The sequence below is a fragment of the Canis aureus genome, chromosome 10 (assembly GCF_053574225.1).
Source record: "Canis aureus isolate CA01 chromosome 10, VMU_Caureus_v.1.0, whole genome shotgun sequence".
In the NCBI taxonomy this organism is placed as follows: domain Eukaryota; kingdom Metazoa; phylum Chordata; class Mammalia; order Carnivora; family Canidae; genus Canis; species Canis aureus.
Genome location: NC_135620.1, coordinates 6,100,215 through 6,388,572, shown reverse-complemented (window position 1 = coordinate 6,388,572; position 288,358 = coordinate 6,100,215). Strand labels below are relative to the sequence as shown.

The window sequence follows — 288,358 nt, the reverse complement described above, 5'->3', positions numbered from 1 at the left end:
ATCGGGTTCCCTGCAGGGAGCCTGCTTCTCCCTCTGCCTATGTCTCTGCCTCTGTCTCTCCTCTGTGTCTCTCATGAATAAATAAATAAAATATTTTTTTTTAAAAAAGGAAGAGAAGTGAGCTTCTTGGCTGGAGGCTGAGTGCAGGGTCTGTCATTAGAGTGAGCTCATTCCTATTCCCTCTAACCCTTCACCTAGCCCTGTGGCTTCCATACCCCGCCCCCGCGCCCGCCCCCGACCACCACAGGGCCTCGATGGAATAATCACAAGATCTAGAAGCTTGCCAGGGAATCTCCTGTGAGCACACGTTTTGATTTTATGGAGTTAGAGTCTCAGCGGAGCCCTGGGCAGTTTGTATTGGGATTAAAGGAGCGGAGAAATCATATTAAAATGACTTCTTAGCATTTTCTCCCTTCTCCCCTTTACTAGTCATTCTGGAACATCAAATATCAGGCCAAACAGAACGAAAGTTCAAAATCTTGTTTCTCTGATTAATTTTAATATCTCCTGAAGCTTCTTTGTCTGAAGAGTAGACAGTTTTGCTTTCCAGACATTTCCTTTGCAAATAGCTGTTCTCTCTTTGTTTTGGGGGACCACGCAAATACAGCAACAATATTGAGGGCAGAGATTCATTTTTCACAAGTCAGAGGAAGGTTTAGAGGACTCAGAAAGATGGAGAGTCAGCAAGGAGCAGTGAAGCCAAATATAACAGTCCTAGTTCAGGGCAGTTTTTCACCTGATACTATTTCTTTTTAGAGGCTCTACAGTCATGTCATTCTAATTCCTTGTTACTCAAAGTCTAGTATGCCAAACCAGAAGATTTGGCATCACTTGGGAATTTTTCAGGAAAGTCTTGGATGCTCCAGACTGATGCTAACAAAAAAGAGATCGTGTTCATTGTTAAGTTTGTAACAAGAGAACCCACTCTTTCTTTGCTTCATCAGCTTAATGGTCCCAGTGAGCTCTCATTATCAGTAATAATTCAATTTCACTAGCTCAGATTTCCCTGGCTGGACCTATGCCAGGATCTCAGTTCATCTTCAAAGTACCTTTAAGCTTTGCTTAGAATCCTCAGAAGGTCCCCCATGTGCTACTGGAAAAGAAGATTTTCCTCCCTACTGTTGCCTGTGGCTTCCTGCCTGCTTGGGGGTTCATGGCAACCCCAAGTCCCTTCCAATGGGCAGATGTCTTCAAGGGCCATATTTCCTTTAGTATTCACTACTTCGGGACTCCACTGGGGGTAGGGAGTGGGAGATCCAGGCTTCCAGTTATGTTATGAACGGGTCATGGGAATAAAAGACACAGCATAGGGAATAGAGTCAATGGTATTGGAATAGTGTTGCATGGGAGCCAGTGGTGGCTCTACTTGTGGTGAGCACAGCATAATGTATAGACTTGTCAAATCACTATGTTATACACCTGAAACTAATGTAATATCATGTGTCAACTATAACTAAAATTTTTTTTAAAATCCATTTTATTGGGATCCCTGGGTGGCGCAGTGGTTTGGCGCCTGCCCTTGGCCCAGGGCGCAATCCTGGAGACCCGGGATCGGATCCCATGTCGGGCTCCCGGTACATGGAGCCCGCTTCTCCCTCTGCCTGTGTCTCTGCCTCTCTCTCTCTCTCTCTCTCTGTGTGTGTGTGTGATTATCATAAATAAATAAAATTTTAAAAATCCATTTTATTAAAAAAAAAAAGTCCCTGCTAGGTCACAAGCAGAGATAAGGAGGTACCATCTCCTGCAGTTGCTAACATAGTCTTACGTGTACCCTAATATCATTCCCAGCCTTACTCTCCCCAGACCTAAGACATCTCAAAGGCAATATTTTTGGTAGACACCTGCCTTCACTTCCCATTTCCATCCCCAGACACTGGCACCAACCCTCCTCTGCGGGCTACTTCTTCCATGAAACTCACCTTATGCACAATGGCCAATGCTGTGGGTCACCATTAGTACCAGTTTATCATATACTCTCAGAGTCTGAATCCCAGTTTAGGCCCAGCTGGAACTACAGCCATGAAAGTCAACAGTGTGATGTAGATGGTTTAAACAAACAAAAACAACAACTGTATCAACAGTGTGTGTTTTTATTCATTACCAGTGAAACCAAACTACTTGGAGAAGTATTTTTTCTTAGATCACTGGAGAGACACGCTTCAAGCTCTGCTGAGATCACAGATAGGATATACAATTTAATTTGGGAAACTACATTTTAAGATAGACTTTGGTAAAATGGAGAGGGGCCAGCTGTCAGCAAGGCGGATGTTGAGGTGTCTGGAAAGCATTTATATAGAGTGAAAGGAAGTGGAGAGGTTTCTCTTGGAAAACAGAGGCCAAGATAAGGCCTTCAAATTTTAAACAGCAGTCATGTGGCCAGATAAGTTCTGTTGTTCTGGATTTTTCTGGTGCGCAGACTAAGATCAATGAGAGGAAATTACAGAGAGACACATTTTAAGATCACAAATCGACTAATGAGGAGTGAATGCCTTGGACATATTTATTTTTTTTAATTTTTATTTATTTATGATAGAGAGAGAGAGAGGCAGAGACACAGGCAGAGGGAGAAGCAGGCTCCATGCACCGGGAGCCCGATGTGGGATTCGATCCCGGGTCTCCAGGATCGCGCCCTGGGCCAAAGGCAGGCGCCAAACCGCTGCGCCAACCAGGGATCCCTAGGAGTGAATGCCTTGGGAAGCAGAATTCCCTATCACTCTTGTGTCCCAGCTAAGAAGAATATGTTTCCATTAGAGTACTTTAAGAAAAATTATTGAATTAAGGAGAGACGTGCATTAACCCTGATAGCCTATTATCTTGAAAAAGAAAAGCAAGAAGGAATCTTAGAGATTATTACCCAAGTTTAGGAGACTAAGATCCAGGGTAAGATTTGACTTACCTCACTTCACACTCACTATTGGCAGAGAGTGGGGGAGAGTCCAGATTTCTAATCCCTGTCTCAGTATATTTCTGGCTACACTCCATTCTTCCCTCTTTAGATTTATACACTTCTCAACTTCTTTGATGCTGTCTACCCCCAAGGGGATCAGGTGAATGAATGTGAAAATGGAGTTAAATGTTAAGACTTGAATGATTTACTCTCTGGCAATACTATGAAGTAAATTAATACTGTTAAGGATAAACTATCTACTTATTCTTTGACTTAAACAGTTTATTTCTTTCATCTACAAATAGGTGTATGTTTTCCACAATGTATTAATAGGGTTCTGAGCTACTCTCCACTTAAACTTTGACTTTATTTGAAAGCCATTTCAGGGGATCCCTGGGTGGCTCAGCAGTTTAGTGCCTGCCTTTGGCCCACGGCGCGATCCTGGAGCCCTAGGATCGAGTCCCGCGTCGGGCTCCCGGCATGGAGCCTGCTTCTCCCTCTGCCTGTGTCTCTGCCGCCCTCCCCTCTCTATCATGAATAAATAAATAAAATCTTAAAAAAGAAGAAAGCCATTTCAACTGAATAGTTCTTAGTGCATAGACAGGAAATTCATTTATTCTTTGGGTCAAATGGAATGAAACAATGATTGGCCATTGAGACATCATATGTAATTAATAGAAGGAGCAGAGACATTTATGAAAGAAAAAAAATTCTTTCAGACATATCCTGAGAACACACTGGCCTAAAGAATACACTTTGACCCAGAGATTGTGAGGTTCCTGAATTGATTAGAGATCTCTGAGACCCGTGGGAAATAGTTCCATTCACGGGCCAAGGAGAGCTTGCTGATGCTTCACTCTCTGGTGCCAACTGGCTGACCTTTGAAGATCCAGTGTCTCCATCTGGTGAAACAGGGTGCTTCCATCACGGTCACCCTCCAATCCCTCCACGTCTGTTAGGATCATCTGCAGGAGCTGCAAGGCTTAAAATATAAAATCAGACCCATCAACTTTTAGCAAAAAGCCCAGGCTATACAAGTAACCGAATGCAACTATGACAAGGGAAGTGGGTAAAGAAAAAAATGTAAACTGTTTCTGGTAACTGGGACTTCACATGCATTTCATTCATCATAACATATGGTATCCCCATCCCTCTTTCTTCCCATTTCATTTCTCCTTTCCCTTTCTTTCTTCCTCTCCTTTCCCATCATCCCTCCCCCCCGCCCCCCCCCCCAATTTCCTTCTTTCTGGCCCCATCCCATGATCCTTTGCTCACTGGGAATATGAAGATCAGTTTACCAATATAGGCACAGGAAAAGATAACATGTCAATCATCCACACTGGTTATAACTTTCATTTGCTTTAGTGCAGGGGTGCCTGGGTCGCTCAATGGTTCTGCCTTTGGCTCAGGACATGATCCCGGGGTCCTGGGATTGAGTCCCACATCAGATCCCCTCAGGGAGTCTGCTTCTTCCTCTCCTTATGTCTCTGCCTCTCTCTGTGTGTCTCTCATGAATAAATAAATAAAATCTTTAAAAAAATGCTTAATGCAAAGCACATACTAGACATTATAGAAGGCTGCAAAAAGGTGAACAAATGTGCCCTAAAGGTGTTTATAGTCTAATGCGGGGAGGAAAAACATAGCCATAACTTGGGAGAAATTGGTTAGTGCCTTAGGAGAAGGAACATGACTTGGGTGGGAGAAAGGAAGGTCCAGGTGCACCCAATGGGGTTTGTGGAGGTAGGTTCTTGGAGCAATGAGTACACAGCAGCTCATTTATTCATTATTGGTTCAACAAATGTCGGTAGTGTGTCCCTATGTGCCAGGTATTATACTTGGAACTGAGGATATGACAATGAACAAAAGCAATATGGTCCCAGCCTTCACGGTGCTTCTACTGTGGTGTGAGAGTAGAAGCACAAATTAAACAAATAAGCATACATGTTCACATGTAAGTAGCAAACAGATGGAAAGCACGGGGTCCCCAGAGACAGGAGACCTAACACAGGGAACTTAATTTAGATCAAGAGGGAGGTGTTATCAGAGTAGTGTGAGGTCTTATCAATGAACAGGAGTAGTTGTGGGGGAAAGCAGGGACAGTTCTCCAAGAAGTGATAACAGCATGAGCTAAGGTCCTGGGGCAGTTTCCTGGTACTTTAAGAAATTAAAAGTAAACCTTGGTGACCTGTACTCGGTAGCAGGAAGAATGACAAGGTATCAGGTTGAGGAGTTGGCAGAGACTAGAGGATATGAAGCTTTTTAAGTCATGACAAGGATTTGGGGTTTTATTCTAAATGCACTTGGAAATGGTCAAACAATTAAGCAAGGGGGTGACATGACTCAGTTCATGTCTTCAGAGGTACCATCTGGCTGTCATTGGAAAAACTGAAAGACATGGAGAAAGAGAGCCTGACGAGTCCGGGTGATGGTGGCTGGGAGGCACGCGGGTGGCAGTGATGTAGAGTCTGTGCTGGGATTACAGAATAAAATGATTCTCTAAGTATTAATAATGTCACCTGGCCAAACTGCATCTTTGGTTCTTCTCCTGCCACTTCATGAATTTTGAACAATCTGGATTTGCTCTTTAGTGATTGTTTCCAATCCCATTTTCATGTTCCATCAATATCAAATTTAATTGACTCTAAACCAATGTAACAAGACTCTTAATAGTCTTGTCCTGATTCTCATTTCTCAACTACTCAGCTTCCCTGGGCTCTGTCTTTTGTCATGTCCTTTCTGTCCCTGTCCCCTTTTGTGTTGCTTCCAGCGGGGGAGTTAGAAAGGAGGAAACCTGCCAAAGGGGAAGAGAAAGGCTGTGGGGATGGGAGCCAACATGGAAGGCTTTGCTGACCTTGTCCAGTTTTTGCCACAACTTTTTCTGACTTCTGTCAACTATGCTTAGAGAAAGAGAAGCTGTGCGTAGATGTCTTTTTCCACCCTACCTCTCAGGCTGCACGGCAGTGGGAACGCCCATGATGAAGAGCCCACATGAGCCTGACATTCAAAACGGCTGCCATGATGATGATCCCTTTGGAAAACAATACCAAACCAACAGCCCCCCGTCTTGTCCAAAAGGGACATTTTTTATTTCACTGAGGCCTGAAAATCTCTGTGGCAAGTAAGGGAGCATCACAAGGGAACAAGGCACAGTATCTGTCATCCATAGAGAAGGGGAACAGACCATAGCTTCTTGGGAGACTTCCTGGGAGGGGCTTGGAGTGACTCAGACATCTGTAGGATCTCCGGGCTTAAGCATGAGAGTTTCTGTGAGAAATCAGGTAGGTTTCCTGAGAAGGACGTCACATGAATACATTGACATTCTAACTCCAAGTCCTTTATTCTAGTAGAAAATAGGGGAACTCATCATTTTCTTGGTGGCAGGAGCTTCAGCTGGAACTTATGTTAGGAGTGTCTTTTGTTTTCATAGTGAGATCCTTTCAACCCTATCTGAGTATATGCTAACGAGTGACTCTTGAGGAGTGAGGGGGTCCTGGGTGGCTTCAGAATGGGGGCTAATGCCAGGAAGACCAAACATGTGATTTGAGGGCTAGAACGTTCACCGCCCCCCCGCCCCCACTCTACTGGAGCAGAGACTGAGTTCAATCACCCACAGTGCAATCAATCGTGCCTATGTAAGGAAACTGCCATGAAAATCTCTGAAAGACTGGGTCTAGAAAGCTCCAAGGGAGCACTGGTAAACCCACTTCCAACAATTTAAGTTCATCCAGGTTTCCCACTAGTTTTGTTAAACTTATTTTTGTTAACTAAATGTTGTTGCCAGGCGTTTATCATCCGTTTTCCCTTTCCTCTGATAACAGCCTGTTGATCTTTCCAGAGAACACCATCCCTCCCTCCCTTTCAGGGCACAGGAGGAGCTGCCCCACCCCCTGGTTACATGGTGGCCAGTCAACAGACTGTAAAAAATAAAAAAAATGTTTCAAGAATGGGCACATGAGGGGGATCCCTGGGTGGCTCAGAGGGTTAGCACCTGCCTTCGGCCCAGGGCATGATCCTGGAGTCCGGGGATTGAGTCCCACGTCGGGCTCCCTGCATGGAGCCTGCTTCTCCCTCTGCCTGTGTCTCTGCCTCTCTCTCTCTCTCTCTCCCTCATGAATAAATAAATAAAATCTTTAAAAAAAAAAAAGAATGGCCACATAAAACCCACTCTTTGGGTTTTTGCCTGATACTGCAAAAGAAAATTCTCCCTTTCTTTTGAGATTGCTAACTGGAATGGATATAAACCAATACCTCGTGGTGGCCATCTTGCCTCCATGGGGGTGTTGTCACCTGAGAGTGGAGCCAGGACAAGAGGAAATTGGAGGGAGTGTGGCAGAGTGGGGAGGGGGTTGGGTAGAGATTTTCTATTACAGAAGCCAATAGATTTCCTCTTCTTCTTTAGCCAATTCAAGTTGGGTGCCTGTCACTGAACTAAATATATCCTTCTTAGCATTTCCAAATTGCCCTTCCACTCTATGCCCAGATGGCCAGGGAGGAAAATGGACAAAGCTCCTAAATCTCCCTGCTGAAATTATTTGGTGTCTGGAGACTGAGTTTAAGTCCCGGTGACCCTATCATTTACTAATAATGATCAGGGACAAGCCATATAATCTCCTGTAAAGCATGAATAAAAATACCTCTCCTACCTACCTCACAGGGTTATTACACTAAGGAAATGAAATGAAGCATGTACACAAGCTGTCTTAGCCATGTGAACACAGTAAAATGTTAGTGAGGAACCGAGGAGAAAGTCAGTGATGATTTCTGGTGTCCTCTCGGTACAGGCACAAGCGAGGGGCTCCACGTACACAGTTCTCTTTCTTTCCTTTCCTTTTCTTTCTTCTTTCTTTCTTTTTAGATTTTATTTACTTATTCATGAGAGACACAGAGACAGAGGGAGGGACATAGGCCGAGGGAGAAGCAGACTCCCTGTGAGGACCCGATGCAGGACTTGATCCCAGGACCCCAGGATCACACCCTGAGCCAAAGGAAAACAGATGCTCAACCCCTGAGCCACCCAGGCGTCCCACATAACTGTCTTCCATCTTTACAATGGCCCTGCGAGGCAGGGTTTATGTGGTAGGGGTTCCCCCATATAACACTCAGCACATTTCCTGGTTTGGAGCAGTACCTCAATAAATATCAATTTCCTGTTGTGACTTTGCTTAGGGGCCTCGGATAAATAACAACTACGGTTCTCAGGTTTCTTTAAATGTAATATAGAGAACTTGAACTAAATAATATTCAGTGTTCCATCTAGGCTTATTTCTTTAAGATAGAATTTTTGAACTTGGCACTTAGAAAAAGCGTTCTATGATGCGAGAAGTTTGAAGACATCCTGGAGTCAAACCTAAGTAAGCCTCCTGTCTGAGGTCAGGTGACACAACTGTAGCCAACCCTGGAGTGATTGGGGACGTTCTGTACCATGACAGGGGTTGGGGTTACACAGGGGCATGTATTTGTTAAAACACAGCACCTGGAGCCCTAGTATTTGCACATTTCATGGCATATACATTTTACATGGGAGGGAAAGATCTGTAAAAAAAAAAAAAAAAGAAAGAAAGAGAGAGACCCATGGAGCTCTAGTTAACATTAAGTATGTGGAGATATTTAGGGGGATGTGTCCTGAGGCTTGTAAGTTACTCTGAAATGCCCTCAAATTAACATGGAATAGTGGATGGAGAGAGGGAGAGATGGATGGAGAGATGTGATACAAACAATCATGAAGGAATCTAGCTGGATGATGCCAGTGTTAGAAAGTGCCTTTTTTTTTTTTTTTAATTCATAAGAGACAGAGAGAGAAGAAGGCTCCCCAATGCGGGGCTTGATCCCAAGACCCTGTGATCAGGACCTGAGCTGAAGGCAGACACTTGACAGACTGAGCGACCCCGGTGCCCTGGGAAGCGCTTTCAGCTGTGCTGTGCTTTTGAGATTTTTTGTAATCAAGTGCGAGCGAAAACAACCCCTAGCGAAGCCCAGTTTCCTGGCCAGAGCTTTATCTCTCTGAGCAGCCCATGGCTCTGGCTTCCCCCTGGGCCCCCAGGAGAACCTCCCTCCTCAGAGTCTGAGTTTTCAGCCTCAGTAGAAACAGACACACCATTTATTGTGGTGATTCCCCTCCTCGAGAAAAATCTCACCCTTTATCCTAACAGGGGAAGCCGCCTGCCCTCCAGCTCAGCCCCCTCCTGCTACCCAGAGCCCTAGTGAGAGGTTCTGAGATAACCCCTCGCCCCGCTGCTGCCTCTGTTCCCAGCTGCTCCCTGGGCTTCGGTGGCTCCTCGGGCCAACAGCCACTCTGTCACCATCGCCCCCTCCCCTCCTGCCTTCCACCCCGTGGCCTGGCTTGGGGGGGCCCAGCAAGCCCTGAACGCCGGGGAGTCCTCCTCTGCCTTCCCTCTGAGTGGCATCCGGGACAAGTCCAGGGCTTTAAGCAGGCGTCTCTATGGTTTTAGCTCGTTCAAGAAATTAATCAGGCTCATCAGCTCTGCTCTGGGCTCTGTCTTCAGCTCGGATCCCAGCCCACTTCTGCGTGATAATTATTCCTGAGGTTGGCCCTTGCTTGCCTTCATCCCCAGCCTTTGCACGGCTTCCGGAGAGCCTTTAAGTGTTGGCCAAGACAGACAGGCAAGCGCCACTCCGCTCTCACAGACGGGGACTCCGCAAGGCCGTGCAAGCACATTTATTCAGCGCCTGCTGTGTGCAGCCATTTGCCGCTCGTTTCCATGTACCCTGTCCCACTCGGAGCCCACAACCTCCTCCCGAGGTGCTTATTAAATGGGGGCCATCATACCACTTTTGCAAATGGGGATACAGACCCAGAGAGTATTTGTTGAGATGCACCACCCAGGTGGCAGCTGACACCGAACGCAGCCCCACAGAATGTCAGAGCAGGCGGCTGTCGGGGCTCCCTAGCCCGGCCACTCTACTTCCCAGGTGGGGGTCCCAGGAACCGGAGAGTGGACGTCAGCTCTTCAGAAGAAAAGCTTCGAATTAGAACTCAGGTCTAAACTTTCGGACTCCATTTAGAAACAGAGACACTCCATATAGACACAGACATATGGGGAAGCCGGAGCGTCTCACGCCCACGGGGTAGCTGCACCCACTCGAGGCTGGCCTCGCAGTTTTTAAATCTGGCAGGAGCTGAATGCTGGGTTGTCTTGAAAACTTAGCCACTTGCAGCCGGCAAGGCACTCGGGCAGCCCAGACGGAATCGATGTTCCGCGTGCAATAGTCATCTCACGTACCAGCAGGCTCTGAGAGCCGGCGCCGAATCAATACTGCATTGAAATAAGCGAATGGGGGGAAAAAAAGTCAAATAGACCGCAGAGCAGCTGGGCACCTGGGCCTGCTTTTACAGGCCCCCCTGCAGGCCCTCATTCAGTTTGGGTTTGAGTGTGAATGGGGTTGGGGGTGTGTGCAAAAACCCAGTGCAAAAGTCCTCACTGATCTGACATGTAGCACCTCCGTGCGAGGAGCATAAACTTGCTTATCAGCTAGACTTTGGATATGGCCATGCACGCCCCAGTGTTACCAACAGAAGGATTCCTGCTTCTGAGCTGGCATTTATTATTTTTATGTTTATTTAATTATTTTTTTAAGGATTTTATTTACTTATTCATGAGAGACAGAGAGAGAGAGACAGAGAGAGAGAGGCAGAGAGAGAGAGAGAGAGAGAGAGAGGCAGAGACACAGGCAAAAGGAGGGACTCGATCCCAGGACCCCAGGATCACATCCCGAGCCGAAGGCAGATGCTCAACCACTGAGCCACCCAGGGAACCCATGAGCTGGCGTTTATATTGCTCTCCCAAAAAAGTTGGTAGCCAGGTCTGAGGTTGGTTCACATACTTAGTTGCTTGCATATTTTCTAAAATTGCTCACTCCTGTAACACACGGGGCTCCTGTCATTGAAGGTGAACCATGCTGGATGAACTGTCCTGTGGACAGGTGGCTTGTATGTAGGTGTGAATGGCATGTCACTAGCCCACACTTGAACTTCACTTGGACTCCGAATTAGCAGAGGACTCCCCTCTCACTGAAAAGGAACAGTACTGGTCCAGCCACAGCACACCCTGGATTGGACTGCCGAGGCCCCACACGGGACTTAACGTAAGACAGAAGGAGACAGACTGAGGTAGAAGTGCTGCCTTCAGGCCAAGGGAGGCTAAGTCTTTTGGGTCCCATGGAGCCCACTCATTCTCCTGGTGTGGGGGGTGGGATTTGCACAGAAGGAATGGGTGTCCTTCCTGTCCGTCCTAGGGTAGGTTATTCCCAGGCAAGGTGACCACGAAACTTAACATCCAAACTTGGGATATCAGCTTCGGGAGCCAAAGGGGAACCTGTTAATAATAATGTGAACACTTCAGGTGTGAACCAGAACTGATGGCCACTCCTCTCTTAGGGTCCTGGAATGAAATAAGAGAAAATACTGCCTCCCTGGGCTCTGAGGCGGGAAAGGTCTAGAGCCCTCCCCTGCCTCAATGGCAGCAGGCGAGGGCTGGAAGCGAGCCTGCAGGCAGATCTGGGTCTTGGCACTTCCACGAAGCTGTTCTCTGGATTGTACTTCCAATCCATCACCTCTGATGGTTAGGTGCAGATTGCTTAAATGCTACTGTGTGGACATCTGTGTGTGGAGAACGAAAGGAAGGGACAGATGAGAACAGAAAACACTAGTGGGAAAGAAGCGTCCCCTCCCTGGAGGGCTGAGGGGTGGGAGTAGTAGGGGGCTGCGTGTGGGGGTGTCTGCAGCAGAGCTGAGCTGTGCACAGGGCTACAGCTACCTCCTGAAGCCAGTGGCAGGACACGGGGCAGGAGGATGTAATCACCGGGGTGGGGTGAGGGTGCAGAGAGCAGGGCCCAGATGAGGGGTGGGGGAAGGGAGGAGGAGCTGGGGGAGCGGTGGGCAGAGCTGGGGCCGAGTGGGGGGCAGAGCCAGATCCGGGACTTTGGTAGGGGGAGTGCAGACCCCGACCCACCTGCTAAGGCTCTCCAACCACCTGTGAATCCTGGGGCTTGGCTCACCTCCCCAAGCCCATCCCCACTCCTGTCTGAGTGATCACAGCAGGGTATTCACTTTGCAGTCAGAAGAGAAGATGCTTTTAGACTCTGTTGCTCTTCTGCTCCTTGCTGCTTGGCTTCTCACACCCGGGAGATACTGGATGGCTTTGGGAGGCAGCCTGAGCCCCCCGGGGGGGGGGCGGGGAGCAGGCCTCTGTGTGCACCTCCAGGCTGGCATTTGAGTTCTGACCTGTTTCTCCCACTCCCTCTGCTACCAACGACTTGAGATTGTCACACCCTAGGTGCCCAGCATCGTGCCTGGGGAAAAGCAGGCCTCCAGGGCGTCTTTGAGTAAATGATGCCAAGAGATGGCAATGATCTGAGGTGCGAAAGAGAGGTCCAGACCGAGCCTCCGTGCTCCTCCAGGTCTCAGACATCAATGCGGCTTCTCCAAGATAATATAAAACCTTTATTCTTGTTTGTTTGGGTTTCGTTCTGTTGTTTTCAATTTTATTCTGTTGATCTGCTTTCTGCACTACATGGGGAGAAAAAATAGTCTTACTATTGTGGCTTAAAAATGACTAAGGCAAACAGGATTTATTTTTTAATTAAATGCTTCCAGAAAAGTTTCTCCTGGTGCATCTTTTTCTTTGTAGTTCTTACAACTGATAGTATATAAGGGTGCTGCCAGTCATAGCATCTCAGGACTTTCACTTTCTCCATAGTACAGGAGTCAATTTTTATTTATTTATTTATTTATTATTATTTATTATTTATTTATTATTATTTTTTTAAGATTTTATTTATTTATTCATGAGACACACACACAGAGGCAGAGACACAGGCAGAGGGAGAAGCAGGCTCCATGCAGGGAGCCCGACATGGGACTCGATCCCGGGTCTTCAGGATCATGCCCTGGGCCGAAGGTGGCACAAAACCGCTGAGCCACCCAGGGATCCCCAGGAGTCAATTTTTTAAAATGGCTATTATTGCTTTGGAGTTCTGAAGTTATTTCCTATCACCAGCTAGAAGGAGCATTTCCCTCTTTTAACTGGGCTCACAACTTTACTTAGAAAACTTTCCCTATATTAGGAGAAATTACATCATCTATGTAGTCATATATCCTGCAAGTGTTAATCATTCAAGAAATGTGGCTTAAAAGGGAACATTTCCTATTTACAAAGGCTGAATAAAGGGTTTTTTTTTTTAAAGATCAGAGAAGTCATAGCAATTATAAATATATGTACTTATTCGTCCATGCTTTACATATGAGTACAATTTTACAAATTCCCTGATAAGTAATAGATGGAAAGGTTCAAATGTTAAGGATGAAAACTTAAAACTTTTAAATTTTTTTCTTTTAACTTTTTTTTACTGGAAAAATGATAAGAGGAGAAAATGAAAGTAATAATCATCCCAACTTTGCCACATTTTTGAGAACTATAAACTCCCTCGTTATCACCACCACTGAAATCCAGTCACTGTGATTAACATACTCATACACCCACACAAACACACACTCACAGACTCATCCACTCATATGCTCTCATCCACATTCACACATACACACACACACACACTCACACGTTCACACACACACTCACTCATCCATATCCACATTCACACAAGTGCACACATACACTCTCACATGCACACACAAACTCACTCATATACATTTCTACTTAAAACAAACAAACAAACAAACCCAGAATTGGGGCACTTGGGTGGTTCACTTGATTTGGCACTGACTCTTGATTTTGGCTCAGGTCATGATCTCAGGGTTGTGAGACTGAGCCCTGGCTCTGGTTTGTGCTGGGTGTGGAGCCTGCTTAAGATTCTCTCTCTTCCTCTGCCCCTCCTCCACCTCCTCTAAAAAGAAAACAAAACACAAAAACCCATAATCATCCTAATTATACTGTACTGCTATTTTCCTTTTCCATGCAAAAATATTGTATAGACCTACTTCAAACTCAGAATGAGAAAATATCTCATTCTCTTTTTGTAATTTTGTTTTTTGCATTTAACCTTTTAATTTGAGATTATTTATTTGTATAGTATGAGACAGGGATTGAACACTGATTTTCTAAATGAATTGACTGATGTCTCACCCAGTCATCAAAAACTATCCTTCCCTACTGATTTAAAATGCTGCTTTTATCTTGAACTGAATTCCCATTTGAATGTGAATCTGTGAATCTGACTGGACTTTCATTCTGTTTCATTGATCTGCTTGTTTCTTTCTGTGCCAATTAATTATTGCTTAAATTGTATGATTTGTGATCTAGTCAGACAGCTGTTTGCCTCTTCCTGCATAAAGTAATTTATAATTTTAATTTCCATTTTAATTCTTATATCTGGTAGGAAAAGGTCCCTTTAATTGCTTCTATTTTCTGGTTTTATTTTTAACTTCTAACTTTAAACTTTAACAAAATAACACATGTATATAATTTAAAAATTTAAAAAATGAGAAGGCTTATAACTACAAACAACACTTGTCCTGATACTCTTCATTTCTCCTCATAGGTAATCACCTTTACTTCTTTTAATTGATAATTCTGTCATTATCCTTTATATTTCGAAATAATGTTATTATACTACTAATCACTTGGCTTATCACTTTTTACACATTGTTGATTGACTTCTTTTTTTTTAAGATTTTATTTATTTATTCATGAGAGAGAGAGAGAGACAGAAACAGGCAGAGGGAGAAGCAGGATCCCTGCAGGGAGCCCGATGTGGGACTCAACCCCAGGACCCCGGGATCATGCCCTGGGCTGAAGGCAGGCGCTAAACCACTGAGCCGCCCAGGGATCCCCCATTGATTGGCTTCTATTAATAAGTATTTCTCTCTCTTATATCTCACTCCCCTCCCTCTTCAACAGAGGATATCACAAATTTTGGCAATGAATAACTCTAAAAAAAAAAAAAAACCCTGAGAAAAAACCTAGAAAGGAAATGTAATATATACTAATAATCAACTCTGCAATTAAAAGTATTTGCCCAATCTTAATGTAAACATGAAATATGTATTTAGCCAAAATTTGTGATATTCCCCTCTGTTTTTATTTGTGTGATTTTTTAAAAAAATAAACATATCTAAATTTTTCCAGATATTCAATTGAGGAACCAAATACCTATCAGCAGATTATCTCCTATGCTCAGAAGCATTAGATAGTTTATTTAATCCTTCCTTTTACCTGGAAGCTTTCTTCCCAGAACCTTCTGTTGTCCTCCTCTAATTCCCTATTTTCTTAATCCTGGATCTTTCTCTTCTTATTTATTTCCTTATTTTGTTGGAGTATGTTTTCCAGTTGCTGTCAACATTTCAGTATCCTTATGTTTTAGATATGTTGCTTTTAAATAGCGTATATTTGGAGTTTGTTTTTTGATCTAGATGGGCAATCTTAGTCTCAACTGGAGCTACTAGTCTATCTACATTTAAAGGTATTCTGTGCATTGTGATTAAATTTACTTTTTATTTTGTACTTTCTGTCATACTAGCTGTTCTATGATTTTTTCTCTCTGTCTTTGCCTTCTCTTTTATTTCATCAATTTTACTAGCTGGAAATTTTTCTCTCTGCTTAGAAGTTGCACACATTGTTTCTTTTCTCTTGGCAGTTATTCTAGAAGTCACAATATGCATCCTTGACTTATTAAATGTTAATTAATACCTTTACTCTCCTCCCAGATAGCACAAAAATGTCAATGTTTCTTATCATCTTCCCAAACTTCATGCTATTATTGCTATTTGTTTCAATTCACTTTATATTTAAACACTGTAATAACATGATAGTTATTATTCTACATGGTTAATATTCATTTAGATTTACTCACATATTTACCATTTTCTTTGCTTGCCTTTTCCCGGTCTCAAGTATACCTTCTGCATGTGATTGTTTTCCTTATGTCTGAAGTGTATTCCCAAGTGCAGATCCACAGAAGGCAAACTTTTCATTCTTTTACTTGTCCAATAATGTCTTTATGTTGCCTTCATTTTTGAAGTACAATTTTACTAAGTGTAGAATTCTAGGTAGGTGGTTATTTCCTTTCAATATATTGGAAATAATATTCCCCTGTGTTCTGGATTTTTCCTTTCTTTTTTAAAAATATTTTATTTATTTATTTATTTATTTATTTATTTATTTATTTGAGAGAGAGAGAGAACACGCACAAATGAGGTGAGGGGCAGAGGGAGAAGCAGACCCCTTGCTAAGCAGGAAGCTCAATGCAGGGCTCGATCCCAGAACCCTGAGATCATGGCCCAAGCCAAAGGAAAACACTTAACCAGCTGAGCCACCCAGGCTCCCTTTTACTTTATTTTCTGATATTGAGAAGTCAGCTGTCACTCTGTCATTCCTTTAAAAGCAATCTTTTCTCTAGTTTCTTTTAAGATTTGCTCTTTCTCTTTGCTTTTCTTGCAAACCAAAATGTGGATTCTTTTATATTTGTCCTAGGGATTTATTGGACTCCCCAATTTGTGAGTTACTGTCTTCCATCAAGTCTTGAAAATTCTTAGTAATTTTTTTCTTCAGTTATTGCTTTTACCCTATTCCTCTCTACTGTTCTCTAGGGTGTAATTGGAGACATCTGTCTCCAAGATATAACATACATATATTAGATCTTTTTTATTCTATGACAAACTGTGGCCTCTGGGTCAGCCATTTTTTTTGGAAACAAAGTTCTGAATATAGTCATGATTATTTATTTACTTCTTGTCTATGGCTTTTTTTTTTTTTTAAGCTACAATGGCAGATATGAATAGTTACAACTAACACAGTATGGCCTGCATGGCCTAAAGTATTTCCTATCTGACCTTTCAAGCAGAATTTGCCAAGGCTTATTTGATGTTTTTTTATCCTCTCTTCTGTTTTCTCTTTCATCCTTTTGGCCTTTCTGTAATGCTTCTGGATATTTTATTCTGATTTATATTCCAGTTTCCTAGTCTAATCTTTGGCTCTATCTGCTTAACTGTTAAACTGTGCATTTGATTCTTCATTACGGTTATTGTATATTTTAGTTCTAGAATTTTTACTTGCTTCTTTTTCAAATCAGTTACTTTTTTGGTTTCCACCAGCTAAAACTTCCAAGCTTTACCTTTTTTTCGTTTAAGACAGGAAACATGGTTTCAGAGTCTGTGCCTGATTCTTTCACTACCGGAAGTCTGTAGGATTGTTTTTGTGAGCATTCCCTATCATCGGTTCTTACTCATAGAGAACTTACACTTGACATTGCATTTAAATATATATATTTTTTTTTGGTAGAAATAATTTGAGCCTTGGAGCACCTGGGTGGCTCAATGTTTAAGCATCTGCCTTTGGCTCAGGTCATGATCCTAGGGTCCTGTGATCGAGTCCTACATCGGGTTCCCTGTAGGGAGCCTGCTTCTCCCTCTGCCTGTTTCTCTGCCTTTCTGTGTCTCTTATGAATAAGTAAATAAAATCTTTTAAAAAAGAAATAATTTGAAGCCTAGGATGAAAATATATACCTCCACAGAGAATGTTCCTTTGTCTCTCATACTCTGGGACCACATTAACTGAGGTTCCAGACTTGAAATTCCCAGTCACCCATGTGAGAACAGTGTTACTCCCAATATACTCTCTCACACACTGGAGCTTCCCAAACTCATCTGCAAATTGAAATCCCCTGGGGAGCTTCCAAATAGCCTGCTACCTGTGTCCCACCCCGAGAGACTGTGACTTCATTGGTCTGTGGTGCATCTTGCACTTTGGATTATTTATTTATTTATTTATTTATTTATTTATTTATTTATTTATTTAAAGATTTTATTTATTTATTCATGAGGGACACAGGCAGAGAGGCAGAAACACAGGCAGAGGGAGAAGCAGGCTCCCTGCAGGGAGCCCGATGTGAGACTCGATCTCATGACCCCGGGATCATGACCTGAGCCAAAGGCAGACGCTCAACCACTGAGCTCACTTCAGAATTTTTAAAAGCTCTCCCAAGATTCTAATGCACAGACATATTTGGGAAGCTCTCTCCAAGACTAAAGCCCTTCAGGACCTCAACTTAATGTGTGGGTATTTATCAGACTCTCCACTTGCCCGGCCATTTTATCTTTCTTGTCCAGGGAGGCGGCCAAATACCACAGTTCCATACTGCAGCTGTTTCTTCCCATGCAGAGAAAACCGAGCTTTGAGAGACTGCTTCTCAGATTCTCCAAAGTTTTGGCATAGTATTCTGTCACTATCTCATCAACTTTTTGATGCTTTTAAGAAAAATGTAAAAATAAGTATGTATTCTTCATATTTATAAGATGTATTTAATTATGTATTTAAATATTGTATATTAAAAATAATATATTTAATAGTTCTAAATTAAAATATATTGATTATAAAATAATTCCAGATATATATATAACTGTTTTACTTGACCTCAATGGGAGGGTTGACTTACCCTGCAATTAAGAGAATTGAAAGTACTCCAATTGCTTTTTAGGAGGAATAAGAAAAGTATTTTAGAGTTCCCACCCTTCTGAAAATGTCTACTTTATTTAGTCCCTGAAGTTATAATTTGGCTAGGTTAAGACTTAATCTTCCTTTAAATATTTGAAGGCTCTGCCTTATTGATCTGTGACTATTCATTAGAGCTGTGAATACGCGTATTTCGACCTTTTATCTATTTTCCTTGGAAATGACTTTTTTTGCTTCTTTGGGAACCATTAGGATCTATTTTCCCCCAGAAATCTTACACCTCACAATTTATGTACTTTGCTATGGGTCTTATTTCACCCAACTTTTTTGGTTATAGAAAAGACAGCTGCAATCTGGAGATTTTTATTTTCAGTGCTAGAAGTTTTATTGCCATATAACTTTCATATTTTCCACCTCTATATTTTCTCTTTTTTTAAGAAATCATTCTGGTTGGATGGTGAGCCTCTTGGATTCATCCTCTACATTATTATCTTTTCTTTTATAATTTTTAGTGCTATGTTTTTTTGTGCTCATTCTTGGAAGATTTCCTCAACTATTCTCCAGCCTTCCTATTGAATATTGTATTTCAATTAAATTTTAATTTCTTGTTCTTTGATTTATCCTTTCATATAACCTCTATTTCTGAGTATAAGGATGCAGTTTCTTCACTAGTGTTGTAGATTTTTATTTATTTATTATTATTATTATTATTTTTAATTTTCTTATTTATTTATGATAGTCACACAGAGAGAGAGAGGCAGAGACACAGGCAGAGGGAGAAGCAGGCTCCATGCACCGGGAGCCCGACGTGGGACTCGATCCGGGGTCTCCAGGATCGCGCCCTGGGCCAAAGGCAGGCGCCAAACCGTTGCGCCACCCAGGGATCCCTGTTGTAGATTTTTAAATCTTATATCATCTTCCATTTGTTTCCTTGAGATTTCTTTTTTTTCATTTATTCTTACATTGGTTTTTCTCTTTCATGCTAGATGTTCTCGTCAATTGTTTGGGAGAGTCGGCACTCTGATCATATCTAAGAATGAGCCTCTAAAATATTGTTTGGAGGTCCTGAGTGGGCCAGGAATTGTTGACCCGTGGGCTTCATTTAGGGGTGATTGAGCAGAGAGATCATAAGAAGAAGGAAAAAAAGAAAGAGAGAAAAGAGAGAAGGAAGAAGGAAGGAAGAAAGAAGGAAAAAAGGAATGAAGGAAAAAAGAAATGAAGGAAGAGGGAGGGTACAGAAAACTGGAGGCTTTGGGATGCCTGGGTGGCTCATGAATAAATAAATAAAATCTTTAAAAAAATCTTCACTGCTTCAGAATGGAGGAGAAATATCCTTTACATGAGGGAAAAGCCCAGAGTAAGACCTGAGCCGACTCAGATCCAGATCTCCTATTTCTCTATCTTTCCTTCAAAAGTCCAAGAAGAAAATATGTTCATTCAAAGATTCTCTTGATATTTCTAAGTACTCTGTCCAGATCTGTCTCTAACAAGATGTGGGGCAAATCACATGGTGTTCTTGCTAAGAAACTCTATATACCTTTATGTACATGCGTGCACACGTGCATACACACACATACACACAACTACCTTTGATCTTTTTTAAAAGCAACTGAAGGACTTTCAATTCTCTTAATTGGCTAAACCAACTCTCCCATTAAGGTAAACTAAAACAGTTGTATGGAAACAACATATATGTATATATACGATTTTAATTATTTTAATATATTATCTATGAATAGGAGAAACACCTCAAAATCACCCTATAAGGTGGGCTTTATCCCTCATTTTCCACATGAGCAAGTGGGTTATAAATGGCAGCCAGAGAGGCATGGATGGATAGCCTCACTTGTCATCAGGGTTATAGAGAAGGGACGCACATATGCTGATGATGTGTATGAGATACCCAATCTGTTCTGGCACAAGCTATTGAAATCCTTTCCCTTTGCCTCCTTCAGTGTCTCTAAGTGACTGCCAGCTGCAGGTTTGAGACTCGACAGAGCATGAGCAATCAAGTCATTGCTTGAGATCCTGGACTAGCCTGAGAAACATGAGTCTATCTATATTCGAGGTACAGCCCATTTGAGTCCATTGGCTCAGTAAACATAAGCTTCGTGCCTGGGAAGACAAAGATAAACATGGCCCTGACTTTAAGGGGCTCAAATTCCAGGTCCAGTGAGGCTCAGGTAAGTCATTTACGCTCCTGGATCCTTCTATTGCTCATCTTTATTTTATTTAATTAATTAATTTCTTTATTTAGAGAAAGAGAGAGTGCACAAGCAGGAGGAGCTGCAGAGGGAAAGGGAGAAGCAGGCTTCCTGCTGAGCAAGGAGTGCGATGGGGACTCAATCCTAAGACCTTGAGATCATGACGTGAGCCGAGGTCAGCTGCTTAAGTGACTGAGCTACCCAGGCGCCCCAGTCACTCATCTTTAAATACAATGCTGCCTTTGCCTATCTGACTCATAGGGTTTTGGGGTTTTGTTTTGTTTTGTTTTGGTTTTTGTATGGATATAGTCAGATAATACACATGAAAGTAGTTACGGCGAAACCTGTAGGACATGGTTATCATTTTCCTTATGACTTTTTCGTCCTAATCTGAGTTTCTAAGTGAACAGTATGTTCAACTAATGCTTTCATTTCCCATCACAGTGCCTGCTTCTTGGTGATGAGTGGTAGTTCTGTCCCCCTTCCTTTTCATCTCCTGTCATTTCTCCTCCATTGGGTTTTGTAGGGTGTTCACGAGTTACTTCTGCTTTGGGTGCCTATGAAGTGCTCTGCTCTGCTCTCAAAACACCCAGAAGGACGGATGCAATGCCGCTGGCTGGGAGGACCCTCCCTAAGCTCTCCTGGGTGGTGACACCCACCACCCTTGAGCTTCCCAAGAGGTGTCTCAGCTCTTATACTGGAACCGCTCTAGAAGAGGAGGCTGATTTTCCATTGCTTCAATTCTAATTTCCATCCTTGGATCTCATGTCAGGACACATCACCTATTTTGTTTTGTTTTATTTTATAGAGAGAGAGAGAGAGAGAGAAAGAGAGAGAGAGATGTGGCAAGGGGCAGAGGGAGAAAGAGTCCTAAGCAGGCTCCATGCCCAGTGCGGAGCCTCATGTGGGACTCAATCTCATGACCCTGAGATCATGATCTGAGCCGAAACCAAGAGTGGGATACTTAACAGATGGAGCCACCCAGGCACCTACCACACTACCTATTTTAAATCAAGTTAATGACAGTCAACATTTCTCTATTCTAAGGACTTTACATATATTAACTTATTTAGTTGTCATAGCAACCCGGTATTAGCCTATGTCCTGGAGTAGAGAACTGAGACTCTGATTATCCAACAAACTTGCTTAAGATCAAAAAGCTGGTGAGTAGCAGAGCTGGGGTTTGAGCTCAGGATTCTCTCCCCAGAATCTAGGCTCCTAACCGCATGGCTATCCTAACTCTTTTTTTTTTTTTTTTTTGCTATCCTAACTCTTAAATGAGCTTTGCTTAAGTAACTCCAAGTCAAGAAAATCTCCCAGCATTTAAAGCTTGGAGCAGGGTGCTGGCATTCCTTGATTATTTGATGATTTAAACAAGTCAACTCTGAGGTTGCAACCCTAAAATTCCACCTCCACTGTACCCAGTACCCCAGCCAGTTGGACACTAGATCTCCTCAACACTCGAGTAGCAGGCTAATGGCAGGTTTTGAACTATATGAAATTGTCAATATTTGCCTATCTTTTGTCATATGCAAATGGCAATCTCATACAATTCAACCGTGTGTTTGCTGAACTCCTACTTAGATGCAGGATCTGATTCCAGGCACTTCCATCATGTTATTTTATTTAAAGCATAACGACAATACTCCAGAGTGTTTTTAACATTCCTTTTTCACAGAAGGAAACAGGCTCAGGGTTATGAGATCCTGGACTAGCCTGAGAAACATAAGTCTAAAGAACACATAAGAAATGTGTGTTAATTGACTGTTTACGTTATGCATGTAGAAGATCATGCAGCAATTTTAAACGGTAGGTCCCGGGATCCTGTTCCAAGATGGGGTCCTCATCCACTGCACGGTGTCTGCAGGCTGAGTCCTAGGACCCAAATGCAGTCAGAGGTCCCAGAGGCAAAAGGAAAGGTCCCATCCAGCTGGCAGACTCAAGTTATACTAGTTTTGAGATGAAACATGAGTCAGAAAGGGAAAGTAACATGACCTCTAGAAAACAGGCAGCTATGACTCAATCAGCAGCAAGTCAGCTTTGCAAAACTGAATCAAATGTGTTTGATTTTTTTCAACATTGTCGTGGCCATCGGAGTTTGCCAACTTGGGGGTTTGCTTGCTGTAGCTTTGAAAGGGGTTTGGGGTTGAAGGGTGATTTGCCTGGTTGGAGAACTCTGTTGTGGGCAGCAGAGCAAGGAGAGCCCAGATGGAGGGCGCCTGGAAAAACCAGAGACTGCTGGGATTCAGTTGAGACAAGTCCCAGTAGAGAACTGAGAGGTCGTCCAAGGAGGAGGTGGAATGGGGGGGGGGGTGAGGTTTTCACTACAACCAAAAGAGAATGAAAATAGGGGGGCTTTCCAGACTGCCCAGTGCAGACTGAGCCCTCTGGAGCTTGGAAATCCAGTTTGACCACCTGCAAACATTTTGGGATGACTCTAAGCTGTAAATTATGGAACCCCAAGCTTGGAAGGGAGGAGGGAGTGTTAGAGGGCACAAACATACAGAGATGTGTTCCATTTGATTGGGATATTATTCAAAGATAGATGCAGAAATAGTTGAAGTGGCTCGTAGGCATTCATTTTAATTCTTTGGCTTTCCTCTGTGGGGAATTACTTTCATCGGGTTCTTTTCAATACGGATTGAGTCATGTTCTCTTTATTTGCCACAAGCATTTATTTGCCACAAGTATTTTTAAAAGCACTGAACAATTGCTGCCTCATTTTCAGGGGGTTGATTGGGACACCCGTGCTGAGCCCCTGTCTCACCAAGTGTGGGAGTTTGAACTAAATTCCCAGCCACTGGACAAAAACACTGCAAGAAAGCAGGAGGCGGATGTTGTCTCTGATCGACAGATCTTTGTGGTTTTTTTATTAACTCTTTTGGGGGCAAGTTGCCTGGTTTGGGTGAGATGAAGGCTTGCAGGCTGCCTTCTAAGGGCTTATAATCTATTCAGGGGCAATAGGAGGTATGCACAGAACATAAGACATTGTTTTACAAATGCCAAATGTCTGGTTAATGGACAATAAAAGTCATAGGAAGCAAAAAGGTTGACATTTGCGATGGAGCTAATAAGGTAGGTGTTCCTGGAGAGGGTGTATTTAAGTTGATTGTTATGGAGTGAGTCTTCAGAGGTCCAGGGGAGTGAAAGGAAGTCATTGCAAATGGATGGAATGGGAGACAGACAGATAGACAGGCAGACACAGACACATGCACACACCCAGGGGTGGGAGAGCCTATGTTTGCCTAGAACCTCAGTAAACCAGCTTGAACAGAGTGGAACTTCTGTGGGGAAACCAATATGAAAAGTTCTTCCCTTTCTCTCTCTCTCGTGGACCCTTGAGCAACGTGGGCATTAGGGGAACCATCACCCCTGTGCAGTTGAAGACTCATGTATAACTTTTGACTCCCCAAAATTTATCTACTAAGCCTACAGGTGACCAGAAGCCTTACTGATAATGTCAACAGTTATCAGGTTAACACATTTGTATGTCCTATGTGTTATATACTTCATTCTTGCAATCAAGTGAACCAGAGAAAATAAAATGTCATTAAGAAAATCATAAGAAAGCAAAAACACATTCACAGCACTGTACTGTATTTATCCCTCCCGACCACCCGTAAGTGGACTTGCACAGTTCAAACCCATGGTGTTCAAGGCTCAAACGTTCATGCTCCAGAGTGATCTCATTTAGCCTTTCGCATTTAAATAATGCCTGTGTGCTGATGACCCCCGCATTTTTAACTCAAGCACAGACCTTTCTTCCATACTCCAGACCTGTTCATCCTTGGTTTTTACTCTCATGACTTATCCCTGTCCTCCCTCCTCCCATGTCTTTCCCCTCTTGGTAAATGGCATCATGATTTGCCCAGATGATCAAGCCCAAACCCTGGGAATTATGCTTGACTTCTTCTTTCACTTATTCCCCTACTTCTACTCCATCGACAAGAAGCATCGACTCTCCCACAAGAGCATCTCCGATCTGTTCATGATTCTCTGACCCTTAGTGCTCTCACCCAGGTACCCAGGTTTGAGGCACCAACCTCTCCAGCCTGTCACTCCAGAATAGTTCCCTGATCTCAATGCTTCCAAGCTGAGATACTTGCAATCCTTTCTCCACTCAGTGGTCAAAGTAACCTTTTTGAAATGTTATCAGGTCAAATGCCGGCAGATTGCCCCCCACTCCCTGCTTAGCACCCTTTATGGCTTCCCAGTGTACTTTAGCATAAAATTCTAACTCTTTACCAGGGTCTACACAGCCCTGCTTTGTGGATACCCGCCACTGCATGCCTTTTCAGCATCCACGCACCTTCTTCTGAGAGCTGCTTCTCTATTTTTCTTTGGAGAATTATTCTCTCCCTGATTCTTACTACAGGCGGTCTGGGCAGGCTGACTCCACTCCACTCTCTGTGTCAGGGGGTCAGTGCGTAACCTCATCCTCTTTCTCTGTGTCACAACAATTGGCTCAGAGATGAAGATATCTCCTGAGTTGATCCAGGTCAGACTGAAGTCCAGGTCTTTTGCTAGAACAGTGGGGAGGGATTGCTGGCTGCAAATATGGTGAATACCTGGAACAACAGGCACCAGTCTAGCTTATAAGGTCAAGTGGGAAAGTCCCGCTGACTCTGTGTGAGCCCAGTTCAGTCCCATGCCATGCCTCTACTTTTGAGCTGAGCCAAAAAATTGCCTGTTTAAGTTGGGTTTCCAGGCTAGCTTGTCCTGCAGGTTTTGATTCCTAGACTTCAGCCTTACCTCAAACCTTTCTCATCTCCGCACTCAGCTTTGGACCTGAGACACATGGAACCCTTTCTTAACTCAGTGTCTTTGCCTTTGGGAGTCCATGTTGCTTAGAATTCCCTTCCTTAGATGTTTTTTTTTAAAGATTTATTTATTTGAGAGAGAGAGAGAGAGAGAGAGAATAAGCAAATGGAGTGGCAGGCAGAGGGAGAAGCAGGCTCCTTGATGAGCAGGGGCCCTATGTGGGGCTCAACCCCAGGACCCTGGGATCATGCTTTGTGATCTACATCATAGGATGTTGTGAGGAGGACAGGAGACCTTGTCTGCACATTGCTGAACGCACCGCTCATCACGTGGTAAATGCTCAGGAAATGGTGCCCTTTACAAAACCAGTGAATTTTATAATTGCATGTGTCCTCTCCCTTCACATTCCTGACTGCTTAGTCCCTACGTTTTGCAAGCAGCATTTGTTGGCACAGGTACCGATACCTTCTTATTTCCTTTTTCTAAAGAATTCCGCATTGTTGATTGGACTTTTTCCTCCTCAACCCTAGGTTCAAATTCGTGCAGTTTTCTCAGCATTGACACCAGTGCCACCCCACCTCTGTGTCCTCTGACTGACCCAGAGAGCAAGGGACAGACCATCTGAAGCTTGGAGAGAACCCACAACTTGACATCGGAGAAGAGTCAGGCTCAGGTGATCAGACGTCTGCTCTTCATCCTCAGGGTCTGAGGGCTGGACTGGGAGCCAGAGTGAGAGGTGGCAGGGAGAGCCAGGGGAAATGGGGATGCTCTCTTCTTGGCAAAATGCTTCAAAGCTTGAACAATAAGGGGATTTAGGATCTCATTTGACATGAAATCTGGCAGAAAGACATCACCAGGATTGTTTACTTTCTCTACTCAACAGTATCATCAAAGACCAGGTCCTTTCCATCTACAGTGTGTTGGTCTGTCTGGCTCCTGTGGTGCCAAGGTGGCTGCCACAGCTCCAGGCTTCACACATCATCAACATTGCACACGGACAGTAAAAATGTCCTCTTGCTCTCTCTCACATCTTTTTAAGAGCTGAAGAAAACACTGCCAGAAAGCCTCTGGAAGCCTTCCTCTGTCTCATTGGCCGTCATTGGTTCATTTGTCCATCCTAAACCAATTCCCAGATGCTTCAACCAGTCCCTGAAGTGTATAGATCCTTTAGGGAGAGTGATCAATACTTGGGCTCTCTTTCTGTTAGAAAGGGGGAAACTAGGTGAATAATTGTCATTAAGGTTTTTTTTAGAAAAGATTTATTTGTTTATTGGGGGAGGTACCTGGGGGGGGCAGGAACAAGGGAGCGAGAATCTTAAGCAGACTCCATGCTGAGCATGGAACCCCACACAGAACTCCATTTCACGACCCTGAGATTGGAACCTGAACTGAAACCAAGAGTCGACACTTAACCAACGCCACCACCCAGGCACCACGATTGCTGTTCGGTTTTAACAGTGTCTTCTAGATACGGTTATTATCTACTCTCCTTTTTTGGGAGAGTTTGCCATGTGCTGTAAACATGAAAGGATCCTAAAACCATGAAGAAGGGAAACAGTGAATGATATAACTGGGTAGCAGATTGCCAGCGTTCATGGCTTTCTATTGGCCCTCTGACAGTCTGTATGATTTTGGTGGGACATCCTTCTCCTTTTCTGGTTTTAGTTTCTACCTCCTTGGTAGGAATTCAGAGGTTTTTCAGATGACCCTTATGGAGCTCCAGCTAATCACAATTCATTTGTATGGCACAGAATTTTGAAGTGGGTTTCTTGGGATGCCTGGGTAGCTCAGTGGTTGAGCATCTGCCTTTGGCTCAAGTTGTGATTCCAAAATCCGAGGATTGAGTCCCACATTGGGCTCCCTGCAGGGAGCCTGCTCTCCCTCTGCCTATGTCTCTGCCTCTCCCTCTGTGTCTCTCACGAATAAGGACATTTTAAAAATAAATAAATAAAAATAAAATGGGTTTCTCTCTTCATAAAACCAGGAGCTTTTTGAGGATTTATTGATCACTTCATCATAAACAAGCTGTGTAGCCTCAGGCAAATTAGCCTCTCTGAGCCTCGGTTTCCTCATCTGTAAAATGGGGATAAGAGTATACCTTTCTTCCAAGAGTTGTGATAATTAAAAGGCATAGAGGAAAACATGGAAGCTGTAACATAGCACTTAGTCAAAATTGTTGTCATTGTTCCTGTCATATCATTCCATCATCAGCGTCATTACACCATCATCAGCGTCATTACAGGCATACCTGGGAGATGCCACAGGTTCAGCTCCAGAGCACCGCCATAAAGCGAGTGTCACAATATAGTGAGTCAAAATGAATGTTTTTGTTTCCCAGTGCGTATAAAAGTTATGTTTATACTGTGCAGTAGTCTGGGAAGTGTATGATAGCATTATGTCTAAAAACACCTGATGTGCCTGCCTTCATTTAAAAAATATCCTGTTGGGGCACCTGGGTGGCTCAGTGGTTGAGCCTCTGCCTTCGGCTCAGGTCGTGATCCTGGCGTCCTGAGATTGAGTCCCACATCAGGCTTCCCCGCTTCTCCCTCTGCCTAGGTCTCTGTCTTTCTCTCTGTGTCTCTCATGAATAAATAAATAAAATCTTAAAATGTATATATTTTATTGCTAAAAAATGCTGACTGTCATCTGAGCTTTCACTGAACCAAAATCGTGGATCACAGATGACCACAACAAATATAACAATCATGAAAATATTACAGGAATGACCAAAATGTGATACAGAGACATGAAGTGTACAAATGCTTTTAAAAAATTGTGTCAGTGAGCTCATTCGATGCTAGATTGCCACAAAACTTCAGTTTGTAAAAATCTGCACTATCTGCAAAGTGCCATAAAATAAGGCATACCTGTGTTATTATTATTTTCTTTTTTTATTATGAAAGAGTAGCTCACATATAATGCTATATTAGTTTTGGGTGTGCCACATAGTTGTTCAACAATTCTATACATTATTCATTGCTCACCATTGTATTATTGTTGTTGTTTTCATTATTATTGTTGGGTCTTGAGCACTTCATTGAGGTACATATTATTATATGCTCAATGTGGGTCTGTTGAATGAAAATGAGTGTGGGAATGAATGAACAGGAAAGAAGATATAAAAAGCTAAATAACGATGAAACACATTTTTAAAAAGATTTGTTTATTTCAGAGAGAGCATGCGTGCAGGGGGCGGGATGGGCAGGGGAGGACGGGGGAGAGAAGCAGACCACCCGCTGAGCCCAGAGCCAGACACAGGGCTCAACCCCATGACCCTGAGATCATGACGTGAGCTGAAATCAAGAGCCAGGTGCCTAACAGACTGAGCCACCCAGGCGCCCCATGAAATGCATTTCTAAAAACAGGCCAACTGTGCAGGGAGACATGACAAGGGGGCAGGATGTGTGATCCATTCCCTCCGGGGAGATGCCAACCAGCCATTCCCTGACTGCAGAAGGAAGCCTCCCTATGGGATAGAGAGCCTTCCCCAGGGGCAGGAGGGTCTGAGATGTTCCATCAGGATGGATGGGAGCCGGGAGGGGGGGCATTCTCAGGTACAGGGCCTCTGCACTCAGACCTGACATCTTAGAAAACGTGAGCACGGAGGATGCCACCTCGGGGAAGTTTAATTTGGTGTTTGGTTCGGTGGCTTACTTCTTGGGGGCCCAGCCCAGTGCCAGCGTCTGTTTTATTCTTGCTGGAGAGTGGGAAGCGGCTGCAGTGCAGAGCCCACACATCTGCGGAGACATTGTCTTTGTAAACCAACTCTCTATGACAACCGGTGCATGTGTTCTGGGGTAGGGGCCAGCTGACTCAGGAATTAATCAAACCCTTTTATGCCCGTTCTCAGCAGCTTTCAAAGGGTCTTTACACAGAACACTCTCAAATGAGTGGTGAATGAATATTCATGGGTGTGTTTTCCCCACCGCAGATCCGGAAGGACACAGTGCTCAGAGCTGCGCACCGTTTCTTTGGTAGAGGGGGGCTGGTGTGGGTCTCTGCGCTTATTGTAGAGAAGAGGGGAACAAGTCAGCCTCTGGCACCAAAGAAACAGAATATCCTCCTCCCCACTGTGATAAACCTGTCAAAGTCCAAGTGATGGGCAAGGAATCAGAGAGGTTAGAGTCAGGGCACTGGTCTGCAACGTGTACAACCGGACAACTCAGGGTACTCCCGAGGGACACACGTCACTGAGATTCTCATTCATTCGCCTTGCCCCATCCGAAGTTCTCGGCGTGCTGACTGGACTGGACACTGCCTTTCAATAATAATGACTCTGACATTTGAAGGGTACGTTATATTTTGTGAAGGGCTCCCACTCACATGCTCTGATTCCCTGGACCACCCTGAGAGCAATACAGGGCAGGGAGCGTGGAACCCGTTGCTCAGGTGATAGACTTGAATGAAGCTCAGAGAGCTAGCTAAGTCCGGAAGGGCAAGGGCCAGACAAGGGCAGAGGTGAAATCAGAACTCATGAATCCTGACCCCCAAGTGTGCACCCTCTGTTCTGTGGCCTGACTGCCACTTGCCAGGGTTTGAAACTATAGACACAGAAGGTCTCATAAACTCAGAGACTGGTCTTGAGGGCATCAAATCATTGTTGAGTTCTTCATCCACGGGTCTATGTATTTGTTCAGTTTCTGTTGTAGAAGCGGCCTCCCAAAGGGTGATCGTGCCTTTAAGAGCACTTTCTAAAACCCAGACTAACTCCAGTGAATTTGGCAACTCTGAGAGGCATTCTGGGGCTCTTCTGGATACTGGTCCAGACAGCATGAACAGTCTACTGCCTTTCACCTCTCTCTCACGTGTTGTCTGCGGGGCTATTGCTGGCCCATGGAACTGTCTACCCTCCAACATCTCCCCTGCCAAGCAGGCGCCGTCCTCCAATGTTTGCAAGGAGCAAACAGGCCAGCTGCATGGAGAACAGTGGGGTTGTATCCCTCAAAATTACAAATGCACTGGCTCTCGGATCCAGCTATCTCACTTCTGGAAGTTTCCCTTCTTATGTATTATCAGATGTGTGTACAAGATTTTCCATTGCAGCCATTGCATTTATAATTTATTATTATAAATAATAGTGAAGGGGAATATAAGGGAAGGGAGAAGAAATGTGTGGGAAATATCAGAAAGGGAGACAGAGCATAGAGACTCCTAACTCTGGGAGGCGAACTAGGGGTGGTGGAAGGGGAGGAGGGCGGGGGGTGGGGTTGAATGGGTGACGGGCACTGAGGGGGGCACTTGACGGGATGAGCCCTGGGTGTTATTCTGTATGTTGGTAAATTGAACGCCAATAAAAAATTAATTTATTAAAAAAAATCTTTGGCGATAACAAAGAGTGAACCCACTCTAAGGGAATATTTATAGAGGACCAGTAAGTGAGCTGTGACCGAAGCACATGAACACTACCTAGCTACAAGAATGAGTGAGGAAGTTCTCCATCAGCTGGTGGAGAATGATTGTCAGCAACATGCAAAACAGTGTCTACAGCTTGCTACATTTTGTGTAAGGAAGGAGAGTGAGTATATATTTGCTTGTATTTTGCATGAAGGAACACTGGAAAGATGCCTGAGGAACTAATAAAACAGTTACTTTGGGAGGATGGAGAATGAGATGGGTGGGGTGATGGGGGAGTGGGGGTCAGATTTTTTATGGGCATTTTTTATACCATCTTGAGTTTTGAAGCATGCTAATGGAGTCTTGATTCAGATAAACTTGTCCTTGACCAGCCAGCCATGCTGGAGGCTCCTGGAGATACGTGCATTTGAACAGAATCCAAGTCCTTGACCCTTGAGCCATTGCCAGGAATTCATCAAGTCATCGGGGGCATTCTGTTACCTAATGGGAGCCAGGAGGAGAGAATGTGTTACCCCCAATGTAGATATGGTGAAGAGTAAGGAGTGGGCTGGACTGGGATAGAGTGATTGCTTAGAGGACTGAGAAGCTGCACAAGGTTCTTTTCATGACTTCGGTATTTTGCAGGACTCAGGGCCACACCCTTTGGAGTTCAGGTGAATCCCCAGGTCTTCATCCTGCTACACTCTGGCTTATCTGAGACCTGTGGAACCAAGATACACCACTCTAAGAATTCATAGATACTTTAATGCCAGCTCTGCTGCTGGTCTGGCCTTGCCTGGAATGAGGCCTGGCTTCTAGGAGTGAGGTCTTGGCACCAACTGCTTTGTTCCACTATCAGCCTCATGTTGGAGACCTTAAATCACCCCAGGGGTATAGAGTTTTCTCACTCAGCAGCAACCAAGTGCCTGCTGCTCTGGCCCTGCCTGGGGGAGTCTACACAGTACCACTACACCTTACCTCCCCTCACCCCTAACACAAACCTTGCACTCCCCAGATACACCCCTCCCCTCAGGCTATTGGTATGGATTCAGTTCAGGAAGCCCTATAGGCCTTCATTCCACTAGACAAGGTCTCAGTGAGCCAAGCCTTCATCAGCAGAGCTGGCAGGAAGCCCTGATGGTCGTTATTGGTTGTCCTGTACCACCTCCACTCACCAGGGCTGGGGGAACATGTGTGGGAGTAACTTTGTTGGTCTTACCATTTTCCTAGAGCAGTGAAAATAAGGTAGAAAAGAACAGATCTTCCCTGCCAAGCATCAGGTTTGCATGCCACAACTCACACCACTTCTAGATCGGCTTCATTTGTTAGGAATTTGGAACCGTGAGCATAGTACACTCTAAGTACCCGTGAGCACTGGGTTAAGTGCTTGAGGACCAAATTAGGCACATAGGAGCCTCAGTACTATTCCTACAGGCGTAATAGAAGCACACCCAGAAAGTGGGGGTCTGCTGAGCAAAGTAGGTTAATTTAGCCAATCTTAATTTGGCCACTCACTTGCCTCCACCATGAAAGACAGAAAAAAAAAGTTGCATTTTTTTATTTGAAATATAGTTAGCACACAATATCATAGTGATTTGGCAGGTCTGTACATTATGCCGTGCTCATTGCAAGTGTGGCCACCGTCTGTCGCCGTACAGTACTGTTACGATACCATTGACGCTATTCCCTATGCTGTGCCTTTCATCGTCATGACTTATTCCTTCCATAACTGGAAGCCTGGACCTCCCGCTCCCCTTCACCCAGTTTGCCTGTCTCCCTTCCCACCTTTCCTCTGGCCACCGTCGTTTTGTCCTTTGTATTTAGGTATCTGTTTCTGCTTTTGTTTGTGCATTTGTTTCATTTTTTAGATTCCACTTATATGTGAGATCGTATGGCATTTATCTTTCTCAATCTGGCTATTTCATTTAGCATAATCCCCTCTAGGTCCATCCACGTTGTTGCTAATAGCAAGACCTCATTCTTTTTTATGACTAAGTAATATTCCATATTTCGCCATATCTATCTGTACTACCACATCTTCTTTATCCACTCATCTATTTTTTAAAGATCTTATTTATTTATCTGACAGAGAGAGAGAGTGAGAGCAAAAGCAGGGGGAGCAGCAGAGGGAGAGGGAGAAGGAGACTCCCCATTGAGCAGGGATCAGCAGAGAGCCTAACACGGGGCTCGATTCCAGGACTCCAGGATCATGACCTGAGCAAAAGGCAGATGCTTAAGCAACTGAGCCACCCAGGTGCCCCTATCCCTTAATCTATTATGGACACTTGGGCTGCTTGCACGTTTTGGCTATTATAAATAATGTTATAATAAATGTAGGGGTGCCTATATCTTTTCAAATTAGTATTTTTCTTTTCTTTGGATAAATAGTAGTGGAATTACTAGTATGGTATTTCTATTTTAAACTTTTTGAGGACCTTGCATACTGTTTCCCATAGTGGCTGCACCAGTTTCCAGGGTGGCTCCACCAATGGTGTAGGGACTTCTTTTTTCTTCCACAATCTCACCAACACTTGTCGTTATTTCTTGTCTTTTTAAAACTAGTCATTCTCAGCATAATACCCTCCAGTTCCATCCACGTTGAAGCAAATGGTGGGTATTTGATGGGTGACGGGCACTGAGGGGGGCACTTGACAGGATGAGCACTGGGTGTTATTCTGTATCTTGGCAAATTGAACACCAATAAAAAATAAATTTATTATTAAATAAATAAATAAATAAAATAAATAAAACTAGTCATTCTGAGTCGTGTAATAGACTATTTCACTGGGAGTTTGATTTGTATTTCCCTGATGATGAGTAATGTTGAGCATCTTCTCATGGGTCTGTTGGCCATCCTTGTGTCTTCTTTGGGAAAATGTCTAGGTCCCCTGCTCATTTTTAAATCAGATTGTGTGTGTGTGTGTGTGTGTGTGTGTTGATTTAAGTTCTTTGCATATTTTGGATGTTGACCCTTATCAGATGTCATTTGCAAATATCTTTTTTCATTCAGTATGTTGCCTTTTTGTTTTGATGGTGGTTTCCTTCACTCTGCAAGCCCTTTTTATTTTGGTGCAGTCCCAATAGATCATTCTTGCTTTTGTTTCCCTTGCTGAGAGACGACCCATCTAAAAAATGTTGCTAAGGCCGATGTCCCAGAAATTACTGCCATGGATGGACTTAGAGGGCATTAGGCTAAGTGAAATAAGTTAGAGAAAGACAAATACCATGTGATTCCACTTATACATGGAATCTGAAAAAAAAAAAAAAAAAAGAACAAACAGAAAGTAGAATCAGACCTATAAATACGGAGGACTAACTGATGGTTGCCAGAAGGGAGAGGGGCATGGGCAAAATGGGTGAAGGAGAGGGGGAGATATAGCCTTCCAGTTATAAAATGAGTAAGTCATGGGAGTGAGAAGTGGAGCCAGATAAGGAATACAGTCAGTGGTATAGTAGCAGGGAGGTAACAGTGCAGGTGGTAGCCACACGAGCGGCGAGCACAGCGTACCATAGAACCTTGTCACATCACTAAATTGTACACCGGAAACTAATATCACATTGTGTCTCAATGATCCTCAAATTAAAAAAAATTTCTGCCCATGTTTTCTTTAGGAGTTTTTATGGTTTCAGGTTCACATTTAGGTCTTTCATCCATTTTGAGTTTATCTCTGTGTGTGGTTTAAAACAGTGGCCCAGCTAAACAGTGGCCCAGCTTCCTTCTTCATGCAGAAGAAGCACCATGTGTTGAAGAGACTGTCTTTTCCCCTTTGTGTATCCTTGCCTCCTTTCTCATAGATGAACTGGCTAGATGAAACTGGCTACGTAAGTGTGGGTTTCTTTCTGGGCTCTCTACAGAAAGGAGAGTTTTTTTTTTTTTTAAAGATTTATTTATTTATTTATGATAGACATAGAGAGAGAGAGAGAGAGAGAGAGAGAGAGGCAGAGACACAGGAGGAGGGAGAAGCAGGCTCCATGCTGGGACCCCGACGTGGGAATCGATCCCGGGACTGCAGGATCACACCCTGGGCCGAAGGCAGGCGCTAAACCGCTGAGCCACCCAGGAATCCCCAGAAAGGAGAGTTTTAATTGGTGTCTTTCTTTTCTTCCTTTATCCAGATAGAAGAAATACATACATGTATATATTTGCTTCATACTACTTCTAGGGAAATATCTAGATAGGCCAAAGGAAGACAAGACAGCTTAATAGAAGGAGCTTTGAGCTGAACATCTAGGCTCCAACTCAGGCCCTCCTCACAAATAGTCTGTGGTTGATTTCATCGCAGTCCATGGGCCCCAGTGTTCTACCTGTGGAATGATCCTGGGTCATGGAAGGTTCCTGGAATGAGTAGAATGACTCTCTTTTGCATGTCTTGGAGGACATTATGAAAATTAATGAACCACTTGGCGCTTCACCACTGGTTCCTTCCCTTCCCACCTACCCCATCTTCTCCAGGATGTGATTATCATGTCCCTGTGTGAAAATACCTGGAGTCCATGTCCTTAAGAAGCTCACCGTGTCCAGCAGGAGCATGCAAGCACATGCTGTTGGAAAAGCCCAAGGGGAAGCGTATGCTCTACGGTCAACAAGATTGAAGTCATTGGGTAGGATGGTGAGCCCTGAGACCACAAACCCATGAGGGAGAGTCAGGAGTGATGGCCGGAAGGTGCAGAGGCAGGACCTGGGAGCCAATAAAATGCTTGAGCAGAGAACCAGAGCCATCCTGCAAGCAGGATGCTGCTCCTCGGCCATGGGTCTGGGCCAACCTCTGGGCTGCCAGGACCTCAACACATGCAGAGGGACAGGGAGGAAGAAATGGCTGGGGCTCTGATGTCTCAGCCAGAAAGAACAGGAGGCACATAGTGAATATGGGGGATTGGGTGCCTTGGGAGAAGGGTTCTGAGTGCTGAGCAATCCCTCCCCTCAGATTAGCACTCAGCCCATCTGTCTGAAGCTAGGAGCCCCGGCTGAGAAGTACCCTCAGCAGCTCAGAGGCCTGGAACTGTATAGGCTCAGATTATTTTTTATTATTGTCATAATGTTACCCGGTGCCTGCATGTGGGAGCAGGAACGTTGTGGAGCCCGCAGGAGCCCCAGTGCCCCGGCGCCCAGCCACAGGCAAGGTCCAGGGTGGGGCCGCCTTCTGCACCCAGGAGCTGGAGGCGCTGAGGGATGAAATCATTGATGCCCAGCTCCGCCACGGCCTGCTCAGCTGCTCGGCTTGAAGCGCCTCCTAATAACCCACTTGTCGGTCAAAGAACTGGATCGGGTACATTTCTAGTCACTGGTCAGGCGAAGGAGGAAGGAGATTGGTTTCACCAGAAAAACCCCTGCTGCTTTAGGGCTGAGGCACTTGAAAAGGTAACAGCACCTCGCCCCTTGTTTGCATTAAGAACAACCCTAGGAAACCGGCTCCTGATGCATTCATTGTGTTGTGTTTCTCAGAAGTTCTGGAAGAAGAAAAGCAGAATTAGAGCTTAACCAATGCATGTGCAATTGTCTTATATATATGTATACAGATCGATATCTCAATTAATTTTTATAAAACTATATATAAACTTTAATCCTACGCATCAAATATTAATTTTCATAAATTAATGTGAATTATAGAAACTAAATATACATGTTTTTGAACTAAACTCTCGGAAAAGACTGGCTGTGGGGAGTGACTCAGATTACAGCCAAACCTGGCGACTTGGATGATAAATTTCCCCTGTTTCACTTCTCATCTGAGCTGGTGCCCTACCCAGCAATTTCCATTTCAGATTCATCATTAGCATTTCTGATACTTTAACAGGGCGGGGTGGGGGTGTTGTTGAAAGAGCTCGGTCTATTTGCAGGCCATTCTGTCTTGCTCAGTTGCAGAGGCGAACTCTACAGCAAAGAAGGTACCTGGGTGGAAAGGGATAGATTCCATGAGGCAGCTGGAAGGTTTCTGGAAGTCCCTGAATGCCTGTTTCATAAACCAACTATCCCAAGGGGTTCTGGAGTGTCCACGCTTTCTCTGAAAATGCTTTTGGAAACAAAATTGCCGAATCCTTGCTCATCTTGGGAATTCTATTTTGTTTCCCCGCGTGGTCCCAGAGGACCCTGGGCCAAGCAAAACGGTTGCTAGTGTTTTCTGGAAAGATACTCATGCCAAAGATGGGTTGGCAATCGTTGCCCTAATTTGTTCTTTAAGGACTGGGGGGATGAAAGCTTGTTTTTGTTTAGGGTCTTGGCTTGCTTTCCCTTGCAGCAGAGGAGAAAGGCAGAAGGAAACAGAATGAGGTCACAGGCAATGACTGGCACTCGAATGGCTCCACGGGTTCCACGGGAAGGGGGCCTGCATTTGTCAGCCTGGAGGGGGATGCCAGCGAGAAATTTGAAGTTACACACTAGCGTGTTGTCATTGGAAGAGCCTGACCAGTGTGGGGGGTGGGGGGCACAAAAAGAAATTATGGTCCCACGTGGCTTCGATTGGGGAGGGGTTCCTGAGTCTATGGAGACCAGGCTGTGACTTTAGAAAGGGTGGGAAGGAAACTGTGGCGAAGTGGAGTGTCTGGGCCCCACAGCAAGGAGGCACATGAAGAAGCACCAGCCAATGGTTCCAGGGGGAGTATGGGTCTAATCTTGCGAGATGTCATTGTTTTTCAAGAGGAGATAGACATCCAGGTGTCTGTAGGCAATCTTTTGATTTTTTTAAAAAAGTTTTATTATTTATTTATTAAAACAACTAAATTTAAATAATTGAAAAATATTTAAAACCTGAAGAGCATTATCAAAATACGTCTGAAATCAATATATGGCCCTGCAATCAGTTGAGATTTTTTTTTCCTTTGGCTTAAGACAGGATGATACTTTCCAGGTCTTTTGCAAGTCCACGAGTCTCTCAAGTGACAGAGGTTTACTGAGATCTCTGTGTCCTCCACTACCCTGAGCTCGGAGCAGGAGAGGGAATAGGAGAGGAGCAGGCCAAGTCCTCACCCCTACTTTCAATTCTGGAGGAGATGCAAGGTGAATGCATATTACTTCCTTCCACAAACACCTATGAAGCACCTTCCACGAGCGCCACTTTTTAGTGGTGGGTATAGCTTATTTGCCCTTCCAGATCGTAAACTCTTTACCTCTTCAGGGGCTTCCAAGACAAACCAAGGCCGTAATAGAAAATCAGAGGTGCACAAATTGCTACAAGGCATTCTGGTAAAATGCCAAGATGACAGAATGGAGTCTAGGGATTCAAGGTTAGACTTCTGAAAGAGGGGTGCAAAGGAAAGAGCCCTAGCAAGAGTATGGAGAATGAGGAGCCCACTTGTGCTCAGGAATATCAGGAGGCTCAGTTGCTGGTGGAGTGAGGACAGTCAGGTGGCTATGACAGAGGAGGAGGTGAGTGATGGGGAGGCCACCAGGATGGTGGCCGTGAGAACATAAATGAAGAGCCCCAGGTGAGAGACTGTGAGATACATATTGATGAGATAAAACAGTGTTTGGAAATGAGGTGGTTGTAGGGGACAGGGCAAGACAATGGTCAGAAATCACCATTCAATCTCCAGTTGAAACCCATGTACTTGGAAATTATGGTGCATTAGTAGAGAGGTCGGTACCAGGAACACACACACAGAGCTTTTTTTGGCAAGGAGATGGACAATGACTTCTGGACATAATAAAACTTAGGTAACAGAAGGATACCTAAATGGAGAGATCCTGAATCCGGGGGAAAAAAATATGAGTCCAGAGCTTACGAGAGAATCTGGAGCTAGAGATACACGTGTTGGAATCTTCTCTGTCAGGATGATGAATTTTGAAGGTAGATAAGATTGTTAAGGAGATGGTGGCAGAGAAGAGAACCCAGCTGAAGGAAAACTTTGGAGAATACTGTATTTAGGATGTCAGATATAAAGGATCCCCTTGCAAACAGAGGGTCACAAAAAGAATGCAAAGGGAAGACACAGTAAGAGCCCCAAATGCAGTGGAAGGCCAGACCAGTGTGGATCCAGGAGAATCTGATCATTAGTGAGTCATTGAGAAAGAAATCTCCAAGGAGCAGCTTCTCTTAGGTGCAAGTGGAGAGCGGAAGTTGGGATGCAAAAATGTTTAAGAGTAAGTGAGCGAGGAAGAATTCACAACAAGAGTGACAGGAACTATCATTGGGGAGGAAAAGATCAGGCTGGGCTCCAGTAGCACTCATGAACACAGACAGAAAGCCACGGTGGCAGGTGGTACTTGAGGACGTGGTTTTCCATATGTCCTGTACCCCAGGCCCTTCCCAGCCTTGCTGTACATACAGTCTCATGGAAGGGGTGCTGCCACAGGCAAAAGGGTTCTCAGGCTATCATTGACAGTTTTGGATGAATACAAGGCTCCCTGGTCTTGTGACCACATAGAGAGCCCCCTGGCTCTTCCCTGGTTGAGGAAGGAGGAGAGTTGAAGGGGAAGCAAAGGAGGTGCTAGTGTTGTTACTTCCTGAGTACATTGTACCATTTTATTTCCTACTGCCTGTAGCTCTGTGATGGTTAATTTTTTATGTCAACTTGGCGAGGCTATGGTGCCCAAAGATTTGGTCCAACAACAAAGGTCTAGGTATGGCTCTGAAGGTATTTTCAAAAGATGTAATTAACATGTACAACCAACAGACTTCAAATAAAGCATATTATATGCCATAATGTGGGTGGGCCTTGTCTAATCGGTTGAAAACCTTTAGCACAAAGACTGAGGTTTCCCCTAAACAAAAGGAATTCTGCCTCCAGACCGAAAGAAAGAAATCCTGTCTGAGTTTCCAGGCTTTGGACTCAAGGTTGCAAGATCAGCTCACCTAAAATTTCCAGCCTGTTGGCCTGCCCTACAAATTTTGGACTTGACAGTTCTATAATGACATGAGCCAATTCTTCAAAATCTCTCTTTGTGTATGTATATGTATATAGATGGATGTATACACAGGACATCTATCTATCTATCTATCTATCTATCTATCTATCTATCTATCTATCTATCTCTATCCTACAGGGTTTTGTGTGTCTGGAAAACCACGATAAATACAAGCTCCCTAAAGCTCCCAGAGGGGTTCCCCTCTGAGAACAATGGGGACTTCCCTGGGTGGTTAGACTTCAGAAAAGTAATGGTCACTGAAGTCAGTCAAATAGAATTGGTGGGGACAATGCTGAAAGGGGGCCCCAAACTCCTTCTAAAAGGACTGACTTCTACTCAACCCCAGGCAAGGGTAGCCATGGAGAATGGATTCTGTCTGGCGATATCACACGATGTGATTACTTAAGAGAAGCCAAAATCCAGTTTATTATGGGAAATCGCTATAGGAAAGATTTTGTAGAAGAGGCTGGTTTTGAGCATTCCCGAGAGAAGTGCAATCTACCCTGGAGCGCGGGAAACGCTGGGGTTGAGGCCATAGAGAGTAAGCTTCTGGCCCCCTTCACACCCCGAAGCCTGTCTACACAAACTTGGAAATAGATCGCACGGGTTTGAGCCTCTCCAAGGAAAACCTAATGACGCGGACTCCGGTTAACTGAGACATTTGATTTTATATAATCGCTCCAGTGTCAGCTTATGCCGACGCTCCCAGGGGCAGGGAGGGGGAAGAGGGCTCCTCTTTTCCTTGGCTTCATTTATGTCCTGCACTTTCATCCCTCCCAATACGTTTTGTGAAAAAGGCTTGCAATGAATGGAGCTTCAGGAGGACAAGGTAACTTCCTGAAACTTCAAGCCCAGTTATTTCTGTCTTGTTACTTTGCAAAGGGCGTCGGCGCTGGCAGCCGCGGCGGGAGGGAGGGCCGGGCTGGGGGCGGGGGGCGGGGGGCGGGCGGGCTCGCCGGGGCCCGCGGTTACCTGGCGGGAGGTATGAGGTGAATCACGGAATGGTACAGCCCTTTCATTCCCGGGGGGAGAAGGTTCCGTGAAACAGACCAACCTATCATTGAAAGTGGCATTAACGCCCGCTGGTATGTATTATCGCACCACGAAAAGCTCAACTGATGGTGATTTTTTTTTTCTTTGAAAAAAGCAGCTAATTGCCGGCAATGTGTTTCCTCCTGCTTTTCAATGCATTCTGACGGGAGCACGAATCCGATGATTCATGTAATTGAACAGAAATATGCGTTATTACATAAGAGAAGGGGAACGATTAAATTAGCGCTCGGGTGCCGCTCGCTTCTGGTTCATTCTGCAACGCGCGGAGCACCTTGAAGTTTTCTATCCTCTTAATAGAGAAAAGCATTCTTTGGCTGAAATGGTTTCAGCCACACCGTTTGTACTAAGAGTTCAGCGCCCCAAACAATAATCCCCTAATTCTGGAAACCTGCCCTGGAATATGCTGAGTGCCAGATGGCAGTAGGAGCATTAGTAAAAGACAATAATTTCTAATGCAGCGAGGGAACTGCGCATGGCAGATGCCCCTAGCTGCAGGGCCACGTTGGCTGCTGTTGGGGTCCCTGGGAGCTATGCTTTGCCAGGGGCTCATTTTTCACCCTGTTCAGCTTGCTCTTCTAGAAGACTGCAGAATGAAATAGGATCGTGCTTCTCACCCTCCCTTGAAACTCAGAATCACCTGGGCAGATTTAAAATATATATTGATGCCTGAGCCTTATCGCCAGAAATTCTTATTTAGTTGATCTGGATTGCGGCCCAGGTGTCAGGGCTATTTTTAAAGCTCTTAAAACTATCTCTGAGGTGCAAGCCAAGCCTGGGAGCCCCTGCTTTGTTAGAGTGCAGTATGTTATGGATTGAAGAATTCCAGAGCTTGACAAGAACGAATTCCTAGCTTGATGGATGATATAGCTGATGCTCAGTGACATCAAAGGATTTGCTAGAAATCAGATATCTTATTAATAGCAGTGTGGTAACTGGAACCCACCCCAGTGTTTTTTTTTTTTTTTCTGTAATGCCCTCCAGCCACCGTGCAGGATTTGGTTGATTGGCGGGGGAGAAATTAGGGACTGACAAATCCTTGAGAAGTTGTCAGAATATTGTGGAAGTAGTACCCGTGCCCGCTAGACACAGGGCCAGTTGCAAGTTCACCACTCAAAAATGTGGTGCTGGGTTGCTGGGTATCTAGATCTAGTTGGAGCCGTGTCTCCGAGCCTGTCCCTCTTTGGGCTTCCTGTTTGAAATTAAAATGTAAAATAGGCCAGTGTCTACAGACACTCAAGAAGCTGCGAGAATAAGTTTTGCACTTTGGTGAGGTCCTTTGTCTCTGCAGACTGCCATGCATGGCCTTTACACCAAGGAAATCCCCTATTTTTGTTTTTTTTTTGTTTTTTTTTTTTTTAATTATTCTGTGCTAGTCAATCAATTGATCAACTAGTAGAGGCGAGTACCTGCCAGTGATGAGTATCTACACTAGCTGCTTTGAGCAATGAAAGATGCATGACATGGTTTCTGCTTCTAATTGATGTGGTTTGCAATGGGGCTTGGGAGCCAGCGCTCAAGAAAGAATTCTTAGACGTTTTCAGTGCAAAAAGGGTGTTTTTATTATAGCACGGGGACAGGACCCGTGGGCAGAAAGAGCTGCATTGTAAGTATGAGGAGTGACTGATTATGTAAGATTTTCTATCCTATGGAAGGCAGGGTGATGTTAGGGCTCCAGGAAATTGAGTCTATAGTTTTCTGGAGGTCTGGCTATTGATCAGATTGCTGTTTTTCTTGTAAATCATTGATACAGTTGCAAACTGATGAGGACTCTTGTCCTGCGCCACGGTGGTCTCTATCAGATAGCCATTTGTTTCTCCCTTTCTTTTGTTCTTGGGCAGCCAGGAGTACCTGAGGAATGTCTTACATACCCTACCCTGGCGTGGGGGAGGGCTGTGTTGCTGGGTGTTAGCTAGAGGTTTGCCCTCAGCTTGCATTTTGCTCCTTCATCACAATCAACATATGATACAAAGGAGGGATGAGACATAATGGAAATCTTTCTTGCTTGCCTAGCATCTTCTGTTTGGGGAACTACCCTTCCCATTCCCAGTCTATAGGTGTGTGGGCAGCCCCACCTCCAGGTTTATGGCTGTGCATAAGCCCCAGCCTTGGCCAAAATAGTCTGAAACTAAGGAATGGGCAAGTGCTCCAAGTGAAGCCAGACAGGAACAGCGCTAAGACTTACTGGGGCTGTAAAGAGGGGCTCCAGCCTGTGCAAGGGCTCCGATTCTGCAGGCAATCAGAGCTGAGGGAGGAGAGACCGGAGCATTGCCCCGATGGCACTGCTTGAGCCCCTGGATTCAGTCGTGCCTGATGTCCTCTGGACTTTCTCGAAGACCCAGAACTTCCCAGGTACATAAATCATAACCTCACTTCCCTTTGTTTTTTTTTCCTTGGAGTTGGGTTTTTCTCCTTGCCAACTAAAAAAGCCCTAAGTCATGGAGCTTTATCTTGGACCACTTGAATTGTTTGGACATTCTGTTCCCATTCATCTTCCACACGTCAAACCCAGCTGAGCTTTTTGGCCAGCATGAGTAGTGATAAATTAGCTGTGTTTCCAGACCTGTCTAGTGGCTACTTTAAGGTCAATTTATTTTCAGGAGCCCATGGAGAAACTGCTGTGGACATTTGTTTGGTGGTATGTTGATTGATTCCATTTTTACCAATGACACCCCTTTTTGATGGGGCTCTGGCATCACAGAAGCCATTCTTGATGAGACCTGTTACTTTCCTGTGAAATAAATTCATCACCTGTCTGAATACTAACCAGAGGACCAAATTTGGGGTGCCTTTAATTCTTTGGTGGTTAGTGTAAATGTAGGGTATAGGTGAATATGTGACTTGAGACTTTAGCTAGCTTTGGAGTACATAATTCTGTACTGCAAAGTGATCCATAACCAGGAATGTGCCACTGATGGGGTTTCCAAATAGGCAAAACTCAAGCTATGCTTATGGTACCAGAAAAGACAATAAGTATTTTTTGGAACGTATTTGATATTTCAAAAGAAGCACCAAAAATATTCATCATAGGAAATATCAGAACTTTGTGGGGTTTTTTTCCCCTACTCATTTAGTGATTTGAGTTGCGCTGAGTTTCAATTACACATCAGTGGGAAACATAGGATAATGCAGCCTCAGAAGGTTTTAGTCTGTCTCTAAGTGCCAAAACTGAAGAATAACAAGGTATACTAGTGTGGGAAATGAGGGTCCAAAGAATGGGAAAGCAGGGAAAGGCCTTAAGTTCTTCAATCATTGGGATAGAAACCATTTCTTAGTAGAAAATGTTCTAGAAATGTGCTACCGGTTTGCATTATTTTATGCAGAAAGAGGAGTCTCAGTTTTTTTGGAAACAGTTTGGGGTTTCAAAGACTCTTTGGCTTTCTAACTTATTTAAAACATCCATTGCTTTCTGAATTGGCCTCGAGCACTCCTTGCTAAGTTGTTTCTGTGGTATTTGACAGCCACCGCAGGTTTCTATCAAGCCTGGCTGTATAAACAAAGACTATTAACCTGTTGGTTGGATTTAGCTGTCACTTTGGTCTGCTTAAATCCTCTGGAATTTCCAATTACTTTGTCTTCGGATTATTTGCAGAATAACCACTGAAGGCGACAAGACTTTCTTTTTCTTTTCTTTTCTTTTCTTTCTTTCTTTCTTTCTTTCTTTCTTTCTTTCTTTCTTTCTTTCTTCTTTCTTTCTTTCTTTCTTTCTGACTTTAAAAAAAATTATTTGAGAGAGAGGGAGAGCACAGAAGGAGAAGGAGAGGGAGAGGAAAAAGCAGACTTGCTGAGCAGGGAGCCTGATCTGGGGCTCAATTCTAGGACCCTGGGATCATGATCCGAGCAGAAGGCAGATGCTTGATGGACTGAGCCACCCAGGGCACTTCAAAGCTCTTTCTAAAGAGTCCTAATGACAAATACTATGTGTGTTCTGAAGAATGACCCCTGGAGAAATGGGGACCGACATCTTACTTACTCTCAAAATCATGGGGAAAAATTTCAAAGGGGGTGGAAGGGAGTCAAGATAGTTCAGAAAGGAAGTTCAAGACTGTCTTCATGTTAATGATGCAAACTCCTATTTTCCACAATGAGTGCATGAGTCATAGTAGCCCTTTAGTGGCCAATTGTGAAATATTGGGTTTCCTCCCTCTATATTCTTTCTTAGATAAGCTTTTAGAGGACTGCATGTGTTTGGGCTCACCCAAGCCGACACAGAGGTGAGGCTGAGTTTAGCTAGTTAATTTAGACATGGATCCCAGAAGTAACCTTGAAGGATGTGGATAGTAAGACAGGAAGGGAAGAGAGCCAGTAATCAGTGGATTACCACCACAGGCACCTATAGCTCCATCCTACCAGGAATCCTCAAGTAAAGGAGTAGCAGGAGCTCCAGAACTTTCCCAGGGAAGGTCAAGGAAGATATATTTATCTATTGACTCCCCACTTCATTGGTTGAGGCTTGCTCCTGGGGGTCTTTGAATCTCAGAGAAAACTCCAGGCAGAGAAGGAGAACAGTTTGGTGTTTAGGTGAGAAGTTTCCTAAGGAAAAAGAAAAAGTCTACCATGGCTATAGCTGAACAGATGGAGGGAAACACAGGGCAGGGCATCAATGAGGTCAGCCCACTGACCATTTTTATATGGTTGCAATACCTAGGTTCATCATGAGATGCTGTATTGATTCTCTCCAGCAGGAAGAGGGTCTATTTGATTACTTCCTAAAAAAGGATTACAGTGTGAATGACTTAGGCTACGTTTCCCAGCCGCGCCCTCCAGTAACCATGATGTGTGATGTGTGACAGAGAAGAAAAAATGTGGCTACATTATCAGAGTACCTCTGCAGTGGACAATATTATGAAGCCATTAACATCACACTTTTGGGATTTTTAAGCACATGAAAAACGCTCAGCGAAATTGTTTTGTTAAGTGAAAAACATCAAGTTATAAAACTGCAATTTCAGTTATGTGAGAAAAATATTTTTACATGGAGCAATAAAAAGGCTAGAAAGAAACATTCCAGCATGTTGAGTGGTGTCTAACTTTGGCTGGATACTTTGATGACTTTCTGTGCCTTTCTTCATTTCCCGAATGTTCTATGTCGAACATTTTTCCTTTTTTTTTTTTTTTTTTTTTAATAAGCAAACATGTTTTTGGTTTTCTCTGTATGATCAGATTAAATGTGAAGCTTGCTGGGTGGACAGGTGGACTTAGCTCATGAGCTTGTTGGTTTGAGCACGGAGGGCAGGCTGTTACCCGGCTCAGTTACTGGGCCGGGAACTCAGCCCAGTTTCCCAGGGCAATCTGACAATCTGTGGGCATTCATTTCAAGGTTAGCTCATGAGTCTGTTTCTGCATGAACTTGCAAGACCAAGAGGGTAGTTCATAGATGGCGTGTGCCCCGCAAGACTCCTGCCACAGCTGTTACTTGCTTGTGACAGAGGAGGCCACCAAAGGAGGCGGTACCTGGGATGGGTTTCCCACCCACATGTTCTTTTTTGAACCAAGCTGAAGAGCACATCCTGGTTCACATGTGTTATTAGTTTATTGTCCTGAGCAGCCCTTCAGGCTAGTATTGGCCACTGGGCACTGCATTTCCAGCCCCATCTGAGACCAGGCATGCTGCTGGGGGTCAGGAGTTTCCTTAAGGAAGAAATGTTCCAGAAGGAAGTCATATGATCCATTAATAATGATTGATCATATAAAGAGGATGTGCTAAAGGCCAATGTAACATACAAATAAAATATGTTAGGAGTTTGGGAGGTGGTGGAGATGGCTGAGACTCTAGGGAAGAGTCACCATGGACTGGAGTGGAGTGGAGAAAGGTTTTGTAGAGAAGACAGTGCTTTGAATAAGGGGTCCATCAGAAAATGATGAAAATCTACCTAACTCAGTAGCATTTATTGTTTATTGTCTTGGGTCAAGTACAGCCCTGAGTTCTCTAGAGTCCTGATCAGAGTTCTGTCTCACCTTCCCTGTGTGTCATTAGCTGTACTCTGATGAGTAATTGATGGTAAACATGGAGGTGCTGTTGCCAAAGGCTTAAATATGTCCGACAATTGGACATACGGAGAGGTACCAGTGCTTTTCTGAACTACAAAACAATGATAGTGCTGGAAAACTCAAGGATGTCAAAGACATTTGAAGTTGTGTCCAGATTCAGCAAGCTGTTTAGCATGAAGCTGGTTAACTTTAGGGGACTTAAAAACATCATCAGCAGGGGATCCCTGGGTGGCTGAGCGGTTTAGCGCCTGCCTTTGGCCCAGGGCCTGATCCTGGAGACCTGGGATCGAGTCCTGCGCTGGGCTCCCTGCATGGAGCCTGCTACTCCCTCTGCCTGTGTCTCTGCCTCTCTCTCTCTTTCTGTGTCTCTCATGAATAAATAAATAAAATCTTTAAAAAAAAAACACAAAACATCATCAGCACAAGTGTTAGGTTGGCGAGTTGATGGCATACTAGCCTGGACTGGAGGCTCTAAATTCTTGGGAGTGCAGACATTCGATAGCTAGATTTGTATCAGAGAGGTCACAGAACCTTCGGGAAGAACTCTAAGAGGGCTCCATCTTCTCCAAAGATCTGTTTGATTACCAAACCTAATTCCTCACGTCTTTGATCACAAGACCCCCATTATGTATTTGCTTGTTCCGTTAACATAACATGGGAATTGGGAAGCCGTGCCCCCCAAACCAACCAACAAGCAAAAATAACAGAATACAGACCCCGACTCACACAGAAAGCGTACATTTCTTTCTGCTGGACCATTTGCAGTATGGCCAGGCCATTCCTGCACACAAGCTGGTTAGTACCATGCCCACAGTGCCAGTTCTCCTGTCCTTTGGGCTGGTCCCACTAACTAAAGAGATGAAAAGAGGTTTCAGGTTTACCCAGTCACTTCTGGATGTGAGGAGGGGCTAGGTGGCTCTTTTCACACAGAATGCCATTTTACACCTGGCTGCAAACTATATGATAAGAGACGTGGTAATGGCTTCAGACTAACCAAACGATACACAGACCATGAAAATGAGGCCAGAGGAATATACTCATGACATTTCCTGGAGGCAGTATTTGCAGCTCTTTTGCAAATATTGACTCACTAAGTAGGAAGCTGGAAAAGAAATGTGGTTTATGGCTGGGCCAACCCCATTGAGTGCTTGGGTATGTCCTGAGGGACTTCTTGACTGGCCCTGGGATCCTGCCCAGAGACAAGCACTCCTTTATATGCCACCTGTAGTCCTCCTTGGGAGTATCTTCTCTGCCCCACCTAAATTCATAAAGGGCTTTCTTCTCTATTTGTAATAGCCTTTTCTTCCACTGATTGGAAAAGTGAGGAGGCAAGATGAACTGCATGGGATGACATGTGGCCTTATTGAAACAGTCATTCTATTTCATTTCATTTCATCATTTCATTTCATTTCATTGATTTTATTTATTTGAGAAGGAGAGAAAGCACTAGCAGGGGGAGAGGGAGAAGGAGAAGCAGACTCTCCACTGAGCAGGGAGCCCAGTGTGGAGCTCCATCCCAGGACCCTGGGATCACGACCTGAGCAGCAGGCAGCCACCCCACCAACTGAGCGATCCAGGTGCTCCAGATATGATCATTCTATTTGCGTATAGAAATGTGATGTTTTCTTTCTCCTGTCCCTTCTGAGCATCTGCACTGAAAGGACTTAATGCAAAGTTCCCTTCTTGCTGCAGAAGTTTGCCAAGTGAGGCCATCTACCACATGGGAAGACAAACCCTGCTTTGTTAATCATCACCCTATGGGTAGAGTAGGCCAAAAGAATTCTTATAAAAGAACAGGAAGTACAAGAGGCTTGTGTCTTAGAGGAAGTTGCTTAGTACAGAGGAAGTTCTTTTGGAGCACAAGAGGGAAGAGGTCTGTGGGTCACTGGAGAGGAGAACGTGCCTGTCAGTTAGCTCAGGTTCCTAAGGAAGTGGCCAGTCCTCAAGGGAGATGAGTGGCTGGGTGATGTGCCTGAGGACACAAGCTCTGGGGTTCTGGGTCCTGGCAGCATTTGCTGTGTCTCAAGCGTGTACAGGGCAGCCATCCTCAGAGTAGTGTGTGTGTGTGTGTGTGTGTGTGTGTATGTATGTGTGTGCACGTATGTGTGTATGGGCCAGTAGCATGGGGCTTCCAACGAGAAATCAGGTTGACTCACATAAAATAGAGAGAGAGAGAGAGAGAGAGAGAGATGTGGTCCTTTTTCCACACCCAAGTAAAAGCAGTAGCTTTAAGCATTTTTCTCCATGACCCACATCAAGAAAATTAAGGACACCTGGGTAGCTCAGTGGTTGAGCATCTGCCTTCGGCTCAGGTTGTGATCCCAGGGCCTGGGATGCAGCTCCACATCGGGCTCCCCACAGGAAGCCAGATTCTCCCTCTGCCTGTGTCTCTGCCTCTCTCTCTCTGTGTCTCTCATGAATAAATAAATAAAAATCATTAAAAAAAAAGGAAATAGAAAATTAGCTAGGGAACCTTGGAAGGAGTCTGGGCAATCAGGGAGCCAGACTAATGAACTAAACTTCATTAGTTATGTGGCAAATCCTCCTCTGCTGGTGGGTGTTATTACATTTTGTCTTGGTTAAGCTGGTAGAAAATGAGCCCAAAAGGACTATCCTCCCTCCCCCCACCATCCATGGACATCCTTCCTTCCCTTGAAGATATTTTGCACTCTCTGATTGCACCACCTTTCAAACCATCCCAACAACGGAGACTCTGAAAATGGGTCATTGACATGAAACGTTTGTTCGGAGGTTTACTCTCGCTCTTGACAGGGTTACTCAACCAGATATATCCCTTCAATTTTTAAATCTTTTACTGCAGGGCGAAAGCCTTCACTACTTTGGTCACCTCTCTCCTCCACTAAGACTCAGCCTTCTCGTTCTTTACGCAACCATCTTTAAAAGAAAGTAGGTAGTTCTTTATTTCTTTTAGCTTTGAAAGAACACTGCTAGCATCAGCAAGCAGTCCAGAAGACTGAGAGGAGGAAGAGGAAGAAAGGGACTTGCCACCAAACCTCATCTGCACCATTAATTTGGCCTTGTAGGGATACTGGATTCTCTCTCTTGATGGTGAAAGCAAGCACAGCTCCGAGTGTCTCTCCATCTGAGGCTCAGCAGATTTCCCAAGATTGAGTGACTTTGTCGTGGTGGAAAAATACATAGGTTCACAGGGATGGTCAACGTCCTATGAATCACTCCAGCAGAGAGGTGAATACTGGAGTCCCTTTTGGTAGTCTTTTCGTAAAAAGGCACCAAGAGTCCAATCTCACCAAGACAGAGAGGATCATTTCCCCGAAGATCTGCAAAAGAACGTGCCATTCATGCTAAAGAACATTCTCAAGAATTCCAAGATGTTCTGTATTGAGCATGGTGTTCATGCTACTCAGCCGGGCATTTGGTCTCATTTGGGAAAGGAAATCGCATTGTTTAGGAATTAGACCTCACATATAGTTTAAGAAAAATACCTCCACGAGGTGGAATGTGGAGAGCTTTATGTATAAAACACTGTTTACCTTACCTGACATTTTCTAGTGTTTGCACTGGGCATAATGAATAAAGAAATGACAGGATCTTATCATAGAAAAGGAAGAGCTTTTATTTGTCTTGCAACATTTGGATTGATGGCCTTGCCTGCCTTTCTTTCCCCCCTTGGTCTTTGCCTTCTTTAAAAAAAAAAAAAAAGAAAATTCCAAGTCTTCAGAGGAGGACAAGGAGCTGAAGAAACAGCTTTTGCCTAAAGTGAAAGAGTATGTGGAAGACTTTGGGGTCTTGGCCTTCTCCAGCCACTGGTCAACCAGTCCGGGGACTTGGTCAGCATCCCTCAAGCTGTCTGCCTTGCCTTGCAGAGCCCAGCTCTGGTGCTCATTGAGTGATTCTCTTCTCGGAACTCCAGAGACTACCTAACTGCCACCTTAGAGTCCAGTCAGGGGAAGCTCGCCCACCATCAAAGGACTAGTCATTCAGAAGATGTTCTGACCAAAGACAGGATGGGAACAGTATGTTCAGACACAGCAGGGAGAGCTAATAGGATTCATCCCCCTGATGCACCCATTGGTGTGGCGCTGCTGTCCATCTGGGAGCCTGCAAGGAATCCTAGTGGGATGAGAAGGTTTGCTGGGGGAGGTGTAAAAGCAAGGGGCAGGCATAGCTCTATTACAAACATTGTCTGACCTTTGGCTAAATCACTGGCCTCTCTGGGACACTATTTCTTTCTTTTTCTTTCTTTCTTTCTTTCTTTCTTTCTTTCTTTCTTTCTTTCTTTCTTTTTTTTCTTTTTCTTTCTTTCTTTCTTTCTTTCTTTCTTTCTTTCTTTCTTTCTTTTTTCTTTCTTTCTTTCTTTCTTTCTTTCTTTCTTCTTTCTTCTTCCTTCTTTCTTTCTTTCTTTCTTTCTTTCTTTCTTTCTTTTTCTTTCTTTCTTTCTTCTTTCTTTCTTTCTCCTTCCTTCCTTCCTTCCTTCCTTCCTTCCTTCCTTCCTTCCTTCCATCCTTCCTCCAAGATTTTATTTATTTAGAGAGAGAGTGCACAAAGGAGGGGAGAGGCAGAGGGAGAGGGAGAGAGAATCTCAAGCAGACTCCACACTGGGCATGAAGCCCAATGCAGGGCTCAATCCCATGGCCCCAAAATCATGACCTGAGCTAAAATCAAGAGTTGGACGCTTAACCAACCAAGCCACCCAGGTGCCCTGACACCATTTCTTTATAAGTGTGAGGTGAGGGTGATGAGATCAGCCGTGCATGGCTCAGGGGCTTCTGATAAGGCCCAAACATGTATGGAAGTAAGAAGGTTTGAAAATTATATGATGACACACAGACAGGAGGATTGTGATCCCTCCTTGGGAAAGGTGTTTCTGCCCTTCTGCCTGGACTCAGGAGGAGGCAGGGCTGGGGGTTTGTGGCACAGGGGTGAAGGGGGAAGAGTCTGGGCTGAGGGAGTAGAAGAGTCAAGAGCAGTCAGGTCAAGAGCAGGGCTGGAGGACCTGTGAGAGCAAAGGAAGGCCCCTACCCAGCAGCCAGCTCCACGCTGGGGTATTTGGAAGCTCTGAGCCAACTATGTCCACTTCCAAAGGCCATCATTTATGAGCAGTGTGGTCTTACTGTTGGAAATTCCTGTTATACTATTTTCTCAAAACAGAACATGCATAGCTCTGGGATTACACCCCTTACCCTGATGCCCCAACTAGGATGCTCCTGCCTTATGAGACCCATCACAGCAGTGTTTGGTGGCCCTTACTATGCTAAACAAGAAGCAGACAATTTGAGGACACCTCATTTGACTGATGAGGCTGTCATGGTGCTGAGATGGAAACCAGACCAAGTGATAGCAAGGAGGATAATCATATTTATTGTGTTGCAGCACTGTGTCCAGATGCTGAGCTAACTGCTTTACATACATTTGCTTATTTAACCTTCACAGCTATCCAGTGGGCTTGTTACATTATTGTTTTATTCCACTTTAGAGAAGTTAGAGGAGATATGGGAACCTAATCTCCTAGGATTAATCTCCTGGAACCCTAGATCTCCTGGCTTGTCTTTGTGATGGAACTGACTTTGAAGCTGGTTTGTTTGGACTCCAGGTTCTAGCCTCCATCATTGTGCTCTTCTGCTTCTCCTGCGTCCACAGGTTCTAATCAGGTCAGCCCGAAGTTGTCTGGTTTTCAGCAGAATCCCAAAGAATGAACTGAGTCAGTCCTGAGCAGTGAGGAGAGCAACACATAGCAGTGATCCAAAAAAGGGCCTGACTCGCTCCTCATATATGGTGAGGAAAATATAAATAAAATAAAATAAAATTAATTTAAAAACAACAAAACTATAGTAAAACAAACACAGGAGTTCTCTACTGGTCTAGGAAAAGGGACAGGCAATGACTTGCTGCTGGCCATTCCAGCTGGCAGGTGCACTGGTGCTGGCTTGCACTGGCTCACACCTACCTTCAGGAGCCAATTGTGTGCGTCTCTTCCCAACTCTGCATTTGATGAAATTAGGTGGGTAGTTCAAAGTTGGCCGAGGAAGAGTAGATGTTGTATGCGATTTAAGGGGCAGGTGAAGGTTTCCTTTGAAAGCTGCTCAAGTAACCACACATGCTCAAGACAGCTGCATCAGAGTGACGGGACCCCCGTGCCAGTTCTACTGGAGCTTCTCACTTCAGAGCTGCCATCTGTGCCCACAGGGAAAGGGGTCATGGTCAGAGTTTCCTTTGGCAAGGGCTGGTGGCTCGGCTTGTGACAGTGAGGCTGCAAGTCTGTGTGAATGACCTCTTCCTTTTTGACATTTTACCATAACCTACCACTGATGTCGTGGCCAAATGGATGGAAGCACAGAGCTACACCGATTCATCTGTGAAAGGTATTTGTCAGATCACCTAAAACTTTTCAACTGCATCTGCATTCACCAGGCAGGACACTTACTAATGTTACCTATCTGCAGTACAAACTTTCTCAATTTTCCACCAAAATGGGAGCTAGGAAGATGATAACTCAGTTTTGCTATTCCTTCCAGAGTTTTGTATGAAGCCTTTGTCTGAAATGGAGGAGAAATGTGTGCATTTTTGGCTGTTCTCCTAACTCCTCCCTTCCTCTCTCTGCATGTGCTCCTCGGAAAGGGATGGGGTGGAAATGTCTATTGGGCACTTACCCCAGTGCCCTTCACCTGGAGTATGAGAGCGGAGCACCAGACAGTCCTTCTTACTAAGGCCCCTCTGGTTCAAAGATGCGGTGCCTGAGTAACTGGCATCCGTGGGCCGCGGAACATAGTGAATTCGGCAAGTGTGCGATTCCCAGTGGCTTGAGGGAGGACAGGGTTTTGGTCTCAGCTCTCCAGCAGCTTTAAGACTTTTGTTCTTCCTATAGAGTACTTGTTTTCCAGATCAGGACTTAACAGGTGGAAGGACACCTTCCTTCAGACTCTCTAGTAAAAGAGCAGCCAGGGCTATGGTAAAAATAAGAGATGGAATGCCCCACTCTGCCCCACTCTGCAGCTCACATTTGGGGACCAGAGGGCATGGGACAGCTGGGAGGCCCTGCCTGCACATTCCTGTCCTGCGAGGCTCTGCTTCTCACGTGGACTCTCTTATATAAGACTCAGCGGCAGCAGCCTGCCCCTCCCTGCTGGGACAGCTCCCAGGGCCCAGGATTAGCTGGCTAGAGCCAGGCTCTATTTCTGGAAGGCAGAAAGTTCAGCTCAAGGGTAGCCACCGGGAGGTACTCATTTACTCCACTGAAGGGAGCAGAGATAGAGCCTCCTAGGGTGAAAATTATTCCGGGAGACTCTTTTGTACAGATACACCAAGAACATTCAGGATCAGAGCAGGGGAAGTGAGCAGAGGGAGTGCACGCTTGAAAAGTAAGCCTTCCTCCTGTTGCCATGCCTTCCTTTGGCCACTGCATAGATTCAACCCTGGGATTTTAAAAATATAATTTATCCAGTAAGCCTGATGTGACAAGACTGTGGTTTTTGTCTTCGCCACCAACCTACACTTACATTTGACTACAGATTTTACATAAATAAATACAGTACATCCTGATTATTCAACCTCCCGTGGAATTTCTGTTAACACAAATAACAGATCCCCATGCCAGGCTAAACATTTGTTATTATACTCAGGTGGCTGGAAGTGCACAGGCTCACCTGTTCCACTGCCTCACCAGGAAGTTAATTCCTTGAGGACAGAACAAAGTGATAATTTCAGGTGGTTGATTAAGGAAAAACTATCTGAATTCTTGTTTTTAGTGATGGTGGTGTGTGTGTGTGTGTGTGTGTGTGTGTGTGTGATGGGTGTATGATAGTGTGTGGAGTCTACTGGAAAGGACAGTTTTCACTGGGGGATAGGAAAGTGAAAGGGGACAGCCAAGCTGTGATCTAGGAACTGGAGATGAAAACTAGCCACCAAAGCAGGTTGAAAGCAGGGACATTGAGGCTTGTGAGCAGGGACAAATCCAGAAGGCAGGAACCAAATCAGGAAAGGGCTATCCCATGACAGGAAGGAATATAGAATGGGAACCAGGCAAGTGGGCTTTGACAAGACCCTGGACATTCCTGAAAGGCCAAGGTTAGCAAAAGGAGTGTACGCACCACAGCCCAGAGGGATCCTGGTCTGTGCCATAGGCAGCAGATTCTGTTGTCTGAAGACCGGAATGCCCTACGTGATCACCTGCTATTATATACTCAGATGAGCACCCAACATTTTGGGAAGGCACATTTGGAAACAGCTCCCAGAGATAAGTGTTTGAGCAACAGAGAGAAAACCAGATATCCTGAGTTCTTCATCATGGTTTTATTATCTTACCCTTTCTGTTCAAGCATAGAGGTGGCAAGACCAAATTTGTGGTAGGTGGAGGAGCATGGGCGGGTGCCTCGGATGCCCATTGAGAAGGCAATGCTGTGCCCAGGACCAGATGATGGTGGCCCAGACCAGGGTGAGGTTGGAGATGCAAAAGAGGGGTGGATTTGGGTGCTAGTTAGACCGCTGGTTGCAAATCAAAATGCCCTAATAAATTTCTGTTAACCATAAGAGAACAAGAGATGGGAAACCCCAGTAACTCTGCTGGAGACCTGCAAGTTAGAAGAGGCATAAATGTATCTGCCAGTTGAATGCAGGGAATTTATTTGGAGTCTCTACTCAAACAATCTGTTAAAAAGTTATGAGACATGGAAAGTTGAACACTGACTTTTTTTATTATTAAGGAGTAGTTTTACATGTGATAGTGGCATTGTGGTTCCCCCCCAACCCCCCCAGAGGTCTTATGTTTTTGAGATGTATGCTCCTGAGACTTCATAGAGGAAATGGTATGACTAGAGTTTTCTCCAAAGAATAGGGGGAGTGGGCAGGAGTTAGCTGAAGCTGGATTGGCTCTGAGTTGCAATGTGTCAAAGCTGAATGACGGGCTTGGGGGCTCATTGTGCATGGAGTCAAGACTTTCCTTGTAATGATGGCTGCCACACCACACCCCAGAAACTTTTCAGAGCTTCGTGTCTGCTCCACTTGTCTATGAAGGGTCCTATCGCTCTAGGATGAGGACATCCAAATGCTCACGTTAATAGGGACATAAAACAGCCACAAAAAGGTGGGGCTGTAGAGGAGCTTTACTGTTTGTTTTAAATGTATTTATACAGTTCTTCCTGCTAAAAATTGTAAAGAAGCAGCATTTTGGAACTTACCGAGAGGAGTACAGGCATCATCTTATTGCACTTCACAGACACTGGGTTTTTTTGTTTTCTTTTGTTTTTTTACAAATTGAACGTTTGTAGCAACCTGTTTTTCTGACGGCATTTGCTCACTTCCTGTCTTTGTGTCATATTTTGGTAATTTGCAATATTTCAAGCTTTTTCATTATTATTACCTTTGTTATTGATGATCGGTGATTACCACTCACTGAGAGTTCGGATGATGGCATTTTTAGCAAGAACATACTTTTAATCAAGGTATGTACACTGTTTTTTTTTTAAATATAATGCTATTACACAGTTAATAGACTACAGTAGAGCATAAACATAACTTTTATATGCACCAGAAAACCAAAAAATTCATTTGACTTGCTTTATTGTGATATTCACAGCATTGTGTGGTGGTCTGGAATTGAACCTGTAATATCTCTGAAGTCTGCCCGTGATGATGTGTGAGAGAGGCTAGTTGTCCTCCTTCTCCATTCCTTCTTAGCTGAATCGTAATTGTTTGGTAGGCTTCACTGCTGGCCAAACACTTCCCAGCCTCCTTATTAGAGGGCATGGCCATGTGATTTGGTTCTGGCCAATGAGATGTAGCAAAAAGGTCACATGGAACTTTCTGGAAGGCTCCTGAAGGGGAGCTGACTCCTCTAGGAGGTATGTCCCTCCTCACTTCTCCCCATCTGTCTCCTGTTGCCTGGAAAAGGGATGGGGGGTTCAGAGCCCCAGGACCCCTGCTGGGCCATGAGGTGGTTTTGAGGATAGAAGCCACACACCTTATATGTCAGAGCAGAATAAAGGAGGAGCCTAGGTTGCTGATGAGTCTCTGAACAGATTGAAAGAAATGAGAGTGAACTTTCATGTGCTTCAGCCAAAATTGCTTTAGTTTTTTTTTTTTAATAAAGATTTTATTTATTTATTGAGAGAGAGAGAATAGAAGGAGAAGCAGGCTTCCCACTGAGCAGGGAGCCCAGTCTGGGACTTAATTCCAGGACCCCAGGATCATGACCAGATCTGAAGGCAGACATTTAACCAACTGAGCCACCCAGGCATCTCCTACTTTAGGTTTTTAATTGTATGCAGAGTCTTACTGCCGATTGATACAGGTGACTCTATTTTAATAAATAAAGTTCTATTTGCCATCATCTATCAAAAAGCAAAATATTGAGAGTCATCAACTCAGCAATTTCAATCAGGACTCCAAACTGTAGACATGCATCAAGAAATAGTATTGTTTGCAAGAGTAAACGCTGTAAAAAAATAAAAAAAAACAAAAACAAACCACACTAAAACAAAACCCTCAGCATCCACGCATGGGGCCTGGTTACAGAAACGCACCTTAAGTGGGAGGGCAGACAGCCACTTGAAGAATGAGACAGGCCTGTTTGTGTTTCTATAAAAGAGCCTCAAGTCTTATTAGTAATTGAAACCAAGGGAGTTATATTTTAAAAAGCGAGTGAGTTTGATTGCTTTTGCATAAATAAATATAAAAATATGCACATATATTTCCTAGAAGGAAAGAAAAGCCTTGCTAACCGAAGGAAGACAGGGCCAGGGGGTTGGCATGGAAAGAGTGGCATTCACTTTGTCACTGAATATATTTTTGTACAGATTGAATTTTCTTTCTCTAGACTAATAAAAAAAATTACTTCTGGTGGTACAGCTTTGCTCAAAGCCTGATATCCTAAATTAACATCACAAAGAGTTTATGATCATTACATTTTCTTTGCCATCGTTCTCTTACAATCTCAGGTAGAGATTGATTTCCGTCTGAACTAATGTCAATGGTTATAGCAAAGATGTTTTTGTCCACTTCCCATCTCCCTGTCCTTCTATCCCTCCCCTTGTACCTCTCCCCTTGCCATAAATGTTGCTATTACTGATTCTCCAAGGAGCTCGTCTTCCCAGGGCCCAGGAAGGCAATCCGGGAGCCCAGAGCAGAGCAAAGCAACTTGCAGGAATGCTGAGCTGTCCATCCGCTCAGGGGCAGATGGTGACATTCTGACTCAACACAGAGTCCTGGTAACGCTCAGTGGCCTCCAAGAAGTTTTTACCAGTAGCTTTGTTTGTTTCTTGCTGATGAATGAGGACACACAAGCTCTGACAGGAATTGGCATATGTCCTGGAGTTCATTGACTTGGGTTTCGAATGAAGACCGGGTATATTTGACTCTTCCCTCCAGCAGGCGAGCTCTGCTGATGAGAGCAGGATGGGAACACAGCAGGAAGACAGCCACGCGCCACAAGGCAGATGGCAGGAGAGGTGACATTTGTTTCCAAAGGATCTCAAAGCCCTAGGGAGCTCACAAGAGCAGCTCAAATGGTGCTTCAGTTTTAGGACAGTTCTTTCTAGGGGTCTGCATCCTTTAATGAGAGAAATCTGAACCTTAGCAACCCCATGGTCCAGAAAGGATTTTCATAGGATGATCAAGAAAACTCAGGTCTAAGGAGTGGCAAGTTCCAGGGTTGGCTTCAGGGTTGGAGTTTCACATAGAGGAACACGAGTTGGCAAAGTCTGAGCAATGAAGGGAGGAGGAATATATGGGAATTATGGGATCTAGGAATTTGTCACTAGACCGAGTATATTGATCCCGACCACTCTGGTTTGTGAAATGCATGCCCAAATTGAACTGGCTTAAAGAAGAATCAGGATTTATTGATCAATGTAACTGGAAAGTTTGGTCGGTGATTTCAAGTCTACTTAGATCCAAGGCTTGGAACAATGCGTCAAGGACACTGTCACTGCTTCCCTCCCTCTCCCTTTCCTTCCTCTGTATTAGTTTCATTCACAAACCAGCATTCCCTACAGGGGGCTAGAGATGGTCTCCAGGGTTCCATCTACCAGTTTAGCAATCCCATCAGACACATCTTTCTCTATAGCTCCAACAATGTCAGGGCTGATTTTCACACCTAGTTTGGGACACATGCCCACCTCTGAACCCATCAACCACCCCTGTGATCTTCCAGGCCTAGACCTGGTACCCAAGCCAGAAGCCAGAGTCACAGCAGATGTTAGAGGGGCCACAGCTGGGGGTGTTGTTATCAGGGGCAGGAGGAGAAGTTGGTAGACAATTAAATGTACAGTGGACATGTCTGAGCTTCAAGTTTCTTTCCAGGATTAAACAAAAGCAGAAAAGGGACTCCTCCTACACCCCCAGTATATAATCCTTCTTTGAAATGTTAGGGATTAGAAGCTTCCAGACCCTAACCCAGGCTTTGGGGCTTATTCTAGAGTCTTTGGGAGTTTTTTTGTGGTTATCCTGAGTGTGGGGTTGAAAATAAATTGGGACTGGAAAACATATACATACTCTTAGGGGTGTTCTCCAGGTATGGATGGATTCCTGGTCTAGGATACCACTCTGAAAGGTAAAATAATTCTAGAGCTTTCCTAGGTGCTTCCGTTTCTGCCCCAAATCTAAAGGGACCAGCTTGATTTATTTTTGGTTCCACATTTGCCTCTGTTTTTATAGACTTTTACTATTTTTTTAAGATTTTGTTCATTCATGAGAGACAGAGAGAGGTAGAGACATAGATAGAGGGAGAAGCAGGCTTCCTGTGGGGAGCCCGATGCAGGACTTAATCCCAGGACCCCCGGATCACAACCTGAGCCCAAGATAGATAGATGCTTAGCCACTGAGCCACCCAGGCATCCCTACTAATGGTTTTTATAGACTTTTACTAGCGGTGAGCTGGACCCACACCCAAGCGTTCTGGCCCCAAATCAAGCAGGCTCTCCTGTGCTCTGCTGTGGGTGGCTAGGAAGAACAGCAATGGACATCAGTGTCGCCTTCCAGAAACAGGATGTTTGAAAAGAAATCTTTGTAAAACTGAGCAGTGTTGTCTTTCAGAATACACAGATTGAGCCGAGTCTACAGCGACTTGGAAAAGACTGGATCTGAATGCAAATTATGTGATCAGACCAAGTAAGCAAAGAGAAACGCAGCATTGCCAGCTCTTTGCACCATTTCTGAAAATGAGAATTGTGCAAAGACAAGTAGCTTATCTCAGAAACTGACAACTGTCAGTTCATTTTCTTACTGGTGACAAGAAAATATTCTGGAACTCTTCCTACAGGAATGGCTGTCAGGCGTACACCAATTTCCAAGCAAAAGTTAGTAAAGGAGGAGGAGTATCATTTGTAAATGTGAAGAAAAAAAGAGTCCATCTTGGCCACACAAAAAGCTTGGGTGATGGCCCATATTCATCTCTGTGCTGAAACACTGACTGAGAGGCGATTGGTGGAGAAAATGCCCCCACGGTCCCTGTCAGATGTAGGTCAGGGAAAAGCACACTGGGAAATTTTTACAAGGCATCTGATCAATGCCTTCCTTTTACTTACAGGGAGGATTAGAAAGTTCAAGTAAGACAGGTCCTCTTCACCCTTCTCAGTTCAAGAATTGATCCAGAGAGGAACCCAAATCTGGAAATGTCAACAGTGGTCACCTTACAACTTCTAGAATGGGCCATCCTACCCACCATGTGATTGGACCAGCGATGTCCCCTAACCAAGTCAGAATCCACTAAAATCACTCTTTAGGGATTCTGAACTCAGAGATGCAGATAGAATTTGCCCGTATGGTTGAGGAACAGAAGGAAACAGATACGTAGAGCATAAGCTGAGACACCAGGGCACCAGTTGCTATAAACCAGCCGCCCACAGGACATGTCTGAAGCACAACATGTTTTGCTTGGCCGGCAGGGTTTGAAATTCAAAATGATTGCCAACACGAGACGCTTTCACATTTTAAAATGGGTGGGCTTCCAGAGCAAACCATGTGGAAGTTGTGACTTTCTAAGAATAGTCACGGGAGGTGCATTTGGGACTTTTCAGACTTTTCGGACAGACATTCAAACATCACATGTGTTCTCATGACTGTCCCTCTAGGAGTGCCACTGGCCATGCTCCAGATTCTGGAGCTATCTGTGGGGCTTTGCTTAAAATCACTGAGATTTTAGCAAACTTACGTGGGACAGGATGGATGAAGGATTTTATATAAGTGTCCCAGGGTCCCCACCTACTCCTTTCATTCCTGAGACCCCAAGCCCAAGTGACTCCAGTGATTTTCTGTTTTAGATGCCCTGTTGCACACCCACCAGAGGGAAGCCAGTGAACCTGCACTAAGTGGAAGAGCTGGGTTCTGGCCATGGAGGCTTCTGATGAGCCCCGGTTCCTGCCCCTACTAAGGTCTGGTTCATTGGCAATTCCTGAATCCCTAAGACTTCCATACAGGGAGTGAACATTCTCTCTTCTCCCTGCTACCCCCACACAACACACAATTTATTTGAGCAAATTTGAGTGGGTTTCAGACCTGGCTGCCAAAAGAGCTCTGGCTAAGATGACTTCTGAGGATTAACCTAGCAAAGGGAAGATGCCATGGGGAAGGGCACTGGACAGTGTGGCACTCCATTTGCATGACGCCACCCGAAGCCAGTGGCCCCTACAATAAGGTTCTCCATGCACTTTCTTGGTGGCCTCAGGACCTGGTGGTATGGACCCTTTTAGGCTTCTTCCCACCCACAGCATCTGGGCAGAGCTAACTATATCATAGAAGACATCAAGCTAGAAATGGCTTGACTTTTTCTCTCTCTCTCTCTTTTTTTTTTTTTTTTTTGCCCCCACATTTCTGCTCAAGTACTCAGCTTATATGTTGGGCAGATATTTTTAAGTGTTTGCTTGTTTCTTGCCAAATTTTGGTGACCTCGCTCATTGGGTCTGTTTGCAAATGTCAGAAGGGGTAAAGGTCCCCAAAACTGGCACTTCGAGACCTGAGTTCTTTTGGGCTCTTGCCCAAGGGAGTGGGTGTGCAGCATGTTTTAAAGCCATCATGCAGTTCTTTGCTCCTTTGTGTGAGTCAGAGTCATGTGCTGTCTAAAATAGGTGGAGCGTGTGGGCAGGATAGTCCAAACACCATAGTTAAGTCATGGAGTTTATTCCTAGGGAGAGTGTGGCCCCTCATCCAGAGCCTTGGCGAAGCTCCATATGACTTCTGTAGGCATCGCACTGAGCATGCAAACCTGCTGAGTTGACTGCTTCTGCTCTGCCCTGGGGATCCACACACACCTTCATGCTGTGCATTTAGGAAAGTTGAAACAAGTAGATTTTACCAGATGTTTGAACACTAAACAGGCACATAGTTAGTTTATTAGGGCTTCCCTAACAAACTGTACAGAGCATGTGGCTAACTAGGAAGGCACAAGCTCATTCATGCAGCTCCACATGGAAGCATGTTTGGGATTTTTTTACACTTTTTAAATATGTTTGGTAAGAAGGTACCCTTCCTCGTACCCCCCGTGCTCCCCAACACACACACACATACACATACACACACACACTAGTGTGAACATGTTCTCATAACGTTTCCATGAATGTTTACCCGATAGCTCATGCTGATTGTGGCACCAATGACTAAGTTCTAAACCTACCTGTAGCTTTACTGCTTAGCTGGCTGTTCTGCTATAGCTTATGGAAGTAATTGCATGACTATTTGGGATGTTGGGAGCTGGTGATGAGCTAACTCCCCACCATCCCCACCTATAATTCCTCAGAGCACAGAGATGGAAACTCTTTCCTGGAAGAAAGGCACAAGGGGGAAGGAAGTAGTTGCTTAGAAGTGTTGCCAAACCCCTGTGCAACAACAGCTTAGTTAGGATTACGTGTAGCAAGCACCTGCTGTGTCCGAGAAAACTTTGAGCGATTGCTTCGTAACGGGTGAGAAGGAAGGTTTTACTGAGCCAAAACCAAAATCTGATCACCACTCAGCCTTGCCCTAGGCAGAAGGTTAGCCATCAGTCTTCCTCTCTGGAACATTTTCTTGCCCTCCCTCCTGGCTTTTGCACATGCCACCTCACCACCATGCTATAGATAACCGTCATTCCCTCTGCCCTCTTACATTCTTCATTTTTATCCTATAATGAATATCAGTCACTGTGAAATTCTGAGATAACTGTGAGCCTTATTGTCAGCTGTGACATAGAAGAATCTATCCTCCTTTTGGTGACTATTATCAGAAGTGGAAGGGCCTGTGGGCAGGAGGAGGGCTTTTTTTTTCTTTACTTTCTTGAACCTGCAAATCATGGTTTTAGGCAAAGAAAATAGCAAACAGGATATCCTAGTGGGGCACCAAGAGCTTAAAATCCACACAGGACAGTGTCTCCGAAAGGGACTTGTATTATTCTGATGCATTGCTGCTTTTCTTGTTCGAGTTGCTTAAATTTTATTTTGTTGCATTTTTGAGAACTTGACATTTTCCTTCCCCCAGGGCTGCAAATGCAGAAGCAGCACTGACCAGCACTTGACATGTCTCTGAGACTCAGGAGACCCTATAGCTTCCTGGTAAGAGTTGTCTCCTGACAGTTCCTGGCTGCTGCATTGCGCAAGGGTATTTTAAGTGACAAGAGGGCTACTTACTAACAAACTCCTTAATTGAAAACTTTGCTGTCAGACTATATTTGGGAGAGCCTGTTGTCGTTTGTAAGGACTAACTCTGGGTCCAGCTTGTATTCATACAGAAATGTCATCTGGCTACTTTACTGCTTAAATGTGTTAACTTTTAAGAGTGCTGTTATGGAGACTAAGAAAAGGAAGATTCTGGGATTGTTAAATTTGCTAAAGATTTTCACGGGTTCTCCAGTGATTTCAGAAATGATCACCTTTGAAGACAGATTGCATGCAATGTTGCCACCCTTGAGAGTCCCCAGGAAGTGGCCATTCCAAATGGTAATGACTCCAGGAGACCAGTCTTATTCTTGCTAGATGGAAATCCCAGTAGGATTTCATTTGGTTCAAAGTAGTGTACCTGGACCTCTCTTCACTTACCAAAGTTAATGGTTCTTATCAATGTGCTCAAGGGATATAGTAAGAATTTCTCATTTTCATAAGGAGAAATGAAAACACTGAGAAAGCAGAACTAGAGCTCATTACCACTAAGCATGGGAGTGTTGCCTTTCTTCTATCACAATTACGTCAATTCTTTTGTCAGTATCTTCTTTTTTAAGTTATTTTTTAAAAGATTTTATTTACTTATTTGAGAGAGGGAGCGCGTGCATGAATGAGAGGAGAGGCAGAAGCAGAAGCAGAGAACCCAACATGGGGCTGGATCCCAGGACCCGGGGATCACAACCCCATCCGAAGGCAGATGCTTAACTGACTGAGCCACGCAGGTGCCCCTTGTCAATATTTTCTAATTTCTTTTTTTAGTTCTAGAGGTTTCCTTCTAATTTCTTCCACCCTCCAATCCCCTGTTTCACTGAATAAGCAATTGCTCATTCTCTTCTGAGTCTTTCCAGTCAACATCTAAATTTAACTTCCTCCTTGTTTCTTCCACTCGGTGGCTTCTGCCCTTACCCAGAGTTGTGATTGGGCAGGAGTCTGCTGTCCATGCAGGGCTGGCTCAGGGGGATTGCTGATCAACTCTCAAAGCCTTACACGTTGACAACAGCCCAATTCAGTATCCATGCGGCCTGACATCCGTCCACTTCATTAGACGCATATTCTGATTACCTCTAGAAAATTCTAGCCTCTTTGAGTACCCCACAACCACTACCAATTTTAAATACGTTTTCCAGTCTCTTGATATCATGCAAATTTTGTGAGCTTGCCGAAGGGAGGGGGGTGCCCAGCGTCATATTCAAAGTACTCTCACACATGTCTTCAGTATTCTTTCCTTCTTCCTCATACCTACTCCCTAGCTGCACTCTGTCCAAACTCCGTATTGATTCCGCCTACCTGGTGTTTTCCTGGTCCTTGCTGGAGAAGGCACTACGCAAGCTTGTCTAGATGGTCAACCCCCAAAAGTGTGCAAGGCCCTCATAAGACCGCAGGCTATCTAGACCTTGATCATTGGCCAAAGTGAAGAATAGGCATATCCCACAACTGTCCATAAACATGTTCCCATTTCAATGTATCCAAGTGTATGTCAGTCACTAATATAGAATTCAGCTGTTTTTCAGAGAAACGAATTGTGTTTCAGGGCTAGTTCATCTTCAGAGTCCACTTAATTGGTCCCCCCCCCCCCACAGGTTTTATTTAGAACTAAACCAAGCCTTTCTGACGATTAGACAACGTCAAACCCATATATCATGATTATACCGCAGGTTGGCTTCACAACCTGCACACTGGAAAATGACCATAATTAGCTGAGCCTAAAATGCTGCAAGACATCTGACAACTTGACCAGCTAGCCACACAGGAAAAGGGGTTTATTAACTAGAGTGACATTTGATCTGCAACATAGATAAAGTGAAAAATGAAAAATGTCAGCCGTGGCAATGACTAATGATAAAATATCCATTGCTTAAATATCCATGTGTGGAGGCAAAAATAGTGACAAGGGGGACAGAGCTGTTTGTGTATAAGTTCCAGCTGGTGAGAGTGCCAGGTGGTTCTGAGTCTCCGCTAAACCCTAATTTGTAGGCTGGCTCTCTGTTAATCAACTCTGTGCTTTAGGATGGTGACTTGTAAAAGCTAGGGAGCTTTTAAATACAGCAAACATAACGATGACCATGATTCTGCTTCCCACCCCCGCCACACCTGATAATTCAATCAAAATGTGCCTGGGGCATCAGTGTTCTCTTAAAGCTCCCCAGATGATTCTAACGTGCAACCAGAGTTGAAGGCTGCAGTTCTAGGTTTGGTGATGTATATATCCTGAGGATGGACAAGAAAATCTGGTTCCATTTCAGGATGGTGGATGAAGTATCCTACTAAGTACTACAGATTCTTCCCTCCTGCAGCATTTCACTTTCAGTGAATCAGAAACCCTGACATATGGCATGCAGAACTGATTGATGCAAAGATAGGAAGCCCCATGTACAATGCACACAGGAGACTATTGGAAAGGTGAAGGGAGCACTGAGCCTGCTCCGTCCCCAAAGGTTGGGCAAGGCACCAGAAGCAGAAGGGTATCGAGGATGATCAACATGTAGGTGCTTGGGCCATTGCTGCAGGAGGAGCCAACGATTCATCCTCCACGGTGCCCTTCTGGCTGCTCTTGACCTGAATAGCAGTGACTAAACGTCAGCCCTCAGGTAGGAGTCATGGCCAGGGAGCCCAAATTGGATGGGCATGGCCATGTGTCTCGAGGGTGTCCATTGCCAAGGGAATGGGGTAGACCTGAACACCCCAGAGAAATCTCACTCAGTGACTTATCCTTCTTCACTGTCCCTAGAGTAGTCCAATTCAGACCAGCCATCTCCCCAGGCAGGTGACAAACACCCACTGGCAGGGGATACAGAGTAATGGAGAATCTCAACCATAGGGAAGATCACAGAGCGAAGATCACCACACATTCAAGGAAGACCCACCACTACAAAAGACAAGAGACTGAATGAAACAGACAGCTTAACCCCCAAGCAAGATAAAGAACAGAGCGAGCAGAAGATGAATCAAGAATAAACCAGAGAGGGCACCTGGGTGGTTCAGTAGTTGAGCATCTGCCTTCAGCTCAGGTTGTGATCCTGGAGTCCCGGGATCAAGTTCCACTCAGGCTCCCTGCATCAGTCCCACATCAGTTCTCCCTCTGCCTATGTCTCTGCCTCGCTCTCTGCCTCTCATGAATAAATGCATTTTAAAAATCTTAAAAAAAAATAAGCCAGAGAAAGACACATAGACAGATGCCATATGATTTCTCTTATATGTGGAATCTAAAACACAAAACAGATGAACAAGCAAGCAAAAACAGAAACAGACCCATAAATACAGGGAACAAACCAGAAGGGCAGGGAGGGGATGGGCAAATTGGGGAAAGGGGATAGAAGAGGCACAAATTTCCAGTTACAAAGTCAGTCACTCACAAGGATGAAAAATACAGCATGGCAAATATAGTCAACAAGACTGTGATGACATTGTACAGTGACTGTACAATGTGGGGAGCACTGTGTCATGTGTGGAATTGTCAGATCATTGTGTTGTCCCCCTGGAGCTATTATATGTCAACTGGGCTTCAATTAGAAAAATAAGCATAAGTAAATGTCTCCGCTGTGTGAGGATAAAGCAATCACAAATAAATCAACTAGAGGTCATGGAGATTAAAAATTGATCCTTGCAAAAACTGAAGCAGCAGATGAAACTATTTTTTTCTGAAATGTAATTTTATTGTGACAAAGACTAATATGTGTCTTATAACCTAGTGACTAGAGATAATGCCTAAGTTGAGTAGTTCTCTCTCGGAAAGCACGTAATATCCAAGGAGGTTGTTATAGAAAGTGTCTTGAAGAATGAAATGTTTTCTGTAACCCTTTTAAAAAGACTTGGTCCATTTTGAAAAACTGACAACGAATGAAAAATACAACCCAAAGAAGGTAAAGCGAATTTTTCTCCCAAATGTATAAGACACACTTGCTTGGATGTATATTTTAAGTGCCTGGGGTGAAGTGGGCCACGTTTTCAAAAGCAGTTAATAACAGCCTGTCCAACAAGAACTTGTTTCATTTGATTTAGCACCAACTGAAATAAAGAATAAATATGCCATTGAAGATACGTGTGTTTCTCCTCTACCTCTTTCCTACTGCCCCACTCCTAGCAGGCAACGGCACATAAGCATGTGTCCTCCCAGCCCCACAAAGGAATAAAAAATCAGGATTTAAAAATGTGGTCAGATGACACACACTGACAGGACTTTCTCCTCTTGGATGGCAGTGAGCAATCCCAGGTATCAATTTTCTCCATCCAGAATAAAGAACTCCACCTTCAGCAAACTCACCTTTCTGGACCTTTTTTACCTCTCATAGAAAGCTTTTTTTTTATTGCTACACCTGTTACTAATTATGACTGCTGTATCTGTCCAGGAAATTTCCCACCAGGTCAGCCTGTTCCATTTCCATCTCTTTAATGACCAAGCATGGGCATTTTCTGTAGTGTCACGAGTTTTTCTTCTTTGTTTAAAAAAGACTTTGTTACTCTTCAAGGCATGACCATCAAAAAGAACTGGCAAGTAGATCATAAGGCACACATTTCTTAGCCTCCCCCCCCCCCCACCGAATCTGTAAATCCAGTTATTTTTATCTGGAATTTTATAGATACAGCATCTCACAAAGCCATGTCCCATGTGCTAGAAACGTCTTTTTTGGCATCTGGCTACACAAAGGCCTCTGATGAGATATTGTCTCCAAATTGGTATAATGTAACTTTTTTTTTACTTTTCCAGAAAGATATGAAACGAATCACTTTTTCCGCCTGAGCAGAAGTCAGATTACTACCAACTGCTCTTTTAATTTTGCTCTACAAGGATGTTTTAAGCTCGGACATCTCTGATGTTTTTGTATCGTGTACCCATAGCTGGATAAAACACACTAGGCAATTTCCAAAGACAAATCTCAGCATGAGCCTCATTTGGCATTATCCTTAGCATCCAAAATAAAATCTGGAGAAATGAAACTAATTTAACTTTCAAGGACTTCATACACGGTGGAGCCTTAGAAGGAGGAACTTCTAACAGAAGAAAGGAAGAAGAGATTATGCTCAGCTTGCTGATTGCAAGCATTTGTCCTCATGGAGTAACCGATGCTTTCTGGTCTATTTGGGGAACTTTTGTTTGCAGGAAAGCACGCACGCAGGGCCAGATCTGGTCGGTTTTCGTTCCGGAGAAAGTCTCCAACACCCCCTTTTCCCGGTAATATTCCAGGACGGGTTTGGTTTGGTCTTCGTAAGCCTTCAGCCTCTGGTTAAGCGTCTCTGGTCTGTCGTCCTCACGCTGAACCAGAGGCTCGCCAGTGAGATCATCCAGGCCAATGGCTTTGGGAGGGTTAAATTCCAGGTTGTAGACGCGCCCACTGCTCGGATGGATCCAGCGAGCAGAGAGGCGTTGCTTGATGACCTCCGAGGGCACGTTCAGGCTCATCACCAGGTGTATCTGATAAGCTCTCTCCAGGGCCTCCGCTTGTGGCAGCGTCCTGGGGAAACCGCACAGCAGCCAGCTCTCCTGGGTGAAGGTTTTCAGCTGGTGAAGGGTCAGCCGGGTCATGATGTCGTCCGGGATGAGCTTCCCCTGGTCCATGAAAACCTTGGCCAGCACACCGATCTCTGTGTCCCTCAGCAGGTTGTCTCGGAGCAGGTCCCCGCTGGAGAACGTCTTCAGCTGGAAGCCTTTGGTGATGCGCAACGCCACCGTGCGCTTGCCGGAGCCCGGGGGGCCCATGAGCACTGCCCGCAGGAGCCGCACCGACGCCCCCATGGCTGCTGGGCCCGGCGGGGGCTGAGGACGGTTGGGGCCCGCGCCCCGACCCTCGCGCTCCTGGCCCCGCGCCCCGACCCTCGCGCTCCTGGCCCCGCGCCCCGACCCCCGAGCTCCGGCCCCGCGCCCCGACCCCCGCGCTCCTGGCCCCGCGCTCCTGGCCCCGCGCCCCGACCCTCGCGCTCCTGGCCCCGCGCCCCGACCCCCGCGCCCCGACCCCGCGCTCCCCGCCCTGGCGGCAGCAGGTGCGGCGCAGGGAGCACCCAGCCCGTGGTGAGAGCAGGTGTCCGCATCAGTGACTTGGAAGACTGAACCACGAATTCTTCCCACAGTGTCTTCTTTTTTTTTTTTTTTAACGGGTTTTTTGATATAGTCGACTTTATTTTTATTATTATTTTTTTTTAAATTTTTTTTTATTTATTATTTATGATAGTCACACGGAGAGAGAGAGAGAGAGAGAGGCAGAGACACAGGCAGAGGGAGAAGCAGGCTCCATGCACCGGGAGCCCGACGTGGGATTCGATCCCGGGTCTCCAGGATCACACCCTGGGCCAAAGGCAGGCACCAAACCGCTGCGCCACCCAGGGATCCCCCACAGTGTCTTCTTTAAGACAAACTCTCCAGGTGAAACACAAGGCCCATGAAGGATATTCCCTCGCACGGTATTCATAAAGAGCGCAAAAACTGTTAACTACCTAAATGCTCACTATTAAGAGAAGAGCTAAGTGAACCTTAATCCTGCTAGCCCTTGACAGCAGTGACAGACAGAGACAGCTCTCTCTGTGCTAACGTGAAAAAATTTCCAAGACACTGTAAATTCAAAAGCTGGCAGCACTGTATAGTTTATATTCAGTTTATGCTAAAGTACGTTACAATGTTCATTTATTTTGAAGGTTTATTTATATATTTGAGAAAGATAGGAGGGGCAGAGGGAGAGAAAATCTCAAGCAGACTCTGTGCTGAGTGCAGAGCCTGATAGGAGTCTCCATCCCAGGATCCCGAGATCATGACCTGAGCCGAAGGTGGATGCTCAGCCAACAGAGCCACCCAGGTGCCTGTTTATATTTAAATATACCTGTGAGGTGAACTGGGAAGCCAGGTTTCAAGCAGTGGAAAAGACAGCTTGATTCTTGGTTTTAGAAGATTGCTCCATCTGCAACAATGGAACGAAAGGATGCTATAAGGACGCTAGTTCAGTGGACCAGCAGAGAGGTGAGAAAGAATTTTCAATTTAATTCTCTCAGTAGGAATGAGAGCACCTTTTCGTTTCTCTACAGGCCATTTCTACTTTATTTCTGTGTAGAAATTTTAAACTGACAGTTATCTGCTGATCACTGCCTTGGAAAGATGCTTTAGGTAGAATTTATTCCACAAGCCATGGAACAGATCCATTCTCAGCTTTGTCTTGGGTGGTCCAGCCAGCTCAATACCACATGGGAGCCTGGATCGTATGGAACTGATTAATACTAACAAGAGGCTGCTGAGCCACCAACCCTGCAGCCACTTCATTTCTCAAAAAGATCCATAGAAATGATGTGATGGGTTGTTCTCTTCCTATAAGCAAGAGAGAAAGCTATTTCCAGAATAAAGATCTGGAGTGTAGAAACCTAATTTCTGTATTTGTATTTTGTAGCAGCCGATAGAACTGCTGCCCGAATTGCTCAGACTTCTTTTTTACTATTATTTCTGTTATTTCAGGTCTTTGAGTTAGTCATATAATCCCTCTTATTGTCATATTCAAAAGAGTTACACTGGATGCATCAGAAGACTCAAAAGGCATACGAATACTTAATAGAAATTTGGCCCATATCCTCCAGCAAAGGGAAAAAAATGATGTTGTAATTGCTTTGCATAATAAAGCAGCATACTCTTAGTGTCTTTTAATTATATACACAAAAATTGATCCTGGCAAGGTCTTTCTATCCTCCTGGATAGATTTAGACTTCTGGTATATTCAACCTTTAATTGAGACTCCTAATTTGGTACTAGAATGTGATCCCAAAATATCCCAGAGTATCTTTGGAGAGAAGGTAGCATTTGCTCAGCTGCAGGTGTGAGGGGGTGAAGATGTGCTCCCCAGCAGCGTAGAACACGCACAGTCATGTAGGTACGTGTGACTCCTAAAGCACAAGGTCATTTCTGGCTCCTCAGACCACCTTGGTCCTTCCTCCTCTCCCAGGCTGGTAGCACTTCAGCCTTTTGGGATGTTGGTTATAAAACTCAACAACATCTAGTAAGAGACTCTCTGACCAAAACATAAAGGCCAGTGGCCGGGTAATATTATGGAACACATTTGGCCCGCATTTAGCAGAAAATGTCCAGTGCCCACCAAAATGTGACTGTGGACAGTAATTGAAACTTTCTAGATGCTTTTCATGATAACAGACACCAAATGGTATAGCGGTCAAGAAAAACATCAGGAACTCCTCACACTAGAGTTTTTTTTTTTTTTTAATTTTATTTATTTATTTGGCAGAGAGAACATGAGTAGAGGGAGCAGCAGGCAAAAAGAGAGAGAGAAGCAGGCTCCCTGCCGAGCAAAGAGCCTGATGCAGGGCTTGATCCCAAGGTCCTGAGATCATGACCTGAGCCAAAGGCAGACGTTCAACCACTGAGACACCCAGGTGCCTCTATCCCCAAATCTTTATTCTAGATATAGCTTTCTCTCTTGCTTATCTAGTGAGAACAACCCATCATGTCATTTTTATGGCTCTTTTTGAGATATTTCAAGGGAAAGAGACTTCCAGAAGATGTTCTCAATGCTATCTTCATGGGAAATTAAATACAGGTTGGGAACTGTCTGAGTGAAAAGCTGGGGCAGAGAGTAGGGTCAAGTCCATTGTCCAGAGGAGGGGCTCATCTCTTTACTGAGCTGTGAGGTGAGCATTGTTTGGACTGCAGGGAGTAGAAGAGGCATGTGGCCCTGGGAGAGGGCAGTAGAAAAGACTTTCCTTCTGTGGCTGCTGAGCACTCTGGCTCATGTCACACGGCTTTGGTTTCATTAGACACTCCTTTGTGTAATAGAAACCAAAGTATCCCCCACCCCCTCTGCCAAACCCTGTGATAAAAATCCCAAAGAAAATATTCTCTGAGTAGAGCCAGAAAAGGTCACAACTTAAACTCCCTCAGGGAGATACTGGTGAGTTAACCCCTCACCTCCACCTGCTTCTCCCAGGCCTGGCATGAGATCACAGAGACTACTGGTGTCTTCGGTGTTGCCCAGAGAACGTTTTGCATTCAGCCACCTGCAGAGGCTCTGCTGCTAACAGCAGCAAATGGAAAGCTAACAGATAAATGGGAAAGTCAGCCGTGGGCTCCTCTCGTCAGCTAAGTGCTTGTTGCAGCTGAAAGGTGCACTCTTCTTGGTGTTGGCTCACCTGGGGTTATGACATCTCAATCCACATCCATCCTTTTGGGCCTTTGCTGAGCCGTATCTGAGCAGTGGTGCAGGGCCTCTGCATTTCCAGCTCCCTACCACAGTAAAGAAAATGAAACGCAGAACCATTCTTGGTGTGGCGTGACGTGAACAGCCGATGTTCTCACCGGTGACCCTGCTTCACCCGACAAGGATTCCGTTACACTCACTGTCCTCTGCTCAAAGGGCAAGGGATTTTTATCATCCACTTTTGAATGCTTGCCATCAAAAAATAACTGAAAAACTAAGCTGGGTTTTTTTGTGGTTGGTTGGTTGGTAGTTTTTTGTTTTGTTTTGTTTTGTTTTGTTTTGCGGGAGGGGGGCAACTGAAGGTTTGGTTTCAGTTTTCTGAAAAAACTGACGTCCACGGTACACTTCCTTCTTCATCTGTGCCAGGAACCAAGGAACCACTGTATTTTTTATGATTCCCAAAGGCACAGGTGACCCCTCATCGGTTTGCATTTGAGCTGGAGCGCTCTTGATGGCATACAGTCCTTTTTAAATAAATAAATAAATAAATAAACTTTTCTGATGGAATAGTCAGTGGTACAGCAACGTTTCACGAACAGGACAGAGAGTTTTCACATGTCCCCATCACCCACTTCCCCGTATTGTCAACATCTTACGTAACTACCAAGCTACTGAGAAACTAAGGTTCGTACATTGCTATTAACTAAACTCCAGACTAAATTTGGATTTCACCACCTTTTGTGTTGATGTCCTTTCTCTGTTCCAGATTCCATTCCACATAGCCACATTGCATCTAGTGGTCTTTTCTCCCTTGTGTCCTCTGATCTCTGACTGTTTCTCACTCTTTCCTTCTTCTTAATGATTGACAGTCTTAAGGGGTATTGGCTGGGTGTGCTGTAGAATGGGTTTGTCTGGTTGTTTTCACATGATTGATTTGGCTTATGGGTTTTGGGGAAGGGTACCACGGAAGTGAAGTGTCCTTGTTGCATCATGTCAGGGGTGTGTGACACCTCATGACATTTCTGGTGATGTTAACTTTTGTCACCTGCTGAAGGAGGTATCTGCTGGATGTTTCCACTGGACAGTTACTGCTTATTTCTTTCCCTCCTCTGTCAAGTCTTTGGAAGTGGTCTCTAAGTCTAGCCCACCTTGGGAAGGATGGGGTTTAGCGCCACCTCCTGGAGCAGTGGGGAGTATCTATTTACTTGGAATTCTGCAGGATATCCCGTAGAGCCATTGTAATGAAAATTTTTAATAAATATGTTTGCCAAGCTCCCAGATTTAATAAATGTTACCATTTTGCCAAATATGCATCAGCTTACTTGCTTGCTTACTTGCTTGCTTTATTTATTTATTTATTTATTTATTTATTTATTTATTTATTTATTTATTTATTAAGGGAGAGAGGGAAGGAGAGCATAAGCAGAGGGAAGGGCAGAGGGAGGAGAGAGAATCCCAAGCAAACTCTGAGCTGAGTGTGGAGCCTGACATGGAGCCCAATCTTATGATTCTGAGATCATAACCTGGGCTGAACTCAAGAGTTGGATGCCTAACTGACTGGACCACCCAGGTGCCCCCATTTCCTGTAGGCTATTAATTATACCTTTGGTGTGTGAATTGTTGGGAAGCACCTGATACCTCCTGGATTTCATTCTTAGAAGTGGGACTGGGGAGGGTTCTAGAAAGATAAGAGGGAAAGGAGGAACTAGTTATCCTTCTTGAAGCTTCCTACATTCTCTTGTTACTGGCTGCCCCTTCTGCTCTTCTTTCTATCCTGGTTACCTACCTTTCCTGGTGTAGGTGAGCCCTCAGGACAAGTCCCTGATAATCAGGAACGAATGTCAGGAAGTGGCCATGTCAGCCCTCAAGAGACAATTCAAGGCACCATGAGAACTGAAGATAACAAGGTTTCTGCACCTAAGCTCCAAACTTGAAGGTCTTACAACTCAAACTCAGTGTGTGTCAAGCCAGTTACCATCTTCCCCTGCAAGCTGTCCTTCCATCAATGTTGCTAACTTTAAAATGTCTCCAGTTGCTAGAGTCAGAATCCTGGGAGTTGTTTTTGACTCCTGTCACTAAATCAAGAGCTACTCTTCCTTTTTTTTTTTTTTTTTTAAGATTTTATTTACTTGAGAGAGAGAGAGAGAGAGAGAGAGAGCATGAGTGGGGGTGGGGAGGGGCGGGGTGGGGAGGAGAAGCAGAATCCCTGTTGAGCAGAGAGCCCAGCGTGGGACTCGACCCTAGGATCATGACCTGAGCCAAAGGCAGATGCTTAAACAACTGAGCCACCCAGGTGTCCCAAAATTGACTTTTGTGAAACAAATAGTTCAGAAGCAAGAGTGTCACCAATACTGATACCAAGGGACCAAAGACCTGCGAAGTTCTTCCCAGAGAACCAGAATTGCCCTGCAGAGAAGGGAAGTTCTCAGTGAAACCCCTCTTAGAGTAGCGAGTTTCTGTCACCGTTTTAAAGGTTTGTGGAAAAGAGGATTCTATGACCTCTCTGGCAAAGTGTTCCAGCTGTTTGGAATGCTGACTCTGGGAAACTTAAGCCTATTGATTTTTTTACTTAAATTTTTCATGCTGCAGGTAAAACCTAATTCCCTTCATCTTTTTGCTGTATAAGGAAACAGGGGCTTACAGAAGTTAAATGGTCCATAATCACACCCAGAAGTGCTAGGCTTGAGATTTGAACCCAGGCCTGTCTGATTCTAAAGCACCTCCTCTTTTGCGCTTTCCCCAATGAGCCCACCTTGCATAGACAATAGGATTGTTCAGTCAGTGAGACAGTTCAGTTCCTTAGCTAGCTCGGGTTAAAGATCATGCCCACCATTGGTCATAAACCTATGTGACCCTAGCTCTGTGTCCCCAGGGCCAGGTCAGTGTAAGGCAGGTAGCAAACAGGCTGCCTGGGGAACCACAGGGCAGTGGCAATGAGACTTCAGTGGATCAGGGCCCAGAGTGCTCCGTGAACAAGCCAGAAAGCTCCTGCACTCGGTATACCAGGGCTTTTGTATGGGTTTCCACTTCCCAACAGCCCACAAAGCTCTGATGCTGGAAAAGCAGGAAACACTAACCTGAGCTTAAGACTGGTAATTCTGTCTCAGACCCCTTCCTGGTCTTTACAGTGAGGGTAATGATAACTGTAGTTAGGGATCCAAGCCACATCGCATGCCAAGGGTTGAAACAGAGTCTAGTGGACCATGAGTTCTCGACAAAGCTTACCTATGAATAATATATTTAAGTTGTTACTATTAGCTTTATTATTGTTATGATTACAACTAGAGAACAAGGTGTTTAAACAAAGCTACAACCAATTAAGTTGTGACAAGGCCCTGTGTACTGAGATGCGTGACCTCAGAGCCAGTCGGAGAAGCTGGTAGCTCACACAGCCGTGGCTAAAATACACACATCTCCATGGGTGCGGAGACACCCCAAGAACTTGTGCCTTCAATTTAGCTTTTTCCCAAATTACAGTCACTGTCTGAGAAAACACTCATATTTACTAACAAATATTATATTTAACTTTTGTTCACAAAGCCTTACTTCCCAGTACTGTTTCTACCAGGTGGCTCTTGGGTTACAGATCAGTGATTTATTCACATCCAGTGATTATTTTTATTAGTCTATACCTACTCTTCGGGTTTTTTTTTTTAACTTCTTACTAAATTCTTCTTACTTTTCTCTCTTCGTTTGTAGCATTTTATTCATTTCATATTCTATGTGACCTTTTTCCTAATGTTGCATTAACATTTCCTACCTCTGGCTCATCTGTTTTGTTGTGAGATAAATATATATATATAAATATATATATATATATTTATATATATATATCCCTAAAAGCCTTTCAGTACATAAATACTCAGGCTGCACAAAAAAATATCCTTACTGTAAACACAGAAAAATGCATGTGGTTCTTACAAATACTTGTCCATATTTATTAGCTTCAAAATATTGGACACCTGTTTAAAAGTTATAATTGTAGAAACTTAATGTTTTATTTTAAAATCTGCAACCAGGGGCCCCTGGGTGGCTCAGTCGGTTGAGTGTCTAACTCTTGGTTCTTGCTCAGGGTTGTGAGATCAAGCCCCACATTGGTCTCTGCACTCAGAGTGGAGTCTGCTTAAGATTCTCTCTCCTTCTGCATCCCCCATGTGCTCACTCTCCCACACGTGCTCCCTCTCTCTCATATAAATAAATTTTTAAAAAATATATATATAAATAAAATTCTGCAACCTACAAAGCTGAGAAATGTATAACATAACAATGATGTGTCCCCTGACATTGTCAACAGTTTATTAATTAACAGACATGGTTCTTATGCGATCACTGGGTGCTTGCACATTCATTAGCTGGAGGAGTCCTGAGAAGAACTCTTTTCAGATGAGTCAGGAGGACACGTCTACATTCCTTACCGTTGCGTTAGCCCACGGGTAGAACCCATGGGTGCATGTTCCTCTTTATATGCAGACACATATATACCTGTATACCTTGGGCTATATCCTTTTGAGACTTTCTCCTTAAAGACCCCACTTGCTGTTCATCTTGATCTGATTTTATCTCTACATAAGGGAGGGAAGAATGAATGTGTCACTAGAAAAGACTAGTGTGCCCATGTGCTTATCCCGTGCCACTTGCCACCCTCCACCTTGACAACCCTACACTTGGAAATAAGCATACTTGCTGGAGTGGGGTCGGATAGAAAATACCTACCAGGAGTTTGTTAAGAAGAAGAATGGCACATTTCACATCTTCCTTGCCATGCTGGTGGATGGCAGGGGAAGCCACTGTTCTTTGTGTCTTACCTTTCTCTGAGTGAGAACCCTGTCGTGTCAGATGACATGGTGAGCTTGCCAATGGCCTCACACAAATATAAGGAAGTTATTGAGAGGTCAAGGCTCTAATTTAGTAAGATTTAATGGGACCTGCTACCAGGACCTTCTGAGTATACCTTGCTAAAGCATACACACTAATTGTATATTTTGCTGAGGGCCAGCCTGCCCACGTGGAAGGTTCTCAGTGGCCACACAGTGAGTCAGTAGGTGAATACCACCTTGGAGGCTTGTAAACACTACCTCTTGCAGCTCCTTTTAGCTATAGAGTAGTAGGAAGTAGCCCAATTAATGCAGGCGCATCCAAACATCTAGGGTGGAGAAATGAAAAGTATCAGGACGTTAAAGGGTTTTCAGGAGGTTAAAATTCCTGTGTGAACTGCTGTTGAATTTGTAGGAAATTTTGCATTGGAGCTTGAGGCAAAGGAATCTGATTTCTGAAGTCTAACTATGACTCAGCAAACCACAGCCACTAGATTATCAGAGTGTGCAGAATGTGCACCTCGCTCCTAGTCAAAGCAGCAGGTGGAAACAGTTGGTCTGTGAAGATTTATCTGAATGAGTACAGCAGCAGAAAAGGAACCAGGTTTATGTGAGGACCTGAGCCAGGGACTGGAGAGACTATTTTTCTAGGAAATGGCTGCAGGGCCCCCCTCCTTTTTGTACCAGATACGGAAACAAGTATGACTGTCAAGCTCTGAAGTAATTTTATTTTAAAAAGCTAAAGATGGGGGGCACCTGAGTGGCTTAGCTGATTAAGCACCTGCCATCGGTTGGGGTCATGATCCTGCGGTCCTGGGATGGAGCCCCGCATTGGGCTCCCTGCTCAGAGAGGCGTCTGCTTCTCCCTCTACCTTTCCCTCTGCCCCTTGCTCGTGCTCTTTCTTTCACTCTTTCTATCTCAAATAAATACATACATAGATCTTTAAAAAAAATAAAAAGCCAGAACTTCTGAAAGCCCTTGTGGATCTGCCCTCCCGATTACCCTAGTATCTGCCCTGCCAAGTATGTCATGATACCATGTGCCTCCCTTGTGGCTGACCTGTTAGGATACTAACTGAAGCCAGCCCCCTCTGCTGGCCTGAGCATTGGATCTTCAGATTGGGGGCCCCAGTGTGTGCCCTTAGAGGGGCCCCCCACCCACTTTTTTCATTTGTTGTATTCATGGCAGGCAAGGGAAGAGTGCTGGGTTCCTAAAGGCTCCCTAAGGGAGTCTGGTATCATTTTCCACTTCTGTGTCCATAGGACAGAGAAGGACCCAGCAGGTGGCATGGGAACTTTTAAGGTCACAGTTCTAAAACGTCCAACTTGGCCACAAATCTCTTTCTGTATACTTGCCTGGAGGTTCATTTCTTGGACTAACCCATTTTGTTTTGGGCCATTTTTTAAAATGAAATTTTAACTATACCTATAAAGAATATGTATTTTTAAAGATTTTATTTATTTATTCATGAGATAGAGAGAGAGAGGCAGAGACACAGGCAGAGGGAGAAGCAGGCTCCATGCAGGGAGCCTGACGTGGGACTCGATCCGGGGTCTCCAGGATCACACCCTGGGCTGAAGGCAGGCGCTAAACCACTGAGCCACCAGGGCTGCCCTAGAGAATATTTTTAAAAATATTCCTTCCCATCTACTTAATATGATCGACTCAGATCTTAAATAGGTTTTTGGAAATGGACCAATTTGCCCCAGAATGCATTCTTCAGAATCAGTCTTGGAAAATGACCACTCTATTTCAGCAAGGCAATTTTTTCTGCGTAACTGACTACCCTCCAAACCTGTGGGTTAAAACAAAAGCTATTTCTGTAGCTGACAATTCTGTGGCTGTACTTTTGTGGGCAGTTCTGGTCTTGGCTGGGCTTGGTCATGAGTTGGCTAGGTTGGCTGGGAACTGTGGGGTGGTCTCAGCTTGTTCAGTTTTCCCTGATTTACGTAGTCTGCTCACCTTCCTAAGAGCTTACCACCACATAGTTGGCAGTGGAAGGATCCCAGGGAGAGAGAGAGCAGAAATGTTCAAGGCCTACCTTGGAACTGGCATGACATCATTTCTACCACGTTCCATTTGCCAAGGCAAGACACAAGGCCATCTCTGATTCAAGGGCTGGCCTGCATCTTGACAGGAAGGGTTATAAAGGGTCACATTGCTAAAGGCAGAGACACAGAAAGAAGAGGAATCAGAGCCATTTTTGCAATCTGTTACGCCTACCAGTAAAAGGTTAAGTGTATCGAAATAATTTTATTGCAGGCTAATTTTCCACAGGCGAGAAATGGGCTGATAATAAACTGTATAGCTTTGTACCTTATTTGAAATAGTTGTAAACAGTTCATTACTGCTAATATTGACACCACAAGAACAGGAAACACAAGGTCAAATTCTCAGCTAACTTTAGCCTGGTTTCCTATATTTTATACACCAGAAGTATAAGTAAGGCCTTCCCTCTTAATGCAACAGTAACTTCTGTTTTGCAAATGTTTGGGTAGATGCTGGTTGCAGGCTGAGATTTCTGGGATGGAATGTCAGGTCAAGGGTCTGTGCAAGGCACGTGTCTGGAATCAACACCTGCGATGGAGAAAGAGCGGAGCAGAGAGCAGTTGAGGGGATGTGCAGATCCACACAGCCTCAGACAACCCATGGAGAATTCTCTCCTGTTGGGAGCCTGTCAAAGGGTTTTCCGAGATTGGGCCTAGGTGGCTGGGCCTCTATAAACAATCCACCAGTGGGAGTCTTTTGGGAGGGACAGGACGTTGGGCGCAGTGGCTTTCTATAGTTAAGACAACCCCCGATGGTGCCAACACATGAAGGCTGTCTGCTGACGGCAGTGCTGGGGCCAAAGGCCATTCCTTCTAGATCCAACAGAATGTTCATGGAATTACAGTGAGATTCTAGCTACCTCCAGATCGCTGATTTAGTCTGCAGGAGAAGCTACATGGACACGTGAGGTATTTATTGACGCTGTTGTTTTCCTTAGATTTCAAAGAGCTTCATGAAGTATCTGACTCAAAGCACTGCTACCTTCATTTTGCTGCTGGAGCTGAGCAATAAGTAGTGGGCTAACTGAGGAATTCACTTAACCATCCGTGCAAGCCTGCCTCATACATATTTTATGCCGCCTCCTCCTCCTCCTTTTCCTCCTCCTCTTCCTCCCGAAGGAGCACTGAGTCCTGCCACCATACCCTTCAGCCAACAATTCCTGGCATGGCAGATGGGGGTGTGGACTTTCTTGCCCTTCTCTCTGGATGACAAGATACCCTCATTGTCAGCAGGGAGTGAACTTGGGCTAAGGGCAGGGTCAGGGCTCGGCATTCCAGCTCAACTCCAAGGTAGTCATAGACATAAAAAAAAAAAAAAAAAAATCTAACTTTTGACATTAAAAAAAAATCTAACTTTACCAAATGGATCTACTAGAACAAATATGTCACAACCATATTTTTCTTTTCTTGGTGAAGGAATGAAGCAAGCTTACTAGTGGATTTAGAATAGGATTTCATTTCCAAAAGTGTGATTTGCATATAACTATTTGATCATCTGCTGCATTTGCAGCAGTTTAGGAAAGCCTAATTAGAAAATGGTTGGATTTTCCATCTCAATATGGATTGCCTTTTTAAAGGCCTTAGGAGAGGGCACCTGGGTGGCACAGTGGTTGAGCATCTGCCTTCAGCTCAGGTCATGATCCTGGGGTCCTGGGATTGAGTCCCACATCGGGCTCCCTACAGGGAGCCTGCTTCTCCTTCTGCCTGTGTCTCTGCTTCTCTCTCTGTGTCTTTCATGAATAAATAAATAAAATCCATGAATGAATGAATGAATGAATGCCTTAGGTGGTCTTTGCAAGAGTTCGGCCAGCCATGAGGGGAGGCAGAATTGCCCAGCGGTGAAGAGCCCAGGTTCCAGGGTCAGACTGTTTTGACTCTGGTGCTTCGAGGTGTGTGTTCTTAGAGAAGTCATTCTCTCAAAGCCTCAGCTTTCTCATCTGTATACACAATGGAGAATCCAATAGCTGCTCCTTCCAGGAACTACCTGTAAGGAGGCCTTGGTGAGGTGATGCCCATGAAGAGCCTGACATAGGTCCTGGCACCAAAAGTGTGAGCTTCTCTTCTTTAGGATGATGATGAGAATGGTGATGATGGTGATGGTGATGATGATGATCATGGTGACCATGGTGATGATGGTAATAGTGATGATGATGGTGGCGATGGTGATGCTCATGGTGACCACAGTGAAGATGATGGTGATGATGATGATCATGGTGACCGTGGTGATGATGATAGTATAGTGATGATGGTGATGATGATAAAAACAATGAGGCATTTGGTCTCTGCCTTCGATCACATCCCCACACTCAGGCCTCTTTATGGTTAACTTCATCAGCCAACTCTTAATTGTTCTCCTACAAGAGATCCCAAAACCATAGGTAGTAGGTAGATATGAATGAATGCAGAGGAAAAATGTATTTTTGACAAATACCTAAAATACAGATTCACCTTCAAGATAAGATAGCATGAGTGAATTTTAGGAGAATCACATAAAAGTAAATAGCTATGGCTGATTCAGTGGTGTCTGGGAGCAGGCACCTAAGGGAACAGATAGAGGGATGTGTTTGTGGGATAGAGTGAGTCACTCGGGTGCAGGACCAGGGGGTCAGGGGCAGAGAGCAGCAGGTAGGGCCAAGGGGCCATGGTTTGTGGACACGTGGGAAGCACACAAAGTCACAATCTTCTCATTGTTGGGTCTGCCAGTGGCTAGCCCACAGTGACTGACCGACAGGGCAGACAGGGCACAAGGCAAATTGTGTAAGATTTCTAAATATAAGGATTTTTGACCTCGTCTGTGAAACTCCAGCTGTCCTATAATAAGCTTTAACCTTTGTCCACCCTAGAACAAGATTTCACAAGAGGTTGGTTTACTCTTGCTTGGCCTCAAGTCACCATAATTTTTTTTTGCAGAGAAGGATGCTGCTGAATTTGCAAACTATTAATATGAAGGTCTTTATTTTCCAAGTGTGATTTAGGTATGAGCTTCATATGCTACAGTGGAAGTGAACATCTCTGTCTTCAGCAGATTTATTAATGTACTTCTTGATTTGGAAGACTTCCTTAGTTGGCATGACAGGCATCTAGTGTGTTCTGATTACTTAATGTCTCGCTGAGCTATTCATTGTGGTCATACTCAGATTATCAACTTTCAAAGAACCAGAATTCAATGAAAGGCACTAATGCTGAAGCTGTTTACATTGGTTTACCCTTTCGTCAGAAATTTAGAAGAGCTTTAGAGTCTTTGAGAACCTTGTTGCTGGCGTTATCACTGGGTAGTCCCATGGATTTGGTAAAGGTAAGCAGCAGGACCCCACATGGTGTCTGAATATGTCCCTAGCAGCTGATTGGGGACTTCAACTTCTATCTCATAAAAGCAATGAGAAAGGGTGCACATTGGTCATCTCTGAGGAAGGGAGCTGAGTGATTGGGAGTCGGAGGGAGAAGGGAAGGTTTTCACTATTTATCCTTCTGTCTATATAGACTTTGAATTTTAAACTAAGTGACCATTATAACTATTTAAAAAAATAAGCAAACAAAATCCATTTCTAAATATTAAGTCTTCCAAAAGCGGGTGAGGCAGTGTCGTGACATGCCTTTCCCTGGTGGTAAGCAGGAGTTGAACAAACAGATGAGAAGAGTATGCAAGTTCAGATATAGAAAGCGAGTCCCTCAGGAAACCACAGAAGAAGGAACAAGACTCAGCAATGCAGAATTAGGATTGGGTTTTTTGTTTGTTGTTTATTTTTCTGGAATATGTATTAAGACATGCCTCATGAATGTGTATGTACTGGGCTCCCATGGCCCATGATGGGGAACCAGACAGGTGGGCCGATGGCAGGCCAACGTTAGATGCCGGAGGTGAACATCTAGAAATCCCTCATGAGTCACGGCGGCCTACCCAGCAGAGATGGCTAATATTATTCAATTCTGTACAGATGCATGTGTGCGTTTCTGTGAGGGCACAATTAGGGATTCGGAAACTTGCCCAGTGTTTCATTTTGTGAGGCTTGTTTACATTCTAGGCGTGAAGGTGCTGGGTTTTGATGATACCCTGTCATAACATCTCCTGTAATGAAACTCCATTCTCCCCAAACAGAATAAATTTGTGTTCCCTGGCATAAACGAAAAATAATGTGTAGAGAGCACTTTACAGTATTGGTTAAGGCTGTTTCTGTAATCTGCTGTGTGCATACCTGTCACTTTTTCTTGGTGACAAATAAGCTTAACACAGTGAAGAAGCTATCACAGAGCTCCCCCTGCACAGCCTGCAGAGAGGAAGTTACTGTTCAGTGGGTTTTCAGACCTGCAACAGGCCACCAGCACTAAAACTTTTCAGAGAAATCCACAAATGTTAAAAATCAGAATGTACTTAATAAGCATCCTGAATGAGGATCCTGCTTGCTTCTCTGCATAGTCTTTAAACTTTGGCATAGTTTGTTGTTCTTTGAAGATTTTATTTATTCTCAGAGAGAGAGAGGTAGAGACACAGGCAGAGGGAGAAGCAGGCTTCCCGTGGGGAGCTCGATGCAGGACTAGATCCCGGGACGTTGGGATCACACCCTGAGCTGGAGGCAGACGCTCAACCACTGAGCCACTCAGGCTTCCCAGGGTTGGGTTTTTTTTTTTTTTTTCTTGTTTGTTTTTTGGTTTGTTTGTTTTTCTTAGAAAAGGAAGACATGCCCCAGATTTACTCTCTTGGCTGTATGTGAAGGACACTGAAAAAGTTCATACCAAAATATCATTTCATGACCCTAACCCATGAGAGATTTGAAAATCAGCAAATCCCTGAGGTGAGCAGAATTCTCTCCTGAACTAGAATCACATGAGCCACCCCTTCCAGGACCACAAAACCGTGCTAGAGACCAGAGCCCTACATTTTGTTTCTCTCCTTACAGTCAGATTAACTATCTTAGTTTGACAGCTTAAACAGTGAGCATGGATTATTTCATGAAATCTTCTCAACTGCCAGTTGGACTGTAATTATTGTGTTTTATGGATTAAGAAGCTGAGACAGAAGCTAAGTCATTTTCCCTAAATCAGACAGTTAGTTGGTCTGACTTTCTAACCAGCATGCTAACCACCATCTTGCACCGCTGCTCTGAAGAGAGGTACTTGTGTTCAGCGGGATCATGTTATATAAGCTATGATTAATGGAAAATCATTAACTTTATGCTTAAATATTAGAAGTAAAGAAAACTGTCGTAAATATGGGCTGCCATGTACAGTTGTGCAGGGGAGCACTGCCCAACCCTGGGCGGAGGGGGGCGCTGTTTATGTTACAGCCTCTGTAGGACACCTAGAGCTGGGCAGCACATAGTATAAGTTGATTACAGAAAAAGAAAAGCAGGGTGCCTAGTTGGCTCAGTCAGTAGAACATGTGACTCTTGATCTCAGAGTTGTGAGTTCAAGCCCCACATTGGGCTTGAAGCCTACTTAGGAAAAAAAAAGAAGACAAAGAAAAAGGAAAGCAGAGGAAGGTCAACCATGTAAACCATTAAGTGATTGGCAAATATATTTTTTAACTATATGCTTCAAGTCTGACAGATTGAGTTAGCTCACTTTGCTATGAGAGATGTAGTTATTAGAATTATCTTCTATCATCCCATATCTCTTTTCTCTATCTTCCGGTTATTGTTCATCATATTATCCACCCACTGAGCCACCCAGGTGCCCCTCCATGTGTCTTTCTCTGTGAACTCTCTTTTTATGTCCTTTGCCCATATTTTGGCTGGGTTTTTGTAAGGGCTATTTATTTTTGATTTGTAAACTTATTTATATATTGAGTAAATTAGCCGGAGCCATCTGTTAATAATAGTTAATAGTAGTTAATAGTAGTTCCCAATTTGTAGTTCGCCTTTTGTCTTTTTTTTTTTAAGTATTTTTGGCCATGAAAAATTTTCTTTTTACTTTTATAAGGCAGATTCATGAATAGTTTATGATGTTAGGTTTTGTGTCTTCCTTAGAAAGGCCTTCTTCACGCCAAGATTGAATTTTAAAAGTATTTCATATTTTCTTCAGGTGCTTTTTTAGTTTCTTCTTTTTTTGAAAGTTTTTATTTATTTAAATAATGTCTACACCCAATGTGGGCATAGGATCTCACCACCTGAGATCAAGAGTTGCATCTTTATGACTAAGCCAGTCAGGTGCCCCTTGTGATTTCATTTTTTTATATTAAATATTTGACTCATCTACTACTTATTTCAGAGTAAGGTAGGCATTCAGTTTTCTTTTTGTTCTAATTGTTAGCCTGTTGAACCTCAAATGCTCCTTATTCTCCTCCCTGCTTAAAAATGCTGCTCTCAAAAAAATCAGTTTCCATTGGAAAGGTACTTAGGGCAACATCTTGGTTTGTGTTTCATAAATGTTGGTTTGCAGTTTGGTGTTGTATTGGTCACTTCACCATCTCATGAAGGCCTCATTAAAAATACAGGTCCCTGCCACCGGCCCTGCAGATTCTGAAGATCTCAGGTGGGGTTTAGATTATTGTCTTTTTTCCCCGTTCATTTGAAAATTTTCAACTGCTTATAAACATATCATGAGTAGTTCAATAACAGCTGTGTATACTTCACCTACGTTCACCATTACTAACATTTTCCCACATTTATTTTAACTTTCTATATATATTTATGTACCTACACACACACACTTTTATTCTTTGAGCCCTTTGAGAGTCAGTCACAAACACAATTTCTCTTCACCTTTTTATATTTCCACATTTTTATCCTGAGAATAGAGATACTCACCTCTGTAGCCATGATACAATGAGGTTTACCATTGCCAACCATACTCCTAGCTAACAGTCCCTATTCATACTTCCCGTTGTCCCATAAACTGTCCTTGATAGTTTGGGTTGTTTTTTTTTTCATCTCCGATCCCGTCAAGAATCCTCAACACATTTGGTTTCATATTCCTTATATCTCCTCAGGACAGTCTCCAACTTTTTCTTCAATTACCTTGACATCTTTGTTTTGCAGAGCGACCTTTGATTTGGATGCCTTTTTCCTCATGGTTAGATCCAGCTTGAGCTTTTTTGGTGGGAACACTGCAGAGATGATGTGCATCATGTTAGCAGGCACACGATGGCTGCTGGTCTCATCGTCAGTGATGTTAGGTTTAACCGCTTGCTTGATGCGGTGTCCACCAGCTCTCTAGGCCTCTGATATTTTCAGATGCCCCCTGTGTGATTCTGATGCAGAGTCTGGTTTGGGATACACCAATCAAATTCACTGTCAGAGATGGGAGTCTCCTCTGGGGTGGTGGTGGGGTGGGGTGGGGTGGTGTAGGGGGTGGGAGGTGATCTTTGAAGGCTGGATGTTTGCAGGAATTTTATTGGCTCTGCAAAAGGGGAATAGATGGATCCTTCATCTATTTTGATCATTACAATATCTTTTTAATACCCAAAAGAAAAAGAATTAAAAGCAGGGATTCAAGGGGCACCCAGGGACCCCTGGGTGGCTCAGTTGGTTAAGTGTCTGACTCTTGGTTTCAGCTCAGGTTGTGATCTCAGGGTTGTGGGATTGAGCCCCACATTGGGTTCTGCACTGAGTGTGGAGTCTGCTCCAGATTCTCTCCCTCTGCCCCTCCCCCTGTCCATTCTCTCTCTCTCAAATACATCTTTTTCTTAAAAAGAAGATTTTATTTATTCATTCATGAGAGACACAGAGAGAGAAGCAGAGACACAGGCAGAGGGAGAAGCAGGCTCCCTATGGGGAGCCCAATGTGGGACTCGATCCCAAGGACTCCGGGATCACAACATGAGCTGAAGGCAGACGCTCAACCACTGAGCCACCCAGGGGTCCCTCATACAAATCTTTTTTTTTTTTTTTTTTTTAAAGCAGGGACTCAAACAGATACTTGAATACTCATATTCATAGCAGCATTATTCACGATTGCCCAAAGGTGGAAATAACACACACGTCCATTGACAAATGAATGGATAAACAGTATGTGGTTCGTGCATACATACAATGGAATGTTATTCAGTCTTTAAAAGGAGAGAAATTCTGACATACGCTGTACCACGGACACAAAGCATCCTAATTTTTGATGTTTCTGAGTGAAGGAAGCCAGACGCGGAAGGTCATATACTATATGACTCCACTTGCATGAGAGGTGCCCCAAATTCTTAGAGGCAGAAGGTAGAGCAGTGGTTGCCAGCCATCGCGGGGAAGGGAATGAGGAGTTAGTGTCTCATGAGTACTGAGTTACGGTTTAGAAGATGAGAAGGTTCTGGGGATGGGTGGTGGTGGCTGTGCAACAGTTTACATGTGGTTAATGCACTTAAAAGTTGTTGACGTGGTAAATTTCATTTCACGTACATTTTACTGCAATAAAAAAACTGGACTTTTTACATTTATCTATACTAAGACAAAATGACCTCCTTTGTTACTTCCCTTCCTTAGTTTTGGCTTCTGGAACCGCACCAGATGCACTTTTCTCTCTTCTATATAATTTCCCTTCTCGTAGTTTCTAGCCTGTTACATATGCTGCCCTTCCTGGATCCCCACATCCCCAGCCATGGTGGGAGCAGTATAAAGTCTAGTGGAAGTTTTACTTCTTACCAATTGGATAGTAAAACAGTCTAGGACTGCCTTAGGGGATTTATATATATATACATGTATATACATATAATCTTTTTTAAAAGAAAATTAAAATTAAACATTTTAATATATATGTACAATTTTAAAAAAAATTAAAATTAAACATTTTACTAGTAAAGCAGTCTACTCATTTAGACATAGGACAGTATCTGTTATCCTTGCCTGGAGCTCTCCCTTTCTGTGTTCGGAGCCTGTGCTCCAGTCCCGTGCCTGCAGAGGCTCTGTAGCTGCTGCTAGGAAGCAGTTGGCATGGAATGATTTATATTAAACAAACTGTAGAGAATAGGCTGGGGTCTTTTATTATCTCCTTTCAGGACAAACAAAGGCAAGCATGGTCAGCTGCAAACAGCTTGACATTTCTTGCTAGGTTCACATAACAATCTATAGGCTTTTGACAGAAATGGTTCACCTTTGCCATAGCAACAGATCCACGTTCTCCAGTGATGTAGGCCCTGTCCAGTTGCTAGCAGAGCTTTGCACTCAGCCTTCTGGCCGCAGGCTTTGTGTCAGGTTCCCCTTGCAACTCCAAAATGAGGCCTAGCCAGCTTCCTTGGTGTCTCCTTTGGGCTCCAGGCTGATCGTGTGGGCCCAAGGACCCTTCCTGTCCCAAGAAAGTCACTGAGTGGGTGGAGGGTCTCTCCCTGCCCTCATGGCTGATGCTCAGTTGGGGAGACTACACCAGCCTGGGTTCATCGGTACTCCTTGAGGGGAAATTTGTGTCTTTTGTGGAACAATGAAGGGCAAAAATAGCCAAAAAAGAGGCAGGAAAGAGAGGAGTCCAAAGTGAAGAGAAAAGGAATGGAGCATCAAGGGCCTTGGAAGGGAGCCAGTCTCTGCTTCTCTAAGCACGAGCCCCCTGGACCCACCAGCTTGCAGAACAGGCCTCAGAAAGGAAACAGCTCTGGGCACCTGTAACCTGACCCCAGGTTCCAGCCTCCTGCTCTAGGGTCCTGGGTTTGTGTACTTCAGTCTCTCCCAAAGGTAAAAGTGGCCCCTCAGGTATTGTGTGGAGGGATGGCTGTGGTTAAGGAGGAGGAAGTACAACCAAAAATCTCTAAGGACTCAGTGGCCATCAGCCCAGGCATGAAGAGGACAAGGTGGGCCTCTGAGTGTGCCTTGGGCCCAGCCTGATCCTCCCAAGGCCTGGAGAACAACAGTCCAATTCAAGTGGGATGTCAGCCCTTTATCAAGAGTCCCAGGCAGGAGACTGGGGATGGGGGTCCCACATCCTGAAAGCAAGGTCTTCTCCTCCTACTACCCCACCATCATTTTTCCTGCCACCATCCTTAGGCTGAGGCAATGCCTGCAGAGTTTTGAAGTTTAGGCTCCTAGCTGAGGGAGGTGGGAACACCCAACAGAAGTCACTGAAGTGCCTCTTGACTGCCTTTTCCCATTTCACCCACTGCCTCCTCTCTGGCAACCACCAATCTGTTCTCTGAATCTATGAATTTTGTTTTGTTTATTTCTTAGATTCCACGTGTAAGTGCAATCATGTGGTATTGGTCTTTCTGTGTCTGACTTATGTCACTTAGTGTGATACGCTCTGGGTCTATCCATATTGTTGCAAATGACCCGATTTCATGGTCACTTATACTTCAGAAGAAAGAAAGAAAGAAAGAAGAAAGAAAGAAAGAAAGAAAGAAAGAAAGAAAGAAAGAAAGAAAGAAAGAAGAAAGAGAGAAAGAAAGAAAAAAAGAAAGAAAGAAAGAAAGAAAGAAAGAAAGAAAGAAAGAAAAGAAGGAAGGAAGGAAGGAAGGAAGAAAGGAAGAAAGGAAGAAGAAAGAAAGAAAAGAAAAAAGAAGGAAAGAAAAAGAAAAAAGAAAAGAAAAGAAGAAAAGAAAAGAAAAAAGAAAAAAGAAAAAAGAAAAGGAAAAAGGGGGCACCTGGGTAGTGCCATGGTTGCACGTCTGCCTTTGGCTCAGGGCGTAATCCTGGGGTCCTGGGATTGAGTCCCACATCTGGCTTCCAGCAAGGAGCCTGCTTCTCCCTATGCCTGTGTCTCTACCTGTGTTTCTGTACCTCTTATGAATAAATAAATAAAATCTTTTAAAAAGAAGAAAAATAAATAAATAAAAAATTAAAAAGAAGAAGAAGGGGAAGAAGAAGAGGAGGAAGAGAAGAAGAAGAAGAAGAAGAAGAAGAAGAAGAAGAAGAAGAAGAAGAAGAAAGAAGAAGAAGGAGGAGGAGGAGGAGGAGGAGGAGGAGGAGGAGGAGGTGGAGGAGGAGGGAGGAGGAGGAAGGGAAAGAAAAGGAAAAAAAAAAAAGAAAAGAAAAAGGAGATTGAGGATACCATGCCCTTGGTCCGAGAAGCCTTCTCCTTCAGTCTACCTAAACTGACCATGCTTTCCTTCCTCATTCTCTCTGCTCGCAGATTGACTCCTGCTCTGCAAGATAGTATATTCCTTGTGGTGACAAAGCCTCCTACACAGCTCCCATCCAGGCAGCTGTCACCCACTCATCTGGAGGACACTATTTTTGTGCCCAGTGGGCTTCCTGGGAACTACACTGCCTCCCTGCCTGCGGTGCAGATGGAAAGAAAAACAAAACAAAAGAGAGCCTTGGTATTAAGAGCTGAAAATTGAGAGCAGCAGTAAAAGCAGCTAAGAAGCATCTTGTGTTGAAGGAAGAGGTGAGGGAGGAAGCAGAGTGGGGGAGGGCTGAAGGTCATGGCAAAGATCTACTTCCTCCACTGAGTGTTTAGTCTAAGGGGCCTGACCATCTTTCTGTACACTATTTCTGTCCTCCAGAAATAGGTATAGCAATCCAAAAAAAAAAAAAAACAAAACCCACTATGAGTAAGCAGGGTGCTTCTAAAAGCCTTTGGTGGGGGTGCTTGGGTGGCTTAGTGGTCGAGCATCTGCCTTCGGCTCCGGTCGTGATCCTGGGGTCCTGGGATCAAGTTCTGCTTCTCCCTCTGCTTATGTCTCTGCCTCTCTCTCTGTCTCTCATGAATAAACAAATAAAAATCTTTAAAAAAATAAAAACCTTTGATGATTTGTCTGATTATCTTTGTAGGTCAATTACAGTAAGAGCAATCTCTAGAGAAAACATATATATTTAAAAGATGAGAATTAACACCGAAATTGACACATTGACATAAAGTAGTCTGGAATTTCAGAAAATAAAAAATAACAACAGAAATACCAGCCCGTTTATCGTTAAGGAAATGCGTTGGAATCGCTTCTCGGCCTTTTGGCTAATATCAAGTGTAGGAAATGCATTGGAGAGGGAAACATTGGGTCTCCAAATATTCCCCGAGAAACAAAACACTGTGCCCGATTGTATGAGAATGTGGCTGTAAGATTCTCCGCACAGAAATACTTTCTTGGCACGCAAAGCATGTGCAGTAAACAGCCATGGGGACCTCTCCCAGTTTCCACTGTTCTAGTAAATACTGTGAGATCACATTCCAAGCTTAAACATTCTCCCTCCATTGACACTGCCTACCATCTTGGAACACTCACAGCAGTGCCTGTGGGGAGGTTAGAAGGAGCTGGAAAGTCACCTTTGGGAGCAGTCCCACTGCCCTGAGCTCACTGATACCAGTTTCTCTCCACTGCACACTCTTGAGGCAAGGAATGGACAGGGAAGATCGGGGGGCGGGGGGGGGGCCAGCAGCACCCCTGAAAGAAACTCTGGTTTCAGCCCTTTGGTTTCTACTCAGGGATGTGAGAGCCCCGCCTGAATGGTCATCAGCGGAGGAAACCATCAAACAAAACACTGATGAAAAAAAAAAAAAAACCACTGATGGGAAGCATCATGGAGAAGGGATCACGATGGGCCTGAACCCATGAGGCCCTATGTGAGGAAGCTCAGCATTCCTTAGAGCAGGAGAGTCGGACTTGTGTCTCCTGGTGTGGTGAACGAGGTAATCCATAGCATCGCCTGGCAAGTATTCTTGCCCCCCATTTTTTAAAAGAGTTTATTTATTTGAAAGAGAGAACATGAGGGGACGCCTGGGTGGCTCAGAGGTTGTGCCTCTGCCTTCGGCTCAGGGAGTGATCCCAGGGTCCTGGGATCGAGTCCCACATCTGGCTCTCCGTGGAGAGCCTGCTTCTCCCTCTGCCTACGTCTCTGCCTCTCTCTATGTGTCTCTCATGAGTAAATAAATAAAATCTTTAAAAATAAATAAATAATAAATAGTGCTATAGGGATATTATACGCAAATACAAATATATGGCTCTTATTTGTTTTTGGTTTGGGGGGGTTTTTTGTATGTTTTTTTTTTAATTGGATTTTGATTTGCCAACAAACAGTATAACACCCAGTGCTCATCTTGTCCACTGTCCCACTTAGTGCCCATCACCCAGTCACCCCATCCCCCCACTCACCTCCCCTTCTTCTACCCCTTGTTCGTTTCCCAGAGTTAGGAGTCTCTCATGTTTTGTCACCTTCTCTGATTTTTCCACTTATTTTCTCTCCTTTCCCCTATAATTTCTTTCACTATTTTTTATATTCTCCAAATGAGTGAAACCATATGATTGTCCTTCTCCGATTGACTTACTTCATTCAGCATAATACCCTCCAGGTCCATCCACGTTGAAGCAAATGGTGGGTATTTGTTGTTTCTAATGGCTGAGGAATATTCCATTGTATACATAGACCACATCTTCTTTATCCATTCATCTTTGGATGGACACCGAGGCTCCTTCCACAGTTTGGCTACTGTGGACATTGCTGCTATAAACATTGGGGTGCAGGTGTCCCGGCGTTTCACTGTATCTGTATCTCCAGCAGTGCAATTGCTGGGTCGTAGGGTAGCTCTATTTTAAACTCTTTGAGGAACCTCCACACAGTTTTCCAGAGTGGCTATTCCAGTTCACATTCCCACCAACAGTGCAAGAGGGTTCCCCTTTCTCCACATCCTCTCCAACATTTGTGGTTTCCTGCCTTGTTAATTTTCCCCATTCTCACTGGTGTGAGGTGGTATCTCATTGTGGTTTTGATTTGTATTTCCCTGATGGCAAGTGATGCGGAGCATTTTCTCATGTGCATGTTGGCCATGTCTATGTCTTCCTCTGTGAGATTTCTCTTCATGTCTCTGCCCATTTCATTATTGCATTGTTTGTTTCTGTGCTGTTGAGTTTCATAAGTTCTTTATAGATCTTGGATACTAGCCCTTTATCTGATATGTCATTTGCAAATATCTTCTCCCATTCTGTAGGTTGTCTTTTAGTTTTGTTGACTGTTTTCTTTGCTGTGCAGAAGCTTTTTATCCTGATTAAATCCCAATAGTTCATTTTTGCTTTTATTTCCTTTGCCTTCATAGATGTATCTTGCAAGAAGTTGCTGTGACCACGTTCAAAAAGAGCATTGCCTGTGTTCTCCTCTAGGATTTTGATGGATTCTTGTCTCACATTTAGATCTTTCATCCATTTTGAGTTTATCTTTGAGTCTGGTGTAAGAGACTGGTCCAGTTTCATTCTTCTGCACATGGTTGTCCAATTTTCCCAGCACCATTTATTGAAGAGACTGTCCTTTTTCCAGCGGATAGTCTTTCCTGTTTTGTTGAATATTAGTTGACCATAGAGTTGAGGGCCCATTTCTGGGTTCTCTATTCTATTCCATTGATCTATGTGTCTGTTTTTGTGCCAGTACCACACTGTCTTGATGATCACAGCTTTGTAGTACAACTTGAAATCCAGCATTGCGATGCCTCCGGCTTTGGTTTTCTTTTTCAATATTCCCCTGGCTATTTGGGTTTTTTTCTGATTCCACACAAATCTTAAGATGACTTGTTCCAACTCTGTGAAGAAAGTCTGTGGTATTTTGATAGGGATTGCATTGAACGTGTAAATTGCCTTGGGTAGCATTGACATTTTCAAAATATTTATTCTTCCAATCCATGAGCATGCAATGTTTTTCCATCTCTTTGTGTCTTCCTCAATTTCTTTCAGAAGTGTTCTGTAGTTTTTAGGGTATAGATCCTTTACGTCTTTGGTTAGGTTTATTCCTAGGTATCTTATGCTTTTGGATGCAATTGTAAATGGGATTGACTCCTTAATTTCTCTTTCTTCAGTCTCATTGTGAGGGAATAGAAATGCCACTGATTTCTGGGCATTGATTTTGTATCCTGCCACGTTGCCGAATTGCTGTATGAGTTCTAACAATCTTGGGGTGGAGTCTTTTGGGTTTTCTATGTACAGTATCATGTCATCTGCGAAGAGGGAAAGTTTGACTTCTTCTTTGCCAATTTGAATACCTTTTATTTCTTTTTGTTGTTTGATTGCTGAGGCTAGGACTTCTAATACTATGTTGGATAGCAATGGTGAGAGTGGACATCCCTGTCATGTTCCTGATCTTAGGGGAAAGGCTCTCAGTGCTTCCCCATTGAGAATAATATTTTCTGTGGGCTTTTTGTAGATGGCTTTTAAGATGTCGAGGAAAGTTCCCTCTATCCCTACGCTCTGAAGAGTTTTGACCAGGAATGGATGCTGTATTTTGTCAAATGCTTTCTCTGCATCTATTGAGAGGATCATATGGTTCTTGTTTTTTTTCTTGTTGATGTGATCTATCACACTGATTATTTTATGAGTGTTGAACCAACCTTGCATCCCAGGGATAAATCCCACTTGGTCATGGTGGATAATCTTCTTAATGTATTGTTGGATCCTATTGGCTAGTAAGTTGTTGAGAATTTTTGCACCTGTGTTCATCAGGGATATTGGTCTATTATTCTCCTTTTTTGGTGGGGTCTTTGCCTGGTTTTGGAATTAAGGTGATGCTGGCCTCATAAAACAAGTTTGGAAATACTCCATCCCTTTCTATCCTTCGGAACAGCTTTAGTAGAATAGGTATTATATTTCCTTTAAATGTTTGATAGAAGTCCCCTGGGAAGCCATCTGGCCTTGGACTTTTGTGTCTTGGGAGGCTTTTGATGAACTCTTCAATTTCCTCACTGATTATTGGCTTGTTCAGGTTTTCTATTTCTTCCTGTTCCAGTTTTGGTAATTTTTGGTTTTCCAGAAATGCATCCATTTCTTCTAGATTGCCTAATTTATTGGTGTATAGCTGCTCATAATATGTTTTTAAAATTGTTTGTATTTCCTTGGTATTGGTGGTGATCTCTTTCATTCATGATTTTTTTTTAATTTGAGTCTTTTTTCTTTTTAATAAGGCTGGCTCATGGTTTATCTATCTTATTAATTCTTTCAAAGAACCAACTCCTGGTTTTGTAGATCATTTCTTCTGGTCTCTATTTCATTGAGTTCTGTTTGAATCTTTATTTTTGCTCTTCTACTTGGTGTAGGCTATACTTGCTGTTCTTTCTCCAGTTCCTTTAGGTGTGAGGTTAGCTTGTGTATTTAAGTTTTTTCCAATTTTTTGAGGGAATGCTGTATTGCGATGTATTTCCCTCTTAGGACTGCTTTTGCTGTATCCCAAAGATTTTGAACAGTTGTATCTTCATTTTCATTAGTCTCCTTGAATCTTTTTAATTCTTCTCTCATTTCCTGGTTGACCCATTCATCTTTTAGTAGGATGCTCTTTAACCTCCACGTGTTTAAGTTTCTTCCAAATTTCTTCTTATGATTGAGTTCTAGTTTCAAAGCATTGTGGTCTGAAAATATGCAGGGGAGAATCCCAATCTTTTGGTATCAGTTGAGACCTGATTTGTGACTTAGTATGTGGTCTATTCTAGAGAAAGTTCCATGTGCACTTGAGAATAATGTGTATTCAATTGCGTTCAGATGGAAAGTTCAGTATATATCTGTGAAATCCATCTGGTCCAGTGTATCACTTAAAGCCCTTGTGCCTTTGGTGATGTTGTGCTTAGAAGATCTGTCATTTGCAGAAAGTGCCATGTTGAAGCCTCCTACTATTAGTGTATATTATCTAAGTGTGTCTTTACTTTGGTTATTAATTGACTGATATACTTGAGGATATATTAGAGGCCTAAATATTCATGATTGTTAGTTCTTCTAGTTGGATAGACCCTTTAAGTATGATATAGTGTCCCTCTTCATCTCTTACTACAGTCTTTGGGATAAATTTAATTTATCTAATATGAGGATTGCTACCCCAACTTTCTTTTGAGCACCATTTGAATGGTAAGTGGTTCTCTACCCCCTTCATTTTCAGGCTTGAGGTGTCCTTAGGTCTCAAATAAGTCTCTTGTAGACAGCAAATAGATGGGTCTTGCTTTTTTATCTAGTCTGAAACCCTGCATCTCTTGATGGGATCATTTAGCCCGTTCACATTCAGAGTAACTATTGAAAGATATGAATTTAGTGTCATCATAATACCTATTCAGTCCCTGTTATTGTGGATTATTTCTTTGGGTTTCCTCTTTCTTCTACAGAGTCCCCTTTAATATTTCTTGCAGAGCTGGTTTGGTGGTTAAATATTCTTTCAGTGTCTGCCTATCCTGGAAGCTCTTTATCTCTCCTTCTATTCTGAATGACAGGCTTGCTGGATGAAGTATTCTTGGCTGCATGTTCTTCTTACTTAGTACCCTGAATATATCCTGCCAGCCCTTTCTGGCCTGCGAGGTCTCTGTAGAGAGGTCTGCTGTTAATCTGGTATTTCTCCCCATATAAGTTAGGGATCTCTTGTCTCAAGCTGCTTTAAGGATTTTCTATTTATCTTTGGAATTTGCAAGTTTCACTATTAAATGTTGAGGTGTTGAACAGTTTTTATTGATTTTGGGGAGGACCTCTATCTCCTGGATCTGAATACCTGTTTCCCTCCCCAAATTAGGGCAATTCTCAGCTATGATTTTTTCAAATATGCTTTCTGGCCCTCTGTCCCTCTCAGCATTTTCTGGAACCCTAATTATATGTAGATTCTTCCTTCTGAGGCTATCATTTATTTCCTTTAATCTTTCCTCATGGTCTTTTAATTGTTTTTCTCTTTTTTCCTCATATGGCTCTTATTTGGATCCTGCTTACAACTGTGTGTGTGTGTGTGTGTGTGTGTGTGTATTTGTTGGGGGCTGGAATTGAGGCAGTTAGGAAATCTTGTATATGGACTGCATGATACCAAGGAATTATCCTTAATTTTGTTGGTTATGATATTATCACTGCAGTAAGAAAATGTCCTTAACCTGGGTGGTTCAGCAGTTTAGAGCCTGCTTTCGGCCCAGGGCGTGATCCTGGGGTCTCGGGATCGAGTCCCACATCGGGATCCCTGAACGGAGCCTCCTTCTCCCTTTGCCTATGCCTCTGCCTCCCTATCTCTCTCTGTGTCTCTCATGAATAAATAAATAAAATGTTTATTATAATAATTCCATTTAAAAAATCCTTAGTTTTTAAAGATATATCCTGAAGTTTGTGGAGTGAAATGATAAGATGTCTGATACCTTCTTTTTAAAAAATGATTTATTTTATTTTGACAGAGAGAGAGAGAGAGAGAGAGAGATTGAGAATCAGCAAAGGAAGCAGCAGGCAGAGGGAGAGGGAGAAGCAGATTCCTTGCAGAGGAGGGAGCCCCCACATCCCAGGATCCTTAGATCATGACCTGAGCCAAGGCAGATGCTTAATTGACTGAACCACCCAGAGGCCCCTGATACTTCCTTTAAAATACTTGAAAGACACCTGGGTAGGTTCAGTCAGTTAAGCTTTTGACTCTTGATTTTGGTTCAGGTCATGATCTCAGGATCATGAGCTCGAGCCGCACATCTGGCTCCATGCTCTGTGGAGAGTCTCCTGGAGATTCTTTCCCTCTCCCTCTATCCCTCTCCCTGCTTATGTGCATGCTCTCTCTCTCTCTCTCATAAATAAATAAATACACAAATAAATAAATCTTTTAAAAATGAAATACTTGAGGGAATAAAAGGATAGAAAAGCAAAAATACTTTTTAGAATTCTTATAAGATACTTCTTTTTTTTTTTAATTTTTATTTATTTATGATAGTCACAGAGAGAGAGAGAGAGGCGGGGGGCAGAAAGCAGGCTCCATGCACCAGGAGCCCGACGTGGGATTCAATCCCGGGTCTCCAGGATCGTGCCCTGGGCCAAAGGCAGGCGCCAAACCACTGCGCCACCCAGGGATCCCTTATAAGATACTTCTATTCATGATTTTATATACATGAAAATATAGTGTACACCAGTAAAATTTACTCAGTGAAATATACACACACAATTGAAAACATGTTGTCCCTATTAGCACACACAGTGGCAGAAAAAGTATTTTTCTGAGTCTCTGGAAATAGATCTGTTCTTTCTCCCTCTTTTGAAATAATCAAAATCAAAAGAACTTTAAGGCACAGACAGCTTACATGCAAAGAAATATGGATGACATTTGAAAGACATAATTTCTTTGAAAATCCACTGATTTCTAAGAAGTTTAAAAAACAATAACCTTGCAGTTGTCACTTGGAACAAAGTGAGGCTGGATTCTTCCTGGCACCCAGCTTCCTCTAGGACAGTAGTCTTCAAAGTATCACCTGGGAACTTTTAGAAATGCAAATTCTCCAGGTGTACCCCAGACCTACAGAATTATAGGTCTGTTGATCACCCCAAGATTGTGGGGTGAGGCCATGATCTTGTTTTAACAAGCCCTTGGGGTGAGAATGATGAAAACCACAGCTCTAAGAGCTTCCAAGTTAAGTGTTGAGAAAGTGTGTCAATTCTGGGAATCACTGAGAGGATTGTTCAGTGCAGTGCAGAAGTAATGCACTAAATGATTCATCACTCCTATTTGCTAAATGGCGGTGGTGGGGTTATTCAGTGGTGATATCCCACATCCCCTCCTGTGAATATCTCAGCTTATAGCTATTGCCAGGAAGTATGGGTTAACAGTTCTCTTTAAGTGCAGACCTGGCCAGGAGCTTAATGTTCTCAAAGGATTTGGAATCTGATTGCCAGCTTGTGTCCTTTTCACCTCTTATTCTTGATTTGATGCATTGCATCCTTGAAGTTTTATCAGCTGCGCTGTATTTGGTGGAGTCCTTTGGCCTTAGGAGATCCACTCTTTCGCAGGTCCCCAGCGAATTTTGAATTTATGCAAAAGTTAGAAACAGGCAAAGAAATTAGCAGACATCTGTGTTACATTGGAAACATTTTCTCTCCCTTTGATATCTGTGAGAAGTGAGAAATCTTAGTTCTGCAAGGAAAAATGTCATAGTGTTCAAAGAGGAAAATCCCCTTGGAAAATACAGTTGTACTTCTAAATCAATCACCTGAATGCTAACTCCTGAGTGAAAGCAGAAAAAAAGGAAAGTCACCTGCTGGCTTCATGGACTTCTGGAAGCAGATTTGAATAGGCTGAGGATGCATTGCAGGGTCCAAGGACCCAGGTCTTCATCTTGGAGAAAAATCAACTTGAACAATCTTTAGTTTGAAAGACACAGTTGCCCAGTCTCACAAGGGTCATGTCTGCTTATCAACTTGAAGATACAGGTCTAAATTTCTGAAAGTGGAAGCTATTCTACAGATTTAATGCAATCCAACAACATTTTTTCAAAAGGCCAACAACATTTTTTCATAGAAATAGAACAAAAACTCCTAAAATTTATGTGGAACCACAAAAGACCCTGAGTAGCCAAGGCAATTTTGAAGAAGAAAACCAAAATTGGAGGCATCACAATTCTGGACTTCAACTTATATTACAAAACTGTGGTAATCAAAACAGTATGGTACCAGTACAAAAATAGACACACAGATCAATAAAACATAATAGAAAACCCAGAAGTAAACCCACAATTATATGGTCAATTAATCATTGACAAGAAGGAAAAAATATACAATGGAAAAAAAGACTGTCTCTTTAACAAATGGTGTTGGGAAAACTGGACAACTACATGAAAAACAATGAACTGGACCACTTTCTTGCACCATACACAAAAATAAACTCAACATGAATTAAAGACTGAAACCATAAAACTCCTAGAAGAGAGCATAGGCAGTAATTTCTTTAACATCAACTATAGCAACATTTTTCTAGGCATGTTTCCTGAGCAAGGGGAATAAAAGCAAAAATAAACCATTGGGATTACATCCAAACAAAAAGCTCTACACAGCAAAGGAAAACAATCTTAAAAACTAACAGGCAGCCTACAGAATGGGAGAAGACATTTGCAAATGACATATCCAATAAAGGGTTAGTATCCAAAATACATAAAGAATTGATACAACTCAACAGCCCCCAAAATATTTAATCCAATTAAAAATAGGCAGAAGACATGAACAGACATTTCTCCCAAGAAGACATCCAGATGGCCAAGTCACATGAAAAGATGCCCATCATTACTCATCATCAGGGAAATGCAAATCAAAACTACAATGATATATTACCTCACATGTGTCAGAATGGCTAAAATCAACAACAGGTGATGAACTGAACAATGGTGCACAATGGTGAACAATGGAATACACACTGGTGCAGCCACTGTAGAAAACACTATGGAGGTTCCTCAAAGAGTTGAAAAGATATAATTGCAACAGTGAGTATTTGCTCCCCAAGTACAACAACACTAATTCAAAGGGATACATACACCCCTATATTTATAGTAATAGTATTTAGAATAGCCAAGAAATGGAAGCAGCCTAAGTCCGTCAATAGATGAATGGATAGAGAAGAGGTGGTATGGATATACAATATTATTCAGCCATAAAAAAAGAATGAAATCTTGCCATTTGTAACAACATGGATGAAGCTACAGAGTATAATGCTAAGCAAAATAAGACAGAGAAAGACAAATGCCATATGATTTCACTTATATGTGGCATTTAAGAAACAAAACAAGCAAAGGGGAAAAAAGAGAGAGAGAGCCAAACCAAGAAGCAGACTCTTAACACTAGAGAACAAACTAGTGGTCACCAGGGAGGGGGTAGGTGGGCGAAAGAGATGATGGGGATTAAGAGTGCACTTACTTTGGTGAGCACTGAGTTATGTATAGGAATGTTGAATCACTATACTGTGCACCTGAGACTCATATAACACTGTAGATTAGCTATACTAGAATTTAAAATACAATAAAATAAATATGAAAGCTGGTTGCCTTGTAAATGACAAGACGGGGGTAAAGAGCGTTGATCTGAAAGCCTAACAGCCCAAGTTTCAGATCTCATCTGAATATCTGTTTGAACTAGATCAGACTTGTTATTCTGTGAGCCCCCAATCCCTCACTTATGGAATGAGAATAACACCTCGCTTGCAAAGGTTGTCTGAACTGATACATGCACGTACACACACACGTGCATGCACATACACGCACAGAACATTCTGCTCTGCTGCACTCATGCTTTTATAAGCATGACTTCACTCATATGTGATTGCTACATCGTGGAATAATGGCAGTGTAACATGGAGGTCCTGAGGAGCTTCCCCGGCCTGCTAATGCTTCCCAAGTGAGTAACAGCAGCTGACCGTGGGGTGTGTCTACACAGCTGAACATGACAAATGTAAGGAACACAGTACTGTCCATGATGACTAGTTGCTTGTTATTTTTTTGGCTCAGAGCAACTCACTGCTCTCAGAAAGTATTCACCACATGGTTTCCCACAATCTTTGGGAATGTTGCTGCCACACCATAACTCAGCAGCTCCACATTTCCTTTTATACCCAACCCCCATCAAGATGGGTTCACTTCCTAATTTTTTAAAAAATATTTTGCTTCTTCATTCATAAGATACACAGAGAGAGAGGCAGAGACACAGGCAGAGGGAAAAGCAGGCTCCCTGCAGGAAGCCCGATGTGGAACTAGATCCCAGGACCCCAGGATCACGCCCAGGTGGCTCAACCGCTGAGCCACCCAGGTGCCCCTAATTATTTTAAGTAAAAATTTTAGGTTTACTTAGTATCTCTGTGTTAGGAATGTCATGTTTTCACTGTGCTAATGTTTTTATTAAGATTTTTTTTGTTGATGCCCTGGCTACAAATTTTTGTAGATTTTTAGGAGGTACACTTCCACTGTTGTTTTCCCAGAAGCCCTGCTGGTTTAAGGGTAAATGCTAATTTTAGTGTGAATTCTGTAGAATGCTGTGTTGATTAGGAAGACAAATACTGTAGTGAAGCAGAAATTGCATAATGCAAAAAAATACTTATATACCCACATAAATGTACATGCACGGGTATACACACGTATACACACAGACGTACGTAGATATACCCCCACGCACACACATACATATGTAGACCCTCACATACACACGTTTGGTTTCCTGGTAGCAGTGGTAGACTCTTGCTGTTCATTTTCTCACTACTTCTAGATTTCTGTCCCTGGAGGAGTCATCCTCACCTTTATCACTTTCATGGGGACAAAGATTACCTCTCAATATTGAGTCTGAAAATGCTGGATACTCACTTGCCCACCCACCTCACAGCAAGGGCAGAGGCCCGTGCCTCCATTCTGCCACCAGGGCCACCCCTGCCAAGACCCTGCTGTGGGAACTAGCAATGCTCAATCTGTGAACTCTCCGTCACTTCTGTGATGATGGTTTGGGGCTGTAGTTCTATTGTGCTTTCTTCCTGCTTAGCCTGGAACTAGTATCTGGAGGCCTTCCTATGATCCACACGTTATCCACTCTCCTTTCAAAAAACTTGTCTGCATGACTCCACCAGAATTAGCTTCTGCTGCTCGTTATAAAGAATTGTAGCTGAGGGGCACCTGGGTGGCTCAGCGGCTGAGCATCTGCCTTTGGCTCAGGCCATGATCCTGGGGTTCTGGGATCGAGTCCCACGTTGGGCTCCCTGCATGGAGCCTGCTTCTCCCTCTGCCTGTGTCTCTGTCTCTCTCTGTGTGTCTCTCATGAATAAATAAGTAAAAATCTTTAAAAAATAATTCTAGCTGATACAGTAGTCATTATTATCATAAATTCATTATTTTTTAAAAACATCTACCTCATCCACTCCATTTTAAGGGACACCCAAATTGGCAAATTACCTATCTGTTGCAGATATCTATTGCCACATCTAACCAGACCCAAATATTAGTAGCTTGGAACAGCCATTTATTATTATCCTGATTCTGGGGGCTGACTGGTCTCTTATGCAGTGGCTATTAGATAGCAGCTGAATCATCCGGAGGCTGGCCTGTGCTGGTCACCCAGGATGGTTCCTTACCTGGCACATCTGGCTCCTTGTTCTCTCTCTCTCTCTCTCTCTCTCTCTCCCTCCCTCATGAAGTCTTAACCTCCAGGGCCTCATCACATGACATAGGGCCTTTCACAACGTGCTGGCCTCAGAGTGGGCACACATGGCAGCTGGATTCCAAGAGGCAGGAAAGGAGCACTTAAGGACCATGGCTGGAACTTCCTTTTTTTTTAAGATTTTATTTTTTTACTCATGAGAGACACAGAGAGAGAGACAGAGACACAGGCAGAGGGAGAAAGCAGGCTCCCTGTGGGGAGCCCAATAAAGGACTGGATCCCAGGACTCTGGGATCACACCCTGAGCCGAAGGCAGACTCTCAACTGCTGAGCCACCCAGAATCCCCATGGCTGGACTCGAGGTTGGTGAAGAAACGGAGGCATGACCTCTAGTCCTTGAAGTGGGAGAGCCAAAGTCTAGTTGGCACTGCCAGAAACATATTTGTGGTCATCTTTGGAAAATAGAATCTGCCACACTCTCCTTAAGGGCATAGGTACTGTCCAGAGAATAACAGAAAACATTCAGGAGTGTGGTTTTTTAAAGGACAAAGTGCCCATCCCTATGGGACAAAACGGGCTGTCCCTGGAATTGTACACAAAATATACAGTGGTCTGATTTCTAAAGGGAGGGGTCAGCTTCTCATGGGAGAGACTCCCTTGCCCTGTTTACCCAGAGCCCTCATCTCTACTTTGTGGCGAATAATGCAGTGCAATGTGGGACTTCTCTGACAGTTTTAGAATCCAAGGGAAAAATTCTCTCCCAGTGAGTGGCTTTTTTTTTTTTTTTTCAATACTGGTGAAAATCTACCAAGCCAAGAAAATGATAAGCAGCATCCTAGCTAGCAAAGCTTTGGAATCGAGGGTTTAGAAGGAGGAGGAGGAGGAGGAGAAATGGAGGAGGAGAAGGAGAAAAGGAGGAGGAGGAAATAAAAAAGATAGTAAATGCACTGCTGAGGTGCAGGCCTTTCTCCTGGAGCTGCAGGAGACGTGAGAGCACCATAAAGGAAGTGGAACAGAGTTCCTGAATTTGATTTTCTTGGTTAAAACTAAGGACGTTTGAACACAACTTGATTTAACACAGTGTCTGCCCAAATAAGAGTCTATTTACCTTCCCACAAAGCAATCGTTTCTTGTGGCTCTTCTTCAGGGAGGCAGGAAAGCGGACTTTGTCTTTGATCTCCTAGACCTTGGAGTCTTACAGACCAATTTTCTTATTTATCATTTTGACATTATTGCTTAGGGCTGCCTGCACTCTTGGTAGCAAGTACCTGACAGAAGTACCTCTCTTGGTTTCACAAAGTCTCTGCATCTAGCTTTAAAAAAAAAGAAATCTATTCTGGGTCACCTGGGTGGCTCAGTCGGTTAAGCATCTGCCTTCAACTCAGGTGATGATTTTGGGGTCCCTGGGATTGAGCCCTGCATTAGGCTCCGTGCAGGGACCCTGCTTTTCTCCCTCTATGTCTCTGCCTCTTTCTGTGTCTCTCATGAGTAAATAAAACCTATTTTAAAAAATGAATGAATAAGTAAATAAATAAAGAAAGAAAAATAAATTTAAAAAAAATCTGTTCTTCCACACTTGACCAGAAAAATGTCTTCTTGTTCTGGAGACCGAGGGATTTTGTGTCTTGTGTACCCTTTTTGATTCATGTACCCCACTGAGGCCAAGGTGAATTCCATTTGGCTGAGAGAGGGAGCCAGAAGCTCTAAATGCATTACAAGCAACAGCTATTAGGGGCAAACAACAACTATGAGTGTTATTATCACCATCATAATTCGTTCTAAGCTACCATTATTTGTATGATGCCATTTAATCTATAGCACCTGGTACTTGATGGCTGCATAATCTGTGTGGAAGGAATTAGCTTTTTACTTATGATAAACGTTAGTTCAGTCCTCTCAACTGCCAGGCAGGGCTGCCAAGAGGCAGGTGCATAAAACGAAGAAAAGCGTTACTCCCTTGAGGCATTAATAATACAGCAGAGTTTAAAGCAGTCCTTCAGATCTTTATTATTAGATTGTTTTGACTGCATATGCAGCATTTGCTCCTGTTACCAAGTGAAATATGTTTTATGTTACCGTATAAATGGATGGTTTTCTCCCTAGGCGAGCCAATGAATCTGACACACTTTACTCTTAGCCCGATTGGAATGCTTCCAAAATGCACCTTCACATGTTACAGATGCACCTCCATTCTGGTGCCTAACTGTCTGAGTGGCAAGTCTTCCCGCAGCCCTGGGGGTGGAGAAGGAAAGCAACTGTCAAGACAGCTTCAGCGATGCAGTGGGGACATATTCTTTTGCCTCTTTCCCACCGTGCTGTCTACGTGTACCCTCTAAGCGAGGAAAAAGCACCTCATCACTCTCCAGGGTCCAGACTTCTGGTAAAGGACAGGAATGGGGTGGTACTCAGAATGGCACACAGCTCATACCGTTCTGGATGCTTAGAGACAAGATGAGCCATAACTAGCACCACCAGATCTGCATAGAGCGGAGTTCTTAGGATAGTAGGGAAAATTCTCCCAACAGAATTACAGTTGAGAAAGGCTGAGCTGGATCTTGATACATCATCCTGTTTGATTTGATTACTCTATTGTCTTTTTTTTTTTTTTAATTATTTGACAGAGAGAGCACAAGCAGGGGAGTGGCATGCAGAGGGAGAGAGAGAAGCAGGCTCCCCCAAGGAGCAGGGACTCAGGGCTCCATCCCAGGACCCTGGGATCATGACCTGAGCTGAAGGCAGACACTCAACCAACTGAGCCACTCAGGTGCCACCCCCCCCCCATTGTCTATTGAAGAAAGGAAGATTAACTACTTGTCTGACCATGGACAGGAAGGCAAATCAAGATCTTCCAAATACACACACATACGCACCTGTCTGTATAAGACATATATTTGTACAATGCATAATCTGTTTAATATAGGTAACATCGGGCAGCCCTGGTGGTGCAGTGGTTTAGCACCGCCTGCAGCCCAGGGTATGATCCTGGAGTCCCGGGATCGAGTCCCACGTTGGGCTCCCTGGATGGAGCCTGCTTCTCCCTCTGCCTTTGTCTCTGCCTCTCCCTCTCTGTGTGTCTCTCATGAATAAATAAATAAAATCTTTAAAAAATATATAGGTAACATCTATGGTCAGTGTCCAATATATACTATATATTTCAATATATATGTGTATATCTGCATGTATGGTGTATACACACACACTTTTTTTTTTTTTAACTTCAGGAAAGAAGTGCATAAGACATGCAGCCTCCTGCATATGACGGAGAGAAAATCCTTCCTCAGCCCTTATGGCTCCCCCCTTGGAAATGGGAAGCATTCCAGCCCAGTGGGAACAGAAAATTGCAGTATAGTCAGCTTCACCCTTGGGCCCTGACCCCATCATTGCACTCTCTAAGTCTGCCCTGAGGGGCAGGTGTGTTCCACATCAACAGCTTCTTGGGGGTGCTCTGTGCCTTGGTGGCTGTGGTTGGTCCTCTGCACCCCAGGGAGGAAAGCCAGGTGGACCTCATGGAGAAGCATCCTACTGGCTGCCCTCTTCCTGCCCAAGATGGCAGCCCTTCGAGCTGGAAAGAGGCTCCCTCCATTCTGCATGAGGTGAAATATGAGTAATGGCTTTGTCACAGCTACTATATTGCCCTTTGGCCATGGAGGCATTGAAAAGATTCCTTCCAGATATCTATCTTCAGTGCCTGGAATGAGAGCTCTGGGGAAACATCTAGAAAGACCTATGAGCCTTCTGACAAAGTTATAGAGGTCAGAGCTATTGGGCAGAGACAGATGGCACCTTCTGTGCACCTGGCCAAGGCTACAAGCAGCAGAGAGCCCAGATACTCTATTTAAAAGTGCAGCCATCACCCTACAGGCAGCTATGCAGGCAGGGTATGTCGGGTTAGAAGGCTCCTCTTCTTTGTACGGCGAAGCCTTCAGAATAAGCCTCCTTCTCCCTGAGGCACAGATCAGAGATGAGCTGGACACCTTGTGTTTACATCCTGCTTTTCATCTGGATCCCTGAAAACCCTTCCTTGGAGAGAATTTCTGAAAAGAACTCTGAAAAGAGACAGGAGGAAAATCGAAGCGTCACTGTTAGAGCCTCCCTCTGGTTTTAGAGCACACTGAAAAGAAAGGGTCTGTTTTGTCCATGAATATTCATGTGCATTTTTCGCTCTTCTCCCCACTGATTCCCAGAGGTAACTCAGCAAATAGCCAGCATTCAAGGGACTTCATCGGTCAGGCCTATGTTATGAAATTTTGACACATGAAGGCAGTTTGATGAGCAATGTTTCAGACTTGATTTTTCATTAGAAAAGGAAATGGGAAGTTGGGAATTGAGTGGGAACAAAACAAACTAGCGAGGGTATTTATTCCAACTGCTAAATCAAACAAACAGTGAGTCATCTGGCTTCCCCCAGCCCTTCTCTGTGAAAGCCGCTCATGGACTTTGCTGCCTGCCTGTATTTGTCAACTGCAAATAGGTTCAAAACATTATTGATAAAAGGTAGATTGACTTCACTCTTGTCCCCCTTAGCGGCTGACCTCAGAGGTGAACTTGGGTATGGGTTTTATTTTTTTAAAGATTTTATTTTTAAGTAATCCCTACACCCAACGTGGGGCTCAAACTCACAACCCCAAGATCAAGAGTTGCATCCTCCTCTGACTGAACCAGCCAAGCGCCCCAGGGTGGGGGGGAGGTGGATTTTATTACTAAAAACTGTTCAAATATTTCATGATTCGAATACTTATTTAATCCTTCATCATTTCTAATGCAAAATAAACTGACGTATTTCACCTAGCCCCAGTCTCGTAGAAGATATAGTTTACCTTCTATTCTTGGTCATATGAATATGAACTATTTGCTCCATCACAAAATAAACTCAGAGAGCAGTTTGAAATCAGGTCAGATAAAATCAGTAGTCAGGTTGGGTCACAGTCTTTTCCTCTACCTTTGCCTTCTTTCCTACCAGTCTTAAATTTTCCATTGGAGAAAAAAAAAATGTTGACTACAGAAGAAAAGAACAAAAGAGGGAAATAATAACAGAATATGATGAAAATACGTAAAGCTGGACCAACAGAATCCCTGTCCGTGGCAAATGCATCTATGTGGAAAACGCAGCATTTTTGCCTTCCATGAGCTTATGAGATGTTTATAAAGCACTCAGTGTGTAACTTCTACACAAGAGACACAGGTGAGATGATCTGAGGAGGTCATGAGTCATAAACTCACATGGCTACAGGACCAAACCAGGTAACACAAATGTGTGATCATGACCAAGACAAGAGGGATGAGCAGGCAAACAGGAGAATGCTTACTCTGTCTAAAACGTTCACAGTTAATTGAAGAAAAAAAAAATACTGTGGCCTGCTGTGGGATTCTGGTTTTCCTTCCTTACAACATGAGGAGAAAGTCAACGCTTAGGGAAAAGCTTATGTTTGGAATGCCTGGGTGGCTCAGTGGCTGAGCGTCTGCCTTCAGCTCAGGTCATGATCCTGGGGTCCTGGGATTGAGTCCTGCATTGGGCTTCCCTTGGAGAGCCTGTTTCTCCCTCTGCATGTGTCTCTGCCTCTCTCTATGTGTCTCTCATGAATAAGTAAATAAAATCTTTTTAAAAACAGAAAAGAAAAACTTTTATTTGAAGTAAACTTTGAAGAATGACTAAGATTTCCAAAACATAAGAAAAAAAAAGAGTAAGAGTAGAAGAAAAGACATTGTCCCCTGAAAATTTTCCCAGGTTGCTGTGGGAGAGGAGCCCATGTAGTGGGATGAGGTCTTGAATACCAGCAGGAGGAATGTAGACTTTACTGAGTAGGTCCAGAATAGAATTCTAGATCACCTCCAAACTGTTCTTTTCCCAGAGTCCTGTAGCTCACAAATGGTACTCCCACACCTCTTGTTGCTCTGGCCTGAACCTAGGAGCTGTCACTTTTCACTTTGTTTTTCTCTCAGACCCCAGGGACAGGGTCAGGTTTTGTGGAAATAAATCTCACACATTTGTGTAGGGAGAGGGTTCCCTTTGAGAGAAAGACTATAAAACTAAGTGCATAAAATGAATATTTATTTTGGATGGGCTGGTGCAAGTAACAGGGAGCCCATCTCTGCAGAGCCTCTACCAAAGCCATCATTAGCATCTATCTTCAAAAATGTGTCCAAAGTTCAACTTCTCCTCCTGACATCCACCAGTCCCTGTCCAGCCCAAGGCACCAACCAGAAGTGGCGTAGATACCTACACTTTCAGCCCCTGACTCTCTCCTTCCCAACACCCTTGCTCTGCTGCTTTCTGTCTGTTCCAAACACCCCAGGCACAATGATCCTTTGAAATCGAAATCAGATCACATCATCCCTTTCCCCCAAACCCTTCATGGTTATCCATCCCACATAGAATAAAATCCAAAGTCCTTCCTGGTGGCTCCAGAGTCCTTGTATCCAGCCCCTTTTCACGCCTGTCAGTATCTCCACTGATCACTCCATGGTAGCCATTCCTTTTTTTTTTTTTTTTAATATGAATGCAAATAGCCATTCCTTTAACAAGTCCAACGCTCCACTGCCTGAGGGCCTTTGTATTTGTTTTTCCCTCTGCCTGGATCACCTTTTCCCTAAATATTTTCATTTCTATCTCCTTCATTGTATTCAGCCTTAGTTCAAATGCTGCCTCTGATGACTGTCTAAATGCACCACCATTTAACCTCTATCCCCTTGCTTGGTTCACTTGATATCTATTATCACTGCTTGCTCTATTATTATTTATTCATTTGTTGTTATGGAGTGTTCCCACTGGAGGTACACTCCACTTAGCCAGGAATTTTGTCTGCTTTACTTGCTTCTGTTTTCCCAAAGCTGAACCTTCCACCTGCCATAGAGAGTACTGTAAATCCTTCTCTGGAGGAATATGATATCTTCCAAAGCCTCCGCAATTTTTTTTATACACTAGGCCTAGCATTTAATTTAAAAAACTTTCTGATGGGTACCTGGGTGGCTCAGTGGCTGAGCGTCTGCCTTTGGCTCAGGTTGTGATCCTGGGGTCCTGGGATCGAGTCCCACATCAGGCTCCCCACAGGGAACCTGCTTCTCTCCCTCTGCCTGTGTCTCTGCCTCTCTCTGTGTGTCTCTCATAAATAAGTAAATAAAATGTTTAAAAATATGTAAAAATAAAAAACATTCTGAGCATATCAAGAAATAAGACCAAAAAGAGGAAAAAACAGACAATAGAAAGAGATCCCTGGATGGCCCAATTATTGAAATTATGAGGCATAGCTTCCATGTTAAGTGTAATTAATATGTTTGAGAAAATAGACTGAACATATGGGACATGATGAAGGTACAGATGCAGTATGGTAAAAAGGCCTAACATGAGCACAGCTGGGCTCCTGAGATGAGTGCAAAGCAAAAAAAGAAATGGGGTATTTGAAGAGATAATGGCCAAGGATTTTCCAGAAGTGATAAAATACATTCAGCCACAAATTCAAAAATCTCTCCAAGTGCCAGATGGGATGCATACAAAGGAAACCACATTTGGGCCTATCATAGTGGGACTGCTAAAAACAACAAAGTGGGAATCTTTAAAAACCGGGGAAAGAAAGAAGGAAGAGGGAAGAAAGGGAAGCTGGAAAAATAGGCACTACTTCCAAAGAACAGCAAGAAGAATGACAAATTGGTTCCCAAGAGATACTTTGGCAATCATAAAACAAAGGAATAGAGCATTTTTAAAGTACTATGAGAACAAGTTGCCAACCTAGATATCTGTAAAAGCAAGCATATTCTTCAAAGATGAAGGCCAATTATAATTTCCAGATAAAAAAGTCTGAGAAAAATCTGCCACCAGCAGACCTGAACTAAGAAATGTTCATCGAAGTTTTTCAGGCAAAGGGAAAATTATTTCAGACAGATGTTCAGAAATGTAGGTAATGAGCTTCCTGCCTCTCAGCATGGAAACCAGCACCTGCAGGGCCTCCTGCCCACATCTGCACCCTGATTTCCTCTGCAGACCTCCCAACCCCAGCTCACCCACAGCCTAGACTAGGACTCCCTTTGAAGCCCCACTCCCTCTGCTCACCCACGCCACCAGTTGCTGATCCCATGCTGCCACCTGCACTCCAAAGTGTTGCTTTCTGCTTACCCAGTGACAACATACCAGCTCCAGCTGGGGCAAGCCAGTGAACTTGTCTTCTATCCACTGGGCTGAACTACACCTCTGATGAGGTCTGAACTCTCATGTTTACCTTTCCTCCACTGAGAATGCTCTGAGCTGTAGGATATCATATAGAGCTTCCTAACACTTTATAGTCACTCTTAGATTGAGGCCCAGACACTTCCACAGAGGCTGCATTCATCATGCCAACAGCCATCTTGTCCCACTATAGCCATTAACAACTATCTCACTGCTTCCACCACAGCTCAGACTTTGGAAATGTGTTTTTGTGTCTCAGGGTGTCTAATGAGTCCCAGAGGGAAACTGACTCTAGTAGGTAGTAAGTGGAACATTCTTGGACTAGGGTAGAATATTTATAAAGGGTGTTCTCTCCCACAAATGAAAGTAGGGTAGACCCTGATGCAGGCAGAAAGGCTGGGAAAGCTGGACATACCTGATTCCAGAGGTATCAGATTGCCTTAGATTCCAGAGAGTGTTATTCTCAAAATACAGGTTGAAGGTAGTGGTGGACATTTTTGTATACTAATTCTCTCCTCAAGTGTGGAGATGGTCAGTAAACTTGGATGCATAGCTTCATTAGTGGTGCCTTGGAGGTGTGTTAATGATGAAGCATGAGGCAATGTTACGTGAGCAGGGGCTCTATCTGTTACAGATGAGAGACTGAACCAGAAATTAAGAATTTGGCAGAAGGGAACAATTGAACCAGAGATGGCCAGAGATGTGTAAGCTTTTAAGAATCCTTGGAAATAGCTGGGGAAGCCTTGGATGATAATTCCAAGCATGCCGTTTGAAAACTAAGAGAGCTGTAACTTGGGATGCCTGGGTGGCTCAGTGGTTGAGCATCTGCCTTTGGTTCAGATTGTGATCCTGGGGTCCTGGAATTGAGTCCTGCATCGGGCTGTCTGCAGGGAGCCTACTTCTCCCTCTGCCTGTGTCTCTGCCTCTCTCTCTCTCTCTCTCTCTCTCTCTCTGTCTCTCTCATGAATAAATAAATACAATATTTTTAAAAATAAAGCTGTAACCCCCCAAATTCCAAGTATTTAGGCATACCCAAGAGATACCTGGGTATCACCAGCATTTATGAACTGACTTTATTCTCTAAGTGGTAAAATGGTCAGGAAGGCAATAATTTACCCATCGCTTCACTTTCCAGAGTTATATTTTTGGTTACACCAGAGCCAGATTTTCAGTTGTTTTTATTTTCCTATCACATATGTAAAAAAACAAAAACAAAAACAAATCTATATTGGTAAACTTCAATAGCCAAGGTTTTCCTCATTTTGAAATGTTACTTGACATCACCTACAAAAAATTAACAACTTAATTATTTTTTAAAGGCGTCTAGGTTAGATTACCAGAAAATGCTATCGGAGGCCATTAATTACACTAGATGCAAATGTATAGGCTTCGCTTACATGGATTTTTGTTTGGGCAAAGAAATATGATAACTCCAGTCTATTCTTTTTCCTGGAACAGTGGTTAACTTTTGACCATGAGATGAAGAAGTGAATTCTCCCTGTATAGGCATCTAGGAGGTGTTGCGATCATGCAGATGTGCTGATGATAGTGTTCAAAACATTCCTGGGATGAATCCAGAACGTGCTCACATGTGCTCTCAAGATGGCGAGGATGCGAGAGACCTTTCCTGGAACAGGTTTCTGGTCATCTGGTTTGATTTCAGTGGTCAGTTGTACTACCAGTCATCTAGAAAATTATCTGAACTCCTGATGTATCTTAATATATTTTCTTTTGTCTGTGATAGTCTCATTCTTAAGCTAGATGCTTCTAGTAAGGGTGGGGAGGACTCTCAGTGAGATACAGGAAAGTAACATTGTCCTCTTTGTATTTTTCTGGGAGACCTTAGTCTTAGTAACTAAAATTTGAATATGACCTTTACAGCTGGCAAATAACTTTTCCATATTCATTTGATTCTTGAGAACAACATGGTGCAGCACAAAAAAGCAGGGCCATTGAAGCCAGAGGGGCTTGACTTTCAATTCTAGTGTGGCTATTTGCTTGCTCTGAGTTCCTGGACTAGCTACTTCATGCTTTGGTGGATGCTTTTGACAGCAGGTAATTGAGATCCAAACCAAGCTAGCTGAAATGAACAGGGAATTTGTAATTTACTCATTGAAAAAAGTCTAGAGGGAGGCGACTGTCTGGGTCCTCTCGGTCCAATAGCTGTCTTGCCATCCCTCTGCCACCCCAGAGGGTCTTCCTCCAACTGGTAATGAGGTGGACAGAGCAGTTCCAGACATCACACCTGCCAACTGGAGGATAGCCAAACCAGTTATTAGCATCGTAAAATACTTTGGTACCAGTTGATAAGTAGCCATTGCTCTGAACCTGCTGAGTACCCCCAGCATCGGCTGCTATAACCCCCCGCTCCAGGACTTCCCCAAAGTCCAGCACTAACAGAGTGATCTGCAGCCCAGCAGGGAGCCCCAGACCCTGCTTTGGTTGTATCTGGCAGTCATCATGATAAATATGCACCAATTAAACATTATTTCTATTACTCTGGTAACGTGTGTTAACATTTGGAGGAGGAGAGCCTATCTTTCCCTATGGCTTTATGTCTGAGCAGAGAAACATACTTTGCAGAAGTCCCTAGCTCACTGTCTCCCAGTTCCCCTTGCCCCACCTCAATAATGTGGTCATTTCCTGACCAGTTTATATGACCCCTTGTTAATTGAGAATAAAGTTCAACGTAAAGACTGCTAACTCTGGGAAACGAACTAGGGGTGGTGGAAGGGGAGGAGGGCGGGGGGTGGGAGTGAATGGGTGACGGGCACTGGGGGTTATTCTGTATGTTAGTAAATTGAACACCAATAAAAAATAAATTAAAAAAAAAGAGAGAATAAAGTTCAAAAGCTGATCATCCACAAAGGGGATAGGCTCACCCCCAAGGTTAACGGGAGGGAGGACTTCCTTGCTAGGTCAGAGAGGAGTAGATATTAGCACAAAAGTCAGAATATGCTCATTGTCAGTGTTCTCTCCTAAGCAACAGTCTGGTGAGGATCAGATGAAATCACATGGTACACTACTTAGAACAGAGTTTGGCTTACTGATTCACACCAGGTGCTCAACAGATGGCAGTTGGCCACATTCAAAACAGTTATAATGGCTCTGCTATTGTCAAGAACCGTGGAGGGTCTGAGATTTCACACCACTTGCAAGCTTAACAAGTAGGCCTGCCATAGTTTCATGGATCTTGGCAAAGGACACCACACTCGTGGGGCAAAGACACAGAAACTTACCACTCATAGCAGTAGCCAGAGTATCAGCATTATCAGGGCTTTGAGACCCAAGCCCCACAGGATGATTCCAAGAAGGCCCAGGGACCCCACCATGTGCAGTGAGTTGCATTACAAGAGAGGAACCCTGAGCTTAAGAAAGCCCAGTATTTTTATATGGTGTGGGGAACACGCCTGCCCTTTGCTCAGGAGGGAGGCGTGATCTCTGTTTCCCAAGGCTGTTCTCTATACAGACATCCTTGAAAAGCTATTTCAGAACGGCAACCAGTGCCTCTTTTCACAAGACATGCAGCATTTTGAGAGACCCCACTGATCATTATCTCCCAAGAGCTGCTGTTTGATGGTGAGTTAAAAAGTTGAAATATCTTTCCATAGCAGGCAAGTATTATTTTTCTTACTTGGAGCACTTGACTAGCCCTCTGTTAGTGTAAGAGTTGCACTGTGTATGTTATGTTGGTGGGGGACCGCATGTTCCTGGGCCCATATGTCAGAAGTCTTAGTAGATGAGATAAACTTTTATGATCTATAATCAATATCCCTGTGGACAGCTCATATTGAAGTGTTCGCCGATACCTCGGGTTGCTCTCACTGACATGTCTTACAAATGACACAGGTTAGTGGGAACTCTAGCATGTATGTGGAAAACCCAACACAAACTCATCTATAGCAAGATCACCTCACCTTAAATCAAATGGACATTTAAGAGGTTGGGTGAATCTGGAGAAAGGACTGGCTTGTCTGGAAAAAGACAGCAAGACATAGAATGTTCAACAGAAGGTATTCATAGCTACTCAAAACTATTATTTAACAATAAATGAAAAAGACAGGTTTTCTGTCAACATCCAAAAGCACTGGACCTCTACTTGACTGTTACGGCAGAAACTGAACTTTGCTGCATTGACTCTAGGTCTTAGGACTCCAGTGGACTTTGGAGTCCAGCAGACATCCCAGCCTCTGCGGCTTGCTAGCTGTGTGAGCATACACAAGTTTCACACAAAGGAACATTTCTGTTCTTTAACTAAAATGTAGAACTAATAGCACCTACCTCATAGGCCATTTTGAAGAGTCAATTCTGGAATTGAACTTAGCCTAAAGACCGGTGCATGTTGTCAGTAACAGTGGGTGATATGCTTGTTTAAAAAGCTTTACTAGTGAGGGCACCGGGGTGGCACAGTTGATTGGGTGTCAGACTCTTGGTTTTGGCTCAGGTCATGATCTCAAGGTCGTGAAATTGAGCCCCATGTCCGGCTCAGCGCTCAGCAGGGAGTCTTCCTAGTGTTCTCTCTCTCCCTTCCCACTCCCCTTCCCACTCATGCTTTCTCTCTCTATAAAATACATGAATAAATCTCTAAAAAAAAAAACCCACAACTCTACTGATGATAATCTTAATAATATATCAAAAAATATGCCTATACTCCATCTGTGTTTCTCCCCAGACATATGTGGGACAAAAAGGCTATTTCATAAAGCACCTACACATGGGGAGCTTAGACGGGTCATCAAAATGATGAGGCATCCCAGAGACCCAGTACCACCTGTGTGCCACCATAAAGTCTCTCCGGGTAATGCATCTCTCCATTTCCTGGACTCCCAGCTCTGGGAGATGGGCATAAGGTGCAGTGATCAAATTCTAGAATGTTGGGTGTGCATCCTGGCTCCACTGTTTTTGACTGTAAACAGATCACCTCAACAAAGAGTTGTAATGCTTAAATAAAATACGTTTATTTTATTTATTTTTTTAAAAACGGTTTTATTTATTTGAGAGAGTAAGAGAATGCGTGCGTGCGTGGTAAGGTGTGGGTGAACCAGGGGAGAAAGAGTCTCCAGCAGACTCCATGCTAAGCGCAGAGCCCAAAGTGGGATTAGGTCTCACAATATGAAATCCTGACCTGACCCAAAACCAGGAGTCGGGAGCTCAATTGAGTGCACCATCCAGGCACCTCTAAAACACATTGATTCTTAACTAGCACAATTTCTGGCACATTTTACACACTCAATAATTATATATTCCTCTCTTCCCATCTCCATTACAATAGAGCAGTTGTTTTTCTCCAAGAGTGTGTCAAGCTGCCACTTTTGGGTGGCTAGAAAGGAGCAGCCATTTCAGCGAATCCTTAAATGTTAGTGAGCATCAGAATCACTTGCGAAGCTAGTTAGTAATGCATATTCTTAAGGCCCATCCAGAAACATGTTGCACAAATGAATCTGGGGTGGCAACCAGAAATCTGCATTTTTAGGAGACTCTGCAGGGGATCCTTCTGGTGTCAGTGATGTGTTGACCACACTCAGAGAAATGCTGTCTCCAATGTGCCCTACTCTGTTGGTCTCAGCTATCTATCTAGTATTGCTAATGTCTCTTTCTTTTCTTTCTTTCTTTCTTTCTTTCTTTCTTTCTTTCTTTCTTTCTTTCTTTCTACCATATTACACAACAGAAATTTTATTTTCAAAGTGATATGTAGAGCAGTGGCTGAGGGGATCCACCAGGGTCAGGGAAGGCAGCTCTGCATTTTCATTTTAGAATCCTGTTCACTTCTCAGGACCTAGAAGTGACAGTGCAAATAAAAAGTGAATTTTCCCGTGAGTAGGAGACTCAATCTTAGTTTGAGATAAGAGCAGTGGAAGAGTGTTCTCATTGTAAGTGCACAGAAACACCCAAAAGTAAAGGGTTGTCTGGTAATAACAAAAAGGATTTTATAAAGCAAGAGGAACTCAATCCAGGGGCACCTGGGTGGCTCAGTCAGTTAAGTGTCCAACTCTTGATCTTGCTCAGGTCTTGATCTCAGGCTTGTGAGTTCAAGCCCCATGTTGGGCTCCATGCTGGGCATGAAGCTTACCTGGAAAAAAAAAAAAAAAGGAGGAAAAAAAAGAACACAATCCATTAATGTGGTCAGTGAGTATTCAGGTTATTCTATAGATGAACTCAGAAATGGTTATAATTTTTCAGGAATGAACATAGACTCAGCTTCTTACTGTGTTAATCTGTAACACTGATATCTCCTGTACTTGAGAAAGGAAAAATTATATGCAGATAAAATTGGTGATAAATGCTCCACCCTCTTTCAAGGTATAATGTTGCCTATGGAAGTGCCTGGTGCGGAATGGCTGTTGGTTCTTCCCTACAACACAGGCCTTGGAATAAATGGGGTATTGTGGTCTATTCCCAGCTGGCTATTTCTAAGAAATGGAGTATTTCTGTGACAGAGACTCTCTTCCTAAGGGAAGTTCCTTATTCATTATTCAAATCCATACCCATCCCTGGAACAGGTTCAGCAACAGAAGTTCCTTTGCTTTAGGATGGTGAGGTATAAATAGTTCTGTAGGATTGAATGCCCATATTATCTCATAATATTGAAACCATTGGAATGTAGCTGTGAATCAGGTTTCAAGCTGTTGTACCACTTCTTGGGGGAAAAATGACTTTAACTAATCCAGCCCTCAAAGGTCTAATGAATTTAATTGCTCCTATTTTGAGGCTAGCTTGGAAACGTATACCCAATTAACCTGGCTATACTTGAAGGGTGAGGGGAGGAATCATCAAGTCAAATAAGAAGGCGACACTCAGAAACACAAAACTCAACACGATGTTAGCTTTTGGGGGTAGAGATTGACCCGGGGAGACGTGTGGCACCTCCGGGCCATCCTAAACTTGAGAACGAACATGGGCACAGTGATGCGGAGTGGATGATTTCCTTCACACACAGGGGAAAGAAGAGCCTTTCTGCTCCGTCTCTAAAGTAAGCGGTATCAGGGCCTCTGCCTCCCGAGGGGAGAGAAGCCTTCCCCCACCGCCTTCCCCGATTGGGCCAGTGGTGCTGGAAACGGACCATGCTGTGCCTGTCATTTTGGATCTATAGGACAACGGTGACTTTCCATAGACATCTCATTTCCTTTGTCCTTCCTTAGATGTAGTAATCCGTCGGTCCACCTGTCCAGCTGTCCGGCTGTGTCTCCATCTCCTCCCTCCTGCTCAGCCTTGTTATTCAGAGATCTCGCTCCTGGCACTTTCCGCATCGGGCTCCCTGCATGGAGCCTGCTTCTCCCTCTGCCTGTGTCTCTGCCTCTCCGTGTGTGTGTCTCTCATGAATAAATAAATAAAGTCTTTTTTAAAAAGTTTCCATTTCCCTTTTAAGTATCAGGATCCCCCACTCCCCCACCCCCACCCCTCCTGTCACACATCTGTGGGGAGGCAAGTCACTGTCTTCTATCCTGGTTCTGTGATCTTGAGCCTGCTAGGCTTTGTACCCCAAAGCAGAGGGGCTGGACTCCACCTCCAATACCCCTCTGGTTGGGCAATGGTTTTGAGCCGTGAGGAGGAGCTGGTGCAGGTGGAGGATTTCCCTCCTGTGAGCCCACCGGGCACCCCAGGCCCGAGGTGGTAGTGGGAGGTCCTCCCATGGGGGGAGGGAAGGCCCACGTCCTTGGGGACCTGGGCCCATGAGCACTCACATGACATTCCCGGCATCTTCCCTGTGAGCCAGTCAGGGGCCACCTCCTGGCCCTCAGGTTGTTCTTTGTTAATATATCCCGGGAGCAGACTCCAAATGCAGAAGAGCATCAGGGGCTCTAAGTCCTGGTGGTTTTAATCACTTCTGATATTTATATATATAAACTCTCAGGAAAATCAGTGCTCATTGGTTTCCTTTCTCTTCTCCGTCTCTTCTTCTCTCACACAAAGAAAGCTCGGGGTGCCTTCCACTCTGTACTTGTCTCCCCTCCGAGTGCTCCCGGGCATTTCCAGACTGAAACACAAGGTAGAACTGCTGATTTGGGGCAAGGAGGAAAGAAAGCATTTTCGCAGAAACTGAACCAAACAAAAAATGCCTATTTATGTTTTTTGAGTACGTTTGCATTAACCTGGAGGAGATAGGTGACGAGAGCACACCCAGGTCATGAGACTTGGACACATCAGAGAGGGGAGATGACAGCAGAGAGGCAGCAGAGGTGGAGTTTATACTATTAAGGTTTTCTGTATGCTTCTTTTTGTCATTCTGCTTGTCAGGGTGAACATTATTTTGTAAATTAAATAAAAATAGAGAACATTTGTCTTTGTTTAGATTTTATTTATTTATTTGAGAGAGAGTGCACATGAGCAGGGGGCAGGGGGAGAGGGAGAGGCAGGCTCTTCACTGAGCGGGGCCTGATGCTGGACTCGATTTCAGGACCTTGGGATCATAACCTGAGCCGAAGGCAAATGCTTAACTGACAGAGCCAGCCAGGTGGCCCCAAATAGAAAACATTTTATTTTACTATTTTTTAAAAAGATTTTATTTATTTATTCATGAGAGACACACAGAGAGGCAGAGACACTGGCAGAGGGAGAAGCAGGCTCCTTGCAGGAACCCCGACGTGGGACTTGATCCTGGGACTCCAGGATCACGCCCTTGGGCCAAAGGCAGGTGCTAAACCGCTGAGCTAGCCAGGTGCCCCCAAATAGAAAACATTTTAAAAGGAGTAAGTGGACTTCCACTTCTAGGAAGCTGAAACAGACATACTTTCCCCTATCCTTCCCACTAAACACAATTTTAAAAACTAGACATTATATATAAAACAAAAATAAAAGACTCTGCAAGGTGGAGAGATAAGGCAGACGATCTCTGAGCAGCAGGAGTCCCTGGAGCAACTCGGCAGCTGATTTCCTGGGTTTTCATTCTGCCCCCCTTTATCCCTCACTTGGAGCTAAAGATGCCATCCCGCCAGGAAAAGCCAGAGGGTATAGACCCACAAAGGCCCCACCAAAGCCTGCTCTCTGCAGCCAAAGGATGGGGAAGAGGACAGCCTCGCAAGGTTTGTGAGGACATAATTACCATTCTAGCCCAGTGGCACACCACAGGGGAAACTAGGGCCCCCACCCCAGCAAAGGTTGACTGGGAACTCCTGCCCCAGCCTGGGCTATATGAAGGTGGGAGAGGCTTTCCTCGGACAACCACCTCCGTCCAAGGTGTCAGGTGGGACTGTGTGGGGGGCCTGGGATTCCACGCTGCATGGGTCCAAACAAGACACTCTTCCTTCCCACTGGGATGGTATCAGAGTCAGCCACCAGCTCTCAGTGGTAATAAGGCTTCCCTCGCCAGCTGCGCCCCGTGTATGACTCAGAACAAGGGACTTCCACCCCCTCCCAGCCAGGGACGTATTAACAGAGGCCTACGGGGCAACCTGAACTCCCACCCCGCCTAGCAATACCTTCTATCATACGAAGTTTTTAAAGCATGGAGACTCAGAATAAGTACAGTAAGAAATAATATATTTACTTGAGTCTGTTAATGAGTAGTTGGATGTTCGAAATAGCTGGTTTCCTCTGTTTTAAAAACTTTTATTTTATTTTCCAGTTAGTTAACATACAGCATAATATTAGTATCAGGTATACAATATTGTGATTCAACACTTCCTTACATCCCCCAGTGCTCATCAGGACAAGTGCCTTCCCTAAGTCCCACCACCTGTTTCAGCCACCCCCCCACCCCCTCCCCTCTGGTGACCATCAGGTCTCTATAGTTAAGAGTCTATTTCTTGGTTTGCCTCTCTTCCCCCACCCCTTTGCTTATCTGTTTTTGTTTTTTAAATGTCACATAGGAGTGAAGTCATATGGTATTTGTCTTTCTGACTTATTTAATTTAGCATTATATTCTCTAGCTCCATCCACATCATTGCAAATGGTGAGTTTTCATTTTTTTAATGGCTGAGCAATATTCCATTGTATATATTTATACCACATCTTCTTTATCCATTCATCAGTTGATGGACACATGGGCTGCTTCCATAATTTGGCTATTGTAGATAATGTTGCAATAAACATAGGGGTGCATGTATCCCTTTGAATTAGTGTTTTGTATTTTGGGGGTAAATACCCCATAGTGCAATTACCAGATCTTAGGATAGTTCTGTTTTTTAAGTCTCTGAAGAAACTCATGCTATTAAAAATTTTAATTAAAACAATTTTTCACAATACATGAATATATTCTAATCTTTTAAAAATTCAAATTCTAGGGGGATCCCTGGGTGGCTCAGCGGTTTAGCGCCTGCCTTTGGCCCAGGGCGCGATCCTGGAGTCCCGGGATCAAGTCCCCTGTCGGGCTCCCAGCATGGAGCCTGCTTCTCCCTCCTCCTGTGTCTCTGCCTCTCTCTCTCTCTCTCTCTATGTCTATCATGAATAAATAAATCTTTAAAAAAAATTCAAATTCTAGGGGCACCTGGGTGGCTCAGTGGTTGAACGTCTGCCTTTAGCTCAGGTCATGATCCCTGGGGTCCCGGCATCAAGTCTGACATTAGGCTCCCTGCATGGAGCCTGCTTCTCCCTCTGCCTGTGTCTCTGCCTCTCTCTGTGTGTCTCTCATGAATAAATAAATAAAATCCTTAAAAAAATAAAAAGTTCAAACTCTATAGAAGTATGTAGAAGTCATGGCTAACAGACTTTCAGTTTTATATACGTCCTTCCAGACAATTCTATGTCCGTTTATATAGATACATACATATTTACAAGTCTACATTTAGAAAACTAGCCATTGATGTTTTTTAAATAAGTGGCATCAGATTCTATGGGTGATTCCATGACTTTTTTTTTTAAGTTTTTATTTATTTATTTGAGAGAGGGAGAGAGCATGTGTGCAAGTAGGAGGAAGGGCAGAGGAAGAAGAAGCAGACTCCCCACTGAGCAGGGGGCCCAATGCAGGCCTCAATTTCACGACCCTAAGACCATGACCTGATCCAAATTCAAGAGTTGAATACTTAACTGACTGAGCCACCCAGGCACCCCAGCTCTACTGCTTTTTTAAAGCTTTTTAAAAACTCAACACATTATTTTTTTTTTTTTAAACTCAACACATTATAATGGGTGCTCCATGCTAGTACATGATATTTACTGTCAGTACAGGGTTTTCCCCCCACAGTTATGAATATATCACACAATTCTATCATAAGCCAATCACTTTAAGGGCCATAGTGTTCATAACCTTGGTATACGTATAGATGTATGTTTCTAAGGACAATATCTAGAATTGGAATTTCCTGATTGACAATCATGCACAAAGTGTTGATCCCTTTGGCCACACAGCTGCTGGTGAAGCCTGTGCTGAGGCGTGCTCCCGGTAGCGTGTGTGGCCTGTCCTCACATCTGGTATCCAGCACATCCGAGCTGAGAACACGCACCAGAACAGCTCCCAGCCCCAAAGCAACCCTCTGCAGCAGGGTCCCTCTCAATCCAGTCCTGTCTTCTTCCTGCCTTCCAGGCAATTTTTTTCAACATTTCTTCCACATAATGGCAACTCTTGTTTTCTTTTTTTTTAAATAAATTTATTTTTTATTGGTGTTCAATTTACCAACATACAGAATAACACCCAGTGCTCATCCCGTCAAGTGCCCCCCTCAGTGCCTGTCACCCATTCACCCCCACCTCCCGCCCTCCTCCCCTTCCACCACCCCTAGTTCGCCTCCCAGAGTTAGGAGTCTCTATGCTCTGTCTCCCTTTCTGATATTTCCCACACATTTCTTCTCCCTGCCCTTATATTCCCTTCTTGCTTTCTAAGCATTACTGTATTACTTATTTTTAAAATATATATCCAGTTATTTGAAAGGACTTGGAGATGTGGGCATATGTGCTCAGTCTGACATCTTGCTCTCTCTCGGCTCCACCAAATGGAAGACAGGTGGTTCAGAATAGTCAAAAGGGAAAGATGTGCTCAGAATCTTTACATAGAAACTCTCTAGGAAATTTGCCTTTTTGGAAATCTCTGATCCATGGGCTCTGTGAAACATCATCTGTAATGTTAGTTTTTCTGTTGAATGCCTCTAGCTGTGGGTCATGGAGCAGAGGACAGAGATTTTTATGTCACCCTAATGGATTAATGGTTTGAAATCAAATCCTGGCAGAGCATCAAAGACTCACATCAGAAATGCAAGGGTAAAAGTTCTATCTCTTGAAAAAGCAGAACTTTGAGCCTGTTGTTTTGTTTTGTTTTGTTTTTTTACACATTGAGTACATTTATCATATTCTTTTAATCTAAAAAACCAAAAGAAAACCCCATGGTGCCAAAGAAAGAAAGCGTCCAGAGAATAAAAAGTGATTTTGGAAGCAATAAAATTTCCTTTAAAGGATTTGCTTCTTTTAAAGAGCACCTAAATGACCTCATGTTCCATACAAAACTCTCAAATCTGGACATAGACTTTCTGTTTTCTATTTAAAGTCCTGTACAAGAGACCAAGCAAATGCTTGGCCTGCAGGTATTATACCTTGAGCTGCCTTTGCTCTGCCAAATTTTCACCAGCTCAAATCAGCAGGAAAGTTTCTGGCCACAAACCCCACCCTCAAGGCTGGGTCTCAGCAATGTTCTGAAGCAGAGAGGGTTTTTTTGTTTTGAGGGGATTTTGTTTGTTTGTTTGTTCAGTCCCCTGGCTTCCCAACCTGGGTAATCTTTTTCCTTCTTTCTGTGTTTTCTTCTTTCTCCCAGTGCTTCAGAACTTTCAGATTCTTTATTAGATTTAGGAGCCTGCTTCTCCCTCCTCCTGTGTCTCTGCCTCTCTCTCTCTCTCTATCATAAATCAATCAATCAATCAATCAATCAATCAATCTTTAAAAACATTAAAAAAAGATTTAGGTGCAAATGGCTGACATTAGCTTTCTTTATTTTTATTTTTATTTTTTTTATTGGAGTTCAATTTGCCAACATATAGCATAACACCTTTTTTTTTATTGCTTGGAAAATATCTGCTTGTTAACATATGTACTTTAGGGATGCTTGGGTGGCTCAGTAGTTAAGCGTCTGCCTTCAGCTCAGGTCGTGATCCTGGAAACCCGGGATCGAGTCCCACATCGGGTTCCCTGCGTGGAGCCTGCTTCTCCCTCTGCCTATGTCTCTGCCTCTCTCTCTCTATGTCTCTCATGAATAAATAAAAAATCTTTAAAAAAATAGGTGCTTTAATTATGGAGACGGGGTTGACAAGCAGGTGTGGAGCAGGTGCAGGGGGCCAGGTGGCCTTCAGAACCTTCCAAGTTGGTGAACAGTACCTCCTTCATCTGCACACCTGGGTGCCACTTCCAGCTTCTCACCATGACTTTCATCTGGTTGTGGCCAAAACAGGATCATACTTCTGTGCCTCTTAGGTTCAGTGAAGAGGTAGGAGTCAGCCGGGCTTTGAGCAGTACTTCTCAGAAATGAGCCTCTCCACCACCTCCAGGGAAGGAAAGCAGTGAGAACAAGCAGGACCTTCACCCTTCCTCTACCTTCTTTTTAAAAAATGTTATTTATTTATTTGACAGACAGAGAGCAAGCCGGAGCAGGGGGAATGGCAGAGGGAGAGGGAGAAGCAGACTCCCCGCTGAGCAGGGAGCTGGACTCGGGGCTCAATCCCAGAACCCTGAGATCATGACCAGAGCCACCCGGCTGCCCCCTCCTCTACCTTCTTCTTCAAAACAATTCCTTATTTGTCCTTTTTTCTTTTTTTCAGTGTGAAATGTTGAAAAAGGGAGTTCTGTGTCCAAAATAAAGATGGAAAACCTAGTGAAGGCAAGCATGTTCTTTGGAATGGAATAGGGCTCTGCTTCCTGCTTCTTGGAGCTCAGGTGGGTTCAGTATGCAGCGCTAGTACAAAATAAGTCTTGGTCAAAGAAGACCTTGGCCAAAAGTCACATTGGGCCAACGGAGATGGTGGCCTACAATCACCTCCCAGCTCAGGCTGCACTTTTGTAGGGAGGGGACCTGTGCATTCTGTCCCCTGGGGCAGGAAAGCTAATATAGATGAGAGACCTTTTCAGTGACTATGGAAACGCAGACTGTTGCTGATGACGTGTTCTATTTTAGCTAACTCACCAAGCTTTGGTGTCCTCATCTGTAAAATGGGAATGATGACAGTGACTTCACAGGGCTGCTGCAACAGTTGAACAAATAATATGTGGAAAGCTCTCTGGCTAGCGTTTGGCCCGAAGTCAATGCACATGCACGCTATTGTTACTAAGCACCTGCTGTCTCAGGTCTCTTTATGCGAGAACCACGTGTCGCCCAGCTGGAAAGGAAATGCTTGGATAGAATTATGCTTCTTGGCCTATATCCTGCCTTCTCCCATCTCCCCACAGCCCCCGGCACACAGTGAGTTCTCAGCAGATACTGCTCATTGACTTATATGTAGTGCAGCTGAGCTCACGCATTCCCCTTTCTCCTGCAGCCCCTGAAATCCTGTGGTTACACTTGCCCTTGTTTCTGTTTGCTCTTTTATGGAGAATGCCACCTTCACTCCTAAGCACTTTTTTTTTTTTTTTTTTAGAAAAAGAAGTTTCTGCAATTTGATCTTTTGGTTTACCTACATGAGGTAAAGGAAAAGAAACGATAAAAATCAAGGGTTTTGTGGGTTTTTATTTTTTCTAAGATTTTATTTATTCATGAGAGACACAGAGAAAGAGAGGCACAGACATAGGCAGAGGGAGAAGCAGGCTCCCTGCTGAGTGGGGAGCCCGATGAGGGACTCCATCCCAGGACCCTGGGATCATGCCCTGAGCCAAAGGCAAATGCTCCACCACTGAGCCACCCAGGTGCCCCGTGGTTTTCTAAATGTACCTTTTGAGTCAACCCAGTAAGAGCTTGTTTTTCCCGCTCTTAAAACTATAGGATATTGGAAAATATTTTTGGTTTCACTTTGCTTTATATTCTACACTTGTAAAAAGAGGAGAATTTTGAATGCAGTGGAGACTATGGTTTTTTAAGATGATATCAGTAAAGAGTCACTACATAAAGTGTATTCAATTGTAGAGAGACAAAGAGGATTATATTCTTCTCCACCACTGGGTGAATTTTGAGTTAAAAGTAGATCTGATATGAAATGAATTATGCATACATAAATTATACATAATTACATAAATATACATAATAGATATTATGTATCTATATGTGATATAGATACTATACATTATAGATATCACATATCTAAAATATACAGAATAGATATCACAGTTGATGTTGAATTCACAAAGTTTTCTTGCTTAACGTATACTTTATTTTTTTAAGATTTATTTATTTGAGGGGGGAGGGGCAAAGGAAGAGGGAGAGAGAAACCTGAGAAGACTCCACCCTGAGCTCAGATACCAATTCAGGGCTTGATCTCACGACCCTGAGTTCACAACCTGAGCTGAAACCAAAAGTGGATGCTTAACCAACTGCACCCCGAGGAGTCCCTATTTAACATATACTTAAAGATAAATATAAATGAAATAGTGCCGTCACTTCGGAATACAGTGGGTCAGTTTCCTGAAAACTAAACATGCAGTTTGTATTATCTAGCAGTTGTATTTGTGGGTATTTATTCCAGAAAAATGAAAATTTATGTTTACACAGAAACTTGCCCAGGCATACTCATCATAGCTTGTTCATGATATCCCCAAACTGGAAATAACCAGATGTCCTTCAGTGGTGAATGATTGAACAAACTGTGTTACGTCCCTACTATAGATCACTCCTCAGCAATAAAAAGGATGTATTCCAGCTACATGCATCAGGAATTTTGTGAAGGAAAAAGCCACCCTCAAAAGGTTATATGCCATCTCACTTTCTTTATGTAGCATTCTTGAAGTAACAAAATTACAGAGATGGAAAACAAATCATTGATTGCTAGATGTGAAGGAGAGAGGTGGTCGCTATAAAAAGGTAGTACAAGGGAAGCTTGTGTTGATAAAGCAGTTCTGTATCCTGATTGTGATGGTCTACACTTGTGATAAAATGACATAGAGCTGCATACACACACACGTGCACGTACACACACACACACACACACACAAATAACTGCATGTAACACTGTGACACCAGAATAAGTTCTGTGTCCTCTACCAACATCAATATCTTGGTTTTGATGTTGAACTCTAGTTTTGCAAGGTGATACAGTTGGAGCAAACCGGGTGAAAGGGTACATGGGACCTCCCTGTATAGATATTCTGCAACTTCTTGTAAATCTGTAGTTCTTTCAAAAAGAAAAAAAAAATTCTTTTCAGAGAGTCAACAGTGCATTTTATCATACATCTTAGATTTATACATTTCACATATGCTTTTAAAGCTTCAATTAACAGTTTGATACAAAATAAAAAATATATATGCAGCAGTGGTTCTCAGGCACAGAATTTAGGAGACTGGAGCAAGTTTTTTTCCTAGCATATAGTGAGTATTACGAACCAAAATAGTGGAATGTTTCCATCTGACCTAGCTGCCTTTTTGATTGAATTTTATTACAGTGAAAGGATTTAGTAGGTATGAAATTGCTAACTGGAAACAATGAGACTCAATTTTATAACCTGTATTTTCTTGAAGTCTGTAAGACCTAAATAATTACTTTTTTCCTAATACAGCCCCAAGATCATCCAATGAAAATAATACTGTCCATAAGATATCTGGAGCATCAGCCTAAGAACCACTGCTCATGGTTATTCAATGTCTTCAGGCCTCACAGGATGAGGTAAAGGTATGATGGATTTCTTCTCAGTGTCTCTGGAAAGTGCTTTCCTCATATCATAGGCGTCCTCATCGGGCTCCCCATTGCTGGCTGAGTAGTACTCTATGACTGTCCCGTATATATGCTGTAGCCCAATTGCTTGTACATGTTCACTGCAACTTGGTTAGATACTCTCACAAAGAGATCAACAAAAAATCCACCCTTGCTTTCTGAAATCTCCTCTAATAACTCCATAAGTTTAGCAGCCAAAACAAGGCGTCGAAATTCTGGGGCGACAGAGAGAGCTGTGATATGCCCATGCCATTCTTCCCTAGCTACTGAGCCTTCCGCTTTACCCATGATATAACCCATTAACTCTCCACCAGGTGCCTCCACAACAATGAAGTACTCTGGCCAGTGGGCGAGGTATTGTAAGTAAAAAGGAATCCCATTATTTTCTGTAAGTGGATCCAAGTTAATGTTGTTGAACCGGAACAGGTCATTGCATGTGAAGGCCCGGATCATGGTCATTGTGCTGCCTCCACCGAAGTCAGCTCCCTGTGACCCCCTCAGAAAGAAAAATTTAAAACAAAAATATAAAAAAGAAAGATAGTTCTGTCCAAATAAATGTCCATTGCAGATGCTAGTTTTTTCAATAGATATATCTAAAAAGGGAGCCGTGTGATATTACAAATGATACACACAACAGGGACTTTGGAGGCACCAGGGTGGCTCAGTTAATTGAGCATCTGACTCTTGGTTTCGTGCAGGTCACTATCTCAGGGTCATGAGATGGAGCCCCATGTCTGGTTCCATGCTCAGCATGGAGTCTGCTTGAGATTCTTTCTCTCTCTCTCCCTCTGTCCCTCCCCCTGCTTGTGCATGCTGTCTTTCTCTCTCTAAAAAATAAATAAATAAAATCTTTATAAAAAGAAAAAGAAAGTGATCTTTGGGGATCAAAAATGTAACCCAGCACACTTTCTCTTAGCTTATGAACACAGGTAGAGTCGATTTGATCATAAAAACTTTGATCTCCAAATCAAAAACTAGATTTGAACTTCCAAGTATTTTTATTAATCTCTTAAACATTCAAGAGTACTGCCAGCATAGCAGTTAAAGAACATGCACACTTGTCCATATTTTAAGAGAAAGAAAATGAAACATAAGTTTCTCCCTGTATGCTATATACTGCAGAATTTCCATTAAAATTCCCTATTCTCCATAGCTCTCTGTATTTATCTCCCTTCTATTTTATCCTTGTGATAACTGTATGGAGTGTGTAGAGGAAAGAACAGAAGCAGAAAAATCCTAGGCTGCTAATACTACCATTATGAACTGCCAAGATGATCACACATAGTCAGATATAAGTATCCCCAATAACTCAGAGACCATCCCTGGGTATCCCTCACATATTATGCCAAAAAGACACAAAAATTTGGAGTGACTTGACAACTCTTCCAAAGCACTGTGCTGATGTAAACATTGTACTATATGGTTCACTGTATTTCCCAACATTTTATTCTCCTTATTATCCTGTGAGGTAGGCATCTTATAGATAAAGAAACCACGTAACTCATTAATCTGCAAATGAAACCTATAGGCGACTGAGCCTGGGGCTCGTCCTGGCCCAGCCACATTCACAGTGACTTGGCAGTCAGCTTCTGGAGCCATGCTACATGGGTGTGAATCTCAGTTCCACAAGGTGTGAGCTGTGCCATCCAGGCCTGTTACATAACCTCTCCGTGCCACAAGCTCCTCATCTGTAAATTAAGGGCAGTAGTAACAACTGAGGTGCTTTGAATATCAAATAACTTCATGCTTATAAGTCACTTAGGAGTCATCAAGCTCTGTCTCGTGGGCCCCTATCTAGCCCGCTGCCTGTTTTGGGGGATTAAGTTTTATTGGAACAGACCCACGCTCATTCCTTACCTGTTATCTGTGGCTGCTTTCTCACACTAAAGCAAAATTGAGTAGCTGTGACAGAGATCATGGCCCAGAGAGCCCAAAACATTTGCTATCTGGTCCTTTCCAGAAGAAGTTTGCCAACACCTGATTTAGTTGAATATGTGGCAGAAGTTAAGTGTTCAGTAAACGTTGGCTCTTGTCTCTATTGCTGTTAAAATCCATGCTGAAGGCTTGGAGAACAGACTCCCCCACCCACTGAGGGCCCGGCACAGTGCATGCTTCAAGCAATGTGTGTTTCAATCATAATTCACTTAGAAAACCCACACAGTTGGCCGTGTCTTAGGCCTGAGCAATAAGGGCAGCATCCTGGTAGAACAGGTTTCTCCTTACAGAGAAAACTGCAGAGTCACTGTAGTTAATCATGGGAGGGGGGAAGGTTTGGTCAAAAAAATCTTGCTTTGGAGCATAGTTGCAGCATGACTTTTCCAGGTCACACCAACCAATGCTTTTGCTAAGTGACTATAAGACAGTGGACTGCTTTTCCCCCCTGTGCTAGGTCACACCACGGTCAGGTTCTCCGGGGAGGGAAAGCATCATTACCTAAAAGGGCCTGGTTTTCCGGAGGACAGGTCTAAAGCTCAGGAAGAATAAAGGGGAGGGATTGGGAACTAATCTGGATTTGCAACAGATAGAAAATAAAAATAGGAATCCTGTTACTGGCCCTGGGTGAGTTTGTATCAGCCGCATTCACAAGGCTAAAATAGATCTACTCTCCTCGCAGCATGCAGAGTTACCTGTGAAAGCACAGGTCAGATTGTGTCCTTCCCTTACCTAAAGTCACACACTTACTTCTCATTTTAGTGTACAATCTGAATTCCATGATTCTGCTCTGTCCCCTTCTCTGGCCTCAACCTGCTGTGCCTCTCTCCCCCTTGTTCACCTGGGCTGACCCAAAGGCCTTCTTTGTTTGCTAGCCATCATGCATGCTTGCTCTCTCTTCTCCCTAGTTTCTGCTCATGGTTTAGGTCTCAGCTTCACTGGCACTCCCCCCAGCCAACTGTCTCTGGTGATCATCCACTCACAGTTTCCAGCACTTCTTCCCATATGATTTCGTTCTCATCACCCTCATCACCAGCTGAAATGATCTTGTTTATTTGCTTGCTGACTTGATGATTGTCTGTCTTCCTGCACCAGCACATGAGTTCTGGAAAGGCCTGGAATTTCTCTTACAAAATCGATACTTGATAAATAGTTGCTCAATGAATGAATGAATTGGCAAGGTTTTTAACCCCACAACTTAAAAAAAAAAACAAAAAACTGGCTGAGATAGAAGATAAGAATTCTTCAGGGAACATTCATTTAGGTTAAGGAGCAGGATGTAGTTGGAGTGTAGTCAAGGGACAGAAGACTGTGTCCAACAGAACTATTTGGAATGTGCTTTCGAAATGCCTTCTTCTGATACATGCATCCTCTCTCCTGCCATTTAGGCAACATACTCGGAGAGTCTGCAGAAATACGTTTTAACCAACAATTCTACTCTTCCTCATTAATCTTAATCAGACTGCCTGTAAAACCAGCAGACAGATGCAAATGCCCTGAATCTCTTAAATGCCTACAGGTCATCTTTCCCTTCAGTGTTTCTGGGATCAGGGTCAAAAAATCAACTCCCTCCTTCAGAAGAGAACATTCTTTGAATTTTTTGTTTATGGCTCAATTTCCTGTATTTTTGAAAAAAAAAAAAGTCAAGTTATTAATATATAAAAAGACCATTAAGGAAAAAATAAATAACTAAAAAATAAAAAGACCATTAAGGAAAATAATCTTGTACCTGAGAGTAGTTCTTCAGTATTTTCACAAAAAGTAAAAGTAGGCTTATCATAGGCAAGAAATGATGTCTGTCATTGGCCCTTGGAAAGCCTTCTAACAGAGTTCTATTTTTTTTAAGTTTTATTTATTTAAGTAATCTCTACACACAACATGGGGCTTGAGCTCATAACTCCAAAATCAAGAGTCTTGAGAGATCTAAACAGCCTCGTAAATTACGTACACTAGGGTAAGCTAGGACTGCCATGAAAACAGGCATCAGATCTTTCAGGATCCACTCTGAGGACCAAGCATGTCCAGTGCATTGGTTAATAGCGCATGGGTGTCATATTGAAAATGTATTTAAATTAACATATAACATAAAATGTACAGTTCCATACATGTGGAAAGCTCTAGATGAACTTTAGAAATTAAAGGAAGGGGAGAATTTCAGAGAATTCATTGAATTTAGAGGAAAAAAAATGCATTTTGAGGTAAGAAGCTCCTAAGCACAAACTTTCATTTCTATTTTTTTAAAAGATTTTACTTATTTATTCATGAGAGACACCCAGAGAGAGAGGCAAAGATACAGGCAGAGGGAGAAGCAGGCTCCATGCAGGGAGCCCGATGTAGGACTCGATCCCAGGACTCTGGGATCATACCCTGAGCCAAAGGCAGACACTCAACCACTGAGCCACCCAGGTGTCCCCAGACCTTCATTTCTGGCTCAGACATTATTTTTTTAGTTGTGCAGTAAAAATCTTCTGCTTCATTTATTCATTCATTCAACAACAACTTACTAACTACTGCTTATGTACCAGGTGAAAGTCTAGGCTCTCACAGAACTTACCTACTAGTGAAGTGAGACAGACAAATATCAGATAGGCAAAAAAATTTAATTCCAGATTTAAAAATGGAAGTTCTGAATGTCAAACAAAATATCTGAGTTATAGTTTTGACTAATCTTTAATATTCATCAGGTAAATTATTTAACATCTATCTGGACAGACCTAGGGAATATTAATGAATATTAATTCTCATGAGAATTCTGAATTCCACATAGATGCAGATTTGAGTTAGAGTTTCAAAGTGGGGCCAAAGAGAAATGTGTCTTCCAGGAGGATTACATTTTTTTTTTTTGAGGATTACATTTTTTTTTTTTTTTATGATAGTCACGCACAGAGACAGAGGCAGAGACACAGGCAGAGGGAGAAGCAGGCTCCGTGCACCGGGAGCCCAACGTGGGACTCAATCCCGGGTCTCCAGGATCGTGCCCTGGGCCAAAGGCAGGCGCTAAACCGCTGCGCCACCCAGGAATCCCTGAGGATTACATTTTTATTGCAGTGAAAGGATTGGGCTCAGATTTTATGGAAGAAAATTAGATACAGGACATTTGTTCTCATCATGTAACAAAAAGTATTTTCTAAATGGAGTTTATCAAATAAAATAGCTTTTTATGTATTTGGTGGATTAGAAAGATTAGTGTTTCAAGGAGCGGCACATTTTGTTGCTGTCCACAGAGAGCACACTCTGGAGGAGAGCTCACATGTATGGGAAAGCTCAAGGCCTTGTTTGTAGATTTCTCAGTCTATGCCAGTTGCAGGGACCTCAACACCTTCCCACGGGCTTTGCACCCATGACCACACTTAAACCATAGACACGGGAAACAAACGGGTGTTACTAGATGGAGAGGGCTTCAGGAGTAGGCAAAATAAGCAAAGGGGATTAAGAGGTTCAGACTTTCCAGGTATAAAATAATCAAACCATGGGGATGAAAAGTACAACCTAAGAATGGGATCCCTGGGTGGTTCAGTGGTTGAGTGGCTGCCTTTGGCCCAGGGCATGATCCTGGAGTCCCGGGATCAAATCCCACATTAGGCTCCCTGCATGGAGCCTGCTTCTCCCTCTGCCTGTGTCTCTGCCTCTCTCTCTGTGTGTCTATTATGAATAAATAAATAAAATCTTTTTTTAAAAAAAGAGAAAAGTACAACCTAGGGAATATAGTCAATAATATTGCAATAACTTCATAAGATGACAGATGGTGATGACACTTGTCATAGGGATCACTTTGTAATGCATGAAAATATTGAATCACCATGATAAACACCTGAAATGAATAGGATATTGTATGTTGATAAAAAAAATTTTTTTAAGATTTATTTACTTATTTGAGAGAGAGTACATGTGCACAAGTAGAGGGAGGGGCAGAAGGAGAGGGAAACAGAGAATCCTCAAGCAGATTCCATGCTGAGCACAAAGCCAGTCATGGGGTTTGGTCTCATGATCCTGAGGTCATGACCTAAGCTGAAACCAAGAGGCAGACACTTAATGCACTGAATCACCCAGGCACCCCAATAAAAAAAATTAACACATAAATAAAATAAACCTGACAGGGAAACAGAGGAAAACAGAGTTAAGTAATTTGCCCACAGTTGCCACAGCTAGTAGGTCAGCGATTTTAGACCTGACTCTAGGGTCCATAAGAACTCAATCACTTTCCTGGAGCTTCTCTCTCAGTTGAGAAATGTTTCATCAAACTTGAATCTGATGGGCCACCTGGGTGGCTCAATTGGTTAAGCGTGGGCCTTTGGCTCAGGTTATGGTCTCAGGGTCCTGAGATCAAGCCCCTCATAGGGCTCTTCACTGAGCAGGAAGTCTGCGGGAGATTCTTTCTCTCTCCCTTTGCCCCTACCTCCCCCTCATTAAATAAATCTTGTTTAAAAATGAATAATAATTATATTTATAGCTAAAGCTATTTGCCCACCTCACTTGCCTTTCCTTTCTTTCCTGGTGCTGACCACTATTTGTTTTTATTTTGTTGTGTTTTTTTATATATTTTTTTTCTTTATTCATGAGAGACACACAGAGAGAGAGAGAGACGCAAAGACATAGGCAGAGGGAGAAGCAGGCTCCCTGCAAGGAGCCGGACCAGAACTCAATCCTAGGACCCCAGGATCATGACCTGAGCCAAAGGCAGACGCTCAACTGCTGAGCCATCCAGGTGTTCCTGACAACTTGTTTTAATTTGAAGATCTAATTGGCTTTATCATTCAATTCATGAGTCAGGCAGCACCCATGTCGCCAGTCGAGGGGAGCCCCTGAACAGTGCCCTGATACTCATGTATATGTTTCTCAGCAAAAGGGTTTTTCTAAGGCAAATATCTCTGAGTTAACAAATGCTAGCTGATAAAACAGATGCACCCTAAAATCTCCATGATTTAACATAATGGAAGTTTATTTCTTGCTTATGTGAAGTCCCAAGTGCGAGGCAGGAGTGAGGAAGGGAGGAGAGAGCTCTGTTCCAACAGAACCATTCCGAGACCAGGCCTCTGTTTGGACACCCTGCCTCCCTTTGAGATCAGCCTGTTTGTCAGCATCCAGCCAGAAGACAGAGAAAGAGTGGGGAAGGTACACTAGCTCTTTAACTGCTTTGGTTCAGATAATACACACATGACTTCCACTTACCTTCCACTGGTGAGAACCAGCTCACCCACATGCAAGCTGGCCAAAATACTGATCCACTGCCTATGAGAATGTTGATTCAAATTAAGAATTAGAATCCAATGAAAGTAGCTTAGTCATTGTCATTTGAAACTAAGGGGAAAGGAATGGCAAATATGACAGGACCTACCCTCTGTTTTTCCTAATTCTGTTCCATCTGGTTTTGGCCCAACACACTGAGAATATGATCCACCTCGTTAAAGAACAGCCACTCTCCCTGAAAGAGATTCTTAGCTGGGGGCTACACACCCCACATCCCAGGGCAAGTACAAGTAGCCTTGAACCTGTTCAAGGGGCTATAGACAAAGGAATGGAGCAGCAGAATATTCCCAGAACTGTGATCACAGAATGGTTTCCTTTAGAGAGCACCTCTTTATAAGATTTTATTTATTTATTTATTTATTTATTTATTCATTCATTCATTCATTCATTCATGAGAGACACAGAGAGAGAGGCAGAGACATAGGTAGAGGGAAGAGCAGGCTCCCTGCAGGGAGCCCAATGTGGAACTCGATCCCAGGACCCTGGGATCACGACCTAAGCCAAAGGCAGATGTTCAACTGCTGAACATCTTTATTAATGTATTAAACATTAATAAAGGTGCCCCTCTTTAATACATTAGTATTAAACATACTTTTGCAAGAATGATTCACTGGTATCCCCTCCTGTGACCAGTTTAGTTTATTTATTTGTTTAGTTTATTTATTTTTAAAATATATCTATGTGTTCTGTTTGGGGCAGAGTTCTCCAGCATAGGGCCATCTTGCCAGCTGATGCATTAAAATGTCTCTGAACAGGGGCATTTGGGTGACTCAACCAGTTGAGCATGGGACTCTTGATTTCAGCTCAGTTCATGATCTCAGGGTCCTGAGATCGAGCTCCGCAGCAGGCTTTGTGCTCAGCAGGGAGTCTACAAGAGATTCTTTCCTTTTTCCTCTCCCTCCCCCTCTGTCCCTACCTCCTCCCCACCACCCCACTTATGCACAAACTCTCTTTCTCAAAAGAAAAGTTTCTGAATAGCCTGACCTAAACACAGTAGAGTACTCTGTTTCTTTGCCATCCTAAACTAAAGGGTAGCATAGAAGAATCAGGGGGAAGAGAGAGTGGTGATAATGTCCTTTGGTGATTTTGATACACACCCCAGCCTAAAACCCACACTCGCTCACTCAGCCATCTTTGGGGAATAAACAGTTCTAAATCAAAGATGGCTGGTGGCCATTGGCCATGATAACCTTCCAATCAACAGGGAAGTTAATTAACTTCACCATATCCTTTTTAATGGGCTAGAAGGGAAGTAAACCAAAAGTAAATTTCACCAGATCCTTCTTAATAGGCTAGAAGGGGGAAACATCACCACGACATTTTTAATAATTTGTGATCCTAGAATAATACAGCTGCGACATAAGTGGTGACTTAAAGGAGGTATGCTTTAGAAAGATTCCTGTGGGTTTTGCCTTACAATTTTGCTTTCTCCACAACTTACTAATCAACCTTATCAAAAGGAAATTCGTGACATAGCTCAATGCTAAAAGACCAAGGAACAACGTTAGGGCTGGAAATAGTGACCTGATTTTGCTAGATATTGCAGAAAAATTACAGATTTATAGGTCACTGTTTTTTTTTTTTTTTCCACCAGAAGTGCCTGAATAAATTAGATTATGGCCTGCAGGTCCTTCACCTGTTTCTTATACAAATAAAATTTCCCAAGAGTGCCCTTTCAGCCCTATGCATTGGATGACTGGCACAAACATGATTTAGCCGAAATAAATTACCTTGTTTGTCTGTTTCAGGAGAAATTTGGTTCTCTTAAGAGGGGATGGCATGAAAATTTGTTCAAAGCCAAAGGTGAGTGATGAAATACAATAGTCTCTAAAAGGATCCTTCTGCCTCTAAGACCACAGAATTCTATGATTAGAGGATGTGGAATGGAAATTAATGAGATCTGCTCTCCACAAACGAGCAGATCTAGGATGAGAGAGGTATGTTGTAACTTGAAGACAACCTCAAATTTATTTTTAGTTTGCACGAATATTTCAAGGTTCTTGATTTCAGGAACAAAACCCACTCTAGCTAGTTTAAGCAGAAAAAGAATTGTATTACAGGTAATATTGTAATAAATTACTTGCTTCTGCATGGAGGTCTCCATGAGGTGGGTCTGATTGGCAGAACCTGGACCCTCTGTCCTCATATCTGAGATGTCAGGAGAGTTTCTGACTTCTTTGGGGAGCAAACTCTCCAAAATTAGGACATTCTCTGAATATAAAATAGGCTGAAAAGCAATAGGTGGCCAAAAAACATGACAAATGCTCACTGTGGCAAAGTTGTATAACTCCAGCTTCCCCTATGTGCCTGGAGAGGCTGAGGATGCCTTTCCATGAGAGTTAGTGATCCATGGGGCAGACTCTCAACCCATGGGACACAAGGAATGGGAAAGAGCTGGCAGAGAAATTTCTTTCCCTTCTTCTGTCTTGAGGGTCTGTCTTTGGTCTTGCTGAACACATCCCAGGAGCATTAACCTCTTGCAACCAATCACAGGCTGACTCCAGCCTCTCACATTTACCCCTGACCCATTCCCTTTTGACTCTAACTTCCCTGGGACTGCATCTCCCTACAACGGGGCAGCTCATGAGCTTTCCCTTGGGCTCTGGTTTCTCAGAAAGCCCACGCTACAAGAGCGGCTTATTGCAGGTGCAACGTGGTCCCCATGACCAGCTGCAATTATTTTCCCTAGAAAACTAGTCATAGATGCTCAAGCTGATTTATAAACCAGCGTTCGTCAGAGCTGTCACTCATGTTGAAGACTTCTCCTGTCTCTCATTTAGAGAATTATTCATTGGGAAATTGGGTTAGGAGAGTGGGGATGGAGGAGTTCGCTTGCCAAGTCTCTCAGGGTCCCCGGGAGTCTCCTAGCTTCTGGTTGAAACAGCTTTATGTTTTTCTGGCAGCACAGCTCTAATCTTTTTCAAGTTGTCTTCTAAAAATCTGTGCTTTAGGGGCATCTGGGTGGCTCAGTTGGTTGAACAGCTGCCTTTGGCTCGGGATGTGATCCTGGGGTCCTGGGATCGGGCCCTGCATCGGGCTCCCTGCTCAGCAGGGAGCCTGCTTCTCCTTCTCCCTCTGCTGCTCCCTCTGCTTGTGTTCTCTCTCTGTCAAATAAATAAATAAAATCTTAAAAATAAAAAGCTGTGCTCCCTCTTCTCTTATCTCTAAAACAAAATGCTTCTTGTCCTTGAAAACTGAGCTTGGGTGTGTGTCCTCCTTAAGGAAGCTCTTCTGAAGACCCCCAACCACAACCCTAATTAATGCTCAGCTGTGTATTTCTATAGCACACTGTGCAGCATATTTATGTAGGCTACACTGGACTTTAGTGATTGGTCTATTGGCCTGTATTCTCTCCAAGAGGTTAAACCTGTTGTGGGCCAGGATCATGTCTCATTTGGCTTTGTAGCCCCAGCTTCAAGCAGCGTAACAGGCACTTAATGATTATTCAGTAAAAAGATGCTGAATGAACAAATACAATTTGTGGGATAACTCACTGAGTAGTCCCAATTAGAGTCCCTGTGCAATGTCATGGAAGTGCCAGGAAAAATCTCCTTTCTGAGCCCTCCTCTGGCTCAAAGAACTGTTTTACCCTTCCACTCAGCTGAAAAAGTCATACTGCATTGCACCATCCTGGTGAAAAAAACCCTGTAATTTCCCTAGGAAGGAAGAACACCCTAGGAAAGGGTTTGGTGACACGTTTGGTTGGTTTTTGAGTCTGTGAATGACAGTGATAAGAGACTGAATTTCTACTTCCAAGAAGTTCTTTCACTTGAGACTGGCCTCAGAGATGACCAATGTTCTTGTCAACCATATATACTCATTCATTTATTCATGGATCCATTTAGCAATATTGATTCTAACAGTGGGCCCCTATCAGGCATAGGGTTGCAACAGTGGACAGAGCAAAGATCATCCTTCATGGAGCTTGTACTCTAATGGGGGAGGCACACAAACATTGTAATCTGTACTCAATAATTCTTCCTTTCAACAAATATTTATTAAGTCCTATTAATTAAACTCCACTGTGACCTATAAGGCAGAGACGTAAGGGTGCCCCATGGAGGAGGTTCCCTTTTAGATCATATCATCACACAAATAGATCATAACAAATGGTAACATCTGTTATGAAGGAAGAACAGATTAGAGGGAATCCAAATCTAAATGGCACTGAAGGTGGCCAAGGAAGGCTTCCTTGAGAGCTGAGATTCAAATTGTGTCCAGAAGGTTCATGACTAATAAAATAAAGGGAGGGCTGGAGGCTCATTCCAGACCCAGCGCCTAATATCCTGGCACATTCGTGGACCTGAGAGTAACCCAAGGTAGCGGAAGAGCCAGGAGGGCAAGAGAGGGAAGCAGGAAAGGTGGCCAGGGTCAGATAATGCAGGGTTTTATAGGTCATTGAAGGAGTCTGGTCACATGCAGAAGAAAACAATAGACTACAGAAGAGGAAATGGGGTTGTTGGTAAGAATTAGTTCATGAACTTCAAAGTTACTCAGTCTCTATTCTTTTGGTTTACCTTCTGGTATAAGCAGGTGAATGTTGGGTTTTTTATATCATATAGAAATTGGTAGCATTAAAAACTATTCCAACGACTTCCACTAAAAAGAACTCTTAGATTTAGTATAACATTTGGGTAACTGAAATCTGTTTCAGAGGTGAAATGTCAATCGACTATATTTGAGAATCTGAATACGTGTAAATGTTTTTATTTATCTGCCACGTTTCAACTGGTCTGCACCTTCCTACCCATATTGCTGATATATCCTAACAAGAATATTTTCATTTTCATGCACAAAAAATGAGAATATTTTTCTTTTGCAAATAATCACTCTTGCTTACTGTTTCTCAGGTGACATCTGGTGGTTAAAAAGTGAAATGCAGTTTTCTATAGTTAAGAAAGGTGAGGTTCTCAAATTCTTTGAGCAGGAAATCATGCAAGCATTTGATTTGCATTGGTTAAAGATTAAGTTTGCTTAAAATTTTGGCGTTGTGTGATCCACAGCAAGTAGGCGTATGGTATGAGATGTGATGGAGAGAACAGTAGTGCGTCACTGGATTTGGCAGGCTTTCAGCCCTTCCCCCTGACAATAGCTAGAAGATTTGCTTTTGTGTTTGCTTTTCAAAAGCGCTTTCGGGGTGCCTGACTGGCTCAGTCAGTGGAGCTTGCGATTCCTGAATTCAGGGTTGTAAGTTCCAGCCCCACACTGGGTGTAGAGATTATTTAAAAATAAAATCCTTAAAAAAAAACTTCTGAACTAAAGAAACAAATTAGGTGCAGGCAGACAAAAATCAGGTTGATATTGGTACTATACTCAATACAGTAGTAGTACTGCATAAAATAGAAAACAGAACAATATCTTCAATGTTCTGAGGGAAATTTACTTATTTTTTAAGTTTCTGTTTATTCATGAGAGGACACAGAGAGAGAGGCAGAGACATAGGCAGAGGGAGAAGCAGGCTCCCTGCGGGGAGCCCCATTTGGGATTTGATTCCAGGACCCCGGGATCACAACCTGAGGTGAAGGCAGATGCTCAACCACTGAGCCACCCAGGTGTCCTGAGAAATTTACTTTTACCTAGAGTTCTCTACTGAGCCAACTCTTCTTCAGATAAAAGTATTTAAAATACTGTCTTTATTGAACATTTCATTTTATCTTTAGGTATTTTCTTTTTTGCTACTATAATATGCGTCTTTATTTCCATCACACTCTTTCTCTCTTTCCCTACTAAGGTATAACTCATACACAACTATTGTATTTGCTAACTGGTTATTGTTTGTATAGATGAAATCAATTGATTTTGTGCCCTTCCATGTCATAAGTTCTCATAGTTTATAATAGATTTATAATTGAGTTTCTTGGGTTTTCCAGGTATACAGTTATCTGTAAATAGTAATAAATGTACCTCTCTTCCAATGTTTATACTTCCTATGTCTTTCTCTTGTCTATTCACATTGGTTAAACCTCCAGAACTATGCTAAATAATAGTGGAGATTGTAAATATAATTGCCTTGCTATTGATTTTTTTTAACATTACTCATCTTTTCAGCTTTTCAGCTTTATTTATTTATTTATTTTACTTTTCTAAGTAGGCTCCACACCCAACGTGGGGCTTGAATTTAGAATCCCAGGATCAAGAGTCACATGCTCTACTGATTGAGCCAGCCAGGCATCCCTTGCTGTTGATGCTGTTGATTTTAAGGGGAATGCTTCTAGTGTTTCTTCATTAGGCATAATGCTGGCTTTAAAAAAAAAAAATCCATCTTTCCTATTTTAAGAAGATTTTTAAAAAATCAACTATGACTAATCAAATGTAGCATCTCTGGAGAAAATCTTACAATTCTTTTTTCTCTTTTAATCTGTTTTATCAGCCAGCATTCCGTTGCAGGAAACAGAGGGGATTTATTACAGGGAATCAAACACTTGTAAATCAGTGGGGAGCTGAAGGAGGAGGTTCTAGAAGTAACTCTCAGAACCATAGTGCAGAGCCAGCCCACCAAGAGAGGGGCCACCTCCACAAAGGTCAGGAAATCATGCTTCTGTCTATTAGCTTCCAGAACACACCATCCTAATGTGCTCTGGGAATGAGACGTTGCCACCAGAATTCTCAGCTCCAGAAACACACCTTCTTATCTGTCACCTCTGGATCTCAAAACCAGTGCTAGAACTGTTAGCCTCACGGTTTCATATCTGCTACAATCTGCTACAATCAACTCCAGCAAAATGGATGCCTCAGGCACCACCTCTTTCCCTGTTGAATTGAGTTCTAAAACCAAGTTTCACATAAGTGCATCTGATTGGCCAACATAATTTACAGTGAAGACCCTAGCTGCAAGGGAACCTAGGAAATGAAGATTCTAGAGCTTTCTAGAGTCTGCAGAATGGGAGCCAACCAGCCATGCTCAACCACTTCCTAACATAGTGAATTATGTTGAATCGTTCTTGCAATCCTAAGAGGGAAATAAATCTATTTTTCTCTTAATTCCTCCAAAGTACTTCAGGAATCTATTTGCTAAAACTTTGCTGAAGATTTTTTGCATCAATGTTCATAATTGAGATTTTTGTTATAAGTATTTTTTTGTGCTATTGCTGTTGGTTTGGGGTAACAACTATATGCTACTTTTACTGTGAAAATTCAGAAGCTGTTCCCTTTTGTCTCTGTTCTGGAACAGTTTAAAAAGCATCAGAACCCATTTGTTTCTTAAGATTTGGTTAAGATTAGCCTGTGAGGTCCTCTGGGCCTGATGTTTTTGTGGAGTCTACCATTTTAGCAATTTTTTTTCCTTTTTCTTAGGTTTTTCATAGCTAATGGTTAGATGTTTCTTTTTCTTTTTTTTTTTTTTTGATGTTTCTTTTATCAATGTTAGTAAATTGTATTTTCTTAGAAAAATTATTCATTTCATCAGGATTTTCATATTTATTTGCAGATAATTGAACAAAATAGTCTCCTGTGATTCTTTTACTTTCTTTTGCATTTTATATTACGTATATTTGTGATTTCTTAATTCCACATCAGGTTAGCTAGTAATTTACCTGTCTTAATTGGTTAAATTTATTCATGGAGATCATTTCTCCATCTTTTTATTTCATTATTTTCTGCTTTTACATTTCTTGATTAATTTTTCTTTCTTTCCTTTTTTTGGTTATTGATTTTTCCCAATTTTCTTGAGTTGGATGGTTAATTAATTTACTTTTATTCTTTTTTATTTATTAATATAACTTTTGAATTTGCTTCTGAGGATTGCTTTAGCTGTATCCTATGGAAACTAATATGTAATGTTACCAGAATTTTAGTTTTGATATCCTCTTTGGCTCTAGAGTTTTATGAGAATTTTAAAGTTTCACGTAACAGAGTCTTTTTGTCTTCTCACTCCATTTGCTTTGTGATCAGAGAATTATTTCTTCTTTTTGGCATTTATTGAGGTTTTCGTGGCCTAAATATATGGTCAGTTTTTGTGAATGTTTCATGAGTATCAAAAAAGAAAGTATTATTGGGGGCGCCTGGGTGACTCAGTTGGTTAAGCATCTGACTTGGGTTCAGGTCATGATCTTGAGATCCTAGGATCCAGTCCTATTTTGGGCTCCCTGATCAGCAAGGAGTCTGCTTGTCCCTCTCCTTGTGCCCCTCCTCCCACTTCCCCACCCCCGCTCATGTTCGCTCTCAAATAAATGAATTCTCAGGGAAAAGAATTCTTTGAAGACTAAGTGGTATGGCCACAAAACTATCAACCACACAGATTTTTCATTTCCCTGAGGCTGATATGAGGGATGCCAGCCTAGCACTTCCTACAGAAGAATAATCAACACCCCTTCAAACACAATTGATTATCCTCTTTATTTTCTAGTGGCTGCCAGAAAAAAAAAAAAAACAAACCCACTAATCTTTAAAAGAAAAAAACTAGACTTGGAGGTTATTATGGTTTAGGAAATTAAGTATTAATTGTAAAGTCAGATCCAGGCTTCATGGTCGGCTCTGCCATCGTCAGGCTACATTATTTTTAAAAGTTTTTAAAAAATATTTTATTTATTTTTTCATGAAAGACACACAGAGAGAGGCAGAGACAGGCAGAGGGAGAAGCAGGCTCCCTGCAGGGAGCCCACTGTGGGGCTCTATCCCAGAACCCTGGGATCATGACCTGAGCTGAAGGCTGATGCTCAATCTCTGAACCACCCAGGCATCCCTTTTTAAAAGTTTGCTAACGAAGGTTCCCCACGTTAATTTATTTATTTAAACCAAAGAGTAGTGATGGAGTTAATAAGTGTGTTTGACACACAACAATCAAAAGTAAGGATTATACGTATTCACACTGTTTTCCAGACCTGCACTTACTCTGCCTTGCAGCCATATCTGAAGCAAAGATTCACTGATTTTGCACCTCCTGTCATGGTGATTATTCAGCAATAAATCTTTTGGGCCCGTCCCAAGGAACTGATAGCGTGCTAGAGAGTATCTGGTAGGGAACCCCAACCTTCCCCTAACCCACCAGACTGAGGACTCTTTATATCACTGTTTCTTTTTAGTGTCCAGAAATACAGACAAGTTCAAACCACTTGAACATTTTGTATGGAAATAGTCATTTAAAGGTCAACTATTTTTATTTGAGAATGAAAATAGTGGAAGGTGTTATCATCTCATGTATAAATAGGATTGGTTAGCTCTTCTGATTTCTTATTTCTGATTTCTTGCAGCCCTGTCAATTTTTGCTGGTGGGTTCTGTAGGGCACCCTAAAACCATCCCTTTGTTAGTGTATTTACAACAGTAATACAAATATTTTGTTAATAATTAAGCCTTTTTAAAAAATATTTTATTTATTTATTTGAGAGAGAGAGAGAGCAAAAGCAAGCAAAAGCAGGGGGAGAGGCAGTGGGAGAGTGAGAAGCAGACTCCCCACTGATCAGGGAGCCCAACATGGGGCTCAATCCCAGGACCTCAGGATCATGACTTGAGCCGAAGGCAGATGCCTACTGAGCCACTCAGGTGCCCCATGAAGCGTTTTTAGAATGAGCAAATCTGGTGCCTGAGCATAAGAATATATTTGATTTTACTTAACTCTCTGGAGCAATTCTACCCATTGCTAGCATATCGGTCTGTGACTCTGAAATAGTTTATAACCGTTTCGCCATCTGTTCAAATTTCAGTAGGGATCTTTAGGGCAGTAGCAAAACAAAACATTTTCATTAAAACAAAACACTTGTGGGTGCCTGGGTGGCTCAGTTGGTTAAGCGTCTGCCTTCAGCTCAGGTTATGATCTCAAGGTCCTGGGATGGAGGCCCATGTCTGGCTCACCACTCAACATGGAGTCAGCTTCTCCCCTCCCTCTGCCCCTCTTTCAGCTCATGCTCTCTATCTCTCTCTCACATAAATAAATAAAATCGTAAAAAAATAAAAACCCAATATACTTGCAAATCCCTAGTCCTAACACGTGTAACTAGTTTTTTATTGAGCTGAACTTGGTTAGTTATAATTGGAAAATAGCCTCTTTCTTCCCCGCACTGATTTCTCTTCAAATGTCCTCCACTACGTCTCTCTTGTCTGCCCCAAGGTAATACTTTAGGGGGATCCCATATGTTGTCTGGTCTCTTAGGATATTAGAACAATCATGTTTTCTGATGTTAAAAAATCAATGTTGCCTAAGTCAATACTATCATCTCTTGTCCAATTCATTGCATCCCCTGCCCCAGAATCAGTAAGCAGGAGTGGAAAAGGAAAATATGTTCTTCTCTCCCCTTTTTTACTCCCCTTGCTCTGCCTCCTTTGTGTGCTCTTATGCTGCTACTGGATACTTCTGGATCAAAGTGAATAGGAAAGGCAAATAGAAAGTCAAGAATTGGTGACAGTAAATATTGAGTTGGTTTCTTTTTCTCCCAAAAAATGGCAGTGAAGACCAGAAATATAAGACTGTAACTTGGCTCACATATTGTCTCAAAGCGAAGTTCAATTTATAGGCTACAGGCAAGAGACATGCCTACACAAAATGAAAAAATATTGAAATTAGCGGGTGGACAGAGGCCTACTGGCAAAAAAAATACCCATAAAAATGAATCACCAGATAATGCTCTTAATAGAAGACAAGATTGAACTCAGGGCAAAAATCATTAAACAGGAAGGGTGCTTTACAACAGTAACAGGTGGAATCCACAGTGAAGATCTAAAAATTATAAATGTGTATACACTAAGTCACATGGCATTGACATCCACAGGAAGGACCACAAGAGCTAAAGGAAGAAAAAGACAGAGAAACACTAGCACCAGGAGACTTCAATTTATTTCTCTCAGTCTAAGATCAAGAATTAAAAAACCTAAGTATGGATTGGGAGGGAATACAATGATGTGGGGCAAAATTGACTGTAAAATAAACTATTCGTTTTACTATTTACTAATGCTATTATTACTAAAATAATTTGGTCTTTTTTTTTTAGTAATAAATAGATCTAGAGGAAAAATACATTTGCATGTAAAGACTGAACCAGGTAATATAAGAGTAATTTAAAAAGCTAGTCAGGCTGTTAGAACAGGCAGTGCTAGCAAGTATCAGCTCATAGCAACCCAGATAAATACCCTTTTAGGATGCTTTGCAAATAGGGGTGGTCATGTGACTCAATTATAGTCAATGATATATAAATGGAAGGCACACCATAGAGCTCTTAGGAGAGCTTCTTAAAAAGGAACAGATTTGCTGTCAAGCTTCTTTTGCTCTTTGCCTCTGTAGCAAACATTGTAGGTGTCCCATCTCTGAGTTAACCTATCTTCACAGAGAGCTGCCCACTTCTGCCCAGGCCTCTGCTTCTTGGCTTAATGGCTTTCTCCGGGAGATTGTTTAGTTTTTGTGTGTGGCAGCCTGTAAATGCTGGAGCTTAATGGCCCCAGAGAAGTCTTCAACCAAGGAGTTTTGGGATTTGTTGGATAGATATTAAGATTCCCCATCCCTTGGTGGAGCAGTTCTGAGAAATGTTCTGTCAGTTTCCTTAGGAGGTCCGTAGGTAGAATGAGTCCATCTGTCCACAGCAATAACCACTATAGCCTCTTTATTGGCTTTCCCTCCGTTCCCTCACTTGTCTTCTTGGGACCACCTCTGAAACAAGCCTCCTCCTCTACCCAAGTCCTTGACTCATGATCTGATTTCAGGGAAACCCAAACTTGGAGTCTTCTTTCTTCTTTCTAGTTGGAATATAGGCGTGAGAATTGGAAAGGAGGACATAACATGATCTCTATTGGCAGATACTATAATAGCATAAATTGAAACCCTAAGAGAATCATTCTAAAGATAATACCAAAATTAGGATAACTGATTAAAACACAATTAAAAAACTAACAAAAATCTATTATCTTCATATACTCAAAGAATACCTAGTGAAAGGATATGAAGGAAGGGGAAATCACACTTACAGTTGCATAAAATCTTATGAATAAACTTAAAGGAAAATGTTTACTCATCAAAGATGAAAAGGTAGACATGAATAAATGTAAAGGCATGCCTTGTCCATGGATAGGATAACTTTATGTCATACGTGTGTTAATTCTTCCCAAGTTAATAAGTAAATTTAATGTGATTCCAATAAATATCTAGAGTTATTTTCCCTCAAAATAGATTATTTAATTCTAAGTTTCTTATGAACAATTGAATAGGAAAAGGTAAGAAAACCCTGGAAAAAATAAACAATGAGAGGAACTAGACCTATAAGATATTAAAACATTTTATAAAAACCCTGTAATTTTAAAAGTGTATATTCATTGGTACATAAATAGACACACAGAAGGATAGAATAGAAAATTCAGAATAGGAGCAACTGGGTGGCTCATTTGGTTAAATGTCCAACTTTTGATTTTGACTCAAGTCATAATCTTGGGGTCCTGAGATTGAGCCCTGCATCAGGCTCTGCTCTCAGTGGGAAGTCTGTTGAAAATTCTCTCCTTCTCCCTCTCCCTCCATTCATGCCTGCTCTCTCTCTCTCTCTCTCACACACACACACACATAAATAAATATTGAAAAAAAAAGCAAATTCAGAATATAACAATTTTATATGAAAAGTTAAGTGACACCTAAAATCAGTGTTGAGAATATACTGTTTTTAATAAATGTTGTTGGCATAATTAGATAGCCATTTGGGGGAAAAGCAAAATTTGATGCATATCTCATACCGGATATCAAGATGAAATCCAAATAATACAGATATCTACCTGTAAAAAGTAAAACCACACAAGAATTCATTTCTTTGCAAACTTGAGTGAGAAAAGCCTTTCCAACTATGATTATAAATCCAGAAGCATCAAAGACAATTCTAAAATATTGACAAATTTAACTACATAAGGATAAAAATAACTTTTTCAAAGCAAAAACAATCACAAAACAAATTAAAAACCTAGAAGAAAATATTTACAATTTATATCACAAAATTATATCAGATTCACCTAATTATTAAAGAGCCCTTTAAAATGGAAAGAAGCCCAAATACCAATGGGGAGAGAATGTGAATAGAGAGTTCAAAGAAAAGGAAAGTCAATAATGTCCTTCCACTTGTGAAAAAAGGCTGACCTTCACTCATAAGAGAAAGGCATATTAAAATTACTGAGAGATACCATTTTCCACTTATTCAGACTGTCAAAAATCCAAATAAGTTGAAGAAATCCTGTGATGGCAAGCGGCAAAGAAATGGGCACCCTCAGGCTTTGCTAGTGAGGGTGCAAAATAATACAACTCCTTGAAGGGAATTTAGCGATACCTAACTGCATTGTTTGCTTTGACTCAGCAATTCCACTAAAGATACACTGCCCTGAAATGAAATACTTATGAATCATTGCTTGTAACACCAAAAGATTGGAGATAACCCATACATCTATCAATAGATGACGGTTGAATAAAACAATGGAAAGGTAGGTGTCTGGGTGGCTCAGTCAGTTAGACATCTGCTTTTGGCCTCAGGTCATGATCTCGGGGTCTGTGATCAAACCCAGAGTTGGGCTCCCTGCTTGGTGGGAGTCTACTTCTCCCTCTGCCCTTCCCCATGTGTGTATTCTCCCTCTCTCTCAAATAAATAAATAAAATCTTTAATAAAAAATTAAAAAATAAGATAATGGAACATGATGCCTGCATTAAAAAAAGAAATGAGGAAGATTTCTGTGAACCAAGTAAGTTCCAGGAGATATGATTAGGTGAAAAATGTAAGGTGTAGGGAATTATATATGAGTTGAGTTGTGTCTTTCAAAGAGATGCTGACATCCTAATACCGAGTACCTACGAATGTGAACTTATTTGGAAATATGACCTTTGCAGTTGAGTCAAGTTAAGGTAAGGTCTTACTGGATTAGGATGGAACCTAATCCAATGCCAGGTATCCTTATAAGCAAAGGAAAATTTGTACACAGACATCACGTGGAGAGGGGGAACCCCATGCAAAGATGGAAGCAGATGTTGAAGTCATGCTTCTAAAAGCCAAGGAACACTGCAGGTGGCTGGTGACCGTCAGAAGCTAGGAATGAGCCATGGGACCAATACCCACTTTGAGCCCCAAGAAGGTACTTCTGGCCTCCTGAACTGTGAGGGAATAAATTGCTATTGTTACAAACCCCTCAGTTTGTGACTTTGTCATGGCAGCCCTAAGACACTAATATAATATGCTACATATTTTTATGAGAAAAAAATAAAAATAAAAATAAAAATAAAAATAAAAATACATATAGGGGCACCTGGGTAGCTCAGTTGGTTGAGCACCTGACTCTGTTTCAGCTCAGGTCATGATCTCATGGGTTGTGGGATTGAGCCCACATCAGGTTCTGCAATTGGCAGGAAGTTGGCTTGAAGATTATCTGCCTCTGTCGCTTCCCCCACTCACGTGTGCACATGTATGGGTGCTTTCTCTCAAATAAATTTTATTTATTTATTTATTTTTATTTCTTAAATTTTTTTTCCCTGGTCAAAGTCCCTTTTTTAATTAAGCGTTATCAAGCTGTACACAGTTCCTACGCCTTCCGCTGTGAACCCTGGCAGCACCGTGTTCCACACCCACAGCGAACCGGGCCGGGTGAGGGGTTGGGGCGGAGAGTAGGAGCTGTCTCTCAAATAAATTTTAAAAAGAATATATAGGGCAGCTCCAGTGGCCCAGCAGTTTAGCGCCGCCTTCAGCCTGCGGCATGATCCTGGAGACCCGGGATCGAGTCCCACGTCGGGCTCCCTGCATGGAGCCTGCTTCTCCCTCTGCCTGTGTCTCTGCTTCTCTCTCTCTTCCTGTGTGTGTGTGTGTGTGTCTCATGAATAAATAAATAAAAATCTTTACAAATAAAAAAATTTAAAAAAGAATATATATAAGGCTATACATATACTTACATACATCTTATATATACAAGATATGATATAGTATCTAGTACTTATATGATATAGTATATAGTACTTATACAAGATAAGTATACATGACTGTATATATGACTATGTATAAACTACCCCTCCTCCCACTTGTGTGCACACGCCTTCTCAAATAAATTTTTAAAAAGAATATATATACAAGGTTATACATATACTTGCATATACCTTATATACATACATATGTATGTTATATGTATATATACATATACAGAAGATATATGTTAGTATATATATACTATGTATATAACCATATATAAACTCATTTTTGTGAAATGAAACATAAAAGATGAGCCAGAAATTGATAAAAATTGTTACACACAGAGGATAATTTGAAATGGCATGGAGAGAATGTGTTAGCAAGACTTCTTTAAATAGACCTTGTTGTCTCATTTGACTTTATATATGTTACACATGTTTTACATCTTTCTAAAAAAGTAAACCAGAAAGAAAAAAAAAAAAAAGAAGACTGAAACTGAACACAAATACTATCGAAAGAACCCAACTGTATACAAATTGACTCCATAACCACAGAGAGAAGACAGATTTCACAAAACCGTCAAACACAATAAATATTCTGATGGGATATATAGTGTAGGACAGAGTTGAAGGACAAAAAGAATGTAAAATGATCTTAAATTTCTCTCAGTAGGTTTACTGTTTGTGGAAATGCTACAACTGTAATTTAAGAGTATGCAATTGTTGCAAGAAAATGCAAATAAGTAGTATGTTGGTAATGTAAGGAACATAGATTTTCAGTGTAAGAGAAAAGAAATGCAAATACAAAGGAGGTGAAGGAAAAACAAATCTCTGATGTTCAATTAGAACTGGTACAAAATGTAAGAAATGAAACTGTATAGTACAAATGAAACTATAGTATTTTGTAGCTCTCATCACTGAAAGGGGCCTGGCAGCTGCCTAATCTCATTGCAAAGGTCTGCTCTCATTTTCTGTTTGTGAGATTCTTAATCACTTCCCAGAATTTTCCATCTTAATAAATCATTGAAAGCCTTAAACAGTAGGCATCTTACTTGCAGTGTGTATATTCCCGTGGATTATCCGTTCCAGTGTTGCCCCTTGCAGAGACCACTGAAATGAAGCTGTTGATTGACTGCCCCTGAAGCTGCCAGATTTTTCCAGACTAACAGTTACAGGAGCTCAGGGGGTGCTATAGCAACAGATCTCATTTTGGACAAAATGTGCATATCTAAATTAGAGAGGTTTTACCTTCACAACACACCCAAGCTGCCTACTTCCTCCTACTTAACGAAGGGAGGAGAGGAAGCCATCTTCTCTCACCACATCTACCAATCAGCTTGCACTGTAACCGTCCAGTCGGGAAGAGCCTATACTCATATCAAAGACAGACCTTTCCACTTCTGTCCTGGACTCCAGGGCACAAGCACTCTCTAGTAGTCCTCACCTTGGAACACAACACAGCAAAGATCACACATCTTCTCTGGTCGCACATCTTCCAGAGACCACCTCATTTGTCTGATCACCTGTATCACAAATTCATCAAAACATCTGTTATTTCTATTTCTATTCCTCATGTTCAATATTCCCTCAACCGTCTCAGTGAGGCTTTGTCCTCACCATCCCACTGGCGCTGCTCTTCTTGGGGTGGCCATGGCCTCCCTGTTGTCAAATCCAACCATCATTTCTCTGTTTTCCTCTCACTCAAGCTTCTGGGCAGAAGACCACAAAGTGCATCATTCCCTCTTCAAAACACTTTTTTCTTCCACAGACTTTTGGTTTTCCTCCCTTCTCTCAGACCTCTCCTTCTGAGTCTCCCTCCTCTTCTTCCTGTCCGTGGTCACCTATGTTGGAAGGCCCTAGGACTCAGTTCTTAGACTTCAATTTATCCTCCTGTGTGAGCTCATTCAGAGTTATTTAAAATATTTTCTACATGCAGGGGTGCCTGGGTGGCTCAATTGGTTGAGCATCTGACTCTGGATTTTGGCTGGGGTCATGATCTTGGGTTTATGGTATCAAGCCCCACATAGGATGGGGAGTCTGGTGCAGATTCTCTTTCTCTTTGCCCCTCTTCCCCTCAAATAAATAAATACTTAAAAATAAAACAAAATAAAATAAAATATTTTCTACATACAGATGAAGACCAAAGTCACATCTTAAGCTCCAATCTCTCTCCAGGCTCCAGAGACATTCATCCACTTGCCTGTTGAACTTCTCTACCAGGATGATCTCTGGAGTCAGGCTGCTGAGGTTTGTATCCTTATTTGTGAAAAGGAGATAATAGTGATACCTACTTCACTGGGTTACTTAGAACAGTGTGAGCACAAAGTAAATGCTCAGTAAATACCCTATTTGTTTACTTGTTTAAATTCCCTAAAAGTTAGAGAGAAGGAACCTCGTATAAGTGTGTGGGTGTGTGGGTGTGTGGGTGTGCCCCCATGTGCATACATGTGTCTAATTGTACAATGAATTCTAAAGGCCTAGAACAGGGCCTGGCCCCTAGCAGGAGCTGGATATTGATTGAATGAGTGAAGGGATGAATGGATGAATCCATTTCTTTAGAGGAGGAAAAGGCGGTGGTGAGCCCAGGAACCCGGCAAACTGCCACTGGTTGTCTGTGTCTTAATTGTAGGAGTCATCCATCTATGGATTTTTCCAACTCCCCTACACAGTGTCTTTGAAATGTCCCTTCTTATTGACCAAGTGTGGCATTTCTGCCTCTGGCGTCTGACAGTGCGGGGCATGCCCTGCTTCGTTTCTTGGAAAGTGTAAAATACAGTTAATTGTTCAAACTCATAAATAAATGCTTTTACAGTGAGACTCTGTTTCACCAGCACTTAGTAGAAACCTAGAAAGCAGTCCTATTAGGTAAAATATGTAACTACAGACAGAGCTATATCTATATATAACACAAATAAATGTGACAGTAAAAGGTGAGTAGGGGACTGGAGGTAAAGGAGGGATTTAGAAAGATTTTGCTGAACACCAGTAGTGAAGCTTTTGGGAAAGTTGACACGCACCCGCAGCAGCGCTAAGGTTCTGGCCGATCGCCCCGCCCCGCCCCGCCCCTCCTGTTCCCGGGCCGCGCCCTGCCGGCACCCAGGTTCCTCCCGGCCCCGCCTCTGCTCGTACTCCGCCCCGCCCCTGCCCCCCGCCCCTGCCCCCCGCCCCGCCCCCGCCCCGTTCCGTCCCCCGGCCGCGCCCTGCCGGCACCCAGGTTCCTCCCCGCACGCTCTCCGGCCCCGCCCCACGCTGCTCCCAGGTCCTGCCCGGTCCCGCGCTCCGACCCGCCCCACACCTTGGCCCCGCTCCCAACCCGTTCTACACTCAGGCCCCGCCTCACAAGCCGACCCGCCCGCGCTCCCGCCTTGCCCTGAATCAGCCCCGGCAGAGCCCGGCCAGATTCCCCCGGCCGCCCTGCACTTGGTCCGCGGTGCCCCCGCGCCCCTGTCCCGCCCACGACTCGGCCCCACCCTGCCCTCCGCCCCGCCGCACGTCTCGGCGCCGCTCCGGCGTCGGCCCCGCCCCGCGCCCCCGGCCCCGCCCCGCCCCGCCCCCGCCCCGCGCCCCGCCCCCGGCCCCGCCCCCGGCCCCGCCCCGCGCTCCCGCCCGGCTCAGCATCCCCTCGGAGCCCCGCCCCGTCCCCCGCCCGCGCCCTATCCCTCCGGCCCTCCTTGCACTCCCGCCTGCTTCCCAGTCGGCCGCGCCCAGCAACGCCCCCAGCTCCCGCCGGGTCCTGAGCCGCGGCCCAGCTCGACGACTCGGCTCCACCCTCCATCTCCGACCTGCCCTGCCCTGGCCTCGGCCCCTCGGCCCCGCCCCCGCCCCCGCCCCCGGCCCCGCCCCGCCCCCGGCCCCGCCCCCGGCCCCGCCCCGCGCTCCCGCCCGGCTCAGCATCCCCTCGGAGCCCCGCCCCGTCCCCCGCCCGCGCCCTATCCCTCCGGCCCTCCTTGCACTCCCGCCTGCTTCCCAGTCGGCCGCGCCCAGCAACGCCCCCAGCTCCCGCCGGGTCCTGAGCCGCGGCCCAGCTCGACGACTCGGCTCCACCCTCCATCTCCGACCTGCCCTGCCCTGGCCTCGGCCCCTCGGCCCCGCCCCCGCCCCCGCCCCCGGCCCCGCCCCGCATCCCGGCCCCGCCCCTCGGCCCCTCGGCCCCTCGGCCCCGCCCCGCGCCGTGGCCCCGCCGAGCTCTGCGTCCCGTGGGGCTCCGCCGCGCAGGGAACGTCTGCAGGACCAGGAGCTCCCGCGGCCCGGACCCCGTGGCCCGCGTGGCCGCTGCAGCCCGAGCGGCCGGGCGAGGAAAGATGGCCGCCCTGACGACGGTCGTGGTGGCGGCGGCGGCCACGGCGGTGGCGGGAGCTGTGGCGGGGGCGGGCGCGGGCGCGGGCGCGGCCCCCGGGAGCGGCGTGGGAGCCGCGCAGGTGCCGCAACAGGTAACCCGCGGAGGGCCGGAAGCCGTTCCCGCGGGGGGGCGGGGCTGTGGGCGCTGCGGGCGCTGTGGGCGCCGGGGCCGGGCCGGGGCCGGGACGGGGTCGGGCCCCCGCCGAGCTGGTGTCCGCCGCAGCGCCTCCGGGGGCGGGGGCGGGGGGAGCCTCCCCTGGCCGCGGCCGGGCCCACGCCGGGCGTCGCGCTCTGTGGGCTCGTGCGTGCAACTGCTTTTTCAGAGCCACGGCCATGTGGCTTTGGCATCGAGGCAAAGTCTGGGTGGGAACCCTGGCTCCGCCGCCCCCAGCCCCGTGATGAGAACCTAACGTCTTGGCGACTCCGTGCCTTCTGGTCCCCACGTCCGCGGGGCCCTGCACGGTGCCCGGTCGTTGGTGGCTGCCCCGTTATTGTGTCTGAGCGAGGAGCACAAGAAGAGCTAAACACGGGGTGGTCTCGTATCTGCCTAGGACCTCGGTCTCTGCGCCGGGGACCAGAGGATCCTCAGGGACGGCTGGGTCCAGTTGCTTCCGCCAGAGACCTCCATTGCCCTCGTTGTCCCGCAGCCCACACCCAGAGCGTGGGCAGCCCCCCGTGTCCTACCTGCAGAGTAAGTCAGAAATCCCACTCACTCTTCACATCTCCAGTGCCGCTGCCCTTGTCCACACCATCATTTCTCCCTGGCTGAAATACTTTCTGAATTGGTTTCCGTTCTAACATTCTTGCCTTCTTAAAGTATCCTCAACAGCCGGGGCAGTTCAGTCCAGTAATGACACTCTTCAGCTCAGAGCCCTCATAGTAAAAGCCGATGTCCTTACCACGGTCTGCAGAGCCTTCTGCTTGTCCCTCAGGCATGCCTAGCACTCTCCTACCTTAGGACCTTTGTCATTGCGATTCCCTCTTCCCTTCCCTCTTGATTCTGTGGCTAGCTCTGTTTTCTTCTTTTTAAAAAAAAAAAAAAACTTCTTCTATTTATTCATGAGAGACACACAGAGAGGCAGAGACATAGGCAGAGGGAAAAGTTCCCCTCTCTGCTGAGCAGGGAGCCCCATGTGGGACTTGATCCCAGGACCCCGGGATCATGATCTGAGCCAAAGGCAGATAATGGTCAACCACTGAGCCACCCAGGCACCCCTAGCTCTGTTTCTTTCATGTAACTTTGTTCAAGTGCCATCAGCTCAGTGATTCTTTTCTTTTTTTAAAATTTTATTTATTTACTCATGAGAGACACAGAGAGAGAGGGAGAGACATAGGCAGAGGGAGAAGCAGTCTTCATGCAGGAAGCCTGATGTGGGACTCGATCACCAGACCCTGGGATCACACCCTGAGCCAAAAGCATCTAGACGCTCAACCGCCGAGCCACCTAGGTGTCCCTCAGTGCTTCTTTTCATGACTTACCCAAACTGAATCCCCTTACTCATCACACCCTATTCCCTCTTCTGGTTTTGTTTTGCTCCATGGCACTTATTACAAGTAGGCTACATGTTACATATTTTCCTTTTTCTCTTGTGTTTTAGTCCTGAATCATAGTAGGCACTCACTGAGTATTTGAGGATCAATCCAGACTTGAAGGAAGGCTTTTGTGAAGTGAGGATAGGTTCTCTCTATTTCTTCTTCTAAGAGAATATAGCGATTTTCTATCTTGATTTGAATTATTAGCTCAGGAAATTCCACCTCAGCCAAATGTTTCACAGCATCCCCCTGTAATTCTATTATTCTACCTCTGGCCCAGATGTCCTAGGGGGAAAAAAGTAAAATATAATAATGCATTAAGTACTTTAAAAATAATTTTTAACATTTTATTTAATGTATGATCCCAGGGGTTTAGCCAGCTTGCTGGCTTTTTCCATGAAGCCTTTCTGGCTTACTCTAGTTCAAACTGATTTGTTCTCTAAATACTGTCATCATGTTTTGCCTGATAATGTCATTAATGGGCCTTTTTATCACTCCTTTCTGGTGATGTTTGCCTTTCCAGGGGTTGGATCAAAATCACCTGTGGAGCTGTTTGAAATATTTTATCTATTTCTGACATTTAGCAATGTCTGGAGACATTTTTGGTTGTCACAACTGGAGTGGGGTTGGGTTGTGTGTGCCACTAGCATCTGGTGGGTAGAAGTCAAAAGATAGTCCCCCAACAAAAAAATTATCTAGCCCAAAATGTCAGGAGTGTTAAGGCTGAGACACCCTGCTTTATATGCTTTCATCATTTTAGGGAAGGAAGAGCCTCGTAGTTGATGATGACAGCAGTAACAATCTTTCAAGGGTGTTTGGGCTTTAAAAAAGAAATTAGAACCACTGCTGTACCATATTGTGAGGTTTTTGAGGATTTTAGCTAGGTATAATCCATCTTTGCACTTCCCTCATATACCACACACACCTACACACTCAAATTCTCAGCTTACCACTGAACTTGAGTATTTGTCATATGATTAAATGCATGAATATTCCCACTGACTCTTATAGTGAAACCAACTAATGTTTTTTGAGGAGAGATTTTTCCTGATGACCACTTCATGGTGTAAGAAATGTTCACTAAAATAGCTAAAATTCCTGTATTAGTTTGTTAGGGCATACTAACAAAGTATCACAGACTAGGTGGCTAAACAACACAAGTTAATTTCCTCACAGTTTGGAAGGCTAGAATAGTCCAAGGTTAGGGTGATGCTAGGATTGCTTTGTGGTGTGAGCTCTCTCCTTGGCATGTAGATAGCTTAAGTGTCTTCACATGGCCTTTCTACTGTGCACAGAGAGAGAGAGAGATCACCAGTGTCTCTTTCTCTTCTTCTTCTTCTTTTTTTTTTTTTAAGGTTTTATTTATTTATTTGACAGAGAGAGTACAAGCAAGAGGAGCAGCAGAGGGAGAGGGAGAAGCAGGCTCCCCACCGAGCAGGGAGCCCAGCATGAGGCTCAATCCCAGAACCTTGGGATATGACCTGAGCCAAAGGCATGCACTTAACCAACTGAGCCACCCAGGCACCCCTCTTCCTCTTCTTATATGGACACTAGTCCTATTTGGGTGGGGCCTCACCCTTATGATCTCATTTAGCTTTAATTACCTCCTCAAAGGCCCTATTTCCAAGTATAGTCACAAAGGGGGTTAGGGCTTCAATATATGAATTGGGGGGGAAGACATAAATTAGTCTATAACAGTTCCTTCGCATTATTTTGGAGAAATTCCCTTCGAAGTTTTAGAAACATTTTGTATTGTATTTTATTCTACAACCTCCTTAGTGTATGGAACCTTATAAATTTCTTACCCATAATGAAAAGTAATAACGCACCCTGTTTATCCTTTCTCGTAATTATATGTTTATTGATAATCCCCCTCACCATTGTTTTACAAGTCTGAAGACCACAAATCCTTACCTTCCTCTCAAATACCATTTCCCTCTTAATCATTTTAATAGTTGAATTATGAGTTTTAAAAGGTATCTATAACAGCATCACACTAGCGTGTGTCCCTGCTTTAAACTAGGATAGGGCTGTGTCCTGTTCTGTTTTTTTCTTAAGTAAACTTCCCTCTGATGGCCTAGATGTTATGGCCCTTGGCTGCTTGGAGTAGTCCTTTAGTAATAACTACATTTCTTCTTTGACTTTACCTTATTACTTACAAGGAATTTCCTCTAGAAGATCACACACATGTGTAGGGTTATGTCTGTGTTTAGGTGTGGTAGGCTGAATAATGCATCCCTCCCCCCAGGATATTCACATTCTAATCCCCAGTACCTGTGGCTCTGTGACCTTACATGGTAAAACGGACTTTGCAGATGTGATATAATTAGAGATCTTAAAATGGAGAGATTATCTTGGCTTATCTGTGTAAGCCTAATGTATTCACAAAGGTCCTTTTAAGAGGGAGGCAGAGGGATCAGAGCCAGTGGTAGGAGATGTGACAATGGAAGGAAGAGGGTGCAACGATGTGAGGAAGGTGCATGAGGCAAGGATGAGGGTGGCTTTTAAGAGCTGAAAAAAAGTATGGAAGTAGATTCTTCCCTGAAGTCTCCAGAAGGAACACAAACCTGCCAACACCTAGGGCTCCAGAAATGTGAGATATTAAATTTATGTTGTTTAAGCCAGCAAGGTTGTGTTAAACTTATTTGTGGTAAGTTGTTACAGTAGCATTAGGAAAACACTACACTGGGGAAGACCTGAGAAAGCCCTAAGCCTTCATCCTTGGCTGACCTTGAAGCTCTGTGCAAGTGATGAGTGAAGGCTGAGTTTGACTTGTAAACAGCCTGCCTAAGTGTTGAAGGTGTACCCTGGTATGCGTGCAGACCTCCTTAGCAAAGGCTGGAAGACGTATTGGTTCTCAGCATCTAGGAAAACCTCTGACCAGTCAACCATAAGATGACAACTGAGCTAACCAGGCAGAGATTTCAGTGCCACACAAAGAATATAGTTTTCACAGAATTAGTTCAGGAAGTTGACTAAACAGCAACAACAACAAAGCTTGGGGTTGGAAGAGAATCTCATTTTGAGGCAAATTATATTTTTAATATAATTATTATATTTATAATGTAATATAATTATGTTAATATAATAGATTAACCAAATTATATTTTTAAATATCAAGTTTTTAACAAAAAAAATATGAGCTATGCAAAAACCAAAAAAAACACAAGATTTTTTTTTTTTTTTAAGCAGGATAAAGAAACTGTCTTAAGGAAGACTAGGTGTTGGAAATAATAGACAAAGACTTTAAATAAGCTGTTTTAAATTCATTCAAAAAAAACTAAAGGAAACCATGGCTACAGAACTAAAAGAGCATGAGGATGATGTCTCACTAAATTAAAAATACCTATAAAGAGATTAAAATTGTAAAAAAATTAAATAGAAATTCTGGAGTTAAAAAGTACAAGAACTCAAATGACATGTTCCCTAAAGGGGCTCAACATCCAACTTCAGCTAGCAGAAGAAAGAGTCAGAAACTTGAAAAAGGCCAATTCAGATTATCCAGACTGAGGAACAGAAATGAAAAAAAGAAAAATGAACAGAGTCTCAGAGTCCTGTGAGACACCATGAAGATCATATATACTGAGAATCTCAGAAGGAGAGGAGAGAGAAATCAGAAGGGGCAGGAGATTATAAGAAATTATTGCTGAAAAACTTCCCCAATTTTTTTTTTTTAAGTAGGCTTCACATGCAGTGTGGAGCCCAACATGGGCCTTGAACTCATGACCCTGAGATCAAGACCTGAGCTGAGATCTAGAGTTGGAGGCTTAATCAACTGAGCCACCCAGGTACCCTGAAAACTTCCCAAATTTGATGAAAAATATTAATCTACATATTGTTAATGCTTGATAAACTCCAAGTAAACTCAGAGTTCATACCTGGACACATCATAATCAAACTGTTGAAAGACGAAGACAAAAAAAAAAATCTTGAAAGCACCAAGAGAAGGAACTTGTCATATACAAGAAATCTTTAATAAGATTAACAGCTGACTTCTTTTCAGAAACCTTGGATTCCAGAAGGCAGTGGAATGATTTAGTTAAAGTACTAAAAGTAAAGAACTGTTAACGAAGAATTCTGTGTCCACCCAAATTATTCTCTAAAAATGAAGAAATTAAGACATTCCCAAACACTAACATATATGCCGGTATATATGCCCTACAAGAAGTATTAAAGCAAATCTTTCAAAGTGAATGAAAAGACATAGAAATTCAAATCCACATGAAGAAGAATATCAATGAAAAGTACTGGTAAAGTAAATGGGGAGGTAAATATAGAAGTCAGTATAAATGTAGTTTTTTGTTTGTACCAAAATTGTTTCAGAAACTAGAGGGGATTTTTTCAATTCATTCTGTGAGACTGGTTATTATCACCCTGATACCACAATCAGACAAAGATCACAAGAAAGAAAATAACAGACTAGTATTTCTTATGAATACAGATGCAAATTCCCCAATAAAATATTAGTAACTCAAATCTAACAATATATGAAAAGGATTCATACCATGATCAGCTGGGATTTGTACCAGACATACAGGTTAGTTCAGCATATGAAAATCAATCAATAATAGAACTTATTAATAGAGTAAAGGACAAATCACATGATTATTCCAGCAGATTTAGAAAGAGCAATTGACAAGATCCAACACCTTTCCATGATAAAAAAAATTCAACAAACTAGCAATGAAAGAGAACACATCAATCTGATAAAGGCTCTATAAAATTCCCACAGCTGACATAACACTCAGTGACAAAGGATTAAAAAGCTTTCCGTATAAGATAAGGAACAAGACAAGAATGTCCGTTTTCACCACTTACTCACTGGAGATTCTAGCAAAGGCAATTAGTCAAGAAAAACAAATTGGAAAGGAAGAAGTAAAACTATTCTTATTTGCAGGTGGCATAATCTGTATATAAAAATCCTTAAGGGTCCACATAAAAACTACTAGAGCAAATAAATTCAAGATTGAAGGATAAAAAAGCAATCGATAAAAATTAGTTATAATTTTATATACTAGCAATGGACAATTCAAAAATGAAATCAGGAAAATTTTGTTTATAGTAGAATCATAAGAATAAAACACATATGAATTTCACAAAAGAAGTAAAAACTTATGCTCTAAAAATTCCAAAACATCATTGAAAGAAAAGAAGGAAGACCTACATCATTGGACATTTTAGGCTCATGAATATGAAGAGTTAATGTTGTTAAGATGGCAATACTCCCCAAATTGATTTGCAGAGACAGTGCAATCCCTGTGGAAATCTCAGTTGCCTTTTTGTTCATAAATTGATAAGCTGATTCTAAAATTCATATGGGAAATGCAAGGGACTCAAAATAGCCAAAACAGTCTTGATGAACAAAGTTAGAGGACTCATATTTCTTAATTTCAAAACCTATTGTGAAGCTACAGTAATCAACGGTGTGGTATTGGCATAAAGATAGACATACAGATTAGTGAGAGTTAAGAGGTAAAGCCTACGTTTATGGGCAATTGATTTCCAACAAGTGTGCCAAGATAATTCAGGAAGAAGATTCTTTTCAGCAAGTGGTGTTGGGATAACTGGATATCTACATACAAAATGAAATTAGACTCCTGCCACACACCATATATAAAAAAACTAACTCAAAATAGATGGAGACCTAAGTGTAAAAGATAAAAGTATAAAACTCTTAGAAAAAAATGTAGATGTGAGTCTTCATGACCTTTGAATGTTTCTTCTGTATAATATCTAATACACAAGCAGCCAAAGATAAAATGGATGAATTGGATGTTATAAAAATTGAAAATGTTTGTGTTTTGAAGGATGTTATCAGGAAAATGGAAAGATGGCTCAGGATAAAGGGGAAAATATTTGCAGGTCTTTTATCTGATAAGGGAGTTATATCCAGAACATATAAAGAATGCTTCCAACTAACAATAAAAAAGACAACCCAATTTTTATTCTTTACTTTTTAATTTCTTAATGATTTTATTTATCTGAGAGAGAGAGAGTGCATGCATATGCACACATGCATGAGTTGGGTGAAGGGCAAAGGAAGAGGGAGAAGCAGACTCTCCTCTGAGCAGGGAGCCCAACCTGGGGCTCGATTCCAGGACCCTGGGATCATGACCTGAGCTGAAGGCAAATGCTTGCTTAACCAACTGAGCTACCCAGGCACCCAAGACAACCCAATTTTTAAAGTGAGAAAGTAAAACAGAATTTCCTTGTGATCCCAAAATTCCACTGTTAGGTGTATGCCCAAAAGAAAGCATATTCATACTAAAGCTTGCACAAAAATGGTCATAGTAGCATTATTCATATTGGCCAAAGAGTGGAAATAGCTCATTTTCCATCAACTGATGAATGGGTAAACAAAATATGGTAGATCCATATAATAGAATATTATTCAGCCATAAAAAGAAATGAAGTACAGATTTATGATACAACGTGGTTGAATATTAAAAACATTATACTAAGTGAAAGAAGCCAGACACAGGGTTACACATTGTGTGATGCCATTTATATTAATTGTGCAGAACAGGCAAATCCATGGAGTCGAAAATAGATTAAAAGGTTGCCAGGGGCAAGTGGGGAAGAGGGGTGAGGAGTGACTGCTGGAACATCCGGGATTTCTTTTTGGTATGATGGAAATCTGGAATTAGGTAGTAGTGATGTTTGTACACATTTGTGAATATATTAAAAACCATTGAATTGTACACTAGATGGATATACTCTATGGTAATATGAATTACGTATCTCAATGAAAAAATATTTCCTAAATTCATTACTTTTTTTTTTTTTTTTTGGTTGCTTCTAGAAATGTAAACTCTTGTTTCCTTTCTCTCTCATCTCCTACATCAATCTGTCAGCAATTCCTCTTGGTTATAGATCCAAAATGTATTTGATCTTACTACTTTTTTTTTTAAGATTTTATTTATTTGAGAAAGAGCAGGGGGAGGGGTAGGAGGGAGAGGGACAAGCAGACATCACACTGAGTGCAGAGCCAGACGTGGGACTCAGGCCCAGGACCCAAAGATCATGACCTGAGCTGAAACCAAGAGTCAGATATTCAACCAGCTAAGCCACCTAGGCAGCCCTGGTCTTACTTCTTGTTATATCTGCCACCACCCCCGTACTCCTAGACACCATCATCCCTCATCCATGTTCTAGATGTACCAGCTTCTTCCTCCATCCTTCTACTTCCAGTCTTGCTTTACCTCCTCCCCCCACCTCCCACCAATTTATTCTCTGAAAATGGCCAGAAAGTGTTTCTTAAAAATTTCCATCTATCATGATATTCTTCTGCTCAAAACTCTTGAGTAAAATCCAGACTCCCTAAGTGACTTGAAATGCCAATGAGATAGGCCATGTACCTGCCTGTCTACGTTTACCTCCTACCAAGCTCCCCACCTCTGCTAACATCATGTCATCACTGCTCTTTGTCTGCTTGAACCAGCCAAGGTCCTTCCTGCTCTGCAGCTTTTGCACACACTGGGCCCTCTGCCTGGGACCCCTTTCCCTACTCTTTGTGGCATGGCTGGCTCCAATATTCCTTAAGCGTCATCCCCTCAATAGAACTTCTGTGGTCATTCTAACTAAAAAAACAATCCTTTAATCCATTATCTCCATCTCAGTCCTGTTTCTTCCCTCTCCCCCGCTTTTCTTTTTTTTAAAGATTTTGTTTACTTATTTGCGATTGAGAGAACAAGCAGGGGAGCAGAACAAGCAGAGGGAGAAGGAATAGCAGGCTCTTCGCTAAGCAGAGCCCAATGTGGGGCTTGATCCCAGAACTCTGAGATAGTGACCTGAGCCAAAGGCAGCCCTTAACCGACTGAGCCACCCAGGCACCCTTATCCTGTTTATTTCTTAAGTAGCACTTACTGCAGTTGGTGTTTTTTCTTTATTGCTGGTTTACTTTTTTCTTTTTAAATGTTTCCCTCATTAGACTTTAAGCCTGGGGCCATATTGATGTAGGTCATCATTATTTCCCTGGTGTCCAGAGCACCACATATCACATCATAAGTGTTTAATACATATTGCTAAATGACTGAAATAATTAGATCTTTTTGTAAAAATCCCCAGACTTAATATTTATTAATTTAGCATTTTAAAATTAAATAAGATCGGCCCCCAAATTATCCCTCAAGAAACTTGATTACTGACACTTTATCTCCGAAAAAAAAATTCTGCCTTCATCTTTTGCCATTTTTATTATTGATGGTAAATCTGTTTTTGTTCTCTGTGTAGAATGACAGTGGTTTTGGTACTTCGGGTGGGATTCGTCCCTTTCAGCTTCAAAACTGGAAGCAGAAAGTCAGTCGGACAAAGAAAGCAGAGTTCATACGCACAGCAGAAAAATTAAGAAATCAGTAAGTATAAGAACATTATCTTCAGTTAACATTATTAGTTGTGTTATTTGAATCAGTGTATTTCAAGGGAAACAAGACAGTTATTTGTTTAGATCTCATACATTGGTACATTTTCAACCAAGATAAGCACTTGGTAAATATTTTTTAGTTCAGTGATTTTAATGAAGAGTCTGTACCCTCGAGTTGTTTTTCTTGAAATGGCCTTTTAATTGATCTCCCTCCTTCAGTCTCTCCTCTTTCAGATCCGTCCTGCACATCATGTCTAGAGTAATGGAGAAGTTGCCATTTACTTTCATTTTTCATTTTTAGCATATGTGTATTTTTTCTTTAAATAACCAGTGATGTCTGTCGAATGTTCATCATCAGCAGGACCATGATATAAGTATTGTAAAGGATGATCAAAAGAATTAGAACTTATACACCCAACCCTACCCTGCAGTTGAGGGCTTTCTTTTTTTTTAAGATTTTTAAAATTTATTTATGAGAGAAGAGAGAGAGAGGCAGAGACATAGGCAGAGGGAGAAGCTGTCTCCCTGCAGGGAGTCAGATGTGGGACTCGATCCCGGATCCCAGGATTACGCCCCTGAGCTGAAGACAGATGCCCAACCGCTGAGCTACCCAGGCATCCCAGTTGAGAGCTTTATACGAACACTGCTTGACTTTGTATTATACTAATTTCCTAAGGAAATCAGAAATAGAGCCTATTGTAAGGAATGGTCTCTAGATGGGCAGGAATGAGGCAGTTCTGTTTAGAAATTCTGCCAACAAAAACGTATACTGTTTGACTTTTGAAACTTATACCATACTGTAGCTTTGGGAGATTGAATTGTCTCTGCATTGATATAATAGTTTTATTTTTAATATTCAGAATTTGAGGAAATACAATTTTATTTTATTTTTTATTTCTGAAATGTATGATTTTAAGTAGAACTGGACTCTAGATTAGGGGTCTGGCTTATGTTTGTCTCTAGACAGAGTAATCGGCCAAGTGGTTAATAGCCATGTTTATAGCAAACCAGTCAATTATGGCAGTATATATACTTTGTTTACCAGTATGTGTTAGGTTTTATAGCTCTGAATAGACTTTCTTCATCTTGTTATAAGATTTTGGAAAATCTCATGGAAAGAAAGAGTGTTAGAAAAATCCATTAATAGAGTGTTTCTGGCCAACAATTTTCATTGAATACAGAAAAGCAACAGTTTAAAATATAGTTCTGTTTTTGTTTTCAGCATAGGTAATACATTCACATGGTTCAAAAATCAACATACATCGAAGGGTACAGAGTGGAGAGTCTGTTTCACCCCAGATCCCAGTCACCCACCTCTCCTCCCTTCAGACAGCCACTATTTTTATTTTCTTGTATCCTTCCACAGGATTTTTATTTGCTTAGGAGGAAATAAAAATACATATTCAGATTTTTCCTTTTTTATATAAGTGGTAGCATACTGTACACACTTTTACGCATCTTGTTTTGTTTTTAACTTAAGAGTATATCTTAAATACCAAGGAGTTGTTGATTTTTGTCAGACATGATCATGGCATTACAGTAAGTCAAGTATTCATAATCTCTAGAGATGCATATTCAGGTATGCTGGGGTGAAATTGAATCATATAGTAGATTTACTTTAGAATGCTTCAGTTAAAGAGAGACAAAGAGAAAGGATTAAAAAGTAGAAGAGCTTGGTGAACCAAGAGAGGTAAAATTATCAAATCAGAGTGATATGAAGGTAGGCAAGGGGAGTCATTCAATCGTTTTCTACTTTTGGGGTGTATCTGATATTCTTATGTAAAACCTTTGTTAGAAGAAGAGTGCATTTTGGAACTCTTTCCATATCAGCACACAGAACACAGTATTGCTGTGCTGTATTCCAGGGCACAAATGCACCATAATTTATGTACCCTGCCCCATAGTGATGGACATTTAGGTTATATTCGGTTTTTTGTCATAATGAATCATAGTTATCTACATCTGTCCAATTGTTTTCTACATGTGTAAATATATCTACAGGAAAAATTCCTAGAGGTAGAAATGCTCAAAGGCCCATGGGTTTGTAGATGTAATAAATAAATATTGTTAAACAACACCCCACAGGCAATTTGTAATTCCACTAGAAATGTGTGAGAGGACTTATTTCTCCACAGTTTTATCAACAGAATATGTGTTTACACTTGTGATTTTTGCCAACCTGGTAGGTGCACAATGTTACCATGGTGTAGTTTTACTTTGCATTTCTTCTACTATGAGCAAGGTTGGGCATCTTTTCCTATATTTAGCTATCTGTCTCCATTAGTACATTTTGAATGTCTTAGCAGGTAAATATTTCTAACCTAGGAATCACAGAACATAACTTACTGTTATAGCAAATCCTGTGTACATGCAGACATTTCTCTCTGATCCTATAATTTCCCCCACCTGCCACCAGAACCTGGATGGCCTTCCCAGTCCTCAGCACAGGACTCCCTCAGTCCTTTAGAGTTGACATGCAGACTGAGATCTCTTTATATATTTTTTTAAGATTTTATTTTTTATTCATGAGAGACACACACACACAGAGGCAGAGACATAGGCAGAGGAGTGCTTCTTAAGCAGGCTCCATGCAGGGAGCCCAATGTGGGACTCGATCCCGGGTCACCAGGATCAGGCCCTGGGCTGAAGGCAGACGCCAAACCGCTGAGCCACCTGGGCTGCCCTGAGATCTCTTTGACAGCTCTGTTCTATCTTTGGCTTCCTCACCCATGCTCATGTATTACGGTAGTAATCTTCTCAGCCTTTGGGGCAGCCAGGTAGGGCCCAAGACATCTCATCATCTGTTTACCCCACTGTACCTTATAAATATTAACTTTTTTTAAATGGATGCCAAAGTAGAAAATACTGGGAAACTCTCCCTTAGGTTATATGAAATTAAGTCATGGCCAGAGATATCCCAGTATTTGTTAAATACAGGATTACTAGAGAATAATTTGTGTTCATTTCTGGAAGAAGAAAAGAAACTTCTTTGACCAACCAGAAAATCTTTTTGCTAGTATTTGTTTTGTCTTACCCCAGGGTTCATGCTAGCATTAGCACTCCTTACTGGTAGATGAACTAAATCCAAAGAGCAAAGATGACACTGAAGAAGCTCTGAAGTCCTTATAGGTGATTTCCCTAAATATACTAAATATACTGAATCACCTTGTAGATGACTTCCCTAAATATACTAAAGTTCCTGTCTTTGTAGATCATTTGCCTCTTGAAATTTTAGGTTTATTAATATTAGTAATGCATTTCTATAGTACATTTTTACTGCATGAACGTCTGTCATATAATTTAATCACATCCTGGTTTAGGTCATTGAGATCTGTCATTCACATTTAGTGAGGAGGAGGTTCACCGCAGGGGAAGTTAAAGGTCTTGGCTCAGTTTACAAAGCTAACCTATCTCCTATTGAAAGCAGCCATTTGCAGTGGTGGTCATTTTCAGGCCACAGCAAGACTGAGTTGGAATCAAGAGCCAAATAGCTATTGTGTTTTCAAAGTAAGTCCACGACTGCCTTTTCCAAAACTTACATTTTATAATTTTAATAGCAGTTCAATTACTCATGATTGTAATTGAACTTGACTCTTTTTTAACTACTATTTTGACTCTTTAGATGTATTAATTCTAGTAATTATATTTGGACTCCTTAGATGAATTAATCCATCTATAAGTACTGATTATAATGAGTGTCTTCATATTTTAAACAATTAAAAATATGTTTAATCATATTTATGCCATTTGTTTCTTTTTCTGAAGAGTTATTAACATAGAAAAAGATAAACACAGTCATTTCTACAACCAAAAAAGTGACTTCAGAAGTGAGCAGAGTATGCTGGAAGAATTAGAAAATAAATTGATTAACAGCAGGAAAACAGAAAGTAAGTTGAGTTCATGATGAGCTACAAACTGTTGAGTGACACTAAGTTGTAGTTGTTTTGCTCTCTCTGTGTGCATTGACTGTGTGCATTCTCTGTCAAAATCACTTTCTAGTTGGTAATAACTCTGTCTTTTAGGGATCTGTATTTTTTCAAGTCACTATTCAGTCATTCGAATTGGATTGTTTTCTATGTATGTTTTTTTCTATTTAAGAGGAAAAAGAGGGTTTTGTTTTTTGGTTGCCACATCAGTTAAAATTTCTTAAAATGAAGGGAAATCAGTTCTAGGGCTCTCATCGCCCTGGTGTTGTTGACTGAATAAGTAAACACCAAGAGATGCAGATGCCTTACTCAGCTGTGGTAGGAGGTGGGCAAGGCCAGAGTTCCTTAAAACGGAGTTCCTTGTCTCTGATAGAAAACCTACCATTTCTGCCTCAGAGGAGCTGTCTGTGCATCCAATGAAGTGTAATACATGAGAAAGTACTGTATAAAGTGCACAATGACTATGTTCTGCTGTTACTAATAAATACTAATCATTGGTAACAGTGTATTAAATATTAAATGTTGCTCTTAAAGAATTCTGTAAAAATATCTTGTTTTGTTGTAAAGAGTTTCTATGTTGCAAAATCCTTATTATAATGAAAAAAAAACTGAAGCATTGCATAAAGGAAAAATAATGGTTATCAACTAAGCATTATGAAATATTAAGACATATAAAAACTACACTGCTTATACTCCTTTATAGTCGATTAAAAGAAATTCTTAAATGTTTTCTTTCAGAATCTAAGACTGCAGTATTGTAAAAAGTCATCCTCTGTCAGTTAGTGGCAAAAATCATTCTTCCTCTTCTGTTGGGATGACAGCAGGCCCTAATATAATTATCAAATGTCTAGTTTTTTACTTTGCAGAGAAATCTTAACATCCCTCATTTAATATTTTTCTCAGTCCTTTTGTAGACAACTGAGAGATGGATCTTTTTTTAAAATAATTAATTAATTTATTTATTTATTTATTTTAGAGAGCGAGAGTGTGAGCAGGGGTAGGGGCAGAAGGAAAGAGGGAGAGAGTATCTCAAGCAGACTCCTTGCTGAGTCAAAATCAAGAGTCAGACACTTAACTCCCTGAGCCACCCAGGCACCCTGAGACTGATCTTTCTATGTCTTAATCATACCATTACTGGAGTATTTCCCTTCTGTGCATTCCCTTTTGTAAGACAACTTTATTCCTATCTTTTCATTTCGCATTGTTGTACAGTTCTGCCTCTCTTTATTCACACTTTGTGTTTATCTTATCTAGGAGAGGATGGAATGCACTGTTTTAGCATAAGTATATAGAAAGTTTCTTCTTCCCATATTACAACTTACAAGTAATAAATACCTTTTCCTTGCCTCAAATATCGCACTGCAGTTTTGGCCTGCACTTATGTAATACTGTATGTGATGGTTGGCCTATTCTTAATATTAGTTCCAAATGAATAATTAAGGGATCATTTTCCCTATGACAGTATCACTGTAGCTGATCAAACTGTGGCAAAAACAAAATAACAAAACTTTCCTAGTTATTATAGTTTGCTCGAGAAGCTGCCCAACCTAGAGTTCTAACAGTGAGTGAATGAGACCCTGTAAAATATGTTGGATATGTTGCTGCTTTTATGGAATTCTTGAATTTTAATAAAAAGTAGAACAAACCATGGGGCACCTGGCAGGCTCAGTTGGAAGAACATGCAACTCTTGATCTCAGGGCCATGAATTCAAGCCCCACATTGAGTGTAGAGATTACTTTAAAAATTAATAAATAAATTACTTTTTAAAAAAAAGGTAGAACAAACCAAAACCTCATACACATGTGTGAGGTTTGTTAGCACTGACTCTGGGCCTATGGGTAAACTTTAAAAAAAAAAATTGGTTTTAAGGGACGACTAGGTGGCTCAGTTGGTTAAGTGTCTGCCTTTGGCTCAGGTCATGATCGCAGGGTCCTGGGATTGAAATTGTCCTGCCTTGGGCTCCCTGCTCAGCGAGGAGCATGCCTCTCCCTCGGCCTGCCACTCACCCAGTTTGTGTGCATGTTCTCTCTCTCTCTGATAAATAAAATCTTAAAAAAAAAAAAAGTAATTGGTCTTAAGGACTTTTGGACAGAGCTGTTTAGTGCTTCATGCTTATTTGTGGAAAAGTTGCAAAAAAGAAAGAGGGGGTATACAAAGTACCCAATGATGATGAAATAACAATATTATTATATGAATATATGATATTAACATAATAATTTAAATAAACATTAAAGTAAGGTTATTACTTCAGAAAGAAAATAGGAAAAAAGAACCCAGTCTTTCTGCTGATACAGAACATCTGAAAATGTCTTTGAGACCATCATCTGGCTTTTATTGTGGGTCTAGCATGTTCTTTCAGGCTAGTCCCTTGTTTGAGCTTGATAACCTATAACAAAGGTACCACTACATGGCAGCTGGGTATCTCCTCAAGGCCATGACAATGACACCAGTGGGTCTTACCAACCCCTGTCACAGAGGATGTGGTTAGATAGCAATAATTCTCATTAGGAAGTTTGTTGGTATATTCATGGAGTTAATATTGGTTAGACAGTTTTAATATTCCAATAGTAGAGATCAAATTCTGTTTCTACAACTGATAGCAAATTAAAAAGAAAAAAAACTTTTTAAGAACAAAACATGACTACATCTGAGCTACTATTCCATGTATTTAGAACAGTGTTCAATCACTCAATCTCCAAAGAGTTAAAAAAAAAAAAAGAGAGAGAGAGAGAGAGAGAGAGAAAGAAAAAATTTAACCTAGTGGGCTTTTAAATATTGGAGGAAATTGCGAGTTACTTTATTTAGATCAAGGGTACTTGAAATGTTCAGGCTGTTTTGACACAAATACTCATCTTTTGTCCATTATTTAATTGCTCTTGCTTGTCTTCTAAGTGATAGGGATCAGTCTTTTGTGTTGCAACCACCTTTGTCATAGAGTTATTTAAAAAGTACATGCTTCTTCCTTGTAGGAGCAAAAATCCAGCAACAGCTGGCCAAAATACATAACAATGTAAAGAAACTTCAGCACCAGTTAAAAGATGTGAAGCCTACACCTGATTGTGAGTGAATTTAGATTTCATGTTCTGTCTTATGTGTTAGTATTTGCTATTGCTCATTAGAAATATTTATACTCTCCCAATAAGTACTTTTTCTGTTTGGCTTTACTAGAACTAGGCCATACTGTATTGGTTAGGGATCAATAAAGATACATTAGATCATTAACTATAATATCTGGCCTTTATGTAGTTGCTTTACCTTTAAAATGCTATCACATCCTTACAAGTTATGAAGTAGGTAGAACAGAGAATAGTGTGTACAGAATGGAAACTCTGGTCAGCTAATGAAGAAGAAAAAGATTAATTTTCTGATTCCTAGCCTAGTGCTTTTCCCACCATTGCTTTTTCAAACAGTCACCTTTGAAATAATTGCATTTCGAACACATAAGGAAAAGGTTAATAGTACTGGGACAAAAGGTAGCGATTTGGAAAAAAATGAAGTGGCATTCTTACCTCCCTGCGTACACCAACATTCATTCCTGAAGGATCAAATCACTTATTAGTTACGTGCTTTTAGGCAATTACTTGGTCTTTCTGAGCTTTTATTTCCTTAGCTGTAAAATGGAGATAATCATAGGACCTACCTCAGGATTCTGGAGAGATGAAGTGAGACAATGCATATAAAGCACTTGTTCAGTGTTTATAACGTAGGAAGCACTAAAAAATGATAACTATGACTCTCCTAATTTTTACTAATATATGAAGCCATAAATATCCTAGGAAACAAGTTTTTATAATTGTATTCTAGTTTGTAAGTATGATGAAAAGAAGCCTTAAAGCCAAAAGTAGACATCACTGACAACTTCACCAAAAAAAAAACAAAAAAAACAAAAATACCCCCCAAAAAACAGAAAAAAACCCAAAACCATAAAGTTGAAAAACAAATTAGGAAAATACCAGCAATACATATGCAACTTAAAAAAACTAATGTCCGTAACATATAAAGAGTGCTGACAAATTGGAGCAACAAAGGTAAATAACCTAATGGAAAAATGGGTAAAGATTATCAGGTACTCATTTATAGCAAAAGGAAAACAAAACACATTAAAAAAATGCTCAGGCTCATAAATGATCATAAAATATCAGTGAAATCAGTCATGATCCGTTTCACCTCTCATTTTGGAAATGGTTCAAAGTGCATAGGAGGTGGCTCTCAGGACCTGCATGTGGGTTAAGCCTCCCTGCAGGACCATGCACCAGCATGAATTATACTGTAAAGTGCATATACTTTTTAATTTGGCATTTCAAATTTTCAGTTATTATCTAAAAACACTTGAGCATATAGAATCACTACACAAAAAATATTGACCTTAGCATTGCATCTATTGGAAGGCTCATCACTTGGGAGAACTAATTAAATGGTTGAGGGTGAATGTATAGACAATGAAATCCCATGAAGCCATGAAAAGAATGAGAGTGGACGCATGTATATTGACATGGAAAGTTCACCACATATTTGACTGCATTTTGTTAAATGAAAACTACTTGTCACAAAGCAGTACATGTAGTATAAAAACATTTCTATGGGAAAAAATAATGATATTAAGGTTTAATAATACTTATTCAGAGGAATAAATCTGTTATTGGAAAAAAATAGTCATAAACATTAGCTTTATAAAAGCATAAGTGTCTTATCCTTTAGGTTAAAAAGTGTGTTTAAAGTAAGGCAACATTTCATTTTTTTCTAACATTTTAGTCTTAGTCCTACTAAAATACAACATAACAGTCTTTGCGTGTGTGTGTGTGTTTTTTTTTTTTTTTTTTACAGTTGTTGAAAAGCTCAGAGAAATGATGGAAGAAATTGAAAATGCGATTAACACTTTTAAGGAAGAACAGAGGTTGATGTATGTTTTAAATTCATTTTGATATAAAATTACTGACTTTTAGTTTTCGATAATTCTCCACTAGGTTGTTGTATACAAACCATTTTATTGTTCTGTATTTGGTATTAGTCATAACACGAGAACGGTTTAACACCTCTCTCCTTTTGTTTTATTTTTTACATTTTTTTTAAGATTTTATTTACTTATTCATGAGAGACACAGACAGAGAGAGAGGCAGAAACACAGGCAGAGGGAGAAGCAGGCTCCATGCAGGGAGCCCGATGTGGGACTCAATACTGGGTCTCCAGGCTCACACCCTGGGCTGAAGGTGGTGCTAAACCGCTGAGCCATCTGGGCTGCCCTCAGCTTTTGTTTTAGCTTTGATTGCTTTTTATGTTTCAAGTGATTTTTTGCTTGTATTTGGACAAGATGAAAACTCTAGAATTTGAAAGATGTGGGTATTATTTTCCCCTTTTGGGAAACTCTTTTAAGGCTTAGATTTACAATGTTAATAATTTTAAGTCGAGAAGATGACATGAAAAGAGTAAAGAATAATGAAATTCAAGAGGGGGGAAAAGGCAAGGTTAATATGGATTGGTTTCTATCTTATTATTCAAAATTTACCTTTAAAATTTTAGATATGAAGAGCTTATTAAAGAAGAGAAAAGCACCAATAATGAGTTGAGTGCCATATCAAGAAAAATCGACATGTGGGCTTTGAGTAATTTGGGAGCAGAGAAAGCTTTCAGAGCCATGTCAGGCAAGCTTCCTGGAGACAAAGTAATGCCAAGCACTCTTCCAGAAGAAGTGGTAGATTTTGAAAAATTTCTTCAGCAAACTGGAGGGCGGCAAGGGGGCTGGGATGACTATGACCATCAGAACTTTGTAAAGGTGAGAAACAAACATAAAGGGAAGCCAACGTTTATGGGAGAAGTTCTAGAAAACCTTCCTGGAAGAACACAGGATGAAGTTCAGCAGCACGAGAAATGGTATCAAAAATTTCTGGCCCTGGAAGAAAGAAAAAAAGAGGTAATAGTCATGATAATAGCTATTATTCATTGTATGTTGCTGCCTTCTAGGCATTGTGCTACCTCTTTAACACGCGTCATTAACTTTACAACTGCTCATGAAGTGCATTTAGAGTTTCTCAACCCACTCTCTTTTAAAAGAGAAACTGAGGCAGTGAGAACCTAAGTAATTTTACCCAGCTAGTGGAACTCCAGTTGGATTTCTTCAAGGCTGAGAAATACAACAACAGGCCAGAAAACTTCTGATAGTGGGCAGAACCCTCTGTGTCTGCCTGAAATGTGGGAAATCCAGAGCTATTTAGGGTTCAGTAAAAGTTATCTTACCACCAAGGCCAGATTGTTTTCAATGGAAAATAGAGGCAGTATGAAAAAGTCTTTGGTTCTTAAAAGTTTCTTGGAGTTTGGGAGTGTAAGCCTCACTGTTTATTTTAAAAGACTCAATATGTTGGCTACCCCAGAGGAAAGAGTAACTTTTCATGGTAGCAAATACCTAACAGGTTCCATTTTCACAATAAGATGACTCTGGTTTTGGTTTAAACCAGGACTTCTCACCCTTGGCACTGTTGACTGGGCTGGAGACCTCTTTGCTATCTTGTGTCATAGATGGTTAGCAGCATCCCTAGTCTCCACCCTCAAGATGCCAGTAACACCCCCTTAGCTGTGATCATCAAAAATGTCAGATGTTGAGAGATGCCCCATAGATGGCAAGAATTGCCCCTAGTTGAAAACCATGGGTTTGGATAGTCTGTCTCAGTCTCTTACTTATAGACTTCAGCTGTAATAAACGTCAACTAGCTTGGTTTGACAGCAAAAGTATGATTGTTCAACAGATGACATACCTCAAAAGTGGTGAAGAAATGTTGATTCCACATTTAATTTAAAATTCTAGAGATTCTGTGCCTGGGTGGCTCAGTCAGTTAAGCATCTGCCTTCAGCTCCTTGGGTTGTGATCCCAGGGTCTTGGGATCGAGTGCCACATCAGTCTCCTTACTCAGTGGAGAACCTAGTTCTCCCTCTGCCTGCTGCTCCTCCTGCTTGTGGGCATCCTCCCTCTCTCTCTCTCTCTCTCTCTCTCACAAATAAAATCTGTATAAAAATAAAATTTTAGAAAAAAATAACTAGGGTTCATTTGTTGTTTTTTCCCTTAAAAATAAGTTGAATGCAGGAAAATTGACATTTGGGACATAAAGAAAATTTTTTAAAACAAGTAATTTTTTTTTTTTTTTTTTTTTTTTAGTGAGAGAGCACACAGGCTCATGGAAGGGAGAGGGAAGGAGGGCCGGAGGGAGAGGGAAAGAAAGAATCTTAAGCAGACTCCACACCTAGTGCAGAGCCGGATATGGGGCTTAATCTCATGACCCTGAGACATGACCTGATCCAAAATCAAGAGTCAGACGCTCAACTGACTGAGCCACGCAGGCACCCTGAAACAAGTCATTTTTAAAAAGCCAAAATATGAGCTATTAAGAATTTATTTGGGCTTTTTTTCCAGGATACTGAAAACATGGGGTCCCTGGACCAGCAGAGTCAGCATTACCTGGGGACTTGTTAAAACTTACCAGACCCCCCCCAACCACAGACTGAATCTGAACCCTGGGTGTGGGGGGAGCAATCTGTGTTTTCACAAGGCGTTAGGTTATTCCATCACAAGTTAAAGTTTGAGAGCCACCTCTCTAGGGAAGAGGACCAGACACGGTATTCTGGTAATAAACATAAAACTGGATTCTGGCTCCCTCTTCTCACTCTATTTCCTAGTGTGTGATGACTTATCGAATATAAGGGTGAGGTGGGTGGGGTGTGCACGATGAGGGGCCATTTATTGTGATACGACATGTTGGAGGAGAAGAGGGAGGTTTGGGGGAAAGGATCAGGACTGTAGCTTTAACTCTTCTGAGTTTAAGACGATGAGTAGGAGGGGTGATCAATGGGCTCGGTGGGTGGAGCAGGTGACTGCATCTTGGGGTTGGGAGTTCGAGCCCCATGTTGCTGTAGAGATTACTTAAATAAAACTTAAAAAAAAAAAAAGCTGAGTAGGAAATTCTCCATGCTTACTTCCCACTTCCCTTAACATGTCCTGTATTTTGCCCAAATGAAGATACTGATTTTCAGACATGCCTTGAACTTTCTGGCCTGAGGACCCTTGCTTGTTTCTGTTTCTGGAGCCTCCATCTTTCTTTCCCCTTCCACTGCCAGCCCATCACAATCTGACCAGATCAGATGCTACTTCCTGCTTGCCCATCAGACACAGGAAGTCCTCTCATAATTTAGATTCTTCATATATACCTTTTTTTTTTTTTTTTTGAGAGAGAGGGAGAGAGAGCATGAGCAGTGGATGGTGGGAGGGAGAGGGAAAGAGAGGATTTCAAGCAGGCTCCCCAGTGAGCGCTGAACCTGACCTGGGACTCGATCCCAGGACCCTAAGATCATAGCCTGAGCTGAAATCAAGAGTCAGATGCTTAACCAGTTGAGCCACCCAGGCGCCCCTTGTTTATACCTCTTTTATGATGTGCGAGGGCGCATTCTCTATGCTGGTGTTTATGCACATATCTTATCTCACCTAGAACAGTGCTACTCAAATCTGGTCCATGGACTAGATGTTAGTTTGTTAACTATTACTGGTTTCCAGGAGGATAAATTGACTGCACCAGAATCAGCTACTCAGTAAGCTCACTGTTTAGTCAGTTCACTTTTTTTTTTCCCTGTAGAAAACTTTCTCTTGGAAGGAACCAGGGCATTAATGTACATTCTGGTGTGAATTCCTGATATTTTTGTGGACCTGTGCTTTGAGAGAATCTGTACTAGATGGCACTTGGTATTGTTTTAATTATCTGTGGCTCCTACCACATTGCCTTGCATATAGTACCCTTATCATAGGGATTTATCTAATGAATGTATGATACAGCATGAGAAAGGGTGAAGAAACTGTTTCCTGACTAGTGGGGGAAGTAATTCAGTAGATATATCCTTAATGGCTGCTAGCAGACTGCTAGAATTTTAAATAATATTTATATACCCATATGCAATATAGCAATTTTACTTTTATTTCACACTTGTGAATCATTATGTGCCAGGCGCTGACTCACTGACCCTTCACAACAGCCCTGTTTGAGAGGTACTACCCACCACTTTTACAGATGTGCAAAATGAGGACAGAGAAGTTTAGTGACTCATCCAAGTTCACACCTACTAAAATGCAGAACCAGTATTCGGTCTCAGATGGCCTGGCTTCAGACCCCATGCTCTCCATCAGCCCACTTTTAATTCCTCTTCTGATTTTTGACCAAAAGAAAGTCACTCAAAGTATTCCAAGCCTAGACAGAGAATTTGGAAGCTGAGTGGGATGATCAGAAGAAGAGATGTTCCCCATGAATGCAAAGGAAGGAGGTAAAGGAGAGGAGGCTACTTGATGAGGTGCAGTCCTTGTGAACCTAGGGATTCAGAGAAGAAGAGGAAGGCCAAAAGAATAAGCCACTACTCAGGGTTTAAAAGATAAATTTATTTTAAAAAAATGAAGTAGAAAAAAACCTGCATTTGTTTAGGGGGAAAAAAGCTTTAAAACTCCAGCAACCAGCATTCTGCCAACAATATTCTTTTTGGGAAGATGGATATGAGGTTGCATTTTCAAGTGCTCCTGGTTATTAAAAATATTTTTCTCTTGCTGTCCTTTTTATTTGTTTAATCATATAGTCTATTCAGAACTGGAAAACCAAAAAGCAGCAAAAGAAGGAGGAAATTTTCAAGTTAAAGGAAAAAGCAGAGAACCTATCTCTACTCTTTCATAATAAAAAAGAAGATAATCAAAAACACAAAGAGGAACAAAGAAAGAAGCAGAAACTGGCCGTGGAAGCGTGGAAGAAACAGAAAAGTCTGGAAAGGTCAATGAGACGTGCCTCCCAGGTGAAGGAAGAAGAGGAGAAAGAGAAGAAGCAGCAGAAAGAGCGCCGACGCCAGTTTAAGCTAAAATTACTGCTGGAGAGTTACGCGCAGCAGAAAAAAGAACAGGAAGAATTTCTGAGACTTGAAAAGGAGATGAGAGAAAAGACAGAAAAGGCAGAAAAAAGGAAAGCCGCTGCCGAGGAGATCTCCAGGTTTCAAGAAAGAGTGAGTCAATACAGTTCCCGGGACATGCTTTCAGGGCTGCACACAGCAGAACCCAGGGCTTCTCGAAGCCTGTCAGGCTGTACCCGGCGTTCGTCCAGTTGGAACAGGAAAGGCTGTTCCCTGATTTCCAGTAGATTGTAGTCTCGAGGGAGAGACAGGTGTTCAAGTGGGAGACGTCAGGAGAACGTGATGGAGGTGGGTGGGGCCCGGTACTTCGGGAGATGGACAGGCAGCCCGGGCAGCTTCCCCCGTAGTGGCGAGTGTCAGACAGGAGGTGATGCTGGCATTGACCCTTGGAGGAGAAGAATGGAGGGATCCTTCCTGGCAGAGGGAACAGCAGAAGTGGCCGTGTGGCTTGGCCGGGAACCCGGGAGAACTGCAGTAGTCTCAGGGCACTGTGCACACAGGAGATGGGAAGCAGCTGGGGATGAGGCTGGACAGGGAGCTGTGGGCCCAACTGCACAGGTCTGGTCTTTGCCAGACCAGTTGGTCCTACACCGTAGGTGATTTGCTTACTGGTTCACTGTCCATATCCCCCCCATCATCATGAAAGTTCCATGAGAGCAGAGGTTTTTGTCCTTTTTGTCCATCCTTGTACCCTAGGGTCTGCTACTGTGGAGAAACCTGGGATATATTTAAGGGCATCCAGGTTACTGCTGAGGGGTGGGGATGATCAGGGATTTTAAAAAAAACATGCAGAAGAAAAATGCTAATCAAAGAAAGAGTTTACGATTTTACCAGTGAAGTGGAATTCAGTCCAAAAAATATTTTAAAAGACCAGGAAGGACTCTTTCTTTATTTTTTGAAGATTTATTTATTTATTAGAGAGCTCAGCACATTCAAGAGGCAGAGGAGCAGGGGTGGTGGAGCAGAGGGAGAGGATCTCAAGCAGGCTCCCTGCTGAGTGTGGAGCCAAGCTTGAGCTGGGGTGGGGGAGCTTGATCCCACCCTGAAATCACCCCCTGAGCTGAAAGCAAGAGTCAGATGCTTAACCAACTCCACTACCCAGGAGCCCCAGGAAGGATACTTCGGAATGAAAAAGTTAGCATGAGATACAACTGTTAGGAATATAATCATTAGGAATTCTTCTATGCATCCAAAAGACATAGTCGCAACTTTTCATAAAGCAAAAAGTAAAGGAAATACAAAGAAAAATAATAGACAAAAACGCAATAATAGGATATCTCTTAGTCCATATGTAAAAATATTCCTAAATAACAAAAGATCACATGCATTCTCCCCACCCCCCACCCAAAAAAGGTGAGCAGGCCACACAATAAAAGACCATAGGGAAAATAAAGAAATCCTGTAAAATGAAAAAAATTCAAGAGATCTAAAACCAGACATATCTATATCAGTAAGTGAAAATGGGCTTAGGTCAACTATTAAAAGGAATTTTAGATTAAACCATAGAATAAAACAAGATAGCTAAAAAAAAGTGCATGTCTTACATTTATATTCAGGAAAAATACAGCTCTTAGCTTTTGTTGCAAAAAAGTTAATTATTGGAGGAGTAGTGATACTTAGGGTAATTTAATTTTACCTACAAGCAATCAACCTTTAAATCAAATTCCAACTAATTTTATTTTCTTAATACTGCCCTTCTTTTGTTGGTGTATTTCCTAGGATTTACATAAACTCAAATTGAAAATTCTGGATCGACAGTTAAAGGAAGATGAAAAGGCAGAAAAACAAAGAAAACTGGCAAAATTGAAAGAAAAGGTACTGCGTGCTGAGATTCATTTATTTTTATTGGTACTATCCTAGACCCTTGATCTGTAAGGAGACAAGCATAAAACCCACTTTCCATCCATCCCGCGCTGTATTTTGGTGTCATTTCCCCCAAGTCTCGTACTTGCCCATTCACATACCGCGAAGCCCACCTTCGTGCAACTTAAGCAACTGTCATCGGAATTCTCTTGTTTCACCTCCTCAGCACCTTATTCTCTTTTACCCTGAGTTTTCTCTTCCTACACTCCCTTCTGTTTTTCATTTTCTCTTTATGTACCTCTGTGTCAGACGTCCGGCAGCTTAGGAGCACTGCTCAGTATCCCTGGTAGTGCATGGACTTCAGATGTTGGTGCCTTTCATGGGAGCAAAGAACTTCTGGTGGTTATTTATCTTAAGTCCATTGTCTGGCTATCCCACCATCGTACTTGGCCGCATTACACTTCCCTCAGAATAGAAACAGAGAAAAATAGAACCACAGTGGAAACAGAACAAAATAATTGGACTAGAAAAAAATGAAATTAAATTAACAGTTTGTTAATAGATTGATGGAGTCCAGGTTTTGTGTCAGCTCTAGGAGCACAATGAGAAGTTTACTGAAAAGGTTATTAACAGTTTTATTTCTGTTTAGCTAATATCAAGGATGTTTCTTATAACTGCTTGCTCTTGTTACTAAGGATCTCACTCACTAGTCAAAATTGATAGTTCATTTTCTTTCTGATTACAGGTTGAAAACAACATTAGTAGAGATCCCTCTAGGCTTTACAGACCTACCAAAGGTTGGGAGGAAAGGGCCAAAAAGACAGGATCCACCAGCTCTGGGCCACTTCTGCATATCCCACACAGGTAAAAAGGAGTTAGAGTGGATGTCCACTTTATAACAATTATTAAATATAACTACATGTTTATATTTTGTACAGTTTCTATATGTATGCAGTATTTTACAATAGAAAGTTGATAAAAATTGCTGAATAATGTTCATTTATATAGATGTTCTAGCATTCCTAGACTTTGAAAACTTGAGCTATTTATTCTTACTTACCCAGTAATATAGAGTGGCATTTCACATGCTGGACTCTGTCATGCATTTCTCAACAGTCTGTGTGGTCAAAATCACCCATGAAAAGCCTTTTACTTACCCAGGAGGCATATTGTAATCTCTCTCAGTGAGCCCACCATAGAATTTTAATTAATTAGGATTTTTAAAAATTTTCCTTTGTATTTATAATTGCTCTTCTTCTTTTTCCTAGGGCTATTCCAACCTGGAGACAAGGACTTCAGAAAAGAATATGAGATAATGAAGTTGGTATTCAGTTGATGAGAATGTCCGCATATTCATAGTGGGAGAGTCACTAACCATGTTCTTAAATTGTACTAGCCCCATTCAGATTGATAACTGTGTTGTATGCGAATCAACAGGCAGTGAGTTACGTGTGGCACTGTCGTATTTCCTGTTTCTACTCAGAGGGTATTTAATGTGTCTGTTGGCCTATTATTGATGTAAAAGTCTTTTAAATAAGTTGATGCTACAAACGTTATTTCATTTAAATTCTCAGAACACTGCAAAGATATTTTGTTTTTGTCATGGCGTGGCAAAATAAATTGGGACAATCATAGAGTAACATTTTTTTTAAACAAAAATTTTGTAACGTTTATAACCTGGAGGTGAATTAGCCCAAGTAACAAAAATATGAAGGTTTTCCTGTTGGCAGGGGTGGGGTGGGGGTGGGGGAATAAGGTAGTATTTTTCTAAGCTTAACAAATTGGTAGTTTGTCAGTTGCTACATTATTTGTGTAATAAATATTTTGTATTTGTTGGAAGCATGCTTTGTTTTAGAGAATATTTATTTTAAAAATATGCCTTACCTCATCTATACCCTATTATTTGTATTATCAATATTTTTTTATTTTCTTTAGCTATTCCAAATTTCCCTCCAGCCTTTCTGGACTTGACACATTTATAAAATCTTTGTGTCTTTCACATCTTCCTGGCTGATGCAGTTTTCTTTACTGCTTCTGTTTGGCTTAAAATATTTGGTCAAAAGAATTAATTTTAAAACTCCCAAACTTTTGTACATGAAAACACAACTTAATATGACTCAACTTTTCCTATTATAAAATCTTAGTCCCTATATTTAATCAGTCCCCATCTTGTAGGAAAGGTACTACGTACATAATAAATATAGGAAACTTGTTTCTTTTAACTTTTATCTTGGAGTATCTTTTTTTATATATAAGTTTATTTTTTATTGGTGTTCAGTTTGCCAACATATAGAATAACACCCAGTGCTCATCCCGTCAAGTGCCCACCTCAGTGCCCATCACCCAGTCACCCCCACCCCCGCCCACCTCCCCTTCCACCACCCCTAGTTCATTGCCCAGAGTTAGGAGTCTCTCATGTTCTGTCTCCATTTCTGATATTTCCCACTCATTTTTTCTCCTTTCCCCTTTATTCCCTTTCACTATTTTTTATATTTCCCAAATGAATGAGACCATATGTTTGTCCTTCTCCGATTGACATTTCACTCAGCATAATACCCTCCAGTTCCATCCACATCGAAGCAAATGGTGGGTATTTGTCGTTCCTAATGGCTGAGTAATATTCCATTGTATACATAAACCACATCTTCTTTATCCAATCATCTTTCGATGGACACCGAGGCTCCTTCCACAGTTTGGCTATTGTGGACATTGCTGCTATAAACATCGGGGTGCAGGTGTCCTGGCATTTCATTGCATGTGTATCTTTGGGGAAATCCCCAGCAGTGCAATTGCTGGGTCGTAGGGCAGGTCTATTTTTAACTCTCTGAGGAACCTCCACACAGTTTTCCAGAGTGGCTGCACCAGTTCACATTCCCACCAACAGTGCAAGAGGGTTCCCCTTTCTCCACATCCTCTCCAACATTTGTGGTTTCCTGCTTTGTTAATTTTCCCCATTCTCACTGGTGTGAGGTGGTATCTCATTGTGGTTTTGATTTATATTTCCCTGATGGCCAGTGATGCGGAGCATTTCCTCATGTGCTTGTTGGCCATGTCTATGTCTTCCTCTCTGAGATTTCTGTTCATGTCTTTTGCCCATTTCATGATTGGATTGTTTGTTTCTTTGCTGTTGAGTTTAATAAGTTCTTTATAGATCTTGGAAACTAGCCCTTTATCTGATACGTCATTTGCAAAAACTATAGAACACTTCTGAGAGAAATTGAGGAAGACACAAAGAGATGGAAAAATATTCCATGCTCATGGATTGGAAGAATTAATATTGTGAAAATGTCAATGTTAGCCAGGGCAATTTACACGTTTAATGCAATCCCTATCAAAATACCATGGACTTTCTTCAGAGAGTTGGAACAAATTATTTTAAGATTTGTGTGGAATCAGAAAAGACCCCGAATAGCCAGGGGAATTTTAAAAAAGAAAACCATAGCTGGGGGCATCACAATGCTGGATTTCAGGTTGTACTACAAAGCTGTGGTCGTCAAGACAGTGTGGTACTGGCACAAAAACAGACACATAGATCAATGGAACAGAATAGAGAATCCAGAAGTGGACCCTCAACTTTATGGTCAACTAATATTTGACAAAGGAGGAAAGACTATCCACTGGAAAAAAGAGAGTCTCTTCAATAAATGGTGCTGGGAAAATTGGACATCCACATGCAGAAGAATGAAACTAGACCACTCTCTTGCACCATACACAAAGATAAACTCAAAATGGATGAAAGACCTTAATGTGAGACAAGATTCCATCAAAATCCTAGAGGAGAACACAGGCAACACCCTTTTTGAACTTGGCCACAGTAACTTCTTGAAAGATTCATCCATGAAGGCAGGAGAAACAAAAGCAAAAATGAATTATTGGGACTTCATCAAGATAAGAAGCTTTTGCACAGCAAAAGATACCATCAACAAAACTCAAAGACAACCTACAGAATGGGAGAAAATATTTGCAAATGACGTATCTTGGAGTATCTTTAATTATAACTTGATACATCTAGGTCAAATGATTCAGAAATTTATTAATAGTAGTAACCTTTACTTATTTTATAGTTAATATAGTCAAAGTAGATGGCTTCCAAATTTTGGAAACAGATTTTTTTTTAAGATTTTATTTATTTATTCATGAGAGACAGAAAGAAAGAGGCAGAGGGAGAAGCAGGCTCCCTGCAGGGAGCCTGATGTGGGACTCGATCCTGGGACTCCAGGATCACGCTCTGAGCCAAAGGCAGATGCTCAGCCAGTGAGCCACCCAGGTGTTCCAGAAACTGAATTCTAATTACACTATTATTGGTGCAAAATGAGAGAAATGACATAAAACACCCTTACTCAGGAATGCTTGTTTTGTTTGTAGTCCTTGTTCTCTATAACCTTTTCAAATGATTGGAGGCAGCTTAGAAATAAAATATTGGACAACAGATTTTAAAAACAGAATGGAACTATGAGAAGATACACAAAAGAAAGTTTTCTTACATACAGCTTTTGAACATGTTGCTTTTCGTTGTGCACAAAAGCAGCTTTCCATTTCCTGCATCTAAGGAAGCATACTGGGTAGTATGATTTTATGGCTTTTTACCTGTTTTTTGGTTTGTTTTTTAATAAAAGTATGGAATTCTTATTCACAAAACCAGTCCTTCAAACTGAATCCAAAATAAATGAGGGATTTATCATATGGATCCTCTAAATAAAGGATGTAGAAATAGCATAATTAAGAGTACCTTCAGTTACAGGCTCATAGGCAAGATAAATAAACATTTCTTATAAAGGATATGGGTAAGAAATTTAGGAAAAACTCTAAAGGGAAAATGTTAATAAAACACTCATAATTCCATCACTCCAGGGTAACTTTTTTCAAAAAATACCTACATATTTTAAAATAGTTACAGTCATAGAGTACATTTTATTTACCATACTAATTACCTAACATTACGTTATACATACTTTCCTATATTTTTATAGAATTCAAACATTATTGTTTAATGGCTAAATGTTCAGTTTTATAGATATTCTATTATTCATGTACTTTGAAAAATCGAGCTATTTACACTTCTTACCTAATGATGTAGAGCGGCATTTTATGTGGGGGTTAGGTTCTGTCATGCATATGTCAACAATCTAAATGTGGTCAAAATCATCCATGGAGAAGAAAAAAAATATATATATATATATATGTATGTATATGCACCTAGAGGCAGTGAGTCCACCATAGAATTTGGATCAGGCTACTGGTTCTTGAGCTGAGAATCATATGAAATATCTGGGTTTCCATTAAGGCCCGTTGAATAGGATTTTCTTTCTGAGCACATATAGACTGCATTATTCATTCTAGTAAATTAAATGTGTGTGATATGACTCATTTTGAGCATCCTCAGACATTTGGTGGTGTATGTAACTGTAATAACAGAATGAGCACTCCTCTAGACTGGACATATCTGAAAAGCAAGGAATGTGGCCTCCCTATTTGTAAGGAAGCACCAAAAATGCCCTCCAATTGTATCCAGCCCTTTGGTGATGCTGTATTTGTTAAAGACGTAACAGGAGGGGATCCCTGGGTGGCGCAGCGGTTTGGTGCCTGCCTTTGGCCCAGGGCGCGATCCTGGAGACCCGGGATCGAGTCCCACATCGGGCTCCCGGTGCATGGAGCCTGCTTCTCCCTCTGCCTGTGTCTCTGCCTCTCTCTCTCTCTCTCTGTGACTATCATAAATAAATAAAAATTAAAAAAAAAAAAAAGACGTAGCAGGAGTACTTGTGAATTAGTAGTTACTAGAACCTAAAATTAGGCACTTTGGATAACTCTAGTCCACACAGTATGTATTTTAAATAGATTTTCTAAGAAAGCTAATAATAAAACTATACTCAAACTCAGCTTAGCTGACTATAAAGAACATAGGTTTTGGCTTGATATTTGGCTCAAAATGATCCCCCCCTCCCCGAAGACTGCCTCATGAACTTTTATTTTTTTATTATTTTTTTTAATTTTTATTTATTTGTGATAGAGAGAGAGAGAGAATGAGGCAGAGACACAGGCAGAGGGAGAAGCAGGCTCCATGCACCGGGAGCCCGATGTGGGATTCGATCCCGGGTCTCCAGGATCGCGCCCTGGGCCAAAGGCAGGCGCCAAACCGCTGCGCCACCCAGGGATCCCTCATGAACTTTTAAAGGGAATGATAACATACTGCTGAAGCAAATCAATCTCTCTAAAAAAAAAAAAAAAAAAAGCTAGAAGCATGTTCATTTTTTTAATATACAGGTGGTTGGAGAACATTTTAGGTTGGTTGCTATGTATGGTAAATTGGTTCAACAATGATGCTAGATGGATGCATTGACTCAAGCATGAAGACTTGAAAAAGAAAATGATGCAGTCCCATATGAATAGGTTATAAGTGTATGTTATATTTGGGTGTGTGTGTATATATATGTATATATTTTTTTAAGTGATTGCTGGTATCCTAGAGAGGACCAGGAATGTCTCTGAACTTAGGAAGTGTCAATAATTATTTAACGAACATTTATCTCCACAGCTCTATTTGCAGGCCCAGCTTGCCTATCCATTCAGCTTTAAAACTGTGGCCTTCCAAAAAGCGATTTACTCTGATCCATCCGTTTTCATATGTACCATCCTTTAAGCCCCTGATGGTTTTAAGCGATCTAGGAGCTTTTCATCTTGCACTTCCACAAATATCGAATGAGGATAAGAGTTCTGCAAGGATTTGTGGATTTGTGGGCCGCATTTTACAAGGCGTGAGAGGGGTCTCCAAGCCTGTGGAGCTCAGAACGGAAAAGGTGGGGTCCAGAGAGAAATCCGAGGCCTAAAGCGCAGCCTAAGTCTGCCAACGCCGAGCGGCATCAACCGCAGGCTCCCTGCGCCCGGCGCGCCGCCCATCCCCCGCGCCAGCCCCGGGTTGCCCCTCGGGCTTCCTTCCCGCCGCGCGCCAACTGCTTCCGGGTCGCGGCGGACGTCGCTTCCGCAGCAGCATGGCGGCCCCGGAGGATGAGCGGCCGGCGGGGAGCGGCGAGGGAGAGCGGCTGGATTTCCTGCGGGACCGGCACGTGCGGTTCTTCCAGCGCTGCCTCCAGGTCTTGCCCGAGCGCTATTCCTCGCTCGAGACCAGCAGGTAACTGGCGGCTCCGGGCCCCGGCCCCAGCAGAAAGGCACCGCGGAGCCTGCCGGCTGACCCGCCTTCTGTGGGGCCTGCGCCGCCGCCCACCCGGCGCTGCCCGGGGCCTCTCCCCTCGGGCGGCTCGGCGGTCACCCTCCCGCCCCCGAGCTACGGCGGGAGGGTTGGGGCAGCGGCAGGGCGAGGGCGTGGGAACCTCCAGTTTCCGCCTTTCTCTCTTCCCGACCGTTTTCCCTGTCAACTCTGAGCTTCCTTTTTACTCCCTCTGCGAGGCTGCGAATCACTTGGCCTCACCGACTTCCGAGTGTAGCAGGAGAAAGACCAGTCATTTCGTCTTCGCAGTTTAGGTGTATAGTCTCCCATGCTACCCTTTCCTCCGACACCTGATTAACTCTTGATTGAATATCTGGATGGTGTTCGATGTATAGGAGCGGCGCAGACCCTGTAAGGTTTGTAGAAATTAACTTTCCAGGAATTGTGACTCTCGGGGTAGGAGAAGGTTGGCGGAAGAGGTGCAGCGTTCGTGGAGCATCCTGTTAAAAGTGTATTTGCCGTAGCCTTGGGAGTTTGGAGTTGGCTGAGGAGTGTGATTTGGCTGCGGCTAAAAAACTGTGAATTAGTCATTCAGAGTAAAAGTCTGGAGATGAGAAGAAGGAGGAGGCGGTCCTCGCTCTGCATTGCTGTGTTTTGAAGTGGGGCTCCCAAGCTGCATGGGACTGGGTAAGAGCAGATTGGTTTTGCTCTAATCTCTCCGTGTTTTCTGGACTCTGATTCTCTGGTGTGTTTCAGACGTTGCAGGGCTGGGTCAGACTTGGAGGTTTGATAGTTGACTTCTGCCTAGTGTAGTGGCCTTGAAATGTATGACGCTGGGTGCTGGAGTACAGCCGCACAAGACAGCTGTTCTGTGCGGTGTGTTCGCCCAGGGTTATTGGGAGCATGTGTGAGAGCAGATTCCCAGCCCAGATGTCTTTAGAGACGCCTTCCCAAAAGAGATCCACCCCTTCCAATCACCACCTAAAATTACATATTTGTTGGTTTATTTGCTTTCTATTTTTCTTTCACGCTGGATTGTAAACTTCACAAGGTATCTTTTTTCTAGTTTACCTGTATGATACTAGAGGTGCCCGGTCCAATGTAGTCACGAACCACATTTGGCTGTTTAAATTTGGATTAATTAAAATTAAATCACATTAAAAATTCAGTTCTTTCCAATTGCAGTAGCCACTGCATTTGGAGGGCTCCATCACCTCGTTGGCCAGTAGCTTTTGTTTCTGCTTTAACATTTCCATTATCCCAGAAAGTTTATAGGGCATTGAATATATTATCTCGTATATAAGAGGCATGAAGTAAATATTTGTCGAATAATGTGAGCTGAGCCCTGAACAATGAACATATTATTGCTAAAGAAAGAGTGAAGCATCATTTTATATTCCTTTCTGTACCCATAGGTGTTGATTGACTAGCAGAGCATCTCTCTAGAGCTAAATTAAGGTTTCCAAAACTCACTCTATTGATTGGAATGATATGTGATGAAACAAATGATACTAATAAATCACATATTTTATGGGGATTAACTTTATGTGAATTCAAAGCATTTGGATAAAAAAAAAAATCTTCCATCCTATTGTGCTTGTTAAACAGTTGAACTTTGCTCATAGGTATCATTTTAGGTCTGTGGTTGCATTTTCAAAATGCCAGTGTTTGTTCTGTTTAAAATTTCAGCATGGACAAAACCATATATACTAATGTATGTTGGTAAACTGATGATGCTCATAACAAATAAAACTGCAAAAATTGATTGAAAACTGATTTAATAACCTTAGTGTAATCTTAGAATCTACAACAGGCATTATAAGAGAGTGTATTATGTCATGGTGCGTTAAATATTATTTCCTTTGTAATGCCTAATGTTTATCACTTGAATAGAATATTTATCATTTCTCATTTTCTTAGGGCACACTTAATAACCACGTTTAAGCTAATGTGCACATAGCAGTTTTTGTAGTAATTTTTTAAAGTTTGTCAGTTTTTCTCTTTTCTGATTCAGTCTTTAGTTTAGCATTAAGTCCTTTCATGGTGTATGTGATCTCTAATTGACTTTAAGATGCTTGTGAAGGAGCTCGGAGCTTTTAAGGAAAGGTGACATATCACAAAATTTCCACTGATACCAGAGTTTTCAGATGAAACAATGTGTTTGCTAAGTCACAGTTCTTCATCTGGTATTGCTGTTTAATCTTTCAGATATTTATTTGAGGGCCTGCTGTGTGTCTGGGTACAGGGATACAGTGCAAAACCAGTGATTTTGGTGTTCCTTTTTTCTTACTGATAGATATGACACAGGTGACTCTGGGGAAGGCTGATAACAAACTAGATATTTAGACACTTATTTTCTGACCCACCCACCTGGCAAAATTACCTCATTCCCCTGTTTCTTTTAGTCTGACAAATAGGACTAAGTAATTTTTATTTTTCTAATAACTATGGGTTTATGAAAAGAACAAAGTCTTTGTTGTTTCACTTGTAGCTTTCCTTTCATATTAACTTCTGGAAAGTGGCAGCTTTTAGTTACCTCAGGTGAATATTAAAGCTTGGCTTGTGAGCTTTGTGCATTAACAGATTTCTTTTCTATGAGCTTTTTGGTCATGAGTTGTTACTGCCATTTGTAGTTGGGTAATGGGAGTTAGAGTAGGTTTTTTTAAATCAAAGAACATAATACTGACCATTTTCTATGTATGTTATTTTTACAGATCCAGCTGCTCTCGAAGAAGGGTTTAGACATTTGGTTTTTATTTTCTGAGACCTCACAATCTACCTGGTCTTTCTGTTCATGTGTCCTTCCGTTTTCCCCTGTGTAATCTGTGTCATAACTGTCCACCTGATTAACATCTAGCAACTACTCTGCTCTTTCATTCCCTCCCTTATCTGAAATATATTGCAGTCCAGCGGTGTATTTCTTAAGATGTGATGATGATGGCAGGAGGCTCCAAATCAGTGACATCATCACATGCTTTATAAGACTGCAAGTACCTGGGCCCCTCCCCAGTTCTGCTTCAAACTCTGGGCTTGCCAGTGTGCATTGTGACAAGCATTCCAGATGGTATTCATGCACACTGAAGTTTGAGACTGTTTGCCTGATAGGAGAGACAGATGTACAAACATTCTTAAAATGTTTCCTCCCAACTCAAATGTGCATATAAATCACCTGGGGATCTTGTTTAAATGCAGATTCTCATTGCATAGATCTGGGAGGGGTCTGCATAGAACCTGAAGTTCTAACCGGTTCCCAGGAGGTGCTGATGGTGCTGATTGCCTGACCACACTTGAATTTGTTTGCACAATGATTGTGGTATCCACAGACATTATGGAAGAACCTTAGCTCAACCTGAAGAGAGACATGTCTCAGAGATGGCTTCTTGGAAGAAGTAATCCTGGAACTAAATATTAAAGAATGTGTTAGGTTTGGAGGATGGATTATAGGCAAATGGACAAGACAATAAAGGTAGACGAGTGAGTGTTGAGCAGAGAAACTGCAATCATTTGTCTCATAGTGGTTCAAGATGTAAGGCAAGTGTGGTAGGAATTGAGTCTGGAGGGCTGACATGGGCCAGATCACAGAGGGCTTTGTGTGCCAGATCAAGAAACTTAAATTTGATATCACAAAAGTGATGGAAAGTTGCCCAGCAGTGGATCTTTCTGGTTAGATATGCATTTCAGAGTCATCATTGAATTTGAGATTGGTTGCTCTGGTAAGTGGAACTAGACCAAACAAGGAAGACCCGTTAGGGAGCTGTTGTAGTATGCAGGAGTCTGAGAGCCGTATGCTGGGGCAGTGGAAGCAGGGATAGAATGAAGAGGTATAGGAAGAAGGAGGAGTTCCAGAATTCTAGGTTTGGATCTGCCATCTGGTCTAGAGAACAAGAGGCAAAAGGAGTAGGTTGAGAAAAAAAAGATGTTTTTTTTTTTTTTTTTTTTTGTTAGCAAGAGCACTAGTTGTGTGACATGGTGGGGTGGAAAGGTGGAAGGGAGGAAGGAGAGAGAGAATAGAACCTTAAGCTCCATGCCCAACACCAAACTGAGGCAGGGCTCGATCTCACAACCCTGAGATTAAGAGTCATACACTTAACTGACTGAGCCACCCAGGCACCCTGAAAATGGTTTCTATTAATAGTACTTATATAACTACTTATTTTCTCTCATAATTTAACCTGCTTAAGGTTTGGAGGCTTGTTTTATTCGTTTTTGTCATGACATCTCTCTAGTAGATGTTTAGTAAACACTTCTTATTGAAAAATTATTTTGCGTGTAAAATAATTCCAAAGATGTGTGACTGTACTTAAAAATACTTACCATTGAACCAGCTATTTAAAAATATTACAGATAAAGAGTAAGGCTTATAATTCTAGCATTCTTGCAGCATTGCAGTCATTCATTCCAGAGTATTTATTGGGGCCTCTGTTTGCTGTGTATTTTAACTTCATGATTAATTTCCACCTGTCCTCTAAGGCTCTCTCATCATTTCGACTGTTAGCAATTTTATCCAGCAACTGTGTTCCTATTTCTAAATATTCCCTACTTCTAAATGCTTGTTTATAATTTAAAAATTCTTTGCAATATGGTTTAATTATAGCCCCACCTGAGAGCTAGGCAGGAATGCAGTTACATTTGGGGATGCCAGTAAATAGACTGTACTAGAAAGAGGCAGAGCAGGTAATCCAAAGTTTGGGAATCTAGTCAGTGCCCATAAATTAGTGTTTCCAGTATATTCCAAATGGTTACTTACCTGTCATAGCCTAACAGTACACTACTCGTTTAGTAGTACAGGAAATCATATTGCTATTACTTAGTTCTTTTATCTACTGCCCACACTGGTTTTCTTTTCTTTCTTTTTTTCCCTATTTAATCCATGGGAGCTTGGGCGACTATTTCTTAAGCCTGAAAAATTGGAGATCTTCTGGTGACATCATTTAGTTGATGCCTACCATCTGTGAATTGATCCAGTGGGGCAGCACGTTGATTTAGAGGAGACAAACTTTACTGCTTCATCCATGTAAGATATACTTTCCATATGTATTGTTCAGAGTGGAAGAAGGGGCAGGAAGATGTGGCTGGCTTACTTTGCTTTCTCAGGTTATAGTTTCAGAGTTCAATTCTAGGGAAGAGAAGAAAGGAAGAGAACAAATGAATACTCACCAAAGTAACAAAATTGAAATACCTTCACTGGCTTGATTTTAGGCATGTGTCTTGACACGATTTCCCCTCTAGACACCTGCGCCAAGGTGGGTGGGCAGCAGTCCATACCCCAAGTACCACTCAATGGGGCACTGTAAAACCCTCCATTATTTCTCTCAGAGGCCCACAGCCCAAAATTGCTTTGTTTTTCTTATGACTTCTGTAATTCTCTCCCTCTCAGAATTTTAGGACTGCTTGAGAAGTCTGCTGTGATGAGAAAGGATATTTTTCCAGCCTATCTTAGAGGGAGGCCAGGCATTTGCTGCAAATTGATTCCTTGGTTCTGTCTGCCAGCCGCTGCTGGGTGTCTTATTTTATGACCATAAGCTTTTCTCTATAGCTGTGTTAATCCTATAAACCTTAGTCTTACCTGCTAGTAGTTGAAAATCCTGGACTCTCAGAAGCCTTTAATAATTAAGTATGCAAGATTTTAAAGTAGTTTACCAGCAACTGACTTGATTTCTGGTATTTGCATCCATATTCAGAAGCAAGTAAAATGGGGATCCCTGGGTGGCGCAGCGGTTTGGCGCCTGCCTTTGGCCCAGGGCACGATCCTGGAGACCCAGGATCGAATCCCATATCGGGCTCCCGGTGCATGGAGCCTGCTTCTCCCTCTGCCTGTGTCTCTGCCTCTCTCTCTCTCTCTCTCTGTGACTATCATAAATAAATAAAAATTAAAAAAAAATAAATAAAAGAAGCAAGTAAAATGAAAAACAATCATTCATATAACACTTAACGTGTAGGTAACAGTATGACGTTAGAACAGGGTTACTTAACCTCAGCACTGTTGGCATTTTTTTGAATGACGCTGCCCTGTGTGTTGTAGGTGGGACATTTAGCAGCATCCTTGGCTTTACCAGCTAGCTGCCATTGGCACCCTCCTCTAGTGACAGCCAAAAATGTCTTTAGAATGTCCCTACCGGCATCACTGCTCTAAAGCAGTGCCTTTTTTTTTTTTTTTTTAAAAAAAAAAAAAAAAGAAACAAGCTCCATGCCCACAAGTGGAGCCCAACATGGGATTTCAACTCACCCTGAGATCAGGACTGGGCTAAGATCAAGAGTTATACACTTAATTGACTGAGCCACCCAGGCACCCCTAGAGCAGTGCTTCTAAAGCCCTGCTGTACATTACCCTCACCTGGGAAGCTTCCCACACCTGCCTCCCCCACCCTAAATACCAGGTACCCAGACCCCACCTTCCACCTAGAATTTCAGTTTTATAGACTAAGGCCCGGGCCTCTCTGTTTTATTAGTGGTGTTTTAGGTGTTTGTTTTTAAGCTAATTCTAATGTGTAGACGGGCTTGAGAAACACCCTTGTGGAGAACACCACCATGCAACTCAGAGTTCCTAAGTAGCTTTTTTTTTTTTTAAGATTTTATTTATTCAAGAGAGACACATGGAAAGCGGCAGAGACATAGGAAGAGGGAGAAGCAGGCTCCCTGCAGGGAGTCCAATGCCTGACTCATCCAAGAACTCCAGGATCATACCCTGAGCCAAAGGCAGAGGCACAACCGCTGAGCCACCCAGGTGTCCCGAGTTCCTAAGTAGTTTTAAGTGGTTATCTAGGGTTGAAATCTCAAGCAAATTACTGGAATTCTTTGGACTTCATGATCTTGAGCTAAAAAAATTTGAGAATACTTCACTTAGAAAAGAGTACCAGCTTATTTTTATAGCTTTTTAGATGTTTTCTAACTATACATTTTTTATTGTGCAGAAGATCTTCAACTTATTCAGCCTTAGTAGGTTGTCTTATCGACAATCCTATGCTGTCCTCCACTTTTATCTTCCTTTTATTTTTTCTATAATAAAGCTTTAATAAATGTAATTATTAGATAATTTTAATTAATTGTATCTGACTATATATAATCATTTACAACAAAACTGAAAATCCCAGTGAGAGTTCTCCAAGAGGGCTGATGAGGTATTGCAGGTCTTTTATTAGTTAATTCAGTAGATATTTGAGTACATATTACCACAAGGCAGACCTTATCTCCTGAGACATAATTATCATGAAGAGCAGTAATTCTCACACATGGCTGCTATTCTATAGACATTCTTCTAATTTCTAAAGTAGCATTTTGTTTTGGGAAAGAACAGGGTTGTCTCGGGGGCAGAAGGTGCCCAATGACCTAGAGAAAGGACCTGTAGTGTGATTGTGTTTAGATCCTGAGGTCGTCATTAACTCCTGTCATATCAGGGAAATATCAGTAAGGATATTCCTTACTGATTTCCCTGAGGTCTTGCTTGCGGGCAGGTATTGCAGTAACTGTGAGGTGTAATGTTTTACAGATAAGGAAGCGGACTTAGAAAAGATTTAGCAAAGGTCCTACCTAGGTTATAAGTGGCTAAATCAGCCCACCTCGGATTTGAACATAGCTCATTTGATGGTGAAGCCTGAACTCTGAACCACAGCCTCCCACTTTAAGGGGTTTGTTCACTGCCCTGAATTTAATCCTGGTCTCAGATAAATCACGTCCCTAGTTCTGGTGGATCTCAGTGGTTTGTTAGAATTAGGGTAGTATGTAAGAAATTTTCTAGCTCAGTGTCTGGTACATAGTAGTAGTGTCTCAATAATTTGTGTTTCCCAAAATCTGTTGTTGTTAAGTGTACCAATATCTCATTAATCTTAGTTTTTGCCCTTAAGCTTTGGTTAGAATTAAATTACTCCCTGATTTCTTCTCCTATTATTTAATGTACACCAGTCCTTTTCAACCAGAGATCAAAGAGAATTATACCCTTTAAAAAAAAAGTGACTTTTCTCATTTTTCCTTAAGTTGGTAGTATTTTTCTAGATGCATGGGAAAGAAGTTAATTTATTACACACAGTGGATGCCTTAGGATAGTAAGGCTTATTTATTTCTCTTTTTGAATCTTAGTTGAAAAGGTTACAGGGGATCCCTGGGTGGCGCAGGGGTTTGGCGCCTGCCTTTGGCCCAGGGCGCGATCCTGGAGACCCGGGATCGAATCCCACGTCGGGTTCCCGGTGCATGGAGCCTGCTTCTCCCTCTGCCTGTGTCTCTGCCTCATTCTCTCTTTCTCTCTGTGGCTATCACAAATAAATAAAAATTAAAAAAAAAAAGAAAGAAAAGGTTACAGAATGTGTCCAGTGCCTTTGCTGTCAGATTTTAGGCCAATCAAAGTATTGTTATTAGTCATAGGAATTATTAGAATACAGAAATGAGATAACCATGCTCAGATAGCAGTTTTGCATCTTAGCCTGAAAAGAATTAAATATAACAAACTCTTTGTATAAAAAATAATCACCAAAGTACTAGTTTTTATATGAAAACAAAGTTAACACTTCTCATTTAGTGTACAGTCTTGGAAGGAAGGGATTGTGTTGCCTTACTGTTTTTCATTCTATCACAGAATCCTCTCTGGGAAAATGGAGTTGAGACGCATATGTATTTTTAAAGTTTTATTTCCCAAAATTCATTTTAAGTTTTTCCCAGTCACATTAATTGTAAACCAATTTGAATACAGATGGATTCTAACATTCCTTCAGAATTAAGCACCAACTGTAAGCATAGTTGCTCTTGGCAAATAAGTGGAAATTGGGATTTTTACATATTTTCCAGCCTTTTTAATTTATTTGTACTAATTAGGTGCAGAGAATTCTTTTTTAAATTCTGCTTTAGCCTTTAGGTTGCTGAGACACTGCCTTCAATGAATCCATATATGCTTCAGATGAGTAGCACAGGTTTTTTTTTTAACTCCTAACTATTCCTTTTTACAAATGAAACAAACGTGTGATTGATATTAAACTAGAACTATAAATAGGATTTTTTGGCTTTTGCAAAATGAGACTATTTAATTTTAAATTAGAAAGACTTTATTATTTTTCTGAATCAGAAAGACTTCAGTGTTTTGATAGTTAAGATGGAAATTTTATGTTTGTTTGTTTTCTTTTAGGCTGACAATTGCATTTTTTGCGCTCTCCGGGCTGGATATGTTGGATTCCTTAGATGTTGTGAACAAAGATGATATAATAGAGTGGATTTACTCCCTGCAGGTCCTTCCCACAGAAGACAGTGAGTGAGTTTTTAGCATTTTATTTTTAGTGTGACTAGTTAGTTGTACTTGGCATAACATGTGTCAGACTAGCAAATCTCAGTATTAATTTATAAACTATTACCAGATTTTATTCATCCATGTTTTCCTTGCAGTGTTGCACTCCCCTTGTGTTCAAATACAAACACTTAAGAAGTCTAATCATTGGAGCACCTGGCTGGCTCATTCAGTGGAGTGTGTGACTCTTGATCCCAGGGTCGTGAGTTCAAGCCCCATGTTGAGGGTAGAGATGACTTAAATAAAAATTAAAAAGTCTAATCGTTGCTCTCTCTTTCGAGAGAACCATTGTGCAGTTGTCTGGGACTCGAGATTTGCAGTTGTAGCCACATGTTATGTTCCGCACTTCCTCATTGATGATTGCTTATTGATTATTTGTATTTGGTATTTATGTTTGATTAGTTTTATAGCCTTTGCTGTATTTTTCATTCCCAGCCATTCTTTTTGTCTTTTCAGTGAACTCTTTGCTGTCAAAAAATTTCTTTTCAGTCTCCTGGTGGTTTTCTCTCTTGTGTTTCACTAGCCTTTCTCTGATGGTTTCTTAGAACTCTTACTAGCACTACAGTCATTTTTATGCTTCTTAAACTTTATAAATTTTGGTCAGTTATTTTTCTTTTCATAACTAATTTTCAAAATTTCTATGTTTCCTGATCAACTAAATGCCCACAAGTTTTATACACCTTATTGTTCACTCTGTTAAGTGTAACATACCTAACATTGATTTAATTTACAAATGTTAGAAATTCTAACCTTCAAAAGAGAAGCAGATAAACTCCTGAAGATGACAGTTTTTATCATGCCTAAATGAGTCAACATTTATAAATTAACTGGGTGTTTCGTTGGTTGAAGTAAACATTTATAAATGTCTCACCTAGATGAACTTTAGGGAAATAATAAGCTGAAACTTTATTTAGAAAAAAAGAGGTTTGGGGACACGGGTGGCTCAGTGGTTCAGCGTCTGCCTTTGGCTCAGGGTATGATCCCGGAGTCCTGGAATTGAGCCTTGCAGGGAGTCTGCTTCTCTCTCTGCCTATGTCTCTGCCTCTCTCTGTCTGTGTCTCTCATGAATAAATAAAATCTTGGGCAGCCTGGGTGGCTCAGGGGTTAGCGCCGCCCTTCAGCCCAGGGCCTGATCCTGGAGACCCGGGATCAAGTCCCACGTCGGGCTCCCTGCATGGAGCCTGCTTCTCCCTCTGCCTGTGTCTCTGCCTCTGTGTGTGTGTCTCCTGAATAAATAAAAAACCTTAAAAAAAAATCTTTAAAAAAAGAAAAAAGAGGTTTGATCTATTAGCAGATGTTTTTGGACATTGTTTTATGTCTTTCTACATTATTGTTATTGGATTTCATAGTGTTTGTGTTTATATAATTTTTAAAATCTGGCCTGTCAGTGAATTCTTACTTAAAAATGATTAGACATTTTGAACTAGGTCTGGCATACACAAGTATCTACTCACTTTTCACCAGCTGCATGAAGCAGTATGTATGATATATTGGTAAGTAGTTAAAGATTCTAGCATGTTGGTGAGTAGGATTTACTGAATGTGCTGCTACACCTGTAAATACGGGCTGTGATAATTAATAAGATAATGCTACTCATTTTTTTCGGAGCTTATGGCTGAGATTTGGTCACAATTCTAGATGCCTGCAAAGTGGAAGTAATTTGTGTTTTCCCTTTTTACTAGGTTGTTTTTTGGGTTGGGGGGGGGGTTGACTTGTTTAAATCAGTATGGGTTATTTTTTTTATTTTAAAAGTTAAACATTACATGTAGTATTATTATAGATTCTGATTTTGGATTATTAAAAACACATGTCCTGATTAAATTATACACTAATTTCTTGAAAGCACCTCACATAGTATGCATAAGGAAATTATACAATGTGAGTCATAGAAAAGCTATTCTCTATTATGTTTTTGCTAAAATATATATTATTTTTAGAAAAAATTTATTGCTACTCATTTCCCTGAAATAGCCATTGCTACTCTAGAAGAGTATAGATCATAACATTTGAGAGAACTCATACTACTATATTCTTTGCTGGCCTCTGTGATTGAACTAAGCTATTGTTTTTTCTTAAAATATGTTTACTTTCTTCTACCATTTTATTGTAAGTTTTTCATGGTAGTTTACTATCTATTAATACACACTTTTTTTTTTTAAAGCAACTTACAGAATGGTTAAAATAACTGATTAATTATTCCCCCAGTGGAAAAGCAGTGACCACAAAACAATAGGCTGCTGGTTTTATGCTCTTAAACATGGATTTTACACATGTCATTTTGTTATCCCTTGGGTGTGTGACTATGTTCATGAACTTTTTTTGTGTGCAATTAGTTTAATTAAAACCCATATTCTTGGGACATCTGGGAGGCTCAGTCGGTTGGGTGTCTAAGTCTTGGTTTTTGCCCAGGTCATGATTGCATGGGTCATGGGATTGAGCCCCTCATCAGGCGCTGTGCCCAGCAGGGAGTCTGCTTGAAGCTCTCTGTCCCTCTGCCTCCACTCCCCCCATCCCATTCACACACACACACTCTCTCTCTCTCTCTCCCTCCCTTAAAAAAATAAATACATCTTTTTAAAATACCTGTTTTCTTTCTAAAGACTGCTTTGTTGTGAGAGGTTTGTTAATATCTGAACTCTCATATTATTCATAATGTGTTTGCTACATACTCACTAGAAGGCTAAAATGGAAAAGGCAGAAAGTAACAGCACAACTGGAACTCACACAAGCTGAAGGAAAACTGCCAATTTACCAGCTCCTTTGGAAAACTGGCCGTACTCACTAAAGCTGAACATGTGTGCACTTCTCCCTAGTCCACACCCATCAGAAGTGAAAACATGTTCACCAGAAGGTATGTTTACAGCAGTGTTCTTCACAAGAGTCCAGAAGTTAGGAACCATACAAACTACCTGTCTTGGGTATAATGGATGAATGATGTATTAATACAGTCACACAATGGAATTCTGTACAATGGAAAGTGGGAAAGAACAGTCTATAACTATATGCAAAAATTTTGATGAATATCACAAACCTGTTTTGAGAGAAAGAAGTTACCTAGTGCATAATTCTATACAGAGTACAAAAATAGACAAAACCAGTGGGAGCTTTTGGGGAGCAAAGGAAGAAGAGGAAGTAGGAGGGGGCTTCTGGAGTGCTGTCATGTACTTTCTCTTGAGCTGAGTACTGGTTATGTGATAAGTTTACTTTGCAAAGTTCATTGAGTTGTTTATGATAATGCGCTTTTCTTATGTGTATTACAGTTTGATGGAAGTTTTAAAATTTTCTTTGAATTCCAATTGGTACTCACCCCATCTCTTTTGAGACTTATCAGAATTCTCTTTTGTGTTGCACTGCCCTCTCCATGGATTTCGTTGGTTTGAAGCACATTGCTAATTGTTTTTTCATTCATCGCTGCTTAATTGTTACTTAAAATATTTTTGCTTGCGCCTGAATTGTACACTTCTGGAAGGCAAAGAATGTATCTCTCTTATATTTCTTTTGTCTTTTAGTGCCTAAAGCTTTGCTGTGTATCAGGAGTTGTTGGACTCTTAAATCACCCATTCATCCTCCAACTTGACTTCTCTGTGTTTTCACATTTGGTCTAAAGCATCGTGATATTGTGATTTATAAGAAATGTGTATTTGGTCTTCATCCACAGTTCCTGGCTCACAACTCCCAAGACCTTTGGCGTTTCCTAAGGCTTGAGAGTGATAGAAATTGTCTTTTGTTACCTTAATAAGGTGACTTTTGTAAAGCACCTAAGGATGGGGCCTTTATGCCCTTAGAGCCAGCCAGAGATTAGAGTCCCACTACCTGAGCTCCAGGGAGGGGAGCGGTGAAGGGCTGGGGGCTGAAGCCATTGCCAGTGGCCTGTGATTTAATCCGTCATGCCTATGTAATGTAGCCTATGTAAAAACCCAGAAGGACAGGGTTCAGAAAGCTTCCAGGTTGGTGAATACGTGGAAATGCTGGGAGAGTGCCACACCGGAGAGGGCATGGAAGCTCTGTGCCCCTTCCCATACCTTACCTATGCATCTCTTCCATCTGCATGTTCGTGAGTTACATTCTTTTACTGTTAACAAGTTTTTCTGAGCTCTGTGAGCTGCTCTGGCAAATTAATTGTGCCCAAGGAGAGGGGCTCATGAGAACCTCCAGTCTGTAGCCCGTTGGTCAGAAGCAGCACAGCTAATGGGGCTTGCATCTGAGGTCTGAAGTTGGGGGGTGTGTTGCAGTGGTTTGCAGTCCTGGTGGACTGAGCCCTCAGCCTGTGGAGTCTTTTTTTTTTTTTTTTTTTTTTAAAGATTTTATTTATTTATTCATGAGGGACACAGAGAGGAGAGGCAGAGAGACACAGGCAGAGGGAGAAGCAGGCTCCACGCAGGGAGCCCGATGTGGGACTCGATCCCGGGTCTCCAGGATCAGGCCCTGGGCTGAAGGCGGCGCTAAACCGCTGAGCCACCCGGGCTGCCCCCCTGTGGAGTCTTCATAGTGTCTGCAGCCTATCTCTGCATAGTGTCAGAATTGAGTGGATTGTATTGAGTTGTATTCAGTTGAGTTGAATGAATGGCTGGCCTTCTGAGAATTGCTTGTTGGATATTGCATCTCAAAACACCTAATTTTAGCATCCTCTGGCTCCTCAAATATTTTCTCATTCATAAGGGTTTTGCAGAATGAGTAGAGTGTGCCTTCTGTGACTCCTAGGTCTGTATTTGTCCTACCTTGTGATACCATGTAAAATCTTAGGGAATTGAAAAATCCAGAAATGTTAAAAATCCAGCACCATAAAATAAAAATGTGATAAATTTGTTTAAACAAATACTTTAAAATGTTTTGTAGTAAAAGATAAGGCTGAGTAAGTGACAGGCTTGGAAATTGTGGTAATATATGTAACAAATACTCATATCCAGACTGTGAAGAACTCTTAAAGATTGAAAGGTAAATGACACATCACTGTTTAGAAGATGATGAAATTTAAGAATGGAGGACCTCAAAGAAGTCAGTAAATAATATATAAGAGAATTAGCCTTACTAGCAAAGTCAGGGAGATGCAGTAGAAACAAGGTTGCGTTATTTTTTATGTAACATCAATTTAGCTGGAAGTTTTAAAAATTGGCAAGAGGGGTGCCTGGGTGGTTCAGTTGGTTAAGCGTCTGCCTTGGGCTCAGGTCATGTTCCTTGGGCCCTGGGATAGAGCCCCACATCAGGCTCCCTGCTCAGCGGGGCAGGGCGTCTGCTTCTCTCTTCCTCTGCCCCTCCCCCTGTTCATGAGCTCTCATTCTGTCTTTCTTTCACTCACAAATAAATAATGAAATCTTTTAAAAGAAATAAATTAAAAAAATAAAAGTTGGCAAGAGTACTGGGGAAAGAGCACTTCATTTTTGTGGAAGTGAAAATCATTGTAACCTTTTGAGAGACATTTTAGTGTATGATTTTTTTTTTAGCACATCTGACACAGTCTCATGTGTGTTATAGTGGCTCCGAAAAGATAGATCTGCTTAGAACCTCAGAATATGACCTTAGTTGAAGAAGGGCCTGTGCAGGTATAATTAAGGTAAGCATCTCCAGATCACTGCCTAGTGCCCTTCTAGGAGAAGGGAAGAGGGAGATTCTAGACCCCGAGGGGAATGCCCTGTGGGGGCAATGGCAGAGGTTATAGTGAGCTTACTGCACAGAGGAATGCCAGGATTGCCCAAAGCCACCAGGAACTGAGAGAAGCATGAGATGATTTCTCCCTCAGAGCCTTCAGAAGGAACCAGTCCTGCTAGCACCTTGATTTTGGACTTCTGGTTTCCAGAACTCTGAGAGAATATATTTCCATTGCTGAAAGCCTCCAGATTTGTGGTGATTTGTAACCTCAGGAAACTAATAACATGCATAAAAATCTTTGTAGAATATGTTTTGGGGGATCCCTGGGTGGCGCAGCGGTTTGGCGCCTGCCTTTGGCCCAGGGCGCGATCCTGGAGACCCGGGATCGAATCCCACGTCGGGCTCCCGGTGCATGGAGCCTGCTTCTCCCTCTGCCTGTGTCTCTGCCTCTCTCTCTCTCTGTGACTATCATAAATAAATAAAAAATTAAAAAAAAAAAAAAAAAAAAAGAATATGTTTTGGCATTGTTCGATACACAGGCAAATTAGAAGGGGAATAAATGTTCACAAAAGTGAAACAGTTAAATTAACTATGGTCTACCAAGAATAGTATGCAGTAGTAAAGTGATTGAAATAGACCTATGTATATAATGACATGAAAATGTTCATATATAGTTAAGTTATAAATACTAACGTGTACAGAGATGTTTTGTGTTAATCTTTGACTAATAAGTATATAGGGAAAACTCTGAACGGAAACATAGAAAATATTTATGGAGGGGAAGTAGATGGGAACACATGTAGGAGGATGACAGGATAAGGTAGTACTTTGTTTTTATTCTATGTATCTGCATTATTTGTGTATTCAAAGTATGTTTCCATATTTAAAAATCCAAGTTAAAGGAGAGCCTTGGCAGGCAGATCAGTTGGTTAAGTGTCTGCCTTTGGCTCAGGTCATGATCTCAGGGTCCTAGGATGGAGCCCCACATTGGGCTCCCTGCTAGATGGGAAGCCTGCTTCTTCTCCCTCTCCCGCTACCATTCCCCCTGCTTGTGCTTGCTTTCTCTGTCAAATCGATCTTTAAAGCAAAATTCAGAAAACTTCAACCTCTCTTCAAAACAACTAAAATTAAACTAAACTTAATGTTATATGGTTATATACAAATGCTGATATTTTGCTAATGCAGAAATGTTATACATTAATTAAAATTTTATGCTTTTTAAGGCACTGTCAAATACATTGTCACATTGTTCTAATCTGCCTTCCCCAGAAGAGGAGAATGAGAGACATAGCGACTAAGAGCTGCCTGAGGCCACACATAGGTATTAAGTGATAGATCAGACTGAAATCCCAGGCTTCTGACTTCCAAGCCCCAGGTTAGCTTTACTGGTGAAGTTTTTGGTCTATGGTGGGGACTATGATGTGTGGTACTTAAGTACGTTGTGAATATTTAATCAGAATTAACCCTGGCTTTCCGCTTAACTCCAGGGGTATAAAGACCCCACTGGTATCTTAGTAAGGTGTATGGTTAGACCATTGGAGGATTGGGCCCTTCTCATCAATCTCTGGAAGTGTTTAGAAAACACAGAGGATCAAGCTGGGGGTTGTGTGTTCCCTTCTCTTATCAAGGGCACAGCCAGAGAATTTTGGAGCTAGAGTAGAGCAAGGAATATTATAGTCCCATCATTTTACACATGAGGATATTAAGATCCAATGGGATGAATAATTTGTCCATGATAATATAGCATGATAATGCTAGAGGCAAAATTAGCGTACAGTTTTTTGTTTTCTAGTCCTTTGAGATTCCCATTCCTGGATATCTCCAGTACTGATTCCGTACAATAGGTGCGTGTTTATCGTGTATGTTGTCCTGTGAGATTTTTTTTAAAATAGATTAAGTCCTATTACTGCGTTTTTTAAATAACATACTTACAAGTGTGAGTATAGTTGCATGTGGCTAAACTGGGCATGTTGCACATTTAAAAATAGCATGTCTGGTTTGGAAGAATTGTAGATCAAGAATTTTTTGCAGAGATGGCTCCACAATGGTTATGTGCCCAACTGTCCCTCACCATGTGTCTGGTAGGCCACACCACCAATCTTGTCACAGTCTCATTCTTCATTTACTGTTTTGTTGCATGAAACTGTTAAATCTCTATGAAGGGAAGTCTCCCACCTGCCTTTTCCTTAGTTAATCTAGTTCTGACTCTGAAACGAATTTGTGAAATTTAGAAAATAGATAAACCTATTTTGTAGGCTCTAGAATGTTTTGTTCACCTTGTCCAGTCTCTTGAGAATCTGAAACCAGGAGTTGTGTAAAGTGTATCTAGATGTTTATGAGATCCTGCTAACTAAACTACTTGCATGTAACAAGATAAACTAGTTTGACTCTGTGACTCTGATTGTGGAGCCACATCAGTGGTTCTCGATTCTGGCTGGCTATCAAACAGGGATTGTTCTTTGTATATATGATTGTCCAGGCCCCATTCTGAGGGTTTTCATGTGGGCCTGAGTTAGGACCCAACAGGCCTGTATATTTTTTCAGACTCTGCAATTGATTCTGTTGAGACCCAGAGCCACACTTCCAGTTTATTCTGCTGGTACTGAATAGGAACACTAGATGGCACCGTGTAATAACCTCCAAGGAAGCTTAGACTACTGTGAATATGCATCTGGTTATAAATTTGGAATGGCTCATTTATACTTAATAATTATCATGAATAGGTAAGCTTGCTAGAATATAAAGGAAAACACAATAGCAGGCAAATCTTGACAAGAATCAGAATGAATTGCCCAGTGAATTTTTTTGAGTGACAATATATACTCTTTTGGAAAGGGGGAAGAGGAAGTCGTTTTTATTTGTTTTTTGTTGTTATTATATTTTTTAATAATAACTTTATTTTTTATTGGTGTTCAATTTGCCAACATACAGAATAACACCCAGTGCTCATCCCGTCAGGTGCCCCCCCTCAGTGCCTGTCACCCATTCACCCTCACCCCCTGCCCTCCTCCCCTTCCACCACCCCTAGTTCGTTTCCCAGAGTTAGGAGTCTTTATGCTCTGTCTCCCTTTCTTATATTTTCTCCCTTTCTTATATATTTCTTATATTTTCTTATATTTCCCCCATTTCTTCTCCCTTCCCTTCTATTCCCTTTCACTATTATTTATATTCCCCAAATGAATGAAAACATATAATGTTTGTCCTTCTCCGATCGACTCATTTCACTCAGCATAATACCTTCCAGTTCCATCCACGTTGCAGCAAATGGTGGGTATTTGTCATTTCTGAGTAATATTCCATTGTATACTTAAAGAAACTTTTTTTTGGGGTGCCTGGATGACTCAGTTAAGCATCTGCCTTCAGCTCAGGTCATGATTTCAGAGTTCTGGGATAGAGCCCTGCATCAGGCTCCCTACTCAGGGGGGGCTTCTGCCTCTGCCTCTTCCTCCCTCCCCCTCATGCTCTCTCTCCTTCTCTCTCAATAAATAAATAACTTTTTTTTTTTTTAATTTTTATTTATTTATGATAGTCACACACAGAGAGAGAGAGAGAGAGAGGCAGAGACACAGGCAGAGGGAGAAGCAGGCTCCATGCACCGGGAGCCCGACGTGGGATTCGATCCCGGGTCTCCAGGATCGCGCCCTGGGCCAAAGGCAGGCGCCAAACCGCTGCGCCACCCAGGGATCCCAACTCTGGTTTCTCTTCAGATCTTATAAATCATTTGCCTTTAACTTCTTTTAAAGAAACTTTTCTTGTTCAGTTGCAACAGAAGCTGATACTTTTTTCCTGTTTCACTTTTTGTAAAAATCTAATGAATCTGTTTGAACTGGGTTACTGTTGATTTCCGTTGGTCACTGGACAGAACATCATCTGCCTGTGTCCTTTAAACATTGCAAGAACCCTGCAAAGTACTGCTTGCAATACATTACGTTCCTTGTGTTCCTTGTTCAGAAATGGAGGGAACTAGCTCAGAGAGGGTATTATTTGCCCATAGAATACAGAGCTAGTAAGAATAGGATCTTGAATTAGATTCCAAACGTCCATGCCACAGTCTCCTAACCTTTGGTGATATTTTTGAACATCAGTATTTTTGCTGCTTTTCAGATAATTTAAAGGTGTAAGTAAATAAGCTAAATACATAGAAATGAACAATTTCCTTTACCTGTAAGGAAATAACATTTCATTCAGAAACAGATTTTTTATACTCTAATAGGCATTCCTCATTTTATTGTTTATGCTTTGAAGATACTGCATTTTCTATAAATTGAAGGCTGGTGGCAACTCTCTGTCATGCAAGTTTATTGGTTCCATTTTTCTAACATTTGCTCACTTCATGTCTCTGTTTCATACTTTGGTAATTTTCTCAGTAGTTCAGTTTTTCATTATACTTACTATAGTAATCTGTGATCAGTGATCGTTGATGCTACTATTCCAATTGTTTTGAGGCATGACAAACTGTGCCTATATAAGACGGTGCACGTAATTGATAAACGTGTGTTATGACTATTCCATTGACCAGCCATTCCCCTTCATCCCTCTCCTCAGGCCTCTTTAGTCCCTCAGACACAATATTGAAATTAGGGCAGTTAGTAACCCCATAGTGGTCTCTAAGTGTTTAAGTGAAAAGAAGGGCTGCACATCTCTCACTTTAAATCATAAGCTAGAAATGATTGAGCTTGGTGAAGGAGGCATGTGAAAAGCCTAGATAGGTTGAAAGCTAGGCCTCTTGTGCCAGTTGGCTAAGTTGTGAATGCAAAGGAAAGGTTTTGGAGAAAATTATAAGTGCTACTCCAGGGGTCCCTGGCTGACTCAGTTGGAAGAGCATGCAGTTCTTGATCTTGGAGTCATTAGTTCAAGCCCCGTGTTGAGATTACTTAAAAATAAAACTTAAAAAAAAGTGATATTCCAGTGAACACACCAATGTCAAGAAAGCAAATCAACCTTATTGCTCATGTGGTGGAAGTTTTATTGGTTGTACAGACACTAGGCACTTATGGACTTTAAAGATGAAGCTAAGGTTCCTGGTCAGCTGACCTCAAAATAGGGAGATAGGTGTTTTATGTACTGGGGCGAGGAGTTGCCTGGTACAACCACATGAGCCCTATTAAAGGAGAAAAGGCAGGAAGAGTCAGAGAGATGCTGCAGAAGGAGAAGCTAGAGAGAATCCCAACACAAGAAGGATTTCAGCTGTGTTGCAGGCCCATGGTACAGAGGCCCAGATACAAGCAGTGGCAAGAGTGGTCTCTAGGAGCTCTGGGGCCCAGATGACATGAGCAAAGTGCCACACCTGCTAAGCAAGCTGAGGGAACTTGAGGGGAGGTTGGTTATTCCCCAGAGCCTCCAGTGGGGAGTGCAGCCCCCACTGGCATGCTCATCTAGCCTGGTGAGACCTGTCTTGGACTTCGGAACCTGCAGAGCTGTGAGATAATAAAGGGGTGTGGTTTCAAGTTAATAAGTTTGATAATTCATTAGGGCAAAAATGACTCATACAAAAAACAGAATTCACTCTCCTGTCATTCCATACAATGTTACTTTATTTATTTCCTTCTGGACTTTGTTGATAAGCCTCCTTTGCTTAATTATAAACATGATCACATAAATGTTTGTGTCCTGTTTTTTCTCTTAACTTGATCATTTCTCCATGGGGCTATATAGTTTTCCCTAAGTATTTTTGTAGCAGTTTAGTGTTCCTTTGAGGAGCTAGAGTATTGCATTTAACCTGCTGGACTCCTGTTTGTTTCTGAATCTTACCACATGTAGCACTGTATTGGGTGTGTCTGTGCATCTGGCCTTTCTTATACTGAAAGTTACAAGAGTAAATTCTCAGATGTATCCTTACCCTGTCAGTCTGAGCCTTTTTGTTACTCTTATTATACATTGACAAGTCTTAAATAGTTTATGCACTTAAAAGTCTTTAGCAAAGATAATAGAGCCATGTTCGTTAATATCCACCATTAGATAATACCCTTTTTCAAATAAATTTTTTGTTAATAGGGGAAGGTGGTTAGTGGAAAGTTTTAAATTTGGTGTGTAAAGTTTCCTAAATTGTTCAAGAAATTAATGTTTAAGCTATTATTCTAAGTACTGTGGGAAATACAGAGAATAGAGTACCTGATTTGAAGAAATATAAGAATGAAAACCAGTTATTATGAATTAGTCATGTTCCAGTCATAAGAGATACGAAACTAGTTTCTCACGTCAGAACCTATTTATAAATCTACTTGATTTTTTATTAACAGTGCTTGTACAGTCTACGGATATTACATTTCTGTCCTCTTCATCTGTAATGCTGATTGTCTAATAGGTATCAGAACCATAATTACTTTCTTACTGTGGGTATAACTAATTTTTCATTTATAGTTTTTTTATTTTTCCCAGTTTTATAGAGATATTATTGACATAGAATATACTTAAGTATAAGTTATACAACATTATGATTTGATACGTGTATATATTGCAAAATGATTACCACAGTATCCTCACATACCTTTTGTGTGTGTAGTGACAACATTTAAGATCTCTCCTATCACTTTCAGGTATATAATACAGTCCTATTAATAATAGTCACCATGCAATACATTAAGTCCCCAGAATTTACTCATCTTACAGATAGACTTTTGTATGACTAACATCTCTCCATTTCTCTCAGCCCCTGGGAACCACTATTCTACTGTTTCTGTGAGTTCAGCCTTTTTAAATTGCACATACAAGTGAGAACATAGAGTATTATAGTATTTATTTCTCTCTCTTATTTCATGTGGCATAACGCCCTGAACTTCCATCCATAATGTCACAAAAGGCAGAATTTCTTCTTTTATGACGGAATCATATCCTGGTTGGTGTGTGTGTTTGAAAAATTTTCTTTATCCACTCATCTGTCAGCAGACACATCTTGGCTATTGTAAATTATGTTGCAGTAATCATGGGGGTACAGACATCTCTTCAAGTTAGCGATTTTGTTTCCTTTGGATATATACCCAGTAGTGGGCTTGCTGGATCATATGGTAGTTCTATTTACAATTTTTTTAAGAACCTCCATCCTATTTTCCATACTGGCTATACCAATTTACATTTCCCACTACCAGTGCACAGGGCTCCCTTTTCATGGACGTGACTGAAGTTTCCAGCTTATTTTCTTAACTTCCCAGTACTTTAAAGTGGGTTATTGTGTTGAAATGCAAAATACATAATATTTTTTGTGACTAGAGCAGCTTCTTCTGCCTTTAGTTTGCTCACATATAAAAAAGCAGTGAGTTAAAGTAAAAAGACACTGGATGGGAAGTTAGAATTCCAGATCCTGATGCATTACTAACGGTTTGTTACCTTGAACATGTCACTTAACCTCCGGGACTTCTTCCTTTTCTTTAGCATGGGGATTAAATATGTTGGTCACATGAAAAATAACCATATAGAAAAGGTAAGGAAGCATTTTGTATACAGTGAGGTAGGCTATAACCTAAAGGTACATAGTAGGAAATCATTATTTTGTCTCTGGTTTGAAAATTAAAAGGGCATCTGGCTGGCTCAGTCGGAGCGTGCAACTCTTGATCTTGGGGTTGTGAGTTCAAGGCCCATATTGAGTATAGAGATTACTTTAAATAAACTTTAACAAATTTTTGAAAATTAAATGAGGAAATTCCCATAAAGAGATGACAGCTTTTGCACATAGTGAGCATTAACCAACCATTAGCTAGAATGAAAATGGACACAGTGACAAGGCTTTGGTACTAAAATGCTCAGTTTCTGAAAGAATGTTTAATTGAACGACCTAAGAGTCTGTAGAGAAATAAAGTATGCCTTAAATAAGTACACGTTTTTATTTTCTAGGATCAAATCTAAATCGCTGTGGTTTCCGAGGCTCTTCATACCTGGGTATTCCATTCAACCCATCAAAGGTGCGTTCTATCTGGGTCAGGAGGAAGGAGAAGGGAGGTGGTTGGATTTTAGTGAAAAAGAAAACTAAGAAATTATACAAACAGAACCAAGCTTCCATGTTTTGATATACCTAAAATAGTGTCTGTTGATGTACATGATGACCTACAACTCCTACAAAGGAGTGTGGTGCACACCTTATTTCCTGGCACAATGTACAGTACATACACACACAGAAATCTCTACTGCCTCAAGCATTATATCCTACTGTCACTTGTGTTTGTAAAAATTATTGGTGATTTCCTGGAGAATTGGAAATAAAGCACTCTGCTTGGTACTTGCTCTCTAGGAAGCCAGAGAACTTCTGTGTTAGTGAAAAACTGTATATTCGACTCACATACCTTAGAAATAAAAGAAAAAGTTCTTGCCAAGGCAGTAATAGAAGACCCTAGCAGTGATGAGTTTGAGGACTTTTGCGGCAATAGGCAGACAGTCTTCCAGGGTTACAGCCAGTGACTTTGGTACCAGCACATGCTGTATAGAAAGCAGTGACTCCTAACAGAGTGAAGAGCTTTTCTCTTCTTCGAAGCAGTGGAACCAGCCAGCTCTGCAGGTGTTTGCATCTAGACTCAAAATAACAATATTTTTCTATAGCAGAAGCAGAGAGAAACTTCGTCATTTTCTTTTTTTTCAAAAGAGGGCCATACAGCATAGACACTTTTCCTTTAATGGGTCACTCTGCTTATATATTGGTTACAAGCTACTGTCTAACAATACTGAGTACATTAATATTTATATCCAGTTGTAACCTAAACATAAATGGCATATTGCCCATTTTTTAATGCTCTGCTTCTAAATTATGGAATAAATAGCAGTGGATATGGGTGGGTGAAAGCAGCATGATTGATTTCCTAGAGGCACTGCTTCAATTTTCTTCCTCTGTCCTAGGCTATAGATCATCTTGCCAGTGTCAAAGTCATGTGACTCGGTCAAGTTGTCTTCAATCATGTGTGCCCATTGCTTTTAGCAGGGAGTCTAAAAACCAAGGATTCATAAAATATGTTCCCCTTTTCCTATACATATAACATTTTCCAGTTGATGCCAGTCCTGAAGAAGATGGCTCTCCCTTTGCTCATAGTGGACAAGGTTTCTGGGTGCTATGACACTTGGTCATGATGACCCCCCCCTAGAGTGCCATAGCTTACTTACACAGATGTATACCTACCCTTGTTGAAATTAAACAGGGCTTTGAAAGCATTACTTTTAAAAGTCAGTCGCCTTCCTCTTGCCTTCCCACTTCCAAGACATTTTTAAAATAACAGGAATAAAACTGAAGAAGAAACAATCTTTTTTTGTCCTGATTTACAGTCTCTTCACACCCAGTTTTGGTCCTAATTCACCTGGATCCCTGGCATCTTCTGGGGAGGCCAGGTCTCACTCCAGGTCTCACTCCATGCCACGTTGTGTTCATATGAATTTGAATGCTGGGAGGACCAGGAAAGTCCAGGGGGACTCATAGGCCCCGCAGGAGTTTTCACTGAGGGTGGTTGGTTGAGAGTCTGTAAGAATCTGAGGCACATAGGATTGTCAGATACAGTATATAAATACAGTAGTGTTCTCAGTTTTTCTTCTGAATCCAAACCATCTATATAGGCCATTGCCTTACCTGTTAAATGCCCAAGATCTTCCATGGCCTTAGAGCACTTTTTAAGAAACACTGATGGATGCTCTCAACCCACTTTTCTCACTGTTTTCCTTCACAAATTCTGTATTGTCTATTAAATGAAGTGTTGTCCCTAATACATGCTAAATACCCAGAATTTTCTTTCTCTGCTTTGCTTTTACTTTTTCTTCTACCTATAAAGCTGCCTCTCCTTTCTACCCACCAAGCTCCTCTTCTGCTGCAAAAAAGAAAAATCCATTTAAAATTTTGTGTTACTGGGGCCCTTGGCTGACTGAGTCATTAGAGCATGCAAATCTTGATCTCAGGGAGATGAATTCAGCCCCACATTGGACATGGAACCTCCTTAAAAGAAAATCAAGCTAAACAGTCTATTGATTTGGCTAACAGAAGATGATAGTTAAAAAAAAAAAAAAAAAAAATCAGTGTGTTGCTATATCTCCCTCCTGACACTACATTCTAATTTGTATTGTAATTACTAGACCAGACCCTTTTTCTGCTCTTAAGATTAAGTTCTGCATTTGATTTCTGTTTGGGTTCCCCCACAGTGCTTTTAACATGGTAGATGTTTAGTTTAAGTACCAAAAAATGAAATATGCCATAGGAGTTCTAGGTAGACTATTGTATATGTGGAGTAGAATAAGCAGGAGTACCAGAGTTTGAGCTCTAGGAAGGAGCTCAGAATTGAAAGTGTTAGCCAGATGAGAATTGGTTTGGCGCGTTTGTGAGACCATATAAAGAATCATATATGTAAAACCAGATGGGTGGGGTGGGTTCAGATTATAGAAGGTATTGAAAACCATGCACACTTGTTCTGTGAGGAACCACAGAAGATGGGTGAGCAGGAAAATAATGTGATTCACTCCCTAATGATTCCAAGATCCTGGTTCATGACTCCCAGGAAGTAGTGGCCCTTTGGATATTTGCCTTGTACTTGCATCATCATCAGGATAACTAGCATCTTTGTCCCAGTAATTTTATTTAATCCTCACAATAACCCCATGTAGAGGTACTAATATCCTTTTTTCAGAAGGAGGAAATGAAGCAAGACAACGAGTTGTAGAGCCAGGATTTGGTGTGTTTCAGTGGTTGTAGAAGTTACCATTTCTTAGAGTGGGTACAGGAGAGAGATGAATTTTTTAAAATTACTCGTATTCTGTCAAAATTAAAATATTCTTTGTCATATGTCACTGTACTTCAATTTTAAAAAATTAAAACATTTAAAACATTTTTATGTGGTGATTACTATGGTATTTAATTTGGATTTGTACAGTAAAAGAATTTTTATTTCTTTTATAAATCTTTGAAAGGCTGTATGCTTTTCTAACTTCATGAGACTTAAATTGTAAGTAATGTGGTTGACTACATATGAAGCTCAAATAATGTGGTTTATTTGCATATCAGAGCTGCTTCTATAAAGTTTGAGGTTTGCAGGATAAATTTAAAAATTGTGTAGCCTGGCAAGCATGCAGTCATACTTACATTGAGACCTATAAAATGGGGTTTGTTTTTCAATCTGGTGTAGGTACAAATCAGTACTAACATTTAATTTTACTAGTTCCTGAGACCTCGTGCCGGATTACTTAATGAAGTAAGTTTTCAGTTTACCAATTAACATTATGTTAACTTTGAATTTAGAATCCTGGAACGGCTCATCCTTATGATAGTGGCCACATAGCAATGACCTACACTGGCCTTTCATGCTTAGTTATTCTTGGAGATGACCTAAGCCGAGTAAATAAGGAAGCTTGCTTAGCAGGCTTGAGAGCCCTTCAGCTGGAAGATGGAAGGTATGGGTCACTCTTTGTTTTTTGTCTTTTTCTTTTTCTATTTTTTCTTTTTCGGACAAATTTTGTAGAACTAAAAAATGGGTATAATACTGTACTAGAACTTTTAGAGTTTATCATAAACCCATTTAGAAGCCTTTAAAGCTCACTGTATATACATAGAGTTAAATCCCTAATCAAAAAACCCCCCAAGATTTCTTAACGTGAGTAAAAAGAAATCACAACAGCAGAGCTCCTTGTTTTTTCTCTTTTTTTTTTAAACTGAGACAGTGAATATGTTCACAAGTAAGTGGTTGAATGGTTTCAGTATTAGGATGGACTTTAATTTACCTTCTGGGTGAAAAAAATGGATATTTTGAAGTAAGCATACATTTAGTCTGAACTTTTATTCCTTAAGATATAGTGATTGGGGAATAAGGGGGTGAAGACAATAGTGTATAGTTTCAGTGACATTTGTAAAGGTTAGAAAAAGAACTTATGAATATTAGGTGGTTTGTATGGTATGTCTGAGGAATCGTCCCAGAGTTTTAAGGTGAAACTCTCCACTCTCCCCTCCACCCACCCCCCACCACCAAATCTAGGAAGTGACAAAGCAGTAGTGATACTGTCTAAGGAAAAGATTTTGCAAACCAATTCCCCATAATGTTATGTCAGTACTCCATCAGCTAATACCTCTGTTTTCCTTTCAGTGTTTAAAAGACACGATCTTGGTGAGGGGAAAATTAAGTAGACTTGTAAGATAAATTGTCAGTAATTGGAAATACTATAGAACTCAGTCTTTACCTCAGCCAGTGTATGTGACCAAGTTCTCAAAGTTTCCATATGGTCTTTGATTACTGCTACCTTATCCTTGTTTATAAATAAAGGAATAGATATCAGACTCAGACTGTTACCTCTCTAAAACTAATGAAATAGGTAAAAATTAAATTGTAACACAATATGATCGATTAGTTAGTGGTTACATACATATACATTTAGAAGAAATTACACATATGAAAATGTGGGTTTGGAAATTTTTTACTACCCAGTGGGTCCTAGGTATATTTCCCCCCACCAGTTCTCAAGCTGGTGTGCTATGACTGTCCATGATAGGGACCAAATAAACTTATTCTGTGTGGTGCCATCTGGGAAGGAGTAACTGGTAGTGTGTAAAACTACCCAGATATCCAGAACTTTGAAATAGAGTGGTGACCTAGGGATGATTTTGTGTTATTCAAGTTAATAGTCCTGTTCTTTACTAATAAAAGTAGTATATGGCTTTTAAACCCATATTTAATAAGTTTTTCTGTGAGTTAAGACATGAAGTAGATTTTCTTGCTTCCCCCATCCCCACAAAAAAATAAAAACTAGATTCTAGTGTGGTGTTACTGTAAATAATAACTTATTACTTTCAGCTTCTGTGCAGTCCCTGAAGGCAGTGAAAATGACATGCGATTTGTATACTGTGCCTCCTGTATTTGCTATATGCTCAACAACTGGTCTGGCATGGATATGAAAAAAGCCATCAATTATATTAGAAGAAGTATGGTGAGTTATGTTGGTAAATTGACTGTTTTAGGTTATTATTGTTACTATATGGAGATTGCAGTACAATGCATGTCTCAGTCGCTCTTCCACCAAAATCTGGAAATAAGGGCAGTAAGATTGCTTTTTGGATACGTTGTGTAATCAGAATATAGAAATAATTGTAAAGGGCAGATTGATTCATTGGCCATTAAAATTTAAATGTAATTTGATTGTGTCTAAGGAAACAAATGTCTTTACTAGAAAGAGATTGGTCAAAAAAGAAGTAAAACCTCAAAGGCACGTGTTTGATAGCCTTTGCTTCCAGGGGCCAGTGAAGAGCCCTGGCTAAGTGTAATGGAAAATTATGGTTTCTTTGATGAAACTATTTCTGTATTTGGTGTGAGGTGGGAGTTCCATAAGTCATTGGATTAGCAAGAACCAAATATAACAAGATTGACTGAGCTAACAATAGATTTTTGGGTCTTTTTGTTAATACTTTTGCATGTGCTTTTTTTTTTTTTTTTAATCTAAGGTTTATTTTAAGGCTTGTATCAAATAGAAGTGTTACTTTTTTCATGATACAATTTAAACTTTTCATTGGCAATAATAAGGAGAGCTTAGTCTCAGCCAGAGTGATCCTTGTTCAAATGTTGCTTCCCAGGTTTATTACTTCCCAAATATGAGGTTTTGTTTTTATAGAAGTTATGTAGATAAGACTGTTTTAGGTTGTTAATTCAACTTTTACTAGTCAGTATTTCAAAATGAAAAATAAGTTCTTAGTGTAATGAAATTTTTTTAACCGAACGTTTGAGTATGGATCAGATTTGGTAGATTCTGCAATAGCAGAAAGAACAGGCCCTTAAAGGAGCTTTAGAGGGAATGGAGATTTATATGAAATAGAAGGATGTGTGTTTTGGCGTTACTGCCACAGAAGTAACACCATGTTCTCCGTGTGTTGTATTTGGAAATACAGTGTATTGATTTGCCCTGCTAGCAGTGTTGGTAACTTTTGATCACCAGTTAAAGTGGTGCATGCCATATTCTTCTCTGTAAAGTTAGCATTGTTCTGCTTGTAATTATTCAGCATCTTCTGGCAAGGTTTTGGAGACTGTTAAATAACTTGTCCCTCATTAAACTTTTGTCTACCAGTGTCAGTATGCCATTGATGATTTTCCAGTTCTATCATTTCCTCTGTAATTTTCAGTTGAAATTCTGCTTTTAGAAAAAACTTTCACTTTACATCTATCATCTATTCATCCATCTATCCATCCATCCATCCATCAATCTGTATCAGTTTGAACTCTAGATTCTTGTTTTATCTGGTGTGGGCTATTGCCTGTTACTGTCCTTACTTATTTTGATGGTCACATTGTCCCACATTTAGCCAGTGCAAGCCCCTTCACACAGATGCTTGTGTCTTTTTTTGTCTCACTCCCTTCATTCTTTGAGCAGCTCTTTGCATTCTGGTACAAGATATTCCAGGTTCATCTTCTACTTTCCTGGAATCAGTCATTTCAGCAAGGAGCTCTGGTTCTTACTGGAGAATGGTGTGTAGAAATGAGGATTTGGGCATAGTAGCAGTGCTCCCTGGTGTTGGGATATCACTGCCTCTAACCCTTCTCTCAGCAGGCCGAGCTAGGAAATCATGTATGTGTGTGTATCTATGCACAGACTGCCCCCCTCCCCTTTTACACACATTGCCCATTCTATTTCTTTATCCATATGTGTATTAAAAAACATGAGTCCTGTTGATACCTCAAATTCCAATTCACCACAGGTTTTTTTGATCTTCCTCCTTTCTTTTTGTAACCCCCTTCTTGGACAGTGATGAGCCTGGTTCCCATCATCTAGGATACATTGACTCTTTTTTGTTTTGAACCTGAAGGTATATAGTCAAAATACCATATTTAAGAAATACTTGATGGGCACCTGACTGGCTCACTTGATAGAGGACGCACCTCTTGACCTCAGGGTTTTGAGTTCAAGCCCCACATTGGGTGTAGAGATTACTTAAAAATTAAACCTTAAAAAAAAAAAAAAAAAAAAAAAACTTGAGTTCCTTCCTTTATTCCCCCTCACCTTCGCTATGGTTATGTTATCTGTGTAAAATACAGCTAAGTTTGTTTGGGCTCCATTTTAGTGTTTTTCCCCAATTTTGTTGATTTTTTTAAATGTATTTAATATGTGAAATATTGACTTGGTTCTGAAAGACAGAACTGTACACAAAGGGGTATTCCAAGATGTGTTACTCATCAGCTCCTGTTCCTTCTGTCTCACCTCTTTCCTGGCTCCCATATTTGCCACCTTGTTCCCATTCACTCTATAGGGAACCAGTCTCATTAGTATTGGGTTTGTCCTTCCTGTATTTCTTCTTGATGAGCAGATAAGCACATTTTTGTTTCTCCTTCCTTCTTACAAGGTAGCACACTCAAGGTACCTAGTTTCATAGTCCTCTATTGTGTGCATGTACTTAGTTTTTTGAACTATTCTATGCACTTATTTTCCAAATCCAGAGTGTTGAAATTAATAACCATATGCATACGCATTTATGTATTGTTGGAGATAGATCTTCAGAGTTCTTAGTAGTGCACTTGCATGATCAAAAGGGAAATGCATATGTAATTTTATTAGACGTTGCCCATTTTCTCTTCCAGAGGGGTGAACCAGTTTATATTCCTGCCAGTGTAGGTGAGTGCCTGTTTCCACACCACCTCGCCAATGGAATGTGTTATCATTCTCTTTACTTTTTATCAGTCTTGTGGGTAAAGAATGTTTTCTCAGTGTATTTTTGGTTTGTTTTGAGTGAGCATGATCATGTTCTTCACTCCAGATGATACTGAACCAGACCACAGGCACATGTAGCCTGCGGCCCATAGTTTACTAATGCCAAGTTCCAGTTCATTATTTTCCTTTAGGCACTTCAGTTTTGTGTATGTATCTTCATTCTTCCTTGCTTGTCCTTGATCAGTCACTGTTCTCTCTGACCCTTTTTACTGTTGTATCTCAGTTTTCATCTTTTGGCTGTTTTCTGCCTTTTCATCCATGTCACTTCCTGTTTTTTCTTTTGAGAATGTTATTCCTTGGTCTTATTATTCCTTATTTTCTTCCATTTCTTTGCTGAAGTTATTGAACTCTGTTTATTTCCTCCTACTGTTTGTCCTTTCTGTTTTTAACTTTTAGTTTCCTTTGCATACTCCCAGGTGCTTACTTGATGATATGCAGTTGAGTTTGGGGTGCTGTATGACAGTTTCCTGCTTTATGGCCACTTTGAGGAGGCGGGAGCAGATTTTCATATACTGAGATGTTTTCATTGCATTTGCTATGTTTTCATTTCAGAGTTACTTTATATAGATGTGTCTCTTTGTTTAGTCATTTTGTGAATTTTTTTCTCTCACAAACATTTCTATTTAAGAGTGTACTCTTTTTAGTCAACAAAGTCTGATTTCTTTAATGAGCTTTTGTAGGGTTTGATTTTGTTTCTTTTTTTCACGTTGAGGAAAGTGTTGTGTGTTTGATGATTTTCTGGCAGGACAGAGGTTCTCTTGTTTCTCAGGTCTCTGAATGTTGCCCTTTTGAGTATCTTTTATTACCTGATCTTCAGAGGGCCTGTCTCTGCTTCCTTGTTAACTTGACTCATCAGTCATGCCCTCTGAGTACTGCACACTCTGAAGTCCCTTCCCTGCAGGCAAGTGCTCTGTTCTCCAAGAGCTCATGCAGTTCAGGCAGCGCTCACTTTGCACAGTGGGGCCCGACCATGGCAGTGAGCATGCCGGCTGCCAAGAGGCCCAGTGATGTGAATCATCTGGGGGAGATCACCACTGCTCTGTGACCTATGCCACTTTTTGCCATAACATCAAACTGGAAGTCATAAGTGTACAGAGAATTTTGAAGTGGTAAAGCCAGTACTTAGTACATTGTAATATTAAAACATTAGAAATTGTGAATTAAAGTAATTTCTTTGTGGAAAAAAATATATATACAAGAGTAGTTTGAACAGTGCTTGCCTTATTTTCATTTTGTAACTTAGGACAGGGTTCGAGCATCTTTTCTGCCTTGGTAGATGATCAGACTCCTTATATTTGTAGCAGCTTCCCAACACTTTATCCTTTGTGTTTTCATTGTTGTGAAAACATCGCCAAGAATTCCTTTCCTGTCAGTGTTTTGGCAGCATCCCTTTTGTAGACCATCTTCATCCCTCCCATCACAGCCAGGTCTTCACTTGCAGTACTCTGCCTTCACGTAGTTCTCCTGATAGCACATCAGGTCTCCGACAGCAGCACCAGCACAGGAGCCCAGGATCAGCTGTGTTTTCTTTACTTTGTGTTTGATCTCACTTTGACTTCTAGGGTGCTGCTTCTCGTTTCTTGATTGCACTTTGGGTTTTGGTGGTCTGTCTGCTCTTTTGGTTCTGCCTTTTCAGAGAATGTCGTGTGGTTTATTACTAAAACAAAGGAAGAGACAACACAACCATATGTTTTGCTGTCTGTGCATGAGCTGAATAATATGTGCAGTGACCAGTTACTAACAGATTTTGAAAAAGATGATAGGACTGGTTACTGATTATGATGCACATCTGTATGTAGTGATTTATAAACTGAGGTGCTAGCAGCAAGTTTGTACTCTGTGCAGTTGCTCACAATTAACTTACCATGGTTTCTGGATTGGAACCGTATTGTGTTTAGCTAAGGTATGGCACCTGGAATTTGTGCGTATCAGGACTGTACAAAACAAGGACTGCCTGTATTGCGCCCTTAGGGTGGACCTTCTCCTTCCCGCACTAATTTTAGATCTGTCTCAGGCCTACTGTTGGCTCCCATCCTCTCCCTCCCTGATGATTTTCCACAGACTTCCCTTGCTCTCTGCAAAAGGGTGTCAGGAGTGTGAGAGGTAACATGCTGGGATTTGATGTTCCTTTTTCTATAGACAGGTAATTTAAAGCTTGTGCGCTTCCAGCTTCCCTGAGATTTCGGTTTTATATAGTTGTATTGTTCTTCTGTTTTGATTTTGTAGAATACGTAGGGAGATCCAAATTTAGGCAGGCATTGTTATCCTCAGCTACCCACGAGCCTCAAAATAGACTTATTTCATGTTCATGATATTTTATTAGTACAGACTCTTTACATTTTCCTTAAACTTTATGCTCTTGCAAGTAGAAAAATAATAGGATTGGGACTTTTTATTGGGTAGAAATTGAATATATAGGTGCTATCTTTGAACAATCTGTCTCAGAATGTGCCTACTGTATGCATTTGACTTGGTAAATAAGCCAAGACCAGGTACTTGAAGATACCTAAAACTACTCTTTTGTGGGAAAGGATTTTTAGAAGATATGAGAAACCAAAAATGGATCAAGAGACCAAAAATTATCATAACGAGGACTTATTTCTTATCATTTCCCTATTAAACTGAACAATGTTTTTCTTTTTCAGTCCTATGACAATGGGCTGGCACAGGGAGCTGGACTTGAATCTCATGGTAAGACATCTTAAAGTAAATGAACGTTTAGTTTCTTTTGTTCTTTTAAATAACATGATGATGTCTTTGACACGGAGGACCCCAGAAGTTTGCCTCAACCCAGGGTTGTTGTCTTTCCTACATCTCCCTTTTAACACTTTTTGCCACTTTGAACATCGTCAAGGTCAGTCATTGGTCAGAAAATATTAGACCAGGATATTCACACTCCTGTAATATTTTCTAGTTACCTATTTGAGTGTCAGCGCTTGAAAATATCCCCGGGTGATTTCTTAAGATAGTGCTGGAAAACAGCAGGTTCTCTTTTTTGCCGTAATACTGGAAGACTAGCTGCACTATATAAAATCAATGAATTTGTGAAGAAATGAAAATGTTTTTTGTACCTTTCTTAATAATCCTTAATCATTACCATAAGACATTTTGCTGCATTGCATATGTTTCAGTACCTACATTAATACAGTTTCTCCTTTTACTCTTTGCCCCACTTTGGGCAGAACCAGATTGGTGAGTTGATATACTTAATTTGTCAGCACATCGGTAGCCTGAAGTTTTTCAAATTGAGTATTTCTGTGTAGGAGTTAATAAGCTGCCATGCTCCTTTATTATTGTTTTAATATTTTATTTTTAAGTAATTTTAAGTAATCTCTACAACCAGTATAGGCTCAAACTCACAACACTGAGATTAAGAGTTGCATGCTCTACTGACTGAGCCAGCCAGGCTCTCCAGCCATGTTCCTTTTTTAAAAAGAAAGAGTGTAGATCAAGGAGGCTCTGAGTGAACTCCTTAAGTTTCTTCTGTCATGGCAATCTCTTTGTACTTGCCTGTTTATCCCTCCCTTTGGCAGCATGATAGAGTGCAAGAACAGATCTCAGAAAGAACAGGTCTCAGCCCTGACACCTGCTTGGGACCTGGCCCCTCACTTTGTCCCTCTGAGGATTTCCCCATGGACAGACTAGAAGTAATTGGATCTTCCTTTAATTTTAAAATTGTTGCTAGGATTGTAAGAGATGAGGAGGAAAGTGACTTGTAAACTATAAAACACGTATAAAAAGATTTTTTTTAAAAAGGTATTTTTGACATATACTCCTTGACCCCATATCCTTGTAATTCCCCTGAGGCCTTGTCCTATCTGGTCACTTCTCCCTCTCACACATCTTCACTCCCTCCTTCAATGCAGATATTTATGGAGTATATATCCCTAAGGGCTATGTAGAAGACTGTCTTGGTTTTTCTTCTGAAGCCGTACTGTAGTTAGGACACCTTAATTCTTGTGTGTACCTCTATTTGTGTGAGATTGGGCTTGGGGCAAGCTGCAATAGCAGTTCTGTCATTCATCATCACCACTTGGTAAGGAGGGATATGTACTCATAGGTGCACATAGAGGAAATCTGGTGTCTAAGAATTCAGAGAGTTCATGCTCAGTATTGTAGCGGGTGTTAATGGGCACTGTGGCTGAAGAGACACATTACCAGTACAGGAGACCTGTGGAACTGATGTTCTTGTTCCCAAGAAAAAAGGATTGCATTTGCTGGGACTTAAAACAGAGGGCTGCTCAAATATGATTCTCTCTGACAGATCCAATCAGGAAAAAAATCTTGCTGAGTCACACTGGTAGTGATTTTAAGTCTGTATGACTTGAGAAGGATTATACCCATCAAGATCATCAGTCATGGACTGTGATTCATGAAGAAAGCTTTTATCTCTCTTCTTTTTCTCTCTAAATTTGATGGGTTTGAGACCTAAAGCTCCAGAGGAGGGCGTCCTACTCAGAGTACCGCAATACATACATTAATACACAGGGCTGGTGTCCTGTGAATGGGTTCTAGGTATGTTAAGATATAGCGCTCCCTCCACCTTTGGGGCAGAGAAGTAGAGCTGTGTGTCTGGAGCCCCTGGAGAGGTGGCCTCTGACCAGGATCCCCTCTCAGGGTACACCGTGTGCGCACACACATCTGGCATCATGTTCTCTGTAAGGTTAGTTAGGCTGAGGAGACTGCTCTGTAGGCCACTGGTGTGGCCGTCCTACCCCACCTCCTCTCCTGTCTGCGCTGGTGACCAAAACCTCTTCCTCAGAAGTCACCCTGCAGTTTGTCTGCCCCTTCAAGTCTTTTGTCTTCTCCCCTCTTCTTTCTATTGTTAATCTTTTCAGAATAGCAGTCCAAATATACTATTCACCCTTCTAAACAAGTGGCTTGTTCTTCAACTTTCTATATAAGCCTTCAGCAGCTTAGGAAGTTTCTATTATAAAGTCATGAGCGATCGAGATTTCAAACCCATTGTCGCCCTCTCACTCCTCACCTTGTGTTTACTGAAGCACCGGAAACTTTCAGCTTCTTCCCTGCTTTCTGGAAGCATCAGGTTGCTCTTGCCCCACTTCCTTATAAGTTGTTTCTGGCTCCTTCACCATATTGGTGTCTTCCCCTCACCCCCTTACCCAGACCCAGCTTTCTTCTTTCCTTCGAGTAGTTCTCTTTCTGAATCTCCAGGCTCTTGTACTTGCTGTTCATGTGTATAAAACCCTCCACCCTCACCCCTAGCTTACACTTGGCTTTGTTTCTTATCCCTCAGGTCTTGGCTCAAATGATTATTTTTAATGATCATTTTTGAGGTTGCAGACCGCCCACACACACCCTGTTTGGCATCATCAAACCTCCCCCCCCCCACACACACACACACAGTCTGTTTCCTTCTACCCTTTCTGCCCTCGTTTTGCTCTGTATTCTATCATTTGTGTATTATCTGTCTGTCCCCACAGGAGAACAGAGATCTTTGCCTGTTCCAGTCAGTGTTGTATCTCCCATACCTGCAGCATGAGGCATGCACTGGGGTGAACTGATGGACCGTCCTTTATTAGTCAGCCCTGTGCTGATGGCTCCCAGAACTCTGTGTCCTTCCCACCTGCCTGCCCAGCATATCTCCCTCCATACCACTTCAGCGTCTCAGACTGCACATTTTTTAAACCATTCTTTTCCTCTTTCCTTCTTCCCATGCCTGCATTTGCTCTTGAGGAATGTGGAACAGCTACTCCCAGGTCTACTGGTTTTTCAATCCATAGAAGCCAGAAGTCCAGAATTCGGGGTGTTTGACCTCATGCTCTGTTTTATTTTGTTGTTTTGTTTTTTATTTGCGGTTATACCAGTGTTCTCCTGTAGGTCACCTGCTTATAATCCTTGATCTACAGGTGGAAAGGACTAGAATTTATGATGAGGCAGCTGCTCTGTGCCAGCTACCATTTAGTCTCATTTAATTCTCACACCAGCCCTCTGGGAATAGACATCTTTGTATTATTCACATTTGATCAGAGACCTAAAACCACCACATATAGTAAAGAATAGGGATTTATTGTGGGAATAAGCTTGTCCACAACTGTGGACGAATACAGAGAAGTAAGAGCTTGATGGGGAAGTTGGTGGATTGAGGAAAAGTCACTGGAGTCATCCTGCAGCCCTGGCACAGGTGGACAGTAAAACCTTGCAGGAGAATCTGGAAAGCCAGACACATCCAGCTGCCAGAGCAGGACTGTGGTAGAGAAGTCTGGTGGGGGCTCTTGCTCCGGCATCTGACTGTGGGTCTTGGGTCACCAGGGCAAGAAGTAAGGCAGACTTGGCATTCCACATATGTGGGAGAATAAGTACAAGTTGGAATCTGCCGGCACCTCTGCCCTGTCTCTTAGCTCCTAGAACCACAGCCAGGATAAGGACTGCTGTTCCTCTTCCTCCTTACAGATCACACCCAGATTTCTTGGACTGTAGCCCATCCAGGGAAACGCTTCTGGTTTAGCTAAGTGGACATGGTACCAAACCACCACAATAACCATTGTCATACTAGGCTCACATACGATTGGGTATATGTCATAGCCTGCTTAAAATCCTGTCGATGCTCAGCAGTGCTTTTCTGCCCATGTTTGTGTCCCTCATTTTAGTTCTCCTTGTCCACTTCCAGCCTTGCTTTGTAGACACGTGTGTGAGTGACCCCTTCCATGCTGCATTCCAGGCTGCAGAGAACATGTGTTTCCCAAATGTTCTCACATGCCTTTTCACCTCTGGACATGGCTAACATTCTTCCCTTGCCTGAAATGCTTCCGCTTCCATCTGCTTCTCCTCTTTTTCTTTTTCCAAACCTTGAGAGTTTTCCCATCTTCCTGTGGCTGGTTCCATTCTCCATAAAACTCTTCATTGTCTCTTGTGCTGTAGCTTTGAGCAGTTCCTCCCTTTGGAGTAATACCTGGCTCATGCCATCTTCATGGCACTTACCTGTTTGCCTGAGCTTCTTTGCTATGTTGTGAGCTGGTATGTCTGATTCGTATCTAACTCCACTTGTCTTCATACATTGCAGTTGTCCAGTAAGTATTTGCTTATCCTCTACCCCACTCGACATCCTGAAGCTCAGGAGGCTGAGTGTGGGTTGTGTCCTTCTGCTACAGTTCATCGGCTCTTCTCCCACAACTGTTTAGCTGAGAGCCCATTTGTCCTGTATACAAAACAGACACATGATACCCTTCTATGCTGAGATCATCAAACGGGAGGATTCCTTTTTGTCCTAGTGAGTCTCTTAAGCCCTGGCACAATTGTAGGGTAAAGCATTCCTGTGTTTGAAAGAATTGGATTTATCTGCTTTCCTAGGATTAAAGCTCTTTTTTCTCTCAGGATTCAGGATATAACAATAATACTTAAGATAAATTAATTTTATTGCATGATTCTTCAAAAATATCTCTACTCCTTAATCCAGAAGAGAAGGATGCCTGGGTGGCTCCGCAGTTGAGCGTCTGCCTTCGGCTCAGGGCGTGATCCTGGAGTCCCAGGATCCAGTTCCACATCAGGCTCCCTGCCTGTAGCCTGCTTCTCCCTCTGCCTGTGTCTCTGCCTCTCTCTCTCTCTGTCTCTCATGAATAAATAAATAAAATCTTAAAAAAAAAAAAAAATCCAGAAGAGAAATATTCAGCTCTTTGGCCTAATTTCATGTAAGCATTCAGTTTCTTGAATTTTCCTCACTTTACCTTTTCCATGGGGTATTTGAATATAAAATGGTATAGTTACTTTTATTTATATACCTAGTTTTTGCTTTCTACTTTAGCTGTATGGTTGTTAGCCATCTTAAATTACGTATTTCAGAGCACACAGACTCCTTCAGATATTTTGATACATGCAAATAAATACAAGAGAATGTTTAAAAGTGAGCTTTAACCTTATGGGAGCAATAAGCCTAATACCTGTTACACACTTAAAATGTCAGTAAGTCTTTGTATCCAGGACTAGAATCAGGAATACCTTCTTCACCCCACCCCCAGGAGCACTGAGATCCATTGTTAGAGAGAGCCTGCCTCTCTGGTCCCTTCCATCTGTGCGTCTTGTGACTATGGTGTTCTGCCCACATGAATCATCTGTGTGATTGAAGCATCTCACTTAAGTTGACAAACTCAGCAATGTCCATCTTTCTCGTATTTGCATGTACCTTAATATCACATGTTGTAATAGCCTTCAGGAAAGATATCTTTGTTACCCAAGATGTAATGAACACAACTGAACCTTTTCTTGATGAATTCAGATAATTATAAGAAGCAGTTTTATATTGTACTTTAATGTAATGATGTAATATTCTTTTTTTTTTTTTTTTAAGATTTTATTTATTTGAGAGAAGGGGTACATAAGATGGGGGATGGGGAGGAGGAGAAGCAGACTCCATGCTGAGTGTGGAGTCTGACCTGGGGTTCCATCTCCCAACCCTGAGATCATGACTTGACCCAAAATCACGAGTTGGACGCTTAACTGATTCAGCCACCCAGGCATGCCTGTAATGATGTAATATTCTTGAAATGTTTTGAAACTTATAGGAGTCATTGATGTAACCTTGTTTAGCCCTCTGGAGGCTAAATAAAATATGAGTTCCTGTGCCTACCTTTTTTAATGGTATTTCTTAGTTATTAAAATGTTACCTGTCTTGTTTTGCAGTGTTTGTATCTGCATCTAATACTGTTCTAACTAAATACTGTTAGCCTAGGTTTTTAGAACTAGTTTTTAAGAATTTTGTGTAAAATAAGACCCTCTCGGGTAAATGTTGGTAAATGAATTTTAGATTAAAGCCTAGACTGTGCGGTGTTTTTGGCTACTCAGAGCTCAGACTTACTTCAGAAGTTATCATTGTGCAAAGCTGGTGATTTGGGCAGAGTGGAGAGTATTTTTACTTTAAATTGTGCCAGTTTGCTTTAAAGCATCCTAACAAGTAATTTGGAGAGTAACAATTAAATAGCTCTTTTTATCTTTTGGTAGTTTTTTTTTTTTTTTAATGTTTTATTTATTTAAGTAATCTCCACACCCAACATTGGGCTCAAACTCACGAACATGAGATCAGGAGTTGCATTCTCTTCCGAATGAGCAAGCCAGGCACTCCTGTTTTTTAGTAGTTAATAAGTACATGTTATCTGTTGAAGACTTTATGTTTAATGATGTAATAATACCTGAAGTGATGGCCAGGTTGTCATGAAAGAGAAATTGAAATCAGTGGGTCACTGAAGAGGAAATAAGATTGGTAGTTGCTTAATAGGAAATTATTCTAAACAGTTATTGTAAATTTATTTTTCTGTTTTAATTCACTCATGACTGACATAGATCTCCCAAGTCACTGGGAAAAATTCTGAAGATTAAATAGTTCTTACTGATAGTGGCCTTTTTAACGTGATGACTACCTTGAGTTTTCTAGAGGGAATGTTCACTTTTCCTTTGCCAGAGACTGCATCCAGGACATACAACAGTAAAAGAGAAGTTGTAGAATGAAGCATATTACAAACAATCCATTTCTGTAGCTGAAATTAATCAGTAGGTGAGGTCACAATAAATTGGAAGTGTAAATGTTTTCATATTGTTTGGACTTGACAGTAAACATTGCCAGTGGAAAGTGTCGTTTCTTTTCCTTTGTGGAAAAATAATGGATTTTTCAATTCCTGAGGAAAGGAATCGCCTTTGAATGCCATGGTCACCTGTTGCTGCTGTAACATTTTGCTGAGGACTTAGAGGTATAAAACAACACAAGTTTATTCTCTTATAATTCTGGAAGACAGAAGTCTGTACTGCACTTTACAGGGCTGGTGCCTACTCTAGGCTCCCAGGGAGAATCTGTTCCCTTGCCTCTGCCAGCTTCTGGATGTGTTGCCAAGCCACTCCAGTCTGCTTCCATAGTCACATCGCCTCCTCTTTCTGTAATCACCCTCTGTCCCCTTCATGAGGACACTTGTGGTTGCATTTAGGGCCCACCCAGATAATCCAGAAAAATCTGTCTCAGAACCTGTAATCACATTCACCAAGTCTCTTTTGCTGTGGGAGGTAACATTGATGTGTTCCAGGGATTAGGACCTGGACATCTTAATCTTTGGAGGGCGTCATTCAGTCTCCCGCAGTGAATGAATACTCATCTCCTTCCTGACAGGCTCTTCTCTCTGCCCCCAGTACACTCTCCCTCATCCCTTGCTCTGACTTTCCATCCTTACATTTTGTAAGCTGAGTAGATATCATATGTACATATCCACTTCTAGCTTGTCTGTGTTCTACGTGAAAATTAGTCTGTGCTCTGGGGCAGATGGAACCACAGTTGACGAGCACTGTGCATGTGGTCTTGAAGGAAACGGAATCAGACTTGGGCAACAGAGTCCTGGACAGGAAGAAGTCATCCTTGGTTCAAGTGTCAGCTCCTCCAGTAAACCATGTAATTTTGAACATGTTCCTTAGCCTCTAGAGTCCTCTTTTCATAAGTAAAATATTTTTTACGGCTTTAAATTATCTTGTTTCATCAAATTAATATTGAAGACTTCAGTGCTTTGTGATTATTTTAAACATATAATTAATCATCTTCACAATTTATATTACTGATTTCCAAAATTATATAACCATTGGTTTTTTTTTTTTTTTCTCCAGCCATTTTATACTATTTTCCTAGGCATCTGATTTGAAGTTTGAAGTACTGTGTGGTTTTGATTAACAGGAGGATCGACTTTCTGTGGCATCGCATCACTGTGTCTGATGGATAAACTAGAAGAAGTTTTTTCAGAAAAAGAATTGAACCGGATAAAGAGGTGGTGTATAATGAGGCAACAAAATGGTTATCATGGAAGACCTAATAAGCCTGTAGATACCTGTTACTCTTTTTGGGTAGGAGCAACTCTAAAGGTAAGAGAAAAAGTAAAATTGAGAAACCTAAACTCTATGTTGATACAAACTGTGCTTCAAAAGGTTTGATCTTTGTAATGTTCATTAAATACTGTTAAATTTAGGCTGCTGAGATTCTCTGATGCTCCGGCAAAGTTAATTCAGTAATCTGTTGTGCTACTTGAAAATTTTCATTCTTATAAAACTTAAGTGGCTGAGAACTTAGATAAGAAAGGATAGCATACAAAGTATAAGGTTGTAAAAATCTTATTACTAAAATGGCTGATAGTTTATCTAGAGTAAGGATCTGTCTGAACATGATACCAGCAAAAGCTTTATGGGAAGTTACTAATCTTATAAGACAAACTATGGGTTTTTCCTTTGAAAATGATTCATGGTTTTTAATTTTTCATTGATTTGCCTAACCCTTCTATATAATTTACTGATTGATGTTTGCACATTTTTTCCTATCTCTTACCTTTTGACATACCTAATTTCATGAGGTTACTAGCCACTAAATTCCTACAAGTTTGCTGTATCTTAAAATTGCCTTTTCACTTTCAAAATGTATCACCTAATTCTGATATTTGGAAATCTGACAAAAGTCTGTTCATCTTTTATATAATATCCTAATTTTTTTCTCTTAAATTCTGAAAACAGAATGATTTAAAATGAAGACAGTATGTCTCCCTCTCCTCACTTCTAGTACCATTCTTCAAGTGTACCACTTTAATTTTTTTTAATTATGGGAAATTTCAAACATTCTAAAGTAGAATAGTATAACAAACCCCTGTATGTCCACAGCTAGACTCATCAGCTTTCATCCCAAAGCCAGCCAGTGTTATCCATATTCCAACTCCCTTCCGTCCACCTCACTGTATTATTTTAGGGCAGATCCCAGATACCATTTTTTATATTACCTGGAAATTTTTCAGTATAATTCTTAACCAAAAAGAACTTTCTAAGAAACAGTAGTGTCATTACTACATCTGCAAAGCCAGCCATAATTCCTTGATAATATTTTGGCCAGAAATTATGTATATTTCTTTTTGCATCACATCAAGAGGCACATAATCTCTGGTTGTCTCCTTTTGATCAAAAGGCTCCAGAGTTGTCAAACCTGATTTATCCCGTATAAAGTTCCCCATCAGCTTTTTTTTTTTTTTTTATGGTGACAAAATATACATAATGTACTACATATCAGTTTAACTATTTCTAAGAGTATAATTGGGGTGGCATTAATTACATTTACAATGTTGTGTAACCCTCACCACTGTCTTTCCCCAAAACTTTGATTTTCCTCAGTTTGAACTCTGTCCTCATGACCATTCTCCACTCCCTCTAGTCCCTGGTAATCTCTATTCTGCTGTCTGTTTTTATGAATTTGCCTGTTCTTGGTGCATCATGTAAGTGGAACCACATGGTATGTCCTTCTGCATCTGGCTTACCTATTAGCTTCTCATAACACTCTCAAGGTCCATCCATTTTACAACACATAGCAGAATTCCATCCCTTTTTATGGCTGAGTAATATGTTGTTACCAGATTTTATTTATCCACATATCTGTTGATGGACACTTTAGTTATTTCCATGTTTTAGCTGTTGTGAATAAGGCGACTCTGAACATTGGTATACAAATAACTGGGTTTATGCTTTCATTTCTTTTGGATATTTACCTAGGAGTGTAATTGCTGGATCATATGGTAGTTCTACGTTTAACTTTTTGAGGTATTGCCATACAGTGCAGATGTGCACCATCTTACATCCCTACTAGCAGTGTATGAGGGTTCCAGTTTCTTTATACTCTCAGCAACATTTGATTTTCCTGTTTGGTTTTGGTTTTTATAATAGCCATCCCAGTGGGTGTGAAGAGCTATACTCATTGTGGTTTTGCTTTGCATCTCCCTAATGATTAGTGATATTGAGCATCTTTTCATATTCTTATTGGCCATTTGTCTATCTTTGGAAAAATGTCTATTCAGGCCTTTCACTCACTTTTTTTTAAAGATTTTATTTATTTATTCATGAGAGACACAGAGTGAGGCAGAGACACAAGCAAAGGGAGAAGAAGCAGGCTCCCTGTGGGGAGCCTGATGTGGGACTTGGTCCCAGGACCCCGGGGTCACTACCTGAGCCAAAGGCAGACAGACACTCAACCACTGAGCTACCCAGATGCCCCACTTTCACTCACTTTTTAATCGGTTTTTTTGTTGTAAGGTTGTAGGGAGTTCTTTAAGTGTTCTGAATATTAATCCCTTATCAATGTATATAATTTACGAATTATGCTCTCCCACATGGAGCATGGGATGTCTTTCCATTTATTTAGATTTTTAATTTCTTTCAGCTCTATTTTATAGTTTTCAGCTTACAAATCTCTCCTATCCTTGATCAGATTTATTCCTAAATATTTAATTATTTTTATGCCATTATAAATGGAATTGTTTTCTTAATTTCTTTTTGGATAGTTTGTTGCTGTTGTATAAAAATCTCATCAAGTTTTTTTTACAGAATCATTTTAGTGGCCATTGAGGTTAACACATTTTAATCTGTTACATTATTCTTTTTGATGCCATTTTTAGCCAGTCAAAGCCCTTTGAGTAGGTTCTTGAGTCTTTTTGATGGACAACTTTCTGAAAGCAACCACTTTTAAACATTTTAAAAATTCTTAATTCTTATGGATATTACCATAAGTTTAACTGATTTTTTTGGTTTTTATAAATATTTATTTTTAAGTAAGTTCTACACCCAACATAGGGCATGAGTGCATGATCAACAGCCAGGCGTCCCAGCTTAATGGATTTCTTGAGTTCTCTTTAGACATTATTTTTGATTCCTAACTGTGAAGAATGAAGATTTAGCCTCCCTTTTTTTCAAGTAGATTGTTACTCATTCTGTATTTTTTGGTCCTGAACCTTTTCTCTTCCCCTTCCACTTTCTAATTCTGTCATATTTTCTTTACTTTTATAATACCAAGTTAAGTAACATTTCTATTTTATTTAGTAACAATATGCACATATTTTATACTTTCCCTGTGGGTTGATTCTAAAATTTAAAACCCAAGAATCAACACTTAGTACGATCATATAAATATTGTTTATTGCTAAACCAAGTACAGTGTTAAGATTATAGTTTCTTCTTAGTTAATGACCCCTAGGCCACTGGCTGGAAAATATTTCTAGCTGATGGATTCTAAAGAGTCTCTTTCCTTTTATTGTATGGACTAAATTAAAATGAATAAGTTTGTTTCTTATTTGTATCATAATTCATTCAGGCTTTTTCTTTTTGAGAAATAACACTGCTTTAATCACTTATATCTTCTATGGCTCTTTCTGATTTATTAACATACCTTGTGTCTTACAGAAATTTTTTAAACTCTCTTGTCTACTGCTCCACACCCCTTTTCATAGTTTAATTTATCCTTTATTTTTGTCTATTTAATGGGATCTTGAGAGACAGAGTAAATATATGTTCTAAGTCTTAAAGCTATATAGTTTTTTACACTAAAGTTATATTTATCTCACCTTTTACCTTTCCTGGTTTTTAAAGAGCTACAATTTTTTACTGTTCTCAAGTAAAACTGTCTCTAGCATCTGGTTAATAATTTTTGTTTCTCTTTTTTGTTTTTTTTTTTTTTTACATGAAATAAAGATAGCACTTTATCTACAGTAAACACACAATTACAAGGATGAAGTACAAGCACTCATTCACATTTTTTTTTTTTTTAACAATTCATTTTTATTGGCAGGCATTGTATTTCCTAGTTTCAATTTGTCAGTTTTACTTCTTTAGTATTTTTAACCAAAAGAAAGAGAAAAATAGTTTTAACATTCTAAATGTAATTTTTTTTTCACAGCCACATATTTTTGTTTTGATTTTAAAAAGCTGTGCCTATCCCAAGGTCTAATTTTTGATATGTAGTATGGTTTTTTATTTTTTTTTATTTTTTTTATTTTTATTTTTTATTTTTATTTTATTTTTTTTTTTTGTAGTATGGTTTTTTATTATTCACTTCTGGATGGTTTTAAATTCCCATTAGGATTTCTTTTTAAATTATGATTTATTTAAATATCAGTATATAATGATTTAATTTCTAATTATTCAGGAAAATTCTGTATATCTTTTGCTATATACTTTTTGATATATTTACTTATTTTTTTACTAACAACTTTTTAAAAGATTTTTTTTTTATATTTAGTTTTTAAAGTTGTATTTAAATTCAGTTAATCAACACATAATGTATTATTGCTTTCAGAGTTAGAGGTTTCAGAGTAAGACTGATTCATCAGTCTTATATAACACCCGGTGCTCATGACATCACTTGTCCTCCTTAATATCCATCACCCAGTTTGTTTCTCTTTTTTGAAATATTTATGGTTCAAGTTACTACCGGTTTATAACTAATATCTCAAAAGCCTGTCTTAAGAATTAAAATATATGTAGATAAATTCTCCTTTTCAAAATGACTGGTTAAGTAGAACAGATTGGTAGAGTTGTGTTTTGAACCTAACCAAATGTGATGCAAAGAGATTTGTTTAGGCATGGCTTCAAAGAAGGAAATAGTGAGTAGATCAAGAAAAGGAGAGTAGTTGTGATCAGATGATAAAAATGACAATAATGTGGTTGACTGATTCTAAGTGCTCAGGTTCCCGAGAGGCTTGCTTTGAGAGCCTTAGCTAAAGAAAAGCATATTTAATTGATGTATATCTGAAAATTGAGCCAAAGGTCAATATGAAAGCTTGATGTTAGTAAATTTATATTTGTCCTGTCATTTCAGCTTCTGAAAATTTTTCAGTACACTAACTTTGAGAAAAATAGAAATTACATCTTATCAACTCAAGATCGCCTTGTAGGGGGATTTGCCAAGTGGCCAGATAGTCATCCAGGTAATTTATTTTTTATATGAATCTACAACAACTTTACTTTTTGTTTATTTCTTGAGTAGACCTTCAGTCATCTTTGTTAGAAAGGGCATAATATAGAAAATTTAGCTACTACAGTTTACCTTTTTAAAAACATATTATTTAAATTTAAATTGTTTAAGTTTAGGGGAATTTAGCATGTTGAGAGTTGTGACGGAAGGGTTGGATTATCAAGATGTATTGCTATTAGTATGCCTTTTTTCCCCAAATATTTCACTTACTAATGTTTTATTTCATTTGAGGTAATAAGGTAGATGGCCTGAATGGGCCCTGTCCAAATAAAGAATCATTTGGCCCATCCAGAATCTTAAGGATTATTAGCTGTCACTAGAACTAAGTAGAATAAATCACTAAGTCCATAAGGGAATCTGTTCTTACTCTGTTCAGAAGCCATTAAATCAAACATCTTTAATTCTGAAGATAGCTGTCCCTCACTGTCCACACCCTTCTCTGAATTTCAGCAGATTCAAGTTATTTTTTTAGAAGAATACTTTGCTGTCTGAACTCCGTATCATTCACTGTCTAAATCTCAAGAGCCAAATCGATTCAGACAGTGTGATACTGTTTTCCAAACTCAGGAATAGCAAAAAAGTAAAGAACAAAAGATTCTTGTATTTGAACTGTGCCTGTCCACTTATAAATGGATTTTTTCTATAAGTATTATGCTGTACTGTGAATGTATTTCTCTTTATAATTTTAAAATTTTTAAATTTATTTTTACAGTTTTCTTTTTTTAGCTAACTTTTACAAAGTTTTCTTTGTAGCATTTTCTTTTTTTAGCTAACTTTATTGGAAGAATACAGTGTATAATATATAGAACATAGTAAGTGTTAATTGACTGTTGATGTTACCAGTAGGCTTTCCTGTGAACAATAGGGTGTTAATTAACCTTTGGAGGAGTCAATTTCTTTGTGAATTTTCAAATGCACAGGAGGTCAATGATTATAACCACTGCATTGTTCAAGGGTCAATAATGACATTTCTCCAAAAAATGTGGATAATTCTGCCATTTCCCAAACCTAGACATACTTTATTCCAAGCTGTATACCCTGATATAAAACAGCCTGCTCAGTAACTACATGGATGCTGTCCACAGGCTCCTTAGACCTAGGCTGCCAGCTGAGCTCGTCTCATTCTCCATCCTGACCCAGAACTTGAGTGGCACAAGGACCAAGTTCAGGTCTACGATTCTGCAACAGTTGGACTATTAATCTTACTGCCTCTATAGTTTGGTCCCCCTCACATTGACACCATGTGTGTGTACGCATGCATGTACGCCTTCACCCACGTGTGTGTACATGCTTGAATGAGAGGAGAGAGGCCAAAGCTTTCCTTAGACTATCACAGGGATCTCTGATGCAAAAAAGGCTGAGAACTTCTCTAAACTGTTCTCGTAAATCTCTTATCATTGAGAGTCTCTCAGCACCCTGAGGTGGTTCTTCCCCATAGCACACAAGGCCCTCCTGAAATAATGCTCCTCTACCTCTAGCATCTTTCTCCAGGCTACCTGTCCCTCTCCCTGATGTTTTCACCTGTAGCAAAAGGGCTTTATTTACAGCTTCCAAAAAAATCAATTTGAAAGTTCTTTATAAATAATTCAGAACACTGACATTTTTGATAAGCAAGTTGACAAAATATTAGCTTTACTACATGAACAAGGAATACAAGGAATAATTGTTTTTACAGCACTGAAATAGAATCATGGTTTTTACTATTAGTTTAGAACCTCATCACATCTATCATAGAACTGCTGCAGTCAGAATATATATATATATTTGAATGAAAATAATAAATATGGGGCTCATGAAATCAGATTATTTTACCTGAAGTGAGCAGAAATATTTCCTCACATCCATACTTACCTGTATTTTCATGCAGGATATGCTTCTTTTTAGGAAAGGTACAGTGCTTTTAATTTCTACAGCAAAAGAATATTTTTTGCCATTTTTATTGAGAAATCATTGGCATACATCACTGTGTAGGTGTAAGGCATACAGCATAATGGTTTGACTTACATCTGTTGTGAAATGACTACCACAATAGGCTCAGCTAGCACCCATCTTTCTTATAGAAGATAAGAGATCTTCTGATCTCTTCTTAGAGATACAGAAGAAACAAAATAGTGAAGGGCAAACAATTTATTTTTGTGATGAGAGCTCGTAGGATGAACTATCCTAACGTGATTCCTATATATCGTAGTGCAGTGTGAGCTGTGGTCCTCATGTTCTGCATGACACCTCAGTTCTTATTTATTAGTGGAAGTTTGTACCATTTGACACCCTTCTTCCAATGCCTCCTCCCCCCAACCCCCACCTCTGGTAAGCCCAGGTCCAATCCCTTTTCTTCTGTGAGTTTCGTTTTTTTGTTTTTGTTTTTTAGATTCCACATAAGTGGGATATTTGTCTTTCTCTGACTTCATTTCACTTAGCATTACACCTTTAAGGTCCATCCATGTTGTTGCAAATAATAGGATTTCTTCATTTTTATGGCTGAATCCTATTCCATTGTGTATGTATATACCACAAAGTCTTTTTTTTTTTTTTTTTTTTTTTTTTTTTTTAAGATTGTATTTGTTAGAGAGAGGAGCACAAGCAGGAAGGAGAGGCAAAGGGAGAGGGAGAAGCAGGCTCGCATTTGAGCTGGGAGCCCCACACAAGGCTCAACCTCAGGACTCCAGGATCATGATCCAAGCCAAAGGCAGACGCCTGGCTGAGCCACCCAGACACCTGTATACCATAATTCTTTATCCATTTATCTGTTGATGGATACTTAGGTTGTTTCTATGTCTTGGCTAATGTAAATAATTCTGCTGTGAACATGGGGGAGTAGATAACATGTTAGTGTTTTCGTTTCCTCTGAGGATATTACTGGATCATGTGGTAGTTCTATTTTTAATTTTTTGAGTCTTCTCTACTACTCTACTCCCTTTCCATAGGGACTATACCAATTTACATTCCAACTAGCAGTACACAAGGGTTCACTTTATCCATATACACATCAGTGTTATCTCTGTCCCTTTGGTGATGACCATTCTAATAAGAGTGACATGGTATCTTACTGTGTTTTTAATTTGCATTTCCCTCATAGTTAATGACGATCCAGCATCTCCTCATGCATTGGTTGGCCTTTTGTGTATATTCTTTGGAGAAATAGCTATTCGGATCCTTTGCTCATTTTTTTTTTTCTGTTGAGCTATGAGTTCTTTATGTTTTTTTTTTTTATGTTCTAATTTCTAAAGCAAAATAATATTTTTAAATTTGGTATCTGTAACCATAGCTATAAATGTTACAACAGTACCTCAAGAAAAGTGAGAATTGTCTTGATGCCATTGGTTTTCATCAGGTCTTGTACTATTTTACCAAATGGTAATAGAGAAATGACAGTATCTTAGCATGTCTGGCATAAACATACTTGAAATACTTTTTGAGTATTTACAATAGATTTGGTTTTTAAGATTTATTTATTTATCTTAGTGAATGAGCATGAGTGGGGTAAGGGGCAGAGGAAGAGAGTCTTCAAGCAGACTCCCCACTGAGCACAGAGCCCACAAGGGGCTTAATCTTACAGCCAATAAAATCATGACCTGAGCCAGAACCAAGAGTTGGATGTTTAACCAACTGAGCCACCCCCCAGACGCCCCACAATAGATGTTTTTTTTTTTAATTCTTGAAGCTTTTTTCTAGCAGTCAGTTCTTAATATTCGTGTAAATGCTTGAATATAGAACTTTTTACAGATATGGTAAAATGTCTTCTGAACTTATACACCACAGAGCATAGAAAGTCTGTGTCTAGTAAATTGAATATATGTGGAAAGACCTGTTTAACAGAGTCTAGGAAAATCATTTAAGAGTCTTTAAAATTAGCTTATTCTTGGTTCTAGTAAATTTAGTAACAGAATTGATACAAAGCAATTTTATATACATTTATAGAAGAAACTTAATGAAAAGAATGAACTTTTATTATGAGGAAACTAGATATTTTAGCATCTAATATGCTTGAATACACCTACGGATAAGGAAGGTTAAAATAAAAAAAAAAAACTTTGAGATTTGAAACAAATCTTGATTCATTGGCTTTTACAAAAATCTTTGCAAAAAAATGTTTTATTTTTACATTATGTAGAAAGTAGATGATCCTATTTTATGTTATTCTGGATTGATTTTATTTCTCTTTCAGTTGTATTTTTTCCTAGAAATATTTCCTCATTTCTAGACAGTAAAACATAATGTCGTTTTGTGCCTTTTGTAATTTTAGAATAACTAGAAGGAAACTTTCATAGTATAGGGGAAATCAAATTTTTTGTGGTCTGAAAATGAGAGAAAAGTGAGCTAAAAGAAACCTAAGCATTCTCTGAGAAGACATGAAAGGGGAGTGACATGGGCCTCACAAATAATCTTGAGTAGGCACAACTCTCTCATCACTCCTGTTTTGAAAAGTAAATGATACTCACATAAGTAAAACTTTTTCTTTAATTCTTCTGACAAAGTTTGAGTTGGTAAGGTGTCTGAACTTCAGTAGCTTTTGCCTTAAATGATGGCCAGTACAAAAATAGGAAAAATGCTTGATGACTACAAAATCTGTTTTTTGTAGTATGCCCATAACTGCAGAGCTCTGAGCTCTTCAGAGTCCGTATAAGGCTGTCCAGGAGGAACAGCCATGTGATTTCTCTGGCTGCTTGAATGCAAGAGGGTCACTGCCCCTTGAAAGATGGGAAACAGTAGTGAAGCCAGTATAGAAGAAAGATTATGGTATTTATAACCACAGGGAATGTAAGTTTGTTTTTACTGTCAGGTCGGACATTTTTTGGATGACTGACATTCCCCTAAATAGGAAAACTAAATATGGTGCAGCATTCCACAACAGAGTATTCTGTTTAGACCTCTTTCACTGAACAGAGTATGAAGATACTTTGGTTATGGAAATGTCAGAGGTAAAACTTAGAGGGGAAAGGTATTGCTACTTAGAGTCAGAGGTCTATTTTCATTTTTAAGGAAATTTTTTCCTTTTACTATACAGAGCTAAAAGCAAAGGGAAACTTATAAGCAAAGGGAAAACTTAGCGAGAAGTCTTATATTACTGCTACTCTATTTTTTTTAACCATAGAGGATGTTGAGAGTGTCACCTCTTCCTTTGAGAACTATTTTCCTTTGTTAATGATATTTTCTTGGATAAAATACCTGATTTTGATCATCTTTTTTTTTCTTTTTTTAATTGGTGTTTTGAGACCTTGAGAGCACGTTTCAAAAACTAACATTTTTCTAAATTTAATCTTAATGTGATGGACTAATAGATATGTAGCTACAATACTTTGCAGCATGTACAAATAAGAATGCCTATTATGATTTTAAAAAAAAAAAAAAACCAAATACCTCATTTTCAGATGCTTTGCATGCATACTTTGGGATCTGTGGCCTGTCACTAATGGAGGAAAGTGGAATTTGTAAAGTTCATCCTGCCCTGAATGTAAGCACACGGACTTCTGAACGCCTTCGAGATCTCCATCAGAGCTGGAAAATCAAGGACTCTAAACAGTGCCCAGAGAATGTGCACATCGCCACATGACTGACTTCATTTAGTTTGGGAGGGTGGGGGGATTTGTAGCATAACTGTAGCTCAAGGTTAAAAGCCATGTATAACCAAGTGTGCTCTCTTTTTTTTATTTTTATTTTATTTTTTATTTTATTTTTTTTAAGAAGTAGAGTCTCACAATCAAATCTTGTGCCGATGTCACTTTGGAATATGGTCTTGAGCCAGTAACCTTTGTCCTGGGTTTCAAGAAAATTTTTGTTGAAGTTTGAACCACAGTGGACTCTGTTGTGGTTCTTAAATGTTTATACTGTATTTCTAAGAAGTTCTTTGCGGCAAATTAACTATATGTATGTAGGTTATCTTTTTAAAAAAAAATCTTCAGTACAAATTGTATCATACTGTAAAATGGACACAAATCTTCAAAATAAGTTTACAGTTCACATAGCATTGATAATCTTCAGGTGAACACTTAATGGTCATTTAAAAAGCTTGACAGCTGATGGTAGAAAATTGCTTTAATGAATTAAGTATCTAGGATTCTTCTTTGAAAAGATGATTCTGTAATTTTTAAAGAATGACTTTTGTCTTATTAAGTGTGCCAGTTAAACTTATGTGGCCTCTATAAATGAAATTAATTTCATAGCAAGGATGAATAGATTTAACTAATACAGTAATTTTCTAAAGGGACATTGATTTAAGAAGACTATTATGTAATTGAGGGAAAAATAATTTAACTATGTGATTGTGAATGAGAAAGTTTTGTGCTGTGTGGGTCATTTATTTAGATGTCACTGGGGTGAATAACAGTTATGTTTGATTTTAATTTCATTAGTTGCTTTTTCTTTCTGGAGAGAAAATAGTTATCTAGAAGGAAAGACATTTAGTGGTTTTGTTTATTTTTCTGATATATGTGATATTGTAAATTGTACTTTTATAACCGTTACTTTTAGCCATTTGGATTTTTTTTTTAGTTTGTTGCCTTCAATATGTTAGTGGTTCTGGTTTCAAAATGACAATTTTCTAATTTTTTCAAAATAAATAAGTAAAATTCTCAGTAAAAAAAAAAACAGAACCACTAAGTAAATTTAATGGTACAGCTCCATACATGGTCATTTATATTTTTATATTTTCAGGTAAGTGGAAGGGAAATGTTCTGTTCAGGCGTTAATGATGGGGGTGTCACTTTTGTTTTTTGTTTTCTTCATTCTGTGAACTAGCTAATTGTAAAGGAAATAGTGTAAAAACTCATCTTCATTAGTAACAAATTATCAATAAATCACATCCATCACTGTTGTTGAATGATGTTCAAAGACTGAAATAGATAAGAAAATCTCTTCACTAAAGGAGCTGAGTTTAAGTTCAAGTTTTGGTGATAATTGATGTTGAATTATTCCACAACTATCAGTATAAAAACTAAATTATTAGTATTACTGTTTAGGGATTATTTAAATTTTAATTTCTTTCCTAAATTGGAGGGGAGAGTGCCCTTAAATAATGGTCCTTCCAAAGAGAAATCTGGTATGTGCTTGGAGAAATGATTCATTTGTTGTTGGCATCCTTAGTTTTAAAACTCATCTTGCCAAAGTCAACTTTATTATTTTTTTAATTAGAAATAAAATCCCTTTTCTGATTGTGGGGAAAATATAAGCTTAACAGCAGATGTTATCTTTCAGCAAGTTATTTCAGTTGCTTCTATTTAAGTCCTGCAAATTAAGACATCCCTATCTCAAACTAAGTAACTTCCTAGACATGGGGAGTTAAAATAACATTTATGGAATGGCAGTAGAGCTATTATAAAAAAACCCAGATTGTTTTTCTGAATTGCCACTAGCAGTTATAAAGTAATAATAGTAGCTATTTGTAAATGGGAGAGAATTCTAAGTTTAAAAGTATTTCATAAAACTTAAATATTTCCTAACTGCTTGTATACTTTAATAGCAAAAGATTGTAAATTTCTAAATTTACAATAAGTATGATAGAATTTCTAAATGGTACACATGTGAGGGGCCTTTTTATGCAGTCTTGTGGCCCAGTGGGTGTTCACCGTCCATAGTGGCATGCTGACCAGAACACATCAGCCAGTGAACTGCAGAGAAAGGATTCCTGTTTTTAAATAGTTATTTACAAAAACAATATTTATTAATAAACTGAATTATAAGTAATATTTCACATATTTATTCTTTAGCATTGGTTTATAATGAGCAAGGAAATAGAAGTCCAGAACCTCAAATAACTCTGTGTTCTACCCTCATCCTCTTTGTGGTTTTTTTCAGAAGTTAGTAGGAGAAGCTTTGAGCATCTGCATGAAAACAAGATTGATCAGGTCATACCACACAGTTCAGCCTATTCATCATCTATGGTGTTTTTAGATTTGACCTGTAACGTGTATACGTTTTTATCAGATCTTCAAATATTATTTAATTTCAGTTCACAGTGGCCCGTAGTTTGGAAATGGTTGGACCTGCTACTGTTTGAGAGTCAGCTTAGTAAGGAGGTGCTCTGGAGTCTTATGGTTTGGGTTTAAGTCCCAGATGTGCAAATTTAGCAGCATGATCTTGGAACCTAACTTTCCTATCCATAAAATTGGGGTGAGGAGGGGATGAACGCCTAAGGGTTATTCAAGGATTAAATGACATAATGCATATAAAACACTTGGCATAGTTAGTACCTGAAATACAGTAAATTCCTCGCTATAATTTGTCGTAACCATCATAAAATCATTATTAAAATCTCTTTTCTGTAATAGAGATTTCACAAGGGTTAAGCTTGGGGACGATGACCACAGGAGGGTCCTTCTGAACCTTCCCCTAGGAATACAGAGTAACCAGGTTAGCCCCAGACCCTTTTCTACAAAACTAGATGACAGTTGTCCCTGTGAACTTAAAAACACAAGGAAGGAAGGACAAATGACTGGCCAGCATAGTTTCAGCATCTGTATTCTGACAGTCCCTTGCTTCTCAGCCAGGGTGGTGTCTCAGCAGTGTAATGAAGTCTGACAAATGTACTAAAGCAGTTTGGACCTGGTGCTGTGTAGGTCTCAGAACTAATGAGATGAAACCTAGCAGCACTGAGGAGAAACAGCTAGAATTAGGATTTCAGCTTGACAGGACAGGTACAATAGCACAAAGAGAAGAGAGAGTCCAGGTCAACGTTGGGAAGGAAGGTGGGTAGCAATGTCCTGTCAATTCTTTGTCAAAACGAAAACGGAGCTTTAGGGCGGTGGAACTAAGAAAAGGCATCCTAGAGCCGCTCCTCTCCTAAGAAGTACAGGAAAACTCTCAATCAGGAAACTCCACAAAACTGTGAGAAGGATGACCATGAGATCTCATTCAAAAGTTAGAAGAAATAAGAGAATAAGCAAGCCGACATCCCCAAAGACAGTGAAAGCACACCAGAAAGACATGACCACAAGACTGACGAAAACTTCAAATTTTTTAAAAAAGGAGTTATGACAGGTAATTTACAGTATTTAGAATATATCATTAAAAAATGGGAGAGGCTGAAAATTATACAAACAAGTCTTAAAATCTGAACGAAGAAAAAACAAGGAATTTGTAAAAGCAGAGAGGGTGTGAATCTGCTAACTCATTCAAGAGAAAAGGGAGGAAGCAGAAATACACAGATTGAAATGACAACAGGAGAAATAACCACAAAACATGAAATTTTTCAAAATTATAAGACTAATTTGATATAATAAATTAGAAAAATAACTTGTTTAAGAAAAGGCAGATTGCCAGCATTTACCCTCCTAGACACAAATTTAAAACCAGTTGTCATTGAAGAAACTAATAAAGGACTCCTTACCAAAAAAGTGTCAGGCATTGATGGTTTCCAGGGATTTCTACTAAACTTTTAAGATTAAATGATCCCAATGTTGTTGATGTAATTCTAGAAGCTAGAAGAAAAGAATCTTGACCTCAAAGTGCCAAAAAAAAAAGTTTTTAAGACTTGCAAATTGATTTTGTAAAGCAAATACAATAGCGTTGTTTCCAAAACTTGACAAAGATTGTACCAAAGAGAAAATTATAGACCACTCACAAATACCAATGCAAAAAACCTTGTGTATTAGCAAACATTCCAACAGCACTTTCAAAAACTAATAAATCATGACAAAGTAGGATTTCTTATAGGACTACAAGGATAATTCAATAGTAGGCAATTATTAGTACCATCATATTAAGAGCTAAGGAGAAATTCATTCTCCATTTTTCAGAAAAGGCATTTGACAGAATTGAGCATTCAATTCATGCTGAATGTATTCAATAAACAGAAATTGATGAGTCATTCATTACCACTGTACCTCTGCCCAAAAGCCAGCAATACAAAAGTGGCTTTCCACAAAGTGAAACAAGACACAAGATGTGCCCCTGTCTCTCTCTTCCCCTTAACATTGTTAAGGCTAAAACCAATGCAGTTTGACAAAACAAAGCCATATGAAATTTGTGGAAAGGAAGAAGTATTTGCAGATACGCATCTAGTATCTAGAAAACCTTAAGAAATTTGTTGAAAAACTGTAAGATGACTTAGTAAAGTAGCAATTACAAGTATACATTGAAATACCATATGCATACAAGTAGCACTCCCCAGACAGAATATATATAACTGATTTCATTTAAATGAAGTTCAAAACAGGCAAAACTTATCTATAGGTGTCAAGAATCAGCATCCCCTTTCACTATCTCCCTCCCCCAAAGGTAAGCATTGTCATGATGAAATTGTCAGTTTTGTCTGTTTTTAAACTTTATATAAGTGGATTCGTATACGTGATTTTTCATCTGGCTTCTTTAGCTCAACAAAGACCTGGAAGAGGAAGAGTATGAGGCAGCTTCTATGGTGCTGGTAATGTTTCATCATCAGGTGCTGGTTACATAGGTGCATTCATTTTATGACTACTTATCAAGCTGTACATTTATGATTTGTGCATCTTTCTGTATGTATAATTATAGTTCAATAAAAATGTTTACTAAAAAATAAAAGACTTTATATATATACACACAAACTTAAGCTAGTTAGAAGATGCTTTTGAAGAGAAGACCCTTTTTTATTAGAAAAAGAAATTTATGTGTAAACCTTTTTTAAAGTTTATTTTTTCAATCTCTATGCCCAACGTGGGGCTCAAACTCACAAACCCCAGATCAAGAGTCCACAAGTTCTCCCAACTGAGCCAGCCAGGTGCCCCCAACAGGAAGACTTTTAAAAAATAAAACTCTTGATAGAAAAGTAGGCTTTAACTATTGAAAAGATGTATCATATTCTTTTTTTTTAATGTATCATATTCTTAAGACTCATCATGAAAATATTTTTCTCCCAATACAGATGATCATGTTTACTTCTATTTGAGAGAATATACAAGAAAAGCTATGGAAACTAAAAAACAAACAAACAAAAAAACCTAACCTTACCAGACATTAAAACACACTCTTAAATCTTCCATAATTCAAAGTTTGGTATTGGCACGTGAATAGGCCATACAGCAGGACAGAAAAATTCCAGGAGTAGACTCAATGGTAGCCACATAAGAAAGGTAGCATTTCAAATCAGTGAGATTAACTTTTTTCTTTTTTTTTTTTTTTTAAGATTTTTAAGTAATCTCCACCCTCAATGTGGGGTTCGAATTCAAAACCCCAAGATCAAGAGTCACATGCTTTAGCCAGGTGCCCCAAGAAGATGAACTTTTAAAATAAATCATATGGGAATGACCATTGATTACTCCGATATCTATATTTATTGTTAAAGAATTTATAGCTTCTTTCACTTTGAACCCTTTATTTTTTTTACACTGAATATTTTTTATTCTTTTAATTTAAAATATTCGAAAAACAGTGATATACCCCACCTCTCCCCTATCTTGTAATTCCTGGAGTTAATAAACACCACTGTTGGATAAATCCTCAATCCTTTCATCTCTCTCCATACACACGTATGTTTGTATATCTGTATATTTAAGCCCTCGTCATTCCACCACTACATACATCCACAAATACATGTGGATAGGCATATAAACGAGATACTGCATTATGTTTTGCAACTTGTTTCCAAGTTCAGTGATCTTTATGAACATCTTTCAAAATCCATACTTTGTTTTCAACAGCTGGGTAATATTAGTAATATCAGTATTATGTTAGTATTGTATAAAGCTATAATTAGTATCTATTTCTCACAATTACAAAAATATTGGTGTAAGATCTTTGAAAATGTATCATTGCCTACTTGGGTAACTCAGCTAAATTTATGGCTGTGAAATGGCTGGGGCGAAGATTGTGCACATTTTAAATTCTGGTAGCTTTTCCATAAAAGACATTGCTTTCAAAGACTGATACATGCTTCTACCTTGACACTTGAGGTTTTAAATATCAGAAAATAATCTTCCAATAATAAAACACCATCTTGTAATTCACAATTGTGGCATTGGGAAAGACCTCCATGGTTCCATTCCTCACCCAAGGACAAAAGAATTCATGCAAGATCATATATGTACCATATTCTTAGATAACATATCTATCTATAGAACATATATCTACATATAAATAGAGATATATAAGACAGATGCGTTCTCTAACATAAAATTTGTGGTGATGCTGCAACTAGAATGCACGCAGTCTCCAGGATGAGGATTTTTCCCACACTGTGGCAAGTCTTTCCCCAGGGTATTCATCCTATTGCCCACTTTCCCATTTTTCCAGATGTTCAGTTCTAATAACTTTTCGTTGAGGCTCTCAAGGCTTTGGCTAAATTAAGTGCTGCCTTTAAAAGCGTATGTGGTATTTACTGAACTGACCGATGAGGCGTCACAATTCTTCACCTGTTGATGAAGCTGTGTGATGGGTGCTCAGGGCCCCTTCAGAGTCTGCTCACAACCTACTGTGAGTTTAAGTATTTCAAAAAAGTTTTTTAAAGTGTCTATGGGAACATGAGAGGCATAAATTCGCTGGAGGAACTCCAAGCCACTTTTCCTTTCATGTAATCCTAGATGTGCAAGCCAGGCAGTTTGGTAGGGCTTTATGAAGTCTCCCAAGGAGTGAAAGAAAATCATTAAAGGAATCAATCTGATAAAGTACAAAGGTAGCTTACTCAAATGTTAATGGATTTTCATCTTGCATTTGAATTTCAGCAGTTGATTTCCACGCTAGAATATCCACGATATTTTGCTACAGAGTATCTTCTCTGCTACAGAACGTACTGTAGAAAATTATTCAGTGATTAAATTATAGAAACACGCATAGGAGAACAATCATTCAGGTAATACCTTTTATGATATTTGCTACTGATTTTAATATTTCATATTAAGGGATATTTGATTATTTCCATCTTACCAATGTTGCTGTGAACATCGTACATATTTTTTATGGGGTTTCTAGCAGGCAAATTCTGTATTAAAAGATATGTACTTAAAAAGTATTGGTAGTTGCTGTTAAATTAGATCCAGAAACGGGGTAGCCATTCATAACATCATCAACAGGATATTGGAGTACCTCTTCCCTCATATTCTCTGCAATACTGGATATTCTCAATCGTAAATTTTCCCATCCTGCATGCCAAAAAAAATGGTGTTCCATTGTTGATAAACAACATGGGTAGACAACAGGCCCTGCCAAGTTTGGGGAAGGTTGATTTGTGCTGTATGAGTCAATGCTAATTGTTTCATGTCTGTAAGAATGAACTCAGAAAAATGGCTCTCCATTAACGTAGGCTTAATAGCAATCATTTTCAAATTGTGTGGTCTGGAGACAGGAGCATTGGCATCATCTAGGAGCTTTTCGAAATGTGAATCCTCTGGTCCCACTTTAGACCTACTGAATCAGAAAGGGGGAGGAGGGGCTGGTGAAGAGCAGCCATCTGTGTTTAAAAAGCCTCTGAGTGGTTCTGCTGTGCCACTCAAGTGGCACTGATGAAGGAAAGTTTGAGAACTAGTCACTGATGAAGAAAAAAATAGCAGCTTGGGCAGGGGAAGCAAAGGAGATCCCTGTTAAGTATTTGCAAATTTAAATTTTAAGAAGATAGGCCTTTTTTTCCTTAAGTTTTATTTAAGTAATCCCAACGTGAGACCCCAACTTACAACCCCAAAATCAAGAGTCACCAGCTCTTCCCTAATAAAAACATAGGGGTTTTAGTCAACAGTAAGCCAAGTATGTTAAAACAATGTGATCTTTACCCCCAGCCCCAAAAGTTGATGCTGTCTTCATGTGTGGTAGTAGGATTGCAAATGTAATTAATGCTCAGATATGCAAAGAAAATATTCATTTTCTCAAATGGACCCAGTCTCCGTTTGCCAGTAACTTTATCTGTCAGGGTAGGGCAGGTCCGGGAGTGGAACTATTTAAATCTGTCAATTAACATTTTAAGTCTTTGTCAACATCATTGGTTGCTTCTCCTGCTCTTTGCTTTCTGGATGGTTGTGCCTCCTGGTGGCTGATAGAGTCTCTGTTGCAGGTTGCTGCTTTGATCTGGTCCCTCGACTGGTGCCCACTGAATTGTCTGCTGGTGTAGTATGGTCATTCAAGGTGGGTTACTGCCATTTGCCTCTGATGGCACTGTCCCAGCACCAGGGCCTCTTTGCTCTCAGGCCAGTCCTAGATTTGTATGCCCAAAGCTCTGCCTCCATCTCGTATTAACCAGCTCCCTCCCCTCCCACTTTGGTGCTGGAGGTGGAGCTAAGCTAAGTGTGTTTCCTCTAGGACTCAGCCTCTTGTAGGCTGTGCTTGGAGAAGATCACAAGGCCACCCCATTACTGCATGTGCAAATATTTAAGAGTTACAAATCAAACTAGAAGATGATGATGTTCTATCCTTCCTGGTTGACGAGTACACATAATGACAGATTTGGAAAAATATCAGGTCATATAAATAACTATGAAGAACAAAAATCCATAATTCATTTTCCACCCAAGGCCGTGATTTGACAGTGGTGGTTACTGGCCTGGAACAGAGTGGACCATGTGCAAAGCTTTCTCCCTGGTGTGCTGGTTGACCAGTCCTGGCTTCCTGCTGTCATTGGTGATATTCATAGAATAAGCATTGGCTTTCTCTTATTTTATTTTATTATTTTATTTTATTTCATTTCATTTTTAAAATATTTTATTTGTTAAAGCATGCGAACAAGCAGGGGGAGCAGCAGAGCCAGAGGGAGAAGCAGGCTCCCCACTGAGCAGGGAGCCCGATGGGGGCTCAATTCTAGGACTCCAGGATCATAACCTGAGCCAAATGCAGATGCTTAACCGACTGAGCCACCCAGAGGTCCCTATTTATTTATTTTTTTAGTAAAGTCTGCCCAACATGGGGCTTGAACTCACAATCTGGAGATCAAGAATTGCATGCTCTACCAAATAACCCAGCTGAGGGTCCCAGCTTTCTCTTCTTACAGGGGCTATAGGGACCTGCACCCTCTCCAATAAAGATATGCCCCAGGCAGTCTTTACTCACATGTCCCCAGCCCTCCTACCTCACCAACATCACCCCTTTCAAGTACATCAGCAGAACAGAAGCCTGGAAGGTCAGTCTCAAGTTTAGAAATTTTGGCGGCCTCAGGGTTCCCAGCCTGTGGCCAGCCCTCCTCTCCCCCACCTCGGCACCCTCCCACAAAAGCTTCCTTCCATCACACCTTGGACCTCGAGTATGCAGCCTGACAAACACAATCCAAAAAGGACCCAGAGAAGAAGCCCATGCAGAGTCAGGAAGTGGGTTCAGACAGGAATACCAGGATCTCCAGTACCTGGAACATGGTCTAGAAAGGGGCCTCTCCAATTCCCCATCTTAAAGGGAGTGTTGGAATGGGGTCCTGGCAGACCACCAGCCCCCGTGTCTGGACCTTGCTACTAGGCATCTTCACACACCTCTCCTCCTCTTCCTCCTTTCCAGGCTGTCCCAGGGCTGGGGGACACCGAACTACTCCCCTTCATCTGTGGGGCGACCTGCCTTTCTTCACTTCCCAGGTTCTCTCTGCCACTGACCTGATGTATTAATTGGACTTCTAAGAAATCTACAAAATCCTCTCCCTCGTGACAAAAGCCTGGCTTTATGATTCTCATTTTGCTATAAAAACAAAAGCTGCCCCCTTCTTCCTGTCTCAATGATGAAATGTTCTAACCTTTTGAGGCAAATGAGTGCCTCTGGAGGAACAGGAAATACCCAGGCAAATGCATTAAAATTTTTCATAGTTGGCTCCCCCGCTGCTCAGGTTTGGGTAGCTAGAATGAAGAGAGGGTGACACCAATGTGCTCTGTACTGTCAGGACACCACTGTCTGTTCAGGCTGCTACATATTCGAAAGATCGGAGGTGGGAAGATCAGGTTTTGGGGGTTAAAAAAAAGGCTATTTGCACATTCAGATATATAAAGGGCTCTTCTATGGAAAGAGGTTAGTAGACTCAGTAGCAACTCCAGAATTTCTCCCCAGGTGGGGGTGGCATCAGTAAGCAAGTGAGGCTTGGACCGGTTGCTATGAAGGAGATTTGCGTATCACTTGCACTCTTTTTTTTATTAGGCATTTATGTCAGGTAGCTTTAGAGGGAGCAGGTGAAGATTCAGGTTAATCTTAACCATATACCCTTAGCCACACTCTGGCTCCACCAGTAATTGGCTGCTGCAAACTCAAAGCGCATGTGGCAAATAACACTTGTTGGATAATGGAATTAATACATGAATTTCTGTGTGAGAAACATACAGCACTTGGGGACATTGAAGCTGCATGAAGCTGGACCCAGTAGCCCCAGTAAGTTTTCTGGTGCCGGAGAAGGGGTGGCTCAGCTGGAAAGCAGGTATGGAGCACAGGGCAGCACACAGTGAGACCCCCTTGCAGGTGTCATTCAGTTTGGAAAGGGCAGCATTTAATGCAAAAACAAACACGCTTATTTTATTAATTTATTTCACTAAAAAGTAAGCATTTATAGTCCCTGCTCTGAGCAAACTATTTTCAGAGTAAACAGATTATCCCCACTGGTGAGGTTAAGTTCCCTTTTTCAGAAAAATGCTCAGCTCATAAATATAGGAAGAATGATGGGGATTAAAAAAAAAAAAAAAAAAAGAACTGTTTTGCAAACACTGATGAAGTCTAGACCACAATCAACAATGGACACCAAAACTATTAGGAAAGAAGTTGATGGAGAACTTTACAGTGGAAGGTGTCATCACCTGAGTCCTTCAGCCTCCAACAGAATAAGCAGATGTCACATGCCTCCCAACATAATGCTGTATAAAGTAAAGAGTATTATCTATAAAGGATCACTGCCCAAAAAAGTTGAGACTGAATCTAATCATTCTGGTAGATCTAACAAGTAAAATGGTACTACACAGAAGCAATCAGCCACATCCAAAAGGTAGGACATTGGGACACCTGGGTGGCTCAGTGTTGAGCCTCTGCCTTTGGCCCAGGCCGTGATCCTGGGTCCTGGGATCGAGTCCCACATCGGGCTCCCTGCATGGAGCCTGCTTCTCCCTCTTCCTGTGTCTCTGCCTCTCTGTGTCCCTGATGAATAAATAAATAAAATCTTGAAGAAAAAAAAAAGGTAGGGCATCTGAAAGACAAACCTGGTTTCTTCAACCAGTCAATAGCATAAAAATTATGGAGCATCAGGAATAAGCTACACTCCTCTAAATTAAAGGAAATGCAAGAGACAGAATAAGCAAATGCAACACATGGAGTTTGGGTCCTAATCTGTACAAACTAACTTTTTTTAGGACTGATTTATTTGAGAGAGAGAGCATGAGCAGGGAGAGGACCGAGAGAGGGTCATAGGGAGAGAGAGAATATGTGCGGCCTTATTCCAGGACCCTGAGATCATGACCTGAGCTAAAGGCAGGCACTTAACTGGCTGAGTCACTCAGGTAGCCCCAGAACTTTGCTTTCAAAAGACTATAGTGGGGGTGGGGTGGGTGGGGCAGATGCCTGGATGGCACATTCAGTTGGGTGTTTCATTCTTGGTTTTTGTGATCTTGGGCTCTGGGATCAACCCATGCACTAGGCTCCATGCTCAGTGGCAAGTCTACTTAAGATTCTCTCTCTCTCTCCCTCAGCCCCTCGCCCACATACTTGTGTATGCTGTCTCTCTCTCTCTCTCTAAAATAAATAAATCTTAAAAAAATAAAAAGACTATAGTGGGGGGTGCCTGGCTGGCTCAGTTGGTGGAACATGCTATTCTTGATCTTAAGGTTGTGAGTTCAAGCCCCACACTGGGTGTGGAGATTACGTAAAAATAAAATTCTTTAAAAAAATTAAAACTAAAAATACTAGTGGAGTTCACCTCCAAAGCTTTTTATTCAGAAAACAATGGCAAAGACAAGAATTTTTCTCTTCCTTTTTTTTTTTTTTTTTTTTAAGATTTTGTTTATTCATGAGAGACACAGATTGAGGCAGAGACGAATGAGAAACAGGCTCTGTGTGTGGAGCCTGATTCTGGACTCGATCCCAGGACCCTGGGATCACGCCTGGAGCCAAAGGCAGATGCTCAACCACTGAATCACCCAGGTGCCCCTTTCTTTTCTTTTTTCTTTTCTTTTCTTTTCTTTTCTTTTCTTTTCTTTTCTTTTCTTTTCTTCTTTTTTTTTTAAAGCTCTGTGGGCAATTTTGATGAGAAGCCAGGTTTAGGAGTCACTATATTAAATAACTCAAAAGGAGGGGATCCCTGGGTGGTGCAGCGGTTTGGCGCCTGCCTTTGGCCCAGGGCGCGATCCTGGAGACCTGGGATCAAATCCCACATCGGGCTCCCGGTGCATGGAGCCTGCTTCTCCCTCTGCTTGTGTCTCTGCCTCTCTCTCTCTCTCTCTGTGACTATCATAAATAAATAAAAATAAAAAAAAAATAACTCAAAAGGTCCCTTCTACAGGGAGAGTGAATGGCCTTAATGCATTCTTAAAATAGTGCTTGGGAGCAATGTCATTAGGATACTTTTAAGGTTCTAACAATAGGATCCCTTTCCTTGAAGGGGCATAGATAATAGGAAACCTAGAGATTACTTTTAAAAAAGAATCAGAAGCAGAGAAACTTTTATTTTTCCACTTCAGGCCTTGCTGGTCTACACTATGCCCAACACTGGAAAAGGAAGATATCTTTATTGAAAACTTCAATAAAAGTTGGGGTTGGCTGTATGTTATTTGTCATTGATAGGGGCGTCTGGGTGGCTCTGTTGGTTAAGCATCTGCCTTGGACTCCGGTCATGATCCCAGGGTCCTGGGATCGAGTCCTGCATCAGATACCTGCTCAGTGGGGAACCTGCTTCTCCCCATCTCTCTGCCCTGCCCCCTACACTCATGTTCTGTCTCTCGCTTTCTCTCTCTCTCAAATAAATAAAATTTTTTTGAAAAAAAGCATATTTTATCTATACATACCTCATAGGTGAAACCAGCAAGAGTAGGAAAAATGTCTAAATGTCACATCTATTTAATGAGTAAATTGACAAAGGTGTTTTGGGAAGCATAGCACTTAAGTGTACTACCTGCCAGGAGGTGAGAAGACAGGCAACAACACACACAGCTCCACACCAAATTATTTCGGCTCCTGTTTCTACAATGGGAGCATACTAATATTACTGTTGTGTCTAGAGTTCATTAGGCTCACTCTAGTTTAGATTTTATTTAATTTGTAGATTACAAAGTGGGTTATAGCTGCTGAATGTCTAATTGTAGTATTTATAAAGGATACAATAATGCCTCTCCCCTGCTTAAAAATATATAATAACATAACGCAGGCTATCCACTAAATGTGTATGGATGGTGTATATCTGGGCTGTGTTTTCCCCACAGATCTACAATGGTGTATTTGGGAGCAGAGAGGGGGTAGTGGGAGGGGCATCAGTGAAGATGCTTGCTTGGGTTAAAAACAAATTTTTTCCTCCAGTTCCTTTTTATTTTGTAATATTACATCTCCTTTCGTTTATGTTTTGCTGTTATCTGAAGAGAGGGCAAAAGTGTCAGCTGGGGATGCAATTAAAAACGATTCTGACATATGAGAAACTTGTAATTTCAGAGGTTTATTTCCTCATAACAGACTCTGGATAACACAGCAGCATGTTCAAACACAGGAGATATAAGGACTTTCATCTTTTCCCTTGGAACCCATAGAATGAGAAGAGTCTTGAGATTAGATGCATCAGGAGGAAAGTGAGTGTTCTCTCCAAACCAGCACAACGAGGGGGTACAGCAGATATCATCATGCTTCTCAACCATTGACATGACTCTTGTCTTTTCTATGTTGTTTAGGAAAGGTAAGCAATCATATCAGAAAAGTTGTAAGCAAGACAAAAGTCACTGTAGACAAGAAGGCCTCCTGGGGTGCCTGGCTAGTTCAGTGGGTGGAGCATGCAACCCCTTAATCTCAGGGTTGTGAGTTAGAGCCCCACTATGAGTGTAGAGATTACTTAAAAATAAAATCTTAAAAAGGAGGAAGGGAAGGCATCTGGGTGACTCGGTTAAATGTCCAACTCTGGATTTCGGCTCAGGTCATGATGTCAGGGTCATGAGATGGAGCCCCAGGTCAGGCTCCGTATTTAGCGAGGAGCCTGAATGAGATTCTCTCTCTCCCTCTCCACCTGCTCTCTCTCAAATAAATAAGTAAAATCTTAAAAACATAAGGCCTCCTTCCCATTTCTTTTCTAGAAATGGAACAGCAAATATAACCAAATATGTTTATACTCACACACTGCTTACAACAGTGACCCAAAGACCAATGGACTCAGCAGAAATCCAAATTGGCATTCATTTGACATTGGCTGGTATTTTTCTGTGCAGGATGGATGTCTATTACTGTCATTAGGAGAAATGGCCAACTTAATCATCTTGTTTCTGTTTTGAGGATGGACTAAGAAATGACTTAAAATAACTTAGAGAGCTGTACGTATAATAATGAACCAGTACAAACTGTCAGGTCCCAGAAGGAGATTTGGTGTTTTCAGCCCACCATTCCTTGGCTGCCATCACATAATAGAGTCTTGCCACTTTGAGTGGGACAGAGAGACTGCAACAGAAACCATCACAGGCTGGGATGAACTCAGCAGTTCACTGGCAGAGTACAACTCACTCCCACTGGCAGAGTACATTAGGAGTTGAGATTTCAGTCTCGAAACACTGAATGCTTGAGGAAAGGAGGCTCTGGGCCACAGGAGCTGTTGCAACACTGTGGGTTCCTAATACAAAGCCAGGTTGTGGTTTGTTAGCGCACACCTGCTTATTTGAACTGGCATTGCTTCCTCTCCCCTCCTTTTTAAAAGATTTTATTTATTTATTCATGAGAGACACAGAGAGGCAGAGGCCCAGGCAGAAGGAGAAGCAGGCTCCCTATGGGGAGCCCAGTGTGGGACTCAATCCCAGGCAAGGATCATGACCCTAGCCCAAGGCAAACGCTGAACCACTGAGCCACCCAGGCATCCCCCTGCTTTTCTTTCCATCACAGAATGCATAGAAAATATTACTCGTAGCACACCTGCCATAAACCCAGGATGCAGCCTGTGGGTACCACTCACCAGCCTGGAGGCTCTGGTGACCCAGGTCCCACTGTACACCCCTCCTTCCAAAGGGCAGAAGACATCAGAGCTGAGCACACAAGAAATCCATTCCTGGTGCTGGAATCTGTAATGATTTGCTCCCTTAGTGAGGCCAGAAGGTCACTTGATTGCAGCCACAAAACACCTGGGGCTCATTAGAAGTGGTGACACTCAGACCTATCAAGTGTCTTTTTTTTTTTTTTTTTTTAATTCATTTTAGAGAAAGAGCAAGCGGGGGAGAGGCAGAGGGAGAGAGAGAATCCTGAAGCAGATTCCACACTGAGCACAGAGCCTGACACCAAGCCCAGTCTGGGGCTGGATCCTAGGACCCTGAGATCATGACCTGAGTCAAAATCAAGATCAGCAGCCTAACAGACTGAGCCACCCAAGCGCCCCCATCAAATGTCATTGTATTTTCATTTATTTCTTCAAGTATCATTTTATTTTTGCAGAGTTTTTTTTTTAAGATTTTATTTATTTATTTGGGAGACACAGAGAGTGAGAGTGAGAGTGAGAGAGAGAGAGAGAGAGAGCGCCCAAGCAGGGTAAGGGGCAGAGGGAGAAGCAGACTCTTGCTGAGCAGGGAGCCTGTTGTGGGACTTGATCCTGGAACTCAGGGATCATGACCTTAGCCAAAGGCAGATGCTTAACTGAGCCACCCAGGTGCCCTCAAGTATCATTTTAAGGGAGCTCCCCATGGGTATCTGGTGGACATTGAAGTTTGAGAAGTATTAGTCTGCAGGGTAATGTCTAGTGTCTGCCTCCTTTGTGTGCTGTATAAGGCCTTACATAAAGAGAAATGAGGGGGCTACCTGGGTGGCTCAGCGGTTAAACATCTGCTTTCGGCTCAGGTCATGATCCCAGGGTCCTGGAATCGAGCCCCACATTGGGCTCCCTGCTCCACGGGGAGTCTGCTTCTCCCTCTGCCTCTGCCTCCTTCTCTGTCTCTCATGAATAAATAAATAAAATCTTTAAAAAAAAATAAAAAGAGAGAGCTGGGCCCTGCAGACCTTCCCAGCCTCATCTTTGATCATTCCTCTTCTCTTTATCCCAATCACAGTGAAGTGTCTATAATGCCTGAATGCACTCTGCATTCTCTATTCTTTGCACGGCTGATTCTCTCCCTAGGATGTGCTTTACCTGCCCTTCTGAACTCTTGCTTATGCTTCAGCTGTCAATTTAAAAGTCAAGTATCACCAGTCCCAGCTGAATTAGGCAGAGCAAGACCCTGGCCCCTTTATAAAGTCTTACTTCCATCTGCTGTTCCCATGCTCTGACTATGTGACTATTACAGAACACATCATACCGGACAATAATGTTCTGTTTACTATCTTCTCAAGCCAAGCTATGAGCGCTTGGTGTCAGCAGCTCGGATTTACTCATCTTTGAATTTCTAGGAGGTAACACAGCACATGGTAGGTACGAAAGTCAGCTTATTGGATCCATCAATCAGGGAATCTTGCTGGCCATTTCTTCCAGAAACCATTTTCTCTAAAAGCAATAGCGTGTATGATTTGAACAAATCAGTTAAAAATAATTCTGTTTGTATTCCTCTGATTTGTAGCCAGTTTCACAAAATGCAAAAATAACATGTAAACCCATTTCTTATCCCTCAAGCCAAATGTAAAATCATAGCCTATCTTTTCAAGATATTTTAACTGTAATAAAGTTATTGCAAAGAGAAGTTAAGTCACATCTAAGTAAGTTATAGAAGAAAAACATCCTCTGATAAGACCACTATCACTAAATCACTGTTCAGTGCTTGCATTTTTAAAAGATAGGCCTAAATATTGATTTCTGGCTTTCTTTCCTTAAAGATACTAAGAAATCCTTATACTAGCCTATCTATATCCACTTTAAGGATCACATTTTCAAAAACAAATCATGTTTCCATATTACATCCTTTTTCTTTCTCAATAATTGTAAATTTATCTCCGCATACCACTTTCTAAATCTTCATCTGGGATGTGTGGGTGGCTCAGTAGTTGAGCATCTGCCTTCTGCTCAGGTCATAATCCTGGGGTCCTGGGATTGAGTCCTGCATCAGGCTCCCCACAGGGAGCCTGCTTTTCTCTCCGCTTATGTCTCTGCCTCTCTCTGTGTCTCTCATGAATAAATAAATTTTAAAAATAAAAATAAAAAATAAAAATAAATCTTCATCCAGATACCAGGGCCATTTCATCATGTTTGGGAAATCCATAAAAGGAAGATGTTACAAAAGACCAATCCCCCCAAATCTGGGCAATTATTGGCATAATTTACCAAAGAATTATAGCCTGGGAGACTATACCATGTGCTGAAAAAAGCCAAGCAGGTAGAGTTTCATTCCTCACCCAAGTTTAGGAAGGGAAGAGTGTTAGCTCTGTCAGGAGATGATGCAAGCATACATACATCTTTGAGAGGGAGAACTTTGGGATGTGAGAAGGGGACCGGATGGTTATCACAAAGGCTCCAAGAAGCAAAGGCTCCAAGCAGAGAGACAAGAGGACCCCACAGGTATCTGCCCACCAGGCCTCAGAAAACATGGAAAAGTAGGAAGTAATTTCAAAATATATAGGATAAAACTTGGCACAGTTTGGGAAATTGCTTCTTTTAATGCAGAGACTTACTATGAAAAAGAAAGAAAATCTCTCACATTTGTACAGTGGGCTTGTACAGAGCTTTGACCTGAGGCCCAGAGGCTCCTTTATTCTCCCACAGGGAAGCAGGGAGGCCCTGCACCAGGAGTGTCTCCCAGACCTGGTTCCCAGCCTAGAGGAGATATGGCCATGCTTCACTATCAGACGGCAGAAGAAAATTGCATTCATCTCCCTCGTCCCGCCAGGCTAATCTGTCCCTAAATCCTCCACAGAAAACAAAGAGCTGTCCCTCTGTCCTAGGAGTGCCAACATGTTTTACAGACAGGAAACTCCTGCAAAAATCTCCCTTCTCTTTTCTCAGAGACCCAGGAGTAAGGGGGGTTACGTGGACCTTGTTTTTGCTCTTAGTTCCTGCACTAAAGCCCTTCCAGGCTCTCACAGGAACTGGGCCACTGAGGGTCAGACCTACGCCTTGTCAGAGCATGAGCCTTAGAGCCCGGCCCAGCCCACCACCAGGTGAAGCTCTATAAAAAGTCAGACGCAGCAGAGCCCCCGCAGAATCAACAACCACCTTTTTCTCTGACGGGGTCCACCTGCACTTCAGGCTGACGTGTTTCCCCTAGGCCTTCTCTCCTGGCTCCCTCCAGGCCACCAAGACACTTCCCCTCTTCTTTACAATATTTTTTTGCTTCCCAATCGTAGCACAAGGCCCTTGAGCAGGCAACTGAACCGTACCTGATTTCAGATTTCCAGGTGCTTCCACAACAGAAGAAGTGCTAGTAAACGTTTGTTGAACTGAATAGAATTGAATTCATCCCAGCTAGTCCCCCCTACACACACACACAAAGCCTACAAGTGATACTGGGAAAGGCAAACAGGACTCCCCACCCAGTTCTGCCTTTATTCTAGTAACTTCTAGCATGCCCTTCCCTGTGTCAGATCTCATTACTGTACAACACAGGAATCATAAAATGTGCCACCTGGACCAGCAGAAACAATAAAAACTGGCCAGTCCTTTTCTGGAAAGTGCCCAAAGCTCTTTAGAGTTGAGAGGGTGTTTTTGGTTCAGAGTTTTTATGATAAGACAAACAACACAGTCAGCCATTCCCAAAAATCTCAGATAAGACTTTCATTTTTTCCAATACATTTTTTATTGTAGAAATTCTAGATTTATAGAAAAATTGCAAAGATAGTTCCAAGTTCCCAAATACTCTGCATCATTTCCCTTATTTTTTCAAGAATTTATTTTTTAAGTCATCTCTACACCTGCCATAGGACTTGAACTCACAACCGCGAAATGGAGTTTCCCCTACTTTTTTTTTTATGAATTTCCTTATTTTTTAAAACTATTTTAATTTATTTATTCATGAGAGACAGAGAGAGAGAGAGAGAGAGAGAGGCAGAGACACAGGCAGAGGGAGAAGCAGGCTCCATGCAGGGAGCCTGATGTGGGACTCGATCCTGGGACCCTGGGATCACACCCTGAGCCAAATGCAGATGCTCAACTGCTGAGCCACCCAGGTGTCCCAAGATGAAGAATCGCATAGTCTACCAACTGAACCAGCCAGGAGACCCAGTTTTTCTTTTATTAATATCTGACATTCATGTGGTACATTTGCAACAATTAATTAACCAATATCAATGCATTATTATTAACTATATTCAGATTTCCTTAGGTTTTACCTGGTGTCCTTTTTTTATTCCAGGATCCCACGCAGGACAGCATATTACACTTAGTTATCCTGTCTCGAGTTTCCAGACTTTCCTTGTTCTTGATGACTTTGATAGTTTTAAGGAACACTGGTCAGGTATTTTGTAGAATGTCCCTCAAGTGGCATGTGCCTAATGCTTTTCTCCATATTAGATGGATTGTGGGTTTGGGGAGAAAGATTACCTTTTTAAAAGTCCTGTGTCAAAAAAAAAAAAAAAAAAAAAAGTCCTGTGTCCAGAGCACCTGAGTGGCTCAGTGGTTGAGCATCTGCCTTTGATTCAGGTCATGATCCTGGAGTCTCAGGATGGAGTCCCACATCAGGCTTCCTGCAGGGAGCCTGCTTCTCCTTCTGCCTATGTCTCTGACTCTCTTTCTCTGTGTCTCCATGAATAAATAAATAAAATCTTAAAAAAATAAAATCCTGTGTCCTTCCCCACCCTCATTTTTCTCTCCACCTCTCCCCCACACATACCCCGGAAAGCTGTTATTACATTGATAGTGCCAGTTAGGACCAAGGAAATGAGGTTTTATTCTAGTATTTTAGAATACTAGAATAGTAGTATTCTTACTGGGAGTCATTCTTACCCCATTGGATATCACTAGCAGGAATGGCCCCTCAGAAAAAAAATTTCTGTGGAGCAGTGTGACCTCAGAACCACAGACCAGAGGCCCTCGTGGGCTTTTGACAGTGAGCCTGCCTAGCTGCAGGACCATCCAAAGGCCACAACCCTCTGGCAGGAACAACAGACTTGTCCTGGTGGTTGACAGGCTAATAGAAGACACTGCCCAAGGGCTTTTATAATCTTCTGTGAGTAATAAAAGACTGGAATGCAGAACAACAAGTCATAAAAAATATGGCCACGCCTGGCCCAAGAAACAGACTCACTTCCTTGTGAGTGCCTGAGGCCTGAGGAGGAAAGGCAGAAAGTGGAGAGGTTAGGAATATGACAGATCCTGGACGGTGACCAAGGGCCCAGAATGTCTCTTGACTCTGCTGCTGCCTCTTCCGGTGACTTTGGGCTGAGCCGTTCCACTGTTGGTGGATTTCGGCTTCATGACTCTGGAGGTTGGATATCATGGGACGTGGCTTTTAGAATTCTGTGGAGACCAAACCGGATGATATCATTGACTGGATGTGGGGGCCAGCAGCAGAGGGTCAAGAAAGAATTCATGAGACTTTTTGGTGCAAAAAGATGGTTTTATTAAAGCACAGGGACAGGACCTGTGGCCAGAAAGAGCTGCTCTGGTTTTATAAAGAGACTTGCTTTGAAGGAAAAATAAAGATTTTATTTATTTATCCATGAGAGAGACACACACAGAGGCAGAGACATAGGCAGAGGGAGCAGCAGGCTCCTCATGAGGAGCCTAACATGGGACTCGATCCCAGGACTCCAGGATCACAACCTGAGCCAAAGGCAGACACTCAACCACTGAGCCACCCGGGTGCCCTTGATTATATACTTTTAAATTTGGGGGGTTGGGGATAAAGATAAAGGAAGTTTCCAAAGAAATTTTCATACGTTAACGAAAACATATGCAGGAACCTTGAGGTCTAGCTATTGTTGAGCTAAGGTTGCTTTTTGCCTCTAGCAGAGCATTAACATGAAGGCAGTTGTGAACTACTGGAGAAACGTCATATCCTGCCTATCTCAAATACTTGTCGATGGGCTACAAGTTGTAAGGAAACTTAATTTTATCTGCATGTCTTTGGCCTTTGTTCTCCTCATGAGTAATTACTTAAAATAGTGCATGACCCACAGTGAGTGTTCACTACATGTTAACTATTATCATTATTATTACTTTAAGATGGGAGTGGAAATAATCTGGCAATCATCCTAAAGTTCAAGCCCTAAGGCTCAGAAGGCTTCTAAATAAACTAGCTGAAAAAAAAATTCAGATTTCTGAAAAAGATTCCAGAAGCAACTCTCTTAAAAGAAAGGGAGGGGGGTTTCTCTTTACAACCCACCTGTGCACCCACTGGCAGGTAGGGAAGACAGAGAGTTAGGGTTTCTCTAGAGCATGGCTAAGTTACATTTCCTCATGTCCCCTCCCACATGATTTAAACTTGGAATTAGGTTCAGAGGGCAGTTAACCAGAGCTACGTATATGCTGCACGGTATACTGTATACTGTGTATACTGTGTGTTGGAATCAAGCCAACAGGCCCTCTCTGAACAGTGAACATGTGTGTCAGCCACTGAGCCAGCAAGCTAATGTAATGACCTGCCAACACAAACAGCTCCAACGGCCACTTCATCTGAGGAACTGTAGTATCTGAAAGCACTCAGTATAATCTGTAAAGTGCTTTTATTTACTTATTTATTTTTAGTATATACTTTCTTAAGTCACCATTTAAAATTCCAGTGTAATTAACATTATAAATTAGTTCACATTGTTAATTAACAGTGTTACACAATTTCAGGTGTACAGTATAGTGATTTGACAGTTCACATGACTCAGTGCTCATCACAGTAAGTATACTCTTAACCCATCACTTGTTTACCCCGTCCTCCCATCACCTCCCTTCTGGTGACCATGAGTTTGTTCTCTAGAGTTAAGAGTCTGCTTTTTGTCTCTTTTTTGCTGTTTCATTTGTTTTGTTTCTTAAATTCCACATATGAGTGAAATCATATGATGTCTTTCTCTGACATTTCACTCAGCATTATACTCCCTAGATTCATCCATGTTGTTGCAAATGGCAAGATTTCATTCTTTTTATGGATGAGTACTATTCTATTTGTGTGTGTGTGTGTGTGTGTGTGTGTGTGTGTGTGTGTGTACCACCTCTTCTCTATCCATTCTTGTATCAATGGACACTTGGGCTGCTTCCATATTTTGGTTATTGTAAATGATGCTGCAATAAACAGAGGGGTACATATATCCTTTAGATTTAGTGTTTTCTTATTATTTGGGTAAACTCAGTAGTGGAATTACTGGATCATATGATAGTTTTTTAAATATTTTATGTATTTATTCATGAGAGACGGGGGTGGGGTGGGGCAGAGACACACACAGAGGGAGAAGCAGGTTCCCTGCAAGGAGCCTGATGTAGGACTCAATCCCAGACCTCAGGATCACGCCCTGAGCTGAAGGCAGATGCTCAACTGTTGAGCTACTGAGGAGTCTCGATCATATGATAATTCTATTTTCAATTTTTTGAGGATTCTCCATACTGTTCTCCGGAGTGGCTGCACCAGTTTGCATTCCCACCAACAGCATAGGAGGGTTCCCTTTTCTCCATGCTCTTGTCAACACTTGTTTCTTGTGTTTTTGATTTTAGCCATTCTGACAGGTGTGAGGTGATAGCTCATTGTGGTTTTGATTTGCATTTCCCTAATGGTAATTGCTTTTGAGTTCTTTTCATGTGTCTGTTGGCCATCTGGATATCTTCTTTGGAGAAATGTCTGTTCATGTCTTCTCATTTTATAATTGGATTATTTGTGGTTTTGGTGTTGAGTGGTGTAAATTTTTAAAATACTTTGGATACTAACCCCTTATCAGGTGTATCATTTGCAAATGTCATCTCTCATTCAGTAGGTTGTCTTTTTTTTCTGGTTGATTATTTATTTTGCTGTGCAAAAGCTTTTTATTTTGATGTAGTTCCAGAAGGCTTTTTTTTTTTTTTAAGATTTTATTATTTTTAAGTAATCTCTACACCCAACATGAAGGTCAGATTTACAACCCTGAGATGGAGTTGGCTCTACTGAGTGGCCAGCCAGGCACCCTTCAGCAATTTATTTATTTAGTTTCCCTTGCCTCAGGAGACATATCTAGAAAAATGTTGCTACCACCAATGTCAGAGACATTACTGCCTGTCCTCTCTTCTAGAATTCCTATGGTTTCTAATCTCACATTTAGGTCTTTAATCCATTTTGAGTTTATTTTTGTGTGTGGTATAAGAAAGCAGTCCAGTTTCATTCTTTTATATGTAGCTGTCCAGTTTTCCCAACACCATTTATTGAAGACACTGTCTTTTTCCCATTGTACATTCTTGTTTCCTTTGTCATAGATCGATTTACCCTAAAGTTGTGGGTTTATTTCTGGGCTCTCTAATCTGTCCCGTTGATCTGTGTGTCCATTTTTGTGCCAGTACCATACTGTTTTGATGACTATAGCTTTGCAGTGTAATTTGAAATCTGGCATTGTGATGCCTTCAGCTTTGTTCTTCTTCAAGATTGCTCTGGCCTTTTGGGATCTTTTGTGGTTCCTTACACATTTTAGGCCATGAAGTCCTTTTGATTGAGAAGTATTATCAGTGTTCTGTTAAGCTCTTTGCCCAGGTCTCTGCCTCTGAAGAATATGACAGGAAACAAACACAGCTGATTTCTCCTTTTCATTCACCCTTTCCTTTCACATTTATACTCCAGGCATTATCCTGGTGCAAATGAATAATAATAACAAGATCCTTTGAGCCCTCTTTCTGTGCTGCTTACACTTCTAAACTCTTTACAGGTGTGAATTCATTTAATCCTGATGACTCAGTAAGCCAGTGCTATTATAACATGCCCATTTGTACAGAGGAGTAAACTGAGATACAGAGAAGTTAAATGAATTGCCAAAGGTCAAATAGCTATCATGTGGCTCTATCAGGAGGGACTAGGTTTAGTTGCATGTAACAGAAAACTCAAATATCAGGGTTTAAATGGGTGAAGGGGAGTGAGAGGTACAGGCTTCTAGTTATAAAATGGGGATGAAAGATGCAGCATAGACAACATAGTCAGTGGCATTGCAATAACTAGGGTGGCACATGGTAGCAACACGTGGGGTGAACACAGCATAATGTACAAAGATGTTGAATCACTATGCTGTACACCTGAAACTGATATAACATTGTGTGTCAACTGTACTTACAAGGCTAGAATGGCAGCCCCATCATTCTTAGAGATCAGGCTCATCTCTCTTTCTTCTCTGGTCAACTTAGCGTGTGACTTCTATCCTCAGGCTCTTCTCAGTAGTCCAAGCTGGGGATCCCCTGCAATGCCAGACATCAGAACTGTGTGTCAGTCAGAAGAGAGGGAAGGAAGGGTGCCTGGCTAGCTCAGTTGGTAAAGTATGTGACTCTTGATCTCAGGATAGGGAGTTTGAGCCTCATATTAGACAAAGAGTTTACTTATAAAAAATAATAATAAATAAAATGTAAAAAAAAAAAAAGAAAAGAAAAAGAGAGGGGGAAGGAGAGGGCAAAAGGACTTTCCAGGAGACCCCCCCTCCAACAACTTCCATTGACATCTCATTGGCCATACCTAGATGCAAAGAAGGCTGGGAAATTTGTTTTTGTTTTTGTTTTTAAAAAACTTTACTCATTTATTTGAGAGAAAGAGAGACAGCACAAGTAGGGTAGAGGAGCAAAGGGAGAGGGAGAAGCAGACTCCTTGCTGAGCAGGGAGCCCAACACAGAGCTTGATCCCAGGACCCTGGGATCATGACCTGAGCTGAGAGCAATCACCCAACTGACTGAGCCATCCAGGCACCCTTGTTTTGTTTTTTAACTAGGGCACATTTAATAAGGTTCTATAACAAAGAGGAGAAAATAAATTTTGGACACATGTACCATAAAATATAATTTTTCACACTGGAACTGGGCTGTTGGTTAGCAGGTGAAGATGGGGCTGAATTACTGTTTTTATTTCCCACTTGTGGCATTCACTTGGAAAATCAAACAAAGGTGATGTATACAATAGAAAAAAAAGTTAGAACTTTACTAAGATTTCCAGTTTTCCCTTGTCCACACTTCAGAGGTATAATGAATGAGATCTTGTAATTTCATAGTATTTAAATGTTATTTAGGCTCTAACAATTAAGATTAAAAGTAAGACAGAAGTAGTATTTTAATGAAATAATTTCCTTCCATATTTTCATTCTGAAACTCTTAAAAAGATTTGTTTATTTATTTATTTGAGAGAGAGAGACAGACAGACAGACAGACCAGGGGAGGGCTTGAGGGAGGGAGAGAGAGATATCCCAAGCAGACTCCTCACTGAGCACAGAGCCCAACTCAGGGCTTGATCCCCCAATCCTGAGATCATGACCTGAGAGGAAATCAAGAGTCAGCTGCTCAACCCACTGAGCCACCCAGGAGCCCCTTTTTATTCTAAAATTTTAATCTGAAGGGTTTTTTTTTATTCCTCAAGACATCACTCTCAGATTTTCCTTTCAAGAGTAAATGTCTAATATCAAAACTTTCATTTATCTTTTAAGGAAAGAAAGGAAAAGAATATTTGAATTAGCTATTTAGAGGATTTCTTAATTAGATTAGATACAGTACTTGATAATGGCCCAAACCTTTCATTTGACCTCAGTTTCTCCAGTTGAAAAGTAGATATATTCATTTTTCCTTCAACAAATGCTTGTAGTGGGCTTAATAGGTGTTGGATGCTTTATATGTGACAGCCATTTTCCTCTTATTATCAAAATAATGGATTAATGTGTAACAAATTACTTAAAATCTGTTAGTGATACTTTTATGGTTAAATTAAATAAAAAGTATACTGTTTTATACCGATAAACCAAATATGTTTCATTGCAAAAGGAAACTTAAAACTCTTTTGGAATCATGAGGTGCAAATATTTTAATTAGGTACACATTACACAGAGCAGAACATATTAGGAGTTTTGTATGTAAGGATACTGGAAGATAAATATTAAGCATTTTCCTTTTTAAGATTAAACAACAGGGGAACCTGGGTGGTTCAGTCCATTAAGCATCTGCCTTCAGCTCAGGTCATGATCCGGGGGTCCTGGGATTGCATCCCACATTGAGCTCCCTGCTCAGCGGGGAGTCTGCTCCCTCTCCTCCCCATTCGTGCTATCTCTGTCTCTCTCAAATAAAGAAATAAAATCTTAAAAAAAAAAAAAAGAGTAAACAACATACTATGAAATGCCTTTGTGGAACATAGTGCTTATCCCTAGCAAGCTGATGGAACTCTAAAATGGGATATATTTGGAGAAAATATTCTCACTTATATTAATGCAGCCATATTGCTTCTCTAAGGAAATATTTATAAATATTACTACTGTGTTCTAGAAACATATTAGAAAGAAAATCAGAGTAGAAGATTCCATTATGATGGAAAATATCATAAAAAAGTTTCCCCTGATAGAATTCAAAATTGTGCATGTCACAGTAAATTAAGAGACATGAGTTCAGAGTCAGAGCCTAAGGCTGTGGCTACGATGTTGTGGTTGGTCTTCAGTTCATTATTAATTCTGATTACCTCCTGACACTAGACAAGCCATTCAAACCACTGAATTGTTCACTTTTTGTTTGCCAGCACGCAGCACACAGCCAGCAGTTGGCTGTGGGAGAAACCTCAGAGCTTTGCTCCACCAGTTAGAGACATATCTAAATGTGTGGGGATTGGGAAAAGGCACCCCAGAAGTGGTTTGAGGCCTTAAAATAGAGTATATTAACTTGAAATTACAAAAGACACCAAACCCTCATTTCAATTATGGATCCAGGTAAGAAGCAGAGGTAATAGTGCAGAGTCAATGAGAAGAGAGGCAGTGAGAATAGCAAGATTCTGAAGGAGAATGTTCTGCAGAAAGGCAGTAAATGTGGCAGATACTAAAACACAGCAAACAGGTTAACAAATACACTTCTCAGCATGCTTTCCCTGTTGTGCCCTTGATCATATTCAGAAAAAGGTGATAGGTAATTTTAAATATATACTGTAGCTCTTCCCCTTGCCTTGGCTTGTAGTTTGAGACAGGTGAAAACATGCCTACCTCTTGGCCAAAAGTTCGTCCTTCCTGCTCCTCAAAGTCAATGTTATTTTTACAGTAGGATGTTAATAGAATCCCTTTCTTAGCATTTGTTTCTATTCTGCAAATTTGTTCCAGATATTTCCCCTATAATAGAACAACAAACTTGAGCCCCAGCAAATACATTAACCTATAAATCAGTAGCCTATATTAGTGGTGTTAATATTCTTAATATCAAAATAATGGAGGTACAAGCTGTGCCCTTTGTTGAGGAACACCAGCACAACAAGAAGGAGATTTTTAATGTATACCTTGGTGGTAAAATAGGATAATAGACACACTTTGTCATTTTTGCCAGAGCCAATCAACTCCTTCTTCGATAATTAGCGCCCATCCTATTACTAATTAATACCTCTTAATATACCATCTCCTCATTCACTGCCATCAAAAACAGTACTAAATTGGAATCTGGGATCCTATAAATCAGCCCTCCACCCTCCTCCCTGTATCTTCCCTCCCCCAATACTCACAAAACAAAACCACCTTCTAAAATAAGTAGAGGACAACAGGAAGACAGCTCCTAGAGCCACCCCATTTAGCTTATTACCAGTACTAGTGAGTAACTTTCTTTAGCTCTGACTTGTGACATGCAAAGCAGCAACCTACTTGAGATCCTTCAGAATGGTAACAATGTCAGTACTTAGTTATGAAGCTGAAAAAATTGATACAAAGTGGAGTTTTCCCCCAGGGAGATGACTGAGGTGCTAGGAAAGGTTCTTCAGCCCTCGAAGAGTAAACTTTTGTGGCAGTAACACCACATGATGAGAGAAGCAGATCAAAGAAACTAAAAACGGAGTATGTCTTAAATTATTTATGATGCTGCTGCAGCTGTATCGATCAGAGGTGGTTTTCTCTCTTAACCTTCCCTTCCCTGTACCTCCAGAAGCTACCACCTGCCCCCCAAAGAATTATGCCATGGTGTGCCAGTGTGGCAGTTCAGGGTGGGTTACTGGTCAGGACCTCGGTTAAGAAAGGACTGGTTATCCAATATACCTCTGCCATATCTAATGACAAACAAACCAGTGATCTCTTTGTATATCTCATTTCCTAGGAAAGAAATGGGATATCATTGCACAGTGTCCCCTGCAGGAAAAAAGGTTCTGTCCTCCCTTTCAAGATCGCATTACCTGAGCATCCAAAAGCCTCATACGAAATTGAAGCTTTCAAAACACATTCTGGTCCTGGGAGGATGTTTATATCTTAAGAGCCTTGTTTACCTTGTTCACTGTTAAATCTGCACTGCCAGGACACTGCCAGGCACACAGTAGGCAGTCAGGCATGGCTAGTGGATGAATGTTGGGGGTATATAGGAATTCAGGCAATGAAGGCTGTGTGCTCAGCAGCATGTTGTAGGGAGTCGCTGGCTCCCCAGATAGCCTGGGTTGGCCATTCTAGGCTTCCTCCTGGGTAAAATCTTATCTACTGTAGTCATCCTAGAGTGAGGATGAATTTAGGATATGTGCACAGAGTTCCAACTTTGCCATTTGGGGAACTAAGACAAGGATTGATCCTTTGTCCTTAAACAAGCAATCCCAAGGCAATTTGCCCCACTCTTTGGGCCAAAGATTAGGTGTGATAAACTTTTTAAAAACAGAAAATATTAGAAGTTATGATGTCCTTTTAACCTTAGGGAAAAGGGACTTGAAAATAATTCTATTCGTTTTTCTTCTTTTTTTTTTAGATTTTATTTTCAAGTAATCTCTACACCCAATATGGGCTCAAATTTACAACTCTGAGATCAAGCGCCATATGCCTCTCTGAGTCAGCCAGGTACTCCAAGAATAGTTTTCTGTTTTGTTTTGTTTTGTTTTGTTTTTTTTAAAGATTTTATTTATTTATTCATGAGAGAGAGAGAGAGAGAGAGAGAGAGGCAGAGAAACAGGCAGAGGGAGAAACAGGCTTCATGCAGGGAACCTGATGCGGGACTCAATCCTGGGTCTCTAGGATCACACCCTGGGCTGAAGGCAGATGCTTAACCTCTGAGCCACCCAGGCGTCTCCAGGAGTACTGTTTTAATGCTGCTGAGGTAATCAACACTTCATTTTCTAAAAAAAATCCAATCCTGATATAGAGAAAAAAAATTGGTAGCTGACCAAACTGGTTCACTCCAAGAAGAAATTCTAAGAATTTGTCCCAAATTGGTTTTGGAAGACATCTAGGAAAAGCATATTATGACATATCTCCATTACAGAAAACTGGTCAAGGTACTACCTTCCTTCCTAATTGTCTACGTTTTTATGGAATTAAATAAAAAAAGCACATTTTTAAAAAGATTCTATTTATTGGGGATCCCTGGGTGGCGCAGCGGTTTGGCGCCTGCCTTTGGCCCAGGGCGCGATCCTGGAGACCCGGGATCGAATCCCACGTCGGGCTCCCGGTGTATGGAGCCTGCTTCTCTCTCTGCCTGTGTCTCTGCCTCTCTCTCTCTCTGTGTGTGACTATCATAAATAAATTAAAAATTAAAATCAAACTGGGTTGTTAAAAAAAAAAAGATTCTATTTATTTATCATGAGAGACACACACAGAGAAAGAGAGAGAGAGAGAGAGGCAGAGACATAGGCAGGGGGAGAAGCAGGCTCCATGCAGGGAGCCCGACATGGGACTCGATCCTTGGTTTCCAGGATCAGGCCCTGGGCTGAAGGCAGCACTAAATCACTGAGCTACCGGGCTGCCCCACCCTCCCACCCCCCCGCAAAGCGCATTATTAAAAGAGATGGAAAATGTTAGGTAGGTGTGCCTAGTTTTCTGACAATATTTAAATCAGAGAGTACTAGAAATAATCAGGTGCCAGGAAGAACCTACAAACAGCATCAATCTTAGATTTTAGAGAGGATGAAAGGTTACAAAGGCTTCTGTCCCTCCCATCCCAAGTTCCCAGAAATGGCAGATGTTATTATTATTATATTTTAAATCCATAACAGTACTAGGAAACAGAAACAGATACCCTGGGTGGGCCAGAGATTATTAGAAGGAATCCCTGAAATATGCAAAGCAGAGGCAATCTTATTAACAGAGAAAAACTGCTACCTAAAAATGAGAATGACTTCAAATGTGCTACTGGCTTGGAAAGGGCAGATACAAGGATGGGAAGAGCCCTAGGCCACCAGAAAGTGATCAGATGGGATGAATGTGAACATTAAACCAAAAATACTGGAGAACATGTTAGTACATCAGATTCAGTAATGTGTTAATAGAATTATATATGACAACCACGCAGGATTTACATCAGGAGAGGTTCCATGCTGAAAAACTAGACTAATGTAATTAACTCTATTACTAGATTAAAAATGGAAACCCAGGGGTTGCCAGGGGTGGCTCAGTGGTTTAGCGTCTGCCTTCAGCTCAGGGTGTGATCTCAGGGTCTGGGATTGAGTCTTGCATTGGGCTCTCCCTGGGGAGCCTGCTTCTCCCTCTGCTTATGTCTCTGCCTCTCTCTGTGTTTCTTTCATGAATAAATAAATAAAATCTTTAAAAAAAAAAAAAAAAAAAAAAAAAAAAAGGACACCCAGGATGCCTGGGTGCCTCAACTGGTTAAGTGTTTGCCTTCAGGTCAGATCACGATGTCCATGTCCTGGGATTGAGTCCCATATGGGGCTCCCTGTTCAGCAAGGAATCTGCTTCTCTCTCTCTCCCCCCACTCTGTGTCTCCTCCCTTATTCTCTCTCTTTTTCTCTCTCAGATAAATAAAATCTTAAGAAAATTAAAAATGGAAACCCTGTAACATCATGAAAATAGATGTCCCAGAAAAAAATTTGATAAAATTCAGCATTTATAATGTAAATTTTTTTTTAGCATACTGGAAATAGAATCTTCTTAGCCTAATACAGAATATTAGTCCAAAATCCTTCAGCCAACAAATCTTCATCTACGGAGGATCGTTTCCATTAAAATCAGAAATAAGACAAGAATGGGGCACCTGGTGGCTCAGGTGGTTGAGCATCTACCTTTGGCTCAGGTCATGATTCTGGGGTACTGGGATCTAGTCTCACATCAGGCTCCCTGCTCAGTGGTGAGCCAGCTTCTCCCTCTCCTGCTCCCCATTTGTGCTCTGTCAAATAAATAAATAAAAATCTCTTTTAAAAAAAGAAAGATGACAAGAATGGATATTACCACTTTGTTATTCAATGTTATATTGGAAGTTCTGACTAAGTAAAGGAAAAAAAAAAACATTTAAATATTGTCAAAGAATAGGAAAAAATGACCTAGATACATATTCAGCAAGTGTAACTATCTTTTTAAAAAACAACAGGAGAATCAACTAACCAACTATTAAAAATAACTAGAGAACACAAGGTGACCAGAAACAAGATAACAGAAAAAATTCATACTCTTTCAAAAAAAAAAAAAAACTTATAACTTTCCAACATAGTAGCAATATCCACATAAAGGTCATTGTTATGGACTGAATGTTTGTGTTCCCTCAATAATTCACATATTGAAATCCTACCCCCAGTGAGATAGCTTTGGGATGTGGGGCCTTTGGGAATTGATTAGGTCATGAAAGCAGAGGACTCATGAATGAGATTAGTTGCTCTTATAAAAGAATGCCCTGAGGGGATCCCTGGGTGGCTCAGAGGTTTGGCACCTGCCTTTGGCCCAGGGGCGATCCTGGAGTCCCAGGATCGAGTCCCAGGATCGAGTCCCAGGATCGAGTCCCGCATCGGGCCCCGGCATGGAGCCTGGCATGGAGCCTGCGTCTCCCTCTGCCTCTGTCTCTCTGTCTGTCTCTCTCTGTGTCTATCGTGAATAAATAAATAAATCTTAAAAAAAAAAAAAAAAAGGAATGCCCTGAAAGCTCTCTCACCTCTCCCTCCATATGAGAACACAATCACACACACAATGCAGACTACTGTGGCTAGGTGTGAACCTCTTTGGGTTTATCTTTCTTGGAGTTCATTGAGTTCTTGAATGTGTAGATTTAATGTTTTCCATCCATTTTGAATAGTTTTTAGCCATTATTTCTCCAAATGTTTTCCCCACCTTCTGTTTCTCCTCTCTTTCTCAATATCATATATATGTTTATATATATATGTTTATGTATAAAATACCATATTTATATTTATATATAAAATTTTATTTTTTTTTAATTTTAATTTTGTTTTCAGTTGTTTAACGTACAGTGTAATATTAGTTTCAGGTGTACAATATTGTGGTGCAACACTTCCATACATTACCCAGTGCTTATTACAAGTACGCTCCTTAATCCCCACCACATATTTCAGTCATTCCCCACCTCCTCCCACCTGATAACCATGAGTTTGTGTTCTCTAATTAAAGGTTTGTTTCTTGGATTTTCTCTCTTTTTTCCTCTTTTGCTCATTTGTTTCTTAAATTTCACATATGAGTGAAATCATATGGTATTTGTCTTTCTCTGACTGATTTACTTTGCTTAGCATTTACTCTCTTAGCTCCATCCATGTCCTTGGAAATGGCAACAATTTCACCACATCTTCTTTATCCATATGTCAATTAATGGACACTTGGGCTGCTTCCATTATTTTAATGGAAAATAAATGGAAATATAATAATGGAATAATATAATAATGGAAAAAAAATATATATATATAACTTGTATGCTATATTAAAACAAGAGTATGGATATAGCATAAATTATTCAAGCATTCCTTTATTGGTAAAAATTAAATTTCTTCCAGTGCTTTACCATTATAAACAATGTTATAATGAACATATTTATACGTGCCTCATTGAAGGGTGCTTCTCTGAATAGATATTGAAAACTGGGTCATTTAACATTGTAATCACTGCTGCCAAATTGCTCTCCAAAATAGCTGTTTCAGTACTCAAAACCAAAAGTTCTTAAAGGTACACATTTCCTTATACTCTGACAAAATTTTATATTTTCGATTCCTTTTAAAATTTGTTATTAATTTCTGTTTCCCTGATTACTTTTGTGGTTCTGCATCTTTTCATGTTTATTGGTCATTTGTTTTCCCTCATTTACAAATAATTTGTCCATATCCCACTTTTCTGTTGGGCCGCTTGTTTTTTTCTTATTGATGTATTGGAGGTTACTTATGTATTCTTTTTTTTTTTAAGGTCTTATTTATTTATTAGAGAGAGAGGGAGAGAGAGCAAATATGTGCATGAGTTGGGGGAGGGGCAGAGAGAGAAGCAGATTCCCCACTGAGCAGGGAGCCAGCCATAGGCTCCATCCCAGGACCCTGAGATTATGACCTGAACTGAAGTTAGATGTTTAATGGACTGAGCCACCCAGGCGCTCATGCATTCTCTTTTGAGTTAAGTTTAGAATTAACTTAACCAGGAACACCTGAGTAGCTCAGTCAGTTGAGTATTAGACTCTTGTTCTTGGCTCAGGTCTTAATCTCAAGGTCGTGAGTTTAGGCCCCCTGTTGGGCTCCATGCTGGGTGTGGAGCCTACTTTAAAAAAAAAATTAATCTGACCAGTTCCTGGATAATTCTTGAGATTTTTATTGATTACCTTGGATTTTCAAGTTAATTAAAAGATTGAAGGAGTTCATGACTAATTATAAGGTACACTACAGTAAGTCTTCAAGGTGAAAGGAAATGCTTACAGACAACAAAAAATGATAAGCACCAGAAATTATAAACTTGTGAGTAAATTAATTTTTTTCTCTTAATTTCTTTAAAGAACATACAGTCCTTTGTTAGATTGTGTAAAATAATAATTATGACACTGTACTGTTGGGTTATAATGTATAAAGATGTGATATGTGATAGACAATGAAGGGAGAAGGATTGGAACTGTATTATAAAGTTGCTATGTTTTACCAACATTTAAGTCAGTATTATCCTAGTGTAGATTGTGATCAGTTAATTTTTTTAAAAGCTTTATTTACTTATTTGAGAGAGAAAAAGTGTGTGTTATAAGGAGGGGAGGAGTAGAAGAATATGGAAAGGTAGAGTTTCCAGCAGACTCCCCACTAAGCATGGAGCCAGTTGTAGGCTCCAATCCCAAGACACTGACATGACCTAAGCCAAAACCAAGAGTTAGATGCTTAACCAACTGAACCACCCAGTGCCCCATGATCAGTTAATATTTACATTAAATTCCCACAATAACTATTAAGAAATAAAAATGTTAAAAATCAGCAGAAGAATGGGACAGATATGGGACTTTTCAGTATCTAACTTTACCTAACTGATTCATGGGACACTCTACCAACTGCAGAGCACACATTGTTTTGAAGCACACATGGAATATTACCTCAAATAGATGATATTATAGGCAGGGGTCAATTAGCTAGCCCAAGGGCCAGCCACCTAAATTTTTAAAGCCATTTTTGGGGCACCTGGGTGCCTCAGTGGTTGAGCATCTGCCTTTGACTAGGTCATAATCTTGGGGTCCTAGGATCCAGCCCTATGTTGGGCTCTTCGTTCAGCCAAGAGTCTGCTTGTTTACCTCTCTCTCTCTCTGCCCCTGCCCCTGCTCATGCTCTCTCTCTCTTTTGAATAAATACATGGATCTTTTTTTAAAAAAACACTGAGATTATTTAATCTTAATTAATGGTTTTTCAAAACAGAATTAGATTAGAAATCAACAAAGAAATATGAGAAATCTAAAATATTAAAAAATTTGGAATTACAGGATCCCTGGGTGGCGCAGAGGTTTAGTGCCTGCCTTTGGCCCAGGGCACAATCCTGGAGACCTGGGATCGAATCCCCACGTCGGGCTCCCGGTGCATGGAGCCTGCTTCTCCCTCTGCCTATGTCTCTGCCTCTCTCTCTCTGTGTGTGTGGGACTATCATAAATAAATAAAAATTTTTTAAAAATTTGGAATTATTCGGAAAATAAGCAACATATTTCCAAATAACCCAGGGACCCTTGTGAAGAAATCCCATAGGTAATTTAGAAAATATTTTTAAGGGGTAAAAGAAAAAAAAAGAGAGAAGGAAGTAAGCCATAAGTGGTTTAACAATAGAGAACAAACTGAGGGTTAGTGGAGGGAAGTGGATGGGGGATGAGCAAGATGAAGGGTGGGGATTAAGGAGGGCACTTGTGATGAGCACTGAGTGCTGTATATACGTGATGAATCACTGAATTCTACTCCAGAAACCAATATTGTACTGTATGTTAACTAACACAATTTAAATTAAAAAAAGAAAATACTTCTAATGATGAAAACAAAAACACTGTATCAAAATTTATGGAATATAGCTAAATCAACACTTATGGTTAAAGACTGAGTGCTTCTCTTATATGACTGGCAAGGATGTCCACTGTTGCCACGTTTATTTGATACTGTGCTGAAGGTGTTAACCAAAGTAATAAGGCAAGAAAAATAAAGACTGGAAAGGGAATAGTAATACTTGTTTAATTACAGATAATATGATAAGGAATCTACAAATAAAACCTACTAGAATTAATGAATTTTATCACAAAATACAAATTCATTATGCAATTATTAGTCATATTTCTATATACAAGCAATGAACAACCCAAAAGTGAAATTAAGAAATCAGCTTTGTTCTTAATAACAAAATATTCAGCAGTACATGTAGCAAAAGAAGTGCAGTGGGATCCCTGGGTGGCGCAGCGGTTTGGCGCCTGCCTTTGGCCCAGGGCGCGATCCTGGGGACCCGGGATCGAATCCCACATCGGGCTCCCGGTGCATGGAGCCTGCTTCTCCCTCTGCCTATGTCTCTGCCTCTCTCTCTCTCTCTCTCTCTCTCTCTCTGTGATTATCATAAATAAATGAAAAAAAAAAAAGAAGTGCAGTATATCCAACACCGAAAACTATAAAGCATAGCTAGGAGAAGTTAAAAAACAATCTCAATAAATGGAGAGATATTCCAGTGGTTTTTTTTAAGATTTTATTTATTTATTCATGAGAGACACACACACACACAGAGGCAGAGACATAGGCAGAGAGAGAAGCAGGCTCCATGCAGTGAGCCTGATGCAGGACTCGATCCCAGGACTCCAGGATCATGCCCTGAGCCAAAGGTAGATGCTTAACTGCTGAGCCACCCAGGCGTCCCTATTCCAGTGGTTTAAAACTGGATCATGAGGTGATTGCACAACTCCATAATTTAATTAAAAAACTATCCACCTACAATTGGTGGATTTTATGGAATGTAAATCATACCTCAACAAAGCTAGTTATTTATTTATTTATTTTTAAATATTTTATATGTTTATTCATGAGAGATACACAGAGAGAGGCAGAGACATAGGCACAGAGAGAAACAGGCTCTCTCCTGGGAGCCTGATGTGGGACCTGATCCAGAAACTCCAGCATCACACTCTGAGCCAAAGGCAGACACTCAACTGCTGAGCAATCCAGGTGTGCCATCAACAAAGCTATTTAAAAAGAAAAAGAGGAATTGAATTCTTTTTTTTTTTTTTTTTTTTTTTTTATGATAGTCACACAGAGAGAGAGAGGCAGAGACATAGGCAGAGGGAGAAGCAGGCTCCATGCACCGGGAGCCCGACGTGGGATTCGATCCCGGGTCTCCAGGATTACACCCTGGGCCAAAGGCAGGCGCTAAACCGCTGCACCACCCAGGGATCCCAAGGAATTGAGTTCTTAAAATGACCTTTCTGGGTACAGGTGTTAGGATACATTCATGTCAGAAAGCCACATTTTATGCTTGTACTTTTGAAATAAAAGCCAAGTAAATATGAGGGTTTATTGGAGCACCTGGCTGGCTCAGTTGGAAAAGCATCCAACTCTTGATCTACAGGTTGTGGGTTGAAGCCCAAAGCTAGGTGTAGGGATTACTTAAGTAAATAAAAACTTTTTAAAAGATATAGGGGTTTATTAAAACCAAGATCTTTTTAATTCTTTTAAAGATTTTATTTATTTATTCATGAGAGACAAAGAAAAAGGCAGAGACACAGGCAGAAGGAGGAGAAGCAGGCTCCATGCAAGGAGCCTGATGTGGGACTCGATCCCCGGACCCTAGGATCACACCCTGAGCCAAAGGCAGACGCTCAACCGCTGAGTCACCCAGGCGTCCCAAAACCAAGATCTTTTTAGATTTCTTATTCCATCCTTTAACTCTTAAACTGCCAAATAGTCATCATCATAGATTTCAACCTTCTAAGCTTTCACAAATATTTGTGTCCACAGTTTTAAAAAACTTGAAATGTGTATTCTGTATTTGTTAGAACTATTATGTTTTATATTGTTTACCATCAGAAGGTTGAAGTAGGGCGTGGTGGATAAAAATGAAGTCAAGATGGTATATCTCTGTGAGTTATACTTATTTTACTAATTGGCATGGCAATGGAGGAGTTGTATCGAAGACTTTTCCATTAGTTGGAAGTTGGCAATTAGAGGGTTTCCTACAGCAAGGAACCCTTTCATATTGCTAGTCTTCTCAGTATGAAAAATTCACACATTAGATAGTCCTTCTGTTAAATATCTTTCTCTTAGATAGGGAAGTTCCCTGTGAAGCAGCATCTGTCATGTTAGTTTCATTATACTTGAAAAATGTGAATTAACCTTTTTCTTGCTTTTAGTTCCTTTGGAGAATGAAGTTTATTTATTTTTAAAAAGATTTTTATTTATACATGAGAGACACAGAGAGAGTGGCAGAGACATAGGCCAAGGGAGAAGCAGGCTCCCTCTGGGGAGCCTGATATGGGACTCCATCCCAGGACCCCAGGATCACAACCCCAGCCAAAGGCAGATGCTCAACCACTAAGCCACCCAGGTGCCCTGGGGAATGAAGTGTAATTGATATCTGTGTGTATGATATTAGTCTTTATTTGTTCTTAGAAAAGAAATGATAAAGCAACTTTTGTTTAGTACTTACTGACTGACTGTCCCTGTGTCTTTGAAGTCCACGCATAAAATTTCAGGAAAGATTCCAGTGTAGTCTTCATTTTTTATGCCTGCCGTCTTTGAAACGTCTTTAATATTCCATAGTGTCTCACAGGCTGACAGCAATAGAGTGGTGAATGCCAGCAGGCATATGAGTGACTGCCAGGACCCAACCAAGGTTGTAATTTCTGAACACCGATCTGGACTCTCAGGGCACTTCCACTCCCTGCCACTGCAGCAAGTGATTCTAAGACCCTTGCCCCCACCCCTGTCTTGGACTTGGGATTCCAGGCAACTGAGAGGGATATGTTCCCTGAAGTATCTCCTAGTAGCAAGTGATCAGGTGGACAGATCTTTTATAATATAATTTTTTTTATTTGACAGAGAGAATGAGAGAGAGCACAAGCAAGGGTAGCAGGAGAGGGAGAAGGAGAAGCAGACTCCCCGCAGCGCAGGGATCCCAACGTGGCGCTTGGTGCCAGGACCCCAGGGTCATGACCTAAGCTGAGCTCAATTGACTGAGCCACCCAGACACTCCTAAAAGGAACTTTTTACAAGGAAAAGAGTGGCAACTAGTGCTGCCAGCAGACAAAGGGATCCTTAGATCAGAGATCTTTGCATTAAAAGCAGGAAGGGTTAGAGACGGTTGGTTCAAAACCAGTCATTTTGCAGAAGAGAAAACGGAAACTCAGAGAATTGAAAGCACTTACCTGAGGGAGAGCAGAAACTAACAGTTTCCTACCCAATATCTGTTTCTTCTTATATAGTAACAAGTCCTTGATTTTGTTTAGAGTGGCAGTGTTCCCAGAGTGAAATAATCACCTTCCAAATTTTCCTTGAAGCTAGGGGTGGACATATGACCCAGTTCTCACAAGGGATATGCGAAAGTCATTGAATGGGGTGTGAGGGAAAGCTTTTTAAGAGGAAACATTTGGTTTATATGCCCTTTGTCTCTACTTTCCTCCTTTTTGCTTGTAATGCAGACATGAGATTAGTTCACTGCTAGCACAGGTTTTTATCATGTGCCAGAATCCACTGTGGGCAGGAAGCACTTTCACTTTTAGAGCAGAACCTCTTTCTGGTAGTGTGTCGGGTATTGCTACTATTAGGAAAGAATCCATTCATAAATGCTACTGGCCTTATTTCAGTTCTCCAAGTTTCTTAGAAGCAAAGAGCACACAGGAAGTTCTACAGAACCTGAAAAGGACAAGATGCTTCCAAGCAAGGAGTAACATGATTGTGTCTTACCTCTTCCTGAGCCCCAATCATGAATACCCAGCACCTTACCTTTTGCTGCTTTGCTCTGAGGCTGACACCATCAGCTCATAGAGGAGAAGTAGCAATGTCGTGGCAGATGAACAGTCAAGGAACAACATAATTGGAGCTTTAAGGAGAGGTGCCTGGGGGGGGCAGGCACAGTGGATGGATCATCTCGAGACACACCACCCTGCCCACTGATGCCGTGCCCAGCCCAGGACCCTGCCAACTCTCTGAAGGCAAGTGACTTCATTCTTGTAGTAAATCTCCTATTCGTGGCTAATCCAATTATCAATGGCAGATTTTGTTTGTTTTGGGGGAAAAACTCAAGCCCTTATCACTTTCCTCCTTTTCAAGAAAGCTAAGAGAGCCTACAGCGGAGCAATAGACTAGGGCAGACTTGTTAAGCCAAGTTTTCTTTTCAAGGGAAGCACAGATTGTCAGGTATGAATGAAGCAGGGAGGCAGGCCTCCGACAGGCCATTTCAGCTGCAGCCTCCTAGGGGAGCTGCTATTGTAGAAAGAAGCCTAAAATGTGAGCGACATGCCCTGAATGTTTAAATCAATTAATGAAACGAGTAGTCGGAGAAGTGAGTTAGTCGTAACTAAGGGTGACAGGATCTGTGCAGGAACCTTGCTGGCAGAAATGGTGCTATGTTCTTTGTTTTTTTTTTTTTTTTAATTAAGGGAAAGTTGAGTATCTGGAAGATATAGAGATACAATCGCCCTTACACACTTAGAGTGTTTAAAATACAATCCTTGTATTCTCATCTCAGAAGCGCTGGGCTTGGGCTTTGTTACCTATTGGATTTCAGGAAGGCTGACTTGAGATGCGGCGTTGCCATTTCCTGGGCCCTCGCATCTTTTTTTTTTTTTTTTTTTTTTTTCCGGCGCTGGCAGCCAGATCCTTTGTTGTTGCCTGCTCTGCCTTCAGTCTCCCTGGCCTCGCACCTCCAGACAGTGTGATTGGGTTTTGTTGTCTTTTTTCTTTCTGGTCCTCGCGCCGGGAGCTCCGGGCGGCCGCCCGCCTGCCCTGGGCAGAGGGACCGCCTTAACCACCCCCGGGGGCCCGGGGGCCCGGGGGCCCGGCTGCCCGGCTGCCCGGCTGGGGTGGGGCGTCCGGGCTGGGGCCGCGCCGCGCCGCGAGCGGACCTGCTTTTGTGTCGCTGTTTGTCTCCGCCGCCGCGCGACCCCGGGGAGGGGGACGGCGCGGGCCGCGACCCCCGAGGAGGCGGGGCCGGGCGCCTGGCTCCGCCTGGTGTGCATTTCTCGGCCGCCGCCGCCCGGCTCCGTCCCGCCCGCCGCCCTGCCCTCCCGCGGCACCCGGAGCCCAGGGCGCTCAGTGGCCTCCGTCCCGTCCCACCCAGCCGCGCTCTGGGCTCTCCCCGCGCGCTTGCTCACTTTCCCCAGTTAACCGCAGGCGGGAGCGGCGCTTGGCAAAACTCGGAATAAAGGAGAGAAGGGGGGGGGGGGGCGGAGAAAAATCGGATGCGCCGGCCTGGTCCTCCAGTTTGTGAGGGGTCGTAACCATGTCTGAGTCGGAGGAGATGAGCGAGTTTGGCTACATCATGGAATTGCTAGCCAGAGGCAAGGTAAGTGCTGGGGCGCGCGGTGCCGCGGCCTGGGTCCCCACCCCGGGCGCAACCCGACCTGTGGCTGCGGGCGCCCCCGCCCCTTTCCGGCGCCCGCGGAGGGCGAGGGCGTCCAGCAGCTGCAGAACGCAGAGTAGCCGCCTTTTCTTTATCGCGCGGCATCCCCGAGACCAGCCAAGGGGACTCGGCCGGCTGGGCGACTGCGGGGGCTCCTGGGAGGGCGAGGGGCGAGAGCTCGGCCCCCGGGGTGGACGGGAGGGCGGGGGCGTTGGCCGGGGGCAGTCCTCGACGCCCCCAGAGCTGCCCAAGCGCGGTGACTTGGAGCGGGTGACCTCGGGCGTGCAGGCGCGGAGCCCGCAGAGGGGCTCGGAGCAGCGAGTGGACAGTCGGGAGGCGGGGTCGGGTTCAGCGCGCGGTGACCGAATAGCGGGTAAATAGCGAACAGAACCCCAGGCGGCTGGCCTCGGCGTCTTCAGCCCTCCTTCCAGGTCCCTGGCCACTGCCCGAGGCCGAGCTCAGTGCCAGCAGCCTGCCTTTGGAGGGGAGGGGGATGCCTAGGAGCGGAATTTCAGCTCGGCACCTGTCGGGGAGCCAGTTCGAAACCCGGGCGGGCGCGGTCGGTGGCGCCTCGCGACCACGCCCTCGGCCGGCCCGGGTGGCGCCCACCCTGGCAGAAAGGCTGGCGGGAGGCTGGCCTCCGCGCCTTGTCCGAGAAAATGCCCAGGGAGGCCCCTGAGGTTTGCCGACGGGAGGTGTCGGGAAATGCAAAGGCTGCACCGGGCGCGCCCAGCCGGGACTCGCAGCGGGCGAAAAAGCGAGAAACGGCGTCTGCCTTTGCTCTGTGCACCTGGATTTGCGAGATAGTGCTGGCAAGGGGGAAAAGGACGTCCTGCGCACGGTCATCAGAAAGAAGGATGATTCTGCAGCCCTGCTGTGATCACCTGGAACTTCACGAACTCCGACTCCGCTAGGTCGGCGGAGCCTCAGGGCGGGCGGTCCCGCGGCCCCCGGAGCTGGGGAGCCCGTTAAAGCCCTCGCAGATTGCAGTGGCCCCGGCGCGCCGTGCGCCTCCTGGAATCCTATCACGGGACACACGCAGCAGAAATAGACTGCTTATTACCGTTTCGAAGACGGGGGCTGTGCCCCGGACCACAGCGGCCGTCTACACCCCGGGACCAGAAGTACACGTGGAGGACCCGCTTTCAACACTTTTCTTCCTACCCTGGGCTTCAGCCTGCATCTGGAGGGGCCTATCGCACAGGCGTGGGGGACACCTGGGCCACCACATCCAAGCTCCTTGTCGTTGGAAGCTGTTTCCCATTGGCCACCCCCTGGGCCTAGGGCGAGGGCCACAGCCGGCTCCACCCTCTGCAGAACCGACCCTCGGGGAAAGAGGAAGGCCAGAGAAAGCGCTGGCTCAGAGGAAGAAAGAGACTTGGAGCCAGAGGGTCAGAACCTGGCCTTCTAAAGCGAGCAGCAGGACCCTGGCTGTCCTGGAACTGGGGGGTGAGGTGGGGGAGGGGAGGATGGGGCGGGGAGAGGATGCCTTTTGTTGATTACAAAATAAATGGACCTTTCTCGATAGGACCAGGAATGGGGTGACTGAGAGGTGTTAGTCTTCAAAATCAGTCATAATTGCATTAGTTGGCTAATAGTTTCCTTCGGTACAGGCAAAATTTGAAATTCTGAGAGAAGGGTTCTGGGGTGGGACCCAGGGATCTGCATGTTGACAGCGCAGCTGATTATGAAGCAGACAGATGTTCAGTGTTCAGTGTTCCCATAAACACTAAGTGGGCAACTCGGGGGCAGAGCCATTAGTTGAACTCTTAAAACATGATAAAATCAGGTAAACAAAAACAAACACAAACCTTTCAGAATTACCAATGTGTTCACAATATGCTTACTGTAGTGAAAAACCAAAGCCAAAATAACCTGGCTTCCTCCACGGAATTTCTCTGCCTCACTCAATAGGCCCTCACTGGCTCAGACACTGGGTAGACCCTCTACCAGGCTTCAGCGATGTACCTGCCGCTGACACCCGAGCCTTCTCAGCTGCCTTCCAAAGTTAGGGAGGGAGGCAGGCGTTCCTGTGAAATCCCTGAGGTTGGAGAGCAGGCTCTCACTGTAAGAACGTAGTTCCTCCCTATGCCTTTAAAAAAAAAAAAAAAAAAAAAAAAAAAAAAAAAAAAAAAAAAAAGATTTTATTTATTCATGAGACACACAGAAAGAGAGGCAGAGACGTAGGCAGAGGGAGAAGTCCCTGCCGGGAGCCGGATTCGGGATTCGATCTCAGGACCCTGGGATCACACCTCGGGTGGAAGGCAGATGCTCAACCAATGAGGCACCCGGGGGTCCCTCCCTCTGCCTTTTTTGATGGGTCCCCTCCAGGGATGAGGAGTAGCCTCTGAACTATTTCCGCTGGAGCTTATTCCCCGCCCACTCTCCTCATACCTCCGCCCCCAGTCCTTTTAAAACCCTCCTTCTGTGTGTGATTGTATAGGATTTGAACACGGAATACCTCTCGGAGTATTAGCCATGGAGTAGCAGAATTTTAAGACTGACTGGCTTTATTCTGCGTTGGGAAGTTAGGTTCCACCGTGTAGTTCAGGTTTTAATGTGAAGGATAATATGAAATAGTTGCATATAGCCACGCCCCCTGAGTTAAATCAGCACAGAATCCCATAATCTTCCTGCCTCCTCCTCTCCTGTCCACTCTTCTATCCTCCTCTGCCGTCTCCTTCCCTCCCATTCCTTCTCTTCCTTTCCTTAGAAGTGGAGACCTGATGGGCTTGACCATCATCCTAATTTCTTTCACTTTTCTCTGATAGCTTTAAAACTTGACAAAATTAACACGTGCTTTCTGAGTAAAAGCCAGGTACAGAAAAGTTGTATGGAGGAAAAAATGGAATTTCACTCCCACCTCTAAAACACTGCCTTCCCCAGTGACAGCAGTGTCTTATGTGTCTATTTCAAATTAAATTACCTTATTGTGTGTTCTCTGAATAAGGGGGATGCTGAGCCTTTCATCTTTAGGGTAACCTAAAACCCACATGACAAACTTGATCAACCTCCTTGATCAGCTTATTTTACTCCATTTTAATGATGACTTTAATATTTAAAGTTCCCGGAGATCTCTACCATAGTGGTCTTTCTGCTCATCAAACAGTACTCTGTGAGTGTAGTTAACGCCTATGATAATTCTCAAGAGGTTTAAAAATCAACATAAATGGACTTCCTCGTATTCACTATCAGAGAAATTTGTACCATTTCTCAAAGTTACTTTTTTCTTTTGTAGCTCCTCTTTTTATACAAAAAGAGACCTTTCCAAATCTGTGATCAATATCTCGGATCATCCAAAACAATGTTTTTAAACTTTTGGGCTCTAGAAGGACTTGGCTGATAATTTTATTTTTTTTTATCATCTTCATTCACCTTTTCCCTTCATACCACCACACACTCTGGAACCATAGAATGAAGGTTTGATGACAGGGAATATAAAAGAATTTAAATTTAGCAGACTTCTTAATATTTAGACAATTTAACATATTTATATTTATGCATTAAGCGCCAGAAAGTACTTCCTGCGAAAAATTTCCATAGTTCAGTAGTTACTGTTCAGACACCTCCAAGGAGTGCAATAGTTTGAGCAAAGTACTAGAAGCTTTGGAAAGCTTACATTTAACTTTGGTAGAGAAACAGGTAGTGATTCCATTATCTGGTGAATTACTTTTAACTTTGAAAGTCTCTGAGGCATAAAAAGTTGAACTTTCACAAACACAAAATTTACTGTAAAACAAGAAGATACTTGTACTCTGAAAGAATTAGGTTTAGAAGATCCTCCAATCTAGACTAATGGAAAGTCTTAAACATCTCCTGGGACAGAAACAAAAATACTACCAAATGATCTGTTTCAGAGGGCTCAATAGGTAGTTGCTCACATAACTGAAATCTAAACTGAGTGATAATACTACGGTTGGGTCCACTGCAAAGTATTCTTTAAAATTTTTTTATATCTCAGGACTGGGTGAAATGTGTGCGTGGTGGTGGGGGGTAGGAAGGGCAAACAGAGGATTTAGACTTTAGCAATATCATTTGAAACTAGCTAATTTCATAAATATAGTTTTCCTCTGATTTTTTTTACCATATTCAAAAGATAATTTGAAAAAAAAAAGAGTATCTTAAACTACTTAGTTGAGTAATGCTTAAATCATATTTTTTATGCAACTGTAAATTATGTGTTGTATATTCACCTGTGGGCAGTGCAAATAGGGATGCTGGAGGGAGACCCAAGTTTGAATCTCAAGGCTCTTTGATATCTAGTCATGTGACCTTGAGGGTATTACTTAATCTCAGTGTCACATGGTCCCTCTGAAGGGAATCATACCTATTCACAGGGTTATTGCCAGAATTAAATGAATATTTTATGCAAAGTTCCTCACACTGTTATTGGCACATAGTAGTAGGCCCTGAATAAATGAAAGTTATTACATCTAGCTTCTATGACATCAGTGTTGGGTTTTGAGACACCTTTATCCAAACTGTGATTATCAACAAGTGGACATAGGGAGTTGCCAGATAAAATAGAGAACATAGAATTACATTTGAATTTCAGATAACAAATTGTTTTTAAGATTTTATTTATTTATGTGACAGAGAGTTGCAAAAACAGGGGGAGCGACAGGCAGAGGGAAAGGGAGAAGCAGAGTCCTCGCTGAGCCGGGAGCCTTATATGGGGCTCCATCCTGGGACCCTGAGATCATGAGCTGAGCCAAAGGCAGATGCCCAATCAACTGAGCCATCGAGGCACCCCTAAATAATCGTTTTAATATAAGTAGGTCCCTTGCAATATATGGGGCATACTTACTTTTTTAATATATAATTTTATTTTATTTAAATTCAATTAGTTAACATATGGTGTATTATTAGTTTCAGAGATAGAGTCTAGTGATTCATCAGTCTTATGTAAAACCCAGTGCTCATTCCATCACATACCCTCCTTAATGCCCATTACCCAGTTGCCCCATCCCCTCACCCTCCTCCCCTCCAGTGACCTTCAGTTTGTTTCCTATAGTTCAGAGTCTCTTATGGTTTGTCTCCCTCTTTGTTTTTATCTTATTTTTCCTTCCCTTCCCTTATGTTCATCTGTTTTGTTTCTTAAATTCCACATAGGAGTGAAATCATATAATTGTCTTTCTCTGATCGAGTTATTTCTCTTACCCTAATACCCTCTGTCCATGTTGTTGCAAATGGTAAGATTTCATTTTTTGATGGCTGAGTAATATTCCATTGTATACTTATGCCACATCTTCTTTATCCATTCAACTGTCAATGGATATCTGGGCTCTTTCCATAGTTTGGCTGTTGTAGACATTGCTGCTATAAACATTGGGGTGCAGGTGTGGGGCATACATATACTAAAAAACTCATTATCTGAAATTCAAACTTATCTGGGTGCCTTGTGCTTTTGCTAAATCTAGCAACCCCAAGTGTGGGAATGACACATAGTCAAAGGGGACCTGCTGACAACCTCTAAATATTGCCAATGTGGTTCACCACATGTTGGTCAAGGGACCCAATTTCCCACCAGTGATGCAGCCAGTACACTCCTACCATTAATGAAAAAATGTCTGCCAGAGCAGCACTGTGTTCTTATCATCAAATTTCAAATTATTGGTGGTGCTACTGTTTAGTAAGTAAATGTCTCTTGGATTTTCTCTTAAACAAACAGAAGCTTAAATGGCTGGGAAGATAAGGCTTACAAGACATCAAACATTCATGTATGAAATGAGAGTATGTAATCGTGTTAAACTGAGTGGACAGACTAGGTGCCAAAGGAGTTCAGAGTCAGGGTTGCTGATCAATGAAAATGAGACCAATGAGGGAGGAGGCTGTAGATCTGCAGCTTGAAAGATAAGTAGGACTTGGCTAGGCACTGGACATCTGAACTTCCGGCCTTGCTGGACTCCTCTTCCCTGAGGTTGTTCTCATTGAGCACTTTATGACAAGTAAGCTTGGCCCGCCAGAGACTTGGGTCAATAATTGATAATTATCATTCACCTCTAATTTCCCGATGCCCAGCAGTGTAGACAGCACATGTGTTAATCTGTGGGAACCCCTGTGATTTACTTCCTCGCCTGCTATCTTGTTCCCCCAAAGTCCAGGGGCTCTCTTAATTTTTTACCCAAGTTGTCTGATGACTAAGATTCCCCAACTGAGCGTGGGGAAGCAAAGTATAGGTATATGTGGCCATATTGCCTTGTTGAGACTCCTTGTCGAAGACTTGCTAACAGATTGGTAGAACCTCAGACCTGGCTGTTGAACCTCAGACCAAACAGATGAAGGGCTGGTGACGTGGCACAGCACTGACCAAATACCCACGGGGGTTGTTCGCAGTGGACTCTGTCAGGAACTTAATATCTTGTGGGGTATTGGGAGTCAGTATGGAAAGAGACCAGGTCAATTTAGTGAGTAGTGGATAGCCCGAAAGGTAACAGGTTTAGATTTTAAATGTCAGATAATGAACCTACCGAGCGTCTCCTTTACCAAACCTGAATGGTGGTGGTGATGGTGGTGTGTACTGTTGGGGGAGTGGTGGTTGTTGGCAGTTGACGTAGGGGGGGAATTGACAGCATCCTTCCCTGACCTTTTGGGCCTGATGAAATAGATGCGAGACAGCTCATGCATCTGTGACCGCAGAGCAATTAAGCAACACAGCATGAGATAGTGTAGGCAAGTGTGCTGAAGGTCTCCGGACCTGCGGACCTGCTGGGGGTGGCGATAGGTATGGAGCAGGCTTCCTGGTGTTGAACTTTGACCATATTTCAAAAGCAAGTCTTGGTATAGGAGGTGCTAAGATACTGTAAATTGGGAAGGGATAGCTACCAAGGGATAGCATGGGCAATGCAAACTGGGAGAATAAGGATTCAAAAAACAAAACAATACAGATGGCTCATGTCATTCCCACTTAAAAGCCTTCAGAAGCTTCCTGAAGTCTACAGAAAAGAAGCATGGCATTCCAGGCCCTCTGTACTACATAGGCTCATTTTGTATTATTGAAAGTTCACCACTCCTCCTGTCACGTTGGCACCCCAACACACAACCGTTCAAATACATTCATTCGTGTGCACATGTATCCCTCCCTGGTATAGTCCCACACTAAGCTCCTTGTAGTCTAGGACTGCAGCTTACTCTGCCACTGTCACAAACAGAGCTGTAAGGACAGTGATACCCGTATGGAAAGTCATCTGTAAATATCTACTTGATAGGCTGTTGTAATCTAGGCACGGGGGGCGGGGGTGTGGAGGCTCAGGGTGGGCAGGGGAATTATCTGTAAGGATGAGAAAGGATGGGATCTGAGAAGAAACAAGAGGATTTGAAGGCTGACCAGAGGTAGAGATGAAGGAGAGAGGAGGGTTATATCAACAACAACAGGCTCAAACCCACAGGATTTTAACTTGAGGAACTGGGAAGGGTCTTGGTATCTTTGATAACTGGGAAGCTGGTATGTGTGCATGTTGAGAGAAATGGGTGAGATGACCCAAAACCTGGTAACCAAAGGGGGGACGGGGTAGAAAGGATTAGAAATCGGCAGAACAGGGACGCCCGGATGGCTCAGCGGTTGGGCATCTGCCTTCAGCCCGGGCGTGATCCTGGAGTCCTGGGATGGAGTCCCACATCAGGCTCCCTGTATGGAGCCTGCTTCTCCCTCTGCTTGTGTCTCTGCCTCTGTCTCTCATGAATAAATAAAATCTTAAAAAAAAAATGGACAGAACGGTTTAGAATGCTGGTATATGTATTTTGCTATCTTCCTATCAATATACCCTTCACCACCTTTTGCTTTTAAAATGTATGGGTTAATAGTTTAAGTGAATACAGATGAAAACTTTTATGAATTATGTAAATTGCATCAGAGAGTTTCTAGAAGTAAAATGTGCACATAGCATAAAGTGCAAACAGTGCAAAATACAGTGTGACTGAAGAAGTGTTTCCCACACTTGATTGCATCCCCTTCTCCACAATTCTGTTGCTATTTCTTGTGCTTTATTTCAGACTTATTATTTGCCTATATAAGCTTGTATGCCTCTCTCTCTCTCTCTCTCTCTCTTTCTCTCTCTCTTTTAGCCAAAGTGGCAACATACAGAATCCATATGGCTTTTTATTTTTTCAACACAAGGTTTTGGAAATCCTTACTCATCAGTACATTCATTTGAACTGCTGCACAGTATTCTATGGTATGGTTGTACATCATGGATGATGGTTTCTATAAATAAGGTCCCAACAAGATCTTTGTACAGGTTTTTGGGCACACATATAAGTCTTTCAGTAGGGAAATTCTTAGAAGTGGAATTGCTTAGTCAAAGGTATGCACATTTAAGATTTTTGATAGGATTTGCAAAATTTCCCTTCCAATAAGCTGTACCCATCTACAGTGTCACAAAAAAGCTTGAATGTGCTTAGTCCCCTACATTCTTGTCAAGTGTGTTAAGATAATTTTTGAACCTTGAGAATCAGGTGGAAAAGGCTATCTCATCAAAGTCTAATTTGCATAACGGAAGGAGGGCCTTCAAATTTATTTTCAGCCAAATATTGTCTGTACAAGTTTAATCTTTAGCTCATGTATAATGAAGCCTTCTAATCTCTTTTACTAGGTTAACTCGTTAGTTTTTCACCAAAGCGCTATTCAGGTGGGCTGATGTGAGATCACAACCTTGGGGGAATAATTTAACCCACAGACCAGTATTAAAAACAAACACTGATCTGTCGTGCTTTTTAAGGGCTGCATCTTTTAAAAACTATATGGGGAGCATGGTGTGGCCCATGATACAGGTAACCGAATTACGGAGGCACTGGTTATTC

At 41.7% G+C, this 288,358-nt stretch overlaps 2 protein-coding genes, 3 long non-coding RNA genes and 2 pseudogenes across 11 annotated transcripts; 3 read left to right on the top strand and 4 right to left on the bottom strand.

Moving 5' to 3' along the window:
• Positions 1-66,715: 66,715 nt before the first annotated feature.
• On the bottom strand, positions 66,716-68,848 carry LOC144321910 (GTP:AMP phosphotransferase AK3, mitochondrial pseudogene; annotated as a pseudogene).
• Positions 68,849-115,838: 46,990 nt separating this feature from the next.
• On the bottom strand, positions 115,839-130,590 carry LOC144321912 (uncharacterized). The gene is made up of 3 exons (XR_013387404.1): positions 130,474-130,590; positions 118,535-118,827; positions 115,839-116,922 (listed from the first exon to the last, which is right to left on the bottom strand). It is a non-coding gene; the product is annotated as an uncharacterized LOC144321912 (long non-coding RNA).
• LOC144321911 (N-alpha-acetyltransferase 20 pseudogene) lies at positions 127,123-128,079 on the bottom strand (annotated as a pseudogene).
• Positions 130,591-136,501: 5,911 nt separating the features above from the next.
• Positions 136,502-181,677, top strand: CCDC112 (coiled-coil domain containing 112). 3 transcript variants are annotated; one of them, XM_077911257.1, is made up of 10 exons: positions 136,502-136,540; positions 163,675-163,796; positions 167,570-167,691; positions 170,701-170,790; positions 172,556-172,631; positions 173,249-173,639; positions 177,326-177,739; positions 179,366-179,461; positions 180,195-180,313; positions 180,718-181,677. In XM_077911257.1, exons 1-10 carry the CDS (start codon positions 136,517-136,519, stop codon positions 180,758-180,760), a joined length of 1,497 nt encoding a protein of 498 aa, XP_077767383.1. In that variant the 5' UTR covers positions 136,502-136,516; the 3' UTR covers positions 180,761-181,677. The 3 variants fall into 3 exon arrangements, with proteins under 3 accessions (XP_077767383.1, XP_077767384.1, XP_077767382.1); XM_077911256.1 differs by lacking the exon at positions 136,502-136,540 and adding an exon at positions 153,770-154,001; XM_077911258.1 differs by lacking the exons at positions 136,502-136,540; positions 177,326-177,739 and adding an exon at positions 153,766-154,001.
• On the top strand, positions 151,622-152,386 carry LOC144321913 (uncharacterized). The gene is made up of 2 exons (XR_013387405.1): positions 151,622-151,818; positions 152,201-152,386. It is a non-coding gene; the product is annotated as an uncharacterized LOC144321913 (long non-coding RNA).
• Positions 181,678-186,416: 4,739 nt separating the features above from the next.
• Positions 186,417-246,856, top strand: PGGT1B (protein geranylgeranyltransferase type I subunit beta). Of its 5 annotated transcripts, XR_013387402.1 has the most exons (10): positions 186,417-186,575; positions 195,721-195,839; positions 209,290-209,357; positions 212,654-212,805; positions 214,197-214,329; positions 219,738-219,783; positions 227,753-227,937; positions 232,691-232,799; positions 245,476-245,603; positions 246,795-246,856. XR_013387402.1 is itself a non-coding variant. In XM_077911252.1 (9 exons), the coding sequence occupies exons 1-9, from the start codon at positions 186,436-186,438 to the stop codon at positions 238,395-238,397; spliced, it is 1,134 nt and encodes a 377-aa protein (XP_077767378.1). In that variant the 5' UTR covers positions 186,417-186,435; the 3' UTR covers positions 238,398-239,663. The 5 variants fall into 5 exon arrangements, 4 of the variants coding, with proteins under 4 accessions (XP_077767378.1, XP_077767379.1, XP_077767381.1 ...); XM_077911252.1 differs by lacking the exons at positions 245,476-245,603; positions 246,795-246,856 and adding an exon at positions 238,216-239,663; XM_077911253.1 differs by lacking the exons at positions 186,417-186,575; positions 245,476-245,603; positions 246,795-246,856 and adding exons at positions 186,720-187,027; positions 238,216-239,663.
• LOC144321907 (uncharacterized) lies at positions 242,406-257,275 on the bottom strand. The gene is made up of 2 exons (XR_013387403.1): positions 257,147-257,275; positions 242,406-245,892 (listed from the first exon to the last, which is right to left on the bottom strand). It is a non-coding gene; the product is annotated as an uncharacterized LOC144321907 (long non-coding RNA).
• Between the last annotated feature and the right edge of the window lie 31,083 nt (positions 257,276-288,358).

Excerpts from the sequence above, each read along its gene's own strand:
- CCDC112 (XM_077911256.1), top strand. The coding sequence starts at position 153,873 with ATGGCCGCCCTGACGACGGTCGTGGTGGCGGCGGCGGCCACGGCGGTG. Across the intron at positions 173,640-177,325 it reads TGGAAGAAAGAAAAAAAGAG|TCTATTCAGAACTGGAAAAC; the intron begins GTAATAGTCATG and ends TTAATCATATAG. Across the intron at positions 179,462-180,194 it reads TGGCAAAATTGAAAGAAAAG|GTTGAAAACAACATTAGTAG; the intron begins GTACTGCGTGCT and ends TTCTGATTACAG.
- PGGT1B (XM_077911252.1), top strand. The coding sequence starts at position 186,436 with ATGGCGGCCCCGGAGGATGAGCGGCCGGCGGGGAGCGGCGAGGGAGAG. Across the intron at positions 195,840-209,289 it reads GGTCCTTCCCACAGAAGACA|GATCAAATCTAAATCGCTGT; the intron begins GTGAGTGAGTTT and ends TTTATTTTCTAG. Across the intron at positions 219,784-227,752 it reads AGCTGGACTTGAATCTCATG|GAGGATCGACTTTCTGTGGC; the intron begins GTAAGACATCTT and ends TTTGATTAACAG.